This window comes from Typopeltis vanoorti, chromosome 13, assembly GCF_054136105.1.
Source record: "Typopeltis vanoorti isolate ZY-2024b chromosome 13, IOZ_Tvanoo_1.0, whole genome shotgun sequence".
NCBI classification, from domain to species: domain Eukaryota; kingdom Metazoa; phylum Arthropoda; class Arachnida; order Uropygi; family Thelyphonidae; genus Typopeltis; species Typopeltis vanoorti.
The window spans coordinates 19,027,952-19,316,309 of NC_143561.1; the positions used below are offsets into that span (position 1 = coordinate 19,027,952).

At 35.7% G+C, this 288,358-nt stretch overlaps 2 protein-coding genes and 1 non-coding gene across 4 annotated transcripts; 1 reads left to right on the forward strand and 2 right to left on the reverse strand.

The window, feature by feature from the left end:
• Nucleotides 1-26,625: 26,625 nt before the first annotated feature.
• On the reverse strand, nucleotides 26,626-223,354 carry LOC150099970 (rac GTPase-activating protein 1-like). Its single transcript, XM_090402719.1, has 16 exons — nucleotides 223,172-223,354; nucleotides 195,571-195,677; nucleotides 182,941-183,082; nucleotides 156,725-156,785; nucleotides 142,048-142,181; nucleotides 132,281-132,464; nucleotides 121,069-121,246; nucleotides 99,950-100,013; nucleotides 71,132-71,366; nucleotides 60,787-60,969; nucleotides 53,349-53,457; nucleotides 50,749-50,854; nucleotides 44,442-44,574; nucleotides 38,432-38,528; nucleotides 33,916-34,018; nucleotides 26,626-28,672 (listed from the first exon to the last, which is right to left on the reverse strand). The coding sequence occupies exons 2-16, from the start codon at nucleotides 195,665-195,667 to the stop codon at nucleotides 28,609-28,611; spliced, it is 1,890 nt and encodes a 629-aa protein (XP_090258845.1). The 5' UTR covers nucleotides 195,668-195,677; nucleotides 223,172-223,354; the 3' UTR covers nucleotides 26,626-28,608.
• On the reverse strand, nucleotides 214,648-214,729 carry TRNAS-GCU (transfer RNA serine (anticodon GCU)). The gene has a single exon. It is a non-coding gene; the product is annotated as a tRNA-Ser (tRNA).
• Nucleotides 223,355-237,671: 14,317 nt separating the features above from the next.
• On the forward strand, nucleotides 237,672-256,208 carry LOC150099972 (uncharacterized). Of its 2 annotated transcripts, none has more exons than XM_090402793.1 (4): nucleotides 237,672-238,041; nucleotides 238,544-238,963; nucleotides 243,198-243,314; nucleotides 254,599-256,208. In XM_090402793.1, the coding sequence occupies exons 1-4, from the start codon at nucleotides 237,921-237,923 to the stop codon at nucleotides 254,976-254,978; spliced, it is 1,038 nt and encodes a 345-aa protein (XP_090258919.1). In that variant the 5' UTR covers nucleotides 237,672-237,920; the 3' UTR covers nucleotides 254,979-256,208. The 2 variants fall into 2 exon arrangements, with proteins under 2 accessions (XP_090258919.1, XP_090258920.1); XM_090402794.1 differs by having other exon boundaries at nucleotides 237,672-237,971.
• The last annotated feature ends 32,150 nt before the right edge of the window (nucleotides 256,209-288,358 follow it).

Genomic DNA, 288,358 nt, shown 5'->3' on the forward strand with positions numbered 1-288,358 from the left:
GATTTTCTGTACCCATCCTTTTCTTAGAATCTTCCTCTAACAAGTTCTTTCAAATGCCAAAATTCTTTTCTTGATTCCTTATTTATTACCCACGTTTCACATCCATACAGTACACCGCTAAAATGCATGTTTCCGATACTCTTAGTTTTGTTTGCAGGCTGATCACTTTACTTTTCCAAATGTTATCCATGGCCTTCGGATTTTTTCTTCCCTTTGCAATCAGAAAAAAAAAATCAGCTAACGCCTTTTTATTCCCTTATATAGAGAGCAGGCGAGGCCGTTTTAGCTGTATTTAACTTTTGGAGACTGAGTGGGGAGTTCAATCTCTATTGACAGCAATTAGAGATAGCTGGCTCAAGGCTATCACTAATTAAGCGGCACGCAGTGAAGAGAGACGGCTCAACAAGTGCCGCCATCTCGTGGTCCCTAACCATAACATAATATATTTTAATGTCTGAAATAATGTGGGTTTTACGGTCGATTTTCTTGAGTTTACGGGACGAAAAACCGAGTTTCCGGGAGAAAAAACCCGATTGCCCGTGCCAGAGATCGACTAACTCGGGAACCGGTGTCGAAAAAAAGGCTTAGAAAAATTTCCTCTAGTCGAACTGGATTTGAAACAAAGTCTCCCTTCGTGCAGTCAAGCGCCGTGGTATGCAAACGTCACATCCACTGAGCTCCCTTTGCAATCCTGATCTTTATTTCTTTTTTACAGTTTAAATCATATGTCATTTTACTTCCTAAATACATGAATTGTTCTACATTTTCTATATCAGTTCCATCCACTTGTATCTTTTGTTTCATTTCTTCTCACCAAATACCATTGTCTTTGTTTTTTCCAAGTTCATAACAAGTCCAAATCTCTTCCCTCCTCATTTAACAGTTTCAGTGTTCTTTGTAATTCTCTTTCGTCCTCTTCAATAATAGCAATGTCATCTGCGAATCTCAGATTAATTCTCATCACGTGTGCTGATATTCCTTTAGTATCTTCCTTCATTTTGTCCATTGCTCTTTGTAAATGTGCGATGAAAGGGCTGGGTGATATCGGGTTCCCCTGTCTAGTACCTCTGCTTGTTCTAAACCATTTTCCCAAATTGTCATCCATTCTAACTGCTGCCATTGCATTCTTATAAACATCTTTTAATATGGCTATTAGTTTTCTGTCAATTCCGTAGGATTCTAGCACTGCTAATGTCACTTTCTGATGACATTAGCAGCGTCACCAGAAAGTCATTGGCAAGTATATATGTTTTTGTTTTTTATCCTAGCGTTCTCTGCTATTAACCGCATTGTCAAAATCTGTTGAATTGTACTTCAATCTTTCCTAAATCATGCTCGCTCGTCTCGGGGATGTAAGCGCCACTTCCACTGATCAACACAGGCCATTTATTATTATTATTATTATTATTATTATTACTACTACTACTACTACTACTACTACTACTACTACTACTACTACTAAAGTGATATAAAAGCTAAATATTCCATCATCATTACATTACATGGTAATGTTATTACCATGTCATATAATGACATTATTACAAAGAATAATATAGAATAACAACAAAAGCAACCTACTTCATCAACACGTGAGGCAGTCCATTTTCAGCAGCTAAACCAAGCAGTCTGCAAGGTATGGTTTGCAAGGCAAACAAGTGCTGTCATATCTTGGTACCTAACTCTAACAGAATATGTTTTTGTCTGTAATAATGTGGGTTCTAGTGTCGATTTTCTTGAGCTTATGGGACGAAAAACTGAAATTTCCTGGAGAAAGAACCCAATTGCTCATACCAGAGGTAGACTAACTCTGGAACCAGTAAAAAAAAAAAAGACATAGAATAATTTTCTCCAGTCGGCGACTAGATTTGAACTTAAGTCTATCTTCGTGCTGCTTAGCGCAGGGGATGTAAGCGCCACTTCCACTGATCAACACAGGCCATTTATTATTATTATTACTACTACTAAAGTGATATAAAAGCTAAATACTCCATCATCATTACACTACATGGTAATGTTATTACCATGCAATGTAATGGCATTGTTACAAAGAATAATATAGAATAACAAGAAAAGCATCCTACTTCATCAACACGTGAGGCAGTCCATTTTCAGCAGCTAAACCAAGCATGAAGAAATTGCTACATACTTAATTCGGATATTTGTTCTCCGAATGGGGATAACTTAAGTAATCTGGTCAATTCAGATTGCGGCGATGTAAGGCTAGTGGTTTTCTTTGTACAACCGTATTATATAAAAAAATAGCTTTTATGTGGGACTTTATTTTTTGAAGGATGTGGCATGTTCACGCACGTCCAGAATGTTCCCCTCATGGAATCTACTATGCTCTAGGTGAGGTGTTCATCACGACGAACAACCACTTGTAGATGATTGTTACTGAAGCCTGATAAACCACAGGTGCAGAGAATTTGATAGACACCAGTAGACCAAAAGGGAAATTTTGTCTTTCTAAGTCTGCAAAGACTTAAAAACGAAAAAAGTTTATTATTCCGAAAGAACCTTCAAAGTAATTTGGAGGATCGTTCAGCGATACCTTTCGCATATGCGATGGCGATACATTGGTGACTTCTTGGGAAACTAGCGATGAAGAAACTCTAACTGTTAATGCCTTATAAAAAAAAACCCTCAGAGAAACCACATGGATAAAAATTGTAGTGTGGCTTTTCTTTCTGAATAAACCTGAAGCTTCCCATACTCTTGAGGAATAATAAGCAATTCTATGAAGGAAATTCAAGTAACAATCAAGTGACAGTCTTGAATACTGCTAAGATATCATCCACGTATCTGTACCACTATATGGGGGCTGAGGATGCAGAGCAGCCTTTAAACTTCCATAAAGCAGTTCGTGTGAATCGGAGATGCCCATGACGCTACTGTTTGTTTCATGGTAAAATTTGTTCTCACAAGTGTAGCAGTCTTTGTGGAGGACAAAACTGAACAAATGAATAATATCGGTTCTAAAGTTTTGTCGGAGTCAGCAACGCTAAGGTTTCGTCCAATGGAACATTACTGAAGACAGAGAAACACAATATCAGACTGATTAAGACTATTTTGGTTAAGAAGGCACTTTTTAAAGGAGAAAAAAAGAAGTTCTTTTTTCTCCTTTAAAAGGAAGGAAAACTATTTCTGATAAATGGCTTGGATTTACCTGTGAAGGATGTCAGTAAATTAGAAAGATGTTTCGCGATTCTAGAAATTAGATGCAGTTGACAACAGATCGTAACGAAATCCCCCTAAATCCATATCTACTTTATGGATTTTGGAAAAAAATCCATACCTGAAACTTTTAGGCATAATGGCATAGTTAGGTCATTTGGATAAGGCATGACATTTATCTCTTCTGGAGTGAGTATTCGTTGTCACTTGCCTCTTGTTTAATTTTGAACTTATGCTGAAGACACCCTTTTTGCGATGAAAATTATAATGCATGTCTCCCATTTCATTAAGTTGTAAACTTAATAAAATGTTAAATGCATTTAGTGAATCAGCGAAGGATTCTTTATAGGAAAATGATTTTTCTATCTCCCATCTATTTGGGGGAAATTAGAAACAAAAAGCTATGCTATTCAAGCAGCTTACAGGATGCCATTTGAAATTGTGATTGTAATCATTTTACTTACTCTTTTATGTATTGTTATTATTATTATTATTTTTATTATAGAACTCCATAAAGTCGTAAGACTCATCGAAGTATGTCTAAATTGATTGGAAATATATAAGAAACAAATAACATGAAAACCTGCATCTTTGCATTATTCTGAGCCTGGAATAAGTTTGTCTCTATAAGTTTGACGTCCGTGCGGTTAGCCTAGTGGCTATGCGCTTTGCAACCATATGCTTGGGGAAGGAGCTTCCCCAAGGAGTTCTAGGTTCAATTCCTGTCGACGACGTGAGGGGCTCAAGGATCTGCCATAGCCAAGTTGGCCGCTCTTGGGAGTGGACAGCAGGGTTTTCCCCCAGTTTATCTGGGGTTTTTCATCCCGCAAGCAGGCAAACCGGTCCCGTGAACACACATGGATTACAGTCATCGCCCTTAATGGATGCAGCAGAGAAATGGCGAACCGGCTGCATTAATACGCCAGTAACCCCTCATTAGGAGGAGACTCAAGCCGTCTTAGGACGGACAACAAGGATAGGATAGGGATAAAAAAAAAAATCAGCTAACGCCTTTTTATTCCCGTATACGGGGGGTAGGCGAGGCCATTTAGCCCTATCTAACTTTTGGAGACTGAGTGGGCAGTTCAATCTCAACTGTTACCAATCAGAGACAGATGGCCCAAGGCTATCAATAATTAAGCGGTACGCAGTGAAGAGAGACGGCTCAAATGTGCCGCCATCTCGTGGTCCCTAACGCTAACACAATATATTTAATGTCTGAAATAATGTGGGTTCTGCGGTCGATTTTCTTGAGTTTACAGGACGAAAAACCCGAGTTTCCGGGAGGAAAAACCTGCTTGCCCGTGCCAGAGATCGACTAACTCGGGAACCGGTCGAAAAAAGGCTTAGAAAAATTTCCTCTAGTCGCCGACTAGACTCGAAACCAAGTCTTCCTTCGTGCGGCAAGCGCTGTGGTGTGCAAACGGCACATCCACTGAGCTACACAGGCTCCTAGGATAGGGATAGGAGGATAAATTTGATATGATTGTTAGGGTGTGCGTATAATTTTATGCTAGAAATCTTTTATTTTCTCATATATCGGCAATTTTTTTTACAATTGCTAATTAGTTTTCGATTTACAGAATTAAATACCTTTTTACTCGGAACGCTCAAGAAATATAATTTCGTTCAGCTAATTGTTTAAGATCGAGAATGAGATTAGTTAATGTGTCTATGTGGGAGGGGAGTGGGGAGAGGATTTTTTAAGCCTGCTTCGTTAATGATATAATATTCACTGAGTCCCAAATTCTTTTTCAGATTATTTTTACAAACACTTTATACTTTTAGTATAATAAGATCGATCATCTGCATAATTCCTAAGTATATTTTTTTCAATTTTCTTCTCATAATTAATATTTTTCTTCTATTTTGATTCTTTAAGTATTCATTGTAAGTTTTTGTAAGAATAATTTTTATTTATTCATTTACTTTTCTTTATTATTGTAGCTGAAAAATCTTTGTTTCTTCTAAATGCAATTTCAGACTTCTCACTAGATAACTTCCCATGAAATTTTATTTTAAAGTTTTCTATTAATAGAGCCTACAAAACTCAGTCGTTATCGATGATGCCCTTTAGATAGAAATACCTGGGTCGCGTCCCTTCTAGGAGGCGACGCGAAGAACCTCTATCAGGGCTTTGTAAGTGAAGGTGAGTTAGTTGATCTCATAAGTGCTGGATTTTTTTTTTCCGGAAATCTCCTGCAAGTCTGCAGAAAAACACATGAGCGTGGTTAATAGTTGGAAGGGGATCAATCCTTCGATGCTGTTAGCACACTCTCCCTCGATGAATCTTTGGACTCCCTGGAGGTATCACATAATAATAATAATAATTATTATTATTCCACTGGCAACATATTCCACTCATTCGCTACTCTCCAAGTAAAAAACCTAATTCTAACATCCTCGCTAACTACACTCTTACTCAGTTTCCACGGACTGCCACTAGTTCTCCAACCAACACACCTCTTCTGAAAAATTTCCTCGGTATTAATCTTGTAAAAATCCTTCAGTAATTCGTATGTCTCAATCATATCACCTATTTTCCGACTATCAACCAGTTTCTGTAACCCACAAATCCTCAACCTGTTCTCGTAAGGTTCATTCTATAGACCTGCTACCATTTGGTCATTCGCCTGCTCCTCATCGCCAAGAAACCCTGGTGCCTAGATCTGCGCGCAGGCGTCATGATGGGATCATATCAAAGCTCGATAAAGAGGAACAACTGTTATTTCAACTGATTCTGTTTGTCTGCTCATCAAAGTATTCTTCAGTAACCAAGTGATCTGATGAGCTGCTTTAGCCACGTATACTATGTTCCCCTAAACCTTAAACTCCCCGTCCACTAACACTACGAAGTCTCCAGCTTCGTCAATTCCCTGGAGTACGGTTCCACCAATGTGGTATACAGCTGGTAATCTTTTCATCACAAAATGCATAACCTTACACTCTGCCATATTAAACTAACATCCATTCTCCTTTGCCAAGACTGCCAGGCTATCCAAATCATCCTACTAAATTTTAATATCATCGGTATTAACTATTATTCTACCTAACTTTGCATCAACAGTTTCCCTCAGATCCTTTTCTATATCATTAATGTGCAAATTAAACAGTAGTTGTCCAAGAACAGAGCCCTGTGAATGCTACTAGTCACAGGTCTTCTTGTGGACTCATCCTGAATAAACTACTCTCTGATATCTCTCCATTAATCACCATCCTATACTTCTCACCAACACTATATCCATCTCCCCTGTGCTACAGTTTACTGAGTAGGATTGCATGTGGTATCCTGTCAAAGGCCTTTGCGAAGTCCAGCAGTATAAACCTGTAAACCCATAACCCTTACCCAATTCAGCCGTCCCTGAGGCATGATATTCCCTTAACAACACCATGCTCCTCCATACAGTATTATACCATTTCTATCTATCCATTCCTGTATTTTGCTCTTGACCAAATTCTCCAGTACTTTGACAGCGACTCCTGATTATGCTGATCTGTCGGTAATTTGCTACCCCAGTCTTGAGGCCTCCTTTATGCAATGGAACTATTTTCCCCTCTTTCTACCCCCTCTGGACTAAGCTAGAGCTCATTAAACAATATGGTCAAGAGCACTGACAATTCCATCGCAGTTTAACGTAAAACTCCAGCTGGCATACATCCTATCCCACAGCTATTCATATCAGGGTTCTGTAATATGCCTCGGTTCCCATATAAGCTTTGGCCTCTATCGTCCCTGCAATACCACCTGAATGATATGCTCTTGCAAAGTGTTCACTTAGTAATTCTGCTATTTCAACTGATTCAGTTACCTCCCCACAGCCGGCATTCATTAAAACCATTTTTTCTTTTACTTGCAACATATCAAAAGAACTGTTTGGGATTATCTTTATCCTGCATTGCAGGATACCCTTCTTACCTGTGCCTTGTACTGTTTGTGTGCCTTCTGGTCACCTTTCTCCTTAAATTCCTTCCACAATTTTCTTTTTCTTGCAGCTCCAGCTTAGTGATGCTATTCATCGATTTAACTCCCACTTGATTTACTCTTCTGACTCTAGGTATACTGTCTGCCATTACCCCCTTAAACACTTCGTTACCACTTCCCATATACTATCAACATCCAGCCCTTGCAGTTTGACATGCCATGGCACCGATCCAAGCAATCTCCTAAGTTTTTCATACCAGTCCTGTAATTCCGCATATATACTCTGTCTTAACTGAAAATTCCACACCTTTAGTCACCTCCCAGGTCAAGACCATATGGTCACTGACAATTAGTGGCAACGTGGTCATGTTTGTTATAGACACATTCTCAGATGCAATTACTAGATCAAGCACTCTCGATCCCCTAATACTTTCCATCACATTCTGCCTCAGGTAATTATCCCTTAGTAACTGCATAAATTCCATTTCGTTCCTCCCACGCGTCCTCTAATCCTTCCAATCTATGTTCCCATGGTTGAAATCCATAGCTGCCCTCCACTCAGCGAGTCTATTTGCTGATACATACTATACCTTATCTTTTCCATCCCCTGGTCTATAGCAGCATCCAACTGTATATTTCATTCTGCTGGCCCCACACCACATATCCTCAAATTTATGTTATTTTCACTGGCCTGCAGTTGAACTTTTCTCTTTGGTTGGTTCATTGGCTATTACCAATAGCACTCCTCCCCTATTCATTTCTCTCTGTCCTCCCTGAACACACTATACCCTTCACATTCTACCACACTAAATATATCACCTTCCATCAGCCATGTCTCACTAATGCCAAAACTTCCTCCTGCTTATTTCGAATGCTCGTGGCATTAGTGTACATAAAGTGTAAAAGCTCCTTTGGCCCACTGCTATCTTGACGCTTTATACGATCCCATTCTGGTTTGTTACCAGTGGTACTAACTTAGGCATTTAATTGACATTCTTACACTCCACTGCCTCACTGATGTCTGCATGTCCACTCAACAGCTGCCCTCCCCCAAAGCTGTAGTTTCTGTGATTTTGCACATCCACTTTCACTTCATTAACACTTTTTCGAGTCTCTGAACACCAAATCCATTCAGATGCAAGAAATATTTTATATAATTTCTTTCACCTTACCCTTTTGTGCTCTAATAGCCTCACAAACATCAATTTTCACATCCGGAAAGAAGAATTTTATCTCTCGTCGATCACACTTATGATTGTTTCGCCCTAATTATCTTATCAGAAGCAGACTTTCTTGAAGCCAACCTACTTGGCTGTAAGAGACCATTGGTCCCCCACATGAAAGGGAAGATGGAGATTGGTGTTTTCTATTAGTGAGCGTATGATGTTACAAAGGCTGTGAGACCCGCAGGTTCGATACCATTTTATGGAACCAATATTGGGCTATTGGTTGTACCGTGTTTTTTGTCTGTAAATTGCATGTTTTCTCCTAAGAGTTTCCGTGGAAGGGAACCCATCCATCCCGTACGAGACCAGCTAACTCACCTTCAATGTTAAAACTCTGGATGTGAAGGTTCTTCTCGCGTCCTAGACAAGATTCAAACTCTGGTTTCTCCATTCAAAACGGGTCGTCTAAACCCACCGAAACTCGGTAGAGTTGTCTGTTAATGAATTTATGGATCCAAATCAAATTCTTCTCCGTACATTCGGTTATTGGTTCCAAATTTCTTCCTTTTGTTTGGAAATAAAACACACTACCTAGTCTAGCCATACAGTAACTGACGCAAATGATTTCCAGAAGGAATAGTGAGTGCATCATCAATGACTGGGTCGTTTCAAGAGGTGTATGGTGACCTCGCACGATGAATCCTAAAATTATTGGAGTATCCCAATAATAATTTCCCATAACAGATAAGATATCGTTACGAATAAACTTGATCGATTTAATACTTTATTCATTTTCACAAATTTCTGATGGACAATTATTCGAATTTTACTATATTGATGGCATTTTAATCTCCATTTGCAAATTTATGTCAATGATCGTGGTGACGGGAAAAATCTTCATATCGGCTTCTTCAGTTGAAAGTAACTGATTTCACACAGAGGTAGCAGAAAGATTCTCTCCTAGAAACTGGTTTTTCATCCTACATACAAGCAAATCGGCCTGCATGGTGGGGGTGGGGGTGTCACGTAATAACAATAATAATTTCCCATAACAGATAAGATATCGTTACGAATAAACTTGATCGATTTAATACTTTATTCATTTTCACAAATTTCTGATGGACAATTATTCGAATTTTACTATATTGATGGCATTTTAATCTCCATTTGCAAATTTATGTCAATGATCGTGGTGACGGGAAAAATCTTCATATCGGCTTCTTCAGTTGAAAGTAACTGATTTCACACAGAGGTAGCAGAAAGATTCTCTCCTAGAAACTGGTTTTTCATCCTACATACAAGCAAATCGGCCTGCATGGTGGGGGTGGGGGTGTCACGTAATAACAGTTATCATTCATAATGATATACTTTGAAATCATCTGTCATTTCATGTTTAGAATTAATTGCATTAGGCGTAGCTTAACGCAGTTAATTAAATATGGCACTTTGAAGTTACTCAATATACATAACTCCATCGCGTATCAGCATTTGCTTATACTTACTCTATTTTCTGCAGTTTTTTTTTTTTTGAGTCTTAGTATTTATTTTCTAAACTTTCCAGGGTTATTCTATTTACGTTCAACTCAACTTTATCAACTACAACTTATTTACATATATTTATGAGGCAATAAGCAAATGTTATCTACGAAGTCAAAGTCCTCCCACTAGTCAATAACTTTGTAGCTATAATCAATTTTTTTTTTAATCTGTTGCTCTCTTGCTATTTTACATCTGTAAAACATGTATAATAATTAGGGAATGAATTCGAAACTTGTTAATTGCTTCGTTTGTCCTTAATCGGAGAGTTTACAATTAGGTGTAAAGTTTTTTAATCAATAATTCATATTAATTAGTGTAATTTATTAATAGGAAAGCGAAACATTTCAAGTACTCTAGAGATCTGTTTCTCACTTTTTTGTTTGTGGGGCAGATGTTAAGCTTTCAGGCAGGTTTTTGTTTATAAAATCGGTTATGATAATGCTAATAAAAAGCAAATTGTGCACACTAAATCTTTATTTTTTTTTTAATTCACCCTGTAAATGCAGGAATATTTTATAATAGAAAATACTGTGCACATATAATTATAATTAATTCTTTTCCTTTGTATGTTCGCGGTTGAGTATTGCCTAACTTTAGAAGGGCTTCTTCAACTGACTGCGGCACCGTTTTATGAAAGGCGCCAGATATTTAAATAAAATCCTCCTTCGTCTTTTGTTCTCCAGGTAAATAAGAACTTTTAGACCTATCTACTGGAAACAGATAGGGTTAGCCAGGATCCACCCTTACTCAATAGCTGAGTTCATGGCTACCGATGATTTTTGAAAACTTTGGAAGGAAAGAGTACAGTAGACCGTTGCGATCACCTCGCACCCTTAAACACCAAGAGGGCCATGGTCTGAAATATGATGAGTTTTACTAACTTATGCGGTTACAAACTCCGAGTTTCGGGGAAGGAAAAAACTCACTTCCCGCGAAGATTGACTAAATTGGGACAAAGCTGAAAAAGTTAATTTTCCTATTTAAGTGACCAGAATGTAATGATTTCATAAAACTAAACTCATTCATTTCATTACTTCTGGCAGTCGTTTCATGAAACTGGAAACATTCCTGCGCAAAATATTTCATTTTTAATAAATGTATAATTTGATTGCATTATTTCTAAAAAAAAAAAAAATTCGAGCCTGTGTAGCTCAGTGGATAAGGCATTTGCACACCGGAAAATCGAGTTTTTCTCCCGGAAAAACTCGATTTTCCGGGAGAAAAAAAATGCTTGCCCATGCCAAAGATCGACTAACTCGGGAACCGGTAGAAAAAAAGGCTTAGAAAAATTTCTTCTAATCGACGACTAGATTCGAAATAAAGTCTTCCTTCGTGTGGTCAAGAGCCCTGGTGTGCAAATGCCTTATCCACTGAGCTACACAGGCTCGAATTTTTTTTTTTTTAGAAATAATGCAATCAAATTATACATTTATTAAAAATGAAATATTTTGTGCAGGAATGTTTCCGGTTCCATGAAACGACTACCAGAAGTAATGAAATGAATGAGTTTAGTTTTATGAAATCATTACATTCTGGTCTCTCAGGGGACCCTGTAACCCCTAGAGAGTGCGTTCCCTGGGTGGCGGATTGGGGAGCCCACCGTGTGTGTGTGTGTACATGCGCGTGCGTGCGTGTGTGTATATATATATGGTGGGGGGGTCCGAATATATTGAATAAGGATTCGTGGACCAACAGGGCCATAAGGGGCAATCATCTTGATTGTAAGGGAAGCGGCACTCCCATAGACCCCTAGCTGGATCTATCCTCTCCTTCTTCTACTTTGAGGAAGATCCACTTACTTTAATCTTTCCTATAAGGCCTTATCAGCCAACTCTTCTTACTTTATGACCCTTGTGCTATTAGAGTACTCGAGGGCCATGGGGGTCTTTTCATTGCTGGCCTTACAAATATGTCCTCTCTATAAACCTTGCTATATTTCTTCTATAATCTACCCTTTCCCCTTCAATATCCCCTATTCCTCCTATGGGTTTAAATTCGGAAGAAGGCGAGTTGAGAAGCCTTAAGGTAGCAGCCCTACCACTGAACTATTCCATCGTCACGCTATTCCCCTGACATGGAGAACATAACCATACTTGTAAGCTGACAGAAAAAGATAATCGGATTGAATCTATGGGGAACGACCCTGGAATGGAAAAGGGAAAAAGAAAATGGAAACGACAAAATATAATACACATAGCAAACTGGAATGTAAGAGGAATAGCATATAAAGAAATAGAATTAGACCAGTTATTAAATGAAAGAAATTTTAAAATAGCAGTAATTACTGAAACAAAAAAGAAATTAAAAGGAACTATGAGAACTGAAAATTTTAATGTGATATACAGTGGAGTCGACAGAGACCAAAGAGCACAAGCAGGAGTCATGATTTGGATTCATAACTCCCTTTCAAAACAGTTAAAACATTATACATTATGGAATGAAAGAATAATTGAAGCTAGAATAAAAATAGATAGAAGCTATTTAACAATAATTGGTTTATATGCCCCAGAAGAAGGAAGAGAACAGGATAATATTGATTTTTATAATCAGCTACAAAACATATATAATAAAATAAATAAAAATGATTACATAATTTTAGCAGGAGACTTAAATGCAAGAATTGGAAACACGAAAATTAATAATAATATAGGAATACATGGAGAACACACTCTAAACAGAAATGGTAAAAAATTGATTGACTTTGTAGTTTATAATAACCTAAAAATAATGAATTCCTTCTATAAACATAAAGACATACATAAATATACTTGGGCAGCAAGAGGATGGAAATCAATATTAGATTACTTCATATTAAATGAAAAGACATCAAATTTTTCACTAGATGTTAGAGTTCACAGAGGATATGAAATAAGCAGTGACCACTTCCTTGTTAAAATAAAATTAAGATTACCACCTAAATGGCTACAAGTAACAAGAACAGAAAGAAAAATTGAAACATTTGTTTATAAAACTAGACTATTGAATGACACAAATGTACAATGGCTATATGAACAAAGAATTAACCAGTATCTAGATAAAATAAAACAAAATGAAGAAATAGAAATAGAATGGCTTAATATAAAAACGATACTAAATGCAGCAGCAAATGAAAGCTTAGGAAAGACCAAAAAATTCAATAAAAGAAAAAAACTGAAGATCTGGGATGATACAATCAAAGAAATAATCAAAAAGAAAAAAGAAGCCTATCACAAATGGTTAAGCAGTAAAAGATTAGAAGATGAAATAGAATATAAAAGAATAAGAGCCACAGCTAAAAGAGAAGTCAGAAAAAGACATAGAGAATCATGGAATAAATTTGTTTCTAATTTAGAACATGATTTATATAAAATAAGACCCAATGTATATAAGATTTTGAAACACCTAAATGCAGATACCAAAGAAAACATAAAATTAAACACTGAATTGAAATTAGAAGAATTTCTAAATTACTACACAGAACTGTGGACAGACAAATATTTTAAAAAAGACAACTGGCAAACAATTAACGAAAATGAAAAGGAAATAACTGAAGAAGAATTAGAAATCAGCCTGAAAGAAACAAGAAACGGAAAATCACCTGGAGAAGATAAGCTAGGTTCAGAACTATATAAATACGCAGGAACAAGATTCAAAGGAAGACTCATATTATTTTTAAATAAAATTTACTCAACTGGTATCCCCCCAATAGAATGGAAAAAAGCAATTGTGATTCCTATCTTTAAGAAAGCTAATAGAGATGACCCTAAAAACTATAGAGGTATCGGTATACTAAATTCATGTTACAAAATATACAGCAGAATCTTAAATAACAAACTAATGAAATATTCCGAAAACTTTATTCTAGAGGTACAAAATGGATTTAGAAAAGGGCGATCATGTATAGACCCAGCCTTCTGCCTAAAATTAATAATAGAGAAAAGAAGAGAATATAATTTAGCATATTGCATTTATTGACTTTGAAAAAGCATTTGACAAAGTTAAAAGAAACATATTATTTAACATATTAAAAGAAAGACAAATACCAAATAATATCCTAAAAGCTGTCACAAGTATATATGAAAATAATCAAATACAAATAAGATTAAATAATGAGCTATCATATACAAGAGAGATAAACCAAGGGGTCTGACAGGGATGTCCCCTCTCAGCAACTCTTTTTAATATCTACTTAAATGAAATAATAATAAAATGGAGTAAAAATTTACATCAAGGAATTAAACTTTCACCTACAGTTAACTTAAACACTCTCCTCTTTGCAGACGACCAAATAATAATTACAAATTCTGAAGATAACTTACAGAAAGCTATTTTAAATCTAAATGAGATATCCAAATATTATGGTATGATAATATCAAAAACTATGGCCTTTAAAGGACAAGATCCAGCAAGAACTAAAATAGTATTAGATAACAAGATCTTAGAACAGGTGAATTCATTTAACTACCTAGGATGTATGATCACTTATGAAAATGAAAAAGATATAAACATAAAAATTGCAAAATATTTAAAAATAACAGGAGTAATTAACTCTATATTTAAACCAAACCTAGTTCAAAAACAAACCAGGCTAAAAGTATACAATACATTAGCCCTACCGGTCTTAATGTATGGAAGCGAAATCTGGACAATAAAACAAAAAGACAAACAAAGATTAACAACAGCAGAAATGAAGTTTATGAGAAAAACTGCAAAGTATACCCTATTTGATCACAAAAGAAACGAAGATATTATGAAAGAATTAAACCAAGAACCAGTAATTGAAAAAATTAAAAAATATAAACATAGATGGATGGAACACGTTCAAAGAATAAAAACAGAAAGGTTACCAAAACAAGCCATTAGGAAAAAGAAAACCAGGACGTCCTCTTAAACGATGACTTCTAAGGCCGGAACAGTCCATACTAGGCCTAAATCCTTGATACGTATGATGATGATGATGATGATTACATTCTGGTCACTTAAATAGGAAAATTAACTTTTTCAGCCAGGATCCACCCTTACTCAATAGCTGAGTTCATGGCTACTGATGATTTTTGAAGACTTTGGAAGGAAAGAGTACAGTAGACCGTTGCGATCACCTCGCACCCTTAAACACCAAGAGTACCATGGTCTGAAATATGATGGGTTTTACTAACTTATGCAGTTACAAACTCCGAGTTTCGGGGGATGAAAAAACTCACTTCCCCCAAAGATTGACTAATTTGGGACAAAGCTGAAAAAGTTAATTTTCCTATTTAAGTGATCAGAATGTAATGATTTCATAAAACTAAACTCATTTATTTCATTACTTCTGGCAGTCGTTTCATGAAACTGGAAACATTCCTGCGCAAAATATTTCATTTTTAATTAATGTATAATTTAATTGCATTATTTCTAAAAAAAAAATTCGAGCCTGTGTAGCTCAGTGGATAAGGCATTTGCACACCAGGGCTCTTGACCACAAGAAGGAAGACTTTATTTCGAATCTAGTCGTCGATTAGAAGAAATTTTTCTAAGCCTTTTTTCGACCGGTTCCCGAGTTAGTCGATCTTTGGCATGGGCAAGCAGGTTTTTTCTCCCGGAAAATCGAGTTTTTCGTCCCTTAAACTCAAGAAAATCGACCGTAGAACCTACGTTATTTCAGACATTAAATATATTGTTAGGGGTTAGGCACCACTTGCTGTGCCATCTCTTCACTGCGTGCCACACTTAATTAGTGATAGCCTTGGAACAGCTATCTCTGATTGGCTGCCAGTGGGAATTGAACTGACCACTCAGTCTCCAAAAGTTAGATAGGGCTAAACAGCCACGTCTACTCCCTATACGGGATTATAAAGGCGTTAGCTGATTTTTTTTATTTCTAAAATTTTTCTTCCACAAAATAGATAAACAGACCATAGAACACACATAATTGTAATAATATTATCTACTTGCATTAATTATTGCTTTAGCAGATTTACTGTATATATTTTTGTGACACCTCGAGGGAGTCCGAAGACTCATTGAGGGAGTGTACCAACAGCATCGAACGATTTTTTCCCTTCCAACTACTAACCGCGCTCAAACTTGCTTAACTTTTTGCAAGCCATTAGTAGCAGAGGCTCTACTGCATAATTAAAAGCACGTGCCTCGCAATCTTCGCATGAGAGAAAACAGTGCTTATGAGCTAAAGTTTACAATGTGAATGAGATGATTTTTTAACATCTCATTCATAAATACGATAAGATGGCAAAAATTACAGGACTGATCACAAGAAACACACAGTTGATATTACAAAATGCTGCCACTAAATACTGTTGCATTAATCACCAATGAGTATTGATGCATTACTGTTATGAATTAGCTTTGTGTTGTTGTTGTTATAGCTTGCGTTATTTTTGTGTAAATGCAGTTTATGTGTTTGCTTATTCTACAATTTCAAAATAACTGACCCGAAAAAGTTTGCAAGTTTTCTTTTAAAATCCGTAGATGCTTCACGAACACCTTCAAAATGCTGCAAACTACATTTGGAAAGAAGTTGGTTGGGATATAGACCCCGAATATTTTTAATGTTCAAAAAGGGGTGAATGTTAACTGAGCATGATAAATTCTTTGAATATAAAGCTGTACATCAAGAATTCGTTCTTGTAGGTTGGTTATTCACGAGTATTTAGAATGACAATACCCTATGAGCACGTGTAGGACAGAGAATTGTCTCAACCTCTTTATTCCCTAAAGTTGGTTTTCCTAAGTTTTTTTTTTTTTCCCCAAAATGAAATTGCAGAAGAGTGCAGATTTTAGGGCATCTCCATCCAGTTGCTGAGATTTGGTGTATAAATTGGCAAGGGGAGTGATTTTGAAGAATAATCTGTAATTAAGTCTTCATTTGGTTTTTCAGTAATTCTAAGAATGTAAAATAACTTGCATGACTAGCTTGAATAAATGCATGGTTAGTATAGTACATCCACAGATTCCAGACCCTTCGATACTTCCGTGCATATCAACAGGAGAATCCATTCCCATAATAGGGTAATCAATTCGTATAGTGGGATGAGTTGTTTATTATTACACGGCAGAAAATTAACTTCTTTTATGATCATTGTGGTTTTTAAAGTGTTAACTACAGTGGCGGCCAGTGAAAATTTTAAGTGGGGATGCTGCATATATATACAAAATAAAATTTTTAAAAAAATTCTTTTTTTCCTAATCAGTAACCAATTTATTAATAAATAAATTTACATGTTATTAAAAAATGCTTTATTAAAAATATTTCACCCTCAAACAAACACCAATAATAAAAGTTTCGTATCTCACAGAAATAATGAGTGCAAGCATATGATACACTGCCCAAAGAGCAGTATCAAGCATAAACGAATATCGGTGAATCTACCTGCAATTGGCGCGAACATTCTCACGCTGCTTTAGATCGCAGTGTATTTGTTTCGTGTAACCATAATTGAAAATATATAATTCTTTTCATATTTTGAACAGTGACACTCGTCATAATTCAGCCTTGTATCTATAATAAATAAATGTTATTTTAACAAAATAAAATAAGATTGCAAAAAATAGTTCACCCTTTCGTATCTCACAGAATTAACGCGCGCAAGCATACACTGCTCAAAAAGCAGTGTCGGATTCACGTCATGTGCAATGAGAAGGCAAACGAATATCGGCGAGTTTGGCTGCAATTGGTTAATGTGATAATATGGACACTCATTAGATCGCAGTGTATTCGTTTCGTAATCAAAAGCATTAATCGAACAATTCCAATTATTAACTATTCAATGTCGAAACATAAGCTGTAATCTTTAACATCTTGTAAGCATTATTATTTATAAACACAAACAAAATTTAATTTCTTCCTTGGGGGTGCTGCAGTGCTTATGTACAGGCTGCCACTGGTTAACTAGATATAGCATTTTCCAAGCTATATGAAATATTTCTTGAAAAGTAAAAACCACATATTCAGGCAATGCCCAAAATGGTTTAGCATTACCAAATCATTCTTAAATGCAACCTTACAAATTTTCCGAATATCCCATAATTGTTGAAAACAAAGAGTTGCTCGAGGTGATATATTTTATAGTTAAGCTTTCCAATTCTCCTATTAACTTGCTAAGCAAATATGTTACCTGACTTAAAGTACATTCTATCATCACCAGGTTACTTGACTGCAAAGATTAAAATAATAAAAAATCCGTAACCCTGTCGATTGCATGAAACAGCTTGGCTGGAGAATTTGGATTGGAAATCTAAGTATTTAACCCCCCCTCAAATAAGCTGTATCAACAGGTTTGCGATTTAATTTACCCTCCCTCTCTCTCTTTGAGAAAACATTTTCCTACCTAAACAAATAAACCAGTCCAATTATCTTGATGCATTAAAACTGACCAAATGTCTTCTTTGTTTGAAAAATTCATGTGATCTGTGATACCTATAAAATCAATATCTAGAATATATTAATTTTAATCAAGGATTATTAGTAAGGGAAAGATTAAACTATTCGAAGAATGATTATGCATTATTCAATCAAGGTGAACAATTTATGAGATTGTTGTTTTGAGAATTAGGGCTGAGACTATGAGGCAGTTCACTACATGTTATCTGACCTTTTTGTGTGATAAAAAAAAGAATTGTCGGGAGGAAAATCCTGCATCTCCATGTGAACTCTCTCTCTCTCACCTTCATTAGAAAAGATTTCTTATACAAGTTCTTTGCATCTTAGCAAGAGATTTGAATTCGGGTCTTTCCAAATGAATTTTTTCATTACTAACAAAGCTATGGTGGTTCATTTCCTGAAAGTTATTAAATGAATCCTACTATTTGTTAGCGAGGCACAATTTTTTTCCCACTTCCATTCATAGGTGCTGGAAATAGGGAAGTTAAAGCTAGGAGGGGACTTTAAAGAATGTAATTTTGATATCATTAAAGCTTGACTGGAGAACACCAAGATTTAAGAAAAGAGTTACAACATAAAATGTACCGAGATACATTTTATTTATGTTGCTCCCACCCATAAAAGGTTATTTACAAACTTATAGCACTGCAGGTAAGCTAAGGATTTTTTTTCTATTTTTATCAATTATATATTTTAAAAAAGATTAAATAACTGTAAACCGAGAGATAGGCAAAAAATACTGCTTTTATTCCAGCATGACTAGTTACTTCTTCAGGTGCACAATAAAGAGAGAACCCACAAAAAAATTGCAAAAGAATAAAAAGTCTAAACATCACAAAGCATAGCGTAACAAGTCTAAACATTAAAACTTTGGCATATGAACATTTGAAGCTCTTCTCTGTATCTCATTGTTGGGTGTGCACATGCATTCAAAATCTCATGAACACCAAAGTTGGATGGCAGTCTGAGAGATTATAGCCGAGGTTGTTGTTAAGATGTATTTCATTATTTCTTTTGATTCCACAATTCGTCTTTCTAGTTCATCATAACAGTGGAAGATATTTTCAGATGTCCCATAAGACTGGATGAACGAGGTTTTCCTCATTAGTGTTAGCAGAATTCAGAACATGGTTTGACAAACCACTAGCTCTTGTTCTGTATGATGTCTTTTATGTTCTTCAAGACGTAATTCGATGGATTTCTCCATCTGGCCAAAATAAGGTTTATCGCAGTTGCACCAAAATCGGTAAACGTTGGGATATTTAAGGCTGTCATGTCTTTGTTTGAGCCTACTTAGCAAGGAATGGAGGTTCAGAAGAGTGAATGAAGTCTGCATGTTGTATTTCTTAAGAGCTTTGGCCAATTTTGGCAAAACAGAGCTGATATATGGTAGGGAAATGTGGCCTTTTTCACTATTTGTATCTTCAGTACGGTGAACTGAAAGTAACTTATTGTTTCGAATAACCATTTTGTTGAAAAAGTAGTAAGAAACTGAAGCTGTTTAATATCTTCCTCTTCACACAGGCGTGATCGAGCATGTTTGCCTAGCGTAGAGATAATACCAAATGTTTGAGATGAATAGTGATAGGATTGTACATGGAGATATCTGTTGGTGTGAGTTGGTTTTCTGTAAATTGAGATTTTAAATTTCTCAGAAATGTGAGTAACATCCAGGAAAGGGAGAGTGCCATCAACCTCTAATTTTGCAGTAAATTTGATATTTGGGTGTTGACTGTTGAGGTGGTCAAGGAAGTTCTTTAGGGATTCAGGACCATGGCTCCAAAAAGAAATGTCACATATGGCAGAACAAGAGCTAGTGGTTTGTCGAACCATGTTCTGAATTCTGCTAACACTAATGAGGAAAACCTTGTTCATCCAGTCTTAAGGGACAAACCTGAAAATATCTTTCGCTGCTATGAACTAGAAAGAAGAATTGTGGAATCGAAAGAAATCATCCTTAATGAAATACACCTTAACCTCAGCTATAATCTCTCAGACTGCCATCTAACTTTGGCATTAGATCACAAGATTTTGAAAGCATCCACACACCCAACAATGAAGAAATACAGAGAATAGCTAACTGTTAATATGCCAATATTTTAATGTTTAGACTTTTTACGCTAACACTTTGTGATGTTTAGCCTTTATTCTTTCACAATTTTTTGTTGGTTGTTCTCTCTTATTGTGCACCCGAAGAAGTTTTCTTGAAGACGAAACTAGTCATGTTGAATAGTTTATACCTATCTCTCGGTTTACAGTCATTTAATCTTTTTTTAAAAATATGTCTCTCAGCTGAGTAAATCTGTTATGCCATATATATATATATATATATATATAGTATTTTTAATATAGTCTGAAATCCTGCTCTAAAAACAAGCAGGACGGTGGTCTCACAACAGGCAATGAATTTCATCTCCCACCTAAAAACCATCACAAACATTCAGTCCATGCCCACAGCAGGATTCAAACACACAGCCTGTTGGTTGGAGAACAGGTACACTAACTACTCTAACCAGGCTGGCAATTTATTCCAGATCTATAGACATTTATTACTCACTGTGCAGACCAAATGCTTATCACCCCCCCCCCCCAACATTTTCTCAGGTGCTGTTATTGATTCTGTGATGAACAAATGTTCAGAGTAGTTTGTGTACATTCCAGCTGTGTAAAGTGAAAATATTAATTATGGATCTTGAACAGATGAAAAGTGGTGTTAAAAAACAGAAAAAAAATTAATCTGGTTTTTAAGATGTTTTAAGTTATACACCTCAAAAAAGGTTGTTGTCTAGAAGAAAAATTGCTAAAATGACAAAGGCAGTGTCAGACGTTAAAAAAATAAAAACGGGCAAAACAGGAATTTGTTCTAAAATTTCACTAGAGAGTGATATAAACAGTATATCAAATAGGCAAACATTACAGAAACCAAAAGAAGTGGTGTTTGAAGAAGCTGTATATAAATGGTACAGGCAACAACAATCTTAACAGTATTGACATGAGTGGCCTTCATGTAGCAAATGAATTTTAATCACAGTTCAGAAAGGCTGTGGCAATTTAGCAAAGGTAAATGATCACATTTAAAGCCATTCAGAGAAAAAAAAACTTAATGAAATAACAATCATATTTCATTTTCAAATGGATAATCTTCACAAAATAGTCCTGTCTTTTAGTATGCTCTTCTACAAGCTGCTTGAACAGTAAAGTCAACATCAAGGCAGAAGAAGAGTAAGGAGAAATTGTCTGCCTTGATGTTGACTTTCCTGTGAGCTGATGGGTCCAATCTGCATTGGACCCATCAGCTCACAGGAAAAATTTTAAAAGCATTAAAAGGCTTCACGCACATAATAATGTCTGTTGTTTACTACAACTCCAAAGTGCTTAATTCATGCAAGAAGTTAAGATGCATCAGAAAGAAATGATAATAATTTTATATGACCACATTAAAGAACCCAAATTCTCTATATCCCTGTACATACAGAATAGAGTAATACCCTGCCTTATGATGATCTGCTCAAACAATGCTTTGAAATTATGACCAATTCCCATTTATACGATGCTGCATTCATTCATGATGGTTTTAGCGAAATGATGTTCCCGTGAATCAACCAATGCAAAGTTTTTGTGAAGTGTTTGGTTGCTGCATACCTCTATCTTTTGGCATGAATTATAAGCTGCTTATAACTATTTTTTTTTTTTAATAATGGCAGATAAAATTCAAAGTAAGGGTGCTGTTGCTCTAGTGAAAAGAAGAAGACATGTAAATCTATTACATTAGACTAAGGTTAAAATGATTAAATTTAGTGATGATGGTATATCGAATACTGAGACAGCAGTGTGTGGTAAGCTAAACTTATCTCACACTACTGTTGTTACAATTGTTAAAAACAAAGATAATGTTCTAAGTGAAGTGAAAAGTACAACACCAATTAATACTACAGTTATCCATAAATGTGGCAGTCATTGCCAGAATGACAAAAATTTTAATTATGTAGATTGCTGATCAAACTAGTTAGCATCTTTCTTAAGCTAAGCTATTCAGAATAACTTTCTGTGAAAATTATTCTAAATTTTTCATTTGCATATCTGATGTAAATGAATGCTTTATTTAGGTCATTTACATAAATACAGTAGTGAACAAATTAATCTGAAGAGAGAGACACATTTTAAAGTTTAATTTCATAAGAAAATAAGTACAAAAATTAAACTCCAACTTTACCTAATAATTTATATGTGCTCCTCTGTTCCTAATAAGTTCATTAATTTGCTTAGGCATGGATTCTACCAATGAAGAACATATTTTTCTTATTTCTGCATCTCAAAACCATACTTTTATAATGGATTGTATTACGTTATCCTTTGTATCACAATTTAATTTTCTAAGTCTCTTTTTTCACTATGGTCCAAAAATTTTATTTTGGGTTAATGTCAGGAAAGTTACCTGCCACTGAAGCAATTGGATGTTGTGATTTTTGAGGAACTCTTTCTTTTTCTCTAAGTGTGGCATGGAGCAAGATCCTGTTGAATGATGAGTTCTTTGTCTTTGTGGATCTGTGGGACCACTCTCTTCTCCAATATTTTTATGTATTGGTCACTTTTCATCATACTGTCAACAGGCACAAATGATCCTGGACCATCATGTGTAAAACAACCTCAGAACATCTTTTTCTGGGATTTTAGGAACTTGTTGAAGGTAGCGGGAGAAATCTTCTCAGTCAGTGATTTGGGAACATAGGGTACTTACTCTCCTTGGACAAAGAAATAGCTCTCATCTGAGAACATGACCTTCCACGTCTTAACAGTCTTTGTACACTCTTGCCCACTGGACTGCCTTTTCTGCATAGCCTTCATCAACAGTTTTTTGGTTTGTGGGCAGTCCTCTCTGCTTCCAACAATCTTCAATGGACTATCATATCAGAAACATTAATCCCACTAGCTGCTGTCTCTAAATCTACAGCAGATAATCTTGGATTTATTTTTAACTTCCTAACTAGTAAATGATCTTGAGTAAGTGTAGTTTTCCTTTTTTTGCCCACATTTTCCTTTTCTGTCAGGAGAAAAGGTATCTGTCTCCCTAAACCTCTTTAAAATCACATTAACAAACCAAACCCACACTCACTTAAGGGTCAAAGCTGTATAACTGAGAAGAGACCTCCACATAGCCTTTAAAGGAATGCGGAGAACTGACCAGGACATCTGACCTAATGTCCAATCCTCACCTTGGGTATCTACCTGGATACTGAACGAACGAGGATGGGCTGGAAATTTGGGATTTAGCCGACCAAATTATATTATTATTGGCTTAAACCAATATAGAAAATAATGGTACAACATGACAAAATTTCATGCTGGCTGGGGCATTGCCCAGTTAAACAAGGCCCCCATTGTTTTCGCTCTCCTCAGACAAACTTGCTGTTCGCAGGAACCAGAGCGAACAGTGAAAAATCAGCTACTGGAACAAATATTAAAGCACACACCCCAACTCAACATCACCAGAGTTAAAGATTGGTACTATCAACATAAGAAGCCTGAATGGCAAAGAAATGGAGCTAGCTGAAGAATTAGTTAAGTACCAGATCGACATAATAGGGGGTGACTGAAACAAAAAAGACAAAAACTGGTGAGATCTTTCTAAGCAATAAATACAAAATGAAAATGTTATATTCAGGAAATGACAATCAAGGAAAAGGAGTAGCGATAGTATTCAACACAAAATACGAGGCTAATCTTCTTGAATGGAAGGCAGTCTCAAGTAGAGTGATGTGGGCAAATATCACAATGGGGAACTGGATAATGAGACTTATTTGTGCCTATGGTCCCACAGAAGGTTCCACTAAGCTAGAAGTGGGGGAATTTTTTGAGGCTTTAGAGAAAGCAGCTGACACAATGAAAAAGGAAAAGTTGGTCCTTGTTGGGGATCTGAATAGCAGAGTAGGAAATGATCGTCAGACATACAAAAATATTTTGGGAAAATTTGGAGAAAAGGGCAAAGCAAATAAAATGGCAAATACCTGTTGGATTTCTGCTCAGGACATGGACTGGTTATTACTAATACCATGTTCCAACATAAAAATGTGCACAAATTCACATGGAGAGAAGAGGCAAGAAATAAGAAAAGTCTCATTGACTATGTTATTGTTGATAGTGATGTTTTCTCCCTGGTGCAGGACACCAGAGTGTACAGAGGATTTGAAATTGGAAGCGATCACTATTTAGTCTTGAGCAGGATAAAATTGAATTTCATATTGAAAAGAATAACATGTAAGAAAGTTTTAAAGCGAATAAAAGTTGAGCAGCTCTCAGATGTGAACTGTAGGCTAAAATACACAAAGATTATTGAAGAAAAAATGAAAGAGTTTGAGAACAGGAACCAAACCTTGGAGATTCAGTGGCAAGCATTGAAGAAAACCCTGATTGATTCAGCCACAGAGGCATGTGGTGAGGTTGTCTGCAAGGATAGAAAAATCAGAACTCCATGGTGGACACAGGAAGTTAAAGAGGCAGTGAAGGAAAAATACAAACATATCAAAAGTTCCTGGCAAATAAGTCAGCTTTTGCTCTTAGAGAATACAGAGACAAATGTAAGAAAGCGAAACACTGTGTAAAACTAGCCAAACACTCATGGGAGGACTTTGGCAAAAACATAGAAAATAAACATCACGAGGTGGTAAGATATTCTGGAGGTTGTTAAGAAGCTTAGAAATGGAGGAAAGAGTCTGTAAAAGGAGTTAGAGATGATAAAGTGACATGAAAACAGGAGAAAAAGATATCCTTGAAGTATGGAGTTATTACTTCAAAAAATTGCTAAATGAAACAAGCAGTGATAGCACAGTGGTAAAAAACACTGACCAGGCATGTAGTCAGGAATACATATCCATACTTGAAATAGAAAAAGCCATCAAAGGCTTGAAATGTGGAAAGGCAACAGGAGTAGATGATATTCGACCAGAAATGCTGAAGTATGGTGGTATAAAAGTCTTACAGTGGCTGCACTGCATAGTTCAGAAGGTCTGGACAGAGGGACGAATTCCTGATGATTGGAGTAGAGCTCTAATAGTACCTATATAAAAAGGGAAATAAAACTAAATGTGAGAATTACAGAGGTATTTCCCTACTGAGTGTTCCTGGCAAGATCTATGCAAGTATACTTGAGAAACGGTTGAGAAGAACTGTGGAAGAAAAGCTTGGTGAAGAACAAGCTGGATTCAGGCCAAATAGAGGCTGTCAGGATCAGATCTTCACTTTAGGACAAATAGTTAAGAAAGCATGGGAATATAACAAAGATCTGTATTTAAGTTTTGTCGATCTGAAAAAGGCATATGACAAGGTGCCAAGAGAGAAGCTATTCAAGACACTACAGTTATATGGTGTCAATGGGGCATTATATCAAGCAATACTTAGTCTTTATTTGAGTTGTAAGTCAGCAGTTAGAATTGAAGGAAGTAAAGAAAGATGGTTTAATGTTAAATCTGGTGTGAGACAAGGATGTACATTATCCTCTCTGTTATTCATTATCTATATGAATCACATTATGAAGGAATGTGGTATTAAAATGATATCAGAATTGGAGATGCAGAACTTGACATTGTCAGCATCCAGGAATGCGTTAGCAGAGCTAATCTCAGGTGGTATGGTCACTTAAACAGAATGGGCGAAGAAAGATTAGCAAAACAAGTGTTTTCTGTCAGGTTGGCAGGAAAACGGCCCAGAGGAAGACCAAGATATAGGTGGATTGATATGGTACAATGTGCCTTAGATGATAGAAATATAAGATCTGATAATGATAATATTGGAGTCATGACAAGTAATAGTCATGACTCCAATAATAGACAAGTCATGACAACTGATTTGGATGAAAATTGTAGATAGGAAGTTAGTAATGATGTAAATTTTTCATGTAGTACTATCACATCCTGTACACCCCTTGAGGGTACATGTCAGGAATTTGATGATGACCCACACTCATTGGTAAGTTATCTATGAGTCATAGATATGTGCTGAGAAAGAATAATATTTTTGAACACTTCTTTGGAGATGTATCCATTTTATAGGTACACAAAATGAATAAAACACTGCAAATGTCAACTTGTTTATACTATGAAAAATGCACGACACTGTTAATAAACATCATAGAGACAGTGAAAATGCACTCAATCCAAATAGTGAACTAAAACCAAAACTAAAATTATTGTGAACTGAAACAAAAACCAAACCTAAAACTTGAAGAAAATTCAGCTTGTTCAGATTCTTGAGATTGTGGGAGCTCCTGATTTTAACAGATATGCCTGAATAGCATGGACATTTTGACATTAATTAGGTAACATTTATCAACCAATAACTGCATGATGTAAATTGTAAGATGTGTTTTGTCCTCCTAAAATTTTCTAAATTAATATTATGGATTACAAAGGTCTTGTGAATTTTACATCAAATAATAGCAATACAGAAACCACTTATATAATATATATATATCTACAATTTGGGATGTTTTTATTCATAGGTATATCAGAACATTAAAAATATTACAAAGTCATCTAAAAACACTGAAGTAAATGAATACATTAACCAAGTAACAAAGATTGATTACTGAAATCAAACGGATTTTTTTCTTTTTTTTGTAAGTTTCATAATGAAATATAAATAAAGAAAAGAAAAACAGCTAAAAAGACTTCAGTTTCAAACTGTAGCTTTTTCTACAAACATTGAAATTACTCCTAGTCACTTCTTTTAACATTTAAGAAAGGAAAAAAAAAGCCTTTATTCATTAGGTTAATAATAATGCAAGTTAATCACAGTCTTTCATTTCCCAAATCACAACTACACAAGATATTTATAAATATACATTATTGCTTTTTTTGAAAAGCTAAACCCTGTATGTACATGCCAATAATAATAAAAACGAAAAAAAATGACTAGTTGTTTACTTACATTAAAAGAGAAAATTCACAATTGAAAATTTAATACCCGAAAGAAATCCCTAAGTTTTGATCTTTAAAAACAGTTTTTCTGTGAATCGTCATTATTTAAACATTAAAAGGATGAACAACATAAACCTGTCAGAAATCTCTGACCAATACAGAAAAATAAAATGATTTGTTAATATAACTAAAATATACACTTTATTGATGTCACTGAGGTACTGACAAACAGCAACTTCCATGATATCCTTCCACAGAGTACAGGCAGTAATAATAATGTAAGGTATAATGGTTAAGAATACAGAAACAAGTTTAGAAAACAGAAAGCTTACCTGAGTCCTCTTTACTTTTTTTGCTGTGTATTTTCAATTAAAATGAAATTATGACTTGTAAAATTGAAACAAACGTTAATTATGAAGAATGTTTTAGGTGATTTTCTTTATATGGATAGCATGACGTGAATACTTTCGCATGCAGTCCACTGAGAGAAGGAATAAACTGTAGAATTATTAGATGATGGAATCAAAACAGAGCCTAAAACATAGAATAAAGATTCATACCATATGTGGTTTGTATCAAGTACTTTTAAACTTGCTTGTTTGGAATTTTGTTTGTAACCATTATACATTTGCTTTTTCAAGTCTTCTTGCCTTTAATGCAGTCACTATCACTTAGACCTTATTCGCCCTCTATATATATGAGGTGTTAAATGTTTTCTCTTTCATCTGTAAGACCACATTTTTTTTATTTATTTATATAGCTTTAGATTCTGTCTCACAGCTCTGTAATCCCTTCCCTCAATGGATATATATACACATACCCACGTGTGTGTGTGTGTGTGTGTGTGTGTGTGTGTGTGTGTGTGTGTGTGTGTGTGTGTGTGTGTGTGTGTGTGTGTGAGGGAGAGAGAGAGAGAAACAACTAATTCATGATAACTAAAAAAGGAAAATAACCAGGAACTGTCACTAACCAAACTCAGCTTCAATTTACAAACCAAATAATCATTCATAAACCTATTTTTTAGTTGAAGATGCACATGAAAATGAATAAGAAAATCCAAAATAAGATTGGTGTTCCTGTATCTATTATTCTTCCCTCATACTTTTTCTTCGTGAACATTTCAAGGATGCTCCTCTATCACCAATGTACTTTGCATATTCCATGTTGTTATTATTATTATTTTTTTTTTAAATAAGGAACCGATTTACAATTCATATTCCTATACTAATTGAAATCATTCCATTTTCATTTTGATGTAGCCATTGCAATTGAAAGATTTAAGTGATAAAAATCTCTGTGACAAAAGATCTCAAAAAATTATGTATTCTACAAAAAGCAGAAATGGTAGCTTAAAGTATACAACATCTGATCCATTTGTTTAATTTCTTGCTTGAAAGAACTGAAAATTTAATACTAATTTTCAATTTGTACTCATTTATAAATAAACTAATTTATGAAATTGCAATTCTACTGTCATTCAACCAAGAACATTATTTTTTGATGTATTTATTTCAACACCTGATCTTCTTTTGTGCTTCATTTAAGCATAGGAGATGAGAAAAAGTTCCTTCGTTTTGAGAGACTGCCACTTCCAGAGGTTCTATTAATATGAACAAAAATAAAATTAAATATATATATATATATATATATATATATATATGCATGCACATATTAACACAGTACATACAGTTAAAAATAAATTTTTCTTCATGTGATCAAGAAAAAAAAAATCTAATAAAATAAAACTAAAAGTTTCTTGCATTTCTAATGCTGATAATCTATGAAATTTAGTGAATAATCCAGTCTTTCAAAATCTGATAATTTAGTGCTGTGGAGAACAATGATGCATTTATGTTTACCAAGTTTTATACTTTGCCTCTGGAGCAACAAAGATTCCTTTGTCTGGGTTTGAATTTCATCTAAAATGCAAGAAACCTGTATAAAGGATTTTCAACTGAGGAAGTTACAGTTTCACATTGCAGTACTTTTTTCTCCAGAACTTGAGTTGTACTACTGAAAAATAAACAACCTGGCCGGCCTGGTTAGCGTATCCACTCTCCAGTCAAAAGGCTGCGGGTTTGAATCGTGCCATGGGCATGGATGGTTGTGATTGTCTGTGAAAATAACACTGGTGGTGATGGTGGTTGGTAGATGCTGTTGGTGGATTATTGAGTGGTGGAGACAGAGTTGTAGATGTGCCCTCCCTCGGTGAGTCTTTGGACTCCCTGGAGGAGTCACATAATAATAATAATAAAAATAAAAAAACATGAATGATGTGACATATCAGAGCATTGAGAGAAGATTAAATTTTCTTATTATTACCAAAATTTGGCCTACAAAAAAAAAGCCAAGTTATTCATCATATAACAGGTCACTGACCTCACACCTAAAGGAAGATGGAATGGGAAGGTTTTTTCTATATTTTTTGAGAGTGATGAACTATATCAGTGATATAAGTATTGTGTTCTCTAGCTTCCAATCTTAGTGTTCATATTAATTTTCTTGTGCAGCTGTCTGTTATTAAGGAGATGAAACCTGCAATCTAACAGCTTCTTTTTTTTTTTTTTTTTTTAAATATAGCATAACATTTATTAGAGGAGTTATTCATTTAATGCTGCACTATAGTGGCACACTCCGAAATATACCTCCCAATATAATTTTCTTGGAGATACTGCTGTTGCAAGTTAGCTTTTATGCATATATTTACCGCTGCCTCTGAAGAAGTGGCATTATGGTCTTTTCCAATCATTTTATTTTAAAAGCAACTGCACACGGAGTTATTATCACATTTGGTCACTACCTTGGAAACCCTGTTATTGTGAAAAATATGTGCAAGCAAAGAACATTTTAATTTTTTCAAATGACAACTTTTCTGCCATTTGAGAGAAGATTTTCTTGAGATACTGGAAATGATAGCAGTGAGAAGTTGCTGCCAAGATAATAGCGACTTCTCACTGCTATCATTTCATTTCTACGACAAAATATTATGAGAACCCAACACAAAAAGATTACATCATAGACAACTCACATATAGCAAACATAAAGACAGTAGGAATAGTTTGTTATAGTAGATAATTTGCTGAAGTGAATTTTCTTTAGTACTATAATAAATTTAGTTTAATCCTTTATCCAAGTGTAAGCAAACAAAACCAATTTAGTACTATGTCTGTCTATTGGGATTGGGTCATGACTTCCTGGTAGTTTGTTCTAGTCATTATAATAATGACTAGTCATTATTATAATGACTAGAAAGTTCATTATAATCATTAAAGTTCATTATAATAATGTTTGCTATATTTATTATCATGATGTCAAACTACTACTTTTACATCATGATAGGTAAATAAGTTTATTTGCAGTTTGGATGCCATGCTGTAAATTATGCAGAAAGCATTTGGAACGGAAGTAACGGTTCCAAAATTGAAGAAAATTATCTAATAGGTAGTGCTTTGGAGTAAGCTGACCTAAATGTGTGGTGTTCATTTTATCAATTTCCTCCATAAATTTCACCAAATGAAACTGCAGCAGCTCTTAAGGGGTTGAATCAGCCACATGAAAGCAACTGGTAATGCCTACTACAAGAAGCAAACATGGCAGAGCACTCCAGACATAGTTAAATAGTGAAGCTGACCAGCACTGATAAATCCAACAATTCTATCAAGTGTTGCAGATGTATACTAGTGACACCAAAAGCAGTCTTCTGTGCAATTTTTGTTGCCATTGGTCATGTACTTACTGCATAAAAATTGATGAACTGGCACAAAATTCTCACAAACATGAACAGGCCTTTCTTTTGCCTAATATGCTTCTCTTCAGTAAAACAGCTCCTGAATTTTGGAAAATGCATTAAAGTCTGGAGCAGCATCTTGTTGCTATTGAACTTTCTCCCTTAAAATCAAATCAACACTACAACAGATTCACAATCAGTGTCTTGACAAAAAAAATCACACTTTACTATTACCCTTACTAACACTTTACTATCATCCAGTTCCATTGTACGGATGGTGCAAGACTTGATGAGAAAAAAAAAAAAAAAAACGTAATGCTCTCATCCTAAATTTCCACACCAATATCAAAACGATGAAGGATGACATCCCCAAATGAACTGAAAAACGTGGTTTCAGTTTTAGAAAAATCACCAGATGCCACTGCTTTGGATCCACAAACAAAAGAGATGGAATGAACTTCCCACAACTGATGAAAGTAATTTTTGACATGATGATAAGCAATCAGAATTAATGGTGTGTGTGAATGACCTGAAAGGCATTTCTCCTCAATCATGTACATGAGTACAGCCTAACCTTATATTCAGCCAGAGACTGAATAAGGTCAGTGACTTCAGCAACTGGAAGAAAAACAGCAAAGTAGGTGACAAAATGTGAAATATTGACCACAAAAGAGAAATACTAGTGTGGAAATAATCATTACTAATAGCCATCTTGGAAGGTAAGTAGAAGTATAGTAGCCCCCCCCCCATCAGTGGGTTCACTTTCCATGGTTTGCTACCTGCGGTCAAATAAATAATTCATAAGTTTTAAATTGCGCACCGTTCTGAATAGCATGAGAAATCTTACGTCGTCCTGCCCAGGTATAGTGAATCATCCCTTTGTCCAGCATATCTATGCTGTACTGAAAATGCTACCCACCTGTTAGTTACTTAGCAGCTGCCTTGGTTATCAGATTAACTATCGTGGTAGTGAAGTGCTTGTGTTCAAGTAATTTTTACTTAATAATGGCCCCAAAATGCAAGAGTAGTGATGCTGGCAATTCGCACATGTCAAAAAGAAGCTGTAAAGTGCTTCCTTTAAATGAAGGGGTTAATTTCTCTCTCCTTAAAAATTGATTTTCTCCAGTCCCACTTTCCCAACAGTGAAATCATCCTTCTGTCATTGAGTAGTTCCTCCTCAACAAGAGAGACATTTCCCTCAGTCATTACTTCCACAGGCCAGCCACGATGCGAATCACCTTCGATGTTCTCTCTTCCTAGGTGAAACTGTTTAGCCCATTCCTTCAAAGTGGAATACGAAGAAGAAGCTTTTCCATAAACACCAATTCAATTGCTGTTTGATAGCACTTGGTGAAAGCCCTTCTTTGGTGAAAAACTTTATCACAGCATGGTACTCAATTTTTAATGTTACAGCCACTTGTAAGTCAAACGAGTGCCTCCAACTGAATGACGCAGATAGAGTTGAAAGTGGTACATGAACCTTCCCATAGATGGTGCTATCTGTCATGCACACTGTTTTAAAATTGGCACAAATTTTGTATGTCAGGCTGGACACTTTTGCCATCTACCTCGTATGATAGATTGTGTGGACAGTATGGGCCTCCTGCATTGAGTCTTCTGACTCCATGGAGAATAATAATTTCTTTTTTTTTTTATAGATGGAACTATAAGAGCTTTACTCTGATCATATAGAATTCAACATTTTGAAGTACATGCAGTAGCTGCTGCTGCTGTTGCTGCAAAAACTTTTATACCCATATATCTGAGCATTTCTGGTTGAATATCATCTCTCCAGCTGGCTTTCCAATTCCTTTTCCTCAATTTATAAGTTTTTCAATATCCTCCAGAATATTCTGACACATTTCTGATGTGTATGCTCCAAATTCTTACTGAAGTCTTCCAATTGTTTTTTTCCCCAGCTATTTTTACACAGCTTATCTTTCTATATATAGAGAAAATATCTCTTAGGGTATCTGACAACTTAAACGATAGGAACTTTCAGTATGCTTGTTGCTTCATTTTGAATATTGCTTTTTTTTTCTTTTTTAAATCTTCTTGTGTCCACTATGGAGTTCTTATTTTACTATCCTCATAGATGCTTTCAGCACATATGCCTCCCTAGCTGAAACAATCTAAACATTTTCTTCAGAGTCTGTCATAGAGTCTCTGGTTTAGTTCTTTTTAAATTCTTTAATTTTTTTTTAATAATGATTGTATATTCTTTTTAAAAATTTGTTAAATATTGTTATTGTCAATGTCATATTTTTATCCCACTTAAACTGATCATCATTTCCAAAAGTGATGACCATTTTATACTTTAAATGTTTGTTTTCAGTTTAAGCCAATACAGAATACAATTTGGTCAGCTAAGTCCAAAATTGCCAGCCCATCCTCATTCATTCACCCACAGTGGACACCTATTAACTGGGTGCAACATATGAAGATTGGACATTAAGTCAGAAGCCCAGTCAGTCCTCCACATACTTAACACATACTTCACATACCACAGACTACGTAAAGGTCTTATCCCAGTTATCTGGCTTTGACATTTAAAACCCTTCCTTTGGGAAGGGCTTTATTTTGGATCCAAAATTCCATTCTTTTTGGCATGAAGTTAATAACATGCAAATAATAGCCAGCTACTTCTCCCTAGTGAAAATTAATTACAATCTGAAAGGCAGATTATTTTGGGGCTGAAAATGGCTTGAGAAAGTTCCATGTTTGCTCTCTCGAGTAGAGTTTTGGTATTATCTAATTTGTATCCATGCACAAAATGGTACAAAAATGTGTCATAAGTTTTAACCTTTTTATATGGGATTGACAAAAATTCAGCATACAATCTTCTAACTACTACTTGAAAGAACCTGAACAGAGAGAGAGAGAGTGCCGATATAGTCAACTTTTAGGGAAGCAGAATACCCCCCCCCACCTTTGTTTTTTAACTTTAGTGGTTAAATTAAAAGCTAGCGTATCATTGTGGTATATTTTAAAAAACATTATCAAGGTATAACAACCACAGCTTAATATGTCTCATATGCCTCATCAAAATTAAATACGAAATAGTGTCACCTAGAAAGACAAAGAGATAATAACTATTAGCTAAGAAGAAATCTTACCTTGGGGTTAATGGTGTCTTTCCAAGAAGCATTCCTCGTGATTTCTGTGACCAGGAACGTCGATTTGAGCTTGATACCGGACCAAGAATGCTACCTTCAGGAGCTAAGTAATGACAAAGAAAATATCTGAGCATGCATTTTGGGTTACTAACATAGAGTCAAGTATCTTTACTTTGTCAGCCACGGAGTACAGATTATTTTGGATCACAGACACTCTGATCAGGTCAAAATGCCTGATTATTAAACTTATATATTCCTTTATATAAGTTCAATATATAATCCCTTATATTAGGTCTTATTTTCCTTATTTTCTTGTTAAGTGCATGAACACCAAAATACCTGATTTCACAGGACCATATGTTTCTTTTTTATTTATTTTTGAGTAGTAAAACATGAATGTTCTGAAGTCAAGCCACTGATTATTGGACTGAAGATGTGAGCTCAAAGTGTTGTTTAGAAATTAAATAAGAAGTTTTAGACATGCCATTTGAAAAGTTTTAACCTACAGGCAATTCTAAATTCATTTAATACCTAAGTTTTCAACAGTCATGTTTGTTTTGTTATAAGATTATGATTACCAGCAATGATGCAGAAAATATCTTGCATAACATCAACAATGATGGCATTATGAGGATATGAAAGATATTTTCTGGGAATGTCACAATATTTGGTACATACTAAAGTGATATACCGGATATGATGATAGCTTTTAATAGTCAAGTTTTCAAAATGATTACATAAATTCATCTTTACATGAAACATTCCATCACCTACAAAAAAAAGTTTAATGATATGCCAAACTTAGTTTAGATAAGTATAAACAGTGTGCCAATTTCTTCTGTGGAAAATTGCTCATGTGGCATTCTCCAGATATTTCTCTAGTTTTTGCATAAGCAGTTAATAATTCTATATCCTAATCAGGTGATTCTAAGCATACTAATGCTACTAGCATTAGTTTGATTCAGCAAATAGTTCCTACTTCTTTGTTGAAGCAGGAACTATTTGCCAGAGAAGATTTTTAAACAGTTGAAACTGTTTAAAAACAGCTGAAACTGGTCTCTTCTGGAAGAAATGCCTTTATTTAGGAGCCAAGTAAAGACAAAAGAAAATACCTCAGAACATACATGTTTGGATTTTTGATATACGCTCAAGCATCTTTAATTTGACAACAATAGAGCAGGCTATTTTGGATTATGAAAGAATTTGCATGCATATACGATCAAGTATTTTCTGGAAGGAATGTCTGACCATATTTCAAAAGAAGAAAAACAATGCCAAGTTTAAGGCACCCAAGGACCACTTAATCCTTTTACTTGTGGGTAATGTTGCTGCAGGCTATAAGCTCAAAAGTCTCTTAGTTTGTTATTTTTGGGATAAATACTATGAAGGGTATCACAGCAAACAATTTTCTATAATTTATAGAAATCAATGATTACTGGGGGCTTCATATCTCCACATCTAGGGTGCCCCAGATGTGAAGTTACTGTCCAGAAGAGAACAATTTCGCTCACATATGATCCCTGAAATGGCAACTATCATTCCTCACTTTCTGTTGGGATTGCTAAAACAAGTGCAGCAGCTGTTCAACATCCCTTTTCAGTATACCTGGAAACACACTGAAACTGCTTCTCTTCCTAGTATATTCCATCTGCCTCTATGTCTTCTGGAACAGCCTTCCCCGTGGAAGTGTTGACAACTACAACTTCAACAATAAACTTTTTCAACCCTCATCTGTAACCCCCCCCCAGTACTGATGTCCTATAGTTTATTTTATTTTTTGTGTATGCGAAAATATATATATCCTACTTAGACTTACCATTCAAGATTTTGTTTGATAATAAGTTCCCAGACTACCTCAGCACACTTGGACAATTTCAATCATAACATAAATGTGTTTCTTCAACCAAAAAAAAAAAAAATCACTTTTACAACTTATGGATCAAAGTGTTACCTCCTTCAGATGCATAATATCAATCTATCACTTTAGTACAAGCAAAAAAGTATGAAGATAATGCAAAAATTCTAGAAGGAATTCAGTATGTATTAAGCTATCTGGAATAGAATTATAGCCTGAGTGAAAATATCTGAAGTTTTATCTGAAGTATTTTAAGGGAACAGGAAATGTGACTCTAGAATTACAGGAAAGACATGTAAGAGTTTAGTGGAGTGAGTTATCAAATGAAGATATGGAGTTCAAAGTATATAAGGCAAAGATAAAGGTGATGAGATAGTAGAGAAACCAAAATGCTACACAGCCATAGAAATGTCATCAGCAATCTTTAATATCAACATAGAACTAGTAAAATTAAAAATATAAATGCTGTTTCAGGTTCATGAATGTTAACCAGTTAATTCATGGGCTTCCAAGTGCAGTCATCACTTTAATTTTTTTAAGGAATACTGAATCTTCCTATCACAACTCTGAACATTTCCAACATCTAAGCAAAGGCTAATGTAGATAATTCACCTTCACCATAATCCATCTATTCCACAATCAAACCTCAACATTCAATGTATGTCTATCAACACCAGGATTCAAATAAATGCCAGATATCTTCTAAAAGATAAATCTCAGTACTGGAATTATCGTACTATGTTCCTATCCATCTGTATTTGATCAAAGGTGATTACTTAGTGGGGAAAAAAAAGGTTAAAAGTTTTTAAAAAATCTAATAAGGAATCTAATAAGGAACCATACTAATATAGTACAACGATCTAATCGTTGTACTATATTAGTATGGTTCTAGGACTGATGTCTACTACACATTCAGATAAGTCAGGATTATAGTGTTTGCCAATTAAGTAGTACAAAAAATGGGAGATTAAGTATTCCACTCTGAAAATATGAAGCAGCTTGTATCAAATAAACAGTCCATGCCAAAAATAATGCAACTCTGTTTGCTTGTGACTGATTTAAAATGAAGCAAACTCTGCAAAAAATTTCAAGACTAGGAGGATGCTTATTGTTAGAATGGTTTAATCAGACCTAGTGTACTGATCTTGGTTGTAATGAACTGCCACAATGAGTCCCAGCCTACAGATTCGAAAGCAAAGAATGTTTCTGAATGTCTTTAGATGATATATTATTTGCATTATTCAATGTACCACCTTGCTTACTGGAGGCCTGAAGTGGCTTAAAAAGTTTCATGTTTGATCTTTAGAGCAGGATTCCAGATTATCTAATTCTTAGACCAAAAACTACATCAACATAATGGTAAGCCAGCTTGGCTGGCCGAGTGGCTAGCACTTTTGCCCTGATACGCTCTAGGTTTGAATACTACTCCCTGCTTTTACACAAAACTGGTATTATAATTTATCCAATCACCTTCCCTTTTGCCAATCTTTTTAAATTCAAGAAGTTATTATTTGTTTAGAGCAGCGCTTCCCAAACTGTGGGCTGCGGCCCCCTTGGAGGCTGTAGGTTTTGTTGAGGGGGGGGGGGACATGAAATAATGAAAACAAATTTAAAATGTTTTAAGACTAAGTAGATTTTTTTTTGTCTTAAAAGAAATATTTAATTTTTATTATTTATTATTTCTTTTTTATTAATTGTTATTTTAATGGAAAAAATCACACATTGGTTCACAAATTTTGCTTCCTGTGTATTTCGGCACTTAATGAATATTAGTAAATATATGCTTATTTATATAAGTTTCATTTTAAAGCAGAAATCTAAGAATTGCAGTTTCAAATATTTCACCTGATATTTACTTTTTGTGTAGCAGTATTGAAACATATCCATCACATTAAATTGTTATTAAACTTTTTATATTTTTAATTCTTTCTTTATTACTAATCGTTTTATGTTTCATGTGCTTGCACTGAAAATGTACAATAACAATAAATCTATCTATATAAAAATATGAGATAATGTGCCATGTGAAATGTGTATGTAAGATGCTAAAAATGTAATATTTACATTTGATTATTGCAATATTCGCTGTGTATGTTTTGTATTGAATATAAATACAATAAATATTATAATAATATATGTCTATATTACGATTTTTTTTTTGAGAGGGGGCCATGAAATATTTTAATTTTTCCAGAAGTTTGGGGAGCACTGGTTTAGAGTGTGACTTAAATATACACATGCCTAATTGCAAGAGTTGGATCCCTAACCTTTTTTGGTGACTAGGCAGAATCTTTAACCAAACAGGCTAGTGAGGCAATTCTAAAATCTAAAATTAATAGATTCATCTTAATCTAAGAACTGCTATATAGCTCAGTCATTAATGATGTCCTTTAGACAGAAAGACCTGGATTTGCATCCTATCTACTTTATAAGGGATTTTCAACTAAGGTGAGACAGCCAGTCTCATATGAAGATGGAATTGTTTACCCCTCCTAGAAACAGGAGTTTTTTCCCATCATGCAAGACAATGAAACTGGGCCAAAGAAGGTTTCTATGAAGCCAAGCTACTTATATGCAATAGGCCATTGAGCCTAGTTCATAAGGGGAAGATTAGATTATCTTAATCTAAAGAATATTAAAATTTATTTCAAATTAACTCACGTGGTTTAGCTTCTGGTGTCTTGGGAAAAACATCTGGATCAACATCAAGAAATCTGTTCCAGTAATCACTTGGTATACTTAACAGGACTTCTATTACCTATTAAAAAAAACAGCATAACATTATGTTATTTATGTTCTTTATATGAAATTCCAAACTTGAAAGTAATACAAAATTTAAATATATAACATGTAATAACAAAGAGAGCTTTGAAGAAATTCATTATAAAACATTCTTCATTATGGTAATAGAAATAAACATTTTTAATCTTTATCATGTTATTCAAAAAATCTATGATTATTCAGTGTTTTAATAACATAAAATATTTCAATTAATGTGGCCAATTTAACTAAGAAAATACTTCAACATGCAGCATTGAATATTTTTAAAAAAGCAACTAATATTATTCATTTTTATTTCTGAAGGTATTTAACTGCAATTCTAAGGAAAATTCTATTAAATAGAAATAGTATCAGACTATCCAGCATGTGGAATATCTGATGATAAGCAAGCATGGGATTTCTGAGCAATTCTAGATGTGCTTCTAATTCTACTTCAAGAGCACTTTTCCAGCTTTTTCTGCTTCATTATGCTATCATTATAATAATAATCAATGGAAGCCCTGTTTCTTACTAGGAGCTGATAACAAAATGTTATTTTGATCCCAATAAGAAGTGATATTTTTGTCCACTTAATCAATGAAGATATGATGATTCAAGTCTGACCTATTCTTTTGAAAGAGAAATACAAGAAGACCACTAGTGAAATGGGCACTAATCAGGGTTGACATGGCATGCTAAGATGACTGACAGTGAACAATCAATTGTAATGGGTCAATGACTACTAGTGAGTTCACATATGATATGTTAAACATAAGTTTAATGCCATGATAAATTAATGTATTCTTATGTGTATTCTAAAGGCTTCAATTATATGCTTTTGTGTATTTGAATAAGAAAATTAGAGATTTTGATAGAAATTTTCTAGCCATTAAACTTCATAACTAACTTCAAAGTTAATAGTCCTATTAAATGCAAATAACTTGAATTGTCATTTTTGGTTGTGCACAAGGGTCTTACACAAAAAAAAAATGCCAAATCAACCTCTGGATGCATCTCAGTGTCCTTAATACAGTTTGCCAAGTCCAATAACACTAATAATTTGTTTATTTTGGTATTTTCAGTGTTGTGGCAAAATCAATTTCAGTCTGGAAAATTTAGTATTCCTTGTTTATATTATGCATCTGTGATAATTTTTTTTTTATCAAACACATACTTTTAAAGAGAACTGAAAAGTCAGTTCTCTTTAAAAGTGAGTACTGGTTATTAAACTTATCAAATGCCAAAGGGTAAAAATGTTTTTGGTTCCATAATGCTAGTGTCAGAAGAAAAACTATTTAATAAGTTTGATTTTCAAGTTTTTTTTTTTTTTTCCCCATTGTAGTTCCCAATCACAATAGCTTGTAAGCCTAGTACCAAGAGTGGTCCAAGAATTTATTTTTTTTTTTGTATTTTTTTAAATAACCTGGAAATCCTACTCTAGAGAATAAACGTGGAACTTTTTCACATCATTTCAGACCTCCAATAATCAGTTTGCTAAGCAGTCTCACACCAAGCAATGAAATGCATCTCTCACCAAAAGATATTCAAAAAGATCCCTGCCAATGGCCAGATATGAACCCACTGAAGTTGCTGACTAGAACTTTTCCTGACCTTTCTTCAGCTGGTTCATGAATGAGGAATCAACTGAAAGAAAGGCAGGCAAGGCAGAGGTAAGTATGGCTTTTTCCTCTGGAAACTCAGATTTGTAATCCTGCAAATCAGAAAAATCAAACAAGAACTTATACTACTTCAGATAGTAATGCCACTTAAGATTTAGGAACACAAGATGATAGCAGTTATATGCTGTGCTCTCACTGAAGTCTTTGAAATCAGTACCCAGGAACTTGGTCATAACTTAGGCTGCCTATCGATTTTTATGTTAGAGCTCCAAGAGCTCGACCTTTTAGGAATAAATAAAAATAAAAATACTCAAAACTTCAATGAATTAAGCTAATGTTATGGTGATATCTAATCCTAGCTTAATTGAGAATATTCTTAATGCCAAACTGCATAATATTAATAATGTTGTCAGAAGTGAGAAAGATGGTATGCTTATGCATAAGATAAAGATTTAGACAGTAACATCAGTGATACACTCTGTTATTCAGGGCAGGAGTTTGAGGAAGTGTAGTGCTGAATAAGCAAAAAAGGCTGTACCACTGAGGGTGGGTGGGAGTGTTTTATTGTAGCATTACTATGGGTCAGTTACTTAATAGAAAAAAATTTGATAACATAAGGATGATTTTAATATGGGAGAGTGAATGAGAAATGAAACAACTGATAATATAACAGGTGTTACGTTTTTGGAGGAGCCGCTGTAGCTCGGTCAGTATAGACAAAGCCCTTTAGTCAGAAAGATCTGGGTTTGATTCCCATCAGTGACCTTGAGGAACCTTCATCTGGTCTCTTTCGACAAAAAAGTGAGTTAGCTGGCCTCATACAGCAGTAGGGAGTTTTTTCACCAGGAAACTTGGGCTTTTCTTCCCCCCAGAACACACACACACATGGATTACAGTCATGAATACGTCCAGTCATATGCGGTCCCAGGTTCGGGACCAGCATATGGCTGGGACATATTCATGATATAATAAAATTGTGGGGGTTGGGGAAAGCAATGGTGAACTACCCTGTAAAAAAAAAAAATCTTACCAAGAATACTTTGTGTGCAATGCCTACAAAGTCACCTACGGTTGGAAACAACTGAAAGGGAAAATCAGATCAGACATTTTTGGAGGGAATCTATGACAGTTATTGAAGCAACATGTATATGACCTTATCAGAAGAGATTGAATCTAAACGATCCATCACTATTTCTTCTTTTAGTAATGTCAGAGGAAATGGTGATGGATCATTTTTATTACTTAAAATTCCTATTGAAGTCTCCACAGCTCTTAGTCGGTATCATTGATGCCCTTCAAATAGAAAGACCTGGGTTCAAATCATCTCTAGAATGCAAAGAATCTTTATCAGGATTTTTCGATTGAAGGATAATTAGTAATTATTTGACCTAGGCAGAGGATTAAGATGGAGGAAAGCAGTAATAGGAATTAACTGGTAGACATTTCTCATGAAAATCACATTACAAAATGGGCAAAAGTAAAGCATATCTTGTATAATTTAATTTCTTAAGTTGAATGCAAAATGTAAATTTCATCATAAACTTGGATACACTGGCTGGATGAATAATCAAGTTCTTAAAGAAATATGTTGTAAGAACAGCTATAGGAAGAATACAAGTCTGATAAATCGGGTATTAAGTACAACTATAAAAATGGAGAAAACCTCATGTTAAAACTTACTTATTGTAGAATTTTTGTCTAAGTATCATAGGCATCTTTAGCACAGGATTATAGAACAGCAATCAAATAATAACAGACAATTCTAAAATGTGTCACCTTAGTAAGTGATGTAAGATAACTAAAAGGCAATAATTTCCTAACTTAAAAAAAAAAAATGAAATGAAAATAAATAAAGTTTGGAAAGATTAGCAGATTTAAAAAGTACTATCTTCCATAAAGGAGATAGATGTAGACCATCATATCTATTTAAGTTAAGACAATGGAGTAAAGTTTCACATGTTTCTTTATTAGGCTCCTGATATTAAATATCACAAGCCTAAACAGTCTGGACTTGATGAGCATGCTATCTTCACACTAAACATAGGCTTCACTGGAACAAGACAAGAGTCATTCATAAAAGTCATTTCCTCATAGAATATGTCTTTATAAAGACATATGGGAAATTTTACTCCATTGTCCTGACAAACAGATCCAATGGTCTACATCTATTCCACTTATAGGAAATAGGAAAAGATTAGTAGATTTAAAAAGTATTAACATTATTTATTTTTTTAAGTTAGGAAATTACTTTTCAGTTACCTTACATTAGCTACTAAGGCGGCACCTTTTTAGAATTGTCCATTATTGTTTGATTACTATTCTATAATCCTGTACTGAAGATGCCTATTGATAATAGCATAAAATGGATTAATTTATACATATATTTTTATTAGTATAAAAATTTTGTCCTAGTATCATGTCTTGTCCCTAGCCAGAGCAATCAAAAGAAAAATTTGAATTATATCCAACTACAAAAGCTGAGGTTAATTTGAAAAAGATTTTTATAGATATATAAAATGGATTAAGGATAACAGAAATCAATATTGCTCTTCTGAATGCTCTAGTTTTCTACTCAGAAACCGTGACCGTGAACATATTTGATATCAAAAGTTAGGCATTTGCAGCTTAATTATGACAAAGTCAAAGCATTATTTCCCATAATGAGGATAAACTTAGTCCATCAGACCCGTTGAGATTAGAACAACTCAATGTCTCGACTTTCTTTGTAAAGTCTGTTCATAAAGTTCATAAGAAATCTGTTCTAAATTTAAAGTGACTTTATTTTTCTTCCAATGGACTGTTTCGAGGGGGCAGCACATCATGGTCAGATTGCTCCAATTCATGGTACTTGATGTAATTTTTATGTTCTTTAGAGCAAAACAGAAGTGGATGTTCAGATTGACCAAAATATGATAGATCATAGGACAAGGAATCTAGAAGTCCAAAAGTGGAATGCTGACACACACACAAAAAAAAGCTACCTTTACCTGGCAAACAAAAAAAAAGAAAATTTTGTGAAGAAAGCAAATGCTACTTGAAATATTGAGGGGCCTAAGAATTTAAAGATAAGTTTGGATATTTTTCTGGAATAAGGAATGGAAATATGTGTAATTTTTTTCTAAGATGACAATGGAGTGTAGATATTTGTAATTACAGACGGCTTTGTCAATGAAGGCTTGTTGAAACCATTAGCTATGAACATAGATTTAATGTTTGTAATTCCTGATGTAATCGGGCCTCAGTGGTGCACAGTCAGAGTGCATGGCAGAAATTTCTGAAGCAAATAATGTTAAGAATTAGGACAATTCATAGAATCAATTGTCACTGTGGACTAACTTGTTTCCTAGTAGAAGGTTGATAATAAAACAATATCTTTCAGGTTGCCTAATTTTTCCACCAACAATGGCCCAGCTGAAACTAAAACTAAAATGACTAAACTTTGCTGGTAGAGATTCTAAATACCAAATTTCACTCAATGCCATCCAGCCAAAGCAGAGTCACTGCTTTATACAAAATTTAAGTGTTCTGCTAAATAATGTTCATACAAATGGTGAGAAGTGAAATGAATACTGAGGATGGCTTAATAAAATTTTCATAAAGATTCTAAATACTGAATTCAATAAAATCCATTCAGTCAGAGGTGAGAAATAACATGTGTGGTCATTATATATACAAGATATGCTCTTATGAAATGTAACCTTTTTAGGTGCCTTTCATAATACTTTATAATACGTAAAGTATTATGTATTATACTTTATAAAATAGGCTCTGGAAACAATAATTATTAGTATTACACATTTTATAAAACCAATTTTCAGAAAATAGATTCAGATCAGAAATATATTACATTTTGATAATTTATTAAAATCAGCTTTGTGTCTATAAAAAAATTTTTTTTAAAAAAGTTGTGTACTGTGTTCGGATAGTTTAATGTACTTCATTTGATTTCTGGTATGTCCCTAGTAATTCATTAGTAAGTCTAAAGTTTTGAGTTGTTGCTACAAGATGCATTTTGTAGCAACATTTTTAATAAGCAATCTGTTGCACTTTGATGCTAGTGCATGTTGAAAGGTGTGCAATTTTTTTTTCCATTTTACATTGCAATCATTTTTATAAAACTCTCAATAAAAGAGGAGAAAACAGATTAGCGATTCAACTAAATACAATGCAAATACAGAGAAATTATAGAATCAGTAATGCATATTATTATAATTACATTTCTTTTTTTTGTTGTTGTTGTTTGTTTGTTTCCAATTAGCTTCTAATTTCAAATTTTATAGTAACTTACTCACCATTGCTTGTTTTGTAGTTTCAGCAATCATTTCAATGGTCGGTGGACCACGTGAAGAAAATCCCACTATCGTAGGACCAAATACTTTAGCCAAATTGCTAATAGGCATCTTGCATTCTGGAATTTCAGCAATTCTAATAATTTAGATCAAAAACAAAATCCATAGTTAACAAGTTATTCCTAAAACGTTATTAGTTTTATTAAGTGGCAAAAATGCAGCACAGTAAATCATAGTTTACTAAAAGCTTTAAAGTACTAAAAATTTACTAACCATAAACTAAATAAATTCAAAGTAAATGTGTAACTCTCTTTAAATTTGAAGGTCTGCCGACCTCGAGATACTAATTCAAGAAAATATTTGTGAAAAGATGCATACTCTATGATCTTTTCTTGAACCCACTTATATAAAGCAAGATAGGCAATTACATTGACTTTTATCAAGACAGTTCATCTGATCTGAGACAAATCCATCATATAATAATTTAAGATGGATTTATGTTTGATGGTACCATCTGCTCACTCCCCTTCTAACCAAACTCCTCGATTTATAGTTAAAACAGGTTTGAAACCTACCATGTATATTGTTAGTTTGGTGTTGAAATGCAATCTGAGTGCTTCTGTTCTGCTCCAATTTATTAATTGTGCAGATGCTTATTATGCAAATTTTTATTTAAACTTATTTGAAATTCTCAAGTTTGATTTATACACATACATTCCATGGATAAAACATTAGAGATAAAGAGAAGCTGACACTGGCATCCCTGTACAGAGTGAAACACACCCAAACCAAATATCGGGGCATTGCAATAGACGAACATGAGTAAATGTGGCGATCTTAGTGACTTTGATTGTGGATGTATTATCGGCGCAAGACAGATGGATCATTCTATCGCCCAAGTGGTAAAAACCTTAGGGTTCTCAAGGGCAACCATATCAATGGTCTACTGCAAATATACCATCAATGATGTACCAGCTTCTAGCGAGCAAGTCGTAGCCGACCACATACCATCATGACCGGGATCGACATAGATTGTCCAGGCCCATACAAACCAACCAACTACAGGGCAACAGCATCACAAATCACATCCAGTTTCAATGTATGAAGTCCAAGGCATCAGCAAGCAAAAGGTACAGCATACTCTGCATACCATGGGCTATGGGAGACGATGACCTAATAGTTTACCACTGTTGAAAGCTCATCATTGGGCATTATGCCTCGCTTGGTGTCAGGACCAACAAATCTGGACTTATGCAGAATGGACCAGAGTCATATGGTCTGGTGAATCCAATTATCAGTTGTTCTGAGCTGACAGGAGGGTGCAGGTGTGGTGTCAAAAGCTTGAAGAGAAAGGTACAGTATAGTCTGCATACCATAGGCTATGGAAGACAACACCCTTATAGTTTACCACTGTTGACAGCTCGTCACTGGGCATTGTGCCTCACCTGGTGTCAGGATCAACATATCTGGACTTATGCAGAATGGACCAGTCATATGGTCTGGTGAATACCATTATCAGTCATTCTGAGCTGACGGGAGGGTGCAGGTGTGGCATCAAAAGCATGAAGGCATGGCCCCATCGTGCCAGGTCAGCTCTCTTCCAACAGTGCCAACCTGGTTTGAGGAGCCTTCTCATGTGACACATTAAGTCCCTTAGTGTGACTGGAGAGGGCCTTAAACGCTGCGATCTACCAGAATGTGCTGGCTGATCACCTGCACACTTTCATGGCCTTTGTGCATCCCGCAGCCAAAGATCTGTTTCAGAAGGACAATGCACCACCCCACCAGGCTGCAACCACCCAGGCATGGCTCGAGGAACACTCATCCAAGTTTGGGACCATTCAGTGCCCTCCGTATAAGGTCCCCAAATTTAAATTAGATCGAATCTCTATGGGATGCCGTAGAACAAGACATCACATTCATGTATCCAGGACTGAAGTCTAAGGCATAGTTGAGGACAACGCTGCAAAAAGCATGGCTGGAATTACCACTGGCAACCCTCTAGCATCTGGTCGAGTCAATGCCTCAGAGCTGTTATTCGCACTAGAAGAGGACCGAGATGCTATTAGGTAAGTATCTCTAATGTTTTTGTCCATTGAGTGTATGTATGTATGTGCGTGTGTACACGTTAATGAGGTAAATGGAACCTTTGTGGTATTTTGAAAATCTCTTTAGAATTTTGGTGTTTGGTTCACAAGTGAAATTACATATAGAAAAACTCCTGTCATATATATATAAGTCGAATCCAACAAAACTTTTCAAAATCTATTGATTTGGAATTATGGCAGAAGCAACTAAGGCTATAAAGTCAACATATATACCTTAATTGTATTTGTTCTAGTTGCAATGTCTATTTTGCAATACATTGCAAACAACATACCTTCAGCTGAAAAACCCATTTAAAAGGTTCTTCCCATCCTTGATGAGATTCAAACCCAGGTTTTTCAAGCTAAACGACATCATTAATGAAGATAAAAAAGCTCATATTTTGAGCTTTATCATTCATACTGGGAAATCGTTCATGATATTCTTCATCATCAAATTCCTGATATACAGGGTGTTCGGGATAAATTTGACATATTTATAATTAATTATATTTTTCCGTAAGTTACATGTATTAACACACACTTCTCTTCATTTAAAAGTTTGGACCCTTCTTCATTCATATACAAGATGTCAGAAAGGATGGATAGCTGGAACCCACCTGAATCATGGAAGAGAATAACTTGTATCATGATTATTCGTGCCCGCCATCAAAATAAGGATATTACGACTGCTGCTCAATGCTCCCTGAATACAGTAAAAACAATCAGGCATGAACTAGAGACTTGCAATGATGACTACGAGGATGTAGCAAGAAGAAAGATCCCTAGCAGACGATCTGATTGCGTTCGTACAGCAGAATTCCTCGCAAATCTGCAGGAACAGGTGTTGAAGAACCCTGGCATTGGAATTCGGGCTTTGTTCGTGGAGTTGCTAACTGTAGTCAAGCCCTGGATAACAATGGTAGCCAATGGTAGGCCGTATGTATGGCAGCAGGATTCGGCCCCTTGCCACACCTCTGGGAAAAGTCAAAAATGGTTGTCTGAAAATTTCTACGACTTCACCAGTCCAAATGTTTGGCCTCCAAACTCCCCAGACCTTAACCCCATGGATTATTTTGTATGGGGCGCAGTTGAAAAACACACCAATCGCACTTCCAGTAATACAAAAGCCCAGTTAATGGATAAAATTAAAACAGTTTTTGCGGCCCTTCCCAGGGAGACTGTAGCATCAGCTTGTTCGAGGTTCCGAAGCAGAATTGAAGCTGTGATCGATGCTAATAGTGGTTATTTTGAGTAAATCTTGTTGATAGTATTGTAATTAACTCTGCCTGTAATGTTTTTTTGTCAATTCATTAAATTTAATAGATACAAAGAAGATTTTCTTTTTCCTTACGAAACTGTCAAATTTATCCCGAACACCCTGTATACCTTCAAGGATGTATAGGATATGATAGTACTACATGAAAAATTTACATCATTACCTCCTCCTCCATCTAATATCCTCCAAATGAGTCTGTTATTACCTGACAAGACTTCAGTATTATCAGATCTTATATTTCTGTCTTCTAAGGCACTTTTTACTGTATCAATCCACCTATATCTTGGTCTTCCTCTAGGTCTTTTTCCTTCCAACCTGGCAGAGAACAATTGTTTGCCTAATTTTTCCTTGCCCATTCTGTTTAAGAGACTATACCACCCGAGAATAGCTCTGCTAACGCATTCCTGGATGCTGACAATGTCAAGTTCTTTCCTAATATCCTCGTTTTTAATATGATATTGCCATTGATGCCATCTTTTCATGCCCCTAATCTTGCTCAGGACTCTCATATTTGCAGTCTCTAGTCTTTGCTCAAGTGTTTTACTTCTGATCCAGCTCTAAGATCCATAAGTTAAAATTGGTTTGAACACTGTCTTGTATATAACTAATTTAGTGTTTTGGCTAATTTCTCTCTTATTCATATAAATTTATTCAGTTGACTTCCTTCCTACCATACCAGCTTTGTTGATTCTGTTGACTATTTCATGTTTAATTTAACATCTTCATTAAAAATTGTGCGTAAGTAGGCGAAATTTTACTTGTATAAGTTCTCCATTCACAATACAGTTGACATTTGCAATGTTTCTGCCTTTTTTCATTGTCTTTGTCTTTTTGATGCTGACCTTCATACCATGGGAATCTTGAAGTTGTAACAGATTTATTTAAAAGTATAACATCATCTGCATAAAGCAAAGAACTGAAATTAACATCTCCAATTATGATATCAGGTTTAATACCACTTTCCTTCATAATGTGATCCACTTAGATAATGAATAACAGAGGGGATAATGTACATCCTTGTCTGACACCATATTTAACATTAAACCATCTTCCTGTACTTCCTTCAATTCTAACTGCTGACTTACAACTCAAATAAAGACTAAGTATTGCTTGATATAATGCCCCATCGACACCATATAACTGTAGCATATTGAATAGCTTCTCTCTTGGCACCTTCTCATATGCCTTGTTTAAGTTAAGGGATATTACATCCCATATCGTTTCTCAGCCGAATAAGAAACTCAAAGAGTTTCATGCCGAATATAGTAGAAACTATATAAAGTTCGGCGATTCCAAGCGCAAGCAAATATCTGGATACTGCAGCAACTGACCCTTAAGGTAGTGCAAGCTGAGGCAACTCATGTCAAAGGTGGAGCAAGCTCCGATCACTATTCTCGATATTTACCCATAATGTAAACTTAGCTCCTAGGAGCTGTATTACTGTTCTACATTATGAGAGAAGGTCACTATCCAGACCGGTTTCAACCTTTATTGAGGTCTCATTAGTGAGTAGGTAGACCTAGTTAATACCAAGTTTGTAGCGAACAGAACAACTTACAAACTTGTCATATGCCTTTTCCAAATAGAAAAAACTTAAATACAGATCTTTGTTATATTCCCATGCTTTCTCAACTATTTGTCATAAAGTGAAGATCTGATCCTGACAGCCTCTATATGGCCTGAATCCAGCTTGTTCTTTACCAAGCTTTTCTTCCACAGTTCTTCTCAACCGTTTCTCAAGTGTGCTTGCATAGATCTTGCCAGGAACACTCAGTAGGGAAATACCTCTGGTAATTCTCACATTCAGTTTTATTTCCCTTTTTATATATGGGCACTATGAGAGCTCTACTCCAATCATCGGGAATTTGTCCCTCTGTCCAGGCTTTCTGAACTATGCAGTGCAGCCACTGTAAGACTCTTATACTACCATACTTCAGCATTTCTGGTTGAATATTATCTACTCCTGCTGCCTTTCCACATTTCAAGTCTTTGATGGCTTTTTCTACTTCAAGTATGGATATGTATTCCTGACTGCATGCCTGGTCAGTGTCTTTTTACCACTGTGCTATCACTGCTTGTTTCATTTAGCAATTTTTCAAAAGTAATTACTCCATACTTCAAGGATATCTTTTTCACCAGTTTTCATGTCACTCTTATCATCTCTAATTCCTTTTACAGCACTCTTCCCTCCATTTCTAAGCTGCTTCAACAACCTCCAGAATATTTTGCCACCTTCTTGATATTTATTTTCTATGTTCTTGCCAAAGTCCTCCCACGACTTTTGTTTAGCTAGTTTTACACAGCATTTAGCTTTCTTACATTTGTCTCTGTATTCTCTAAGAGCACAAGTTGACTTATTTGCCAGGAACCTTTTCCAATCGAAGGGCACAACGTACCATTGTTCTTCCAATTGTACTACGGAGGTGCCTATTAAATATATACCTTTTGCAGATCAAAACTAATTATTCTTATTTTCCCATAATTGCTTAATTATTTGTCTTAAAGTAAAAATTGGTTCCTGACAATCCCATTGTCATGAACCAAACTTGTTCTTTTAGAAGTTTCTTTTCTACAATTTTTCTTGGGTTCTTCTCAGGTATGCTAAAAACACGGTAGAACAGAAATTTGGAGAAGCTCATACAAGATATGATGTTAAAAATGGAGATATGAAAAGAAATTAAGCTAAATATTCTATAGAATGTTACATAGAATTTTTAAGAATGATACCCTACTAGTTCAATAAAATAAAATAAATAAAAAAAATAAATAAAAAATCAGTGAATCTACAGCTGATACATAATCTTGTAACTTTAAATTTTTGTTTAAAAATTTACAATCCTAGTTCTTAGAGTTTCAAGAATAATTGCATCCTCCAAAACTAACCAAACATTCAAAAACTATTTTGCAATAATCTAATTAAGTTGGAAAAAGAATATGAAATCATTACCTTTGCAGATGAAGGATAAGATATGCCAAAGTGTCTCTATTGGGCTGAGGCAACTGGCTAATGGCTTGATAAATGGCACTCATTTGGTCTTGACTTTCCTTCATTTCTTTAATAAAATTACAGTGATCATCACAAGCTATTCTCTGAAGTACATATTGAAATTTGGAATTTTCAAGGATGGAAAATATTTTGGCTTAATTTATAGATATAGACTGAAGCAAGATTTTTTTTTTTTTTTTTTAATTTTATAAAAGATGATTTTACCATAAGGAGAAACTAAATCTGGAATCTTCAGTAACATTTTAGCAGAAGATAAAAGTAATTTTCTCATCATTCTGATACTTTATATTCTGCTCACAAAACTTTTAAAATTGTTTTGCACTACAAAACTGTGACATGATAAAGGTTAGTTGAATGTGGAGTTTTTTCTCAAAGAACAATTAGGAAATGTAAGTATTAATTTTCTCTTTTTTTTTCTCTCTCTCCCCCACCCCCCAAATGAATCTCAGTTTCAGATGGATTCCATTTTGGGCAGCAAAGAAATTGTTATAGCATTTACCATCAAACTCTTCCATGTTAACTTGAACAAAGTGCTGAGTCTACTATCTCCTCAAGTTGAGGAGCTTGACATAACATTTGGTCAGTATCAGTGTTGTCAACTTAGCTACTTTATTACTAGATCTAGCAACTTTTGAGCTCTCACGACGTACCCCCAAAGGGTACACGTACCACTGGTTAAGAACCCCTAGTGTACATCATGCTGTGATAGTATTACATGAAAGTTTACATAATTCTAACTTTGTATTTGTATTGTACCAAATTGATCTGTTATTTGTCAGGACCCCAATATTATCAGATCTTATATTTCAGTCTTCTAATCTTCTCTCCTAGATCTTGGTCTTTCTCTGAGGACTTTTTCCTGCTGACATCCTGTTTTGCTAACATTTCCACTCCCATTCTGTTTTAAATGACCACAAATTAGCTATGCTCACACATACTCATTTTTTAATACAATTCTGCCACTGATGCTATCTGTACCCTCATCCCCAATTTTTCACAGAACTCTCATATCTGTGTAGTTTGATCAAGCGCTTTATCCCTGAGAGTTGGGTTAGAAATAAATCACTTGATCAAGTGCTTTATTTCTAACCCAACTCTCAGATCCATAAGTTAAAAATTAATTTGAACACAGCTTCTATATAGCTAGTTTAGTGTTTTGATTAATTTCTCTCTTATTCTTATATAAAGTTATCAGATGACAACCTGCCATACCAGACAACAAAATTAGCTATGCTAATTCTGCTGTGTATTTCCATATTCATGCCATCTTCACTAAAAAATTGTGCCCAAATAGCTGAAATGTTTTACTTGTTCAGTAGGTTTCCCATGTAGGATACAGCTTATGCTTTCAGTATTCCTGGCTATTATTTTATTACTGATTTTCATATCAAATTTTGCAGCAGTTATTCAATTTAGACATGGAATCATCCACATATGTACTGGATTTATTTAGGAGTATGACCTTTGCATAAAGAGGACATTCCAGTTTTTTTTTTAATACCAGGTTTATACTACTTTTCTTCATAGCATGATCCATATAGATGGTGAACAGGAATAGGGAAAATGTGTGCCCTTGTCTCACACCTGATTTAACACAAATCATCTTCCTGTTTTTAATAACATTAATTAATAACTAATTAATAATTAATGTTTTTAATAACATTAAATAAATGTTTAATGTTTTATATGACTTGTTTTTATTAAACAAAAGTGATGCACTTTTTTAAGTGGGGCCCGGACCACAGACTTGTCATGGGCCCAAAAATTTCTCTCACTGGCCCTGCCTAGGACACTCAATAGCAAAATTCGTCTGCAATTTTTACATTATTTCATTATTATTATTTGAAAAAAAAAAAAAAAAATTCGTACTAAGAGAGCTCTAATCATGTGGAATTCAACCCTCTGAACAGACCCTCAGAATTACGCAGTGCAGCCACAATAAAAACTTCTATACCTCAATATTTAAACATTTTCAGTCAAATATCATCTATTCAATCTCTGCCTTTAAGTTTTTGATGATTTATTACCTCATGTATTGATATGTAATGCTGAACGCATTCCACTGAAATATTTTCTACCACTGTTCTATTGCTTCTTGTGTTATATAGCAATTTTTCAAAGTAAGTGCTACAATTATGTAAGATATCTTCATTGTCAGGTTTCATTCACTCTTATCATCTGATTCCTTTTACAGTACTCTTTCCTCCATTTCTAAGCTTTATCAAGTACTTTTATTTTTCAAAGTCTTCACATGACTTTTATTAAGATACTTTTATCAATAATTTGCTTTCATGAATTTTCCTCTATATTTCTCTCTCAGAGCACATGCTGATATACTTTCTAGGAACTTTCGATATCATTTGATGTCCATAACACGAACAAAAATAACATAAGCAGATACTAAAGCTAGCTTCCTTCCTCTGATCAGTTATTCAAAATTAAAGGAAAAAAAAAAAAAATGGAACCAAGTGCAAAACAATTTAATTATATAATATATAAATAATAACAATCAGAAATGCATAAAAACTTGAAACACTCACCTGCAGCCATAACAAAATCCTTCCATAGTGTTTTGGTAATGAGAGGTTCTTGTAGCGAACGCAAAAATTCTTTTGCTACACCACATATAGTATGTATATCAATTTTTGACTAATAAAAAAAAAAAAAGTAAAATAATTTTTCAAAATTAATTTAGAAATTATCTAATTTATAAAGTAATGTGCAATTTGTGAAATAATTTGTAAAATTAAAAACTTGGAAAATTCATTTATTACTTTTATAAATTAGTTAACAAACAAATAACCATACACAAAATGCTGAAAGTTCCTTTTTCATGCTGGAGTGGATGTAATATGTTATGTCTTTGAGAATCACTACAATCAGACATTAAATATAATGTGACATGTCATTACATGGTAGCTATGAATATAATTTCTTCTTCACTCAGTAGACATTTCTTTGGCTTCTGTTATTCCAAGATATGACTGTCAAGTTTTTGATCAAAATAATTACCAAATGTCCTGAAGCAATGTTTTCCTAATGGAATGACATAATAAAAAAGTAAGAACCAACAGTGAAAACTGTCATCCACACACACCATCATATTTAGCAGCTATTTTAAAAAGACATAAGACCAGTTTCTACTCATATCATATAGTTTACAATGTGACAAAGGAAAGAATAATCTTTCTTATCAACATTCAACTAAATGTTGAATAGTCATATTCAATAGCCATGAGTCATGTTTATTCTTAAGCATGTTTCAGGTTAATGTTTTATGATGCTGAAGAGCAATTATTTTAAGATAACTTCATCATTCAACTATAAAAATCTGCATACTGCTGCTGCTACTACTACAGCTATGGTTCAATGGTTCACACAGTATGCTCAATATTATTTCTGATGGCTTAACATTTACTGACAGTACTGTGCTACTGATGTATATTAGCAGAACATTTTGCTATGGAAACACAAAAGTAACGTCACATCTAAACTTGGTCGACCAACTATTTTATTATATCAGATGCCACTCAAAAGTTCCCATACTAGCTGCAAAGAGTATGTATGGCAAGCTATATGACTTACCATTGCTAGGTATTGCGATATTACTTCATCATGAGAGTTTGAGTCACCACTACAGCTTGAAGTGTTCATCATCATCATGAAATTCCTGCCATGCACCCTCAAGCAGGTATACAGGATATGATAGTACTACATGAAAAATTTACATCATTACTAACTTCCTATCTACAATTTACCTCCAGATCAGTCTGTTACTTGTCAAGACTCCAATATTATCAGATCTTATATTTCTGTCATCTAAGGCACTTTGTACCCTATCAAACCACCTATATCTTGGTCTTCCTCTGGGTCGTTTTCCTGCCAACCTGGCAGAGAACACTTGTTTTGCCAATCTTTCCTCGCCCATTCTATTTAAATGACCATACCACCTGAGATAAGCTCTGCTAACACATTCCTGGATGCTGACAATGTCAAGTTCTTTCCTAATATCCTTATTTTTAATATGATATTGCCATTGATGCCATCTGTTCACGCCAATAATCTTTCTCAGGACTCTCATATCTGAAGTCGCTAGTCTTTGGTCAAGTGTTTTACTTCTGACCCAGCTCTCAGATCCATAAGTTAAAACTGGTTTGAACACTGTCTTGTATACAGTTAATTTAGTGTTCCAACTAATTTCTCTCTCTCTTATTCCATATGAATTTATTCAATTGACTTCCTACTATACCAGCTTTATTGATTCTGTTGTCTATTTCCATATTTAATTTACCATCTTCACTAAAAATCGTGCCTAAGTAGGTAAAATGTTTTACTTGTTCCACAGGTTCTCCGTTCACAATGCAGTTGACATTTTCAATGATTCTGCCTATTTTCATTGTCTTTGTCTTTTTATTGCTGACCTTCATACTATATCTATTACAACAGTTATCAGAGAATCTTGCAGACTTGTAGCGGATTTATTTAGAAGTATAACATCATCCGCATAAAGCAAAGAGTTGACGTTAACATCTCCAATTTTGATATGTTTAATACCACTTTCCTTCATAATGTGATCCATATAGATAATGAATAACAGAGGAGGATAATGTACATCCCTCTCTCACACCAGATTTAACATTACACTATCTTCCTGTACTTCCTTCAATTCTAACTACTGACTTACAACTCAAATAAAGACTAAGTATTGCTTGATATAATGCCCCATTGACACCATATAACTGTAGCGTATTGAATAGCTTCTCTCTTGGCACCTTATCATATGCCTTTTCCAGATCTACAAAACTCAAATAGAGATCTTTGTTATATTCCCATGATTTCTCCACTATTTGTCGTAAAGTGAAGATCTGATCCTGACAGCCTCTATTGGCCGGAATCCAGCTTGTTCTTCACCTAGCTTTTCTTCTACAATTCTTCTCAACCGTTTCTCAAGTATACTTGCATATATCTTGCCAGGAACACTCAGTAGGGAAATACCTCTGTAATTCTCAGATTCAGTTTTATTTTCCTTTTTATATAGGTAATATGAGAGCTCTACTCCAATCATTGGGAATTCGTCCCTTTGTCCACACCTTCTGAACTATGCAGTGCAGCCACTGCAAGACTTTTATACCACCATACTTCAGCATTTCTGGTCAAATATCATCTACTCCTGCTGCCTTTCTACATTTTAAGCCTTTGATGGCTTTTTCTACTTCAAGTATGGATATGTATTCCTGTTGAGTGATTTTACCACTGTGTCATCACTGCTTGTTTCATTTAGCAATTTCTCGAAGTAATTACTCCATATTTCAAGGATATCTTTTTCTCCCGTTTTCATGTCACCTTTATCATCTCTAATTCCTTTTACAGCACTCTTTCCTCCATTCTTAAGCTTCTTCAACAACCTCCAGAATATTTTGCCACCTTCTTGATATTTATTTTCTATGTTCTTGCCAAAGTCCTCCCATGACTTTTGTTTAGCTAGTTTTACACAGTGTTTAGCTTTCTTACATTTGTCGCTGTATTCTCTAAGAACACAAGCTGATTTTCCAGGGACTTTTGATATGCTTTCTTCTTTTCCTTCACTGCCTCTTTAACTTCCTGTGTCCACCATGGAATTCTGATTTTTCTATCCTTGCGGAAAACCTCACCACATGCCTCTCTGGCTGAATTCTAAAGTTTGGTTCCTGTTCTCAAACTCCTTCATTTTTTCTTCAATAATCTTTGTGTATTTTAGCTACAGTTCACATCTGAGAGCTGCTCAACTTTTATTCACTTTAAAACTTTCTTACATGCTATTCTTTTCAATATGAAATTCAATTTTATCCTGCTCAAGACTAAATAGTGATCACTTCCAATTTCAAATCCTCTGTACACTCTGGTGTCCTGCACTAGGGAGAAAACATCACTATCAACAATAACATAGTCAATGAGACTTTTCTTATTTCTTGCCTCTTCTCTCTATGTGAATTTGTGCACATTTTTATGTTGGAACATTGTGTTAGTAATAACCAGTCCATGTCCTGAGCAAAAATCCAACAAATATTTGCCATTATTATTAGCTTTGCTCTTTTCTCCAAATTTTCCCAATATATTTTTGTATGTCTGACAATCCTTTACTGCTCTGTTATTTAGATCCCCAACAAGGACCAACTTTTCCTTTTTCATTGTGTGATGCTTTCTCTAAAGCATTAAAAAATTCCTCTACTTCTATCTTAGTAGAATTACCTTCTGTGGGACCATAGGCACAAATAAGTCTCATTGCCCAGTTCTCCATTCTGATATTTGCCCACATCACTCTACTTGAGACTGCAAGAATATTAGCCTCGTATTTAGTGTTGAATACTATGGCTACTCCTTCTTTTCCTTGATTGTTATTGCCTAAATATAACATTTTGTATTTAATGCTCAGAAAGATCTCACCAGTTTTTGTCTTTTTTGTTTCAGTCACCCCTATTATGTTCATCTGATACTTATCTAATTCCTCAGCTAGTTCCATTTCTTTGCCATTCAGGCTTCTTATGTTGATAGTACTGATCTTTAACTCTGGTGATGTTGATTTGGGGTGGTTTTTTCATATTTGTTCCAGTAGCTGACTTTTCACTGTTCACCCTGGTTCCCTGGTGAAAACAATGGGGGCCTTGTTTAACCGGGCAAAGCCCCAGCCAGCATGAAATTTTGTCATTTGTACCATCATTTTATAATTTGGTTTAAGCCAATAAGAATTACAATTTGGTCGGCTAAATCCCAAATTGCCAGCCCATCCTCATTCGTTCGGTATCCAGGAAGATACCCAACAGGGTGCACCACGAGAAGGTGAGGAATGATATTAGGTCAGAAGCCCTGGTCGGTTCTCTGCATTTCTTTAAAGGCGATATGGAGGTCTCCTCTCAGTTATACATATTTGATCCTTAAGCACCCCGCTTGAAGTGTTTCATATGAATATTATTAAATATTAATAATTAAAGATCTGTGTCTGCTTGATAATGGAATTATGATTTCATTAAATGTCTCCCTTATTCACCAACATTCCACCACAAGACTTCAATTTTTGCAGTCCGATTTTGAAGACATTGTAAACTTATTTAAATCCACCATCGTGCATTTAAATCCAAAGAACAGCAACGGGCAGTCCTATCTCACCTGCTTTAGCTTATATTATGGAGCATCTAAAAAAAATCAACTCTTCCATACCATTTTCCCTCAATTCTCATATAAGTTTGTTTCATCAATGTTGCCATTGCAGTTGATGCTATTTGGAAACAGAATTACTTTAATTCCTGGAAAAAATAAACTCTTTGAATCACGTTCACTATTGAACATGAATTCAACAACTGTCTTCCCTTTTTGGATATCTTAATAATTTGAAATCCTATAGTTATATTGAATTTTTGGTTTATCAAAAACCAACTTTCACCATCATTCATTTTAGATGATAGGTATTATCATTCTCATATAGGTTTGTTTCATCAATGTTGCCATTGCAGTTGATGCTATTTGGAAACAGAATTACTTTAATTCCTGGAAAAAATAAACTCTTTGAATCACGTTCACTATTGAACATGAATTCAACAACTGTCTTTCCTTTTTGGATATCTTAATAATTTGAAATCCTATAGTTATATTGAATTTTTGGTTTATCAAAAACCAACTTTCACCATCATTCATTTTAGATGATAGGTATTATCAAGAGTCTTGTACACAGAGTTCAGTAGCTGCTGATTCCCTTTTGTTAGATGAACTAAATAAAATTCATCCACCTGTAAAAGTTCTCTAATTTAGAGCACTTGTTGCAGACTATCCTGTAGCTTAGGAGATTTTGGTACTGTATTTCTTATGAGAAGTATGAATGAAGTGTAATGTCATCAACAAGGGCCATGGTTATGATTACTAGTGAGTAAGAGTAGATCAAGGAGAAAGAGCGGATGACCAATGAAAAAGCTTGCTACTCAGTTATAAATGGTGACAGGTACCACACCACAAGATGGCAATTTACTAAATAGGTCTCAATGCCACACTCAAATGTTCTGGAAATGTCAAGAGCAACAGCACATTTTTTCAAACTTTTCCATGGCATGGTCAGTGATGGGTGAGGTAAGCTAAGAGGTCAGCTGTAGATCTAGAGTGGCAGAACCATTACTGGTGGTCACTGATTATCTGAGAGGGATCAAAATATTGCAGAAGTTGACTGTTGAGGACTTTTTCCACTGTTTGGAGGACTGAGGTAAGATCAGTTAGTAGTTTGATAGCAGGTTTTATCTCCCTTTTTTTGGAATAAGTTGAATATATGCTTGCTGCCATGCACTGGAATAAGTGCGGACTGAGTACAAAAGATTGAAGAGATAATAAATGACAGGTATAAATTCTGGAGCACAATGTTTGAGTACAACTGGAGAGATGCCATCAAAACCAGAAGACAAGTTCTATTTAGCATTCTTCTGATGTCTTTTTGCTGAAAAATCAAGGCATATGAAGCTCTGTTTCTGTTATGGTAAGAGATAATTTGCCCTGGTCATCCATGTAGGAGATGGAGGAAGAAAAGTGAGGCAGAAGGTCAGCTTCAGGTACTATTAAAGAAGGCACAACTTCCATTTGGACAGGAAGCAAGTTTTCTGCTATTGACCCTCAGGAAGTCAGAGTTGGATTTTCTGATAGCCATTTTGCATTTATTATGTGCTTCATCATAGGATGAATATGAAGCTGGGGTTTTTATTAGTGCAAGCTGCCTGTGGTATGCAGAACTTGTTGTTTCAACTGTTTTGGTACATCTTTTGTTGAACAATGGCTTGGAAGGTGGGCAGGAATTTTGGATGCAATTGAAAATGAAGGCCTTCATGCAGGTGAGGATAATTTCTGTAACTAGCTCAGAGCAGCTGTCTGGATCAGAAGAGTTGAAGTAGTAGTTTGACTGTGGAAAGGAAGAGCAGAAGTTCCAGAGGCAAATGATGCTCTGTGGTGCTAAGTGGCCATCACACTTAGCACCTTTATAGTGTTAAAGAACACAAAGTTAGGAGTGGCTGGCAGGAAAGCATTCTGAGAGAGAAAACTTGCATGAGATAGAATATGACCAACTAATTCATCATGAATTGAAATGCTATCATTAAATTCATGTGCTAGATATTCAAACAGAGATCGTTTCAACCAAAAACATATTCTTCTGACTGCAGTACACAGCTGCACTGACCTGCTTTGAATCCAAGTATTTTTAACCAAGTACACTACCATTCTTCAAATGATCAGCTGATCTGCAAAGTTGTTTGATGTATGAAATGTATGAATAAGTCAGAAGTCCTTATGCTACATAAAAACAACCAGGTGGGTGGACTGGTTAACCAAGTGGATAAAGGCTCTACTCTCCAAACAACAGGCTCTAAATTTATTTAAATCCCACAGTAACACAAATGCTTATGAATGTCTTTAGATGGCAAATGAATTTCAATATGTTAAAATGATTCCTTTTAATGAAGATCTAAAGTAGCTTGAAAAAATGAATCATGTTTAGAGTCAGCAAGATTTTCAAATTATTTAATTGTAACCCGCCTATGGTATTAATATACAATAAGCTGACACCTTTCATGGATGAAATCATCATTAAAAAAACATATCAGGCCATCTTAATATGCCAAGTAATTGCTAATTTCCTTTATCACTTAAGATTTGGAGATCAAGGGAGGATCTCTGCTCTATGCCTCTTCTAACAGAACTTCGAGAAATGTTCTTTTGAGCTATTATCTATAATAGCCAACGTCTATAATTAGTCACCACCAATTTGCAGCTTTAAACCTGCTACACAAACTATCCACCCTCCATTCCTAGTTTTCCATATTGTGGAAAACAAGCTCCCAGTATCAGTATTTTCCACCAACTAACCTAACAATATTCAAAAGATAAATATATAAATTTCTTCTATCTTTCTAGCCCATTTCTAGCTCTCAACCTGTCGTGGATGAGATGTATATATGAAACAGAGAAACTCACCAGATTAGGCACTCCCTTTCCTCTTAGAAACCTTTCTTTCAGGTCTTTCACATCTTTATCCATCCCTGAAATTCTGTAAAGGCCAACTTCTGTAACACCTCGAGATTCAACTTCATTGAAACAATGAACTAGCACAGCTGGAACCATAGGCGAAGAAGCAGGAGTGTAATCAGCTATAGTACCCTGATGTGGTTAAAAAAAAAAAAAAAGGATTATATTAGTTAGCCAGATAATGCTTGCAAGCCAAGTGTAATTTAAATTCAAATTATATTTTTATCATAACATCACAGCTAATCATAAATAATTTCATACACTCCATATTATGATTTTTTATTTATTATTTATTAATAATTAAGTAGTTATTATTTATAACTACTGAAAAGTTTCAACTAGATCGCAATAGGCACAATGCTTTCTGAAGAAAATTTACTATATAGCTATAACAAATATTACTATAGTCCCCACAAGTTTGCTGTAGTAAGTCTCCATGTTTATTTTATTGTGTGTCATTTATTTGGAAAAGAATCTAGGTTCAAATTCTATGATGAAAGAAATTTCTAAACCTTTCAAACTACATATAATTTCTAACAACTGGTCAGAGAGTACACATGGGTTTCAGCCACAACACAAGTGTTTCTGAAATTTATATATCAATTTGACAATGATTCTTGTTAATGAATATAGGAAAAATTATATCGATGGAAGTTTTTTCACTTGGCTATGCTACCAATTACATATTTGGTTTAATCCTTTATTGTAAGAAAACAAAGTTTGCACCGGGTGGTATAAGTTCTAATCACTTGCCTTAGTATCCCATAATGAAAAGCACATACTCTTAGGATATGTGTTTTGCTTACACTTGGATAAAGGATTAAACCAAATATGTAATTGAAAAATTATATTAGTCAGTCAAATTTTTAATAACATTTATATATTACTACACTGAATCTGTATACATAATAGGGTAGCAAAAGAACTATAATGCATCAAAAATTTCATCATCATCAAATTCCTGCCATGTACTCTCAAGGAGTGTATAGGATATGATAGTACTACATGAAAAATTTACATCATTACTAACTTCCTATCTACAATTTTTCTCCAAATTAGTCTGTTACTTGTCAAGATGCCAACATTATCAGATATTATATTTCTATCATCTAAGGAACTTTGTACAGTATCAATCCACCTATATCTTGGTCTTCCTCTGGGTCGTTTTCTTGCCAACCTGGCAGAGAACACTTGTTTTGCTAATCTTTCCTCACCCATTCAGTTTAAGTGGACCATACCACCTTAGAATAGCTCTGCTAACAAATTCCTGGATGCTGACAATGTCAGGTTATTTCCTAATATCCTCATTTTTAATATGATATTGCCATTGATGCCATCTGTTCACACCTCTAATCTTTCTCAGGACTCTCATATCTGCAGTCTCTAGTTATGGTCAAGTGTTTTACTTCTGACGCAGCTCTCGGATCCATAAATTAAAATTGGTTTGAACACTGTTACACTTGTATTTGTTTGAACACTTGTATACAGCTAATTTAGTGTTCCGACTAATTTCAATCTTATTCATAGGAATTTATTCAATTGACTTCCTACCATACCAGCTTTGTTGATTCTATTGTCTATTTCCATATTTAATATAACATCTTCAATAAAAATTGTGCCTAAGTAGGCGAAATGTTTTCCTTGTTCTATAGGTAGGTTCATCATTCACAATGCAGTTGACATTTTCAATGTTTCTGCCTATTTTCATTGTCTTTGTCTTTTTAATGCTGACCTTCATACTATATCTATTACAACAGTTATTGAATTTAGTTAAGGAATCTTGCAGACTTGTAGTGGATTTATTTAGAAGTATAACATCATCAGCATAAAGCAAAGAGCTGACATTAACATCTCCAATTCTGATATCACGTTTAATACCACTTTCTTTCATAATGTGATCCATATAGATAATATAAGAGAGGGGATAATGTACATCCTTGTCTCACACCAGATTTAACATTAAACCTTCTTCCTGTACTTCAGGCAATTCTAACTGCCGACTTACAACTCAAATAAAGACGAACTATTGCTTGATATAATGCCCCATTGACACCATATAACTGTAGCGTATTGAATAGCTTCTCTCTTGACACCTTGTCATATGCCTTTTCCAGATCGACAAAACTTAAATATAGATCTTTGTTATATTCCCATGCTTTCTCAACTATTTGTCATAAAGTGAAGATCTGATCCTGACAGCCTCTATTTGGCCGGAATCCAGCTTGTTCTTCACCAAGCTTTTCTTCCACAATTCTTCTCAACCGTTGCTCAAATATACTTGCATAAATCTTGCCAGGAACACTCAGTAGGGAAATATCTCTGTAATTCTCACTTTCAGTTTTATTTCCCTTTTTATATATGGGTACTATGAGAGCTCTACTCCAATCATCGGGAATTCGTCTCTCGGTCCAAAACCTTGTGAACTATGCAGTGCTGCCACTGTAAGACTTTTATACCACCATACTTCATTACAGCATTTCTGGTCGAATAGCATCAACTCCTGCTGCCTTTCCACATTTCAAGCCTTTGATGGCTTTTTCTACTTCACGTATGGATATGTATTCCTGATTGTATGCCTCGTGTTTTTTACCACTGTGCTATCTCTTTTTGTTTCATTTAGCAAATGCTTCATACTTCAAGGATATCTTTTTCTCCCATTTTCATGTCACCTTTATCATCTCTAACTCCTTTACAGCTCTTTCTTTCCTCCATTTCTAAGCTTCTTCAAATAACTCCAGAATATTTTACCACCTTCTTGATATTTATATTCTATGTTCTTGCCAAAGTCCTCCCATGACTTTTGTTTTGCTAGTTTTACACAGTGTTTTGCTTTCTTACATTTGTCTCTGTATTCTCTAAGAGCAAAAGCTGACTTATTTGCCAGGAACTTATGATATAATTTCTTCTTTTCCTTCACTGCCTCTTTAACTTCCTGTGTCCACCATGGAGTTCTGATTTTTTCTATCCTTGCAGACAACCTCACCACATGCCTCTGTGGCGGAATCAATCAGGGTTTTCTTCAAGGCTTGCCACTGAATCTCCAAGGTTTGGTTCCTGTTCTCAAACACTTTCATTTTTTCTTGAATAATCTTTGTGTATTTTAGTCTACAGTTCACATCTGAGAGCTGCTCAAATTTTATTCGCTTTAAAACTTTCTTACATGTTATTCTTTTCAATATGAAATTCAATTTTAATCTGCTCAAGCCTAAATAGTGATTGCTTCCAATTTCAAATCCTCTGTACACTCTGGTGTCCTGCACCAGGGAGAAAACATTACTATCAACAATAACATAGTCAATGAGACTTTTCTTATTCTCTCCATGTGAATTTGTGCACATTTTTATGTTGGAACATTGCGTTAGTAATAACCAGTCCATGTACTGAGCAGAAATCCAACAGGTATTTGCCATTTTATTTACTTTGCTCTTTTCTCCAAATTTTCCCAAAATATTTTTGTATGTCTGACAATCATTTCCTACTCTGCTATTTAGATCCTCAACAAGGACCAACTTTTCCTTTTTCATTGTGTCAGTTGCTTTTTCTAAAGCATCTAAAATTCGTCCACTTCTATCTTAGTAGAACCTTCTGTGGGATCATAGGGACAAATAAGTCTCATTGTCCAGTTCTCCATTCTCATATTTGCTCACATCACTCTACTTGAGACTGCCTGCTATTCAAGAAGATTAGCCTCGTATTTAGTGTTGAATACTATGGCTACTCCTTCTTTTCCTTGATTGTCATTGTCTGAATATAACATTTTGTATTTATTGCTCAGAAAGATCTCACCAGTTTTGTCTTTTTTTGTTTCAGTCACCCCTATTATGTCGATCTGGTACTTATCTAATTCCTCAGCTAGCTCCATTTCTTTGCCATTCAGGCTTCTTATGTTGATAGTATTGATCTTTAACTCTGGTGATGTTGAGTTCGGGTGTGTTTTCAGATTTGTTCCAGTAACTGACTTTTTGCTGTTCGCTCTGGTTCCCTGGGGAAAACAACGGGGGCACTTGGTTAACGGGGTGATGCCCCAGCCGGCATGAAATTTTGTCATGTTGTACCATCCAAAATACATCAAAAATTTTAGTTATGAAATACAATTACACAGCCACAACAGCCTGGCTGCCTAAATGTTTGGCTTATATAAGTGATTTATATATATTGTCTTTAAGTGGAGATGACTTTCATCGCTTGGTATGAGATGACCATCCTGCTTATTGGAGGCCTGAGGTGGCTTGAAAAAACTCCATGTTTGCTCTTTGATGCAGGGTTTTGCAGATTATGTAAAAATAAAAAAAAATTATAAAAAAAAAATAGAAAAAAATTGTTAGCCCACCCAAGGTACAAAATGTACTATAGGTTACCAAATAACCTTTTGTGGGTGGTGCAACATAAAGTAGTAGGCTTAAATACATAAAAGAAAAATTGTGATGATTATTTTTTTATCACAAACATGGAATTACATTATTAAGGAGAAGAAGGAACCTGTTGATGTGCCTTATAAATAGTTAAAGGTTGTAGTCTCTGAATAAATCAAAGTAAAGACGGTTTTTTCCAAAGAACAGATAGAAGGAATGAAATTGGAGTAGTTGGTAAATCTGATGTTCAGTGCTTGTACTGTAGTTCTCTGAGATACATAGCAAAGGGATGTATATAGTCTGGTGGATGTTACACAGGATTTCCCAACATGGATAAAATCAGGCAGGTTTATTTTGACTTTATTCTGTTTGAGACAGTTGATGGCATTGAAACAACAGAGATGACGCTTTGCATCAATGTAGATTGGTGATGTTCTAAACACAGGAGTTGCTGATTGCTTGATGGTGGTTAGAACCAGCAGAAGGTACGCTTTCTGGAAGAGGCACAGACCTGTGATCCATAATTCAGTGTTTATTGGATAAGTGCTTAACAGAAATAGAGCAAAACACACTGATTTGTATCCCCAAGGAAGACAGGGAGCAAAGCACTTATTCTTCACATGAGGTAGGAAAGTTTTTTTTTTTTTTTTTTTAATGGTAACTGAAATTGTTCGCTCTAGTCTTTATAGCAAGTCAGAATAAATACTATATGCTAGAAGTTCACACAGCCTTTTGTGGTAAAGATCTAAACCCATTTAGTGTCTAGGTGCAAAGATGGTAAATGGATTGCTGCCACTTTCTTTTTATGATCCTCATACTGCATAAATGACAACATATGACAAAGTCAACAACATACAGGGAATTAAAACTTTTTAATGAAAAATGTAGTTACCTTCCAAGAAGAAGACCAAAGTTGTGTAGGTCTTCTAGTACACTGAACTTCCAAACTGTTATATGTCTTTTCCGTGTCAAAGAAAAACATGCTAATTTTTAAGAAAGAATTTCTAATATGTTAAATGATTTTTATGGAGATAGATATGTCTTGGAAAGAACACTGTCTCCAGAAGCCATAAAAGTGGGAGATGACCATTTTTTTTTTCAACTGTTAACAGTCATCATGGATACAGCTGATTATATATCTAAAATTTCACTGTTATTCTTGGATTCCTCTACTTATACTTCATTAGATTACGATCCTACTTGAACAAATCATGAAGAGACCAACAATCTTTTACAAAACATACCTGCATAGCCTACAGTCAAAAGAAAAAGTTGAAATCAATGCACCCTTTAGCTCGACTATATGGAATGATATTTAAGGAATTTAACTAATATTTAAGGAATTGACAGCGTATACTAGAAATATAGATTAAATAAACTTTAATATATACCTTCCGATATTTCGGCGAACGTCACGTTGCCATCTTCTTGGGAACTTACTATACAGACACGTGCACACAAGTACTAATAACAGCAAATGAGACTGAAGCTAGGAAGCTAGCGTTTCCTAAAGTCCTGATGGTGCCCCTGGCGGGCTATATTGGTAGTTCTTGGCCTTTGGGCTGAAGTTCTTCTGATAACAGTTTCCCAAATTTGGGGCAGTTTCATGCATCCAAATTTGTTGAGGTTTGGCATGTTCCTAAGGGCCGAGGCTGATTCCATGAATAGTCTTTCATACTTGAACTTGCTGCGGTGTATTACTGTGGCTTTCTTCCATCTTATTCTGTGGCGAGTATCCAGAGCGTGGTCTGCAAGCCCAGAGTGGCTGTACTGGTAAAATCGGATGTAATCCTTGTGTTCTGAGATTCTGATATTTGCTGTCCTGCCTGTTTGGCCAAAGTAGGACAGTTTACAGCTGCAAGGGACCTGGTATACACCAGGTAGGTCTAGGGGAAGTGGTTGGTCTTTGGTGGAGCGGATAAGGGTTGCCAGTTTTCTATGTGGTCTGTAACAGGTGGTCAAGTCGTGTTTTTTTAGGATTTTATTGATTTTTTCCGAAGTGCCTCTGATGTAGGGAATAGTGATAGATTTAGAGTAATCTTTTTTGTGAAGGGGAGGGGGTGGTGGGTTGTGGATAACTGGGTTAAGTATTTTTTGGATTTTTTGGAGGGGGTAGCCGTTGGCTGAGAAAGTGTCACGGATGTGATTTAGTTCAGTGGTTAGGGCTTGATCATTAGAACAGATTATTTTTGCCCTGTTGAATAATGTTTTAATCACTCCATATTGTTGTGAGGGGGGGTGGTGGGATTGTTGGTGAATGTATCTGCCTGTATGGGTGGGTTTTCTATAAACTGAGAAAACCAAGGTTCCATCAGGTTGGCGGGTGATTAGTGTGTCTAGGAAGGGGAGGTTATTGTTTTCCTCTTTTTCCAGGGTGAATTTGATTCTAGGGTGTTGGTTGTTCAAGTGTGTTAGGAAGGAGAGGAGTGAATCCGGGCCATGTGGCCAAATAGCGAAAACATCATCAACGTAGCGAAGCCATATGGTAGGTTTTTGTGGGGCTGAGTTTAAGGCTTTCTCTTCAAACATCTCCATGAAGAAGTTGGCCAAGGGTGGGGAAAGTGGTGAACCCATGGCTGTCCCCTCTATCTGTTTGTAGAATTTTTCCTGCCAAACGAAATAGAAGAAATGGAAGAAAGGACAGCCATGGGTTCACCACTTTCCCCACCCTTGGCCAACTTCTTCATGGAGATGTTTGAAGAGAAAGCCTTAAACTCAGCCCCACAAAAACCTACCATATGGCTTCGCTATGTTGATGATGTTTTCGCTATTTGGCCACATGGCCCGGATTCACTCCTCTCCTTCCTAACACACTTGAACAACCAACACCCTAGAATCAAATTCACCCTGGAAAAAGAGGAAAACAATAACCTCCCCTTCCTAGACACACTAATCACCCGCCAACCTGATGGAACCTTGGTTTTCTCAGTTTATAGAAAACCCACCCATACAGGCAGATACATTCACCAACAATCCCACCACCCCCCCTCACAACAATATGGAGTGATTAAAACATTATTCAACAGGGCAAAAATAATCTGTTCTAATGATCAAGCCCTAACCACTGAACTAAATCACATCCGTGACACTTTCTCAGCCAACGGCTACCCCCTCCAAAAAATCCAAAAAATACTTAACCCAGTTATCCACAACCCACCACCCCCTCCCCTTCACAAAAAAGATTACTCTAAATCTATCACTATTCCCTACATCAGAGGCACTTCGGAAAAAATCAATAAAATCCTAAAAAAACACGACTTGACCACCTGTTACAGACCACATAGAAAACTGGCAACCCTTATCCGCTCCACCAAAGACCAACCACTTCCCCTAGACCTACCTGGTGTATACCAGGTCCCTTGCAGCTGTAAACTGTCCTACTTTGGCCAAACAGGCAGGACAGCAAATATCAGAATCTCAGAACACAAGGATTACATCCGATTTTACCAGTACAGCCACTCTGGGCTTGCAGACCACGCTCTGGATACTCGCCACAGAATAAGATGGAAGAAAGCCACAGTAATACACCGCAGCAAGTTCAAGTATGAAAGACTATTCATGGAATCAGCCTCGGCCCTTAGGAACATGCCAAACCTCAACAAATTTGGATGCATGAAACTGCCCCAAATTTGGGAAACTGTTATCAGAAGAACTTCAGCCCAAAGGCCAAGAACTACCAATATAGCCCGCCAGGGGCACCATCAGGACTTTAGGAAACGCTAGCTTCCTAGCTTCAGTCTCATTTGCTGTTATTAGTACTTGTGTGCACGTGTCTGTATAGTAAGTTCCCAAGAAGATGGCAACGTGACGTTCGCCGAAATATCGGAAGGTATATATTAAAGTTTATTTAATCTATATTTCTAGTATACGCTGTCAATTCCTTAAATATTAGTTATCATGTTTAACCAGCGTATAAGCCTCTCAACACGACTATATGGAATATACAAGGCTGGCATTCTTAGACTGATCACAGATGGCATATGTTCACCAACTTATCTATTTTTAAAACATCTTACCATCTTCTAAAGATCCACATCAAACATATGAACTCCATTAAAAACTGACAACATTTGTACAAAAACCATGGGAAATTTCCAGCTAGTCTGGATATTGTATCTTTGTTCACCATTGTTCCAGTAGATGAAGTCATGAAATTTATAGATGATCTGTTCCATCCTGACACCTGTCACTTTTTAGGCATTGTTTCCACTCTTTTTCAGATGGAATAGGAAAATTTACAAGCAGTTATCCAGCCTTTCAATGGGAAGCCCTCTGTCTCCTCCATGTGCCGATGTATTCATGGAAAACTTGAAACAACATTTCCTCACACCTACAAACAAAAAAACTTCAACTTGGTGGAGATGGTAGTAATGCTTTTATCATCTGGAAATACAGTGTTACTGAGTTCCATGATTTTCTTTCATCTATCAACTCCTTCCACAAAAAATAAAATTCACTTTGGGAGAACTTTAAAATGAAGGAAATTTACCTTTCCTAGATGTTTTAACTTCCAAAAAAGCTGAAGGAGGCTTCTCTCTTGGTGTATGCCGCAAGCCCACTCATACAGGTCGTTATTTACACTCATCCTCATTGCACCGCATCACAAAAACTAGGTATTATATATACACTAAAAGAAAGCAATCTTTATCACAAGAGATGAAGAAAAACCAAAGAAAGAATTACAGTCTACTCCAACTACTTGTGTGTAATGAATATTCTAAGGAACTTGAACAAAAAATACTATTCTAAACTCCTGCTCCATAACAAAATCCCAACATTCTCTACAGAACTTCTGTTTCCATCTCTTACATTGATAGACTCGCTCAAGATCACTAGTCTCCTCAAATATTGTGACATGAGAGTGGCCTTCAAGCCCATTTTATCTACACAAGGTTCGCCTAAAGACCACAACCTTTTCTACAAACATCCTAGGGTTTATAATATTCCATGTTCTTGTAGCCTTTCTTACATAGGGCAGACATCTAGAAGTTTGGAAATTAGACAGACAGAGCATATTGGAAATGTTAACGAAGACAGAAAAGAGAGCTCAGACCTAGCTTTTCATCCCCCCCCACACACACACAACATTGGATGAGATCAGAGCTCAATGCCTTACATAGAGGGAAAACTTCACTACTTGTAACAACAAAGAATCTGCTATGGCCATTCGTTCATAAAACACACTCAATAGGAACCAAGGATTGATCCTGTGTGATATTTGGAAATCACTCATTAGATCTTTCTCCACATCAGACTTTGTAGACAACTATCTTGCACAGATCAATGAACATTATCTAACCCGTGCCAAGTCCCACGCTCCATGGGGTTTCCGTATTAACTTATATTGTAATGGTTAATACCTATTCTATATTTTATTAATGTTATAGTTCATGTTAGTCTTTTTATTGTATTTTTGTTTGTCCTAACCCAGAAGAAGCCACACGTATCCATGGCAAAAATAGTCATTTTTTTTTGTTGTTACAATCAAAATAAACACATTGTATTTCTCTTTATTATAAGTATACAGCTGTATTAATTTATCAAAAATCTAGGAGGTGGTCATTTTATGACCAATTCCAACTTCAAACTATTTGTACTCTGAAGATTCTGGGTATAATGCCCAGAATCTTCAGAGCTAAATAAATATTTAATGTATTCCTCTGCTGTTGTGAATTAAGTTATGAATTTCTGGTAATTCCTCAAGTAAATTAAAATGTAACCCAAACAAAGATTTGGGTTGCAGGACTTTATGAATTAGAAAAAACAATGAATTACCTCCAGAAACGAAAAAGAAATAAGATAATGATAAAGGAAAAAACATTACTTGTGATGGTTGTACTAATGAATTAGATATTACATATTCTCTATATTCTGTAGCCATTCCATTTAGTTTCTAATGCAACTTAATATTTTATGCTATATATCTGAAGTTGAACAATTACCATCACGCCTTTATTACAAGGGGTGTTAGCTGTAGGTACACAAGGAAGAGGAACCTGATCTTTGCATTCTGGATGGCAAGTGGCTTTGCAATCTACACATTTAAGAGCCTGTTTGTAAAACTTGATTCGTCGACCACAAGGGAAACATGTTTCTGGCTTAATAACAGTTTTTGATGTAAAAGCATGGGGTCGACTGTTCAGCTTTCCTGCAGAACTGAAGTGACGAATAGGAGTACTGAAAAAAATATCAGGGTTGCTTCAGATGCATGTAAACAAACAAACAAAAAACATTTAAAGCATGACATTTAGTTTTAAAAATTTATTAACCAGGCTACTGGCCAAGACGTCTATAGATGTCATGGATATGAATTGCACATTAAAATTGTAATACCACTGATATTACATTGAAATATATGATAGATACGAAGCATATGAGGATGCATATTTGATCCATAATGGCCGGTAAAGTGGTTAATCAACATCAAAATAAAATGAAACACCTATAACAAATTTCTAATGGCACTTATGGCATAATGGTTATTAGATAACATGTATTCACAAGAATATAATAATTTTATTACTGCAAACATTTTGACCAAAAATTAACTGATCATCATCAGTGCATCAGCATAATCACAAGTAAAGTTAGAACGAAGAATATTAATCCTATTTATAGAGCAAAGCCACATGCTAGAATGCCATCTAGTGAGGTTACAATAAAATAAGATTATAATTAAGGCCCAAATTTAAAATTAAGTTATTTGAAATAAAATGAAATTTAATTAGATGATGAAATGAATGACACAGCATTCGTTAAATTAAATAAAAATAAAATTAATTCAAATAGGGGAATGCACTATTGCTTGCCATTTATGAGGATGAGACGCTCCCAAATCTTGGTGAGGCAGCCATTCAGATTTAAATTTGGTTGCTGTAGAAGTATCTCAGCACTCTCTTTAAATAACCGCTCAAACCTAAACCGATGTAAAAGACACGTGTTGGACCATACAGTATTGTGGTCAGTGTCCACTCCATGCTGAACAAGGCCAGATTTTTCAGGTTTATTGTTATTTATAACACTGGTGTTCTTGTAGTTTGTTTTCAACAGAACATCCAAAGTACAAGCAGAAGCACTCATACTGAACTTGGTAAACACAAGAGGGAGCTGTTTATCTTTCGTCGATGGTAACCAAGAGGACATTTTGTTCATAGAGAAAAATGTAGGAACTAAATTGCATCTTTTTGGGATCTCAGCAACCTTCTCAGAGATGTCTGTGATGTATGGGATAGGACTTTCTGTACTGGTTCAGGATTCTTGGCAATGGACTTGTAAGAGTCCAAGATGTGTTTAAATTTCTGTAGCAAGATGCAATGGATGGTTTTCAGTTCTTGTTGGAGAGCTTGGGAATTAGATAACATGTGCTCTGTCAAGCAAAAATTTGGAGATGCCTATTTTTTGAGAAGGATGATGTGCTGAATCTTGTTGTATGTAGCAGCATGCGAAGGTAGTTTTATAATGAACAAAAGTAGCAAGTATTCCAGAATGGGTTTAGGAAAGCAGGACATCCGAGAAGGCTAAATTCCCATCCTTTTCTTTTTCTATAGTGAAGTTGATGCATAGGTGAAGGTTTTTGATTTTGGTTAAAAAGGTAAAGTAAAAATTCTTTTGAGTCTGGCCAAATGGCAAACACATCTATATATCAAACTCAAAAGGAAAGTTAGGGTTGTATTATGAAAAGAATAAGGATTCCCCAAGATGCTCTAAAAAGTAGAAAATCGCAAGTGCAGGTGACAAAGGGCTTCATAGTGGTTCTTTAAAATCTGTTTATTTGTAGAAAAGTCAAGCAGTCTGGAGGGAACTCATCTGATAAGTTGGAAAGAGTGTCAGCCAGAAGTACACTAGTAAATAAGGATTGAATATCAAAGCTAACCAATGAGGTCTGTAAACTGAAGGGTTAGATTTATTTTTGTCAGAAAATCTGATAAGTTCTTCAAAGAGACGTGTATGGTCAGTACAGGAGCTTAAAAGATGAGCTAAGAATATGGCTAAACAATAGGTGAGGGAGTCTATGCAGTGCAATATGTGCCTTTAATTTTTTTATAGTGCCTTCATTCCAACTGATCTTTGTTGAGTAAGAAATTAAGTTTGTTAAGTTAGCTGTTGGTAGGGTTCCTAGTAATCTCCTGGTAAGTAGACTGATCTTGTAACAGAAGAGAAACTTTTTTTTTGTTGTACTCTTCATTATGGTGAGATTGTTATTATGTCTCAAGGATTTTAGGGCCTTGATTCAGATAGAGATAAGTTCGGGGAGGAATTTTAGCTCCTTATGTTCTTCCAATGAACTGTTACAGAAGAATTACAACATATTAATTCCACTTTTTTTTTATCCAATGGTTTTAAGGATTCTTTATCAAAAGAGCTTTTAACAGTCATGGTCTCTATCTCTTTATATATAAAAGAAATAACTAATATTCCTATCCCTTATGTGCAAGACATTAGTGAATGCATAGCAAAAGTTTTAAAACCACTGAATATTTTTGTTTCCTTTTGTCCCATCAGAAAAATTACCATTCTCACTTCTTCTAAGGACAAGCTTCCACCTTCAATGATCCAGGAGTCTACCAGATTCCTTGCTCTTGTCGGTTTCCTTATTTCGGACAAGCAGGAAGATGTATGAAGAACACAAGTGCTATATTAAATATCAAGAGACTGAACGGTCTGAACTTGCAGAGCATATATCAACACTAGACACAAGTTCTTTGTTCTTCATAAAAGTTGATTCCTCATGGAATGGCTTTATAAAGAAACATGTAAAACTTTACTTCATCGGTAGATGGCCGCTGGAGGGATTCATAGTCATTTGTGCTTCTTGAGAGCTCCTGATAAGATAAGTGTTATTTTAAGTTATCGTCGATAAATTTACTTGAATATTACGTAGTTTTGTTTGCCTTGTGTATCTTAGTGCATCTGTTTGTGTGTTTTTGGTGTTTCATTTTATAATTTTATAAAATACGTAGAAGTAAGTATGGCTCCCGTATGAAGGAAAATGGCGACCAGTAATGATGATTCGCCATCTTTATTCAAGAACGGTAATATAAAGCAGATGATTCAGTGTACTATCTGCGAAATGTATGCTTTGTGGAGTGTGGTCGGAGTATGGTTAGATGATAATAAAGGAGTGAATGTGTGTAGAAAAGAGGAATTAAAGTGCATTTCGGGTCGTGAGTGTGATATTTTTGTCAAACTTCAGAATGACGAAAATAGTGATATGACAAGAAATGGCGAGGTTGTACCAGAGAACTGTGAGGGTGTGAATGTAGAAAGTGTGAATGATAGTATTAATTCAGAGCATATTAATGGTTTTACAGAGAATAAAAAAGATGAGATAGATGCAATGAGTGAGATCGCATTGTTGAGTGGAGCGATACAAAGGGCAAAACGGCAGCTAGAGCGTATGAACAAAAGTCGACTGAGTGAACCAGCCAATAATAAAAAGTATGATAGGAAAAATAAGCGTATGAGTGTGAACATAAAACAAAATGAAGGATAGAGTGCTGTATGGAGACTCGTTAGTACAAGGTGTGTTAGTAGAGGATTTGACAAAATCGTACCAACCTGGGGCGACCATAAAGGATGTAACTGAGTCAATTAGAGAGCAAAAGGAAAGGGTGAAAGAAATGATTGTTGTGGCAGATACGAATGATTTGGAAGGAGATAAAATGGAAATGTGAACATAAACAAAATGAAGGATAGAGTGCTGTATGGAGACTCGTTAGTACAAGGTGTGTTAGTAGAGGATTTGACAAAATCGTACCAACCTGGTGCGACCATAAAGGATGTAACTGAGTCAATTAGAGAGCAAAAGGAAAGGGTGAAAGAAATGATTGTTGTGGCAGATACGAATGATTTGGAAGGAGATAAAATGGAAATGATAGAGGACCTGAATGAATTGTTTGAGGTAGCAAAAGAAAAGAGTGAGAGAGTTAGAATGATTAGTTTTTTGCCCCGGTATGACAGTGAAATGCTTAAAAGGAAGGCCTTAATTGCAAATGACTTTATGCGCGGGTTATGTATGACGAGTGGTGTGGAATTTGTGGACGCATGGAGTGAGTTCGATGGGCGAAAGGATCTATATAAGATGGATGGCTTGCATTTGAATGGATACGGCGTAAGGAGACTCGAAAAAGTGTTGCGGAATGTAGTGGATGTGCAAAATCAGGGAAACTAGATTTATTAACGGGGGGGGAGTAGATATACAGTCCTTAGGGAGGCAGTTGAATGTATGAATAAGTATAATATGCCCGAGCGAATAAGGACAACAAATCAGAATGGGATAGTTAATATAAGGCATCAAGGTAGGGTTGGGGCTAATGGGGGGGGGGGTCTTAAATTCATGTACACTAATGCTAGGAGTATTAGGAACAAGAAGGAAGAGTTTTTGGCCATGGTTGGCACTTCCAGACCACAGGTTATTGGTATTAGTGAATCATGGCTGACTGTAGATGATATAGCTAGTGGGATTGAATGTGATGGGTATGGTGTGTTCAGGAATGACAGGGAGAATAAAATGGGGGGAGGAATATTGTTGATGATAGCTGATGAGCTGCAGCCAAGGAGAATAGAAGTTGAATTGCAGGATAGAGAAAAGAGCACATTTGAGGCCATTTGATGTGAGATTGTGGCTAGCAGAACAAAATATACAATTGGGTGGACCAGGTGATGGAAAAGATGGTGGTGACAGTATGCACAAGCAAATAGAAGAAATGAGTGGAAGGAGGGTAATTATTATGGGAGATTTCAACTATGGTCGCACCGATTGGAGTGAGGAGAGAACACACGGGAGGAAGGAACTGGATTTTATGCGGTTATTAAGGGATAACAATCTGCAACAGCATGTAATGCAAAATACTTGGGGTCAGAGAGTGCTCGACCTAGTAATTACATCTGAGGATTTGGCTGTAACAAATATGACCACACTGCCACCAATTGGTGAGAGTGATCATAGGGTCTTGACTTGGGAGATGGCTAAAGGTGTGGAATTTACAATACATGTGGAATTATCGGGCTGGAAAGTAATGACAAGCTTAGGAGTTTGATTGGTTCAGTGCCATGGCATGTACAACCGCAAGGACTAGAAGTTTATAGCGCATGGGAGGCAGTTAAGAAGTGTTTGCATGAAGCAATGGCTAACTGTATACCTAGAGTCCGAATAATAAATCAAGTAGGGGTTAAATTGATGAATAACACCATTAAGCTTGAGCAACAAAAAAAGAAACAACTATGGAGGGAATTTAAGGAGAAAGGTGACCGGCAGGCACATGAATGGTATAAAGCACAGGCCAGAAGGGTAACGAGTGTGGTAAGAAAAGCAAAAAAGATTACGAAAAAACATTGGCCATGCAGGCTAAAGAGAATCCTCAACAGTTTTTTCGATATGTTGCAAGTAAAAGAAAAATTGTATATGGCAGAATGATTTTAAAGAATGCCGATGGTAGGGAGGTAACTGAATCAGTTGATATAGTTGAGTTACTGAGTGAGCACTTTGCAAGAATATATCATCCAGGTGGTGACATTGCAGAAACAAATGAACCAGTAGATTATACGGGAATTGTGGTGAATGAAGTGGAGGTGAGTAGTCTATTGCATAACCTCAATGTCAATACATCTGTGGGATTGGATGGTATACCAGCTCATGTCGTACGAGAAGCGGCTAAAGAATAGTCAGTACCCTTGACCATTTTGTTTAATTTGAGTCTCGAGTCTGGGTTAGTCCCGAGGGGGTGGAAAGAGGGGAAAATAGTTCCACTGCATAAAGGTGGTTCCAAGACTGCTGTTGTAAATTGCCGACCGATTAGCATATCAGGAATCATTGTCAAGGTTTTAGAGAAATGAGTCAAGAAAAGAATACAGGATTCGATAGATGAAAATGGGATATTGTATGGGGGACAACATGGTTTTGTGAAGGGTAGATCACGCCTCAGTAACTTGCTCACGTTTTATAACATAGTGACGGCTGAACTGGATAAGGGTAATGGGTTTACAGTGATTCTACCGGACCTTGCCCACATGGAACCCTAATCAGTAAACTGGAGCAGATGGGGATGGATATAGGATTGGTGAGATGGATAGGAGGGTGGTTGATGGAGAGATACCAGAGAGTGGTTTATTCAGGAGTTGAGGCTAAAAGACGGCTTGTGACTAGTGGTGTGCCGCAGGGCTCTTGGACCACTGCTTTTCAATTTGTTCATCAATGATATAGGAAAGGATCTGAGAGGAAGTGTTCACTTGTTTGCTGATGATGCAAAGTTGGGTAGAGCAATTGTGAGTGCACAGGATGTCAAAATTTTACAGGATGATTTGGATAGTTTGGAGGACTGGGCTAGGAAAAATGGATGTCAATTTAATGTGGCAAAGTGTAAGATTATGCACTTTGGGGTGAAAAGAATAGCAGCAGTATATCACATTGGTGGAACCGCACTCCAGGAGATTGATGAGGCCAGGGATTTGGGAGTGTTGGTGGATAGGGAATTGAAGTTTAGGGGACACATTGCAAAAGTGGCTAAATCAGCTCATCAAATCACTTGGCTTCTGAAAAATACTTTAACATGCAGAGACAAACAAGTTGTTGTTGCTCTGTATCGAGCCTTGATAAGACCCGATCTGGACTACTGTGCCCAGTTATGGGCACCAGGGTTTCTTCGTGATGGGGAGGAAGTGGAGAGGATCCAGAGACGAGTGACCAAGATGATAGCAGGTCTATGAAATGAACCTTATGAGAAGGTTGAAGATTTGTGGGTTGCAGAAATTGGTCGATAGGCAGAAAAGGGGTGATATGATTGAGACATTCAAATTACTGAAGGGTTTCTATAAGATTAATCCAGAAGATATTTTTGAAAATAGGACTGGTGGTGGGAGGACTAGGAGCCATGCATGGAAGCTGGGCAAGAATGTGGTTGACAAGGGTGTTAGAGCTAGGTTTTTTACTTGGAGAGTGGTGAATGAGTGGAATAAGCTGCCAGAGTCTGTTGTGGGTGCTACAACCGTGAATGAGTTCAAGGCAAGATATGATAGATACTGTGTGAATGTCGAATAGTTGTTCTTGACATGATGATAGGGCCTCCCTAGATGAGTCTGTCGACTCCTTGAAGTTGCCCGGAATAATAATAATAATAATCCTCCTAACTTAAACAGATCTGATGGTCTATGTTTATCCCCTTTGTGGGAGATTAGCTGATTTAAAAATTACTAACTTTATTTTGTCTAAATTTATGGTTTTTTTAAAGTTCGGGTTGTATTGTGAAAAGAATAACGATTCCCCAAGATGCTCTAAAAAGTAGAAAATGGCAAGTGTAGCTGACAAACTGCTTCCAAAATCTGTTTATTTGTAGAAAAGTCAAGCAGTCTAGAAGGAACTTATCTGATAAGTTGGAGAGAGAGTGTCAGCCAGAAGTACACCAGTAAATAATGTACTTCTTTTTTAATAAGTAAGACAAGTTACTGAACTTTTAAGTTATCTCACATTAGCTACTTAGGTGGCACTTTTTTAGAATTGACTGTTAATGTTTAATTGCCTTTATGTGTTCTTGTACTGAAGTTGCCTATGATACTTAGGCGAAAATTCTCATCCTCATCATCATCAAATTCCTGATATGTACCCTCAAGGGGTGTACAGTATATGATAGTACTACATGAAAAATTTACATCATTACTAACTTCTTATCTATAATTTTCCTCCAAATCAGTCTGTTACTTGTCAAGATTCCAATATTACCATTATCAGATCTTATATTTCTATCGTCTAAGGCAAGTAGTCTCCAAACTCTTTTTTGATCATGTACTCCCAAGACAGAAAAAATAAATAGCGCGTACCCCCCCACCCCAATTGATTAAGCAAAAATCTATTGTAATAAGTATTATAAAGAGGAAATATGCCTTGTATCATCATATAATAATTAAAAAAGCTAGATATTTTTACACATTATTTTTATTATTAACAGCTTACAAACATATTTATTACAATATTTAATGTGAACAATGGCCTTGCATTTCTTTCATAATTTCCTGAAATTCTGGTTTGATGGCTTCTGATACTGTGATACCAAGGTCTGGTTCCAAGTTTAATTTATTTCGATACTTGGTAATTCGATAATTAATACAACTGTGGTGTCATCTGTAGATAGCAGGATAACTAAGCAATTTTCCTTCTCTAGTTGGGCTTGTCAATACTAGGATGCTCTACAAGCAATGGCAATGATAAGAAGTAAGAGATTTATTCCCAAGTTTTAAAAAACATGACAGCTTTGCCATGTGCACTACTCGCAAATTTAAGTTTACAGGATCTTTATAGCATTTTTGTCTATATTAGATATATGTTTAATTGATGAAAGAAAGTAATATTCTTTATCTTTAATTAATTACTTAATTTTTTCCCTATCAATATAAAACTTTTTTGACGTCTCCCCACATATTGACTCGCATACCACCTGGGGTACAAGTACCACACTTTGGAGACCACTGGTCTAAGGCACATTGTACCATATCAATCCACCTATATCTTGGTAATACTGGGTCATTTTCCTGCCAACCTGGAAGAGAACACTTGTTTTGCTAATCTTACCTCGCCCATTCTGTTTAAGTGACCATACCACCTGAGATTAGCTCTGCTAACGCATTTCTGGATGCCAACAATGTCAAGTTCTTTACTAATGACCTCTTTTTTAATATGATACTGCCATTGATGCCATCTGTTCACACCTCTAATCTTTCTCAGGACTCTCATATCTGCAGTCTCTAGTCTTTGGTCAAGTGTTTTACTTCTAACCAAACTCTCACATTCATAAGTTAAAACTGGTTTGAACACTGTCTTGTATACAGCTAATTTAGTGTTCTGACAAATTTCTCTCTTATTACATATGAATTTATTCAATTGACTTCCTACCATACCAGCTTTGTTGATTCTGTTGTCTATTTCCGTATTTAATTTACAATCTCCAGTAAAACTCGTGCCTAAGTAGCCAAAATGTTTTAGTTGTTCCACAGGTTCCCTGTTCACAACAAAGTTGATATTTTCAACAATTCTACCTATTTTCATTGTCTTTGTCTTTTTAATGCTGACCTTCATACCATATCTATTACAACAGTTATTCAATTTAGGCAGGGAATCTTGCAAACTTGTAGCAGATTTATTTAGAAGTATAACATCGTCTGCATAAAGCAAAGAGCTGACATTAACATCTCCAATTCTGATATCATGTTTAATACCACTTTCCTTCATAATGTGATCCATATAGATGATGAATAACAGAGGTGTAATGCACATCCTTGTCTCACACGAAATTTAACATTAAACTATCTTCCTGTACTTCCTGCAATTCTAACTGCTGACTTACAACTCAAATAAAGACTAAGTATTGCTTGATATAATGACCTATTGACACCATATAACTGTAGCATATTGAATAGCTTCTCTCTTGACACCTTGTCATATGCCTTTTCCAGATCGACAAAACTTAAATATAGATCTTTGTTATATTCCCATGCTTTCTCAACTATTTGTCATAAAGTGAAGGTCTGATCCTGACAGCCTCTATTTGGCCTGAATCTAGCTTGTTCTTCATCAAGCTTTTTTTCTATAATTCTTCAAAACCGTTTCTCAAGTATGCTTACATAGATCTTGCCAGGAACACTCAGTACGGAAATACCTCTGTAATTCTCACATTCTGTTTTATTTCCCTTTTTATATATGGGTACTATGAGAGCTCTACTCCAATCATTGGGAATTCGTCCCTCTATCCAGGCTTTCTGAACAATGCAGTGCAGCCACTGTAAGACTTTTATACCACCATACTTCATTACAGCATTTCTGGTCAAATATCATCTACTCCTGCTGCCTTTCCACATTTCAAGCCTTTGATGGCTTTTTCTACTTCAAGTAGGATATATATTCCTGACTGTATGCCAGTTGAGTGTTTTTTTTTACCACTGTGTTATCACTGCCCTTTTCATTTAGTAATTTTTCCCTACTTGAAGGATATCTTTTTTTCTCCCGTTTTCATGTCACCTTTATCATCTCTAACTTCTTTTACAGCACTCTTTCCTCCATTCTTAAGCTTCTTCAACAACCTCCAGAATATCTTGCCACCTTCTTGATATTTATTTTCTATGTTCTTGCCAAAGTCCTCCCAGGACTTTTGTTTAGCTAATTTTACACAGTGTTTAGCTTTCTTACATTTGTCTCTGTATTCTCTAAGAGCCCAAGCTGACTTATTTGCTAGGAACTTTTGATATGCTTTCTGCTTTTCCTTCACTGCCTCTTTAACTTCCATGGAGTTCTGATTTTTCTATCGTTGCAGACAACCTCACCACAAAACCCTCTGGCTGAATCAATCAGGGTTTTCTTCAAGGCTTGCCACTGAATCTCCAAGGTTCAGTTCCTGTTCTCAAACTCTTTCATTTTTTCTTCAATAATCTTTGTGTATTTTAGTTCACATCTGAGAGCTGCTAAACTTTTATTTTCTTACAAGTTATTCTTTTCAATATGAAATTCAATTTTATCCTGCTCAAGACTAAATAGTGATTGCTTCCAATTTCAAATCCTCTGTACACTCTGGTGTCCTGCACCAGGGAGAAAACATCACTATCAACAATAACATAGTCAATGAGACTTTTCTTATTCCTTGCCTCTTCTCTCCATGTGAATTTGTGCACATTTTTATGTTGGAACATGGTGTTAGTAATAACCAGTCCATGTCCTGAGCAGAAATCCAACAGATATTTGCCATTATTATTAGCTTTGCCCTTTTCTCCAAATTTTCCCAAAATATTTTTGTATGTCTGACAATCATTTCCTACTCTGCTATTTAGATCTCCAACAAGGACCAACTTTTCCTTTTTCATTGTATCAGTTGCATTTTCTAAAGCATCTAAAAATTCCTCCACTTCTACCTTAGTAGACCCTTCTGTGGGATCATAGGCACAAATAAGTCTCATTGTCCAATTCCCCATTCTGATATTTGCCCACATCACTCTACTTGAGACTGCCTGCCATTCAAGATTAGCCTAGTATATTTTGTGTTGAATACTATGGCTACTTCTTCTTTTCCTTGATTGTCATTTCCTGAATATAACATTTTGTATTTATTGTTCTGAAAGATCTGACCAGTTTTTGTTTCAGTCACCCCTATTATGTCGATCTGGTACTTATCTAATTCCTCAGTTAGCTCCATTTCTTTGCCATTCAGGCTTCTTATGTTGATAGTAACGATCTTTAACTCTGGTGATGTTGAGTTGGGGTGTGCTTTCAGATTTGTTCCAGTAGCTGACTTTTCGCTGTTCGCCCTGGTTTCCTAGCGAAAACAACGGGGGCCGTGTTTAACCGGGCAACACACCAGCCGCCATGAAATTTTGTCATGTTGTACCATCATTGGCGAAAATTCTATGCTAATAAAATATATTACATGAGTTTTTATCTGGTATTATAATTATTTTAAATATGCCTACTCGTGGTGTTTCATTATTGAAACAAGCACCTGATGTAAATGCGATGAGCATCCAATGCTTTGATGGCTTCTTTGAATTTAGCAAAGTCAGGAATTATCTTTAAGTTGCATCGTTATTTTAAAAAGGAAATCCTCACTCATAGCTTGCCTTGATGAACAGAAAGTTTGCCCAGTTTACCAGTCTTTTTCGGTCATTTCTTCTCTCTGAAGGATAATTAGATGAATTTTTAAATGAATGTTGAACTCTTACAAACCCATCACCATGAACCCTGAAGCTTTTACAGTGAGTCCCTATCCGATACATGTCTGAGACAATTGCTAAGATCCTGCAACCTTTGGTAACCATTCACAAAAGATAAACAACCCCCCCCCCCCCCCCCCTGGTGTATACCAAGTTCAGGGATGCAGGTTTGTTTATATATCGTAGATGGTAACCAAGAAGAGAATTTGCCCATTCGCCATTTTTTGTGCATTCATTAAATTAAATAAAATTAATTTAATTTAATGAATGCTGTCATTCATTTCATTATCTAATTAAATTTCATTTTATTTCAAACACTTAATTTTAAATTTGGGCCTTAATTGTAATCTATTTTATTGTAACGCTAAGTAGCATTCTAGCATGTCGCTTTGCTCTATAAATAGGAATAACATTCTTTGTTTTAGCTTTACCTTGTCATTATGCTGATGGATTATGATGATGATCAGTTAGTTTCTGGTCGAAATGTTTGCAGTAATAAAATTATTATATTTTTGAGAATACATGTGACTAATAAATGAAATTCTATTTACTTGAATACAACTCACAGTTTTTTTCCCAAAATGAAAGTTAAAAAATCATGTGTGAGATATATATATATATAGGGATTTTCGGAAACTAAAATTTTTCAGGAAAAAACTAAATTGACATTTATAATCAAATCCTCAGTATTCATTATAATTTATAATTGCTCACATTATTTATAAAATGAATGCATTTAAATTTTAATTATCAATGTTATTTACGCGATCGGCTGCTGACCTTCATCACATGATATATATGAATCTTTAGCAGCAATGCTTCAGTAATTAAATAAAAACAAATGATTTCGTTATTTCTTATCCTTTTATCTCAATTTTATTTCATTTCAGAATCATATATTTTAGTTTATCATAACTTTGAGGTTAAAACCAGCACTATAACTTGAATGTTTCTCCATATTTCAAGCAAAAATTACCAATAATTTACAAGACTTGGAATACAATATGAACAGTCCTTCATGAATGACTAATGAGAAGTGAAAGCAGTGGAGGAAAGGACTGTAAAGGTAGGCCAGTAGAAATAGAACAGCTATGAAGACATGCATATGATTGATGTGGTATTAACAAAATATCACGTTACTCAACCACAAAGGCAAACCAACAATTGTTGAGTTGAATTACCGATTCTCTTCGACCAAATTCCAAAATATCTGAAACTGTCATAACAACATTCACTATAAAAGTTTTAAACATTTTTCGTGTACAAGGTATATATGAAATATTTTATTTCTTTTTTCATAAAGTAAAATCAGGGGTGCAAGATAAACGAGAATGAGTTATATTCAAGTAAATACATACCTATAAGCAAAGTGCATTTTGCTTTTTTTTTTCTTTTTGTAAAATGACATGTTAGAAAATCATATCTTCAGATATTAACTATTTCATAATAGCATTTCTTTTATTTATATTATAATTTTGTTTATGAAGAACTTTGCTATTCTGCTGCATCGATTTCATGTTCTATATTTAACGGAAATGAAGCACAGTATGGAGGGATGAAATTAAACATTAATGTTTCTGATATTTCTTCTCTATATGAGAAATATTATCAAGGGTACAATATAAGAATATAGCATGCATGTAGAAGTAAAAAAGATTAAACTTAGAGCTTAAAGTCCTAGAAAGAGCATCCTGCAAGTTGGCTTATTATGGATTAATTAAAAGAACGGCAAACACTTGTGTAGATATAATAAATACATCTGTCACCACGGCTATGGACCGCCAAACCAAGCTAAAGACACTTTGCAGAATTAAATAGAGAAAACAGATATACATCATTGCATCAAGTTTAAACACCAAACTTTTTTTAGAGGCTACAGCTGCTTGTAAAAAAACAACCTATATCTAAATTAGTATGTACATGTGTGACAATCCCCAGTATATAAAAAGATAATTTAGAGCAGTGGTCGCCAAAGTGGTCGATATCGACCCCCCCCCCCAGGGGTCGATATAACATTGTTAGGGATCGATTCAGGCTGAGGGGTTGATAGAAAAATATAAGACATCATTGTACGGGTAATATTTAATTCGGTTAACTTGGATTACCTCCATCCTGAATGACAACGCAACTAAGAGTGAATCGTGGGAACAGTGACATGAATAGGACCTCTAAGATGAAGCAAGGTCATGAAAATAGTTACGGAGGCCAATCATGTAGGCCAAAATGACGTATTTACCAATAAACGGATGTCGGTGGTTCCCGCCTGGCGGCGCGGCGGGAGCGAGATTGCAACATGTGCGTGGTTGCTTATTTACTTATACTTACACATATTCGATCCCAGTCTCATTTTTGTGCATCGACATACAAGTGAGCGTTAATGTTCTAAAATTCATCAACATACATATTATAATTCAATCATTATTCATTCACGAACTAAATTTCTCAATGATGAAGAATTGAGCAGGGCTGGTAGTTTTGTATATCCTATATATACCTATAAGAAGATTGTATTATTGTTATTTTGTTATCTAAATTAAATTTTATATTTTATATATTATTTATCCCACCTATCAAATATGTAATGTTAAGAAGGACATCAAAAACAAAAACGTATCCCTTTGACGTTAAGCCAATATAATAATATATACTATATTATACATACAAGAAACACCGTAACTATAAAATAAACAATCTAAAAACTCACATAAGCGTCATTGTGTTGAATTTTTTCTTGACAATTATTCATAAGACTATTACACTTTTTTTATAATCTTTGTCAAGTAGCTTTATTTTATCCTCCTACATGTTTCGCCAATCTTTTTCTATTGGCATCCTCAGGGAATACAAACTAGTAAGCTCAAATGAAGGTTACACACTAGGTTATAACTGATAATTCTAATTCATACAAAAAATTGGTATTGTGCGTGTCTCGTTAACGTGATTTATTCGTTATGGCTCATTACGTAATTGTTATGAAAGTTCATTTCTTTGACGTTTAATGATCTGATAAAAGTTTTCCAAATTTCTGGTAAAATTAGACCTTGATTCTTGTTTAGGTTTTCAGTTTTACGGGCGACTGTAGCTGCTTCTTTAAAGGTTCTTGAATGGTAGTTATCTTCTATGTATGGCATAAGGCTCTTATCCCACTCAATATGATGGTTAGTAGAGGCAAAGTGGCATGAAAGGCCTGAAATGTCTTGTCTGTTATTTCTGACATATCCTATGTGTTCTTTCTTTCTCGTTTCAAAGCTTCTAGAGGTCTGACCTACGTAACTAATACCACATGAGCAAGGTATATTATATACTCCAGAGTACTTCTAGAATGGGTGAGGATCTTTCGGTGATCTTAAAAATTTCCGAATAGTGTTGATTGGTTTGAATGCCACTCTGATCTTATGTGGTTTTAAAAGGTTAGCTAATTTTTTGGAAAGGTTGCTGACAAAAGGAATCGTAATTGTACTGATGTATTGGACGTCATCACGTTGTTGATGTGGTATATCGCAATATCCAGAGAACTTTCTTTAAATGGTTACCCAAAAAGACTCTATAACAAGATTCTCTTTACTGATATACCACATCAACAACGTGATGACGTCCAATACATCAGTACAATTATGATTCCTTTTGTCAGCAACCTTTCCAAAAAATTAGCTAACCTTTTAAAACCACATAAGATCAGAGTGGCATTCAAACCAATCAACACTATTCGGAAATTTTTAAGATCACCGAAAGATCCTCACCCATTCTAGAAGTACTCTGGAGTATATAATATACCTTGCTCATGTGGTATTAGTTACGTAGGTCAGACCTCTAGAAGCTTTGAAACGAGAAAGAAAGAACACATAGGATATGTCAGAAATAACAGACAAGACATTTCAGGCCTTTCATGCCACTTTGCCTCTACTAACCATCATATTGAGTGGGATAAGAGCCTTATGCCATACATAGAAGATAACTACCATTCAAGAACCTTTAAAGAAGCAGCTACAGTCGCCCGTAAAACTGAAAACCTAAACAAGAATCAAGGTCTAATTTTACCAGAAATTTGGAAAACTTTTATCAGATCATTAAACGTCAAAGAAATGAACTTTCATAACAATTACGTAATGAGCCATAACGAATAAATCACGTTAACGAGACACGCACAATACCAATTTTTTGTATGAATTAGAATTATCAGTTATAACCTAGTCTGTAACCTTCATTTGAGCTTACTAGTTTGTATTCCCTGAGGATGCCAATAGAAAAAAGATTGGCGAAACATGTAGGAGGATAAAATAAAGCTACTTGACAAAGATTATAAAAAAAGTGTAATAGTCTCACATAAGCGTCTTTTTTGCTTGTCCTATTATAATTACGTAATAGTAAACTAGAGGGGGGGTCGATAAAAAGTCAAGAAACTCTTGAAGGGATCGACGGTCAAAGAAGTTTGGCGACCCCTGATTTATGGCATCCCATCCAACAATTAAAGCTACCAAGTAGCATTCACAAGGACATTCTTCTATGACTAAGTTGATTACAATAAAAATAACAAAACAAACATTTACATAAGCTTATTTAACTGAAAGGTTTAAAAGAACAGAATAAACAATTAAAAAAAAAAAAACAAGAAGTGAGTGCTTCAAATATGAGATTACAAGCATGAGAGCTAGATTTGTGTCCCATTAGAGTTCAAAATGAAAAGGTAACTAACCTAGTGGGCGAAGAGCTGTGCTCATCGACATCACTGTGAAAAGATAAGTTTAATAAGGCAATAGTAATAATTAGTTTTTTAAACTTTGTTGTATGATAGCTGTGATCTGTAGGCGGTGCTTGGTGTAGTTATAATTCTGTATTTATTAAATTTCTTTGTGTTTCTTGTGTGCAAGTTTGAGCATAAGTAAAATGGTGGTGAAATGTAAGATGTAAAAAACGAATGTAAGTGACATGGATTTTTCAAAAATGATGAGATGCTGTGAATGCAGTATGTATATTTGGGGGAGAAATGGAAGATATTTATGTGGAGAGGATTAACTTGAGAAATGAGAACGTTTGGGCATGTAAAAAGTGTAGCATACTTATGGATTATGAAATATCAGTGATTATAAGCAGTAGCAGGCAACAGATCATGGATGTAGTTATGGGAGTAAGCAGAGTTAATGGTACGGCTGAGTGCTTGAACGGTAACGATAAGACAGTGGGCAAAAGTGGTGATGAGTTAGCGATGTTGATTGGTAGGACAGTGTGTGCATACATGCCAGCAAGTTGACAGTGGTAAGAAAGCCACCAGCGAGTTAGGGTAGTGAGCAGTAAGACAGCAAACATGCAAGGTAGTGAAGATGCGATTTGCATAAATGGCACTGAAAAAATAATTGAAGATATGAAAGCAGAGTTGAGGCAAGAGATTAAACATGAGGAATGAACTGAGGAGAATTACGGATTTGTATGGGAAAGAGAGAAAGAATGGGACAAAAGATTTGAAAGAAATATCAAATGATTTGAGAATGACAATGTACAGAGATTCAATAATAAGAGGGGTAGTGAGTGAAAAAAGGTGCACAAGGTAGTTTTCCAGGAGGCAGAATGAGCAGGGTGAAGAGAAAGGAATTCATTTTGTAAATGTGTGCAATGAGTTTGAGGGATGGATAGATCTGTATAAAAGAGATAAGCTACATTTGAATGGATTTGGAGAGTCATTTGGAGAAACTTACTGCAAGAGAGAGAATGAATGAAGTGAATGTAAGACCCAAGGAAGCAAGAAGTGTTGTAGAAGAGCAGGAGAGAAAGGTAGGAAAGTTTGTGAATGGAGAGGTGAGTGGCATAAGTGAAGAGAATGAGAGAAGGAACACAGAGTGGACAGGGAAACAGGGTGGATAGGGGGACACTGCATGAAAAGTGTAGATGGTTCAGGAGTAGCTGTGTGAGTGTGTAACTCACAAGGATTAAGATTGTCAAGGATGTGGGGATGGCATTTAGATCTGGGGAGGGGTGTAATATCAGCGAGGATAGACAGCAATGGATGATGGGGAATGGGGAGGAGTCATATCCGAGAAGCAGAGTCAGTGAGACTTATTATAGAAACAGAAATGAGCTAGTGTTTATATTTACAAATGCTAGAAATATTCAAAACAAGGGGAATGAAATTGTAGCATTGATAGAGTTCATTCACCCAAAAATTGTTGGTATAAGTGAGACATGGTTGAATAAGAATGTCATTCTGACAGGAACAAAGATTGAGGGATATGTAGTTTTTCATGAAGACAGACAAAGCAAAAAAGGGAGGCGTGTTATTGATGATGGCAGAGGAGTTGTGCCCATTCAGGGTGGAGATGCCAGGAGCAAATACTGATGGGGGTTTTAAATCGGTATGGTGTGAAGTGGAGATGGACAGGATGAAATGTTTAGTAGGATGTTGCTATAGAGACCTGGTAATGTGGAAGGCAGTGAGAAGGAAATGTTTAGACAAATTGGTCTGGCTAATAAGAAAAGGGTGATCATTATGGGCAATTTCAATTATGGTAATATAGACTGGAATGAAGAGACAGCATCAGGAAACAAAGAGAATGAATTTCTTTTAAGTTTCTAAGAGATAACTACTTTGAGTAGTAAGCTTTGATTTGATTATCTCATCAGATGACACTGTTGTAAATGAAGTGTCACATCTTCCTCCAGTTGGTGAAAGTGATCATGAAGTGATCACTTGGATGGTGGCCAGCCATATCAGCACACTTGTGAGAAAAGGTTATATGTGGAACTTTAATGTGGGTGATTATGGCAAACTCAGGAGGTGGCTTTCAGCAATATCATGGAATGAGGAATTACATGGGAAGAAAATCAATACTGCTTAGTCTCTACTCAAGAAGGTATCTGGCAAAGGCAATAACATGCCCTCTGAGTGTATTCCAAAAGTCAGGAGATTAAATAAGGTAGGTGTGAAATGGATGACTGAAGAGGTGAAGTGTGCAATTTTGAAGAAAAAGGCATTGTAGAGGTGGCACAAGATGGGTGGAGATAATCAGTTATATGAGGAGGACAAAGAGAAAGCAAGGAAGATGACTCATTAAGTGTGCTCATACCACACTTTTGATGCCCATTAAGGGCATCAAAAGTGTGGTATGAGCAGCAGTTAGAAAATGATATTAAAAGAAACCCTAGGTAGTTTTTTTTTTTGTGATATGTGACCAGTAGAAGGAAGAATGATTATGGGAGGATGATGTTGGTTAGTGATAATAGGAGAATGATAAACACTGAGGAGGATATTGTAGAGGTGTTTAATGAGCAGTTCATTAAAGTATTTCTATCTTTGTGATTGTAACATAATGCAGAACTTGAGAGCAGTGGGAATGGGGTAGGAAGCAATGATGGTGAGTGAGCAGGAGGTGTACGAGGAAATGAGTAAACCAGATGTCAAAAAGGTCACGAGACTTGATGGTATATCACTGTGTGTCTTGAGGGAATGTTCCAGGGAGTAAACAACAGCTTTAACTTATCTCTTAAACATCAGTCTTAGATTTAGTCCAGTTTTGTGTGGGTTTGCTAAAGGAAGAGCATGTTTCAGCAATCTGCTTACTTATTGTAATAAGGTTCCAAAGGAGTGGAAGGATAGTAAAATTGTTCCACTTCATAAAGAGGGTGATAAGGCTTCAAATTATAAGCCAATCCACTTGTCTGCATTTGTGGTCAAGGTATTGGAGAAGCTAGTGAGGACAAGGAATCAGAACTGGGTGGACAGCAGTAGAATTCTCTTTAACCACCCAAACAGCCATGACATGCATACACAAAATCACCATGGATGCAAAGTGCATATTAAAAATGTAATACCATGATATATATGATGAATATGAAATGATATGAGGAGTGATGTATTTTATCCACATTGACATCAATGTGATTAATGGACAGCATGGGTTTGCTAAAGGAAGATCATGTTTCAGCAATCTGCTTCCTTATTGTGATAAGGTGATGAATACATTGCACAAGGGGATGCATATACAGTGGTATATTTAGATTTTGCAAAGGCTTTCAATAGACTTTCCACAAGACAAATTAATAGTTTGTCTTGTGGATTGGCTGTCTGATAGGTATCAACAGGTTGTGTATGGGGGAGTGATATCCCCATACATAATTTCTGTTTTGGGACGACTGATGTTTAATTTATATGTAAATGACATTGAAAAAGGGCTGAAATGGTGATATACAGTTGTTTTTCAGATGATGCAAAGTTGGGAAGAGTTATGAGAAGTACAGCAGATGTTGTAGCAAGGGGACTTAAATAGACTGTCTGAATGGGTGAGTGTGTGTGTGTGGGGGGGGGGGGGGATGTCAGTTTAATGTTGCAAAGTGTAAGGTTTTAAAATTTTGGAAGAAAAGATGAGATGCAGAGTACATAATTGGTTGGGATATTTTAGAGAAACTGGAGGAGATGAAAGATCTGAGGGTAATGTGACAGGGAATTGAAATTTCATGGACATTTTGCTAAAATTGTGAGGACAACAAAGTGGATTACAGAAATAATGCAGAAAACACTGATGTGTAGAAGTAAGAATGTTTTGATTCCGTTGTACAAGACATTGATCAGGCAGTATATGGATTACTGTGCAGATTTGGTCACCTGGTTTTCAAAAGAATGATGAGATGTTGGAGAGAATTCTGAGACGATGGACTAAGGAATTTGAATATTCTGGTCTATGGAATATGAGGACAGATGGAGAGAATGAAAATTATACAACCTAGTGGATAAAAGAGGGGAGACATAATGAAAACATATATTTACGAGATTAACATAGATGAGATTTTTCATAGAATATCTGGAAATAAGTGGAGAACAAGAGGCCATCCCTGGAAGCTATATAAGGTGGAAGTGAGCAATGGAGATGAGATTTTTTTTTTTTTTTTTTTTGCATGGAGAGTGGTGAGTGATTGGAATGCATTGCCTGAGAGTGTGGTGAGTGCAGGGACAGTGAATGCATTTAAGTCTGTGTGATGAACTGTGCATGTGAGAGTGAGACCTCCCATGATGAATCTCTTGACTACACTGAGGTCTCTTAATAATAATTCATAAATTAAAAAAAAACTATAATGGTGAGGTACACTTAATAAGATCACTTCACAAAAGTGTGAAAATTTGATGGAGTCATTCCTATTTAATTTAGGCATGTAATCTTCCTTGTGGCATTGTGAAATTATTTGTCAAAATATAGATAAATAATGACAGATTCTCCAATCTCTATTGTATGCGAAAGTGGTGGTGATCGGCAGTAGATGGCATTGGTGTAGATGATAAAAGTAGTTGTAGTTGGTGGATGAGTGGTGGAGACAGAGAGTTGCAGTGTAGGTGCTCTCCCTCAATGAGTCTTTAGACTCCCTGGAGGTGTCATGTAATAATAATAATAATGATGATGATGATATCATGGAAACCATTGATATCATTATTTATTTACCAATATTCCCCTTTTGACACTTTAATTTACTGAAAAATTTACAGGCAAAATGCTTCTCATCCCTTGACATCAATGTTTTCAATTTTGCCATCTACACTGGTTATTTCATTAGGAAAGGCACATATATGAGGGTATCCAAAAAGTAAGGTAACACATTTTTTTTATTATTATTCTGAGTATGTTCAATAATAGGAAGTTGAAATTATACACAGAGAAATAAGTGAACATGCACTACCTCTCCACAAACTCTCCAAATTTATTGATTCACTTGTCCCAAAGACAGATCAGTTTATCAATACCAGTACTGAAGAAGTCTGTGCCACACCCAGTAACCAACATTGCACTGCCTGATGAACTTCCTCATCCGTAGTGAAATGCCTTCCAGTAAGGTGTTTCTTGAGGGAGGGGATGTGTGTGAACAAATGGAAATCATTTGTTCACACACAAATGACAGCACTAAGTCTGTGCTGTAGGTAGAAAGTGGCAGAGTTTCCCAACATTTACAGCACAACCAATCACAATGAAGTAGTGTTGTCATGCACCAAAATCACGGCACTTGTCAAGAGTCCTGGTCATTTGCATCGAATGTTGGATTTCAGTTTGTCTAATATTGCACAGTAAAGCTCTGTATTGATTGTTTCTGCAATGGGTAAAATCATCATTCATTTTACTGTCAATATGCAATCGAATTTTTCCCTTGCTCCATAATAAATTCACTATAAAAAATTCAGCAGAAAGAGAATATAATAATATTCTTTATTTCTGCAACAGATGTATATTTAATAAATATTATGTGAAAACATTTCATCTTATAAAATCACATACACAATGCTGATAGACTATCTAAATGGTTTTGGTATTAGGTGTTTAGAGATAGGTAGGAGGGTGACTGTTCATTTGAAGCAGTCTGGTGTGGGATTAAGGCCAGTAAGAAAAAATATACAGTTGGTTGTTGCTATAAGCTAGGGAGTTCCACAGATGATCTGAAAAACATGCATCAGCAAATTAGTACAACAAGTACAGGTCAAGTGATTATTATGAGGGACTTCAACTATGGAGATACACATACTGGAAGGAAGAAAGATTACATGGCAGGAAAGAAATGGAATTTATATACCTACTGAGAGATAATTACTTGAGGTAGCATGTGACGAAGGTAAGAGTATTGGACCAGGTCAAAGGAACAAAACAACTATCGATAATCGAGGTGGCTATATTGCCTCCGATTGGTGAAAGTGACCATGTGGTCTTGACTTGAGAGATGGTAAAACATGAGGAATATTCGGACAAGAAGTAGTATATGTGGAACTACAAGGCAGGTGATTATGACAAGCTTAGGAAGAAGCTTAAATCTGTGCCACGGCATAAAACACTGCAGAGTAAGAATGTTAAATTGCATTATTAAATGTTAAGCAATATTAAATTGTATACCTAGAGTAAGGAGGGTTAATCGGGTAGGAGTTACATGGATGAGTAATATCATTAAGCATGAGCTGCAGAAGAAGAGAATGCTGTGGAGGGTATATATAGAGAAAGGTGACCAGCATGGCAAGGAAGCCAAAATTAGATTATGAGAAGAATGTAGCAGAGCAGGCTAAAGGAAATCACACACACACAGAGTTCTTTCATTATGTGGCAAGTAAGAGGAAGAGTGACTATGGAAGATTAACCTTAATGAGTGATGATGGTCATGAAGAGACAGAAGCAGATAAAATGATTGAGTCACAGAGTGACCACTTTGCAAGAATATATTTTCCAAGAGATTACTGCTTTAACCTACGTGATGGACACTAATGTGGGATAGATGAATTGGAGGTTCTTAGGTTACTGCAGAATCGCAATGTAAATACAGCTGTAGTATTAGATAGAATATCAGCTAGGGTTTTGCAAGAATGTGCAAGGGAACTGGCAATACCTTTGACTAACCTGTTTAAGTGTCAGGGAGTGGAAAGAGAACAAAACTGTTCCTTTGCAATAGTGATAAAAGTATTGGAAAAATTGGTAAAAAAGAGAATTTAAGAATGGGTAATTAAAAATATATACAGCTTTGTGAAGGGTCGGTCATGCCTTAGTAATTTAGCAACTTTTTACAATAGAATAACAGCGGAGTTGGATAAAGAAAATGGTAACACGATGATTTTGCTGGGTTTTGCAAAGGCATTTGACAGAATACCACATGGAACACTATTACACAAATTAGAACAAATGGGGATGAATATAACACTGGTTAAGTGGATAAGAAGGTGGCTGTTGAAAGATATCAAGTGATATATGGAGGGGCAGAATCAAGGCATAAACAGGTGACTAGTAGTGTGCCACAAGATTCAGTGCTGGGACCCTTCTTGTTTAATTTGTAAAGTGATATTGGAAATAACCTGAAAAGAAATATTCAGTTGTTTGCTGATGATGATGCAAAATTAAGTAGAGTAATAGTTAATCAAGGCTATGCGGAAACCTTGCAGGATGATTTAAATAGGCTGTCAATATGGGCAAAAGTTAATGGGTGTCAATTTAATGTCAAAAAAATGTAAAGTTATGCCTTTTAGGATAAATAGATTACAAGCTGTGTATCACATTGATGGCACTGTATGTCAGGAAATAGTTGAAGCTAGAGATTTAGGGAGTGGTGGTAGACAGAATTAAAGTTTAGAGGAAGGACATATTGCTAAGATTGCCCATAAGATTACTTAGCTAGTGAAAAACACATTAACAAGTAGAGATAAGTTGTAATTCCTCTTTATAAGGTCTTGATGAGGAAGCAGTGTAGAAGATTCAGAGGCAAGTGATCAAGATGGTGAGTGACCTGTGGTTGAATCCATAATTGTGATAATTTATTATTATTATACGGGCATCTAGACTCATCGCAGGAGACCCGATCTATCCACACAATCTATCATACCTCTCTTTGAATCCGTTAACAGAAAAATCACTCACACGGACTCTGGCAACCCATTCCACTCATTCACTACTCTCCAAGCAAAAAATCTAGTCTTCACACCCCACTGACCACCACCTTTATTCAAATTCCCAGGATGACCCCTTGTTCTGGTTCCTCTAGCCAAGTGCTGAAACATTTCCCCTGCATCTATCCTATAAAATTCTTTACAGAATTTAAATGTTTCTATTATATCCCCCTCTTTTACTCCTATCAACCAACTTCTGCAATCCACACACTTTCAATCTATCCTCATAAGGGGATCTTCTTGCTTATGTTATCCACCTCATAGACAGATACTATGAAAAAGTTTGGAAAATCTTGTGAAAAGGTCAAATGCTGCAAACTTGCCTCCTGTCCAAATGACAATTGCCCCTTCTAGTTCTTTACTAAGGCCATTGGGTGCAACTTCTGCCCCATTCAGGTTTCCACCGCTCTCACATCTGGATGGTACCAGTAAGTTGGCCTTGTCTTTAGGTGAGTTACCTCACCTAAAGACAAGGCCAACTTACTGGTATCATTTTTCTCTTCCAATTCCTGCAATGATGACCAGTGCAAAATTCCCTCCACTCCAAAAGAATGGCTCCCTTCATGTCTCCCATAGTCTTCCGACAAAAAGAAATCTGAAGAATCCTTAATAACGTAAACACAAACAAGGCATCTGGTCCTGATGGTATCCTGCCTATTGTGTTAAAAAATTATGCCCCAGAACTAACAACTATCCTGCATTGCCTCTTGAATCTAGCCTATTCAACTGCATCTACCCTACATGGACCACATCTAGCCCATTCCAAAGAAAGGTAATAAAAGTCAACCAATGAACTACCATCCAATTGATCTCACTTCTGTTCTCTCTCTAAAATTATGGAGAAGGTCATCAATAATCAACTTTTGAACCACCATACTGTTAGTCACTAATCAGTGACTAGCAGTATGGATTCTACCACTTGCAATCTACAGCTGATCTTCTTACTTTCCCCACCCACTTCTGGACTCAGGCAATGGAGAAATTTGGAGAAACTCATGTGGTTGCCCTCGACATTTCAAAGGCATGTGATTGGGTTTGGTACGGGGGGCTACTTAACAAACTGCCATCCTATGGTTTCCCTTCCTCACCCTGCACTGGATCACCAACTTTCTCACTGGTCATTTACTGCATGTCATACTGGATGATTTACTCTCTTCAGATTTCCTCACCAATGCAGGAGTACCTCAGGGTTCTGCTCTTTCACTCACTCTCTTCCTCTTGTATATAAATGACCTGCTTTCACGCACTACCAATCCTATCTATAGCTTTGCCGATGAAATCTCCATTCCTACTTTTTGACAAACATTGAAGTGCTCAAATATTAGAATACTCAAGATCTACCACAACCAGTAAATTGAACTCAGATCTTCACATCTGCTAACACTATACAAAGCCCAAAACCACCCAGTCATGGAATACTGCATCCACTGCAACCAAAATCCTCTCTAAGATTTCTTGCTTTTATCCAAAAGAGGGAAATCCGGCTAATTAATGATTCCTCTCTCATAGCCATCCAGTTTCTATGTTATGCTTTCTACAGATACAGTGCTCTAACTACTGAACTGGCCATTATTATTCTTCCACTCTCCTCCAAAATCATTAAAACAAGAGCCACTGTTAACCAACACCCTTTTTACCTCTTGAAACTCACCAAATCAACTTTACTGCCTCCTCTTTCATTCCATCTATTTCTCTCTTTTGGAACAGTCTCCTCCACTCTGCCTTCCCCAAAGATTACAATCCCTCAACTGTTCAAGGAAAATGTGAACAGATTCCGCCTTTCCTCTATTCCTCTTGCCCATACACATCACTAAAGTACTATAGGTCCAGGCTATTGCATAACCTGGATAAGAATTTGTCAATAGGGACAGATGGAATATCAGCATGTCTGCTAAAGCAATGTACAGCCAAATTGGCTAATCCTTTCACATGTTTGTATAACTTGAGTCTCAGCTCAGGAATGGAAGGAATGTATGATAGTTCCATTGTACAAAGGTGGTGTAAAAACTGATGTGTCTAACTACCGACCTATCACTATTTCTGGTGTGGTAGTGAAGATTTTAGAAAAGTTGGTAAGAATTCATATGCAGAAATGGACAGAAAAACAAATTATACTCTGCAAGGAGCAGCATGGGTTTGCTAAAAGAAGGTCATGTTTTATAACAATGTTAAGGCCAAGTTGGATAAAGGGAATGGATAAACTATGATAATGTTAGATTATGCTAAGACATTTGATAGGATAGCATGTGAAGGCTGTTGAATAAGCTGGAGAATATGGGATTGGATATAAACTCTTGACTTGAATAAGTGGATGGTTGACAGACATATATCAAAAAGTGGTATATGGTGGGTGTGAATCTGGCAGATTTGAGGTGATGAGTGGTGTACCTCAAGTTTCAATCCTTGGGTCACTGTTGTTCAATCTATACATTAATGACATTAGGAAAGATCTAATAGGAGATGTGCAATCGTCTGTCGATGATGCAAAGATATGCAGGACAATCAGGGATGCTACTGATATCAAGCACTTACAAAATGATTTGAATAGGCTGGAAATTTGGGCAAACGAAAATGACCGTTAGTTTAATGTTAGTAAATATAAAGTTATGCACTTTGGCATGATGACATTTCCAGCAGCATATTATATTAGCAGGGTTATGCTATTATGCTACAAGAAACTGATGAAATTAGGGATCTTGGCATAATGGTGGATAGGAATTTGAAGTTCAAAGATCACATAGCAAAAGTTGCAAATACAACTCAGAGGATAATTGCGATGTTGAAGCGAACCTGACATGTAAGGATAAGGAAGTCATTTTGCCTCTTTACAAGGCCTTGATAAGACTGCACCTGGATTATTGTGTGCAGATCTGGTCTCCTGGGTTCCAAGGAGAAAAAAAGGTATGGAAAGGGTGCAAAGAACAATTGCAAAGATTATATCAGGATTATGGGATTTAGATTACGAGGAGAGATTTCAAATATGTGGATTACAGACTCTGGTTAACAGGAGAAAGAGGGGTGATATGATAGAGGTCTATAAAGTTCTGAATGGGTGTTATAGGATATTATCTGATGAAATTTTTTGTTATATGAAAGGTGGAGAGAGAACACTGGGGCATCCATGGAATTGAAGTTTGTTTGAAAGAAAGATGTAGTTTGTTTGTCAAGAAAGATGTAAGAGCTAGGTTTTTCTTTCACCGAGCAGTGAGTGAGTGGAATTTTGTCTTTAGGGGTAGTGAGTACATCTAGTGTGAATGAATTTAAGAAGAGGAACGACAGCTGGTTTGGGTAATGTAAGACCTCTCTCGATGAGTCCTTCATTCCCTAGCGGTATCATGTAACAATAATAATTACTTAAGACATACTGAATATTTTCAGTTTTTCTGTAACCTTTGTCATCTCAGATTCCTTATACAGTGGTCTTTCCTCCATTTCTAAGCTTCCCTCCCACAATATCCCCCAGAACATTTTGCTACTTTTTTGATATTTATCTTCATTTGGCTATGGGTATATTTGTTTATCTACTTTTACACATAACTCAACTTTCCTACATTTTCTATGAGAGTACCATTGACTAATTTACCAGTGTTTTTCAATATGATTTCCTCTTTCAACTTCACCACATGCTTCAATGGCTATATCAATCATTCTCTCCTTCCCTCTCCTCCAGATTTTGCTACCAAGTTTTCAACATTTGGTTCTCTTATTCAGACATTTATTCCCCTGATATTTTTATATTTGATCACCTTTGATTCTTTGTAAAACTTTCCTACATTTTTCTTTTCAATATGATATTGTTTTTATTGTTTAAAACTATAAATGTCCTTTTTCAAATCTCCTGAATGGTCTTGTAGGTTGGATTTAGACACAACAGAAGTTGGTGTGATTGGGTGCTTCCCAACTGTATAAAATCGTTTAGATAAATGTCTAAAAAAATCTATTTTGTGGATACACTATTTTGGGAGAGAGGTACTAATATTAAAATTCCTAGAGGTCAGTTACCTCTTCTCTCGAGATTGCTAATCTTGTAAATAATATGCTTCCAAATAAATGAATTCAGGTATGTGCCAGTGATTCCAAAAGTAAATTCCATAAGCTAAGGAAAAGGACCTTCCATAGGGATCTGTGCCAGGTTCACTGCTCTTCAGTCTTCACACTTATGACCTCCACACCACTCTCCTGCAGAAATTTATGTACACAGATGACATTACAATCAGAACTTAGAGAGCCACCTTTCAGACCTGAATTCAAAACCTCAGGGTTCAAATTCAGATCTTTCCAAAAGAAGGGTGAATATTGTAATAAAAGAAATAAAAAAATAAATAAACTCAGCTAACATCTTTTATTGCCATATAGGGAGCAGGAGAGGCCGTTTTAGTCCTAATTTTTTGGAGACTGAGTGGCCAGTTCAATCTCCACTGGCAGACAATCAGAGATAGCTGGCTCAAGGCTATCACTAAGTCAATTGGCATGCAGTGAAGAGACGGCTACCATGTGCCCCATCTCGTGGTCCCTAACACAATATTTTTAATGTCTGAAAATAGTGTGGGGGTTTGAAAGTCGATTTTCTTGAGTTTCCAAGAGAAAAAACCTGCTTGCCCATGCCAGAGATCAACACACACACACACACACACACACACACACACACACACACACACACACACACACACACCAGTTTTATCTTATACACACCAACCTTCCATTTGGTGTCCTTTCAACACTTGGAACTGTATAGCCAACTCCTTCTCCTTGATCAGAGTCTGTAAAAATAAATAAAAATTACAATAAAACATATACAGTTCACATAATAGTGATAATTATCTCAGAAAAACATGAAAAAAAATAAAATTTTTAATCCACCTAGAAATAAAGTTTAGTCTGGTTAGCTGAGTGGTTAACATGCCTACTCTCCAAGCAACAAGCTGCAGGTTCAAATCCCACCATGGACAGGAATGTTATGATTGTCTTTAGGTGGGAGATGAATTTCATCATTCAGTGTGAGATTATTCAGCTTACTGGAAGTCTGAAGTGGCTTGAAAAAAGTTCTATGTTTGGTCTCTAGAGCAGGAGTTCCAGACTATGTAAAAAATAAATATTAAAAAAAAAAAAAGATTAAAAAATTCTTACTCCGCTTGCAGTACTAATGTACTATAGGTTTGTAATGTTTTGTTGGTGTGAGATACATAATTAGACATGCTATTTTCACTGCAGAATTTTTCATAGTACTCATAAGAGCACATCAAAATATTGTGTATGTTAGACAGTTATAAAATCAGGAATAAATCAAGTTTAGATCAAGCTATTTAGATTATTGGGAATTTATATATTGTTTCACTTAAATATATTTATTTCTCTCGTTTTTACATTGCTATCTTACTGCATTTTATCATAATTTCCTTTCAGGTTCTAAAATTGTTAAATACAAGAACACACTAAGCATGGAAGAATCAGTAAATGCATATTTAGGCTTAAGTGCTGGTTTATATTCATAATTAAATTTAATGGAATGAACACAGCACAGGGAAATAATTAAACAACAGGTTTGATTGTTCTGATATTTTGTTTGTCACAGCAACATCTTCAAATACAATATTAAAATTGTATTATTAATACCTATCCATAAACACACACAAAAAAAAAAAAATAATTAAAAAAATAAAAATAAGGAAAAGAAATTAGACTATTTTAAGCCTGAAGTCCTACAAGATGCACCTATGAGTGCTGATTAGCCTCTTGTCCAACAACCTTAGCTGAATAATGAGTTTCTCCAACTTGAAGTTTAACATAACCATATTTATTTAGATTAGGTTGGTTTTGTTTTGTTTTTTAAATATGTTGCTGATTCTAAACAAAGTCTTTCAAGTTTGTATTTGTTATGGAGAAGCATAGTAGTTTCTCTGTTCTCCCCATTTGATTCTGAGCAAGGTCTCAGGCATGATCAGCTAGACCTGACTGACCATAGTTATGAGGGCAGATCTCCCAGCTTGGCTATAATATAAGTTGCATGAACAAGGAACCTGGTAAACACCTAGAACAGAGAGAGGGAGGAAGTGGATCCTTAGCATAGCAGAGAAAGAAAGCCAGCTTCAAATGAAATTTGAAAGCAGTGCAGAGATTATATTTCATTAAAGTTCTGCATATTTTTTCCAAGTTGTCCCAAATATACAGAATAGTAATAGCATTACTATTTTTCATAGTAATGTAATAGTCTGTATGTTCAGAGGGATGTGAGGAACAACTTATTTGTTCATCTTTTTTGGCAATGTAACCATTGGACAGGAAGGTATGGTGAAAGACTCTTGAAAGGGTTGTGATGACACTGCACTGTTGAGTGGAGAGGGAGTGATGGGACAGTTTATGTATGCATCAACTTGTAAGGGTGGGTTTTCTGTAAATGGAGAGAGAAAGCATGCCATTGGCAGACATGATTAGAGTATCTAGAAAAGGTGGGCTATTGTTATTTTATTTTTCTATATTGAACTGGATTCTAGGATGCTGGCTGTCAAGGTGGAGGAGGGAAGAGTAATGTGTCTGAGCCATGTGGCCAAATAAAGAACAGAACACATCATTATATCTTAGCCAAATAGAAGGTTTGAGAATGATTGATGATGACAATATATTTGAGAATGGCAGTATTAATAGTCAAACTGGGAAATGTGCAACATATCTGCCTTGAACACAAGAAGTACATCTGTTACCACAACTATGGTCAGTAAGCTCTGGCAAACCAAGCCTTGGATACTTTGCACAGGATCAGATGGAAAATATATATTATGTTTCATCACAGCAAATTTAAAAACCCAGCCTAATCAAAATAAATATGGTTGTGTTTCAGGAAACTTATTCTTCAGCCTCCCACCAAACAGCAAAGGCTAGACAAATACATCCATAGAGGGTGTCCCTCATAGGACTTTATTAAAATTAGGCTTAAAATAGTCAAATTTCTTCCATTATTGTTGTGTGTGTGCATGCACACACACATGCTTTTGTGTGTTATTACAGTTTTAATATTGTATTCCTGAAGATGTCACTGAGATAGAGATGAAACATCAAACTAATTAAATCAATTTGTTTATTTCTATGCTGTATTCATTCCATTGAATTTAATTATAATTAAGCATGGAAGACTTCCAGGTACAACATGACAAAATTTCATGCCGGCTGGGGCGTCGCCCGGTTAAACAAGGCCCCCGTTGTTTTCACCAGGGAACCAGGGCGAACAGCGAAAAGTCAGCTACTGGAAGAAATCTGAAAATAAACCCCAACTCAACATCACCAGAGTTAAAGATCGGTACTATCAACGTAAGAAGCCTAAATGGCAAAGAAATGGAGCTAGCTGAGGAATTAGATAAATACCAGATCGACATAATAGGGTTGACTGAAACAAAAAAGACCAAAACTGGTGATATCTGTCTGAGCAATAAATACAAAATGTTATATGCAGGCAATGACAATCAAGGAAAAGAAGGAGTAGCCATAGTATTCAACACAAAATACGAGGCTAATCTTCTTGAATGGCAGTCAGTCTCAAGTAGAGTAATGTGGGCAAATATGAGAATGGGGGAACTGGACAATGAGACTTATGTGTGCCTATGGCCCCACAGAAGGTTCTACTAAGGTAGAAGTGGAGGAATTTTTCGAGGCTTTAGAAAAAGCAACTGACACAATGAAAAATGAAAAGTTGGTCTTTGTTGGGGATCTAAATAGCAGAGCAGGAAATGATTGTGAGACATACAAAAATATTTTGGAAAAATTTGGAGAAAAGAGCAAAGCTAATAATATTGGCAAATATCTGTTGGATTTCTGCTCAGGACATGGACTGGTTATTACTAACACCATGTTCCAACATAAAAATGTGCACAAATTCACATGGAGAGAAGAGGCAAGAAATAAGAAAAGTCTCATTGACTATGTTATTGTTGATAGTGATGTTTTCTCCCTGGTGCAGGACACCAGAGTGTACAGAGGATTTGAAATTGGAAGTGATCACTATTTAGTCTTGAGCAGGATAAAATTGAATTTCATATTGAAAAGAAGAACATGTAAGAAAGTTTTAAAGCGAATAAAAGTTGAGCAGCTCTTAGAAGTGAACTGTAGGCTAAAATACACAAAGATTATTGAAGAAAAAATGAAAGAGTTTGAGAACAGGAATCAAACCTTGGAGATTCAGTGGCAAACTCTGAAGAAAATATTGATTGATTCTGCCAGAGAGGCATGTGGTGAGGTTATCTGTAAGGATAAAAAAATCAGAACTCCCTGGTGAACACAGGAAGTTAAAGAGGCAGTGAAGGAAAAGAAGAAAGCATACCAAAAGTTCCTGTCAAATAAGTCAGCTTGTGCTCTTAGAGAATATAGAGACAAATGCAAGAATGCTAAACACTGTGTAAAACTAGCTAAACAAAAGTCATGGGAGGACTTTGGCAAGAATATAGAAAATAAATATCAAGAAGGTGGCAAAATATTCTGGAGGTTGTTGAAGAAGCTTAAGAATGGAGTAAAGAGTGCTGTAAAAGGAATTAGAGATGATAAAGGTGACATGAAAACGGGAGAAAAAGATATCCTTGAAGTATGGAGTAATTACTTTTGAAAAATTGCTAAATGAAACAAGCAGTGATAGCACAGTGGTAAAAAAACACTGACCAGCCATGCAGTCAGAAATACATATCCATACTAGAAGTAGAAAAAGCCATCAAAGGCTTGAATGTGGAAAGGCAACAGGAGTAGATGATATTCGACCAGAAATGCTGAAGTATGGTGGTATAAGAGTCTTACAGTGGCTGCACTGCATAGTTCAGAAAGCCTGGACAGAGGGACGAATTCCCGATGACTGGAGTAGAGCTCTCATAGTACCCATATATAAAAAGGGAAATAAAACCGCATGCGAGAATTACAGAGGTATTTCCCTACTGAGTGTTCCTGGAAAGATCTTTGCAAGTATACTTGAGAAACGGTTGAGAAGAATTGTGGAAGAAAAGCTTGGTGAAGAACAAGCTGGATTCAGGCCAAATAGAGGCTGTCAGGATCAGATCTTCACTTTACGACAAATAGGCGAGAAAGCATGGGAATATAACAAAGATCTGTATTTAAGTTTTGTCAATCTGGAAAAGGCATATGACAAGGTGCCAAGAGAGAAGCTATTCAATACGTTGCAGTTATATGGTGTCAATGGGGCATTATATCAAGCAATACTTAGTCTTTAATCGAGTTGTAAGTCAGCAGTTAGAATTGAAGGAAGTACAGGAAGATGGTTTAATGTTAAATCTGGTGTGAGACAAGGATGTACATTGTCCCCTCTGTTATTCATTATCTATATGGATCACATTATGAAGGAAAGTGGTATTAAACATGATATCAAAATTGGAAATGTTAATGTCAGCTCTTTGCTTTATGCAGATGATGTTATACTTCTAAATAAATCTGCTACAAGTCTGCAAGATTCTCTGACTAAATTGAATAGCTGTTGTAATAGATATGGATTGAAGGTTAGCAATAAAAAGACAAAGACAATGAAAATAGGTAGAATCATTGAAAATGTCAACTATGTTGTGAATGGAGAACCTGTGGAACAAGTAAAACATTTCAGCTATTTAGGCTGAATTTTTACTGAAGATGGTAAATTAAATATAGAAATAGACAACAGAATAAGCAAAGCTGGTATGGTGGGAAGTCAATTGAATAAATTCATATGGAATAAGAGAGAAATTAGTCGGAACACTAAATTAGCTGTGTACAAGACAGTGTTCAAACCAGTTTTAACTTATGGATCTGAGAGCTGGGTCAGAAGTAAAACACTTGACCAAAGACTAGAGACCACAGATATGAGAGTCCTGAGAAAGATTATAGGCATGAACAGATGGCATCAATGCAATATCATATTAAAAACGAGGATATTAGGAAAGAACTTGACATTGTCAGCATCCAGGAATGTGTTAGCAGAGCTAATCTCAGGTGGTATGGTCACTTAAACAGAATGGGCGAGGAAAGATTAGCAAAACAAGTGTTCTCTGCCAGGTTGGCAGCAAAACGACCTAGAGGAAGACCAAGATATAGGTGGATTGATACTGTACAGAGTGCTTTAGACGATAGAAATATAAGATCTGATGATGTTGGAGTCTTGACAAGTAACAGACTGATTTGGAGGAAAATTGTAGATAGGAAATTAATAATGATGTAATTTTTTCATGTAGTACTATCATATCTTGTACACCCCTTGAGGGTACATGGCAGGAATTTGATGATGATGATGATGATGACTTCCAGGAGAAAATGTGTGCACATACACACAACCTGATATAACATTACTGGATAAATGTTGTAACTTTGTTGCAATATTTATCCATTGCATGATGATTGATACTGAAATACTCCTCAGCTCAACCACTTGTAGAAATTTAATTATTTAATATGTTAGAGTACTGACTGGAGCACATATGATCCTTTTGTAGATATACAAAAGGATTTTCTCTTCTTTTTGTAGGAAGGGAAATCTAAATGTTCCTATGCTAACTTAATAACATCAGTTCTTACATGTAATAACATCAATCTATGTAATTACTTTATGGCATAACTTTGAATATGCAGTGATTCATCTATCTGCTTTACACACATCTTTACAAAAACATCTTTTAGATCCTTTCCATTAGTGTTACACAGCGATCAGCATTCATTTCAAACAAATTATGGAGATTACAACCATGGCAGAAATAATTACTTTAATTTTCCAACATTTTTATCTTGGAAAATCATTTTCTTGTTATTTTTTACTAAATAATTTAAGGAAATTACAACGTCAACTAGGATATACATTAAAATAAATTTTAATATACTTTGATATTTTGGCAACGTCACGTTGCCATTTTCAAGAACATGTGCACGCAGGCACAACAAACAGTAAATGAGGAAGAAGCAAGAAGCTATTATTTCTCCTAAAGTCCTGATGGTGCCCCCCTAGCGGACAATGTTGGTATTCTTGGGCGAATTGCCCAAGAATACCAACATATACCAACAATACCTTGCAGATAACCTCACCACATGCCTCTCTGTCTGAGTCAATGTTATCTTCAGGGCTTGCCACTCAATCTCCAAAGTTTGGTTCTTGTTCTCAAACTCTTTCAGTTTTTCTTGAATAATATTGGTGTATTTTTAGTCCACAGTTCACATCTGAGAGCTGCTGAACTTTTGTTCACTTTAAAACTTTCTTATATGTTCTTCTTTTCAATATGAAATTTAATTTTATCATGCTCAAGACTAAATAGTGATCACTTCCAATTTCAAATCCTCTGTATACTCTGGTGTCCTGCACCAGGGAGAAAACATCACTATCAACAATAACATAGTCAATGAGACTTTTCTTATTCTCTCCGTGTGAATTTGTGCACATTTTTATGTTGGAACATTGTGTTAGTAATAACCAGTCCATGTCCTGAGCAGAAATCCAACAGATATTTACCATTATCATTAGCTTTGCTCTTTTCTCCAAATTTTCCCAAAATATTTTTGTATGTCTGACAATCATTTTCTACTCTGCTATTTAGATATCCAACAAGGACCAACTTTTCCTTTTTCATTGTGTCAGTTGCTTTCTCTAAAGCCTCAAAAAATTCCTCCACTTCTACCTTAGCAGGATCTTCTGTGGGACCACAGGCACAAATAAGTCTCCATGTCAAATTCCCCATTCTCATATTTGCCCACATCACTTTACTTGAAACCGCCTGCCATTCAAAAAGATTAGCCTCATATTTAGTGTTGAATACTATGGCTACAACTTCTTTTCCTTGATTGTCATTGCCCGAATATAACATTTTGTATTTATTGCTCAGAAAGATCTCACCAGTTTTTGCCTTTTTTGTTTCACTCACCCCTATTATGTCAATCTGGTACTTATCTAATTCCTCAGCTAGCTCCATTTCTTTGCCATTCAGCTTCTTATGTTGACAGTACCAATCTTAAACTCAGGTGATGTTGAGTTGGGATGCGTTTAGGATTTGTTCCAGTAAGTGACTTTTCGCTGTTTGCCTTGGTTCCCCAGCGATAATAACGGGGGCGTTGTTATCGCTGGGTTATCCCAAATTGCCAGCCCATACTCATTCGTTCAGTATCCAGATAGATATCTAACATGGTGCACCACGAGGTGAGGATGGGACATTAGGTCAGAAGCCCTCGTCGGTTCTCCGCATTCCTTTAACACGTTCATTGCCAATCACGCATTATCGCATGGATGTCGCTATCAAGTAAAAAAAATTTGGCCACCACACGAAATTCCAATTTTCAGCTTGGCAATGAACGTGTTAAAGGCTATGTGGAGGTCTCCTCTCAGTTATATAGCTTTGATCCTTAAGCACCCTGTGCCTCCTCTCTACCGTATAAATTGCCCTAAACCATTGCCCAAATATTTCTCTAGCATTTTAATACTTCAAAACTCTTTTTACTTGAGACAGATTGTATTTTTTCCAAATATGGGAAAAAATACAATCTGCTTACTATTTTGCTTGAACAAAAAATACAAATAAACTGTGAAAAGAAACTAAGATCTTTCTCTCACAAAGACCTTGCTCAATTTTAATATCTATCAAGTGGATGTTTTTCTCCCAATATGTTTCTTAGTTTCATAATCCAGAATCCAAATCAAATAAGGTAAGGGTTTGACAAACCTAAATGTTACATAGCAGTTCACTCTCTTTGCTATACATTTCTCTGAATTTGATTGTTTTCCTTTATTTGGGGGATTCTGGTCCCCTCCCCATTTTTTTGCTATAATTACTCCTGCTTAAATAGACATTCAATAGTTTATGATTAAAACAAGAAATATCTCTTTCATAGAAAAATATTATACTCAAGCAACAACAGATCCACTAGTCACAGAATAGTAATGGCCTGCTTCTTATAATATGGCCCATTTCCACTATAATAGGCTTTAACAAAAACAGCGAATATTCTCATTGCAAAAGAGTATCTTCCTAATTAGAAGAAATGAAGATTAGACCTACTAGGTGTAGCTGACCTTTCTTCACACAGTAAACCACCACCAATACTGCCTTGCTTATCGAATGTCTAATACTTTGAAAGGAGATTCTGGCTTTCATTCCACCTTCTCTTTTTTTCTTTTTACATGCAGTCTGATATGCTTAAACCCCCAACTGGCCATGACATCTATAGACGTCCAGCTAAATCTGGATACGATTCTGTAACACCCATTGAATAAGATGGATAACAATTGCAATTTGGTCTCACTATTTTATCCATCTCAGCCAGTAGGGAGGTTAAAGAGCACATAAAGATACTGGAGGACCCAGACACTCTTCCATTGGATAATAACAGTAAAGTGATTCTTCATCATAAATTCAGCCATTTATCAACCGAGTGGTGCCTTAAAGAAGTATGCACTTTCAAATTCATATTATGGAATAGAGAATGAATGCTCTCTATTACATGTCTAACATTGCAGTTTCCTCTTACAATATGTCCCTTCTCTTTAATGAATTTTCTCCAGTACAGTGAAAAGAAAAACAAAATTACAGTGACAATGAAGTATTGGGGGGGAATCTAAAAATCAAATTCTACCAAAAAAAAAAACGTTGATTTCCATGTCAACTTCATTATTAGTAATAAATTCTCAAAAAAACATTAACGCTAACAAGCATCTAGACATGACTATTTACTTTTAGCTGAACTTAATATTGCAGCTATAACAACTACTGTCCATTCTGACTATCCAAATTAAACCCAAAAACCATACAATTACTTCAACCACAGAAAGATGGCACTGGTTATTGTGAAATACAGCCAAAGCAGCTAATGCTATAAGTCCAGCATACAATGTCTATCGATTGTGGGTGGTGTTATTGCCTCTGCCTGTTTGGATATGGTACCTATTTTTTGTGAGATCTGATATGCAATGACAGTGAATGCCAAATGCAGTCAAAAGGATCAAAGCAAGATGACCAAGAGGAGACATCAACATATCCTTTAAGGAATGCAAAGAACTGATCAAGGCTTCTGTCAAATCCTCACCTTCTTGTGGTGCCTGTTAGTAACCATCTTAATATTGAACAAACAAGGATGAACTAACAATTTCAAATTTAGCAAAAAATAAAAATAATGGCTTAAATCAAAAACAGCCAATGTCACTCTAGCTGAAGCATCACCAAAACAAGAAAACATAAGTTAACGGGCAAATTCAACATCAGCAGAAATCAAGATAGGTATACCAGTAACATACGAAGTATCAATGGAAAAGAAGTGAAAGTGGTAGAAGAAGAATATAAAAAAGAGCATCTTCTAAATGACAACCACAAAATGTTATATTTGGGCAATGATGATAAGAGAAAAGAAGTGTCTATAGTATTCAACACTAAAAATGAAGATAGCCTTCTTAAATGACAAGAAATTTTAAGTATGTGATCTGAGCAACGCTGAAATGGGAAAATGGACAATGAGACTTATGAGGGTGGTCTGAAAAGTTCTCGGCCTAACAATGAAAAAGAATTTATAATTTCAAAATTATTTTTATTTTTCAACATAATTTCCCTTAAGACTAATACATTTATTCCAGTGATGCTCAAGCACTATCATCCCGTCCCTGTAGTGGTTCTCAGTAAGATCTGCAAAATACCCCTCTACAGCTGCAATCACCTCTTGATTCGAAGAAAAACGCTGACCAGTGAGGAAGAGTTTTAGTTTTGGGAAGAGATAGAAGTCAGAGGGAGCCAAATAGGGGTGGATGTTCCAACAATTCATAGTGCAGATCCCTTAATTTTCCTATTGCCAAGACTTTTGTGGGCAGGTGCATTGTTCTGATGGAAAATGATTTTTTTTTCTGCAAATCGGGTCTTTCTCACGAATTTTTTTGTCTAGTGTAGTTAAAAGATCGGAATAATATTCCCTGGTTATTGTTTTACCCTTTTCAAGATAATGAATAAACAAATCCCAAAACACCGATGCCATGATCTTTCCTGCTGATGGAACTGACTTTGTCCTCTCTGGCGCCGAACAACCAGCTTTTGTCCACTGTTTTGACTGCTGTTCGGATTTTGGTGTGTAATGGTGAAGCCTAGTCTCCCCCATAGTAATAAATCGATACACAAAATCAGTTTTATTCTTGTTAAAACGTTCCAAGCACTGTTCAGAGATTTTCATGCGAGTGCGTTTTTGATCAGCACGGCACCCACCTTCCCCAAAACTTTTTTATTTGCAATTCTTCATGCAAAATATCTACACATTCTTTTGGAATGCCTATAGTCGCAGCAATTTCATGCACTTTGCCTCACCGGTCATCCAATACCATATCGTGCACTTAATCAATGATTTATGGTGTTGTTACACTTTTTGGACTACCTTCAAGTGAATCATCTTCAGGGCTGGTACGGCCAATTTTGAACTCGGCAGCCCATTTCTCAATTGTTGAAAACGAAGGAGAAGATTGCCCATAAACTTTTATGAACTTCAAATGAATTTCTTTTGGTGTTAAACCTTCTTTTACCAAAGAATTTTAGAACCACACAATACTCATTTTTATCCATTTCAAGCAATACAGACAACATTTTTGCTTCAGACAGCTGTATAAAACAAACTACTTGATAGAATGACTTGCAATTTCACATGGATGCTTATGACAGATGCGCCAACTTAGAAAAAAAAACATCTCTTGTGATATTGTTGCCATCTATGGTTGAGGCCGAAAACATTTCAGACCACCCTCATATATGCACATTCTACTAAGAAAGATTAGGAATTTGTTGAGACATTAAAGCTGACAAAGAAAAGGGAAAAATTAGTTCTTGCTACAGACCTAAAAATGGAATGAATATTCTCTAGGATGTACCCTAGAGCAGGAGAATATCAGATACAAACATTTTGGGAAAATTTGGAAAAAAAAGGTCAAATAATAATCGTAATTATTTGTTAATAATAATTAACAAATAATTACCAGCAAAAGATTTCTAGTCTACATATGGGCTGTTCATTACAAACACCATGCTGCAACATAAAACTATGCATAAATTCACATAATACATACAAAAAAACAGTCTTATTTTGATTATGTTATGTTGATATGTAGTTATCACTATGTTGCTTATAGTGATATCTTCGCACCTATTCAGAACACAGGAGTATGCAGGGAATCTGAAAGAGGAACCTGATCATCATCATTTAGTTTTGAGCATGATGAAACTGAACATCATATTGAAAAGAAAAGCATGCAAGACAGTTTTAAAAAGAATCCAAGTCGAGCAGCTTTCACAGGTGAACTGCAGTCTCATATTTATTATTATTATTCAAAATATGAAAGTTAAAACTTACCTTGGAGAATCAGTGGCAGATTTTGCCAGAGAATACAGAGAAAAATGTAAGAAAGCTAAGCACTGTGTAAAACTAGCTAAACAAAAGTCATGGGAGGACTTTGGTAAGAACATAGAAAATAAATATCAAGAAGGTGGCAAGATATTCTGGAGGATGTTGAAGAAGCTCAGAAATGGAGGAAAGAGTGCTGTAAAAGAAATTAGAGATGATAAAGGTAAAATGAAAAACTGGAGAAAAAGATATTCTTGAAGTATGGAATAATTCTTCGCAAAATTGTTACATGAAACAAGCAGTGATGAAAGCACAGTGGTAAAAAAACATTGATCAGGCATGCAATCAGGAATACATATCCATACTTGAAGTAGAAAAAGCTATCAAAAGCCTGAAATGTGAAAAGGCAGCAGGAGTAGAAGATATTCAAACATCAATGCTCAAGTAGAGGTATAAAGGTCTTGCTGTGGCTCCACTCCATAGTTCGGAAGGTGTGGACAGAGAGACAAATTCAAGATGATTAGAGTAGAGCTCTCATAGTCACCCATATATAAAAAGGGAAATAATGGGAGAATTACAGAGGTATTTCCCTACTGAGTATTACTGGTAAGATTTATGCAAGTATACTGATTGAGGAGGTTTGTGGAAAGGAAGCTTAGTGAAGAACAAGCTAGATTCAGGCCAAATAGAGGCTATCATGATCAGATTTTCACTTTACGACAAATAGTTGAGAAATCGTGGGAATATAACAAAGATTTGTATTTAAGTTGCTAAGTTTTGCAGATCTGGAAAAAGCATATGACAGGGTGCCAAGAGAAAAGCTATTCAAACTGCTACAGTTATATGGCATCAATGGGGCATTATATCAAGCAATACTTAGTCTTTAATTGAGTTGTAAGTCAGAAGTTAGAATTAAAGGAAGTACAGGAAGATGGTTTAATGTTAAATCTGGTGTCAGACAAGGATGTACATCATCCCCCTCTGTTATTCATTATCTATATGGATCACATTATGAAGGAAAGTGGTATTAAACCTGATATCAAAATTTGATATGTCAATTTTAGCTCTTTGCTTTATGCGGATGATGTTATACTTCTAAATAAATACGCTACAAGTCTGCAAGATTCCCTTACTAAATTGAATAACTGTTGTGATAGATATGGTATGAAGGTTAGCAATAACAAGACAAAGACCATGAAAATAGGCAGAGGCATTGAAAATATCAACTGCATTGTGAATGGAGAACTTATAGAACAAGTAAAACATTTCAGGTTACTTAGGCACGATTTTCAGCGAAGATGGCAAATTAAATATGGAAATAGACAACAGAATCAACAAAGCTGGTATGGTAGGAAGTCAATTGAATAAAAATATATGGAATAAGAGAGAAATTAGTCAAAACACTAAATTAGCTGTATACAAGACAGCTCAAACCAATTTTAACTTATGGATCTGAGAGCTGGGTTAGAAGTAAAACACTTGACCAAAGACTTTAGTCTGAGTCCTGAGAAAGATTAGGTGCATGAACAGATGGTACCTATGGCAATATTATATTACAAACAGGGATATTAGGAAAGAACTTAACATTGTAAGTATCCAGGAACGTGCTAGCATAGCGAATCTCAGGTGGTATGGTCACTTAAACAGAACAGGAGAGATTAGCAAAACAAGTGTTCTCTGTTGTCAGTAAAAAGACCCAGAGGAAGATAAAGATATAGGTGGCTTGATATGGTAAGAAGTGCCTTAGAAGATGGAAATATAAGATCTGACAATGTTGGAGTCTTGAAAGTTAACAGATTGATTTGGAGGGAAAATTGTAGACAGGAAGTGAGTAATGATGTAAATTTTTCATGTAGTACTATCATATCCTGTACACCCCCTTAATATCATGATCAATACCTTCTCCTCCAAAATAGAAAAGTTGGAAACCAAGCTTGAGACGCTCAACGATCAGCGCCTGACCGCAAGTGCACCTGTGCCTGCTAACAAACTTCGTGACCTAATCACATCATCAGTACACAAGTCGCTCGAGGCTGAAAATAGGAAACTCAATGCTGTTATCCTCAACTTTCCGACAGAAAATGGTAATTATCTAAAAGAAGACATTGGCAGACTTGCAAGAAAATGCAATTTTGATCCCAGAAATATCGTCACAAAAGAAAGGACGGAACAAACTATCCATGTCTCATAAAAGTGACCTGTGACTCACCAATAAACACAACCAAATTTATAACAGCAATAAACAACAAGCAAAAGGACACTTTCCCCCAGTCACGCATTCGTGCTCGACCAGATTTAACCTTTGCCCAGAGAGAAAAAAGACGTCAACTTTGAAGACAACTAGAAGAAAAATGACAAAATGGAGACAACAGTTAGATGATAGACTACAAACAATCCAAACTTGTACAAAAACCAAGTGATGCCGCTAGCAGCCACCAAGGACACCAGCATGCAGACACTGAATAGGAAACATGCAAGACCCGTGGGGTCAAATCCATGCCTCACAGAACCTTGCATATCAACTTCACCAACATCTGCAGCTTCAACTCCAACCTTAATAGCATCCACTACCATCTGCAGTCCACCAAATACCACCTAGTCTCCTTAACAGAAACTCAAATCTCACCTTCCCCCAGCACTATTCATCTCAACCTTCCTAACTATACACTATCATTTATGTTATTATTCCTAACATTTCCTCTCCCTAAAAGTTGATTTTGTCCAATCCTACTCTCCTAACAGCGAACTCGTCCTCCTGGGTGATTTCAACATCCATAACACCAATTGGCTTTCCTCTTGCAGTTATACAGATCCTGCAGGCAGAGATGCTGAAACATTTGCAGTCACCAATTACCTCACACAAATTGCTCAAAAACCAACCAGAATACTAGATAACCCAAACCACTCCCCAAATATCCTAGATCTCTTCCTTACTAATGACCCATCCAAATATGCAATGAATGTAGTGAGCCCCCCCCGGGCAATTCTGACCACAACTTAGTGCTCATTTCCTCCCCCATGCAACGTTTACACTGTCACTCCCACATAAGAGTAGTTTGACATTATAACAGTGCCAAATGGGTCAGTCTCCAAGACTACGATGCTTCATTCACATGGTTAGACTATTGTTTCCAGTCTTCTAGTCCTAACATATGCACTGAATGCATCACCAAAGTGATCCTCACTGACATAAAAACATATATTCCCCACACTACTCAGACCTGCTGTCCCCTAATTAAACCCTGGTTTTTCCAAAAAATGTGCCAAGGCTATACAAATAAGAATCAGGCATACCACAACTGGCTCAAATCAAGCACCCCCATCCTCATTCAATACCTATACTGAAGCCGACAAATGCAAGAAAATTATCAACACTTCCAAAACAGAATTTAAACAGGCCGAAAGCAGGAAGCTTGCAGCCTGTCCAAATGGCAGCCGTGCCTTTTGGTCTCTGACAAGGCAATTGGCCGTAACTTTTGCCTACACTATTCCCACCTCTATCATACCCAGATGGCTCAATTGCAACATCACCCATAAAAAAAGCTAATCTCCTGGCATCACACTTTGCCTCCAATGCACACATAACTGACAATGGCAAATGCCCTCCAGTCATTCCAACTGCCCATCATACAATGCTCCTTGTATCCTTTTGCCAAAAAGACATCACAAACCTGCTGTCTAAATTAGACACTAAAAAGTCTCCTGGCCCAAACGGAATTCCTCCAATTATCCTGAAGGTCTGTGCATCTGAACTGACTCCTATCGTATGTCACCTGTACACACTCTCTTACTCCACTGGTATATATAACCCAAAACCTGGAAACTGGCCTATATTCAATCCATTCCTAAAAAGGGTGACAAATCGCTGCCATCTAACTACTGCCCCATCTCAATCACCTCAGTCCTATCAAAAGTAATGGAGAAAATCATCAACTCTCAACTCCTAATCTATCTTGAAAGTACCTGGCTATTAAGCGACCACCAGTATGGATTATGTCAAAGCTGCCATTCAACAGATCTACACTAATACATCACCCATCACTGGACAAATGCTATGGAAAAATTTGGTGAATCTCAAGTAGTTGCACACGATACCGCCAAAGCCTTTGACCGAGTCTGGCACAAAGGCTTACTAAGCAAACTCCCATCATTTGGACTGACTCAAGACTTCTGCAGATGGATTGCCAGCTTCCTGTCTGGATGCATACTATGTGTGATGGTAGGCAGCTCCCTATCCTTTCACCATCCAACTAATGCCAGGATACCTCAAGGTTCAGTTCTCTTGGTGAGAGAACTTCTATTCTCACTTCTATACATCAATGACCTACTTCAGTTGACCTCTAACCCAATACACGGTTTTGCAGATGACAGCACATTACATTCCTCCCTTTCATCTGACATACCCTACTCTACATAACTCACTTCAACCCACAGAACATCAACCACTGCTGCCCTTAATGCCGACCTCCAAGCCATCTACCAATGGGGCCGAGACAACCTTGTCAACAACGCTAGTAAAACCCAGTTCTGTCTTATTTCTCACAAAAAAGAACCATTTTCCCCCAGCATTGTTTTCAATGACACTCAAATTCACAGACAAGACGAAATTTCTCTTCTTGGAATTACCTTGACATCAAGCCTCTCTTGGCATAAACACATCACAACCATTGCATCCTCAGCTTCCAAAAAACTAGGTTTTCTCTTTTGCTCAAGACGTTACTTCACCCCTAAAAAGAAGCTAACACTATACAAGTCACAAATCTGCCCAGCTCTCGAATACTGCTCTCACATCTGGAATGGGGCTCCAAAAAGCACCCTCAAAATGCTTGACTCAACACAGAGGAGAGCAATTAGACTAATAAATAACCCATCCCTCACCAATTTGCTCCCCTCACTTTCACATAGACGCTTGGTCTCTGCAATCTATATATTCTATAAATACTTTCATGGGAAATGTTCATCTGAAACAGCATCAATAATTCCCCCACCCTGTACTAAACCAATGGAACATGTACAGCTGCCACCCAACATCCTTTTACAGTACACCTCGAAACCCACAGAACAAGTTTCTTTTCCTCCTCATTCATCCCTGCTACTGCAGTATACTGTGGAACAGTCTTCCCCCTGACATATTTTCCAAGGAATACAATATGCAGGCATTTAAATCAAACGTAAACAAGTTTCTCCTTTCACAACCCATCACCCATATACAGTACATCACCCATCACCCACATACGGTAATGTTGGGCCCATATACAATATTGTATATGGGCCCAACATTTAAAAAAACCTTGAGAATACATATCAGGAATTGGATTATGGTGATGAAAAAAAAATTCAAAACTGGAAGTCAGAGGAAAAATGAAATAAAAAGCTGTATAACTGAGAGGAGACCTCCACATAGCCTTTAAAGGAATGCGGAGAACCGACCAGGGCTTCTGACCTAATGTCCAATCCTCACCTTCTCGTGGTGCACCCTGTTGGGTATCTACTTGGATACTGAACGAAAGAGGATGGGCTGGCAATTTGGGATTTAGCCGACCAAACTGTATTCTTATTGGTTAAACCAAAATAAAAAATGATGGTACGACATGACAAATTTTCATGCCAGCTGGGGCGTCGCCCGGCTAAACAAGGCCCCCATTGTTTTCGCCAGGAAACCAGGGTGAACAGCGAAAAGTCAGCTACTGGAACAAATCTGAAAACAAACCCCAACTCAACATCACCAGAGTTAAAGATCAGTACTATCAATATCAGAAGCCTGAATGGCAAGAAATGGAGCTAGCTGAGGAATTAGATAAGTACCAGATCGACATAATAGGGGTGACTGAAACAAAAAAGACAAAAACTGGTGAGATCTTTCTGAGCAATAAATACAAAATGTTATATTCAGGCAATGACAATCAAGGAAAAGAAGGAGTAGCCATAGTATTCAACACAAAATACGAGGCTAATCTTCTTGAATGGCAGTTAGTCTCAAGTAGAGTAATGTGGGCAAATATGAGAATGGGGAACTGGACAATGAGACTTATTTGTGTCTATGGTTGCACAGAAGGTTCTACTAAGGTAGAAGTGGAGGAATTTTTTGAGACTTTAGAAAAAGCAACTAACACAATGAAAAAGGAAAAGTTGGTCCTTGTTGGGGATCTAAATAGCAGAGTAGGAAATGATTGTGAGACATACAAAAATATTTTGGAAAAATTTGGAGAAAAGAGCAAAGCTAATAATATTGGCAAATATCTGTTGGATTTCTGCTCAGGACATGGACTGGTTATTACTAACACCATGTTCCAACATAAAAATGTGCACAAATTCACATGGAGAGAAGAGGCAACGAATAAGAAAAGTCTCATTGACTATGTTATTGTTGATAGTGATGTTTTCTCCCTAGTGCAGGACACCAGAGTGTACAGAGGATTTGAAATTGGAAGTAATCACTATTTAGTCTTGAGCAGGATAAAACTGAATTTCATATTGAAAAGAATAACATGTATGAAAGTCTTAAAGCGAATAAAAGTTGAGCAGCTCTCAGATGTGAACTGTAGACTAAAATACACAAAGATTATTGAAGAAAAAATGAAAGAGTTTGAGAACAGGAATCAAACCTTGGAGATTCAGTGGCAAACTCTGAAGAAAACATTGATTGATTCTGGCAGAGAGGCATGTGGTGAGGTTGTCTGCAAGGATAAAAAAATCAGAACTCCCTGGTGGACACAGGAAGTTAAAGAGGCAGTGAAGGAAAAGAAGAAAGCATATCAAAAGTTCCTGGCAAATAAGTCAGCTTGTGCTCTTAGAGAATATAGAGACAAATGCAAGAATGCTAAACACTGTGTAAAACTAGCTAAACAAAAGTCATGGGAGGACTTTGGCAAGAATATAGAAAATAAATATCAAGAAGGTGGCAAAATATTCTGGAGGTTGTTGAAGAAGCTTAGGAATGGAGGAAAGAGTGCTGTAAAAGGAGTTAGAGATGATAAAGGTGACATGAAAACTGGAGAAAAAGATATCCTTGAAGTATGGAGTAATTACTTTGAAAAACTGCTAAATGAAACAAGCAGTGATGATAGCACAGTGGTAAAAAACACTGACCAGGCATGCAGGCAGGAATACATATCCATACTTGAAGTAGAAAAAGCCATCAAAGGCTTGAAATGTGGAAAGGCAGCTGGAGTAGATGATATTCGACCAGAAATGCTGAAGTATGGCGGTATAAGAGTCTTACAGTGGCTGCACTGCATAGTTCAGAAAGCCTGGACAGAGGGACAAATTCCTGATGATTGGAGTAGAGCTCTCATAGTACCCATATATAAAAAGGGAAATAAAACTGAATGTGAGAATTACTGAGGTATTTTCGTACTGAATGTTCCTGGCATGATATATGCAAGTATACTTGAGAAACGGTTCAGAAGAATTGTGGAAGGAAAGCTTGGTGAAGAACAAGCTGGATTCAGGCCAAATAGTGGCTGTCAGGATCATATCTTTACTTTACGACATATAGTCGAGAAAGCATGGGAATATAACAGAGATCTGTATTTAAATTTTGTCAATTTGGAAAAGGCATATTACAAGGTGCCAAGAGAGAAGCTATTCAATATGTTACAATTATATGGTGTCAATGGGGCATTATATCAAGCAATACTTAGTCTTTATTTGAGTTGTAAGTCAGCAGTTAGAATTAAAGGAAGTACATGAAGATGGTTTAATGTTAAATCTGGTGTGAGACAAAGATGTACATTTTCCCCTCTGTTATTCATTATCTATATGGATCACATTATGAAGGAAAGTGGTATTAAACATGATATCAAAATTGGAGATGTCAATGTCAGCTCTTTGCTTTATGCAGATGATGTTATACTTCTAAATAAATCCGCTACAATTCTGCAAGATTCTCTGACTAAATTGAATAGCTGTTGTAATAGATATGATATGAAGGTCAGCAATAAAAAGACAAAGACAATGAAAATAGGTAGACTCATTGAAAATGTCAACTGTGTTGTGAATGGAGAACCTGTGGAACAAGTGAAACATTTCAGCTACTTAGGCACGATTTTTACTGAAGATGGTAAATTAAATATAGAAATAGATAACAGACTCAGCAAAGCTGGTATGATAAGAAGTCAATTGAATAAATTCATATGGAATAAGAGCGATATCAGTTGGAACACTAAATTAGCTGTATACAAGACAGTGTTCAAACCAGTTTTAACTTATGGATCTGAGAGCTGGGTCAGAAGTAAAACACTTGACCAAAGACTAGAGACCGCAGATATGAGAGTCCTGAGAAAGATTATAGGCATGAACAGATGGCATCAATGGCAATATCATATTAAAAACGAGGATATTAGGAAAGAACTTGACATTGTCAACATCCAGGAATGCATTAGCAGAGCTAATCTCAGGTGGTATTGTCACTTAAACAGAATGGGCGAAGAAAGATTAGCAAAACAAGTGTTCTCTGCCAGGTTGGCAGCAAAATAACCCAGAGGAAGACCAAGATATAGGTGGATTGATATGGTACAAAGTGCCTTAGACGATAGAAATATAAGATTTGATAATGTTGGAGTCTTGACAAGTAACAGACTGATTTGGAGGAAAATTGTAGATAGGAAGTTAGTAATGATGTAATTTTTTTCATGTAGTACTATCATATCCTGTACACCCGTTGAGGGTACATGGCAGGAATTTGATGATGATGATGATGATCTAAGTATGCAAATTATCAAGGAAATTCTATTCTGAATGTTCCAGGAAGGATTTATATAAGCATAAGGAATATTTTATGCTGCAAAAAGTTGTAACTTTGAGTGGGCTAGGGATTTTATTCATTAATCATTCATTTTTTCTAAACAAAACTCCCACTCTAGAGACCAACATGGAACTTTTTTCACACTTCAGGCTCTCAATGGACAGGGCTACAGTCTCATGCCAGGTGATAAAATTCATCTCTCACTTAAAGGCAAACCAAAACATCCATGCCAATGATGAGATTCAAATGCAGAGAGCCTGTTGGTTGGAGGGTAGATACTTTAACCACTCTGCCAACCAGGCCAGCAAAATGACAAGGAAGTTTTACTGATCTTGGAACGCATATAACAAAGGTGCCAAGAGGAAAAGCTGTTCAAAAGTTATAAACAGGACATTGTACAGAGCAACAGAAGAAGGCAGTCAGAAGTGAAGGATACAGGAAGATGGGTATTTCTGATTTTAATCAGAAATGCCCATGAGTAACTTTTGCTAGTAATGTCACTCAGTTACTGAATGCCATTGCTAATTATCTTTATAGGCATCGGCTGTAACAGAATAATGAAAAACTGTAATACAAACAACTACTTGTGTAAAGGTAAAAAAGTATAAGTATTTGGCATGTTACTTTGATTTGCATATCCAGAAAGAAGAATTATTTCCTCTTATTATTATTTGTCATGTGGTGACAAGTTAATATGTTACTGTAATTTCTAGTTAGTCTAGAGTTACAGTAAATTATGTTGCTATAAAATCAGCTTTTCTAGAAGAGCATGCACTTACCAGATTTATAAGGAGGTCTATATGAAACTGAATTCTTTGGTGGATATAAAGGCTCACTGTTACTACGTTCTTTTTGCTGAATAATTCCTATATTTGGCAAAACACCAGTTTTAGGTACTGTCTTAGCAGCTAGAACAGATCCAGGCTGAGATCTATAATGATCTGCATCTCCAATATCCTAAAATAAGAGTATACAAATTCATTGACTACTATTTTAATTGCATTTAAAAAATGAAATAAAGATATTCACACAAATCTTTATTGATTTACTCAGATTTGCACAGTATTCAGTATAGACCAAAAATCAGGACACGTTGGATAGTTTTATAATATTTTACTTGGCTCATAAGCCAATTCGCGATGTTAAGCAAAAGCTGGAACAATGGTTTTTGACATAATTGTATTAGATGTGCCAAATTTTCCTACTCTACTTAAAAATGAATTTTTACATTTATAGGAGGTAGCAAAATATTCTTGCATGCAGTAGAAACTCACTTTTGATTTATTTTTTTAATGATATTTCTGCTTATGAAACACTGAAGACCTATAGTACGTTACTACTACTAATGGATTAAATAATCAAAAATCCTCCCCCGTACTCTAGAAACCATCTCATTTTAAGCATTAGTCCCAAAGGCCAAGTAACATGCCCTTTCATATTATCAATATTGGTTAGCTAATGCAACTAAAGCATGAAGTCAGCACATTATTTCTTTTAACATGTTTTCTCTCTGTGGACAGTTTATCTCTTTTTCAAGATGAACATTTCTTCAACTCTATAAGATATATAAATTTCCATAATTTAAAATGACCACGTAAGAGTTCCTTTAATCCTTAATTGGATTCAAACCCATATCATTCCAATAGCTTTTCATGAAGTTAATTTTAAGTTATGATAAAGCAATCAAATCCTTCTCCATAATTTGCTATCTTTCAGTGCATGTTCTCTTACTAGTTTGCACAAAGAGAAAACCTTTTCCAAGAGTAAAAATCCTGCATCCTTGTATGAAACTGTGAATTCATGTTCAGTTGTAAATCTTTTATGAAATGTTCTTCATTGTCTCAGAAGGGATTCCAAGTCAGGTCTTTTCAATCACAGATTTTTACTATCAACTGTTCTATTACACTTATTGTATGAATATTTATTCTTGTTCCTGGTGTCCTTATGTTTCTTATACATGACAGAACAGTCAGCTTGATCGGCTGACCTGGTTGACTTCATGATTTACATGTATGTGTAGACCCCCACACTTTACTTTACTGTGCAGGTGTTCAAAACCAAATCTGATGGGAAAAGGTTAATCCTTATTCTATTAGTGTTCTATGCGATCTATGCCTATATATATATATATTGCATGTGTTCTTCTGGATGGTTTGCCTATTTGAAGGATGAAAAACCAGTTTCCAGAAGGAAAAAACCAGAAACTTTGTATATGACCAAAAAATCAAACCATTTGATTGAAAACACTGATAAAGGTTTCTCAAATCATAGATGGGATTCAAACCTGTATCTCTACAACCAAAGGGCTCATCTTCTAAAATCAAATGAGCTATGGTTACTATATCTGCTTTACAACCAACAGGCTGCAGGTACAAATCCCACCATGAGCATGGATGTTTATGACTGCCTTTAGGTGGGAGATGAACTTTGTTGCCTGATGTTGTGAGCCCCCCTGCTTATTAGAGACCTGAAGACTTGAAAATGCTGTATTTGGTCTTAAAAGCAAGGTTTCTAGATTATATATATATATTATCATCATCAACATCATCAAATTCCTGCCATGTACCCTCCAGGGGTGTACAGGATATGATAGTACTACACGAAAAATTTACATCATTACTAACTTCCTATTTACAATTTTCCTCCAAATCAGTCCGTTACTTGTCAAGACTCCAACATCATCAGATCTTATATTTTTATTGTCTAAGGCACTTTGTACCGTATCAATCCACCTATATCTTGGTCTTCTTCTGGGTCGTTTTCCTGCCAACTTGGCAGAGAACACCTATTTTGCTAATCTTTCCTCGCCATTCTGTTTAAGTGACCATACCACCTGAGATTAGCTCTGCTAACGCATTCCTGGATGCTGACAATGTCAAGTTCTTTCCTAATATTCTCGTTTTTAATATGATATTGCCATTGATGCCATCTGTTCACGCTTATAATCTTTCTCAGGACTCTCATATCTGCAGTCTCTAGTCTATGGTCAAGTGTTTTACTTCTGACCCAGCTCTCAGATCCATAAATTAAAACTGGTTTGAACGCAGTCTTGTATAGCTAATTTAGTGTTCAGACTAATTTCTCTCTTATTCCATACGAATTTATTCAATTGACTTCCTATTATACCAACTTTGTTGATTCTGTTGTCTATTTCCATATTTAATTTACCATCTTCACTAAAAATCGTGCCTAACTAGCTAAAATGTTTTACTTGTTCCACAGGTTCTCCATTCACAACACAGTTGACATTTTCAATGATTCTGCCTATTTTCATTGTCTTTGTCTTTTTATTGCTGACCTTCTACCATATCTATTACAACAGTTATTCAATTTAGTCAGAGAATCTTGCAGACTTGTAGCGGATTTATTTAGAAGTATAACATCGTCTGCATAAAGCAAAGAGCTGACATTAACATCTCCAATTTTGATATCATGTTTAATACCACTTTCCTTCATAATGTGATCCATATAGATAACAGAGGGGATAATGTACATCCTTGTCTCACACCAGATTTAACATCTAACCATCTTCCTGTACTTCCTTCAATTCTAACTGCTGACTTACAACTCGATTAAAGACTAAGTATTGCTTGATATAATGCCCCACTGACACCATATAACTGAAGCGTATTGAATAGCTTCTCTCTTGGCACATTGTCATATGCCTTTTCCAAATCGACAAAACTAAAATACAGATCTTTGTTATATTCCCTTGATTTCTCCACTATTTGTAGTAAAGTGGAGATCTGATCCTGACAGCCTCCATTTGACCTGAATCCAGTATGTTCTTCACCAAGCTTTTCTTCCACAATTCTTCTCAACCGTTTCTAAAGTATACTTGCATATATCTTACCAGGAACACTCAAAAGGGATATACCTCTATAATTCTCACATTCAGTTTTATTTCCCTTTTTATATATGGGTACTATTGGAGCTCTACTCCAATCATTGGGAATTCGTCCCTCTGTCCAGGCATTCTGAACTATGCAGTGCAGCCATTGTAAGACTTTTATACCACCATACTTCAGCATTTCAGATCAAATATCATCTACTTGTGCTTCCTTTCCACATTTCAAGCCTTTGATGGCTTTTTCTACTTCAAGTATGGATATGTATTCCTGAATGCATGCCTGGTCAGTGTTTTTTTTATCACTGTGCTGTCATCACTACTTGTTTCATTTAGCAAATTTTCAAAGTAATTACTCCATACTTCAAGGATATCTTTTTCTCCCATTTTCATTTCACCTTTATCATCTCATCTCTAACTCCTTTTACAGCAGTATTTCCTGCATTCCTAAGCTTCTTCAACAACCTCCAGAATATTTTGCCACCCTCTTGATATTTATTTTCTATGTTCTTGCCAAAGTCCTCCCATGACTTTTGTTTAGCAAGTTTTACACAGTGTTTAGCTTTCTTACATTTGTCTCTGTATTCTGTAAGAGTAAAAGCTGACTTATTTGCCAGGAACTTTTGATATGCTTTCTTCTTTTTTCCTTCACTGCCTCTTTAACTTCCTGTGTCCACCATGGAGTTCTGATTTTTCTATTCTTGCAAACAACCTCACCACATGCCTCTCTGGCTGAATCAATGAGGGTTTTCTTCAAGGCTTGTCACTGAATCTCCAAGGTTTGGTTACTGTTCTCAAACACTTTCATTTTTTCTTGAATAATCTTTGTGTATTTTAGTCTACTGTTCACATCTGAGAGCTGCTCAACTTTTATTCGCTTTAAAACTTACTTACATGTCATTCTTTTCAATATGAAATTCAATTTTATCCTGACCAAGACTAAATAGTGATCACTTCCAATTTCAAATTGTCTGTACACTCTGGTGTCCTGCACCAGTAAGAGAACATCACTATCAACAATAACATAGTCAATGAGATGTTGAGAGTTTATTTTTCACTTGGTTAGACTATAATAAGTTTAGTTTAATCCTTTATCCAAGTGTGAGCAAACGAAGTTTGCGCCTGAAAGTATCTTCAGGACTGGGGTAAGGTAGTGCAACACCAGGCAACTCGTTGCAAAGGTGGAGAAAGCTCTCATCACTCCTATCTCATAGGTTAGGATGACCTCTCATTGCTTCTGCCTTTGTATCTCCACTACTAGGCCTGGCTCCCACTGACGAGACCTCAATAAAGGTAGAAACCGGTATGGGTAGTGGCCCTTGCCTTAATGCATAGCATTACACATATCCGCAAAGAGATGTGTTTTGCATTATGGGAGATACTGATATAGGAGTGATGAGAGCTTTCTCCACCTTTGCAACGAGTTGCCTGGTGTTGCACTACCTTACCCCAGTCCTGAAGATACTTTCAGGCGCAAACTTTGTTTGCTCACACTTGGATAAAGGATTAAACTAAACTTATTATAGTCAATGAGACTTTTCTTATTCCTTGCCTCTTCTCTCCATGCAAATTTGTGCACATTTTTATGTTGGAACATGGTGTTAGTAATAACCAGTCCATGTCCTGAGCAGAAATCCAACAGGTATTTGCCATTATTATTAGCTTTCGTCTTTTCTCCAAATTTTCCCAAAACATTTTTGTATGTCTGACAATCACTTCCTACTCTGCTATTTAGATCCCCAACAAGGACCAAATTTTCCTTTTTCATTATGTCAGTAGCTTTCTCTAGAGCCTCAAAAAATTCCTCTACTTCTATCTTAATAGAACATTCTGTGGGACCATAGGCACAAATAAGTCTCATTGTCCAGTTCCCCATTCTGATATTTGCCCAAATCACTCTACTTGACACTGCCTGCCATTCAAGAAGATTAGTGTCGTATTTTGTGTTGAATACTATGGCTACTCCTTTTCCTTGATTGTCATTTCCTGAATATAACATTTTGTATTTATTGCTCAGAAAGATCTCGCCAGTTTTTGTCTAAGTCACCCCTATTATGTCGATCTGGTTCTTATCTAATTCCTCAGCTAGCTCCATTTCTTTGCCATTCAATCTTCTTATGTTGATAGTACCGATCTTTAACTCTGGTGGTGTTGAGTTGGGGGTGTGCTTTCAGATTTGTTCCAGTAGCTGACTTTTCGCTGTTTGCCTGGTTCCCTGGCAAAAACAATGGGGATCTTGTTTAACCGGTGACGCCCCAGCCAGCATGAAATTTTGTCATGTTGTACCATCATTTTCTATATTGGTTTAAGCCAATAAGAATACAATTTGGTCGGCTAAATCCCAAATTGCCAGCCCATCCGCATTCGTTCAGTATCCAGGTAGATATCCAACAGGGTGCACCACGAGAAGGTGAGGATTGGATATTAGATCAGAAGCCCTGGTCGGTTCTCCGCATTGCTTTAAAGGTTATGTGGAGGTCTCCTCTCAGTTATACAGCTTTGACCCTTAAGCGCCCCGAGATGAGATATATATATATATAATTAATAAATACAGAAAAAAACTGTATAAGAAGGATTTGGTTAGGTGCTGGTTTAGTAATCAAATGCAAATTCACTCATACCAGATGATCTAAGAGTCACATTTGATTCAATAACCAAAAAGCCTACACAAAACCTCTAAGACAACAGTTAATGTTATCTGCTGTCTTCCACTTCAATTTTGACTAGCTATAGAGCAGAAAAGATTGGCAACATTCTACTAGCATATGTGAGAAACACCAAATATTTTAACAAAATATTTTCTAGTTTGATTAGACACTGAAAAATTAAACATTTAGATGGGATGCATTTTTTTTGTGACTGTATTCTTATAAGAATGTGCAAAAAGTTTAAAAAAATGCAAGAAAACATGACAAATACCAACTTAAGTAATTCTAAAATCTGTTCAAAATATGTTGGTATAATTTGATATAGTTTCTTGATCTTCAGATTAATTCGTGTACTATAATTTAATTACTAGACTCTTTTATTTAAATTTCAAATACAGTATCCATAAAGAAGCAAATAAAATTGTACTCCATTTTAGATGCAATAATGAAGAGTCTTATTATTCGAGGACAAGCACAATGTCACGAGACTCATTATGTAATGAGTCTTGTGACATTGTTGAGTGTTTTAATCTTTCCATTTGTCTTCCCACCTCTTCCCAAACCAGTTTTGGCATATCTAAAGAGCTCAATTTGGGATTGAGAATCTTATATCTCTACCTCCAAACTAATTAATTCAACCTTGACTGAAAAGAATAATAAACTTCGTTCCTTAACATATGTGAACAGTATTTGGATGCAAGTTTTTCAAACCAAGTGGAGATGATACCAGTACACTCTGAGGACTCAGATGGAACTCATGCCTTAATGAGTTCTTATTTACTCAGGTAATAAAGGCCATAGTCGTCGTCTTCCTATCCAGGTTTCAGACTATGTGGCCTGTTCCGGACCCAGTCCATCTTCTTGGTTGTCCCCTATTCCTTGTTCCTCTAGGATTATATGTCAAGATCTTTTTTGGTAATCTTTCTCTCTGCATTCTTGCTACATGGTCTAGCCAGTTTTTCCTATATATAATCATTGAGTCTTATGGGATTGATTTTGAGATTTTTAAGTATTTCACTTCTTTTTTTTTTTTTTATCTAATAGAGTGAGTTTTTCTGTTTTCCTAAGGAATTTAATTTCTGCTGCCTGAATTCTCTGTATATCTCTTTCTCCAAAGGGCCAGATCTCACTTCCATATAATAGTGTAGGTTTGGCTATTGTTTTGTAGACTCTGAATCTTGTGTGTTTCTATACGTAGTTAGGTTTCAAGGTTCTGTTAATTACTCCAGTGATTTTTATAAAGTTTGTCATCTTAAAATCAATATCTATTTCATTTATGTAAGACAGTTTACAGCCTAGGTAATTGAAATTATTAACTTGCTCAATTATTTTATTATTTATTTCTATTTTTACTTCTGACAGGATTATTTCCATGAAAAGCCATGACTTCAGTTTTCTCTGTTGACATTACCAGGCCATATTGTTGTATAATATTAAGTTATAGATTGATTTCTGCAGTTCATCTTCAGTCTTTCCAAAGATAATTTGATCATCAGCAAAGAGTAGTGTGTCTATTTTTGTATGTCAATTGATTTGGAAGCCACATGTATTTACTTCTGTCCATTTTTTGATAATATTGTCCATATATATGTTAAATAATATGGGTGATAAAGGACAGCCTTGAAGGACTCCTCTATTTATTGGTTTCCAAGTAGATATGATATCATTTTACCTTATTGCTATTTCATTATTATGGTATATGTTTAATAGAGCATTGTATAGTTGGTTTGGAATGTGATATTTCTTTAGAGTTTCCCATAATTTATTTCTCAGAATTTTGTCTAATGCTTTTATATAATCGATGAAAGCTATGTGTGTTTCAATATTGTATTCTCTATGTTTTTCTATTATTATTTTTAAGTTATTATAATTTTAGTTATTATAATCTGTCTTTAGATTTTTTTTATAAATTGGTATCACTAGAGCTCTACCCCAGCTTTTTGAGGATTTTCCATCTTTGTATATTTGGTTTATAAATTTTAGAAATCTGATGTTAAATTATCATTAAGGCATGAGATGGAACTCGTGCCTTAATGAATTCTTATTTACTAAGGTAATAAAGTCTATAGGGTGCTTAAGGGTCAAAGCTGTATAACTGAGAGGAGACCTCCACATAGCCTTTAAAGGAATGCGGAGAACCGACCAGGGCTTCTGAGCTAATGTCCAATCCTCACCTTCTCGTGGTGCACCCTGTTGGGTATCTACTTTGATACTGAACGAACGAGGATGGGCTGGCAATTTGGGATTTAGCCGACCAAATTGTATTCTTATTGGTTAAACCAAAATAAAAAATGATGGTACAACATGACAAAATTTCATGCCGGCTGGGGCGTCGCCCGGTTAAACAAGGCCCCCGTTGTTTTCGCCAGGGAACCAGGGCGAACAGCGAAAAGTCAGCTACTGGAACAAATCTGAAAACAAACCCCAACTCAACATCACCAGAGTTAAAGATCGGTACTATTAACGTAAGAAGCCTGAATGGCAAAGAAATGGAGCTAGCTGAGGAATTAGATAAGTACCAGATCGACATAATAGGGGTGACTGAAACAAAAAAGACCAAAACTGGTGAGATCTTTCTGAGCAATAAATACAAAATGTTATATTCAGGCAATAACAATCAAGGAAAAGAAGGAGTAGCCATAGTATTCAACACAAAATACGAGGCTAATCTTCTTGAATGGCAGTTAGTCTCAAGTAGAGTAATGTGGGCAAATATGAGAATGGGGAACTGGACAATGAGACTTATTTGTGCCTATGGTCCCACAGAAGGTTCTACTAAGGTAGAAGTGGAGGAATTTTTTGAGGCTTTAGAAAAAGCAACTGACACAATGAAAAAGGAAAAGTTGGTCCTTGTTGGGGATCTAAATAGTAGAGTAGGAAATGATTGTGAGACATACAAAAATATTTTGGGAAAATTTGGAGAAAAGAGCAAAGCTAATAATAATGGCAAATATCTGTTGGATTTCTGCTCAGGACATGGACTGGTTATTACTAACACCATGTTCCAACATAAAAATGTGCACAAATTCACATGGAGAGAAGAGGCTAGGAATAAGAAAAGTCTCATTGACTATGTTATTGTTGATAGTGATGTTTTCTCCCTGGTGCAGGACACCAGAGTGTACAGAGGATTTGAAATTGGAAGTGATCACTATTTAGTCTTGAGCAGGATAAAATTGAATTTCATATTGAAAAGAATAACATGTAAGAAAGTTTTAAAGCGAATAAAAGTTGAGCAGCTCTCAGATGTAAACTGTAGACTAAAATACAGAAATATTATTGAAAAGAAAATGAAAGAGTTTGAGAACAGGAATCAAACCTTGGAGATTCAGTGGCAAACTCTGAAGGAAACATTGATTGATTCTGCCAGAGAGGCATGTGGTGAGGTTGTGTGCAAAGATAAAAAAATCAGAACTCCCTGGTGGACACAGGAAGTTAAAGAGGCAGTGAAGGAAAAGAAGAAAGCATATCAAAAGTTCCTGGCAAATAAGTCAGCTTACAGAATACAGAGACAAACGTAAGAAAGCTAAACAGTGTGTAAAACTAGCTAAACAAAAGTCATGGGAGGACTTTGGCAAGAATATAGAAAATAAATATCAAGAAGGTGGCAAAATATTCTGGAGGTTGTTGAAGAAGCTTAGGAATGGAGGAAAGAGTGCTGTAAAAGGAATTAGAGATGATAAAGGTGAAATGAAAACAGGAGAAAAAGATATCCTTGAAGTATGGAGTAATTACTTTGAAAAATTGCTAAATGAAACAAGCAGTGATGACAGCACAGTGATAAAAAACACTGACCAGGCATGCAGTCAGGAATACATATCCATACTTGAAGTAGAAAAAGCCATCAAAGGCTTGAAATGTGGAAAGTCAGCAGGAGTAGATGATATTCGACCAGAAATGCTGAAGTATGGTGGTATAAGAGTCTTACAGTGGCTGCACTGCATAGTTCAGAAAGCCTGGACAGAGGGACGAATTCCCGATGATTGGAGTAGAGCTCTCATAGTACCCATATATAAAAAGGGAAATAAAACTGAATGTGAGAATTACAGAGGTATTTCCCTACTGAGTGTTCCTGGCAAGATCTATGCAAGTATACTTGAGAAACGGTTGAGAAGAATTGTGGAAGAAAAGCTTGGTGAAGAACAAGCTGGATTCAGGCCAAATAGAGGCTGTCAGGATCAGATCTTCACTTTACGACAAATAGTCGAGAAAGCATGGGAATATAACAAAGATCTGTATTTAAGTTTTGTCGATTTGGAAAAGGCATATGACAAGGTGCCAAGAGAGAAGCTATTCAATACGCTGCAGTTATATGGTGTCAATGGGGCATTATATCAAGCAATACTTAGTCTTTATTTGAGTTGTGAGTCAGCAGTTAGAATTGAAGGAAGTACAGGAAGATGGTTTAATGTTAAATCTGGTGTGAGACAAGGATGTACATTATCCCCTCTGTTATTCATTATCTATATGGATCACATTATGAAGGAATGTGGTATTAAACCTGATATCAAAATTGGAGATGTTAATGTCAGCTCTTTGCTTTATGCGGATGATGTTATACTTCTAAATAAATCCGCTACAAGTCTGCAAGATTCTCTGACTAAATTGAATAGCTGTTGTAATAGATATGGTATGAAGGTCAGCAATAAAAAGACAAAGACAATGAAAATAGGCAGAATCATTGAAAATGTCAACTGTGTTGTGAATGGAGAACCTGTGGAACAAGTAAAACATTTCAGCTACTTAGGCACAATTTTTACTGAAGATGGTAAACTAAATATAGAAATAGACAACAGAATCAGCAAAGCTGGTATCGTGGGAAGTCAATTGAATAAATTCATATGGAATAAGAAAGAAATTAGTCGGAACACTAAATTAGCTGTATACAAGACTGTGTTCAAACCAATTTTAACTTATGGATCTGAGAGCTGGGTCAGAAGTAAAACACTTGAGCAAAGACTAGAGACCGCAGATATGAGAGTCCTGAGAAAGATTCGAGGCGTGAACAGATGGCATCAATGGCAATATCATATTAAAAATTTGGATATTAGGAAAGAACTTGACATTGTCAGCATCCAGGAATGCGTTAGCAGAGCTAATCTCAGATGGTATGGTCACTTAAATAGAATGGGAGAGGAAAGATTAGCAAAACAAGTGTTCTCTGCCAGGTTGACAGGAAAACGACCCAGAGGAAGACCAAGATATAGGTGGATTGATACGGTACAAAGTGCCTTAGACGATAGAAATATAAGGTCTGATAATGTTGGAGTCTTGACAAGTAACAGACTGATTTGGAGGAAAATTGTAGATAGGAAGTTAGTAATGATGTAATTTTTTCATGTAGTGCTGTCATATCCTGTACACCCCTTGAGGGTACATGGCAGGAATTTGATGATGATGATGATGATGATAAAGTCTATAGTCTAGTTTTTCAAATAAATGAATCAAAATGATTTTATTTAAAAAAATAAATATGAATAAAGTTTCATTACTAACTGGTGATTTCTTCTTCTTCTTAGGAGAATTGTTACTGTCGGTCTGCTGATTCGGTCTCTTTCCCTGTGTAAGATGAGATTTTAAAGAGATATGACCCTGACTGTCTAATTCTTCATCTGTCTTATCATAACTTATTTCAGTTGGGGATAATACAGATCCTGCAGACTCCTCAATTGTTTCCAACCTTATAAGAAAAACAAATACAAAATTTAATATACTTCTGATATGTATCACACACTGTGGTAATGAAATGATTTGAAAATTTCATTAAAGAACTCCCTTCCCCTTAGAAATAAACTACTATCAAAAGATGTTATTATTACCTGAGACTTCCAGGGAGTTAAGGACTAATCGGGGGAAGCTATAAATCACCTGAACCAGTTGTCATATCTTCTGTTAAATTCATTTTCACTAACACTGTGCATAATGTTACATGCACCTGGTTGATATATCTTAGCAAAGTGAGCACTCATTAATCGAACAATCTCATTAGCTTCTGACACTAGAGTACCATCTGCATTAAGCAAAGTTATTCTTCCACATTCATTCTTTCTTTTTGCTTGCGGCATAATGATAAAATTCTTTTGAATTGCCTTTAGCCTGCATAACCAATTTCTTTTTATACTCCAATTTAGCTTTCCACACAATGCACATTACTCTTCTGGCCTGTGCTTTATATATTTTATAAAACTCCTCTCACTCTTATTCTCATGATACTCTTTCCACATCATCTTCTTGTGGATCTCTTTTTTAAATAAGGGTGCACATCCATTTCACTCCCAACCTATTCAATACTAGGGGTATTCAGATACCACCTCACTTAAGCACTTTTTCAAAGATTCTGACATTGCTGACATTTTTCCCATTCAATAACTGATACCATGGGACCAAAGATAGTATTCTTAAGTTGATCATAATTTCTGGTTTTGTAGTTTAGCATGTAATCTGTTCTAATGGGAACATCCATATAATTAATTAAAGCAGAGCATGATTGCTGTCACTAACTGGTGGTAAAATAGTCATGTTCTTAACAGACACCTTCTGACGATATAAACAAATCTAACATTCCTTGACCTTGAGTTTCTTCTTTCAGATGCTGCTTGAAAAAGTTGTTTTGCAACAATTCAATAAACTGCTCTTCATTCTTATCATGAGATTTCTCTTCTACCTAATCAATGTTTGGATAATTAAAGTCACCCGTAATGATCACTCATTCAGTACTGTAATATTATCACTTTTCTTTTTATTTATTTTATTATTCTTGTTTATCTCCTGATATTATTATTTATTTTAATTCACTTATCAATCCTTCGAACTGCGCCTTTATATTTCTTTTCCTTAACAGTCGTAACACCCAGTTTGTAGTTGTTGCTTGAGCTAGTTCAATCACCTCTCTGGCTATAATTTGACCCCCCCCCCCCTCTCAAGGTTGTAAGTATGCTATTTTTCATGTGTACGTAGTCTAGCTTTAGGAAGTGCTTCGGGCTGGAACCAATTCCCTTGTCTATCTTGCTGACTTTCTCTTGCACTGATCTTTAAAAATTTGTTTTTTTTTTTTGACTGCGTCATTAAAGATCAGTAGAGGAATTGTATGTCTTTCCTATACATGCAAGAGAAACACCCAGCTCAACATGGAACATGGAAATATCTCTAAAATTCAATTCTAATTCAAGCAATGCTTTAAACTTAAAAATCAGTCAATCGTGGCTATTATATCTTTGGGACACACAGGTTCTATATTTTATGAGACAGTGCATTGGTAAGGCAGAATCAGGCAAGTTATTAACAAACAAAACTGTTGATTCATTCTTTAATCAAGGTAATTACAAAGATTAATTCTACACATATCAAAATATCTATCTCTCATTAACTCAGCTAAATGACAATGGAAACAAAGTAAAACAGGTGTCTTGTTCTCCACTTGATTAGATTAGCATTTCTCACTTAAGCCTTTTGATATAAAACAATATACATGCTCATAACAATCAGACACGTGATTAGACATATATATATATATATATATATATATATATATATATATATATATATATATATATATAATACACACACACACACACACACACTCATATGTAACTTAACTCAGACTAAAACAAAGTGAGGCATAACTAAACTTTACAATCAATTTTCCCCTTCATCACATAATATTAGCAAATTTTTCTGAACTCTGTAAACAATTAGTTCACCGTTAATTAGAAGTGTGGCTTTCTGACTTCACACAAAAAAATGTTCTTTACGCTAACAAACTATGGGATTGGCATTCTTAGCCTTAGTTTTCACAATCTAGGAAAGTTCTACAAAATTCTTACTTGCAACCCTGACAGCTAGTTTAGTACATTAGATCCTAGAGAGATCATGATCACGTTCCTCTTCCTTCTGGTAAAAACCACAATTGGGCACTAGTTCATGGCAACGATGATACAGCATACTCGGAGATCGTCAAGAAACTTTGTGGTGGGACTTCTGGAATAGACCGTCACTGCTGTTACGAACTTCCTATCATCATCGGACTCCTGCTGGAGGGGACGTGACTCCCCCATCCTTGGAATGGCTGGACACAGGATCCTCTTCGAATGAGACCGGAAACAAGAGCCAGGTTACCATATCTAATTCTGATAGCAAGTTTCACTAATGCCAACAATCTTAGGCCATATTGTATTAAATAAAACAACGAACTCAATCCCTTTGTGTCTGATGCTCCTGGCATTTGTGTATAGACATAACAAATTACCATGTAGCCTATTCTTATAATCAGATACACAAGCTATTTGGCTTTGTAAACATTTCTCTTTTCCCTCCCCAGACACACTCAAAAGGTCTGAACCCAAAGCATGTATTTCCATCCCTTCGGCAGATGTATAACTACATTCAAAGCCATTCATATCTTTATCACGTTTGCATATCACAGCTGAACTTTCACACACATTTTTCCCGATTCCTCCCTTGATGATCTAGTTTCCCTGACTCTCTGCATTATATTTCATCCCAATAAGTTAATTTTCCAAGCTTCTGATGCCAAATGAATTCAAGTGCAGGCCATTCCTCTTATACAAGTCCTTCCATCAAACATACTCCACACATCTAAAAACTCACATCCACTTCTAAACAGTTTGTGTATGGAATCATTTGCTATCATTGCCTTCCTTAACTCATTACTGTCGTATCTGGGTAGCAAACCTACAAATTTTACTTTCTCACTTCTTCCAACAGACCTTTCATATCCTCTCTCATACTATATCTGTTGCTACCTAAATTATTAGTTTCTACAAGAACTACCGCCTCTTTTCTTCGATTACATCTATCATATCTTTAATTTTTGCCCCCAGGAAACTAGAAGTAGTGAGTGCAAATTTTATGATTGAATCATCATACTGTATCACCTCTTTTTTCTTAGATTTTAATTGACTTCTGCTTGTTATCATTATTATTATGATTACCAAGTTCAGTGATTCACTGCCTCTTCTTGTTCTGATCCTTTTTCTCATCCTGGCTAAAAGTTTCGTAAAATTTTTTTTTCCACTTTTTCTAATTCTCTGGTCAATTTTCTAATAATTTCTTTTAATGGGGATATTTTCAATGTCAGATTATCTTTGGATATATTATCTGCAGCAATGCTTCTGCTCATCAGGACAAAGATTCTCCTCAGTAGTAACAACTTTAACTTGTGGTTTAGACACTATGCTGTTGTGACGAGTTTTCGAGAAGTAAAAAGTAATAATATTTCTGCAAGTATATTATTAACTTCTGTAGTACTATAAATATACTAAAAAAAAAAAAAAACTATAACATACTAAAATACACCAATAAATCAACAAAAGTCACCAATCTTTCAGGAGCTTCCTAACAACACATCTTTTTGTCAGATAGCCTGAAACCCAACATTTCATGCTAAACTGATGTCTTAATGTTTTGTTTGTCCATAATAGTTAACTAAGGGATGGCTGTTATACCTTATAACTACAATATTTAGGAACATAAATGTCTATGGATGATTATTAATGAAGAGAACAAAAATATGTCAAGAGGAGGTGGAGATAGTACTTCACCTCCTCTCCTATCTCTTTTGCCATTCCTAAAAATAGTGTACCCATTACGCTCAATTCCAGTTACCATATCTAATACTGATAGCCGAGTTTCACTAATGCCAACAATCTTAGGCCACATTTATTTCATTTATCTCATAACTACCAATAAGTTCTAACCAAAGTTATTATATAGAAAATTTACTATAGCAAAGAAACCTTTAACAAATTATTGTTATAGTGATATACCTGTTGTAGTGATGGACTTGTTATCGATCCAAGTGTACAGTGAGTCTACCATTTGTTTCAGATGAAATACTTATGTAAATATTTTTCATTTGCGACTTTATAAAACAGCCTGATGATAGAAGATCCTTTATTTCAAACCACATGGTTTGAATGTATGTTTCCTTAATTATCTTACCTTAACAAGCAAAGACAAAGACATGAAGTCTCCTCTTAGAAAATAGACAATACTGTTGAAATTACGGATGGCAAATGAAAGCAGGCATGAAAAATTCTTGGCACTCAGATCAATACTAAAGCATGTTAATTCAGATACAAAGGATGGGTTTAAGTTTTGTGTTGTAATTATATGGTGTCTATTTCTTCTTCAACATTTTTTGTTAAAGGAATCTTCCAAAACTTCATCTTCAGTCCTATTTTCAATTCTGCTAAAACTGAATTTCTTCCAGCAGTTGACTTTTCAGCATTTACACTGATTTCCTGACAAAAAACTGTGTGACTTTGGTTAATCACCCAATGTCCCTGTTGCCATAACATTTAATCACATTGTATTATTATTTTACTTGTGGTTTGAGTAAAAATACAGAATACAATTTGTTTGGCTATATTCAAAACTACTAGCCCATCCTCATCCATTCAGTATTCAAGTGTTATTTGGATAATAACAGGACATTAAACAAGGTAACAAACCCTGGATCAAAATCTCTGACCAGTTCTCTGTATGCCTCTCAGCCTATGGAGGCCTCCCTGTTATCTAGCTTTGACCCATGAACTTTTATTTGAATTAAGCTATCAAAATAAAACTCAGTCAATTTCCTTCTTTCAAAACACATATTAAGGTCCATTTTACTTGATTAAGACTTAACTTTCTTCTTTCAGGAGCCATGATAAGTCAAAGAACTCCTAAACTGTATTTATCTGAAAAATAACTTGTGGAGAGATGTCAAGCAGAACTGAATACTCCACAAGTCACAGAATACTGAAAAGGGCTTATGATTGTCCTTTTTCCAGCATTCTGAAACTACAGTCATTTCTATGTTGATATCATAAAACTTTGATCAGAGTGCTAATCATATGTCATAGTTACAATAAGTCTCATGTAAACAAAAAAGCTGATTAGAGTGTCTTTCAGCAAAATGCATAGAAAATCTCCAAAATTATTTTCAATTATTTTATTTTAATGACAAAATATTACCTAATTAATCTAAGTACACTGAAAACAATGTACTTATATATAATGTACTCTATAAGCCAAACAACCCATGAGTTAAAATACATTTTTTTTTATACTCCAACTTTATGACTCCAATCAATAAAAGGTTATTGTCAACCTCTAGTGTATTATCACCAAAACTAGACTAATGTCTCTCTCTCTCTTATATCATGATCATTAAATTACTGATATGTACTTGTAATGGATGCACAGAGTACTACAAGAGACAACATTAAAGGGGGGGGGGAGAATTCTGATAAACACCTAGAACAAACATGATATTAAAGCGACTGATATAACCACAAGAAAGAATTTATCTTAAAACCCTGTAAACCCCATGTTGTAATAATTTGCTCTTTTTCTTTTAGGATATACAAGACATGTCAGAGGTCAAAGAAATTCAAAGACGCAGAGGAGCGAGCTGTCATCAAGTTTTTTGTGCTGCAAGAAAAGTCCACAACTGAGATTCACCAAACTTTGTGTGAGACTAGGGGACTGTGCCACAGCATATCCAACAGTTCCTGGATTGGGCATCCTGAGACAACAGATGCCCCCAGGTCAGGAAGACCTTTCACAGCAATCACATCTGAAAACATTGATGCAGTGTATGCCACGATCCTTGATGATATACGAATACAGGCCAAAAAAAAAAAAAAAATTTGCAAAGCTCGGAGGATAATCAGGGAATGAATTGGGGTCATTATCCACCAACATCTGGACATGCAGAAGCTCTCAGCAAAGTGAGTCCCCAAATGTTTGAATGCTGACCAAAAGAGAATGTGTGCTGTTATCTCAAAGAATTTTTGGGTCATTTTGCAAAATCAGGTGCAAATTTTTTTGCTCATATTGTGGCTATTGATGAAACATGGCTTCATCAGCAAGGAAGGTTCTTGCTATTGTCTTTTGGGACAAGGATGATGGTGTAATTCTTACCGAGTACCTCAAAAAGAGTGCAACTGTTACAGCAGCAGCAGTTTATTCAACCACTCTGAAGGAGGTACATGAGAAACTGAGCAGAAGCATGTTGTTTTTGTAAGACAATGCACCTGCTCACACTGCTCATGAAATTCAACAGACAATACACAACTTGAGCTTTCAATATCTGCCTCACCCACCCATTTGCCAGACCTGGTCCCATCTGACTATTTCCTATTCCCAAATTTAAAGAAACACTTGAAAGGAACAAAATTTACTACAGATGATGAAGTCATATCTGAAGTTGAGGACTGGTTTGTGCAACAAGGGAAAGACTTTTTTTCTCAGAGGATTGCAAATGATGCAGCAGCAAGTGTATAACACTTTGTGGGGAATATGTAGAATAATGGGTAAGTTACATGGTTCTACCTCAATTCCTTCATGGTGATTATCACAACTTTTCAGCATACCCTCGTATTATTAACTTCTCAATAACTTGTGAAAATAACCATTTTACTTTTTTTTTATGATGATTTTTATAATCCACCTAGATCATCTTCCTATGGGTTTTTTCTGATAAACAGCTGTTTACTAACCTTTCCTTTCTCTTTCATTTTGATTAAGTGACCATACAATCTGAGATTGGCTGTAATCACAGATTCCTGAATTGTTAATAATCAATTATTTCATAATATGATACAATTTATACCATAATTCACTCCCTTAATACTTCTCAGAAATCTTATATCTGTATCTATATATCCAATCTTTGATCAACTATTTCTAATCCAGCTCTCAGATCTACAAGTTGAAATTAGTTTAAATGCTGTTATGTATGCAGGCAGTTTACTGTTTTGACTAATATCCTCTTATTCCATATAAATTTATTTAGCTTAATCCCCACCATACCAGCTTTGCTTATTTTGTTATCTATTTCCATATTCAATTTTACATCTTCACTAAAAATCGTGCCTAACAATAGACATGTTGTATTTGTTGTATGGGGTCGCCATTCAGGATGCAAATGACATTTTCAATTCTTTCTTTCAATGTTACACGGTGGCCTGCATTAACTGTAAAGAATTTATGGGGAGGGGGAAAAAACGTGGAAACATCGAATGTTACTTACATAATTATAATTGAAATAATTACTCCAGCATGTGTGTTTTTGTCTCCATAAATTCTTTACAATGATATCTTCAATGCTTCTGCCTATTTTCATAGTATGTCTTTATTGCTGATTTTCATGCCAAATTTGTTATAGCAATTATTCAGTTAAGTAAACTAGACAAGTTCACGACTCCTTAAGAGTACAACATCAACTGCACAAATATGACGGAGATTAACATATCCAATTTTGATATCAGGTTTAATGCCACTTTCCTTCATAATGCATCATAAAAAACAGTGGATGTGGTATTTCCTGAATCTCTTCTGATTATAACTGCTGACTTGTAACTCATATACACAGTATGTATTGCTCAATACAATATCCCATTTACACCATATAATTGTGGCATTTAGAACAGCTCTTCTCTTGGCATGTTATCATATGCTTTTTCCATATCCACAAAACTTAAATATAGATCCATGTTATATCCCCATGATTTTTCAACTGTTTGTTTTAAGGTGAAAATTTGATCCTGAACCTGAAATTCTCCATTTGGTCTGAACCCAGATTTTTTTTTTTTCTTCCCCAGCCTTTTCTCAAGTACGTTTGCATAATTATTACCTAAAGGTAATAATTATGCAAATACTTAAAGGTAGGCTGGAACATTCAGAAGGGAAATTCCTCTGTAATTCTCCCATTTCCCTTTTAACTGAACAGTACAATGAGATATACTCCAATCTAGAATTTTATCTTCTGACTATGTGCCATCTAAATTATGCAGTGAAACTTTTATACCACCACATTTTGAATATTACACCAGTTATCTTTCTACATTTTATGTTTTTGATTACTTTTTTCTATCTCAAATACTGATATGTACTCCTGACTGCATTTTTCTTGAATATTTTCTACCACTATGCTGTGACTTCTTGATTTAACAATCTTTTAGTGTAAACTTCAAGCATCTAGAAGCATGCCAGAGGCTTTTACAATAATTCCGGCATATTTTTTGTTACCTTATCAATATTTATCTTTTATATTCTCTGGCAAGGTTCTGAGGAAGTGGAAAGAGGGTAAGATAGTTCCACAACATAAAGATGCCTCCAAGACAGAAGTAGCAATTTACAGACCAATTAAATCTAAGATGGGCAGCATGGCTTTGCAGCAGATAGGTTCTGCGCCTTAACTTATTCGAATAAAAATAAATAAATAAATAATAAATAAATAAAAAAACAGTACAATAACAACTTATAGAGTAAACGGATTTATTAACAAAGAAATATATGTTTACACCTGATGATATGTACATCCACAACTATCAGTGAAATCTTGGTTGAATAAAGCATTACCAACAGTGGACTATGAGCACCTTGTCTTTCAAGATAGATTTCGTAGCACACAAAGGTTCTCTCATGTTTAGTGTTGAATACTATAGCTATTCCTTCCTTTCCTTGCAGTAATTATTTAGAAGACTCGCACCTGTTTTTGTCTCTTCTTATTTCAGTAACATTAATTATATTGACGTGATACTTCTAATTCTTCTAAGTTTAGAGTCTGCCTCCATAGATGAATTTTCACTGTTCACCCTGGTTACTTGGCAAAAACAGCAGGATCTGGTTTTAACCAAGTGACCTACTAGGTGGAATAACATATCATCTTACTTGCCTTTTGTTTGAAGTCAATACAAATACAATTAAGTCAACTAAATCCCATATTGTCAGCTCTTCCTCATTTGTTCAGTATCTAGATAGAGACCGACTAATGGAATATACTACAAGAAGGTAAGGTTGGAGATTAGGTCAGATTCCAAGTCAGGTTCCTTCACATTTCGTAAAAATGTCACGTGGAGGTCTCGTGGTACTGCCACAACCCAAAATCTATCTCAGAAAGCTTACAGCTATTGTAGGGAGAAAATTGACAGTAATGGATCTTGGAGGTGCTGTCCCGTGATCCACAGTACATTATACACAAGACCATTCCTTATGAGTGCTATATAAAACTACAGAATATGGTGTCATGGCATTAAAACAGGAGCCAGTACCAGTCAGTTTCATACAGCTGGAAACAGGGATAAATATATATCTATGATGGTTATCCTAAAATATGATATTAATGCCACCTTAATGTTGAACAGTGGTGTGTACTTTAATCTGCTTATTTATTATTCAAAACTACAATAACATCTACGATTTTTAAACAATGATGAAAAAAAATGCATTTCACTATTAATTAATAGTCTTACCTGACAGGAGATTCAATTTGGTTTTTATTATTTAACTGATCATTATTTAGAAATGCCAGTTTCTCCTTTGTTTGGTCATTCATTGCATTTTGATCAGCCAATAAAACTTCTCGTATTATACCAATTTGCATTTCCTAAATAAAATATCTATTATTATTAATGCGTTTTAAGGTGAATAATATTCAAAACAAAAATGTCAGGACAGAAAATGGAATGCTAATACATATTAATGCTTTATTGGCTAATTATCATGAATTGAAATTCTAAATATTTTATAAAGAGTACAAATTTGAACATACCTGGATATCTTGGAGTGAGTTGGGATGATTTCAATATATAATATTGAGTTTAAAATTGTGATGAAAAAATAGTAGGAAATTGGGAGAAAAAAATAAAAAAATGAAAGATAAGGACCAATAAGTGTGCATGGAAAAATGAAATTGCAGAAGTGGAAAAAAAAAAAAAAAAAAAAGACAATGAACCAAAACTATGAATTATGAAAAAAAAGTAAGAAAAAAAAAAAAGAAAGAAAGTAATATACATGGCAGCATGAATGACGATGTGCTTGTTAGGAGTTAGCTGTATGGGTCATGAGATAAATGTGTTAAGTGGATTTTGGTTGGTTTGAGAGTAAAGGAGAGTACCACTGCTTTGGACCCCAAACATTAGCAGTCTTGAAAATTTGATAATAAGAGGTTTAATATGATGGTGGTGCTTGACATCAGTTATACAGATCTCTCAATATGCAGATATAGTTGATTCCAGTACTTTTATAGTAAAAGTATCAGTATATGTTTCTTTCTGAAACAGAAGGGGGGGGGGAGGGTCTGAATACTCATTTCAGCAATGTATATCCTCTTAATGGTTTTTTCTCCACCCTCACTGATGGTCTAAAGAACACATACTGACAGGATGAACTGCACTTAAGTTAGGTGCTTAAAGACGTGATGTTTGATAATAGCATGAATGTAAATAATCAAGGAAATTAGACGTGTCAGTGTGGATGCAAGAAAGCTTGGATATGTGAGATGCCTAAATTATGACTGAAATGACAAGCAGTGAGAGATAAAATAACTTGAAAGAGATCAGATGACAAAAATGGCAAGACAAGTTTTATCAAATAAGAAAAATTACTATAGGACTAAATTTGTCAGGCTGCAGCAGTAGAACAGGGAATTTGGTTGAGAAATTAACTTAGGTGCTTATCTGAACTGATCAGGTTTTAAGAATTACTAGAATATCCATCAGCCTAGCAAATGCCTATCAAGCATGTCTGGTAATGCAGAGAGCATAAGGAATAAGGATGAGTTATCATTGGTAAGTACAAAGATGATGACAAAAGTGAGACCTGGTTGACAGAAGAGGATATCCTAAAAGGAATAGAATGTGGCAAGTACAGTTTATTCAGGAGGGGCAAAGGAGTATTGCTAATGACTGCAGATGAATTAAATTCAACCACAATATAGATCTCAAATGGTGATGGTACTATGAGAAATAATACAAGCAATGGGTTTGAAGCTGACCTGCCTGTTGAGATAGAGAAGAACAGGACAAAATACATGAGTACTGCTACTAGTCTGGGTCATACAGCATACAGTCCACAAGTTGTAGGACTTGATTTATGTCATGGATATGAAAAATGAACAGGCAAAATTTTTTTTAAATGCCTTTCTGCTACAGAAACCCTAGAAATGGTACAAAAGGCATATAGAAATGAGGCTCTGAATTGATCTAACATCCTTCAAGTGGTATTCACAATTTCATAACAGGAGGATGTCAGTAGAAGATGAGAGAAGTGACTGTCCCACATTGCCTTGAACTCAGGAAAACATTATAGCTGTCGCTGAGTTGGTGAAGAATGATTGTTGAATCATATCACAGATGACAGTCGAGTCTTCAAATATCCCTAAGAGCACTGTTCTTTGCATTCTGAGTGACGATTTAGAGAAGAGGAAGTTGTGTGCAAGTTTTGTCCCAAATGCCTTGACAGCTGAGCAAAGAGAAGATCGAGTCACATCTTGTCAGGACATTATTGTGACAACAGATGCAGACAAAAATTTCTTTGATGAAATCATTATGGGAGATGAGAGTTAGTGTTTCACCTACGATCCTGAAACAAAGTGACAGTTCTGAATAGGTTGGTGAGACATCTCCCAGACTGAAGAAATTGAGATTTCAAAAGTAATACACCAAAATAATGCTGATAATTGTTTTTTTTTTTGTACTCGCAATGCATGGTGTACAAAGAATTCATACTGAAGGGGAGAACAGTGAATACAGAATTTTATGAAAACGTTATGGATTAGCTCCTGAAATGCATTCATTCAACATGTTCTTCCCACTGCATTCCAGTAGTAAGATCTTTTCCTGTTACATGATAATGCACCTAATCACAAAGCTGCAAGTGTGCATCACTTTTTTTTTTAGACACAAACAGTATCACCACTCTTTATCACCCCCCCCCCTTTACTCACCAGATTTATCTCTTCCAGTCTACTTTCTGTTCCCCAAGTTGAAAATGAAACTGAAAGGACACTGATTTGCAGATGTTCTAGATATCCAAAAAAAGGTGTAACTGATGAAGTAAAGACAATCAAACAAGTGGAATTTTCTGCAGCTCTCCGAAAACTATGACTGTGCATGCTAAAGCCAGTACAGATTTTATTGGATCGTATTTCGAATAACAAATATGTTTTATCTTTCTCTCGTGTGTTTTTGATTTCTTATAATTTTTGACCTATAACTTATAGACTGAACTATATATGAAGAGAGCTGAACTCCATAGAAGAAACTGCATGGATGCGAAGAGAGCTGAACTCCACAGAAGAAACTAAATGGATGCGAGGAGAGATATCGTTATGGGTGATTTCAACTATGGGAATATAGACTGGAGGGAAGAGAAAGCATGCAAGATGAGAAAAAGAGAGCTTAGTTAGATAACACCTTAAGGATGTGTGGGAAAGGACTCAAAGTATAAGAATTTTGGATCTTGTAATAGCATCTGAGAATCTCTATAAATGAGGTGAATGTTATGCCTCCAACTGGTGAGAGTGATTATTAATTCTGACTCGAGAAGCAACTAATCATGAAAGAGCATTTATTAAGAAGAGGATACATATGTAACTAGCAGGCAAGTGACATGGTAATCTGAGACGGTAGCAGTACCTTGGCTTGAGAAATTAAATGATAAAGGATTAATAGGGCATGGGAAGTAGTCCAGGGGTACATGCAAGCAATCATATTGCATTCCCAGAGTTAAGAGAATAAATTACATGGGAGTTTAATTACAAATAATACTTGAAAGCAAGAGCTGCATAAAAAGAAAATGTGATGGATCTAGACAGAAAGATTATAACAGTCTCAGTATAAAAAATATGCTGGAAAATGTGAGATACCCATTATGGTATCTCTGATAGGGTGGCTAATCCCATCTGCATAGTGCATTATGACTGTCAATTGTGAAACAAAGTAAAATAAAGAGCAAAAAATAATTATTTTAAGAGATTTCAAAATTTAAAAAAAGACTAGAAACATTCTATAAATTTTATGAAGCCCCCATAGTTAAGAATCACTGGTCTAGAGCAGTGGTCTCCAAAGTGTAGTACACATACCCCCCCCTGGGGTATACGAGTCGATACGTGGGTGTACATCAAAAAAAGTTTTATATTGATAGAAAAAAAAATTAACTAAGTGAATAAAAGTTGAGCAGCTCTCAGATGTGAGCTGTAGACTAAAATACACAAAGATTATTGAAGAAAAAATGGAAGAGTTTGAGAACAGGAATCAAACCTTGGAGATTCAGTGGCAAACTCTGAAGAAAACATCGATTGATTCTGCCAGAGAGGCATGTGGTGAGGTTGTCTGTAAGGATAAAAAAATCAGAACTCCCTGGTGGACACAGTAAGTTAAAGAGGCAGTAAAGGAAAAGAAGAAAGCATACCAAACGTTCCTGTCAAATAAGTCAGCTTGTGCTCTTAGAGAATATAGAGACAAATGCAAGAATGCTAAACACTGTGTAAAACTAGCTAAACAAAAGTCATGGGAGGACTTTGGCAAGAATATAGAAAATAAATATCAAGAAGGTGGCAAAATATTCTGGAGGTTGTTGAAGAAGCTTAAGAATGGAGGAAAGAGTGCTGTAAAAGGAATTAGAGATGATAAAGGTGACATGAAAACGGGAGAAAAAGATATCCTCAAAGTATGGAGTAATTACTTTGAAAAACTGCTAAATGAAACAAGCAGTGATGACAGCACAGTGGTAAAAAACACTGACCAGGCATGCAGTCAGGAATACATATCCATACTTGAAGTAGAAAAAGCCATCAAAGGCTTGAAATGTAAAAAGGCAGCAGGAGTAGATGATATTCAACCAGAAATGCTGAAGTATGGTGGTATAAGAGTCTTACAGTGACTGCACTGCATAGTTCAGAAAGCCTGGACAGAGGGACGAATTCCCGATGACTGGAGTAGAGCTCTCATAGTACCCATATATAAAAAGGGAAATAAAACTGCATGTGAGAATTACAGAGGTATTTCCCTACTGAGTGTTCCTGGCAAGATCTATGCACGTATACTTTAGAAACGGTTGAGAAGAATTGTGGAAGAAAAGCTTGGTGAAGAACAAGTTGGATTCAGGCCAAATAGAGGCTGTCAGGATAAGATCTCTACTTTACGACAAATAGTCGAGACAGCATGGGAATATAACAAAGATCTGTATTTAAGTTTTGTCAATCTGGAAAAGGCATATGACAAGGTGCGAAGAGAGAAGCTATTCAATACGCTGCAGTTATATGGTGTCAATGGGGCATTATATCAAGCAATACTTAGTCTTTATTTCAGTTGTAAGTCAGCAGTTAGAATTGAAGGAAGTACAGGAAGATGGTTTAATGTTAAATCTGGTGTCAGACAAGGATGTACATTATCCCCTCTGTTATTCATTATCTATATGGATGACATTATGAAGGAAAGTGGTATTAAACATGATATCAAAATTGGAGATGTTAATGTCAGCTCTTTGCTTTATGCGGATGATGTTATACTTCTAAATAAATCTGCTACAAGTCTGCAAGATTCTCTGACTAAATTGAATAGCTATTGTAATAGATATGGTATGAAGGTCAGCAATAAAAAGACAAAGACAATGAAAATAGGCAGAATCATTGAAAATGTCAAATATGTTGTGAATGGAGAACCTGTGGAACAAGTAAAACATTTCAGCTATTTAGGCACGATTTTTACTGAAGATGGTAAATTAAATATAGAAATAGACAACAGAATCAGCAAAGCTGGTATGGTGGGAAGTCAACTGAATAAATTCATATAGAATAAGAGAGAAATTAGTCGGAACACTAAATTAGCTGTATACAAGACAGTGTTCAAACCAGTTTTAACTTATGGATCTGAGAGCTGGGTCAGAAGTAAAACACATGACCAAAGACTAGAGACACAAATATGAGAGTCCTGAGAAAGATTATAGGCGTGAACAGATGGCATCAATGGCAGTATCATATTAAAAATGAGGATATTAGGAAAGAACTTGACATTGTCAGCATCCAGGAATGCGTTAGCAGAGCTAATCTCAGGTGGTATGGTCACTTAAACAGAATGGGCGAGGAAAGATTAGCAAAACAAGTGTTCTCTGCCAGGTTGGCAGCAAAACGACCCAGAGGAAGACCAAGATATAGGTGGATTGATACGGTACAAAGTGCTTTAGACGATAGAAATATAAGATCTGATAATGTTGGAATCTTGACAAGTAACAGACTGATTTGGAGGAAAATTGTAGATAGGAAATTAATAATGATGTAATTTTTTTCATGTAGTACTATCATATCCTGTACACCCCTTGAGGGTACATGGCAGGAATTTGATGATGATGATGATTAAAGATAAAGAATATTACTTTCTTTCATCAATTAAACATATATCTAATATAGACAAAGATGTTATAAAGATCCTGTAAACTTAAATTTGCGAGTAGCGCACACTGGGCGACTTTGCACACATAATCGTCCGTGGCAAAGCTGTCATGTTTTTAAAACTAGGGAGTAAATCTCTTACTTCTTATCATTGCCATTGTTTGTAGAGCATCCTAGTGTTGACAAGTCCAATTAGAGAAGGAAAATTGCTTAGTTATCCTGCTATCTACAGATGACACCACAGTTGTATTAATTATTTTTAATTATTTGACTATTAGTAATAAGTTTAACAAATTTTTAGTATACAGTATATTGTTTCTGTGCAATTTCAACGCCTTTTTGTGCTTACTTTTACGTTTACACTAGAAATAGTGAATTAATATTATCAATAGTAAATGAATTATATTTAAATTTTACAAATTAACCCTCACAAAATGGATAAATGGTTAAAAAAATTTCCTCCAAAGAAACTGCAAATTGAAGATAATTATGATAGTATTTCGACATCAGACAAACAACAAGGAAAAGATAGGATTGATTCTTCTATTCAAACAAGTTCGTTATCAGTCAAATTAAGTGATAAAAACATTAATTCGAAACTTAACAAAACCTTGCCCAAGAAAGTTCGAAATTATCAAGAAGACTACTTGAAATGGGAATTATTTACATCGACAATAGTCAACAATGAACCTCGTCCTACATGTGTAGTGTGTCATGAGATGGTATGTAATGGAAGTATGAAACCATCATTATTAGTAAGACACTTAAAAACTAAACATCCTGAACATGAACACAAATCTTTACAATTCTTTGAATGATGTTTGAAGACATGTAATTTTCAATCCAACAACTTAAAAAAATTCACTAAAATGAACGATAAATATTTGGAGACATCTCTTGAGGTTGCATTCTTAATTGCAAAAGACCAAAAGCCACACACCATTGGGGAAACACTTGTACTCCCAATTGCCATAAAAATGGTAGAAATAATCCATGGAAAAGAATATGCAGATAAACTAAAATGTATTCCCTTATCAGCAAATACTATTGGTAGACATATAGAAATCATTGCAGATAATTTAAAGAAGCAACTATTAAAACAAATGACTCAATGTGGGAAATTTGCTATACAGCTTGATGAAAGCACAGATGTTGCCAACATGTCTCAGTTATTGGTATTTACTAGATATTATTTTAATAATGAATTACACGAAGAACTACTTTTTTGTGAGGCACTTCAGGAAAGATGTACTGGGGAAGGTATCTTCTCAATAGTAAATAACTTCTTTGTTAAAAACAATATTTTGTGGAAAAACTGTTTAAGCATAACTAGCGATGGAGCAGCTGCTTTAATTGGTACAAAGAAAGGATTCAAAGGAAAAGTAACCGAAATAGCACCACATGTCAAATTCATTCATTGTATTATCCACAGGCAAGCTATTGCTGCAAAAAAATGCAGCCTGATATACACAAAATACTGCAAGATGTTACAATATAGTTAATTTTACAAAAACGAGGCCTTGGAATAGTAAAATATTTACAGTACTATGTCAAGAGATGGGCAGTATCCATGAAAATCTTCTATACGACATGGAGGTTCGTAGGTTATCTCAAGGAAAAGTGCTTAAGAGAGTTGTAGAACTAAAAGATGAGTTACACATTTTCCTACTGGATAAAGATAAGAAATTTGCAGATCTTTTCAATGACGATAAGTGGTTATTAATACTATGCTACCTAGCTGATATTTTTGAAAAAGTAAACATGCTTAATTTGTCTCTTCAAGAAAAAGGTAACATTTTAACAATGAATGAGAAAATAACTGCATTTTGAAAGAAAATGGTGCTGTGGAGAGAGAAATTTGAAAAGGGATGTTTAGAAATGTTTCCATCTTTATCTGATTTCATTACGGAAAATAATGTAAATGTAAAACAAAAAAAAAGTCTAATATCTGCACATTTAAAAAATTTAGAGACATATTTTTGTAACTTATTCACAGATCTTCCTAGCGAAGAATTTCGATGGATTTTATACCTGTTTGCAGAAAATGTAAAAATTGACCACCTTCCGATTATTTTTCAAGAGCAATTAATTGACGTTAGATACAACACAACTTTGAAAAACGAATTTCAACAGAAATCTCTTCACAATTGGTGGATGGGACTGAAGTCAGAGTATAGCAATTTAGTAAACACAGCAAATGATGCATACCGTTTGGTTCTACTTATTTATGTGAGGTATCATTTTCTGCAATGACAGGTATTAAAACCACATATTGAAATAAATTAAACTTGGAACCAGACCTTCGTATCGCAGTATCAGAAGCTTCAAATTTCCCAACCAGAATTTCAAGAAATTATGAAAGAAATGCAAGACCATTGTTCACATTAAATATTGTAATGAATATGTTTGTAAGCTGTTAATAATAAAAATGTGTAAAAATATCTAGTGTTTTTAATTATTATATGATGATACAAGGCATATTTCCTCTTTATAATACTTATTACAATAGATTTTTGCTCAATCAATTGGGGGTACATGCTATTTATTTTTTCTATCTTTGAGGTATGCAATCAAAAAAGTTTGGAGACCACTGGTCTAGAGGATAATATCAATTCATTTGTTGATATTATTTAATAAATTTCTGCAGACTGATTCCATGAGCAAATGATAATGAGTATCAGCTGGGTTACCAAGTAACACATTGATACTCATTATCATTTGGATTGATATATCCAAAGTAACACAACTGGAAATATCTGAAGTAGGGTAGCCAAGATATCCAGCTATGGAATTATACATATAAAAACAAAGTGAAGAAATGTGATCTTCAAAAGAATGAGATAATAAAACAAGACAGAGACAAGGGGATTTTATAGTGAAGATACAATGCAAGATTTTGCAGCTCTTGTCACAGATGGAGGAGGAACTTGTAGTCATCCCTGGAAGTTGCCATTCTTCTTATGATGTGTGGACAGGGTGTAGAATGGGCTACAGTTCAGTGTTGTGAGTGCATCTTCAGTAAATGTATTCGGGGGGGGGGGGGGGGGGCATCCCTTGATGAGTCTCAGGCTCAATGAAGGGTCTACATAATAATAATTATCTCTTGGTGAGAGGATTATACCAAACAGCACAAGAAAAACACTAATTATTGCAAGGAGCCTGTTGAATCACTTTTGTAATAAACATAATGCCAAGTCAACATTATATAACATATTGCCCTGACCCTAATTCTATCTTCATTAAATAATGAAGTTAGTCATCAACAGCCAACTGGTGATCACCAAATAATTACTGACCATCAACATGGAATAAATTCCACAACAGACTTGACCAACAATCTTTGAATACAATCCATAGAAACAGTTGGAGAAATTAGTGTGGTCTTCCTTGACACTTCCTGGACATCTGATCGTGGACGACACTGAAGCAGACTTACTAAACTATGATCTCATAACCTGTCTTCCATTCTTTGCAAATTAGACTATCAATTTCCTCTCTGGTCATTTGGCATATAATGGTGAATGGTTGCCTTTCTTCAAATTTCCCAACTAATACATGACTATCTCAGGGCTCTTTATTTTCATCCATGCTCTTCCTTCTATATATAAATAATCCTCTCCTGAACCTGAAATCCTGCTGACAATACATGCCATTTCTCTGCTTCAGCAAATAACTTTTGTAGTGCTCAAAAGTTTCGAGCTTCAAGATCTTCCATAACCAGTGCAACTGTGATTACCTTATGATTTTTCGCTGGAATGGGGAGATCTTGTCTGAAGATTTTCAACAGAAGATCTGCTTTTTTTTTTTGTGCTGACTTATGCTTTTAGCATTCCAAGTACAAACATCATCTTCATAGTTTCCTCAAATTCCAAAAACGTAGTGTGCTTTTATGTTGAAGACGACAGGTATCAATTATACAACTGCTAACAATATATAAATCTCAAATCCATCCAATCTTACTGTTATTGTATTTGGTATAGCAACCATAAGCCTCTCTGAGTATGCTTAATGCTATACAGATAAGGGCAGTGTAGTTAACAGATAACTCACACTTGGACATATTCCAACTATTTAGATTCTATTTCTGATTTATAACTTTTCTATAGTTATTTTCTTGATGAAGAAAATAACTATAGAAAATAATAGTAAAGAGATGGAGCAACTTCTTGTCTTCATCTCTTTACTATTATATATTTATGGTAGTTAATACATGAAAAATTAATAAACAGAATTTATTAAAACTCAAATATGTTTCCTTCAATGTTACATGGATATTGTCAGCAAGAGAAGAGAACAAAAGACTGGTTAGCATTCAAAATGAATCACAAGATATGAGTCACATAGCACATACTTACTAGCTTGTGTCTCAGTTGGGACTTAGTTAACATGAGAAAGCAAAAGGAACAAAATTAATAGCTTCAGTCATTCAAAATTAAATAACTTATTCAATATTTCAAAAAGATTAATGTTAATGGCAATTACTTCCCAGGACTTTGAGACTGGCAAGAATCAGGGGAGTTAAGATTTAGATGATATTGTGACTGAGACATGGGCTAGTTAGCACGTGCTACAAGAATCTTCTCTTCTCTCCCTGACAATGTTCACGTAACATTCAATAAAACATATTAGAGTTTTTATAAATTATATTTTTCCATACAGTTGTTAAATGTCATAATACAGGGTGGGCCAAAAGTCAGAGTATGATTTGACATGTAAATGACGTTTTTGTTAATAGTTCAATTTCTTTAATTGCAGGTACATATAACTGAGTCTTGAGAGATTGATCATGAGGAATTTCACGAAGGAACAATGACTAAAAGTAGTGGAATTTTATTTTCAAAATAACAGGTCCAGTATTTTGACACAAAGAGCTTACTGTCACCATTTCCAAGTCAGAAATGGACCCTCAGCGACAATGATTCAGAAACTAATGCAACGCTTAGAGGAAAAGGGTTCTGTGATGAACCTTCCACCTACTGCCAGATCAGGACGTTATTGGGCCCTACTTCTTTGAAACTGAAAACGGGGGCACTTTGACAATTACTGGTGAGAGATATCGGGATATGATTGACAATTTTTTACGTCCTGCAGTAGAAAATCGTCCTGAAATGTGGTTTCAACAGGATGGTGCAACTCTCCATACAGCCAGGATCACAATGAACCTCCTGAGGCAACTGTTCGGTGAGTGGATAATTTCAAGAAATTCCCAGATTAATTGGCCAGCACGTTCGCCCAACCTCACAGCCCCCCAATTACTTCCTGTGTGTGGGGGGGATATCTGAAGGAGCGTGTGTACGTGAACACACCGCATACACTTGAGCAGCTCAAGGAGAATATCCGTGCAGAAATTTGAGCATTAGATCCTCAAACATTAACTACTGTTATGAACAATGCAATCAAAAGAGCCCAACTTTGCGAGGAGGCAAATGGAGTCATTTGAAAGATGTCATCTTCCATACCTAACCTAATCAAATCTCCATATGTTAGACATTCACTGTATGTAATATCACTGAAATTGGTTCATGAATAAAAGTTATTTAAATGTCAAATCCTCCTCTGAATTTTGGCCAACCCTTTATATGTCCAGTATATATGTTCCTATAAAATATCTAATTAATAACTTCAAAGCCTTCGTAGCTCAGTCGGTATAGACCAAGTCCTCTGGTCGGAAAGACCTGGGTTTGATTCCCATCCATGACGTAAGGAACCTTATCTGGTCTCTTTCGACTAAAGGCGAGTTAGACAGTTTCATACAGAGGTAGGGGATTTTTCCACCTGGAAACTCGGTTTTTTCATCCCCCAGAACAGGCAAACCGGCCCCGTGAACACATGCATTTACAGACATAAGACACACCAGGAGGCATAGTGCCAACCACCTTATCCTCAAGACTGTTATGAAGTCCACAGCTAAGAACTTTAAGGGTTCGTGAAAGCTTAAAAAAAAGAATTAATAACTTCACCTATCATTCTTTGGAATGGCCTTCTTCACATTGTTTGTCCCCAATCACATCTTCCAGCTGTTCAAGAAAACATATTAAGAGGTTCCATCTTTCTCCATAACAACCTATCCAGACTAGAGCTTTAGGAACCTTCTTATATGAGATTGATATATATTTATATCTATGTATATAATAGTTTATAAGACAACAACAGCAGGAGTACAGGAGAGCAGGCTCTGTTCGATAAATTTCTCAGTGTATCTATAGTATAATATAGTATCCTATAAACACACCAGTCAGCAAACCACTGGATATTTCAGTGGACTATGTCTGGGTCTAGAGGATCAGAGCAGTGATCTTAATCTGATGATAGAAGTAAATACTGTTCTAATTTTCTATTCTCTAAGGAATTTTATCCGGTTTTATGAAAATAAGGCTAATATAAAATTAGAACAAAATGGCTACAGTGAATGCATTCAACATACCTCCTGTAAAATACAAGTCAAATGTTTCATTACACTTCCTATATTATCCTATCCCACTTTCCATAAAACTGGCTAAAATTCTTGGACAACATAAAATTAGAACAATATGTACTCCTTTCATTAGGATAAGATCACTTCCTCACTCTGGTCAACCAAGACAGCCCCTGAAATATCCAGCACTTCACCCACCATAGTGTGCCCATAAGATACTATACTACAGACAGACTGAGAAATTTATTGAATAAAGCATCGAGCAACATGTTTGAGATATAAAATACCAGAGACATGAAGCCACAGTTCTGTTTTCAATTCATCCACATATCTCAACAGAGAGACACCAAATTCTATGAAATGAATCTAAAATCTAACACCAGTGTTATGACAAAACAGAAAGGAAAATCTGGGAATCTAGAAATGTTATTATATCCTATGTACTTGAATATAATTTTGAATGTTTCATTATACTTCCTATATTATCCCTCTTTCCATAAAACTGGCTAAAATTCTTGGACAACATAAAATTAGAACAATATGTACTCTTAGCGTTAATTTATCTCAATGTTTCCTACCTATGGCCAGCTAAGCACACAAATGAGAGTAGGCCAACATCCACAACAATGATTACATGTTCACACATACTTTAAATCATCATAATACTACTGTCCCATAGTTCTTGTTACCATGCTAATCTTTTACTATCTATTAATTCCTTCTCTTACACCTGAAAAAGTCTTATGCAATTAAGACAACATTAGTTATGTTGTCTTAATTGCATAAAGACAACACAACTAGTGTTGTCTGACTTCTGCTGGTTACTATCTTATGAACTGTTATATTTACATGCATGCATAATATGATTTGATAGAAATGAAATCTAATTCATCATTAAATTCCTGATACGTATCCTCAAGGGATGTACAGGATATTACGACAGTACTATATGAAAAGATTATATTGTTACCAATTTCTTATTGACAATTTTCCTCCAATTAAATCTGTTATCTTTCAAAACTTCAATACTATCAGATATTTCAGTCTTCTAAGACACTTATTACTGTATCGATCTGCCTGGGTCTTTTACCTGCCATCCTGGAAAAAAACTTGTTTTGCTAACTTTTTCTTCTTCCATTCTGTTTAAGTGACCATACTACCAGAGATCAGCTCTGCTGATACATTTCTGAATGCTAACATCATCAAGTTCCTTCCTAATATCTGTTTTTTTTTAATATGATACTGCCATCTCTTCATACGCTTCATTTTTCTCAGTTTTCAGTCTTTGATCAAACACTTTATTTCTAACTCAGTTCTCAAATCCATAAGAAATGGAAGATGAATTAGCTTATATGCAAGTTGCCAAAGTTTCTTAATATGCTTCTCAAATCATAGGGGAAAAGTTAATAAGGCCTGGGTGCTATATAGGTATTTAACCTCCTAACGAAGCTCAGAGTTAATAAAGAAATTACTAATTTTTAAATATGGAATTTCATACAAGTGATTAAAATGGATGTGAATTAATTATTACTTGTTACAAATTCGATTCATTCTGAAGAAGATTAAGAGAATGAAGAAATGGCGTCAGTGATATTAATAATTAATTTAATAAACAGGAAGATTTTTTTTCTTAATATATAATGAAACCTGTGGGGTTTCACTACAGTTAGGAAGTTAAAATTGTTTTAATATTCAAGAATATAATTAGAGCTATGCAAGATGCCATTTAAATATATTGGAGATGAATGATCATAAACCAGGTGTCTGAACAGACAGATTGATTTTATTCTCACAAAATATTTCTCTTAGCATAAGATCATAAGATATAAATACAATAATACCCCACCCTACAACACTGCTTTGTAATGTTCTTGATTTGCTTAATGAGTGGTAATGATCTGCTCATATGACAACACTTTTCAATTATGACTAATGCCCATCTTTCCTCATATGATGGTTTTAGCCATGAATCAACAGATGCATAGTATTTGTGAACCCATTTTATTTATGACATTGTTGCTCACTACGTCTGTGTTCTGGTGTTTTGCTAAATTATAAACTGTTAAAAATTTTTTTTTATTTATTGTTAATAATGGCAGATAAAATTCAAAGGGTGTTGTTGCTCCAGTGAAAATTACCAATTTAAGCTGTCAAGTTTGTGATGTGCTATAGGTTTATATTTTTAGGACATATTTCAAGAAATATAAATTATTTATAAATAATAATGATAAATTATTTACATTAAACTATGATTTATAATAAGAAAGAGATATGATTTATAATAAGAAAGTAGCTTTCTGCTTGTATATTATAAGAATATATTTTGTTAAATAATAATATTCACCAAAGAATCTCTCTGTATTTCTGCATTTCTTCTTTTTCTCATTTCTAAGGTGAGTAAATTTCTAAAATAAATAGGATTTTTTACTAAGCTACTTTATATATATATATATACTTGGCACATATTTTATAAATTATTAAAAACTGAATATTAATAATGTACAGTTGTATTCAGAAATATATAAAAAAGATTTCTATTAATGCTTTTGAATCTGCCATATCCAAGAACCCTGCATTATTACAGCATAATCAGTTAATTGGTTATCATCAAATTCCCCATATGATCCCTCAGGTAGTGTACAGGATAATCATGAAAAAGTTACACCATTACTAACTTCGATCAACAATTTTCCTCCAAATTAATCTGTTATCTGTCAACATTCCAATATTATCAGATCTTATATTTATGTCTTTTAACTTTTTACTATATCAATCCATCTACATTTTGGTCTTCCTATGGATCTTTTTTCCTGCCAACCTGGCAAAGAACACTTGTTTTGCTAATCCTGCCTCTCACACTCTGGCAAAGTGACCACACCACCTGAGATTAGCTCTGCTAACACATTCCTAGTTACTAACAATGTCAAGTACTTTCCTAATATCCTTGTTTTTAATGTGATATTGCCATTGATGTCATCTGTTCACACCCCCTAATCTTTCTCAGGACTCTCACATATGTGGTCTAGTCTTTAGTCAAGTGTTTTATTTCTAATCCAGCTCTCAGATCCATAAGTTAAAATTGGCTTAAACATCGTCTTGTATACAGCTAATTTAGTGTTTCGACTAATTTCTCTCTTATTCCATATAAATTTATTCAGCTGACTTCCTGCCATACCAGCTTTACTAATTCTGTTATCTATTTCCATAATTAATTTGCAATCTTCACTAAAAATTGTGTCTAAATAGCTGGAATGTTTTACTTGTTCATAGAATCACCATTCAAGATACAGTTAATGTTTCTGCCTATTTTCAATGTCTTTGTTCTTTTATTGCTGATTTTCATACCAAATTTATTACAACAGTTATTCAATTTAGTCAAGGAATCTTACAGACTTGTACTGGATTTATTCAGAAGTATAACATCATCTGCATAAAGAACTAAGATTAATATGCCTAATTTTGATATCAGATTTAATACTATTTTCTTTCATAATGTGATCCATATAGCAGTGGAGATAATGTGCACCATTGTCGTATACCTGATTTTACCTCAAACCATCTTCCTGTAACCTCCTTCAATTCTGACTTACAGCTTAAATAGAGACTATGTACTGCTAGATATGTCCTATTTACAACATAATAACAGTAGCGTTTTGAAGGGCTTTCCTCTTCTCATATTCCTTTTCCAGATGAATAAAAATTAAATACAAATTTTTGTTATACAGTAATCCCTTGATTAGTGCGCCTAATGCATTCTTTAAAACAGGCGCATTAATCGAAAATGCACTAATCGAATATAATAACCTATGGGAAAAAGTATAATTCGGTCCTCAAATTTCTTTTTTGAACCTCCATTTATTTTACAAAAGAATTAAGGTATGTCTCAGGGCCTAGTTAAAGGAAAACCATGAAGCTGAAAGACAATAAAACATATTCAGAATATAAATTTTATTATTCTACTTCTTAACAAAGAATTGAGCTAACATAGTTTGGCGGACATCATACAACCGACAGTATGGCCCTATTGCCTCTTCTACTCTTCTGCAAATTTTACTGCTTCTCTCTTCATCAGGGTCAGCTCTAAGCATTGCTGCTTAAAAACTTCGATTGTGTGAAAACTATTTTCAAATTGTTTTTGTGAAATCTCTTTGCTGACTATCAGTGGTTAAATTTTCTTCATATTCTTTGGGATCTTCCTGCTGTGCATCTAAATTTAGCAAGTCAGAATCACTCAATTCTTCAGAATGAGATTTAATTAACTCTTGGACGTTATCATTGATAACGTCCAATCTATAAAGTCTATAAACGCTTTATCTATAAAGCACACAAAATCACGTGCTTTATAGATAAAATTTCCCAACTGTTATACAAGCAAAATAATTACCACTTTAAAAACTACAATGATCATAAAAGAGAAGTTAATTTGATGTAATAATAAACAACTCATCCCAGAAGACAGATTGATTACCCTATTATCGGAATAGATTCTCCTTTTTGTGACATGTGCAGAAGTGTCGAAGGGTCTTGAATCTGTGGGCGTACTATAGCAGACAACATAAATTTTGGCGGTAAAAATTTGGAACATAGTGTACATGGAAGTAGTGTAGTATGCCATTAAAAATAACTTTGTAAAATGTTTGAAATCGGTAACTAAATTATTTCATTCTGGTGAGTGATTTTTTTTAAAAATAGTTAGCCATAAATGCGCAGAAGTGTCGAAGGGTCTCGAATCTGTGAGCGTACTATAGCAGACAACATAAATTTTGGCGGTAAAAATTTGGAACGTAGTGTACATGGAAGTAGTGCAGTATACCATTAAAAATAACTTTGTAAAATGCTTTAAATCAGTAACTAAATTATTTCATTCTGGTGAGTGATTTTTTAAAATAGTTAGCCATAAAAATGTATAGATAGAAAATTTTTAAAATCTGTAACATTTATTTTTAAGATGTATATAGGCAAACTAATCGAATTTTAGAGGAGCACTAATTGAATTTGGGTATAAAAAAAAATGATGCACTAATCGGGGGTGCATTAATCGAGGGATTACTGTATTCCCAAGATTTCTCAACTATTTGTCTTAATGTGAAAATCTGATCCTACAGCCTCTATTTAGTATGAATGCAGCTTGTTCTTTGTCAAGCTTCCCTTCCACAATTTTTCTTAGCTATTTCTCAAGTATACTTGCATAAATCTTACATGAACACTCATTAGGGAAATACCTCTGTTATTCTCACATTCAGTTTTATTTCTCTTTTTATAGATGGGTACTATGAGAGCACTGCTGATCATCTGGAATTCAACCATGCCATCTGAATTATGCAATGCAGCCACACTGTAAAACTTTTAGACCTCCATATTTCAGCATTTCTGGTCGAATTTCTTCTACTCCAGCTGCCTTTTCACATTTCAAGTTTTAGATGGCTTCAAGTATTGATATGTATTTCTGACTACATTGCTGTTGAGTGTTTTCTACCACCGTGCTGACACTGCTTATTTCATTTAGCAGTCTTTCAAAGTAATTACTCCAGACATCTAGAATATCTTTTTCTTCAGTTTTCATGTCACCATTATCATCTCTGATTCCTTTTAGAATATTCCTCCAGAATATTTTGCCACCTTCCCGATATTTATTTTCTATGTTCTTACTAAAGTCTTCTCGTGATTTTCATTTAGCTAGTTTTACACAGTGCTTTGCTTTCTTGCATTTTTCTCTATATTCTCTAAGAGCACAAGTTGACTTACTTGTCAGGAACTTTCAATATGTTTTCTTCATTTCCTTCACTGCCTCTAACTTCCTGGTCCACCATGGAGTTCTGATTTTTCTCTCCTTACAGACAACCTCACCACATGCTTCTCTGGCTAAATCAATGTTTTCTTCAAGATTTGCCACTGAATCTCAAGATTTGGTTCTTGTTTTCGAATTCTTTCATTTCTTCTTCAATGATGTATGTATTTGAGTCTATAGTTCACCTCTGAAAGCTGCTCAACTTTGATTCATTTTAAAACTTTCTTATGCACCCTTCTTATCAATATGAAATTCAATTTTACCCTGTTTAAAACTGATTAGTGATCACTTATATTTCAAATCCTCTATATATGCTTATGTCCTGAACCAGTGAGAAAATATCACTATCAACTATAACATAGTCAGTGAGACTTTTCAGTGAGACTCTTGCATCTTCTCTCCATGTGAATTTGTGTACAGTTTTATGTTGGAACATGGTGTTAATAACAACTAATCCATGTCCTAAAAAGAAATCCAGAAGGCATTTATGAATATTATTAGCTTTGTGCTTTTCTCCAAATTTTCCCCAAACATTTCTGTATGTCTAGTAATCATTTCCTACTCTGCTAGTTAGATCTTCCACAAAGACCAACTTTTCCTTTTCATTGTGCCAGCTGCTTTCTTCAATGCCTCATACAAACCTCTGAAAGCTGTTCAACCTTGATTTGTTTTAAAAACTTTCATGCACATTCTTCTTTTCTGTATGAAATTCAATTTTATCCTGCTCAAAACTAAATAGTGATCACTTCCTATTTCAAATTCACTTATACTCATGTTGGACAAGTGGGAAAACATCATTGTCAACAATAGTCAATGAGACTTTTCTTATTTCTTGAATTTTCTTATTTCTTGAATCATGTAAATTTGTGCACATTTTTATATTCAAACATGGTGTTAGTAATAAGTAATCAATGTCCCGAACAGAAAACCAGTAGGCAGTTACCATTATTATTAGCTTTGTGTTTTTCTCCAAATTTTCCTAAAACATTTCTATATGTTTGGTAATCATTTTCTACTCTGCTGTTTAGATCTCCAAAAAAGACCAACTGTTCCTTTTTCATTGAGATAATTATCTTCTCTAATGTTCAACCTTGATTCGTTTTAAAAAAACTTTCATACACACTCTTCTTTTCGATATGAAATTCAATTTTATCCTGCTCAAAACTAAATAGTGATCACTTCCTATTTCAAATCCACTGTTCTTATGGTCCTACAGAACCTTCTGTAGGACTAGAAGCACAAATAAGTCTCACTGTCCAGTTTCCCATTCTGATATTTGCCCACATCACTCTACTTGATATTGCCTGCCATTCAAGAAGATTATCCACATATTTAGTGTTGAAGACTATAGCTACTCCCTCTTCTGATTGTTACAGCCTGAATATAACATTTTATATTGACTCTTAGAAAGATCTCACCTGTTGTCTTCTTTATTCCAGTAATGCCTATTATGTTGATCTAGTACTTATCCAACTTATGCTAGTTCCATTTGTTTTCTGCTGATACTTCTTATGTTGATAGTACCAATCTTGAACTCTGTTGATGTTGAGCTGGGATGTGCTCTAGAATTTGTTGCAGTAGCTTACTTTTTGCTATTTGCGCTGGCTCCCTAAAAAAAAACAAAAAAAACACGGGATCTTGTTTAGCTGGGTGACACCCCAGCGGACATGAATTCTGTTATGTTGTACCATCAATTAACATTGTGGGTTAAGCCAATAAGAATACAATTTGGTTGGCTAAATCCCAAATTGCCAGCCCATTTTTGTTCATTCAGTATCCAGGTAGATACCTCACAGGGTGCACCACGAGAAGGCGAGGATTGGACAGTAGGTCAGAAGTCCCAGTCGGTGCTCTGCATTCTTTAAATGGCTACGTGGAGGTCTCCTCTCAGTTATGCAGCTTAAGCACCCCCTCAATTAAGTGGTAATTGTTAATAATAAGTTTCGTGTTTGGTTTCTGAGGGTTTGCCTGGATTATCTAATCCTCATCAACACCCTGTTCTGTAGCCTTATAAGATTCACATAAATAAAAAAATAATATATAAAATCAATTCTGGATCATATCTGAAAAGAATATTACCAGATCTGAATTCTAACTTGATAAGTGTTGACTAGTAATTGACGAGCTCCTCAAAATAAGGGGAAAAAAATTGTATAACAGCTATGATTGATAGAATTCCAAAAATTATATATATAGGATGGTTCAAAATTCCACGTACAAACTTTGAGGGGAGGAATGCCATCCGAAAGTGATAGGTGGCACTGTTCACCAGCGCTCCAGGTGAGCAATTGGGGCTTCCTCATTCAAGCTTTCAATGTCGTATGAAGAACATGCATCGTTTTACGAACGCTGAGATGGCAGACATGCACCTCGTTTACCATATTATGTGTCCAACTATTGAACTGTTCAGTTACACCTAACAAAGTTTTTTACACGACTTACTGCCTTGTGTTATTTCTGTATCTTTGTGTCCCTGTTAGTACCTTCCGGTGGTGTTTCCGGTCATGCTTTCCTATGTGAATATGGTTGATTTCGACGTTCTCTACCCCTCCCTCAAAGTTTGTATGTAGAATTTTGAACTACCCTGTATATATATACACACATTCAGAAATCCATAAACTGAAAAAACACTACTGAGTTGTTAATGATTTGATGTCATGGTCTAAGGCAATGATATTAGCAGTGATATTAATGGCTTGCAAGCAGAATGTTTGGCAAGCTGCTGAATCCACATTTACATTCTACACCAACTCATATTTTAAAAAAAAACTTTAATATCCTGTTTGCAACATGTAATTTGTAGAATTTAAGTTTTTCTCTTGGTACCCTAATCATTTGTCTTTGCCAAATCTACAAAATTCAAATACAGATTCTTGCTATATACTCACGACTTATTGACTATTTGTCTTAAAGTGAAAAACCTCTATTTAGCCTGAACCCAGCTCATTCTTTAAAAAATTTTTCTTAACCACTTCTCAAGTATGCTTGCATAAATTCTTACCTGAACACTCCATACAGGAATCCTCATCATCAAATTCCTGATATATACCCTCAAGGGGTGTACAGAATATGATAGTACTACATGAAAAATTACATTACTAACTTCCTATCTACAAATTTTCCTCCAAATCAGTCTGTTACTTGTCAAGACTCCAACATTATCAGATCTTATATATCCATCTTCTAAGGCATTTTTTACTGTATCAATCCACCTATATCTTGATCTTCCTCTGGATCTTTTTCCTGCCAACCTGGCAGCGAACACTTATTTTGCTAATCTTTCCTCGCCCATTCTGTTTAAGTGACCATACCACTTTGAGATTAGCTCTGCTAATGCATTCGTGGATGCTGACAATGTCAAGTTCTTTCTTAATATCCTCATTTTTAATATGATATTGCCATTCATGTCATCTGTTCGTGCCCCCAATCTTTCTAAGGACTCTCACATCTGCGGTCTTTGTGTCTTTGGTCAAGTGTTTTACTTCTGACCCAGCTCTCAGATCCTTAAATTAAAATTGGCTTGAACATTGTCTTGTATTCAACTAATTTAGTGTTTTGGCTAATTTCTCTCTTATTCCATATAAATTTATTCAGTTGACTTCCTACCATACCAGCTTTGTTGATTCTGTTGTCTGTTTCCATATAATTTACCATCAGTAAAAATCGTGCCTAAGTAGCTGAAATGTTTCACTTGTTTCACAGGTTCCCCATTCACAACACAGTTGACATTTTCAACAATTCTACCTATTTTCATTATCTTTGTCTTTTTAATGCTGACCTTCATACCATATCTATGACAACAGTTATTCAATTTAGGAAATCTTGCAAACTTGTAGCAGATTTATTTAGAATTATAACATCATCTGCATAAAGCAAAGAGCTGAGATTAACATCCCCAATTATGATATCAGGTTTAATGCCACTTTCCTTCATAATGTGACCCATGTAAACAATGAATAACAGAGGAGATAACATATATTCTTGTCAGATACTAGATTTAACATTAAACCACCTTCCTGTTCTTCCTTCAATTCCAACTGCTGACTTACAACTCAAATAAAGACTATGTATTGCTTGATGTAATGTCCCATTGACACCGTATAACTGTAGAGTTTCAAATAGACTTCTCTCTTGGCACCTTGTCATATGCCTTTTCCAGATCTACAAAATTTAAATACAGTTCTTTGTTATATTCCAATGATCTCTCAACTATCTGCAGTAAAGTGAAAATCTGATCCTGACAGCCTCTATTTGGCCTGAAACCAGCTTGTTCTTCACCAACCTTCTCTTCCACAATCCTTCTCAACTGTTTCTAAAGTATACTTGCATATATCTTACCAGGAACACTCAGTAGAGAAATATCTCTGTAATTCTCACATTGTTTTATTTCCCTTTTAATATATGAGTACTATGAGAGATCTACTCTAATCATCTGGAATTCGTCTTTTCTGTCTATGCAGTGCAGATACTGTAAGACTTTTATATCTCCATACTTGAGTATTTCTGATAGAATATCATCTACTCCTGCTGCCTTTCCACATTTCAGGCCTTGGATAGCTTTTTCTACTTCAAGTATGAATATGTATTTCTGAGCATGCCTGGTCAGTGTTTTTTTTATCACTGTGCTGTCATCACTGCTTGTTTCATTTAGCAATTTTTTGAAATAATTATTCCATACTTCAAGGATATCTTTTTTTCACCTGTTTTCATGTCACCTTTATCATCTCTAATTCCTTTTACAGCAATCTTTCCTCCATTTCTGAGCCTCTTCAACAACCTCCAGAATATCTTAGCACCTTCTTGATATTTATTTTCTATGTTCTTACCAAAGTCCATCCATGACTTTGTTTAGCTAGTTTTACACAGTGTTTAGCTTTCTTACATTTGTCTCTGCATTCTCTAAGAGCACGAGCTGACTTATTTGCCAGGAACTTTTGATATGCTTTCTTCTCTTCTTTGACTGCCTCTTTAACTTCCTGTGTCCACCATGGAGTTCTGATTTTTCTATCCTTACAGACAACCTCACCACACATCTCTCTCTCTGGCTGAATCAATCAGTGTTTTCTTCAGGGCTTGTCACTGAATCTCAAGGTTTGGTTGCTGGTCTCAAACTCTTTCATTTTTTCTTCAATCATGTTCGTGTATTTTAGTCGAATTGCTTGTGGATAATGCCTTAAGTGATGATGATATTATTGGATATCGATTAACTTTAGATATCGTCGAAGATCCAGAAAACGATAGTGAAGCGGAAGAAAAACCTGTCTCCCTCAATGCAAATAGAATTCGAGAAGGTCTTGAACTGCGCAATAAATTGGAAAATCATTTTCTTATTTTTTACTAAATAATTTAAGGAAATTACGTCAACTAGGATATACATTAAAATAAATTTTAATATACTTCGATATTTTGGCAACGTCACGTTGCCATTTTCAAGAACATGTGCACGCCGGCACAACAAACAGTAAATGAGGAAGAAGCAAGAAGCTATTATTTCTCCTAAAGTCCTGATGGTGCCCCCCCCCCTAGCGGGCAATGTTGGTATTCTTGAGCGAATTGCCCAAGAATACCAACATATACCAACAATACCTTGCAGATAACCTCACCACATGCCTCTCTGTCTGAGTCAATGTTATCTTCAGGGCTTGCCACTCAATCTCCAAAGTTTGGTTCTTGTTCTCAAACTCTTTCAGTTTTTCTTGAATAATATTGGTGTATTTTAGTCCACAGTTCACATCTGAGAGCTGCTGAACTTTTGTTCACTTTAAAACTTTCTTATATGTTCTTCTTTTCAACATGAAATTTAATTTTATCATGCTCAAGACTAAATAGTGATCACTTCCAATTTCAAATCCTCTGTATACTCTGGTGTCCTCCACCAGGGAGAAAACATCACTATCAACAATAACATAGTCAATGAGACTTTTCTTATTCCTTGCCTCTTCTCTCCATGTGAATTTGTGAACATTTTTATGTTGGAACATTGTGTTAGTAATAACCAGTCCATGTCCTGAGCAGAAATCCAACAGATATTTACCATTATTATTAGCTTTGCTCTTTTCTCCAAATTTTTCCAAAAGATTTTTGTATGTCTGACAATCATTTCCTACTCTGCTATTCAGATCTCCAACAAGGACCAACTTTTCCTTTTTCATTGTGTCAGCTGCTTTCTCTAAAGCCTCAAAAAATTCCTCCACTTCTAGATTAGTAGAATCTTTTGTGGGATTATAGGCACAAATACGTTTTCATGTCCAGTTCCCCATTCTCATATTTGCCTACATCACTTTACTCGAAACTGCCTGCCATTCAAAAAAGACTAGCCTCGTATTTAGTGTTGAATACTATGGCTACAACTTCTTTTCCTTGATTGTCATTGCCCGAATATAACATTTTGTATTTATTGCTCAGAAAGATCTCACCAGTTTTGGTCTTTTTTGTTTCAGTCACCCCTATTATGTCGTTCTGGTACTTATACAATTCCTAAGGTAGCTCCATTTCTTTGCCATTCAGGCTTCTTATGTTGATAGTACTGATCTTGAGCTCTGGTGATGTTGAGTCGGGGTGGGTTTTAGGATTTGTTCCAGTAGCTGACTTTTTGCTGTTTGCCTTGGTTCGCTGGCAAAAACAATGGGAGCCTTGTTTAACTGGGCAATGCCTCAGCCAGCATGAAATTTCATGTTGTACCATAATTTTTTTTTTATTTTGGTTTAAGTCAATAAGAATACAATTTGGTCGGCTAAATCCGAAATTGCCAGCCCATCCTCATTCATTCAGTATCCAGGTAGATACCTAACACGGTGACCCACAAGAAGGTGAGGATTGGACATTAGGTCAGAAGCCCTGATCGGTTCTCCACATTCCTTTAAAGCAGTGGTTCTCAAACTTTTTACCTCTGAGCCTCACCTGACAAGAGAAAACACTGTCAGCCCCCCCCACCACCACCACCACCATGTTTTAGGTTTTATTTATCAAAATAGAAGTCATAATAAGTTTTGATGATTTATTCAGTTTATTTTGTGCTTTCTACATGCTATTTAAGTTTTTGACACAAAATAATTAAAGTATCACAATATTAGGCCTAATGTCATTAAGTCGCTGCTTTAAGCTGCACGTGTATAGTGCTGCCTGAAGAAAATAATTATTAGTTATTTTGGAATTCATGATAATTAAAACCTGTATCATCAAAAGTTTTTCTTTCTGTATTTTTATCTGTAGGACAGTATGCTGCACCCCCTTTCAAGGTATTCATGCCCCCACAGTTTGAGAACCACTGCTTTAAAGCCTATGTGGAGGTCTCCTCTCAGTTATATAGCTTTGAACCTTAAGCGCTCTCCATACAGGAATTCCTCTTTATTCTCATTTTTATTTACCTCTATAGATAGGAGTAGAGCTGTTACAGTAGGTACCTATCATCTAGAATATAATCTTTTGACTGGGCTTTTGAATGATGTAGTGGAGCCACTGAAAAACTTGTATACTCCATATTAGAGCATTTCTGGTTGAATTTCTGTATTTCAAGTATTGATAAGTACTCCTGACTGCATTGCTCTTGAATATTTACACCACTGTTTGTCACTTATTTCATTTTGCTATCATCCAAAGTAATTACACCTGAGATGTCTTTATAATCTGATTCCTTTTACAGTACTCTTTCTTTCATTTCTAAGCTTTTCAATACCTTTCATAACACTCATTTTGCCACATTCCTGATATATATCTTCTATATTCTTATGAGTCTTCCCACTGCTCACACATTCACATAAAGTAGTTAGACAGGATGTATAAGTAGCTAAATAGATAATTTAGCTACTTCTACCATTCCTTTGCTTTCTTCCATTTTTCTGTATTCTCTCAGAGCACATGCTCTGAAGGAGAACCAAAAGGACTGAGATGGAGAAGGGTTCCATGTGAAGAACAGTTGAACACGGGCCAGCCAGTCCTAAGGAATAGGAGAAATCCATTCTGAAGTGGGACATTGCAAGAAAAATGAGCTGGTCCCACCAGTAGACTGAAAGGGAACTGGGTTAATATTCCTGAACCTGGAGATAATCCCCTCTGGGACAAAGTGCACAGTGCAACCAAACATGGAGAAGTTAACAGGCGAGTTCTTTTCTTTGTAAGGGTTTGGCTCACTAGCAATTCATCCAGAGATGGGGGGATGCTATCCTCACAAAGCATTGTGCCTCCTGCAGTGTCCGAACACTCCTGTTGGGCCTTGAAAATCTGAGGGAGAAAGTTTTTGCTCTGAGGACTGGGCAAAATTGTCCATTGATGGAACAGTTGAACCTGGACCAACACAGCTGAGCCATTCCACCTTCTTGTGGAATGCTTCAGCTGTGCAGCGTGCCAAATGGCACATCTGCCATGACCATGTCAGCTGGCAACTAACAGCCAACTCAGAACTGGCACAGACCAAGGGGGAGGAATCAGACTGTCTAATTAAAATAAAGCATTGTGATAGCATTTTAGAGGTGTTGGTGCCATGTGATATCTGCCCATTGTTCTGAATGTTTAGGTGAAAGAATATCAATCAAGTTCATAGGTATATGGCAGGAGTAAAAATGACTCTCATTGAGGTGGATGAAGCTCTGGTTCAGCTGGTTCAAAATAAGGCTTGTTTGAGAACTCCTGTCGAAAGGGCAGGTCTGGCATGTCTCTATTTATAGAGTATACTGTAGAGAATGTAGAGTGTTACTCTTAGAAATGTGGAGTTGGTCACCCACCCTGGCATAAACTGGAAAATTAAATAGGAATACTGGAATAACTACTTCAAAGAATTAGAACATTATTTTTATGGTACAAAATTTTAAGAATAATACAAACTGAAAAGAAAGAATTAAATAAAAGTATACACTAATAAATAGTGAATTGGATAAATGGAAAGATTTTTAAAATCTATACACAAGAAAATCACAAAGATAACAATGTTTATAAACAGGATAATGTAATTTTGAAGAAATGGTAAAATATATTGACAAAGCACTTAAAAATAAAAAAATAAAAATTGGCTGGAGTAAATAAGATACAGAATTAACTATTAAAACATGGAAGGAAACAATTAGGAAAAGAACTAAGTCATATTCTAAATATAGTATTTAAAGGGAAAAAAAATACCAAATGACTGGTAAAAGAGCTTAATAACAAAGGAGACAGGACAAATCCAGAGAACTAAGGAATAAATCTGTTCAACATTATGTTAAACTTATGCATAAAAGCCATTGGAAACATAATAAATAATTTAACTGAATTATCCATAGATGCAATATTTATATTAAAAGTAAATAATAGTGAAATCAATAGAATACACCTCTTTACATGATGTAACTAAGGCATTTGATAGAATAAAATTAAAAAACAGTAATTATGTTAAAAATGAGAAAAATACCAAAACAAATTTTAGAACTAATTAACACACAGAGAGAGGGAGAGAGAGAGAAAAGTTCTTTAATAAATACAGAATAAGGTCAGACTGAAGAAATAAAATAATCAAAAGGAATTAGACAAGGTGATTCATTAAATCCAACTTTATTTAATTTAGTGATGGAAATAATAAGAGGTAAGCAAAATGAAAAATTGAGGAATACAAATTAAAAATGAAAATTTAAGAATAATTGGATATGCTGATGATATAATCTTACTAGCAAAAAAATGAAGACCTACAAAGATTACTAAATACATTCAATAATACAGCAGGAAAGAAAAATATGAAAATATCAACAGAAAAAACTAAAACAATGACAGCTGCCAAGGAACACAAGATGCAAATTAGAAATTATTATTATTAGACCTCCAGGGAGTCAAGGATTTATCGAGGAAGGCCACGCATCACCCAAACCAGCTGTCACACCTTCTCTTAACCCAGCGTTAGTAAGGTGGTCTGGTGGAACCCATTACACTTTACACCTCTGCACACTAAACTTGCTTGCGTGCAACAGCCTGTCATCTGTGGCATCAAGTAGTGGTTACAGGATGACTCACTGCCACAAGTTATTAAAAAGTTATAGTCAATTTAAAATCTTTGGGGGTCTGTGACACCCCTTCTTACTAACACCGGGTTAAATTCATTCACACTAGATGTACTCATTACTTCAACAGCCAAACTGTTCCACTCGCTCATAGTTCTGTGAGAGAAATATTTAACTCTCACCCCCTTTCTTAACTGCATACAAACTTAACTTCCACAGATGTGCATCCTTTGTCCTTTCCCCACCTTCCATATAATGAAAATTTTTATCAACCAATATTCTATAACATCCTCTCAAAAGTTTATATACCTCTATCATACAGTGCCTCTTTCTCTTATCTACCAGTGTCTGCGGCCCATAGACATAGGTCTATCCTCATAATCTACACTCCATAATTCTGATATCATCTGGTTAACTCTTCTTTGCACCATTTCTGCAGCTTCTGTATCCCCTCTTAACACCAGGAGACCAAATTTACTCCAAGTAGTGTCCAGCTGTAGTCATATCGAGACATATGAAGAAGCAAAATGATTTCTTTACATATCAATGTTCATTTCAGCATCACAATTATCCTTGTATAAAGGTTACATGCTAGGAGAAACTTATGTCAGAGACTTAACGGAGTAAACCAGCACTGAGTAAAGGATTAAAAAAATATTTAATAATTCTTCCAATATTTCATCTCAATCACCGAGACATCATCAGGGAGTACAACATGAGACTGTCACACACACAACTAAGTGAAATATGTGGATGAAAGACTAGAGTCCTAACTAGGTAGGCTCTGTGGGCACCTGTTGACAGCCTAGCATGTAAATTAGGATCTCTAAGTATTAGTGTTTCCCACATTTTAGGATGTTTAATGCAACCACATTTATTCAAATTAGGTTTACTTCTGAGAGCAGCTGCAGATTCTAAAAACAGGTCTTTCTCTTCTAATTTACTACATGGAGAATTGGCAATCTTTTTCCAATTGATTCTATGAGACAGATCCGAAGCAAGATCTGCAAGACCTGATTGACCGTAGTCATGACTGCAGATGTATTTTTAATGTTCTTCCAAGTGGATGTTGGCTGATCTTGTCTATCCATCAGACAACTTGCAAGAACAGGAAACTCTATATACTCCAAGACCTGAGAGAGGATAGATTTGGTCTAGTGGAGCAGATAAAAGGTATAATAGCTAGTTTCAAATGGGGATTAAAAGCAATGCAGAGGTTGTGTTTTTTTTAGATTCCGGCTATTTTTTCTGAAGTGCTCGAATATTGGGGATAATCATATTACTAAAATCTTTCTGAAGAGAAAGTTGAGAATTGGGGAAGGATTAATCATTTTTTGATAATGTGTGAAATGTAGCCATTAGATAAGAAGGTATGGTGTATATGATTAAGTTCTGCTGCAAGAGAGGACTCACTGTAACAAAAGGCTACAGGCTCTAAGGGTAAATGTTTTAATGATACCATATTGTTGAAGGGGGTGGGGGGGGCAGGTGGAGTGATAGGAAAGTTTGTGAGCAGGTTTCCTGTATACTGAAAAGGACAGGTTACATTGAGAAGATAGCAATGTGTCTAGAAAGGCTAGACTATTATTAGATTCTTTTTTCATAGTAAACTCGATTCTAGGGTGAAGACTATTGAGATGAGAGAGGAATCTAATGGGTCTGGGCCATGAGTCCAGAGAATACAGCAAATAGAGAACTCAACATTCACATCTTTACCAGATAAAAGATTTGAACAGGGCTGAATCAAGAGCATGTTTTTCAAAAATATTCCATAAAAAAAATTGTTGGGGGGAGGGGTTAGAGAGGAGAACCCATGGAGGTACCTACTTCTTCCTTTCCAGGCTTATAGGCCAAATTGCCTGTTCCCGACCCAATCCCATGGAGGTACCCTGTTCATAAATTTTGTGTTTCCAAGAGAAATAGCCAGAATTGGATAGCAAAAGAAACAAGATGTGCAATATCAGGAGAAAAAAAATTTTTTTTTTTTAAATAAATAATAAGGTGTAATTTAAGGGAATATTGACGAACAGTCAGTGAATATCAAAGCTAATCAAAATATCTATTATTTAATGTTAAATTCTCAACAGAAGTTTTAAAATGGGTAGAGTTTATATACGAGGATGGTCTGAAAAGTTCGCGGTCTAACAATGAAAAAACGAATTTATAATTTCAAAATTACGTTTAAATTTTCAACATAATCTTCCTTCTAATACATTTATTCCAGTGATGCTCCAGCACCATTATCCAGTTGCTGTAGTGGTTCTCAGTAAGATCTGCAAAATACCCCTCTACAGCTGCAATCACCTCTTGATTCGAAGAAAAACGCTGACCAGCGAAGAAGGGTTTTAGTTTTGGGAAGAGATAGAAGTCAGGGGGAGCCAAATCAGGGAATAGGGTGGATGTTCCAACAATTCATAATGCAGATCCCTTAATTTTCCCATTGTCAAAACACCTTTGTGGGCAGGTGCATTGTTCTGATGAAAGATGATTTTTTCTTTTGCAAACTAGGTCTTATCTCACGAATTTTTTTGTCTAGTCTGGTTAAAAGATAGGAATAATATTCCCCAGTTATTGTTTTACCCTTTTCAAGATAATTAATAAACAAAATGCCTTCAGCATCCCAAAACACCGATGCCATGACCTTTCCTATGGATAGAAATAACTATCTTCTTCTTTGGAGCTGAACAACTGGCTTCTGTCCACTGTTTTGTCTGCTGTTTGGATTCTGGTGTATAATGGTGAATCAAAGTCTCATCCATAGTAATAAATCGACACATAAAATCAGTTTTATTTTTGTTCAAATGCTCTGAGCACTGTTCAGAGATTTTCATGCGAGTGCATTTTTAATCTGCTGTGGGTAAGCATGGCACCCATCTTACGCAAAGCTTTTTCATTTGCAATTCTTCATGCAAAATATATCCTACACGTTCTTTTGAAATGCCTATAGTCTCAGCAATTTCATGCACTTTGACTCGCCGGTCATCCAATACCATGTCGTGCACTTGATCAATGCTTTATGGTGTTGTTACACTTTTTGGATGTCCTTCACGTGGATTATCTTCAAGGCTGGTACAGCTGTTACACCTGATATCTTAGGAATATAGTATTCTCAGCTATCGTGGTGTAACATGAAGAATAAATATCATAAGTTAAAACCCCTACATAAAAAAATGAATTATTTAATGGAAAATTTCTTGCATCCAGTAAAATGTATAAAACGTAAGGGTTGTTGTTAAAGTAGCTGATAAAGGAAGGAATGTATTAATATTGTAATATGACTTAAAATAAGGAATTCTAACTAAATAAGTAGCTAACAAAGGAAAGTATAGATTAATATTGTAAAATGATTAAAAATGAGAGAGTTAAGTAAATAAGTAGAAAGGGGCGAGTCATAAAATACGTTATGTGAGAGATTAAGTTATTAAGTAGAATTCATAGAAAAGGTTTGAAAGCGGATTAAGTCAGGCTAGCACAAGAAAAGCAAAGCTATCGCTTAGGGCCGATCCCCAGATTGAAACATTGAGAACGGGCTTGCTGATCAAACGACGTTTGGCGGGAAAACACCACCCTAATTGGCCGATGATTAAAAAACAAGTAGAAGGAGGAGAAAGGAAGTAAGAAATGGTGCCGTTAGGGAAGCAGCTATAAAAGGGTTGGTAACCCCCCTGGAAGAGGCTTTTTTTTTTGGATAGTCGCTTTTGGCCTTGGAGTTTGGATTTGGTTCCGGTGGAGTTCACGGGGTTTTCCTGAGTGGCGACAGAGGTGATATCTCCTCATCACAACACGGAAACGAAAGTGAGCGGGATTTCGATTCGTTTTCCCGAGTAGGAAACAAAGAAAAAATTGCCATAGAGTCCTAGAAAAGGAGGGATCTTCTTTGTTTCGACGCTAGTGATAACTACGCAAAGCAGAAAGCTGTAAAGAGATCGATGTCCTCGTTGCTGATAGTAGAGCAAATATATGTGTGTTAAAGTATTCCAGAGTTATGAGAAGTTATACCAAATATTCGTTTGGAAAAGAATAAAGGCCCATACGAAAAGCTCAAGAAAGGTACTGTAAATCATAACCTATGTTAGCTAGAAATTTGTCTATGAAAAGTATCGTGATTCCAATATAGAACGAGTCCTACAGTATTTTTGCATGTCTATTATATTGCACAAGATATTTAAATGACATAATTGTGTGTTAGTGCAAATAACGGTATAACGGAATAGTGTGAATTAAGTAATTACGTATCCTAAAGATTGAATGCCTAATGTAATGTAAAAAATAATTGAAATGCCACAAGTATGTGTTAGCAGTGAATAACTTGCTAATCTACTTCAGTATGAAAAATCAGATAGTGTGAATTGATCTAATTTGTTCACTTCAGGTGAATTTATGAATTAATGTGTATGGCGGCATAATCACAAATAGCCATATTGCTTGTAATGATTTAATGTTAGTCTATAACATTAAATCATTACAAGTTTAGTTATATTTTAGTTTAGTATTTGAATTGTACCATGTTTAGAAACTTAATAAACCTTTTGTTCAATGATAAAAGAGTTGTCTGATATTGCTAATCCAATGCCCCGCTTAAAATCATTGTACCTAATCACACGGGAAATTTAATGTTGAGGAAAGAGATTAAGAGTCACGACTGCAATAACTTTTAAATACTAAGAGATATATTCGAGATTGACTTTCTCCCTATTTATGACAACATAAATGGTGCAGTTGATAACCACTTGAAAATATTGTACTTAGTCACGCGGAAAATTTAAGTTGAGAATCGAGTTAAGTGTCACAACTGCAATAGTTACACTTTCAGATATATTTGAGTTCTTTCTCCTTGTTTATGTATGTAATATCCTAAACTAAATATCCCAAAAGGCGCAGTATAAATACAAATATTAGGGGTACTACGGGGAGCAATAACTTAGATATTGGTATAAGTTTTGGTAAAATCTCGGACATAGAAGTTAGAAGAATATAGATAAAGGGAATTTGTAAGATTAGAGTAGAAATCGTAAATTGGGACACAACACAGCTACTTTTAAACGAAGGAGAAGAGTGCCCATAAACTTTTATGAACTTTGAATTTCTTTTGGCGTTAAACCTTCTTTTACAAAGAATTTTATAACTCCACAACACCCAATTTTATCCATTTCAAGGGGTACAGACAACTTTTGCTTCAAACAGCTGTATAAAAATCTGAAAACACACCCCAATGCAACATCAACAGAGTTAAAGATCGGTACTATCAACATAAGAAGTCTGAATGGCATAGAAATGGAGCTAGATGAGGAATTAGATAAGTACCAGATCAACATAATAGGGGATAATTGAAACAAAAAAGACAAACTGGTGATATCTTTCTGAGCAATAAATACAAAATGTTATATTCAGGCAATGACAATCAAGGGAAAGAAGGAGTATCCACAGTATTCAACACTAAATACGAGGCTACTCTTCTTGAATGGCAGTCTCTCAAGTAGATTGATGTGGGCAATATCAGACTGGGGAACTGGACAATGAGACTTATTTGTGCCTATGGTCCCACAGAAGGTTCTAATAAGGTAGAAGTGGAGGAATTTTTTGATGCTTTAGAAAAAGCAACTGACACATTGAAAAAGGAAAAGTTGGTCCCTGTTGGGGATCTGAATAGCAGAGTAGGAAATGATTATCAGACATACAAATATACCTGTTGGATTTCTGCTCAGGACATGGACTGGTTATTACTAACACCATGTTATAACATAAAAATGTGCAAAAATTCACATGGAGAGAAGACGCAAGGAATAAGAAAAGTCTCATTGACTATGTTATTGTTGATAGTGATGTTTTCTCCCTGGTGCAAGATACCAGTGTACAGAGGATTTAAAATTGGAATCAATCACTATTTACTCTTGAGCAGAATAAAATTGAATATCATATTGAAAAGAATAACATGTAAGAAAATTTTAAAGCGAATAAAATTTGAGCAGCTCTCAGATGCGAACTGTAGACTAAAATACACAAAGATTATTCAAGAAAAAATTAGAGTTTGAGAACAGGAACCAAACCTTGGGGATTCAGTGGCAAGCCTTGAAGAAAACCCTGATTGATTCAGCCAGTGTTGAGGTTGTGTGCAAGGATAGAAAAATCAGAACTCCATGGTGGACACAGGAAGTTAAAGAGGCAGTGAAGGAAAAGAAGAAATTATATCATAAGTTCCTGGCAAATAAGTCAGCTTTTGCTCTTAAAGAATACAGAGACAAATGTAAGAAAGCAAAACACTGTGTAAAACTAGCAAAACAAAAGTCATGGGAGGACTTTGGCAAGAACATAGAAAATAAATATCAAGAAGGTTGTAAGATATTCTGGAGGTTGTTGAACAAGCTTAGAAATGGAGGAAACAGTGCTGTAAAAGGAGTTCGAGATGATAAAGTTGACATGAAAACAGGAGAAAAAGATATCCTTGAAGTATTGAGTAATTACTTCGAAAAATTGCTAAATGAAACAAGAAGTGATAGCACAGTGGTAAAAAACACTCAACAGGCATACAGTCAGGAATACATATCCATACTTGAAGTAGAAAAAGCCATCAAAGGCTTGAAATGTGGAAAGGTAGCAGGAGTAGATGATATTCGACCAGAAATGCTTAAGTATGGTGGTATAAAAGTCTTACAGTGGCTGCACTGCATAGTTCAGAAAGCTTGGGCAGAGGGACAAATTCCCAATGATTGGAGTAGAGCTCTAATAGTACCCATATATAAAAAGGGAAATAAAACTGAATGTGAAAATTACAGAGGTATTTCTCTACTGAGTGTTCCTGGCAAGATCTATGCAAGTATACTTGAGAAACAGTTGAGAAGAATTCTGGAAGAAAAGCTTGGTGAAGAACAAGCCAGATTAGGGCCAAATAGAGGCTGTCAGGATCAGATCTTCACTTTACGTCAAATAGTCGAGAAAGCATGGGAATATAACAAAGATCTGTATTTAAGTTTTGTTGATCTGGAAAAGGAATATGACAAGGTACCAAGAGAGAAGCTATTCAATACACTACAGTTATATGGTGTCAATTGGGCATTATATCAAGCAATACTTAGTCTGTATTTGAGTTGTAAGTCAGCAGTTAGATTGAAGGATGTACAGAAGATGGTTTAATGTTAAATCTGGTGTGAGACAAAGATGAACATTATCCTCTCTGATATTCATTATCTATATGGATCACATTATGAAGAAAATTAGTATTAAACAGGATATCAGAATTGGAGATGTTAATGTCAGCTCTTTGCTTTATGTGGCCAATGTTATACTTCTGAATAACATCGTCCACATTCCGACTAAATTGAATAACTGATGTAATAGATATGGTATGAAGGTCAGCATTAAAAAGACGAAGACAATGAAAATAGGTAGAATTGTTGAAAATGTCAACTTAAATATGGAAATAGACAACAGAATCAACAAAGCTGGTATGGTAGGAAGTCAATTGAATAAATTCATATGGAATAAGAGAGAAATTAGTTGGAACACTAAATTAGCTGTATATCTGAGAGCAGGGTCAGAAGTAAAACACTTGACCAAAGACTAGAGACCGCAGATATGAGAGTCCTGAGAAAGATTAGAGGTGTGAACAAATGGCATCAATGGCAATATCATATTAAAAACGAGGATATCAGGAAAGAACTTGATATTGTCAGCATCCAGGAATGCGTTAGCAGAGCTAATCTCAGGTGGTATGGTCACTTAAACAGAATGGGCAAGGAAAGATTAGCAAAACAAGTGTTCTCTGCCAGGTTGGCAGGAAAAACGACCCAGAGGAAGACCAAGATATAGGTGGATTGATACGGTACAATGTGCCTTAGACGATAGAAATATAAGATCTGATAATGTTGGAGTCTTGACAAGTAACAGACTGATTTGAGGAAGGTAAAAGAGCTTGCTAACTGTTTTGCTAGTATAAGTCTTAGAGGAGAATTGGGTTTGTGGATTTTTGGTAATCTATATATCATTTCAGGAGGCCCAAAAAAGAAGAAATTGATAAATTGAAAAGTCTGCTCTTTTTTGAGCATACTTTTCAATTTTTTTTTATCTGAGATTTTGTAGGATTGCAATCTAAGGGTATGTAGGTGGAATGGTGTCTAAGAATTATGTCTTTTTTTTTTTTTTTTTTTTTTTTTTTGTGTTCACTATATTTACTGTATTAAGAATAACAGTACTGCACCTCCTATAAGCTCTGGTGATGACTATACTGTTAATTTTGCATAGTTTCTTGAGGACATTGGCAAGATGACAGAATTATTTTAGGAGGCAAAGATCTAGAAAGAATGTCGGTAACATCAACCTAATATTGTTAGCTATTTCTGGGGCTAAGTTATACCATATTCAATGTTGAACATTAGGTCTAGTGATGGTACTTGTTTTAGAGCAATGACAAAATTGTGGTTGAGACTTAAGATGGTGATGGCAGCTCCATTAAAGCCTTTTGACCAAAGTTATCAACCGTATGAAGAGGTTGAACTAGAAATACAGGTCTAGAATCTAAAAGACTTATGCTTTTTGATGTGTTTACTTTTTATGAATTCTTCCTGAACAGAGGTCTCTGAAATATTGAAAAAAAAAATGGTATAAAGTTCATTGTTTTCAGAATAGCTGAGAGCTCTGAATGCAAATGAGCTGATGGCTGCACTGGCAGCAGCAAGAACAGTACACGCAACAGCAATCTCTTCCTACAGGAGAGCAAAACTGGCACACTTGTAGATATGGAGGTCCTTTTTAGAATTGAGCTTGACTTTAAATTTCACACAGTTGGATTATACATCGCACAACAGACACCACTATGACCAAGGTGCATCCATTGTGCCATGTAACCAGTCACTTGTTTGTAGCCAGAATAAATTGGAGGAATACAATGCTTCCAAGTCAGTGCAACTCTGTCCAGGCAAAATGGCTGTGAGAAAGAAACTGATGGAGTTTGAAAGAGGCATTGTGATAGGATGCCATGTTGCATGCCTGTTTGACAAATTGGGCCATCCCAGGTCAACAATCAGTAATACCATACTGAAATGAAAGTGCAGGGAGTTAACTGCAAGTGCTACCTGCAGTAGTTAACCCATCACACTCACTGAATGTTACCATAGGGTGCTACAAAGGATAATACATAAAAACTGCCATTCATTGGCTAACACACTGAATGCAGAGTTCCAGGCATCGACTGGAACACAAATCTGCACAAAATCATTCATAACCAAGGTTTATAACATGGGTTTCCATGTAGGACTGCAATATGCAAGCCTCACATTACCTGAACCAACAAGCAGTGTTGTGTTCAGCGGTGCAAAGAGCATGTACAGAAGGATGTGGAAGCTTGGAAAGTTGTGTTATGGAGCACTGAATCATGCCACACTCTCTACCAAACAGATGGACAGGTGTGGCAGATGTATGGTGAACATCTCTTACCAGAGTACATACCCTAACCATGAAATTCAGTATGGTCCTGCTTTTCCTGGTTTGGCCTTGGACCTCTGTTTGCAGTGCAACGAACACTGAACTCTGAGAAATATCTGCAACAACTGGGTGATGCCACTGTGACAGTATGAACAAACATCCCAGATTTCAGGCACTTAGTTGAATAAATTCCACAGAGAATACAGGCTATTCTTAAGACTAAAGGTCTCCCACCCATTATTAAATGCTATTCCTAATAAAGTGGCCATTCTGTGTATAAAACTGGTAATTATGACAGATTTAGTAAGTAACTTGGAGCAGTGCCATAGCTTAGAATATCAGTAGTGCATGGAAAGTAGTCAGGGATTGTTTGACAGAGGCAACATCAGACTACAAACCCAGGGTCAGGAGGATAAACTGAGTAGGAATTAAATGAATGAACAGAGATATAAAGGAAAAGTGAGGGGGGGGGGGACACTGTGGAGGAAATATAAACAAAAAGGTGATCAGTATGCATGCTCATGAACAATACAAAACACAGAAAAGAAGAGTGACTAGCATGGTAAGTAAGGCTAAATCAGATTATTAGAGAAAATTAGCTAAGCATGCCAAAGTAAATCCAAGAGTCTTTCACTATGTAGGATGTAAGAGAAAGAATATTTATAAAAGGATAATCCTATTCAGTGCCAAAAGATAAGAAAGTGAGAGAAGCAGAAAAATCATTGATCTACTACGTAATCACCTTGCGAAGGTGTATCATCCACGTGGAGACTTTACAGTTACTGATGTAATAGAAATTGATATGGGAATTGAGGTAGAAGAACTAGAGAAGCTCTGCATATCATGTTGGCCCAGTGTGCTACGAGAATATGCAAGAGAACTGGCAGTGCCACTGATGAAGTCGTTTAATCTAAATCTCAGCTCCTGCAATGTTCCAAGGAAGTGGAAACAGTTTCATTACATAAAAGTGGTGCCTCAAAGACAGAAACAACAAATTTCAGACCAATTAGTATCTCAGGAGTGGTGGTCCAAGTATTGGAAAAGTTGGTTAAAGATGAAATTTAGGAATGGATGCATAAGAATATGATACTCTATGGTGGGCAGCTGGCTTTATAAAAAAAAGGTTTGCCTTAGTAATTTATTCACATTTTATAATAAATGTGAATAAATTACTATTAGCAATTTATTCTTTTATCTAATTACTAAATAGCAATTAGATAAAAGAAACAGTTACAACATGTTGCTGCTAGACTTTGCAAAGACATTTGACAGAATACCATGTAGAAAAATATTACATTAGTTGGAACAAATAGGAATGGATATAAAGCTGGTGGCATGGATAGGTGAACAAGGGTAACTAGTGGGGTGCCTTAGGGCTGTGTACTAGAGCCATTAGGCTTTAATTTGTATATTAATGATATAAGGAATGATAATTTACTGAGGGATATTCAGTTGCTGGGCCACCCATGGTGCTAGATTGCCCAAAGAAAGAATGTTGTAAGTTTAATTCTGCAGTAACTTTTACTAAGCCTTTTTTTCACCAGTTTCTGAGTTAGTCAATCTGTGGCAAGGGCAAGCAGGTTTTTTTTCCCCGTAAACTCAAGAAAATTGACTGTAGAACCCATACTATTTTCAGGCAGTAAACGTAATGTTAGGATTAGAGACCATGGGATGGCAGCACTTGTCAGCCGCCTCTCTTCACCGAATGTTGTGCATAATTAATGATAGTCTTGGGCCAGCTATCTCTGATTGGCTACTGGTGGAGAATGAACTGCACCCCCCCCCCCCCCTCAGTTTCCAAAAGTTAGGGCTAAAACAGCCAAGCCTACTTCCTATAGAGGAATAAAAGGAGTTAGCTGATTTTTTTTGTTTAACTGTTTGGCAAAGATGCAAAACTCAAGTCAGTAGCTGATGATATCCTGCAGGATGATTTAAATAAACTGGCACTGTTGGCAAGAAGTGGCTGTCAATTTAATGCAAGGTTATGACTATGGGGTGAAAAGATTACATACTGTACACCCACAGTTCATAGAACCCGGTCTGGCAGATTGTCAAGAATAGTCAATTCGTGCTGAAGGGAGGAAAGAAATAAAGGATGTACAAATTGGTCACCAACATGTGAAATCAAGTGCTTTATTCATAAAATTTTCCAACTGTCATACAAGCAAAATTGTTACCACTTTAAAAACTACAATGTTCATAAAAGAAAAGTTAATTTTCAGACGTGTAATAATAAACAACTCATTCCACAAGACTGACTGATTACCCTATTATCGGAATGGATTCTCCTTCTTCTGACATGTGCACAAATGTCAAAGGGTCTTGCATCTGTGGGCATACAGTAATTTGTATCATACTGATGATACAAAGTATCATCAATATAATACAAAGTATCGTCAATGCAGGAAACCAACAAAGCTAGGGATTGGGGTTGATGGTGGACAGAGATTTTAAGTTCAGAGAGCATACTGCAGAACATTCAAAGAATTCTTTGAATGTTGAATAATACATTGACAAGCAAGATTAAGAGGTTATAGTATCCCTCTTCATATGCATCATCTGATCAGATGCATCTTTATTACAGTGCACAACACAGATTTGGTCATCTGGTTTTCTTGGGGATCATGAGGTCGTAGAGAGGATTTGGAAACAAGCGACCAAGTTGGTAGCAGGTCTGTGGAATGCTCCATAAGATAGACTGAAGAAGTGTGTGTTGGTTGCAGAATTTAGCTAACAGGCAGAGAAGAGGGACACATGATAGAAACTTGTAAATTGCTAAAGGGATTCTATAATACTGAACACAAAAGAAATTTTTCAATACATGATGAGTAAGGAGAGAGAGCGAACAAAGGATCAACACCTGGAAGTTCTGTAAAAATGTGGTTAGCAATGGTGTGCAAACTAGAATTTTTGCTTGGAGAGGGATAATGAGTAGACTGCATTGCCACAGGTAGTTGTGAGCACCCCAACAGCAAATGAGTTTAAGGAGAGGCATGATAGGTATTGTATGAATAACGGTTAGTGTGGATTTCCAACAATGAGTCTTGACTCCATAGAGATACCTGAATAATAATACAGAAAAATTTTATATGACAGTTTTTTGTAAATTTTGCACATCTTATGAAAAACATTAATTTTATAAATCTATCTTAGGTCAACTTTGTGATGTTTGAACACAATAACAGTTAAGAACTGCATTGTCCTACTGAGTAAATTCTGGAAAATATCACCGTCCCTTGCATGACTGTGTGTATGTGAGAGAGAGAGAGAGAACATTGTTTTATTGACACATAACAAAATGCATTACATATCCGAAAGAATTAACTGCAGGAAGTAGATTGCATGAAATAACAGTCTCTGCTTAAAAATACATTAAACTTCAATAAGTCTTACCTGGCATGTATAAGCTGAGTTTGTAAGGTTTTAACTTCAGTTTGGGCCTTTCGTACCATTTCCTGAAGTTTGTCGATTTCATGCTGAGACTGCTCCCACTTTGTAATAGCCTTTTCTCGATGTTTCAGAAAGTTTATATAATCTTTAAAAGAAAACAAAATGGTTACATTATACTGACGGTAGGGGGGGGGTGAGAAAAATACACACTATACAAATAAAATATTTGTATAGTGTGTATTACGACTGATTTTTTAATACACACTTTACAAATGATATGATGTTCATATCGGTTGAAACCGATAAAATCAATTCAAACTCTGTATTCTGAATTTATGATATATGTGCAGTTATGCCATCAATAACTAAACTAATTTGACAAAAACAAAAAAAGTTTATTCTCTACTACCTTTGTGAATCTATATAGCAGATGAATTTCATCATCCAACTTCAGACCACTACTTACTTACTGGAGACACAAAGTATTATTGAAAAAGTCCTAAGTTTGGTCTCTAAAGCAGTAACAGATCATCTAACCATTGGCTCATCTACAGAATTAATGAACGATGTCTTTACAACCTTTATTGGGTAGGATATAATATAATAATAAAAAAAGAAAATTCTGCTTTTTTCGGGAGGGGAGCAGCATATATCATGCAAAACTTATTAAAATTGTTCTACCATTTATGATTTGAGTGCAACAACGTATCTTAAAAAAATAATGTAATGATATTATTAATTTCACTTTGACCACCCAACCGGCCAAGATGTATATATATACGCTAAGGTTACCATGGATGCGAAGTGCATATTACAATTGTAATACCATTGATATTACATTGAAATATATGATGGATACGAAGTGTAGAGGAGTGATGTATTTTATCCATATTGACGGAAACGTGGTTAAAATATTTTCAAAAAAAAAAAACTAAATTAATAATAATAATAATAAAAAAAAACAATAGCAAAAATATGCAACTGATTAAAGGAACATAAGCAACTTAATTTCATATTAGAAGCCTGGATGACCAGGTATTTTGCATATCTGTTCCCCAACCAACAGGCTGCACCTTCGAACCCAACCATGGAGGTTTGCTATTGTCTTGAAGTTGGGAGGATGAATTTCATCAGCCAATGTGAGACCACCACTCTGCATATTAGAGGCCAAAGCAGCTTGATCATTTTATGGATTAGGTAAAAATGATTAAATAAAAATAAATATGTGTATATATATATATATATATATATATATATATATATATATATATATATATATATAATTAATAAAAATAGAAGAAAAAAAATCCTTAACACATACATGTTACGAATATGCTATAGGTTTACCTTTCATGGATGGAAGTTACAAAAAATCTAAATTCAGTGAATGGGTCAGTAGACATCCCAAGCATATGACCACAAGAAAGAACATACTAGTAGCAGAATTATGAAGGTAACTTACGTTCTTATATCCTCGTATTTTTTTTCTTGTGGTTATATCAGTTGCTTTAAAATCATTTTTGTTCTAGATGTTTATCAGAACTTTCCAAACCTCCCCCCTCATATGGGGAAATATAAATAAAAACCTGTTATCATTCTGTAATATGGAGGAATTAATGGAAAGCTTTTCCAATTGGTTACAATGTATATTATACTTGACAAGAAATCATAATCTTGTTTTAAAACTAAACCCAACCATAGCGTGAAGGAACTTCACGACTGGTCTATTTGTATGTAGAGGCTGGTGAATTCACATTAATTGCTTTATGGAATACTAAAGCACTTAATTTCTAAATCAATTAAGCTTTAGTATTCCATTCAAAACAATTATAATAAGAGTCACTACCTAGATCAGTTTCAACTTTACTGAGGTCTAATCAGTGGTAGGCAGACCCAAGTAAATACCAATGTTCAGTCATTATACTAGTCATATATTTTCCATATACAAGTAGAAAAGGGTGAATCATATCACCGAGTACTTAAGGTAATATACTTTTTTGTATGCAATAATATTTTTTTGCGATATGGAATGCTAAGGCAATTAACGTGAAGTCACAAGGTTCACATACAAATAGACTAGTTGAAGTGACTTCACGACTATGCATAGGCTTGAGTATAGGGTTAGAACAATAATATAATCTCTTGTCTAATATAATCTCTTGTCAAGTATATGGAGGTAGTAGGGATTTTCCTCTGTGAAATTGTAGTCTTTCATCCTACATACAGGCAAATCAGCCAGAGAATAATAAATTCAATTGCTGGCCTGGTTGGCTCAGTGGTTAGCATAATCTACTCTTCAACCATCTCTGAGGGCATGAATGTTTGTGCTTGTCTTTAGGTAGGAGATGAATTTCATCAGCTAGTGCGAGACCACATTCTGCTTATTGGAGGCCTGAAGTGACTTGAAAACTTTCATAGTTGGTCTCTAGAGCAGGATTTCTGGACTAGGTAAAAAAGTAATACAAAAAAAGTAATTAAAATTAAATTATAAATATATCTCATCTCATCTTCATCATCTCATCTTCTTTATACCCTCTTTTACCTTGCGGTGTCGAGGGTCCATTGTTCATCGGACCTCAATCCGTTTACAGGATAAGGTGGTCAGCCCTATTCCCCGGTATATCCTATGGCCTGTAGTGTTAAGTTCTCAAGGCCAGTTTGCCTGCTTTACGAGATGAAAAACCACAGAATAAACTGAGGAAAAAACACTGCTGTCCACTCCCTAGACTGGCTAACTTGGCTATGGCTGAGAAAGATTCTTCAGCTCCTCACGTAACCGACAGGAATCGAACCTAGGACACTCCTTCCCCAGGCATATGGTTGCGAAGCGCATAGCCACTAGGCTAACCGTGCGGAACAAATATATATATATATATTTCATATTCATAGAACTCAAAAAGCAGGAATTGTCTATTTTAAATAACTAACGAAGTGACAAAACTTGTGATTTAAAAAGATTTTTCTACTTGGCTTCAAAGAAATTTAATACTACAAATGGATATCAGGTCTGTATGTCTGAAATGCATTTATTATCTGGCTAATATTATATGTCTTGTGAGATGAAAAACCCAAGGTTTTTTTGGGGGGGAAGATGGATTCCACCCCTCTGTATGAGAATATGAGACCATCGTCATCAAAATGTATAACAAAAATGTCTTTTGCTAACGTCATGCGTTAGCAAAACAAGTGTTCTCTGCTAAGTTGGCAGGAAAACGACCCAGAGGAAGACCAAGATATAGGTGGATTGATATGGTACAAAGTGCCTTAGACGACAGAAATATAAGATCTGATAATGTTGGAGTCTTGACAAGTAACAGACTGATTTGGAGGAAAATTGTAGATAGGAAGTTAGTAATGATGTAATTTTTTCATGTAGTACTATCATATCCTGTACAAGGGTACATGGCAGGAATTTGATGATGATGATGATCGTCATCAAATTCCTGACATGTACCCACAAAGGGTGTACAGGATATGACAGCACTACATGAAAAAATTACATCATTACTAACTTCCTATCTACAATTTTCCTCCAAATCAGTCTGTTACTTGTCAAGACTCCAACATCATCAGATCTTATATTTTTATCGTCTAAGGCACTTTGTACCGTATCAATCCACCTATATCTTGGTCTTCCTCTGGGTCGTTTTCCTGCCAACCTGGCAGAGAACACTTGTTTTGCTAATCTTTCCTCGCCCATTCTGTTTAAGTGACCATACCACCTGAGATTAGCTCTGCTAACGCATTCCTGGATGCTGACAATGTCAAGTTCTTTCCTAATATCCTCGTTTTTAATATGATATTGCTATTGATGCCATCTGTTCACGCCTCTAATCTTTCTCAGGACTCTCATATCTGCGGTCTCTAGTCTTTGGTCAAGTGTTTTACTTCTAACCCAACTCTCAGATCCATAAGTTAAAACTGGTTTGAACAATGTCTTGTATACAGCTAATTTAGTGTTCTGATTAATTTCTCTCTTATTTCATATGAATTGATTCAATTGATTTCCCACCATAATAGCTTTGCTGATTCTGTTGTCTATTTCCATACTTAATTTATCATCTTCAATAAAAATGCCTAAGTAGCTGAAATGTTTCACTTGTTCCACAGGTTCCCTGTTCACAACACAGTTGACATTTTCAACAATTCTACCTATTTTCATTGTCTTTGTCTTTTTAATGCTGACCTTCATACCATATCTATTACAACAGTTGTTCAATTTAGTCAGGGAATCTTGCAAACTTGTAGCGGATTTATTTAGAAGTATAACATCATCTGTATAAAGCAAAGAGCTGACATTAACATCTCCAATTCTGATATCATTTTAATACCACTTTCCTTCATAATGTGATACATATAGATAATGAATAACAGAGGGGATAATGCACAACTTTGTCTCACACCAGATTTAACATTAAACCATCTTCTTGTACTTCCTTCAATTCTAACTGCTGACTTACAACTCAAATAAAGACTAAGTATAAAGTTAGAAAAAAATTATATCAAATAAAGACTTGATATAATGCCCCATTGACACCATATAACTGTAGTGTATTGAATAGCTTCTCTCTTGGCACCTTGTCATATGGCTTTTCCAGATCGACAAAACTTAAATACAGATCTTTGTTATATTCCAATGATCTCTCAACTATTTGTCGTAAAGTGAAGATCTGATCCTAACAGCCTCTATTTGGCCTGAATTCAGCTTGTTCTTCACCAAGCTTTTCTTCCACAATTATTCTCAACTGTTTCTCAAATATACTTGTATAGATCTTGCGAATATGAGACCAACTAATTGTCAATTGAAAAACCCTTATAAAGGTTCTTCACAAGCTAGACAGTATTCAAAACACAGGTATTTCCTATCAAAGGGTGTGCATGTCCTTACTATGCACTGGAGATCCTAAATACCAAATTTCATTATGTTCCATTCAGCCAATGCAGAATTATTAATATCGTTATCACTTTGTTTTCCAAATTTTTGGAATAAAAGTGGTCTGATTTTAACTTAAAGCTGGAGTCAGTTTGCATTTGCATACATCCTAAACTGGTCTAAAGAGGATTAAAGATATTCTTCTTGAGATAGCCATGATGCATAACATGATTGCAATGTCCACAGCTAACCCTCAGAAGTCTCTGAACACCATAATGTGGAGCACACTAAACTTCAAAGTCTGGTTATAAATCCTTTGTCTTTATATCGTTGGTGAGTCTGTTAAAAACTTAGATATATGACTCTTTGGCAGGCACTAAGTCAAGAGTATTTACTTCTGTATCGATGCCAAGAAGTATAAATTTTCAGTGTTTGTTTTTGGTTAAGTGTATGGTGTGAATTACGTGAGAACTAATTAAATTGAACCATGAACATTCCATGAATGTGTTAGTATGAAAACATATCTTAAAATTTTGCAAAAAAAAGTCTTGTGAGACCTTTGACTTTTTGCAGGATGTTGCTTGACTTACCTGACAACATGTGTATTAACATAACGAAGCTCCACATTTTTTCTAACAATGTTTCAGATTATCTAAATCATCTAGTGGATTAATAGGCCAACTATATATCAACCAGAAGCCTTTATGCAACCACTTTTGGGAAGTAGCAATGAAAGCAATAGCATATGCACAAAAGGTTAATAACAAGGACACATTACATCAGAGAATTCTGAATGCAGCAAACATTTGATGTGATCAATCAGAGAAAAAGGACAAAAATACACTATTAAAATTACTATAAGTCTAGTAACAGACAGATATATCATGGTTAGTCCTATATTAAGCAGTAATATATTACATTAGCTTTGTGATCATTTCTTAAAATTATTTTAACTTAAAAGAGTAATTAACTACTACTTATAAAATAAGTGTTTAGTATGGTATTTAATTTTATTTGTTAAAAATTACTCATGTTCATCTATTTCATTTTATTTTATTTTTTTTTATTTTTTGCTTAAAATCACTCAAGGATTCAACACCTAAAGTTTTTGGTGGATTATCTGTATATGTACTTCTGGCATTGATTGATGCTTTTTTTTCATTGCACAAGGGTGGTGCAAAGACTGATGTGTCTAACCTTTGACCTATCAGTATCTCTGGAGTGGTAGTAAAGATTTTGGAAAGGTTTACAATGAATGCTTTGCAACGAACAGCATGGGTTTACTAAGGGAAGGTCATATTTGAATAACTTGCTCATATTTTATAATAATGTTACCATTCAGTTAGAAAGGGGAATGGATATAGCATTGGAGAATATGGTTTTGGATTATAAAATATTAGCAAGGATAAGAGGATGACTGACAGATATCAAAGTGGTATAAAGGGCGGAGGGATATGATCATGTCTGCAAGATTTAAGGTGACCAGTGGTGTAATCACAGGGATCAATCCGTGGTTCATTGTTATTCAATCTTTACAATAAAGACATTGGGAAGGATCTGACATGGCTACAGCTCTTTGCTGATGATGCAAAGATATGCTGGGTAATCAGGAATGTGGCTGATATGCAGAATGATTTGAATAAGCTGGAATTGTGGACATATGAAAATGGCTGTCAATTCAATGTTAGTAAATGTAAAGCCATGCATTTGTTGTTATGAGATCTAATGTCATATTATATTGGTGGGATTATGTTAGGAATATCACAATTTTAGTACATAGGAAGTTGAAGTTCAAGGGTCATATAGCAAAGATTGCAAATACAACTCAGAGAATAATTGCAATGCTGAAACAAACCTTAACATAAATGGATGAGGAAGTCATTTTGACTCTTTACAAAGCCTTGATATGACCTCACATGGACGCTGGGGTACCGGTCTAGTACTAGTTTCTGTGGTGTTTATGATATAACAGAGACAGTGCAAAAAAAGTGTTCAAGATGATATTGGGATTGTGAAATACAAATTAAGACGACCAATTGAGAATTTGTTGACTGCAGAAACCAGCAAACAGAAAAAAGGGGTGATATGATTGAGACTTACAAACTTCTGAAAGGGTCATACAGGATATCAGTAGATGGAATTTTTCATTTTATGGAGGGTAGGGAGAGAATGAGAGGGCATCCATGGAAGTTGAGAATGAATGAAGTAAAGAAGGAGATAAAAGCTAGATTTCTCTCTCAAAGAGTGGCACATTATTGGAATGGATTGCCTTCGGAGGCTGTGAGTGCAGGTAGTATGAATGAATTCAAGAAATAGTATGACAGCTAAAAGTGATGTGTCTTCCCTCAATGAGTTCCTGATTCTCTAGAGGTCTCTCTTAATATTCAGATAAGCAAATAATAAAATTCAGATAAAAAATAAAATTTAAAAAAAAAAAAAAAAAAAAAAAAAACGGAGGGTTGGTGAATGCAAGCAAACAAGGTGTAGAAGAGCCTTAAAAAACTCAGGATATGAAAGGGTGAGGAAATTACTGTGTAAGTAGAGGCCCTAGGTACTCTATTTCTCTGTTACATGCTGCTAAATTAGTCCAAGTTTTGCAAATCCAACATTAAGAAATAATTAATATTACTGAATTCAATTCCTTAGTAGCAAGTAATAACCTGCACTTAGTGATGGTTAAAAGAGGGAATAGTGGTAGTACATGCATGAATAACTTTCAAAACTTTGCATTACTCAGCAAACACTTTCCACTGTAATTATAAAATAAAAGCAAAAGTAACAGAAAACACAAACACAAAATGTTTTGTCTACAGCAGATTTTGTCTTCAAATTTTAATGTATCTTATCATAAGTTTGATATGAGATAAATAAAAAAAAAAAAGTCTTGTTATATTTCCATGATTTCTTGACCATTTATCATAAGATTGAAATTGGTTAGTCCTATTTGGCATATGTTCTTCAGGCAGGTTTGTCTGTTTTGTCATATGAAAAACCCAAGTTTCCAGGAGAGAAAACCCTGCTACGTCCATACAGTATTGGCTAACTCATTTTCAGATGAAAAATGCATCTGGAATGCAACCATATGACCATGTTTTCTGGCTAATGCAGTGTAAACACTGCTAAGCTTTTATATTAACATATCTTTAGCATTTGACATTGAATACCTACTCCAGCATTTCCATTATACTAAATTCCTTCTGTTGTACTTACTCTTTCTTCTCAAGTTTCTTAGAAAGCTTCCAAAAATTTAATCACTATGATATTTATCTTCTAATTCTTTCCATCACTTTTGTTTAGTGACTCTTACATAATTTAGTTTACCTGCATTCTTTTCAACATTGTTTAAGAGCACATACTGAATTATTTGGCAGGAACTTGCTATATGATTTCTTCTTTTGTCCATCATGCCTGTATCATCTTGGAGCTATCCTTGCAGACAACTTCACTACCTGATTCCCTAATCAAGTTATTGCCTTCATTTTTTAATGGAATACTTATTTTTAACCTGCATGACACTAGGTGGTGGTGACTTCCTATTTCAAATCCTAATAGCCTTCTATCTCAATCAAATATAAAGATACCACTATCACTAATCATATTTAATAAGACCTTTCCTGTTCTGCATTTCTCTCTCCATGTGAATTAATACATCATGTCATTCCTAATGCCATCTAGAACATATTAGAAATATCTAGTCCAGGCTATGAGAACAAATCCAGTGGGCACTTGCCATTATTATTGGCATTTTTCACTCTGTCTAAATTTTCCAAAAATATTTCTATACATTTAGGATGCAATTTCTAATACACTGTTTAAGTCTTCAACAAGAATCAGTATTTCCTTTATGTCAGCTGCCATTGCTAATGACTCAAAAAAATTCCTTTACTTCTTCCCATCTAGAACCACTTGTGTGGCAGCATACACTTAGAAGTCTCATTGTCCAATTTTTCCATTTTAAAAATTTCCCTCAATACTTGAAATGGCTTCTCATTCTAGAAGTTTATCTTCTCGCTTAATGTTGAATACTGTTGCTGCTTCCTCCTTTCACCGATCTCCAGTATCTAACTAAATAGTATTTAGGATTTCCCATTTGTCTCAATAATACAAATTATGCTGAGAGGATGTTTCCAGAATTCTTCTACCAGCATCATTTCTTTTCCATTGATGCTACATATTTTCAGTTCTGCTGAAGCCAAGGTTGTTCCATAGCCAATTTTTACTGTTCACTCAGATTCTCTCATGAGAGTAGCAAGATACTTGAATAATCAGGCAATGTAACAAATAGCATATCTAATAATGTTTTCTCATCATAATGTGTCTGTCCTTTCAACCAATAATACTGAATACATTAGCAGGTTGTGAAACGAATTTAGTAAGTTGTGAGCAGAATTATTATTATTCTTACTACTATTTTTTTTTTATTTAACAGAATAGAAAATAGAGTGGATCTTAGATTGAAGTGTTTTAAAGATTTCATAGCTTTAAAACACTTCAATTTTGTACAAGTGTTCAAATGTAATTCATCATCACTGTCAATTAGGTAGGGCTTCAGAAATACAGCTTAAATATACTAGCCATAAAACAAACATGTTATGATAACCAACAAAATAATACATTCTTTAATTCTCATTATACTTTACATGTGATTATAGAGATATGCTTTCCTTTAATATGGATCAAAATGCATGAACTAACACAGCTCATCACAACTGATGTGTTTTTTTTTTTTTTTTTCATTTCTTCTTTGTACTGAAGGGTTAATTTATAAAAATCATCTAATTTTTTTTTTTAATAGGAAAGTGAAACAATAAAATTCATGAAAAAACAAAAGTAGGTAGTACTCTCTGTAGAGCCAGACTCACTTTTCACAATACACTGTCACATGATCCAGTCTTTGACCTGATGTTCAAGTATTTAATTATATTAATCTAATTCTTGTTGTAATCTATGAAAATAGGCTTAGGACAATACTATATAAGTTGCACATGTATCTAAGAAGTAAAGGTGTTAGAAGAATAAGATGTACTACGGTATCTAATTAGATTGTGCCAATTTTAATTTTTATGTTCATAAATACTGGTTTATTTTGTTAATGAAATTGTGAGAAATGCACATTTTTTTAATTATTTTAATAACAGATTGTCTATTACATACGTAGTGTTTACGGTATATACATGTAAGGTTTATATTGAACCAAACGAATATATTGATTCAATTATAAAATTAACTTATTAGAATTTACTTATTATTACAGGAAAACCTCGCTTAACGCAAATTCGATATGCGCGATAATCAATTAGTGCGACTGAGTAAAATGATACATTTCCTGCTTTAAGCGAGTGATTGATCAGTTAATGCGGTTTTATAACGTTATGCGAAATTTTTTGTCACCAATCTGCAGCGAGCAGTAGCACTTGTCAATGTAGCAGCCAGTGGCCAGCAACACTCAGCAGTTAACTCAAGGCTATCATCACAAGCCCACGTGCGAACTATGTTCTCTTGCTCAATCACTGTTCCTTTGTTTTACTTTAATTTAGATACCTATAAGGCTTTATTATATTCAACCCCCTGATATGGAAAAGAGAAATACTGATAAAGAAAGCGGCAGTAATAAAAAGAGAAAAGTAATTACGTTAGAGGTAAAGCTGGAAGTTAATAAGAGACATGAAAGTGGAGCTAGTAATACAATGATTGTGTGCGACCTGGGATACAGCGAGTTTACAGTTTGGACTTTATTAAATAAGACCAAAAAGTACAAAAAACAAGGAAAAGTTGCTACTGCTTCTTTCCTGCAGATCACCCGAAACAGAAACCATTTAATGATCGAGATGGAATGTCTTCTATCACTCTGGATTGAAGATTGTAATCAAAAAAAGAACACTTCTTAGTACAAGGAATATTCATGAAAAAGCTCTTAATATTTTCACATCATTGAAAGAGAACAAATTTCAAGAGGAATGTGAAAGCTTTACTGCAAGTTTAAGATGGTTTGACCATTTTAAAAATCGAACTTGGGTACATAATGTAAGAATAACTGGGGAATCTGCTAGTGCTGATAAAGATTCTGCTGCCAAGTTTCCTGAAGAATTGCAAAGGATAATTCAGGAGGGTGATTATGACGATCAACAAATATTTAGTGTCGACAAAACTAGTCTTTTGGAAATGTATGCCAACAAAATCTTTCCTAGCTAAAACTGAAGCCTCTCAACCAGGATATAAAGTAACACTTTTATTAGGAGGCAATGCAGAAGGTGACTTTAAACTCAAGCCTATGTTAGTTTATCATGTGCAAAATCTAAGATCCAACACTGTTGAAGAAATCAGTACAATTGGAAAAGAACTTGGATTTAATAAACTGGATAACGAAGATGTGAGAATGATCTCTTTCAACTAGAAGCATTCACATGAAGGAGAGGAAGATAAGGAGTGCAAACAAGAGAATGTTACGACCAAGAAACTAACTGGAAAAGAACGTGAGCTAGTTTTCATTCACATTGAGCATGCTAAGGAAATTTTGTTTGATGCTGATCCTGATATGGAACAAAGCTTTGAAGTCTGCTGAAATCTTGATCAAGCGATCACTAACTATCGCATATTGCATGACAAGATGAAAAAGTGGAGCATGATTCAAACATCTTTACTTAATTTTTTTGTAAAAAAGTAGCCCAATCCAATGTTTAGACATTGAATAAAAATATAAGTAATTTATTTTTATTAACTTTGGTGATTTTATCCTCTAATATAGCTTATAATGTAATTTTTTTTTTTTTTTTCAAATTTACACTAACTTATGGATGAATTATAATCATGCCTATTGTTTATTTATTCACTTAGCGCACATTAATTGATGGATTAATTAATCACATTAAGGGAGGTTTTCTGGTACTTATTACTGTAAATGTACTCATGATACTTTTGCATACTTCAATTATGCAGGATTTACTATTTTCAAGTAAAGCACCACAATTATGACATAATGGCAGCTCATTTTTCTTGCTTCATGACAAACAAAAAAAAATGTGTGACACATAGTGGAGTGAAAAGAACACTATATACTGCTGTGAAAGAAACGTGGGTGATTTTTAAACTGAATAATGGATATTTCTGAAGTCTTTCACATAAAAAGAAAAATAAAGTTCCAAACCTTAAGGAGATAAGAGGATGGAAGTAAGTGAAGATAACTGGTTTACATTATGGCTTTTAGAGAAATCCCTCAACTAAAATTGCAAGTGTTTTTGTGATTCTTTAAAAGGGAATGCTGTACTATTTGAATTAGGGATTTCAGATCCAGAAGTTTTATTTCTAACTCTCTGGAAATGAAACTTGTTAACATATTCATTCACAGTCACCTGTGATCAAATAACTTGACAGAGAATGAGATGACGTTTTAAAATTAAAAATAAATAAATAATAAATTAAATTGTGTGAAGAAAATAATGTATTCTAAATGCATTTAGAATGAGGCTGAAAATTCTGAAAATTTGCCATGGGCATAGATGTTTGTGATTGTGAAAACACTAGTGATGGTGGTGGGTAGTAGATGATGGTGGTTGTGGTTTGCTGTAGATGGAGGAGTGAGTGGCGGAGACAGAGAGTTGTAGAGTGGGTGCCCTTCCTCGATAAGTCTTTGGACTTCTTGGAGATGTCACATAATAATAATAACAACAATAATTTTTATTCCTACAGACAAAAATGTAAATATACAATACATGATACTGTATATCAATATTTATTAGCTAACTTTAAAAAAAATTTCATACCTTCTTCATTTCCTTCCATTAAAACCTTAGAATATCGACATAAGTCATCAAACTGTGTCACAAGTGACATTTTTGGAGTTACTGCTGGTACAGCCATGTTATATAACCTAAGGGGAAAAAAAAAAAATGCACCTTTTTCATCAAAAAGTAGAAAATTGCTATTCATGATTCCACTTTTGTACAAAAATCACAATCAGCGATATTTATCTCATACAGAAAACTAAATATATTCAATTATTTTTTAAGTCAAAAGTTATACAATGAAAGTCTAATGCTGATTTATCAGCATTTAATCAACTTTGTATTTATATTTGCATTAGTATGTCTAGCCTTGAAGAAACCACTAGTTCTTATTCAGATGATAAAACTAGTTAGTGTAATTTATTTATTTAGGTAACAACTAATAAATTCCTGTTTCTATGAAATTTGGGATTTGTATAGTTTAGCATCTGGGTGAATACAAAAAAGCTTCTTGAAAAGAAAAGAATGCCTAGCTTTTTAGAAGCCAAGGACGATATTAATGTGAAGAGTTTACATCAGGAGAACCTGAAGATAAATGTCAGTCCAAGGAGAGAGAGAGAGAGAGAGATTTGTGTTACTGACAGAAAGGCGAGCAGAGAACCTTTTGCAAGAGAAAAGGCAAGACTGCTTTTGGTGGCATTGAAGGCAACCAGATTGTCCTTGCCTCACTGAAGGATGGTGTGGAAACCAGTTTTAAGAAACCGGTTGCAGATGATCTTGATGCTTGTGATGTCTGAGAACTACATGGTTTGTCGAAAGAACAAATGAATTGAGCACGCTGTCATCAACATAGCTGTGAATAGGATTGGTGGCAATTGACAGTAAGTCATTAATGCGTAGGAGAAAGAAGGTAGATGATAGAATGGAGTCCTAAAACATTCCTAAATTGGTGGCAAAGCTTGAAGAGGATGCTGTCCACCATGATACACACTAAATGACCAAAGAGAAAACTGACTATCCAATTACACAAGGAAGACAGTTTGTTAAGCAGGCCACAATGTTAAATATGATCAAAAACCCTGGAGACATTTAGGGCAACAGCATGTTTCTTTAAACCTTTCCATAGCAAGTGCTCAGTGGTGGGTGATGAAGGCTAAGAGATCAGCCATGGATCAAGATCACTGATTAACTGGCAAGCCTCTAAGTAGTAGAGAAGTTGACTGTCGATAAGTTTCTCCATTATTAACTTCCTCTCTTCTCTTTCTACATTGACTAGAATGCTTAATATCATGTACTTTGTCAATGCTTCCTGATATGAGGACTGCCATTGAACAATTAGCTTTGATCTTATAAACTGTCTGTATATGATATTGTCAAATAGTACGTGGAGAAAGCATGAGCTGATCTAGCAGCTGCATCTGCAGTCTCATTTCCCTTAATTCCAATGTGGCTGGGAATCCAGCACAACAGAACATCAAAATCTATATTATGATGTGATGGTTTGGTTTATGGTGCAAGAACAGCAAAGGTCATACCGTGCCATAGCAAAGGTTACAGCAATATAAATAGTCAAAGATAAAAGCAAATAATATGTATGTACAAAAACCAAGTCAAGCAATGCAGTATCTAAATCAATTTATTGTAATTTATTTTGAATATCTATTAATGCACATGGAGCTATTCTCCTTCAGCCAATATTGAACATAATATCATGTGCTTTCAATTAAATTGTTCTTTTTTGAGTTTTCCTATAACTGTATTGACAATAGATATGAAACTTAGCTGAAAATTTTCTCTCTTCTTTGGTGCATCAATCCGAAGATTGGTAAATATAGCAGCACATCACAACATCCTGTCTTGTGACTTCCTTTTTATCTCTTCATAACTCTTAGCACCAGTTAGCATCATTATGTTATTTATATATGAACAATGAAAATATTAAATGTAAGTGTTTCTGGTATTAATATTTTATAATGACATTAGTAAATAATATGTATGTACAAAAATTAAGTTAATACAGTATCTACATATAAAGAAAATTACAGCAAAGGTGACAGCAGTACACAAGATCAAGGTTACAACAGTACATGAACAGTCAAAGATAAATTAGAAAATAATATGTATGCACAAACATTAAGTTAAGTAACGCAGTATCTATATATAAACAAAATTACAGTCAAATGTGTTCATACAAATTAATTCTTTGTAAGAGGTTAAAAGCATCATGCAATTTGTCTGAGTCCGATAACATCTGCCTGAGTATATATGGCTTGGCTAGATAGGTAAAAATTTCATTCCTCTCTCATGTAAAGTGCTGGCAATGCACCAGAATATGATAAATAGTAAGATGCATATTGCATTTTTCACACACACACACACACACACACACACACACACAGGTGGATCATCAGCCCTCAGTAAATAAGAATGTGTAAGATGACTGTGATCTGTAGCAAGAACAACTTCCTCTCTTCTCTTTCTACATTGACTAGAATGCTTAATATCATGTAATTTGTTTGTCAATGCTTCCTGACATGAGGACTGCCATTGAACAATTAGCTTTTGATCTTATAAACTGTCTGTAGTCTGTCTATGATATTGCCAAATAGTACGTGGAGATAGTCTGTATATGATATTGTCAAATAGTACGTGGAGATAGTCTGTATATATTGTCAAATAGTATCTGCATCCCATAATAAGCTGATCTAGCAGCTGCATCTGCAGTCTCATTTCCCTTAATTCCAATGTGGCTGGGAATCCGGCACAACAGAACATCAAAATTAAGGGTTTTCATTTTGTACAAGAGGTTTAACACCTCATACAGCATTGGATGTGAATTATACATAGGAGAGAAAATAGTCTGTAAAGAGTTCAATGAGTCTGTTGGAAGTTTTTTCACTTGGTTAAGCTATAAATTAAAGATACCAAGAAATTATATACTTGGTTTAATCCTTTATCCAAGTGTAAGCAAACAAAGCTTTAGCTTCTATATACGAGTTGCCTTAGTCCTGAAAATACTTCAGGTGCAAACTTTGTTTGTATACACTTGACTAAAGGATTAAACCAATTATATAATTTCTTGGTATCTTTAATTTATAGTTTAACCAAGTGATAAAACCTCCAACAACTTTTTCTAATCCAGAGTAATTTAATAATAAGGTGTGACACCTTTTGGTAACTTGTATATGAAAATATGTATAATGCATAGAATTATACATACCCATAAGGATATGTGCTTTGCATTATGTGATACTAAGGTAAGTAATGTGAAGTCATCAGCTTCTATATATATGAGTTGCCCTAGTCCTGAAAATACTTCGGGCACAACCTTTGTTTGCTTACATTTGGTTAAAGGATTAAACCAAGTATATCATTTCTTGGTATATTCAATTTATAGCTCAATGAGTCTGTATAAATTACACACTTTTGATAGTGGTTTTCTTTTATATGCACAAGTGAAAGCTGAATGGCATGCAACTCTGCTGTATAATTACTGCAATCAGGTGGGATCTTGTTGGCGATAGTAATAAAGAAACAGCAGCACAGGTGTTAGTTCTTGAGAGCCATTAGTATAGGTGGCCAAGAAATCAGAGTGGGCTGCTCTGTGTGCATTAAACAATTGCAGGTAGACAGATGGAATATGTCTACCTGCAATTGACAAAGTGAGAGGTTGCAGGATGGAGTGCAAACCTGTCATGAAGGAATGCTGTTATGTTTGGTGTAGGCAATATTGTCAACATTCACATTCATGCCAAAAGATTGCATGGTCTTTTTAATATGCATACCAAAAGGACATATGGCAGTCTGAAATGTGTAATATTGAGCTGTTCAATGCAAAGAAAAGAGACTAGTCCATGTAAAATTATCTGAAAGAGACTTTATCTTTAGGTCATAATTAAGAGATAACCATTTCGGTCTAAGTGATAGAGCCGGTTCATTTGCTTTAACATAAAGACTTTGAGTGGGTGATGTGCAAAAGGTACCAGCAGCTATCTGTATATGCTGATGATGGATGGGATTCAACCCTTGCAGAGCACAGACTTGAGATCCATAATCTAACTTTAAACGTATAAGCACATGATAAAGATGAAGCAATGAAGATCGATCTGCATCCCATTAAGTAGAGGATAGAGTGCGAAAGAGATTCAATGCTATCTTGCACTTTTCTCTTCATTGATGAACATGTGCAAGGAATGTAAGTTTTCTGTCAAAGATGAGTCCCAAGAACTTGGCTTCTGTTGATACTCTAGTAACAGTTCGCCCTCTTTTAAATTCAAATCCTTGGTGAAGAGTGCATTTTCAACAGAAGTGTACACAGACACTTTTTTTCTGTTGAAAAAAAATGCAAATAATTGTCTTTCAATTACTATCATGTTACAAGAGTGACAGTAAATTGTGAAGCCATCAACATATAAAGAATCGTCTACAGTGGAAGGGAGCTATTCAGTGATTGAGTTAACTTTGAGAGCAAAAAGTGTCACACTTAAGACAGTCTTGAGGAACACTGTTCTTGATGATATGGCTGAGATAGTGTACTTCCCACTATAACTTGGAAAGTTAACCTGGACAAAAAGTTTAATGAATACAAGAAGGTGTCCTCTGAGACCTAGGTTATAAAGGTCATTTAATATGCCATATCTCCAGGCTGTGTCATAAGTTTTATCCATGTCAAAAAAAAACTGAAACCAGATGTTCTTGCTTCAGGAATGCATCTCTTATACAAGTTTCTAAATGGACCATATGGTCTAAAGTTAAACGATGTCTATGAAATATAATAGATTTAGTTTAATCCTTTATCCCAGTGAGAGCAAACAAAGTTTGCGCCTGAAAATATCTTCAGGACTAAATATAGTGTTGTACTATCTTATCCAGTAAGTAGTGCAACACCAAGGCAACTCGTGGCAAAGGTGGAGCAAGCTACCAGGCACTTCTAACCCAGTATCTCCCATAATGCAAAACACATTTCCTATGTGGATATGTATACTGTTATGCATTAAAGGGATTGGCCATCTACCCAGACTAGTTTCGACCTTTATTGAGGTCTCTTCAGTGGGAGCCAGGCCCAGAGCTGGAGATACCAGGCAGAAGCAGTAGCAAGTCATCTGTGCCTATGGGAGTTGCCAAAAGGTTTATCACCTTTTGTAAAAATTACTCTGGATTTAGAGAAAGATGTTGAAAATTTATTTATCACTAGGTTAGACTATAATAGATTTAGTTTAATCCTTTATCCCAGTGAGAGCAAACAAAGTTTGCGCCTGAAAATATCTTCAGGACTAAATATAGTGTTGTACTATCTTATCCAGTAAGTAGTGCAAAAACTGTTGCACTTACTTACTGGATAAGATAGTACAACACTATATTTAGTCCTGAAGATATTTTCAGGCGCAAACTTTGTTTGCTCTCACTGGGATAAAGGATTAAACTGAATCTATTATAGTCTAACCTAGTGATAAATAAATTTTCAACATCTTTCTCTAAATCCAGAGTAATTTTTACAAAAGGTGATAAACCTTTTGGCAACTCCCATAGGCACAGATGACTTGCTACTGCTTCTGCCTGGTATCTCCAGCTCTGGGCCTGGCTCCCACTGAAGAGACCTCAATAAAGGTCGAAACTAGTCTGGGTAGATGGCCAATCCCTTTAATGCATAACAGTATACATATCCACATAGGAAATGTGTTTTGCATTATGGGAGATACTGGGTTAGAAGTGCCTGGTAGCTTGCTCCACCTTTGCCACGAGTTGCCTTGGTGTTGCACTACTTACTGGATAAGATAGTACAACACTATATTTAGTCCTGAAGATATTTTCAGGCGCAAACTTTGTTTGCTCTCACTGGGATAAAGGATTAAACTAAATCTATTATAGTCTAACCTAGTGATAAATAAATTTTCAACGATGTCTATGAAAGCCACATGTGTACTGAAGAGAAGACCATTGCTTTCTGAATACCAGAAGTCTGGCATTAAAAATTTTCTTCTCTATCTTACAAAGACAGCTGGTCAGAGCAACAGGTCGATAATAATTTGCTTGTGTTCAATTCTTTCCTGGTTTTGGGACAGCAATGACAACTGATTTATGCCAAGAATCCAGAAACTCTTCCTCTGCAAGTATTCTATTGTATATTAAGAGAAGGAGATCCATAGAAGATGATGGTAGATGTTTTATCATTTCATAATGAATTTCATTAAGCCATACTGTACTAGGGCGAAACGGTAAAAGAGCTCTTTTTAGTTCACATTTAACAAATAGCTGATTGTATGGCTCAGGTCCATTGGAAGAAAAATTTAGCCTTTGTTTCTTTTGCTTGACAAATGGTATGTTCTATATCTACCTTTCATTTTCTGGACTTTATCCCATACAATTTTTGCACTGACCATTTGAGTAATTGATGACATAAATTGGATCAAGATTGTTTTTGATTCTGATGACTCACATAACGTGATCTGGCTTGAATATACTTAAAAGTTATTCTACAAAATATATCCCATGCTCTGTGTTGATCTTTTTTTTTTTTTTTTTTTTTTTTTTTTGGCTGTCTGGCATTCTGGGTTCCACCAAGGCTTTGGGTAGAGTGTGTTGTACCACCTTAACCCAGTCCTGAAGATACTTTCAGGTGTAAACTTTGTTTGCTCACACTTGGATAAAGGATTAAACTAATTTTATTATACTCTAACCAAGTGAAAAATAAACTTTCAACATCAAAAAACTTTGGGTAGAGTGGAAATCAAGATGATATTCTTAGAATGGAAACTGTTGCTGCCTAGACAATGAGTCTGTTACATACTTTACTGCTTCATTGATAGGGTTTGACTAGCTGTATCAGCATTAAATTTTGCTAGATGGGAAAAAATGTTTCAGTCAGCCTGGTCCATTTTCTATATGGACATTCATGTAGAGGAACATGGTTCCTGTGAAGACGTGCATAGAACAGGAAAATGATTGCTTTCATATATGTTCTCTTCAACATCCCATGTAAGCAGTGGAAGAATGGAAGGGGAGAAGATTGTAAGATTGATTGCAGACTGGCATATGGAAGAAAGTATTGAGTCTATTATTCAAAAGGGAGAGGTCATTATTGCCAAGAATTCTTTCAATGATTTTGTGGGATAGTGTCCACAAAATAGAAGAGTCGAATCTCCACAGAGGAGAGCAGTTTGATAGATAATCCCTCTCTCTTCTGACTCATTTCACTTGAGTCTAATGCATGTACTGAGACTCAGGATGAACTACCTGGTAATAGACATTGCTAACTCTTTTGCATCCCTTCACTACTCATGCTGATATCCCATCCAATTCCATTGCATGATTTGAATAAAGCTCTGGTAGTGGCTTTAATAAGATTCAGGCAGTTGCCTGCCTGGTTGGCCAAGCGATTAGCGTATCTGCTCTCCAGCCAAAAGGCTATGGGTTCGAATCCCGCTGTGGGCATGGATGTTTGTGATTGTCTGTGGAAATACTAGTGGTGGTGGCTGGTGGTAGATGGCGTTGGTGGATTGAGTGGTGGAGACAGAGTTGTGGAGTAGGTGTCCTCCCTCGATGAGTCTTTGGACTCCCTGGAGGTGTCACGTAATAATAATAATAAGGTTATCAGGATCGATTTCATTTAACTCAGGTGGTAAATAAATTGAACATACTATGATAAGAAATTCCATAAGAAATTTTTTATTACAGTATGTTCAGGATAGATGAATGTACAGGATAGACAAATCGCTAATGCTTCCAGAGCAGTACTGAACTAGACATGATGGAAAGAAGTATGACTACCCACTAGGATAGCTCCATGAGCAGGACCACTGCTAGTTCTATCCCAATTGGGTCTTAAGTATGTTTCCTGTAGACAGAAACAGAGAGGTTTGTGTTTCTGCAACAAAATCTTGTTATCATCGATATTCTGGTGAAACCCACGATATTTCAATTGTAAAACTTTTCCAATTGTTTTGGCTTTATAGTCATGGAGAGACTGGTTTTTGAAAGGTTGAGGGTCTACCTTTGTCAGGTTTATATTTATCAACTGTTTCTGGAAAGTATGGATGGCCAGTGTTCATCTCTTACTCTGGTAAAATATTCAATACATCTGATATGTCAGGGTTAGTTGGAAAGTTTAATTTACTTTCAGTGCATACCGAAGCATCCATTTTTTCTGATGGTTTATCTTTAAATGATATCTTTGCCATAATTTTTTTTGACAATTGGGTTCTCATTAAATGAAACCATTTTTGGAGTTGTCTCTGGAGTAAGATCGTAGATCATGTGTGGATGCACTCAACAGAAAAGCACTTGCAGACATAAAGTTCAGGCATGATGACCTGATAAGGTCACCATTCCTGAACTGTTGAAAATGTCAATGATGCTGCTGACATTTTCTTAGTTTCTACTTTCTCAGCATAAGAGGATCTCAAAACAGGCATAGCAGAAGTTAACTTCCTTTTGACATCATGATATGATATATTTTGTTCTGTTTTAATTTTTTGTATTTCTTTTTCATCTTTCCACTTCTGACATGCATGAAAGTAAGTCTGAATGATCTTTCTGACACTCAACCCATTTAGTTTTTTTGTAAAGCAAAATTTGTTATCATGCTTTTTACTACCACATCAGGCACAGGTGGCATACCCACAACAGGCAGTTTGGGCATGCCCATATTTCTGACATTTAAAGCATCTTAGTAGATTAGGGATGTATGCTCCAACAGGACAGTTGAGATACCCTGCTTTTACAGATGTTGGAGGCTTAGGTGTATCAAAAGCAGTGCCGTAACGGGGGCGTGGCAAAAGAGTGCCCGCCACGGGTGCAACTAGGTTTGGGGTGCAAAACGTAAAAAATAAAAATAAGTCCACTATTTTATATTGTATTTTTAAATTTAGGCAATATGCCGCTTTAGACACACAAATTCTGCAACACACTGCAATCATTTTGATGGGGTTAATAGCAAGTATTTAACATATTGCATTTAGTAAAATTTAACTTGTTACATTTAAATTTTTCAAACTTTTTGTCTTTTTGGGTTAGGGGGACGCTTCATACTCTCGTTACTATACTGATCAAAAGTAAGGATGATGTTTTGGTTGGAACCAAGTGACCATCCCTACATATCAGGACACACCTCACATCTGTCACACCTGATCCTTAAGCTCTGAACATATTTCCTTATCAGCAACATCAAGGAGATCCCATTCTGATATCACTCCTCTATAAGAGGAGAGTGTTTTATGAGGTGTTACTGTGATTAGTATTCTACCCACTGATGTCTCCTAGTAGTTTCTCAGTTGCTGACATGATGTTTCCACAAGGATATCACCGAAGCGTAATTTCTTAACAGTTTTGGGAAATTCTGCCAGTCCTTCTAAACCCTTTTGAATAAAGAAGGGTGACATTTTCCCTATTGGCTTTTCGCCTGTTGTGTGTGGATGATCAAAAACATTGCTACATTTATACTAATATCATACATCTTTTGTTTCCTATTTCTGTTACTAAATGCTTTATCTATGGTATCGGTACTTGGTTGGGACTTTGTTAGGGCCCTGGAATGTTTGAGGATGAAGAATTCATGCTCGAGGGGTTTTTAGTTTAGTGCCAGAGCTCCCCACCAACCATGGAGCCACACATGGACACCCACTGACCGTCAAGCAATGACGGAGTGGAATGCCACTACCTGATGCTATACAGCAAGCTCTGGATCTTGACTGCAGACAATGAGTGAGAGACTTAGTGCAACTCCATTGATGATTGCAGGCATGCTCACTAGATGACTGATCCTGGTAAGGCCATCCAGGACTGCCCATCTTGCCAAAGCAGAGGCCAAAGTAATGCAAGACTACCAGGACCCCCCCCCCTTTCTGGATGTCCATGGGTTGCACCACATAGCAAACATGTCAGCAGGGCATTGGATCCCCAGCGATAACGGTCTGGAAGAAAGGATAGTAAAAAAAAAGCCCCAGAGAAGTAAAGAATATGGAAAGAAAAGTAAAGAAAAAGAGGAAGAATGAAAAGGGCCAATACCATCACTGGGAAGTCCCCCTCTACCACGAACAGGTGCTCCACAGGGAGGGGTGATGTGATGATAACTGTTCAGTGGCTGGATGGCAAGTGTCTATTGCTTTTTTTTTTAGAATAGGTTGAATACATACTTGCTTCAATGTATTGAGATAAGTGACAGCTGCGTACAGAATGAAGAGATAAATGAGAATGGATTAGCTCTGGAGCATAATGTTTGAGTATAAATGGAGCGATGCCACTGGGACAAGGAAATTTTTAGTGTCATTTAGTATTCTTGTTATGCTTCTTTTTTTTTTTTCGCTGAAAAACCACAGGAGGCACACAGTGCTCAGTTACTAGCAAGGTAGGAAGATATTTGTCTTCATCATCTATGCATGAGTTTGGAAAAAAAAGTGAATACCAGGAGGTTAGCTTTATTTTTGGGTACTGTAACAATAGTACCATCTGGGATACTATTGTTACAGATGAGCAGAAGCTGTCCAATCATCTTGGCAAGAGACCAGAACGCAGCTTCCATTTGGACAGGAGGCAAATTTTCCACTGTTGGCTTTTATGAAATGCAGATTAGATTTGCTGATGGCCATTTTGCATTTATTGTGCACTTCAGTACACACTGAGTATGAAGATGGGATTCTTAATGCAAGCCACCTGCAGTAAGCTGATTTTTTTTTTTCTTCAACAGCTTTTTGCACACTTTCTGCTGAACAAGGCACAATGAGGTTGATTTCTGTGATTCACTCAGAGAAGGTTTTTTTCAGTCAGCAATGGTTAGATGATGAAAAGATGAGTATAAATTCTGGAGGTTATCCCACTTGACACCTTTGTAGCAACAAACACAACGTTTCCTCTAAACTGTGCGCATGCATGCTGGTTAAAAAGGGAACATACATGCCTAATAACAGTGCACACAACATTTTTGCTTTCAGAATTTCTAATTTAGTCAGTTTTTGACCATACTATGTTCCCTCTAAACTGTGCACATGCACGCTGGTCAAAAATGGAGCACACATGCCTAATAACAGTGCACAAAATATTTTTGCTTTCAGAATTTCTAATTTAGTCAGTTTCTGAATATGCTATAAAACACATTATATGATAAATCATACTTGGCACTTATTGTATTTAGTTATTTCTTCAATGTTTCCACTCCAATATTACTCGGACCTATTCCAACTTAATACACTGATTAGTTACCTGTAGCCTGTGTTGTATGGGCGAACTAAGCTGATGCTCACATCAGCATGTTGCAGAAACATTTGTTTGGAGTGTCTAGACAGTTCAGTCACTTGAACTGGTACAAATGGTGATGGATTTTTGTAGCTATGCAGATTTAAGCAAATTAATTTAGTGCTTGAAATTTTACAAGTTATGGCCAGATGAAAAAAAAGCAACATTAATATGAGAAATATTACATTAAAACAAATAAAAGAGAACCAAAAACAATGGAAAAGATATAGTAATGAAATTACCTCGTATCAGAGAACAATATAAATTTCACATTGTTAATTGCTTGAATACTTTCCTAGAAGAATTCAGAAAGATTAAAAATGAATACAAACTATTTTCCAAAGCAATGTTAGAAGCAGCTGACACCATAAAAGGGAAATCTTGCAGGATTATCAAATATTGCAGTAGACACATTTTACAGCTATGTGATCAAAGAACTTACAATCAGTATAAACAAGGATAACAAGAGCAAGGTAAAATAAAAGAATGCCTAGCTTTTAAAAGGCTGAGGAAGATATTAATGTGACGAGTTTACGTCATGAGAACCTGAAGAAAAGAACTGGTTATAGAACTGGTGAGAAATGTCTGAAGAAAAATATAAAGGAGTAACTATGTCAGGACTATCACCTTTATATTGCCCCAACAGTCTACATAGACAATGGATGAAGGAGGACAAATGTGTTGAAACAGTAACACCAACATTGCCATTAAAATTAATTGTTGCTTGCAACTTTTGCTATTTTGGGCACAGGCTACTGAGTGCGCACATACTGAGTCTGAAACTGGAAACTTGAGCACAAAGTGTTTTACACATGTGCATGGGCTGGCAAAAATTAGTGGGAATGGCTTGGAGTGGTTGGAGGACGTGAATTCTCTGAGAGAAGAGACTTGCACCAGATTATGATCTAAGCCAGAGCTGTCCAAACCACTGCCCGAGGGCGGCCTGTGGTGCAATTTTGTGTGGTCCGCCTGTGGGTTTTGATTTTCACGAGTGAAAAAATAAAATAACAATTTGAATCGAATGCATATTAGATATTTGAATTCTTCACTAATCGATAATATCGATGTTGGATGTGTCAAAGAAGTGTTCTTACTCTGTTTTGTTCCAACACGCATGCTCCAGGCACTCATGGGGAACGTCAGCACGTGATTAGTGCGCAATTAGTGTTGTTCGTTTGTTCAGCTATCGAGGTTGTGTCGCTGCTGCTGCTCACCAAATTACTAGATATGCATTGTAATGCGGCCCTCGGATTACCTAAGGTTGGACAGCCCTGATCTAAGTTACTGAGAGGAGAGTTGATCTCTACAGTGTATTTGGAAGAACTGGTTAAAAAGAAATTAAAAGCATTGAGAAAATGAAGAGAGTTATCAGGAATTTGAGTAGGTAGATGTATGATTTGCATTAGGTCACTGCTTATAGCAAATCCTTCTGCAGCTTGGTAAGGTTGGAAAAAGGGAACCAGCTGGAATTGTGAATATTAAGGTAATCTAGATAATCTCACTATTTGGATTGCATACATTCAAGCCTCGTGAAAAGGAAGGTGAAGAGATCAGAGTGGTTTCAGAGTTTGGAGACTGGTGAATGCAGCAGATTGCAAATACATCAACCCTGAATATTACTAAATGGGGAAGAAAACCTTGAGCCAGAGGAAGCCAAAAGCAGAAGATTCTAAATTAGTCACTTTCTAGCAAGCAATATCAGATCTCACAAAGACACAGTACACATTCTTGTGGCAAAAGGAATTGTGAAATGCATAATCTGAACAATAGTGGGTGTAGATGTCATTTGGGTTACTCTCTATAGTAAGAGGTCTGATCTGGATGACTAAGTAATGGTGAATATCATTTATGTTGTTAATGCTTCAGATGTTGGTAAAGTAGATGTGAAAGGAGGTTTTTTTTCTTTTTACTTCTAGGACTGGGTTTTTGAGGATGATTTATTTTTATCAGTGTTATTTCATTATAGGTTCAAGATGAAGTTACAAAGATTAAAATCTCGAAAGAAGCAGTTAAAGGAATTAATAAGTTCAGAACATTTGGTGGTAACAAAGTATCAAGGGCAACAAACTTAATTTGTATAAATGAGTGTTGAAAGGTTTAAGCATTGGCAATTGTTTATTTGAGTAATTTTCATAACTACTTGATTGTTGGTGTCTTATGTTCTGTGACTTTTTTTTTTGTGCTTCAAGGATGCTAATTTTGAAACTAAAAATCATCAACAGTAGCTTAATAAATTATTTGTTCTCATATTCCTGCAAGTCAATGCCATTAAATAATTAAAAATTTAAGACAATCTTGAACTGTGGATTCAAATTCCGTTGGTCTTAAAATGATTATCTCCCACATCTTTGATAAATTATATAAATACTTGAGGTTTCAGGAGTGGTTTATTGCTCCAACACATGCCAGTACTGACTTACTGTAATGATGGTCACACACACACAAATCATCAACAGTAGCTTAATAAATTATTTGTTCTCATATTCCTGCAAGTCAATGCCATTAAATAATTAAAAATTTAAGACAATCTTGAACTGTGGATTCAAATTCCGTTGGTCTTAAAATGATTATCTCCCACATCTTTGATAAATTATATAAATACTTGAGGTTTCAGGAGTGGTTTATTGCTCCAACACATGCCAGTACTGACTTACTGTAATGATGGTCACACACACACATGCACACATATATATCAAATGTTCTTCAAGTCTTCAAAGTAGATATTATGAAATCTTCCTGCCTACCCGCAAAAGGTAAAGTTGGCACAACAAGGCACTTCATACACTCTTGGATGTGCCGAATGTTGTGAAATTATGGCTGTGATTAAGGGCCTCTAGACCAGTGTATGTGTGTCTGTTAATTGCATGTATTCTTCTGGCTCAGTTGCCTGTTTTGTAAGATGAAAAACCCTGCCCTGGATGAGCTGGAGTGTGGAATCCACCCTTAGGAGAGATTAGATGGTACTAGTTTGATGTGCAGTTTAAAAAAAAATAGTGTGAAGATTAATTTATTTAGTACTTTGTCTATCTTTTCATATGTAGGGAATGAAAATAGTTTTGTTATTTTGTGCAGTGGGGAAGGTAGCATTTTAATCTATTTTTTAATCTATTTTACAGAGGTTATAAGCACTGGCTAAATAAAAGAAAATGTTGTATAGATAATTGAGTTCTGTGTCACTGGAATGAATAGTTTTAAGCCTATGTGTTAATGTTTTAAAGATAACATTGTTTGGCTGGGTGATGTGACTCCTTATCTTCCTAATGGACACACAGATGAAAGAACAGAAGGTGGAAGTCTAAGTTGATGTCCCAATCATCTCAGTTGATTTTTTTTAAACTGTTTCTATTAGGAGTCTTTGCTAGCTTTCATCATGAATGACAGTATTAGGAATATGGTTGTGCCATGTATATTCTTTATTATTACGGCATGGACACCTTTATGGAGTCCTAAGACTCATTGTAGGAAACCTATAACACAATATCTATTGTACCTCTCCTTAAAACCATTTAACAGACAAAGCACTTACAACTGACTCAGGCAACCCATTCCATTCATTCCCCACTTCCCAAGCAAAAAATCCAATCCTCTCACCTTGCTAACTACACTCTTACCCAACTTCCAAGGATGACCTATTGTTCTGCTACCTCCAACCAAGTGTTGAAACATTTCCCCTGCATCAATCCAATAAAATCCTTCAAGTAACTTAAATGTCTCTGTCATATCCTCCCTTTATCACCCATCAAGCAACTTTTGCAATCCACAAACCCTCAATCTATCCTCATAGGGAGAATTCAAAACCACTCACCATCTTGATCACTCGCCTCTGTATCTTCTCCACCATACCCTCATCAACAAAAACCAGGTGACCAGACCTGAGCACAGTAATCCAGATGAAGTCGTATCAAGGCTTTATAAAGTGGAATGATAACTCACTTATCTCTGTTTGTAAGTGTGTTCTTCATTGACCAAGTAATCCTGTGAGCTACTCTGGCTACTTTAGCAATGTGTCCTCTAAACTTCAACTCAATCTACCACCAACCCCAAATCCCTGGCTTTATATTTTCTGGCAGATATCTCAGTGTAGTACACAGTTTGTAACCCAAAATGCATAACTTTACACTTTTCCACATTAAATACGTCCATTATGTTTTGCACATACTGTTGGCGTAGTCAAATCATCCTGATTAACTATTACTCTATACAACTTTGCATCATCAGCAAACAACTGAATATCACCCTTCAAATTATTTCCTATATATCATTTATGTATAAATTAAACACCAGTGGTGCAAGCACCACTGCTGTTTAATTCTTCAAGAGTTGGCGCAATTACCTTAATCATTGATTGGTTATGTTCGAAATTGGTACGAAATTCAGTCGTGGTGCGAAATGTGGCGTACCCTGTGGTACACCACGTCACCACTCACCTACTTTGTTTGAAGGCAAGTCGTCCTGAAGCTATTCATGACACTGCTCATTAAGGTGATGTTCCATGTTTGGACATGACATGTAAATATGGCTTGACTGCCGGCTTTGTACAGATGAATTTTGATATTTGTGGTGATGAGATTGGATTTCTGGATATATTTTATTATATTATTATTATTACATGACACTTCCAGGAAGTCCAAAGACTCATCGAGGGAGGGCGCACCTACTCCACAACTCTGTCTACACTAATCACAGCTACCATCATTATCTACACGAATGCCATCTACCACCCAACGCCAACAGTAGATTTTCATAGACAATCACACACATCCATGCCCACAGCAGGATTCGAACCTGCAGCCTTTTGGCTGGAGAGCGGATATCCTAACCAGTTGGCCAACCAGGCTGGCATATTAGTTGGACTTTTATGGAAACAAAGAGCTTTGAGCTATCTTTTCACTATGTCAGTTAGAGTATCAATGTAGGAACTCAAGTAGTCAAAATCATTTACTTCAAGAATATTATTATTATTATTTTACAGCATCTCCATCTAGTACAGAGACTCATTGTGGAAGACCCAAATCAACCATCATACACACAAATCCTATCATATCTCTCCTTAAACCCTTTCACTATTAAGGAACTCACAACCAATTCTGATAACCCATTCCACTCACTCACCACTCTCCAAGCAATAAATTTGTTCTGCATACCCATACTAACCACACTCTTACACAACTTCCATGTATGGAACCTAGTTCTCTGACTATTGGTCATATATTCAAAAATTTCACTTGCATCAATTTTTATAAAACCTCTTTAATATCTTAAAGGTTTCTATCATGTCCACTCTTTTCTGCCTATCAACTAAACTCTGTAACCCACAAACCTTCAACTTATCCTCATAGGGAGTATTCCACAGACCTGTCACCATTTTGGTCATTCACCTCTTAATCCTTTCGACCAACTCCTGGTTCCCAAGAAACCCAGGTAACCAAATCTGTGCGCAGCAGTAGTCAAGAATTGATCAAATCGTAGCCTTATAAAGAGAGATAATAACTTCCTTATCTTTACTTGTTACCATGATTTTCAACATGCAAGTAATTCGTTCAGCTATTTTACCAACTTTTGCAATATGCACTGCAAACTTTAACTCTTTGTCCACCATTATAACCACACAAGCCTGGTTAGCCGAGTGGTTAGTGTATCTGCTCTCCAGTCAAAAGGCTACAGGTTCAAATCCCACCATGAGCATTGATGTTTGAGATTTTCTGTGTAGATATTAGCAGTGGTGGGCAGTAGATGGCATTGGTATAGATGATGGAGTTGGTGAAGACAGAGTTGTAGAGTGGGTGCCCTCACTCTACGAGTCTTTGGACTCCTTGGAGGTGTCATGTAATAATATCAGATTTAATAAGCAGTATTAAATCTGATATCAAAATTGGATATGTTAAATCTCAGCTCTTTACTTTATACAGATGATGTTATACTGCTAAATAAATCAGGTACAAGTCTGCAAGATTCCCTGACTAATTTGAATAACTGCTCTAATAGATATGGTATGAAGGTCAGCAATAACAAGACAAAGATAATGAAAATAGGCAGAAGCATTGAAAATATCAAGTACATTGTGAATGGAGAACCTATAGAACAAGTAAAACATTTCAGCTACTTAGGCATGATTTTTAATGAAGATGGTAAATTTAATATGAAAATAGACAACAGAATCAAAAAAGCTGGTATGGTAGGAGTCACCTGAATAAATTTATATGGATTATTGGAAGTTTTTTCACTTGGTTATATTATACGTTAAAGATACCAAGAATTGGTTTAATCCTTTATCCAAGTGTAAGCAAACATTAAAGATACCAAGATTCAATTTCTTGGTATCTTTAATGTATAGTATAATCAAGTGAAAAAACTTCCAACAACCGTTCTCTAATCCAGAGTAATTTAATAATAAGGTGTGACAACTTTTGGCAACTGGTATATGAAAATATGACATTACTTCAACATTAGTATCACCTCTGGGTCTGACTCCCACTGAAGAGACTTCAATAAAGGTCAAAACCGGTCTGGGTAGTGACCCTTCCCATAATGCATAGCATTATGTCTGCAAGGAGATGTGCTTTGCATTATGAGATACTAAAGCAAGTGATGTGAAGTCATATCACCTTTACCACGAGTTGCCTCAGTCCTGAAAATACTTCAGGCGTAAACTTTGTTTGCTTACACTTGGATAAAGAATTAAATCAAGTATATAATTTCTTGGTATCTTTAATGTAAATTTATATGGAATAAGACAGAAATTAGTCAAAACAATAAATTAGCTGCACATAAGACTGTTCAAGCCAATTTTAAGTTATGGATCTGAGAGCTGGGTTAGAAAAAAAAAGACTTGACCAAAGACTAGAGACCACAGATATGAGAGTCCTGAGAAAGATTAGGGGTGTGAACAGATGACATCCAGGAATGTGTTAATAGAGTTAATCTCAGGTGATATGGTAACTTAAACAGAACAGGAGAGGAAAGATTAGCAAAACAAGTGTTCTCTGCCAGGTTGGCAGGAAAAGACCCAGAGGAAGATCAAGATATTGGTGGATTGATACAGTAAAAAGTGCCTTAGAAGACAGAAATATAAGACCTGATAATACTGGAGTCTTGACATTTAACAGACTGATTTGGAAGAAAATTGTAGATAGGAAGTTAGTAATGATGTAATTTTTCATGCAGTACTGTCATATCCTGTACATTCCTTGAGGGTATATATATCAGGAATTTGAGAATGATGATAACAATAATTAGCCCCAAGTACCTCATCAATTTCCTGTAAACCAATACCAACAATATGATACACCATATGCAACCTTTACAACCCAAAGTGCATAACCTTACATTTTGCAATATTAAATTGACAATCGTTATCCAATTTATTTAAATCATCCTGTTGGATATCTGCATCACCTTTATCAACTAATGCTCTCTCTAGTTTTGCATCAACAGCAAACAACTGAATATCCCTCTTAAATCTTTCCCTATGCCATTGATATACAAATTAAAGAGTAGTGGACCTAGTACCAAACCCTGAGGTACTCCACTAGTCACCATCATTCTCCGAGACTCCACTTTGTCATATACTACTCTCAGGTGTCTGTCCATCAGCCATTCCTCCCCATCCATGCTACTAGCCTCATATCCATTCCCATCGTCTCCAGTTTTTGTAAATGTTTTCCATGTAGTATTCTGTCAAATGCCTTGGCAAAGTCAAGAAATATCATGGTGGAGCCATTACATTTATCCAATTCTGCTGTCACTTTATTATAAAATGTGAATAAGTTACTAAGACAGGAGCTACCCTTTACAAAGTCATGCTACCATTATAAAGTATCACATCCCTACCCACTCAGTGTTGTATTTTACCTTTCACCAAAAAAAAAAATAATAATAATAATAATAATACAACAAGGATGGGATTTGAACCCATGCAAGAAAACTCCAATGGATTAGCAGTCCATCACCTTAACCACTCAGCCACCTAATTAACACAATATAATATGGTGATTTAGCCCATATTTCTTCAACTATTTCTTCTGTTCTTTAGGACTTTAGTTTTAATGCCAACCCAATCAGCGCTGCATTTTTACATATAGTATCTAAGTAGTTGTGGGCAGTGCTCAAATCAATCAGTTGCATCATCTGCAAAACAGACTGCTTATGTGGGTTTGTTCTACTAACTCTTCAAGTTATTCTGTACTTATTTCCTGTGAGTCTGAATGTATATTCAGGGTATGAATGAATTGAAAGGTGATAAATTTTTTATGAGAGAGGACTTGAAAGTATTGTTAAAGGTAGCGAAAGAAAAGAGGAACAGAGTTAGAATGGTTAGTCTGTTGCCGTGGTATGACAGAGAGGAGTTTAGAAGGAGGGCCATAATCGCAAATGACATTATGCACAGGTTATGCAGATGGTGTGGTGTGGAATTCGTGGACGTGTGGAATGAGTTTGATGGGCGAAAGGACTTATACAAGATGGATGGCCTGCATTTGAATGGACTTGGTGTGCGGAGACTGGAAAGAGTGTTGCTGAATGAAGTGAAAATGGATGTGCAAAACCAGGGAAACTAGAACTACCAAGGAGGGGGGGGGGGATGGATATGCAGACATCAGTGAGACAGATGAGTGTAAGAATGTATATCATGTACCCGAGCCAGCACTAAGGACAAAAAATGGGAATGGGTCATTTAGAATAACGCATTAATATAGGGGTGGAACTAAGGGATCACTGCATTTCATGTATACTAATGCCAGGAGTATTAGGAACAAGAAGGAAGAATTTTTGGCCTTGATTGGCTCTTCCTGGCCACAGGTTATTGGCATTAGTGAAACATGGCTGACGGAAGATGATATAGTTAGTGGGATAGAATGTGTAGGTTATAGTGTGTTTAGGAGGAACAGAGAGAATAAAATGGGGGGAGGGGTATTATTGATGATAGCTGATGAACTGCAACCAAGGAGAATTGTAGTTGTATCGCAGGATAGTGAAAGGAGCTCATTTGAGGCTATTTGGTGTGAGATTGAGACTGGCAGAATAAAATATACAGTTGGGTGCTGCTATAAACCAGATGATGGAATAGATGGTGGAGATAGTATGCATAGGGAAATTGATGAAATGAGTGGAAGGAGGGTAATTATTATGGGGGATTTTAATTATGGTAACATTGATTGGAAGGAAGAGAGGACACATGTGAGGAAGGAAAAGGATTTTATTCAATTATTAAGGGATAACTATCTGAGACAGCATGCAATTGAAAATACTAGGGGTGTGAGAGTGCTTGACCTGGTAATAGCATCTGAGAATTTGACTGTAATGAATATGACCATGTTGCCACCTATTGGTGAGAGTGATCATAAGGTCTTGACCTGGGAGGTGGCTAAAGGTGTGGAATTTTTGATTAAGACAGGGTATACGTGGAATTACCGTGCTGGCAAGTATGGCAATCTCCTAAGCCTGTCATACTTGCCAGCACGTATGACAGGCTTAGGCACATGCCACGGATCAGTGCCATGGCATGTACAACTGCAAGGGCTGGACGTCGATAGAGCATGGCAAGTGGTCAAGGAGCATTTACAGGAGGTTATGGCTGATTGTATACCTAGGGTCCGAATAGTAAAACAAGTAGGGGTTAAATGGATGAATAACACCATTAAGCTTGAGCTGCAAAAAAAGAAACAACTGTGGAGGGAATTTAAAGAAAGGGGTGACCTGCAGGCACACGAACGGTTTAAAGTGCAGGCCAGAAATGTAACGAGTGTGGTAAAAAAAGCAAAAGCAGATTATGAAAGGAAACTAGCTATGCAAGCAAAAGAGAATCCCAAACAGTTCTTTCAATATGCTGCAAGCAAGAAAAAAACTGTACACAGCAAAATGATTTTAAGGAATGACGATGGTAAGGAGGTCACTGAATCAGTCGATATTACTATTATTACGGGCAACTCCAGGGAGTCATTGGACTCATCGAGGGAGGCCCCAAATCATATTCATCACAACTATTTGACATTCATACAGTATCTATCATACCTCGCCTTAAACTCATTCACTGTCACAGCATCCACCACAGACTCAGGGAGCGCATTCCACTCATTCACTACTCTAAAAGTAAAGAACCCAGCTCTAACACCTTTACTAACCACACTTTTGCCCAGTTTCCATGGAGGTCCCCTAGTCCTCCCACAACCAGCCCTGTTCTCAAAAATATCTTCTGAATCAATTTTATAGAAACCCTTCAGTAATTTGAATGTCTCAATCATATCTCCCCTCCTCCACCTATCAACCAATTTTTGCAACCCACAAATCCTCAACCTGTTCTCATACGGTTCATTCCACAGACCTGCTATCATCTTGGTCACTCGCCTCTGGATCCTCTCCACCTCCTCCCCATCAAGAAGAAACCTAGGTGACCAAATCTGAGCACAGTAGTCTAGATGGGGTCTTATCAAGGCTCGATACAGAGGAACAATAACCTGCTTGTCTCTGCTTGTCATCGTATTCTTCAGCAACCAAGTGATTTGATGAGCTGTTTTGGTCACTTTTGCAATGTGTCCCCTAAATTTCAATTCCTTATCTACCAACACTCCTAAATCTCGTGCCTCATCAATTTCCTGGAGCACGGTTCCACCAATGCAGTAAACTGCCGCCAATCTTTTCACCCCAAAATGCATAACCTTACATTTTGCCACATTAAACTGACATCCATTCTCCTTAGCCCAGACCTCCAATCTATCCAAATCATCCTGCAAAATTTTGACGTCATCTGCATTCACTATTGCCCTACCCAACTTCGCATCATCCGCAAACAAATGAACTGTTCCTCTCAGATCATTTCCTATATCATTTATGAACAAATTAAACAGCAGTGGTCCAAGAACAGATCCTTGTGGCACACTAGTCACAGGCCGTCTTGTGGACTCTACTCCCGAGTAAACCACTCTCTGATATCTCCCAGTCAACCACCCTCCTACCCATCTCACCAACCCTATGTCCATTCCCATATGCTGCAATTTACTGATTAGAATTCCATGTGGAATCCTGTCAAAGGCCTTGGCAAGGTCCAGTAGAATCACCGTAAACCCATTACCCTTATCCAGTTCAGCCGTCACTGTGTTATAATACGTGAGCAAGTTACTGAGGCATGACCTACCCTTCACAAAACCATGCTGTCCCCGATACAGTATCCCATTTTCTTCTATCCAATCTTGTATTTTCCTCTTGACTATTTTCTCTAAAACCTTGACAATGATTCCTGATATGCTAATCGGTCAGTAATTTACTACAGCAGTCTTGGAACCACCTTTATGCAGTGGAACTATTTTCCCCTCTTTACACCCGCTCGGGACTAACCCAGACCCGAGACTCAAATTAAACAAAATGGTCAAGGGTACTGACAATTCTTTAGTTGCTTCTCGTACAACACGAGCTGGTATACCATCCAATCCCACAGATGTATTGACATTGAGGTTATGCAATAGACTACTCACCTCCACTTCATTAACCACAATTCCCGTATAATCTACTGGTTTATTCGTTTCTGCAATGTCACCACCTGGATGATATACTTTTGCAAAGTGCTCACTCAGTAACTCAACTATCTCAACTGATTCAGTTACCTCCCTACCATCGGCATTCTTTAAAATCAATCTGCCATGTACATTTTTCCTTTTACTTGCTACATATCTAAAAAACTGTTTAGGATTCTCTTTAGCCTGCATGGCCAATGTTCTTTCGTAATCCTTTTTTGCTTTTCTTACCACACTCGTCACCCTTCTGAGCTGTGCTTTATACCGTTCATGTGCCTGCCGGTCACCCTTCTCCTTAAATTCCCTCCATAGTTGTTTCTTTTTTTGCAACCCAAGCTTAATGGTGTTATTCATCTATTTAACCCCTACTTGATTTATTATTCGGACTCTAGGTATACAGTCAGCCATTGCTTCTTGCAAGCACTTCTTAACTACCTCCCATGCACTATCAACTTCTAGTCCTTGCAGTTGTACATGCCATGGCACTGAACCAATCAAACTCCTAAGCTTGTCATACTTTCCAGCCCGATAATTCCACATGTACCCTGTCTTAATTGAAAATTCTACACCTTTAGCCACCTCCCAAGTTAAGACCCTATGATCACTCTCACCGATTGGTGGCAATGTGGTCATATTTGTTACAGCCAAATCCTCAGATGTAATTACTAGGTCAAGTACTCTCTGACCCCTAGTATTTTCCATTACATGCTGTCGCAGATAGTTATCCCTTAATAACCGCATAAAATCCAGTTCCTTCCTCCCATGTGTCCTCTCCTCACTCCAATCAATGCGACCATAGTTGAAATCTCCCATAATAATCACCCTCCTTCCACCCATTTCTTCTATTTGCTTGTGCATACTGTCACCACCATCTTTTCCATCACCTGGTCTATAGCAGCACCCAATTGTATATTTAGTTCTGCTAGCCACAATCTCACACCAAATGGCCTCAAATGTGCTCTTTTCTCTATCCTGCAATTCAACTTCTATTCTCCTTGGCTGGAGCTCATCAGCTATCATCAACAATACTCCTCCCCCCATTTTATTCTCTCTGTCATTCCTGAACACACTATACCCATCACATTCAATCCCACTAGTTATATCATCTACAGTCAGCCATGTTTCACTAATACCTATAACCTGTGGTCTGGAAGTGCCAACCATGGCCAAAAACTTAGAGATATAGTGGAGTTACTGAGCGTGCACTTTGCAAAAGCATATCATCCAGGTGGTGACATTGAAAAAATGAAGGAACCATTAGTTTATACGGGAATAGTGATGAATGAAGTGGAGGTGACTAGTCTATTACAGAACCTTAATGTGAACACATCTGTGGGATTGGATGGTATACCGGCACGGGTCTTGCGTGAAGCGGCTAAGGAATTATCAGTGCCCTTGACCATGTTGTTTAATCTGAGTCTCAGGTCTGGTTTAGTCCCGAAGGTGTGGAAAGAGGGGAAAATAGTTTCACTGCATAAAGGAGGATCCAAGACTACGGTTGCAAATTACCGACCGATCAGCATATCAGGAGTCGTTGTCAAGGTCTTGGAGAAAGAAGTCAAGGGAAAAATACAGGAATGGATTGATGAAGAGATACTGTACAGGGGACAGCATGGCTTTGTGAAGGGTAGATCATGCTTCAGTAACTTGCTCAAGTTTTATAACAAGGTGACGGCTGAACTGGATAAGGGAAATGGGTTTACAGTGATACTGCTGGACCTGGCAAAGGCGTTTGACAGGATACCACATGGAATACTAATCCATAAACTACAACATATGGGAATGGATATAGGGTTGGTGAGATGGATAGGTGGTTGGTTGATGGAGAGATATCAAAGAGTTTATTCAGGAGTAGAGTCCAAAAGACGGCCTGTGACTAGTGGTGTGCCGCAGGGTTCTGTTCTTGGACCACTGCTGTTTAATCTGTTCATTAACGATATAGGGAAGGATCTAAGTGGAACAATTCATTTGTTCGCTGATGATGCAAAGTTGGGTAGGGCAATAGTGAATGCAGAAGATGTCAAAGTCTTGCAGGATGACTTAGATAGATTGGAGTTCTGGGCTAAGGAGAATGGATGTCAATTTAATGTGACAAAATGTAAGGTTATGCATTTTGGGGTGAAAAGATTAGCAGCAGTATACCACATTGGTGGAACTGTACTCCAAGAGATTGATGAGGCCAGGGACTTGGGAGTGTTGGTGGATAGGGCGATGAAGTTTAGGGGGCACATTGCAAAAGTAGCTAAATGAGCTCATCAACTCACTTGGTTGTTGAAAAATGCCTTGACGAGCAGAGACAAGCAAGTTATTATACCTCTGTACCGAGCCTTGATAAGACCTCATCTCGACTACTGTGCCCAGATTTGGTCACCTTGGTTCCTTCTTGATGGGGAGGAGGTGGAGAGGATCCAGAGGCGAGTGACCAAGCTGATAGCAGGTCTATGGAATGAACCATATGAGAACAGGTTGAAGATTTGTGGGTTGCAGAAACTAGTTGATAGGCGGAAAAGGGGAGATATGATTGAGACATTCAAATTGTTAAAGGGATTCTATAAGATTAATTCAGAGGTTATTTTTGAGATCAGGACTGATGGTGGGAGAACTAGGGGACACCTATGGAAGCTGGGCAAGAGTGTGGTTAGCAGGGGGTGTTAGAGCTGGGTTCTTTACTTTTAGAGTGGTAAATGAGTGGAATAAGCTGCCATAGTCTGTTGTGGGTGCTATGACGGTGAACAAGTTCAAGGCAAGGTATGATAGATACTGTGAGAATGTAATCGCATAGTTGTGTGGACATGATGTTTAGGGCCTCCCTCGATGAGTCTAAAGACTCCTGGAGTCGCCTGAAATAATAATAATATATAATCAAGGGCAATAATAAAAAGATATGATGCTAAAGTCTCCCTGAAGAATTCCAATGGAAATAGGAAGGCTCTTGGCCACTTCTCCATTGTCCTTGCATAATATTTCTGGTATGGTACTATAGTTTATTATTTTTAAGAGTAAGCCACAATAACTGAGAATTTTTAATATCCTTTGTCTGCTGATTGAATCAAAGGCTGTATGAAGTTTAAGATATAGAGGAGATTTTTTTTTTAAACTCTTGTTCCTTCTAGCAACCTTCTAAAGGTTGTGTGTTCAACAGTACTTCTGTTTTTCAAGAAACTTGATTTTTGAGTAGAAGAGGTGTTACATATATTTCAGATCAGTGCGGTAGGAAATTGTGCTATTCCTTAGTAATTTCTGGGTTGTTTAGATTGCCTTTTTGAAGTATTGGTATTATTAGGCCTTCTCTCATTTGTGAGAGAATGTTGGATGCAGCTAGAGCTGTATTATAGATACTTAACAGTTGTTTCCAAAGCTCTTTCCCTCCATGTTTAACCACCTTACCAGCCTTAATACATATATATCCATAATTACATGGATGTGAAGTGTCCATTGAAGTCAATATAATTTTTGGGTATTATTATAATAATTTGTAGTAGACCTCTAGGGAGTTGAGGACTCATTGAGAGAGGCCATACATCACACCCCTTTCACACTAGATACACTCATTACTTCAACAGACAAACTGTTCCACTCACTGAACTACTGTGGATGTTCCCCTTGTCCTCTTCCCACCTTCTATATAATGAAAAATGTTATCTACTGATACAGTATAACATCCTCTCAAAAGATTTTAGCCATCTATCATATCACCCCCTCTTTCTTCCATCTACCAGTATCTGCAATCCACATACGCTCAATCTATCCTCATAATCTGCATTCCATAATCTCAACTTCATCTATGACTCTTCTCCGCAGCCTTTCCACAGCTTCTTTATCCTGTTGGAACCCAGGAGACCAAAATCAGTGCACGATAGTCCAAGGGTGGTTGTATCAAAGTCTTGTAAAGAGGCAAAATGACTTCACCTATCCTTATATGTCAATGTTAATTTCAACATCCTGAGTTGTATTTGCAATTTTCATCATGTGACTTTTGAACTTCAACTTTCTATTAACTGTAACAAGATCTCTAAATAACAAAATGTTGTTGATGGATACTGCATCATGCCAAAGTGCATAACTTTACATTCACTAACATTAACTTCACAATTACCTTTCTTCCCACACTTCCAGCCTATTCATATCACCCTGTGAACTGTATATCAGCAGCATCTCTGATTACTCTGCCTCTCTTTGCATCATCAGCAAGCAACTGAAGATTTCCTGTTAGCCCCTTTCAATATTGAGATGACATTGTCATGCTTCCACATTTTAACTGTGCAAGCATGATCTTGGAATTTTTGTATTATAGAAATAATATGGATAGTAAGCATATATTTTTATATATTTTATCCATGTGGCCGTTTAGATTAATAACCTCTGCTGTTATGCCATCCAATCCAGGTGCTTTCAAATTCTTGCATTGTAAAATTGTTTACAATGCAAATACAAAAGTGTTTATTGATATAAACACCATGGCTGTGAATTTTCGACTAGACAATTTGAGAATGTTTAAGGTGAGATTCACAGATAATACTTAGCATGTCAAAAGCAAGAGCACAATCCACAAAGGATTGCTTTCTTTCGCAAGATCATCACGCTGACTAAAAAAAATCAACTTATAAATTATATATGTATAATAATTTGTAACATGATTGGTCCTGTAATGATCCTATATTTTGCAGAAGCAATATGCGACTGAGCCAGACATGCTAATCTTAATCAGCAAAGATCCATCAATTCTTTAGTATAAGTAATATACAGTATCGCTGTATAGAATTCTGAATAATATACACCGTGGATATTGCGTACGATCGCTTCTCGATTCTTCAGATATAGTCCGGAAAGAGCGTGAGAAAAAATAACTTTGTTAAAGCTAGCTCAGAATGACCACACGTTAAATGTGTCAAAATTGTAATTTGACATACCTTTGAACCGCTGGCCAGTTATGATATCAGTCGTTACAAAACAAGGCGAACGCTATTTCTAAACGGAAAACCTAGATAAAAAATCCTAAATATAAACTAAAAAATTGTAAATAAAAATATTCATTCATCATGCATGTTTTAATACATAAACAACACTCAATTATCACACATATTTTAATACAACACTTTAAACGACCGAATTTCGCACCAATTTCGAACATAACCAATCAATGATTAAGATAATTGCGCCATCTCTAGAAGAAATTTTTGTGGACCCTATTTGTATTTCTTTTAGGACAAAAGCCCTGTGCAGTAATAAAAAGTATAACTTATTTCATTTGAGATAAGACAAGTTTCTATTTAAAAAAAAAAAGAAAAAAAGAATGAAACAAAAAATATGATATTAGCTCTGTGACCTTGGTTGCATAAATAATCCTAAAAATGGAAAGTCGTAATATCGAAAGAAGACGCAGTCTCTAAAGCCACTGAAATATCGGATTTTAGTAGTTCATTCGTTAAGGTTCCACTATGAGACTGCATTGTTTCGAGTACTCAGATCTTCTTAGTGGTAGAGGTTTTGCGGAAAAATGGTTTTAGTGGCAGGAGTAAAAATCTCATGTATAACATATTCCAATTTTGTATCCTAAAATCATCTATAAAAATGAACCAGGATGGGGTAGAGGGGATTCAGAGACAAGTCTCTAAGCTGATGACAGGTCTGAGGAATGCTCTCTATGAGGATAGGTTGAAGGTTTGTGGGTTACAAACCTTAGTTGATAGGCGTGAAGGAGGGGAAATGATAGAAGTTTTCAACAGATTAAAGGAGATTTATAATTGATACAAAGGAAATTTTTCAATATATGACAAATAGTCAGAGAACCAGCTAGGGGACATGCATGGACATTGTGGAATAATGTAGTTACTGGGGGTATGCAGACCACATTTTTTGCATGGAGAGTGGTAAAAAATTGAGTGGCATGGATTACTAAGTTGTGAGTTCCTTAGAGTAAATGTGTTTAAGAAGTGGTATAATAGGTTTTTGTGGGTATCATAGTTAGTTTGGGTCTGTCAAAATGAGGTCTCCAGATTCCATGAAGATACCGTATTATAAAAAAATCAGCTAACGCCTTTTATTCTCGTATAGGGAATAGGCGAAGGCATTTTAGTCCTATATAACATTTGGAGATTGAGTGGGCAGTTCAATCTCCACTGATGACCAATAAGAGATAGCTGGCCCAAGGCTATCGCAATTAAGCGGCACGCAGTGAAAAGACGGCTCAAAAGTGCCGCAATCTCGTGTCTCATGGACATCCTAACCCTAACACAATATTTTAATGTCTGAAATAGTGTGAGTTCTACTGCCGATTTTTTTTTAATTTACGTGACGAAAAACCCGAGATTCCGGGAGAAAGAAACCCTCTTCTCGTGCTGGAGGCATACTAACTCGGGAACCGGTCGAAAAAAGCTTAGTAAAAGTTTCGTTAGTCGACGACTAGACTTGAATTCGAAGTCTAGCTTTGGGCAGTTTAGCGCTATGGAGTGAAAATACCACTTTCACTGAGCTACACAGGCTCTTCCGTATAATAATAATAATATTTTTTAAAGAAATAATATATATATATATTATAATAATATGTCCAAGGTATTAATTCGCACATAAAGAGTAAAAGAAAGCACCTGAGCCTGCGATCAGAGATGTGAGTAATCTTAGAAATGTCATTCTAGTAATACTCAATTCATATTTTATATATCTATTATCAGGATTCATAGTAGAATAAAAGGTTACTGGTTCGATTTTCAATGGTTTTTCTAACAACTAATAGTATATCAGGTTTATGGGACCTGTCAGTATTTCGGAGTGAAAGTAAAGATATCAGAAAGTTAGTCAAACATCGAAATCAGAAATGGTTGATCAGAAACATGATACTTTATCTAGGCCAGTAGGACTTTATAAAGATAGATAGATCTTATTAATATCGCTTTTTTATAATAGGGTCATGTTTGGATAAACGAGATTGCAAGATGAAGACTGTTGGATTTTGTAAAAGTATTTGACAGTATACTACATGAACTTTGATACATGGATTATAGCAAGGAGGGGGTGAATAAAAATGGTGATTAGGTGTAAATGGATGGGGAGTAAAAGTTTAAAAGGCATATGGTAGTCAAGGTACCTTACAGGATTACTTGGTTAAAGAACACATTATCGATTGGAGATGAAATTATTATTCCATTTTATAAGGCTTTGATGTGGTTATAGCTTAATTATTGTGCAGAAGTCTACTCATCCAGCTTTCTTGGGGTCCGGAAGTGGTGAAGAAGCAAGCTTAAGGGCAACTGACAAAGATGTTGAGTGGTCTGTGGAAAAGGAAGACGATATATTGAGGGCTTGAAGGTTGCAAAGGTTGTTGATAGGCAGAAAAAAAAACACGATACGATAGTACGGAAAGATACTGTAGGGGTTTTACAGGATGTTATCCATGGGCAATATCCTTAAAAATCAAGAAGGACTGCAGTAAATAAGAGTATCAGGACAATGAATTTGCCTGCATTCAGGGAGAGGTATGATAGATACTGCATACAGTATGAATCTTCTGAGTCCATGAAAGTTCTCACAGTGCATTTTGTTTTTGTTGCAAATGACAAAGCTATTCATCATGTACACTGTCTACCAATAATTGTCCAGACACCCCTGTTATTTGAAGTTATGGAACATTCAGGTTTGTTAATAACATAAAAACCTGCATACAGATAGCAGGAAGTAATATTTCATCGTAGCAGTCGAATACAGGTGGTATGGCAACACGCCATGAAATCAGTAACCTCAATAGAAGAGTCCTTATGGGCTGTCACATGCCATCCATGTGACAGCCCATAAGCACTCCCGTTCAACTGGAGCATCCAAAATCAAGGCTAGGCGATATGATCAACAAATGGTGATATTCTGGCTTCAGTAGTACAGTAAAATAACCAGGCGTCCGACGAAAATGACTGACACGGACAGGAACATATAAAAAACTGGCTAAAATCGACATAGATCATCCGTGATGTGTTCCAGAGCACCAGCAACACCATGGTGAGCAGTAATACTTTACGAAATAAATAGCAGTAATAATGTACGAAAAAACTCCATTTACTGGGTTTCCACGGAAGAGCAGCAGCACACAAGCCGAATATCACAACAACAAACTAGTTTGGCTTGATACATTTGACTAGTGGAAGACGGTACACTGGAGCGATGAATCAAGGTTCAACTGTTTCCAGTCTGATGGGAGGGTGTGGAGACAGCCTGGTGAACTCTTGTCACCACAGCGTGTTGTACCTAAAGACCTAGAGTAAAGTTTGGGGATGAAGGACAAATGGTGTGGGGGGTGCATTCAGCTGGTTTCGAGTGTGACCACTGATCGTGTGGGTGGTTCCGTTAAGGCAGCTCAGTACCATGATATTCCTCTCTAATCAGGTGCTCCCTATACTGTAGAGTTTTTGTGGAATGGACCCGTGTTACTATCAAAACGACAATGCCGCATGTTACAAAGCTGCAGCTGTTACGGAATTTTATGAACAGATGGGTGTTAAACGACTGCTCAACTCCCATCGAACACTTGTGTTAAGAACTGGAGCTACGATTGAGGTTTAGAGCAGCATGTCCTCGATCTTTTCGCTAAACTCATTACTGCATTGATGGAGGAATGGAAACAAATTCCACCTTATGTCTGCTGCCCATTGGTGGAAAGCCTCCTTCAGACGGTGCAGGAGGTGATCAAAGCCAAAGAATGACATACCCGATATTAGGGTTCGCTTGCCGAATGGTATCAATTGTAAATTGCTAAGATGTCCGGATAATTATTGGTGTGTAGGAGGAGTGTCTGGAAAATTCTGATAAACACTTAGCAGCAAAATGATAATCAGTTGATATAACCACCAGAAAGAACCTATTAGGAGAAGAATTGTGAAGGTAAATTATGTTCTTATATATTCATGAATTCTTTCTTGCGGTTATATCAGTTGCTTTAATATCATTTCTGTCCTAGGTGTTTATCACAAGCTTCCAGACCCCGCTCATATAAATATATTATTATTTAAAAATATAAAATAAAAAAAATCAGCTAACGCCTTTTTTTATTCTCGTATATATAGCGAGTAGGCGAGGTCGTTTTTAGCCCTACCTAACTTTTGGAGACTGAGCGGGCAGTTCAATCTCCACTGGTAGCCAATCAGAGATAGCTGGCCGAAAGGCTATCACTAATTAAGCGGCACGCAGTGAAGAGTGACGGCTCAACAAGTGCCGCCATCTCGTGGTCCCTAACCCTAACACTCGTATTTAATGTCTGAAATAATGTGCGTTCTACGGTCGATTTTCTTGAGTTTACAAGACGAAAAACCCGAGTTTCTGGGAGAAAAAATCCGCTTGCCCATACCAGAGATCGACTAACTCGGAAACTGGTCGAAAAAAGACTTAGAAAAATTTCCTCTAGTCGCCGACTAGACTCGAAATCAAGTCTTCCTTCGTGCGGCCAAGCGCCGTTGTATGCAAACGCCACATCCACTGAGCTACACAGGCTCTTATTATTTTCTATTATTTTTTTATTATTTACATAATTGATACACAGTCAAAACAAGATATCATATAAACAAAAATTTGACTGGTGATATAGAATAATTCAGATTCTACCGAAGAATCTAAGACTAGTCCGTCAGGTAGCATCATAAAATATGGACTGTTCCAAGTAATGATGTTTTTGTAGCTCATATGAGGTCAGATGTTTAATTGTTGTAAACAGTTGGATAGCTTCTTTGAAGTTGCACCAAGTGCACTGATAACAATTGTGATGACTTTGGTGTGTTTAAGCTACAGCCAGCCAACTTCGATTGCCAGATCTCGATATTTAGTAATCTATTATTATTATTATTATTATTATCATTATTATTATGCGGGCACCTTCATGAAGTCCTAAGACTCATCGCGGGAGACTGAATCTATCCACACAATCTATCATACATCGTCTCGAACCCTTTAACAGAAAAAGCATTCACAACTGATTCTGGCAACCCATTCCACTCATTCACAACTCTCCAAGCAAAAAATCACATTCCTACTAACCACACCGTTATGTAGGGGAAGCATTTCCCCTGCATCTATCCTATAAAATCACTTAAGCAACTTAATTTCTATAATATCCGCTCTTTTCCTGCAATCCATACACCCTCAATGTATCCTCATAGGGAACATTCCACAGGCCACTCGCCTCTGAATTCTCTCCACCGCTTCCTCATCCTTAAGAAACCCAGGGGACCAGACATGAGCACAGTAATCCAGATGTGAATGTATCAATGCATTAAGAAGAGAAATGAGAACTTCCTTATATTTACATCTTTATGTGTCCCTCAGTAGCCAAGTAATCTCATTGGCTACCTTAGAAACCTTAACAATATGTCTTCTAAAGTTTAAATCTCTGTTTACCACCCCTAAATCTCTAGCTTCATGTATTTCCTGGAGTACAGTGCCTTCAATGTCATACACAGTTCGTAATCTATTTATCTCAAAATATATAACTTTACATTTCTCCACATTAAACTGATATCCATTACTTAAATATAAAGAGCTAATAAGCTTCATTTCCGCAATGAAAACATTACTTAAATTAAGGGGATATTAAATCCCACATAGTCTTAAAACCGAATAAGAAACTCAAAGATTGGAATCAGAGAGTTTCTTGCCGAATATAGTAAACTAAAAAGTATCGGCGAACACTTAGCGTGAGCCAATGCAAGTGACCCTAGTACGTGTTACAATACCGGACGACTCGTTGCAAAGGTTGGGAAAGTTCAGATCGCTATTCTTAGGTATTTTCCATAATATAAAAACACATTTCCTAGGAAATGTATGCTGTTATTACATTATAGAGGGAGGTCACTACCCGGACCGGTTTCAGCCTTTTTTGAGGCTTCACCTGTTTGGAAACTCGTATCGCAGAGTATATAAGTTCTTTTCGCTATACACTTCGGTATTAGATCTAGCTACTCACTGATGAAGCCTCAAAAAAGGCTGAAACTGGTGGGGGGCTGTTATGATTTCGCTCTCTTAAGGTGTCTGCCTTAAGGGAGCAATTTGAGTCTCCGGGGAAAGTGTTCTCCGGCACGGCCCGCTGAGGGATTTTGTCAGTGAATGCTTTTCTTCGGAATTTGAGCGGTTCTGCTCGGTGGTGGCGTGTGGATGGAAGGCCATCACTGAGTGGAGTCAACGCTGAGATGGACGGTCTTTCGTCCACAATTGAGTGGCCTAGGGATCGTCCGAATTTTTAGAGACGGCTTTACTTATTCATAAGGCTGAAACCTGTCTGGGTAGTGACCTCCCTCCATAATGTAATAACAGCATACATTTCCTAGGAAATGTGTTTTTACATTATGGAAAATACCTAAGAATAGCAATCTGAACTTTCCCCACCTTTGCAACGAGTCGTCCGGTATTCTGCCACGTACTAGGATCACTTACATTGGCTCACGCTAAGTGTTCGCCGATACTTTATAGTTTACTATATTCGGCAAGAAACTCTCTGATTCCAATCTTTGAGTTTCTTGTTCGGTTTTAAAACTATGTGGGATTTAATATCCCCTTAATTTAAGTAATGATATCCATTATATTTTCTTTATACCGACAGCCTATTTAAATCAACCTGCAAACTGTCTAACCTGATTAATTATTACTCTACCTAATTTTGCATCATCAGCAAATAACGGAATATTTTTTTCAGATCATTTCCTGTATAATATATGTACAAATTAACCAGCAATGGTCCCAACACTGAACCTTGCGGCACACCACTAGTCATTTGTTTTTGCCTCTCCACATACTATTTTTGGTATCTGTCCAGCAGCCACCCTCTTATACACTTAACCAGTGTCATATTCATCCCCATTGGTTCTAATTTGCATAACACAGATTCATGTGATATTCTGTCAAATGCCTTTTGCAAAATTCAGAAAAACAACCGTCCAGCCATTTCTTTTATACAACTCACTTCTTATTCTATTATAGAAAGTTAGTAAATTACTAACGTATGACCGACCTTTCACAATGTAAAGTTGACTCTCATACAGTAGCATATTTTTATCTACCCATTCTTGAATTCTGTTTTTTACCTTTCTAGGACTTTCACCAAGCCTGAGATACCAGTTGGTCAATAATTTACTATTGTAGCCTTAGAACAATCCTTATGCAAAGGAATTATTTTGCCCTCCATCCACTATCCTGGTACTCTCCCAGAGCTGTGACTTTAATTGAAGACTCTAGTATAGCAGTTTCCTTGCACATTCTTGCAAAACACTTGTTGATATCCCATTCAATCCCACAGCTGTATTTACATTGAGTTTCCGTAATATCCTAAGAACCTTCAATTCATCCTCCTCTGTTCCCACATTAGTGTCTGTCACATAGGTTAAAGCATTAACCTCACTAGTCTGATATATCCTTGCAAAGTGGTCACTCAGTAACTCAACTGTTTTATCCGCTTCTCTCTCTTTAATGAGCGATGACCATCATCACTCATTAAAGTCAATCTTCCATAGTCATTCATCCTCTTACTTGCCACATAACGAAAGAACTCCTTGAAATTTCTTTTGGCCTGCTCGTCTAGGTTCTTCTCATAATCAGATTTTGCCTTCCTTGCCATGCTGATCACTTTTCTTATCTGAGCTTTGTACTGGTCATGGGTTTGCTGGTGACTTTTCTGTTTATATATCCTTTATATCAAAGCATTTTCTTCTTCTGCAACTTGTGATTAATGCTATAACTCATCCATCTAACTCCTACCCGATTAACCCTCCTTACCCTAGGTATACAATTTAATACAGCTTCTTCCAGATGACCCTTATCTATATCTCATGCACTACTAACATCACTACCCTGCAGTGTTTATGCCATGGTACAGATATAACCTTCTTCCTAAGCATGACTTATTCACCTGCCTTGTAGTTTCACAGATACCCTTTCTTGATAGAATATTCCTCATGTTTTATAATCTCCCAAGTCATGACCACATGGTCACTTTCACCAAGTGAAGGCAATGTTGTCACCTTGGATATGGATAGCTCTTCTGATCCTATGACCAGGTATAATGCTCTTCCACTCTTAGTCACCTCCATCACATGCTGCCTTAAGTAATTATCTCTCAGTAGATATATAAATTCTATTTCCTTCCAACCATGTGATCTTTCTTCCTTTTAGTCTACATCTCCATAGTTGAAGTCCCCAATAATAATCACTTGAACTAATTTTGTACTAATTTTGAGATGCATGTCGTCCAGATCATCTGTAAAATTCCATGACCTATAGCAGTGGTCGGCAACCTTTTTAATATGAAGGGCGCAATACTGCGAGCGCCATGACGCTCGCGGGCCCTGCGTTCCCGACTCCTCCTGATTTAAATAATTAAACTTAAAATTACAATTGGCATGAATGGTTTTGAAATGTTTTTCTATATTACTTTTTTTAGAAATAGCCACACTATTATTGCATAGTACACAAATACATTTGCCATTATGATTGATCGAGCAAGGCGCTCGCATCTGATCTGACAGATACATGCTAATTGTTAACATGAATATTCTTTAACGGTTAAAGAATATTCATGTTAACAATTAGGATGTATCTGTCAGATGAGATGCGAGTGGACCAGAGACCTCTGCAAAATGTTCTTTACATTTATGGAAAATACTAAGGAAAAAGGTCTGGATCTTGCTCCACCTTTACTACGAGTTGTCCATAAGGCTCTACTTATGCTTGCATCCACCGAAACTTTTAGTTTCTATATATTCGGCAAGGAATTCTTGTAGTTTCTATATTCGGCTATGAAATAATGTTGGATTCAATATTCACTTGATTTGTACCATCATGTATTCTATTTGCAGTATTTTTTCTTAATGTTTTCTTGCATTTTAGCACATACTAGTAATGAATGTATCTCTCAGATATACTGCGATCTACGCTGCAAGCTCCAAAGTAGTTTACAATAATTTCTCTGAGGGTGCACTAAAAATTCACTGCGGGCGCCATGGCACTTGCGGGCACTGCGTTGCCGATCTCTGTCTTATAGCAATAACCAACTCTATACTTTGTCTTACTGGCCTTAATCTCACACCAGATTGTTTCAAATGAACAGCCACCCTCCCATTCTTTTTGGTTGCAATTCATCTGCTATCATCAGCAGTGCTCCTTCACCATCCTATCTTCTCTTTCTTCCCTGAAAATACTAAACCCTCAACATTCTGTCTCTGTAACTACATCATATGCTTATTGCCAAGTCACACTAATGCCTGTAACTTTTGGCGAAGTTGCAATTCTTCCCTCTTCTTCCTGAAGCTTCAGACATTAATATATAGAATCCTCAGCATTCCTTTAGTGCTCACCTACCTTTACTTTCTGAATTGACTACCATATTCAATATTTTAGCTGGAGAGGCTAGATTTTTCATTTGGTCGTTCTCATACTCACTCATTTCATGAGTGCCTTCACACAAACTCACTTGCTTTCAGCCTAATTGCTTAAATTTCCCTAAATCTGCACTTCAGCATGCTTGATGAACAAATTTTCTTTCCAGATACCTAACCCCAAAACCATTTAGATGCAGTCCGTAAGCATCATACAAACCTTTCTTTTCGTTACTTGGAGACCACAGAGATACACATTCTACATCATCCTTTGGGGCAATCTACATATAGACTTATAGCTATCAATACCCTCCTCCTCCTTATTTCGCCTCTATCATAGCCTGGTGGATAATTACAATCTTCACCTTCTCGTCTTCATGTTTGTCTCTTCTCAAATCTTTTTTACATCTCCCCCCCCCCCCTCATAGAATATTTCTCGCTTCTTAAATCAATGTGTATGCACGTATGCATACGCTGTTCAAGGCACTAGATCGCCCGAAGAAACAGCATCGCAAGTTCAATTGTAGTCGCTGACTAGAGGAACTTTTACTAAGCTTTTTTCGACGCTTTCCAGAGTTAGAGATCTCTGGTACGTGCATTCTGGTTTTACCTTCCGGAAAACGTGGTTTTTTTCTTATTAAATTCAAGAAAATCGCCTGTAGAATGCACACTATTTTAACAGAGTAAAGATAGTGTTAAGATTTGGGACCACGAGATGGCAGTACATGTTAGCCGCCTCTTTTCAGCGGATGCCATGTATGATAGACTTGAAATGACATAAAAGACTCAATATCGATTTTTAAGAAAATCAGTTGTATCAAAAGATAATATAGTTTTTATAGTAAAAATGGGTAAATAGAGTAATAACAACATAAATTATTCAATAATTTTTTTTTTGCCTACCTAAACGGAAGTTTTAGATTTTAAAAGCTATATATTGGAACTGCAAATTACAACATAGAATGCTGTGAGTGATATAAAACAAATGCTGAAACACTGTGAACTCCAGGAAAAAAATTATCATCAGCGTCACCCATTAACTTCAAGCAGTTGTTATTTCCCACAATGCTCTAAAGAGGTCGGTTCCCTCTTACATGGCAGCTCATATTTCTCTTAACTTAAGGAAAAACTCAGTCTGAATAGCCTTCCAGTAACCTATGGACCCAGAAAATGCCTCCCCTTCATCAAAAGGATGTGACAACAAAATCGCGTCGTGAACTACTGTGTGTCGTTAAAAACATAGCTAACTGACAGCATCGTAGCATACAAAGCTTCCATATCAAAAATACCTTAGAAATTACTTTTTGATACGGGGCAATTAATTTAATCTCCATTTATCTCTGGCAAAAAATATATACTCAGGTATATTTTCATAAATCTTGTCAACTTTCAAATTTCTAGTGGGGGAAATTAGTGGTGAGAACTTTATTTTTAACATTCTCAGCAAAACATTAGATTTGAGATATCATTTCTACTGAGTAAAAAAAAAGCTGTAATTTTCAAATATCTGTTCAACGTTTTCAAAGTTATCTTAAATTTCAAGTACTTAAAACATGATTTGAAAAAATTCTGAATTTGACTATAATTTTTACAACTCACTCTGAAAACTGCTGAATAAATAGTTAAAAAACAAGAAAAATCTTACCAACATCATTTGAATGAACACTGAAGTGGCAATACTTTATAAAACTGTAACTAAAATGAGATAATAAATAGTAAAATTTTTAGAAGTATTCAAGTGTTTATTATCTCATTTTAGGATCTACTATTATCTCTGCATTCTTTCCAAAAGCTACACAGGGTTCTCCAACATGAGCATATGTAATTAAAAATTCGTTTCGCTTTTGCTCACTTTCTCCACTTGACAACTGATAAACTAAAATGGTAATCTATTTTCATCTTTTGGGTTTTTGTTTGCGTTTTATTCTAGAAACTTCAAAGAGACAAATAAAGGGATATTTCGTAGGCCTTCTGATTAATTTTAGAGACATTCGAAACCCTCACTCACCTTATCTCTTATTTTAAGCTTTCGTTTTCTTCATATACTTGGCTACACTATTTCAAATTACCAATCAAATAACTAAGAATATATATGTTAATTATGTGTGTGTTTACTGGCCACTTTGCCTGTTTAGATGGATCAAATGTTTCGTATTATCGTTTACTTTCTTTTATTAACGAGGGATATTTGATATAGGATTTCTCTTTGTACAGGGTACGAAAACTCGTACATCATTTGATTTGCTATAACTTATGAACCAATAAAAAAACAACTGCAGAGCATACAATTTCACTTTACTTTATCAAATTATATTTTGAATAGGATATAAATATAGGATATCTAGTTTTGTCCCAGTAGCTTTGTTTTCACAATGGAATTAAACTTTCAGTTCTGCTAAGGTTCCATCTCCTACACATAAAAAGGTTCCTAAACCACCAAATGAGGAGGGTGACCTGGCCAACTCAAATCTCCATATTTTTAGATTACACGATTTGGAAAAATATTGCTCCCTTTGAATGTCACACCACACAAAATTGTGTGGTGTGACATTCAAATGCGTGATTTGAATTCTGTAGTTTCATTTGTCTAGAGTGAGTTTTTGTGAGTTTTCTGTTCTCCAGAACCAAACTTTCTGGTGTTTAATGAAGTCATTTAATTAAAAATTTGCTTCATCCATTGTCAAGTTTTTGATGAGAAAAACATTTTTATTTTAGCATCACGATTTATGAGTCCAGGATAGCTGTTTAAGCATCTCGTTGTGCTAGTTTTTGAACAATCAGTGTCATGAATTAGATACACGTAGGTATATAATAACCGATAGAAGATTGTTGTTGTTGAGATCGCCAGTTGATCGGAATATCATCTGACTAATGTTTCTAAAACTTCCTAAATGCTTTGGTTCATATGCTCAGTGCTTTCCATGGCCTGAACTGAACTGTGCGCATTTGATCATTAATTAATTTCATCTAATCAAATGTGTCCGCCAAATGTTGAATTATCTAAGCATTTGCAGTTCTTCGATTACCATTTTGCCATCGAAATTTTTTTGCGTAGCAACAGTTGAATGTTTTTGTGTGTCCTATATCACGATGTTTAAAGTTGGGTGTTGTTGTGCTTAACATTTTCTTCAAACTATTTTTGTCTAACTTTTATAATTTTAAATTATAAAAAGTAGTCAGGCACTTGAATTAAGGCAATTACTTTTTGAACATCCGTATAATATGAATTATGTTATCAACAATAAAATGCACACTGCAACCAAAACTATAAATGAGGTTGTCCTTAAGATGTGTCATAAATTATATAAGGTATTGATTGGAATAGGGAATCGAGTTTTCGTGAAAACATGCACAAATTTCAGTATATTGTACACAAATAATAATAATAATAATAATAATAATAATAATAATAATAATAATAATAATAATAATAATAATTAGAATGCAAAGCGATCCGCATTTGGAAACCAATAGAACTGACATCACAATTATCGAACATCGACAAGTTTGGATTATTGATATCGCGGTATGGCTTAAACACGCCAAAGTCATCCCAATAGTTATCGGTGCACTTGGTGGAATTTCAAAAAAAAAAAGCTATCCAACTATTTATAGCAATTAAACATCAACAAAGTGACCCTATATGATCTGTAAAAAACAGCATTAATTGGAACAGTCCATATTTTACGACACTACTGATAGACTATTCTTAGATTCTTCGGTAGAATCTGAATTGTTCTGTATCACCAGCCGAATTGTTGTTTAAATGTCATCTTGTTTTGACTGTGAATCAATTATTTGAATAAAGTAATAATACTAATAATAATATCTGGTGACACCTTTCATTCCCCATAGGGAACAGGGGAAGCCATTTTAGACTTATGTAACTTTTGAAGAAAGAGTTACTGCGAATTGCCACCGGTTGCCAATCAGAGATATCTGGCCCATAACTGCTATTAATTCTAAACGACATCCAATTAAAGATCACAGCAGATAAGTGTCCCAACCTTGTGGTCCCCAAGACAATCTGTCTGAAATGGTGTAGGTTCTACGGTTGATTTCCATTAGTTTACACTTTCGCACTTTTCATACCAAAAGTCAGATGACATGTGCTGATAAAAATAACACATTTTCAGGCCGTCATAACTCGCTAAGCGACTAAGGCGATGTCTAGGAGAAGCAACATTGGCGAACTGCGGAAACCGCAAAATTGTATCTCTCTCACAAAACATTTTTTCTTTATTTATAATTTTAATTTAATATTATGCTTTCCCGTCTTTTGACAAAATATTTGCCTCGATGCATAGTTGAAGAAATGCTACTAATATCGTTCTCCATCTTCAAACCATTAGTAAGTTTCTCAAAGGAAGACGGCTATTTTGGCCATCCTTAATTCTGCATTCTAGTTAATTCCAAAGCTTCTGTGCTGGTTGCTCGCAAGTTTTTATAATAATTGCATTGTGACATGAGCGTCAAGGAAACGCTGCCCTAGTTACACATTCCATGGAAGGTTTAATGACAATGTAGTAATTTATTATTATTATTATTATTATTATTACATGACACCTCTAGAGAGTCCAAAGACTCGTCGAGGGAGGGCACCAACTCTACAACTCTGTCTCCATCACTCAATCCACCAACTTCAACAAACCGCAACCACTCCAACGCCATCTACCGCGACAACCGTCATAGTATTTTTACAGACAATCACAAACATCCATTCCCACGGCGGGATTCGAACCGCAGCCATTTGGCTGGAGAGCGGATATGCTGACCACTCGGCCAACCAGGCTGGCTAAATTAAATGCACAATGTATGATGGGGACACACACGCACGCACACACACAAAATCTTGATCTGCTACTCTCCGAAACGTTAGCCATAAAACATGTTAATTTGAAAACGTAATTTTTATTTTTGGGGAGGGAAAACATTGTTTCGAGCAATAATTATCAGATGGATTTAAAATTTTTTTTTGTTTTCCGCTGATGTCACTATCCATAGAGGGCGTTTGTTTCGTATACAAAAATCATCGTGGTTAAACTAATAGAAACAATTCATTAATAACTTTGCATTCTTCGTTTTATGTTTCTGAGTTAGCGCGAGCGATATTTATTGGTTACTTTTAAAAATTATGGGTTTCTACCATCTTATGTTTTCTATTCCCGTTTCTTAACAAAATGAGTGGGCTTTTCATTGTTTTTTTACATTCGGCTTTAAGGTGATGATATAATATTTATAAATTTAATTCTGTTCCTAAGAAACCAGTCTCGTGATTACGTTAGTCATTTTGTGCACCAGGAAGTTCTGTGATTGCTGACTTATGTATCCTGCTTTACTAAATCACTTAGCAATGAAATGGATATTTATTTTGGTAATTATAAATCTCTTGACTATGAGTTGTGCAAGTTTTACAACAAGAAAATCATCTAAGGAATCAGTGTGTAAGTTTTTAAAGTATTGCGTAATTTGTAGTAAAAGTTTGTAGCCACATAAGTGAATATTTTGTGAGAGATATTAGCCTGAAACTTATGAAGATACTTAAGAATGAAACTGCCGCCTCCAGAGCCAATAAATTCAGAGCGTATGCATTCTCTCCCCATCGTTCCTCAAATTGTCTGTTCGGTTTTCATAAGAGGAACTTAATTTTTTAAAGTGATATTTTTTTCTACTATTATTTACTAATATACTGTTAACTAATAATAAAATTCAATATGACGAAATTGCCAAATGATCGATGAATATTTCAGTGATTACCATTGCTAGATCCCTTAAATTCAAATGATACACCACTGATACTTTATACACGTGTGTCAGTAGATTACGTATAGTATTTGTAGACTAAATGTAATATTCGTTAATTACTTTGCATCATATTTTTGTTACTTTTTTTACTTCTTTTTTTTTTGTAATTAATATTTTTAAGAGTTTTCATTGTCTTTTCAGATTACTATAAGTACCTGTGTTCCAACCACAGCAGCATTGCCTTCATAAATATATCTGTAGTTAATAGTTTGGCAAGTGGAATCTTGAAACTGAGTCCTGTAAAAGACACACCAGCTTATTTTCCAGGATTTAATTGCAATGTTATAATTCGGCCTCCTCCAAGGCATTTTGTGTTTCTAACATTTTCTGAAATTAACATTAGAAACTGCAGTTTTGATAATCTGTATGTTTATACAACTGGAAAACCTTCTATGTTATGTGACAAAAATTCTGTATGTTCTAAAGAAAATTGTGATGACTTGAAGTTTCATACAGATTATGAACAAGATAGCCTTGCTTTGGAATTTACGAGTTCTCATGATGGTAATGTTTCTGTTAATTATACAGGATTTACTGCAGTATTTACAGTTTATAAGAAAGGTAGGTTTCATTTCTCTCTCCGTTCCTTATAGTTTAAAAATTAATTATTTCTTTCTTGATAACTGTGGCGTTACCAAAGCAACATAACATAATTACAAGTGAAGTGACATTAGGAATTAACAGTGGATGCTTTACATTTGACAGAAACAAATGAATGAAAAATGTAATAATTAAATAAAATACAAGAAATTACTTAATATGAATTGGTGCAATATTTACTCTTCAGCTGGTAAGGTCTGGATTTGAATTTTGGTCGAGACACAAACTTTTCTGAGAGTTTTTTTTTTAGCTGAAGGTGAATTACCTGGTTTCATATCGAGTTGGAAGTGTTTTCGCAAGTCAGTTTTTCGTCTTGTAAAACAGGTATTCTGGCCATAGAACACATAATACATTGGGCTTATAAGTTGTTTCAATATTAGAATACTGTGGGTGGCCATAATAATAACAAACTATAAAACTCACATTAAAACTTGTTTGTAGAATTTTTGCATAAGTTTCATAGGCATCCTTAGTACACAAGTAAACAGAATGGCAGTTAAATAATAAAAGAAAATTCTGAAAAGCACCACCTTAGTAGCTGGTGTGACAGCTAAAATGGTCCATATTTTCCGAAATGGAGGAGGGAGGAAGTGTGTGTGTATGTCTAACATATATACATTTTAAGGAGAATTGCTTTTATGAGTATATAGCTGAATGTTAAATTAGAAAAAAATAATTTAAGTTACATGTCAAAGACATTACACACCTGGATATTTCAAACTGTTGTATTTAGGTTTTAGGAAATCAGAAATAAACTTGGAATTACAAACTCCCTTAATGAAAGTTATTTGCTATAAAGAAAAATGGAAAGAACACATACCGAGAATGAATAGAAGCAGAATACCTAAACAAATTCTAAATTACCACCCAAAAGGTACCTGATGCAGAGGAAGACCCTTTAAAAAAAAAGATGGAATTGATTCTGGAACAGGTCGCTTGGCCTATAAGCCTGGAAAGGAAGAAGATGATGATGTTTAAGTTTTACTGGACAAAGCCATGAACAAAGCTTTCTGAAGTGGGCAAATAAAATACTTTGGCATGACTGCAATTCCCCATATTATGAACAAACAGAAAAATCAGTCAAGCTTCATATCGAACATCTCAGAGACATCACCTATGGTAGAACCAGGGCCACAACCTTATCTAGTCATGTGCTTAATTCTTCTGATCCCAGTCACCATCAGTCCACTATACACTTAGTAAGCTGGGATAGTTCTGAAATTATTTATAAATGCTATGATGAAGTTGAAAGAAAAATCTTGGAATCAACAGAAATTGCACTAAATCCTGTTCACATTAATGTCAACCTTTCTGATTGTTATTCCTCTACTATTCGGCAATGGATGAATAGAATGAGAACAATAACGCAGCTAGCATGCGAATCCATTCTAATTTGAGCAATCCGTTAATAATTTAAATTCTTTAGTGATGTACCTAAGTAATGTGTTTTGTGTATTTCTGTTTTCTTCTATGTATTATGCACCCAATGAAGTCTTCTAGAAAGATGAAACTAGTAGTGCATTTAAAAATAAATTATTTCCTAATTTAACATTTGGCTATATAGTCATAAGTGATTTTCCTTAAAACATGTACAATAGCTATGAAAACCTAATATATGAAATGTGTGTGTGTGTGTGTGTTAGTACTTTTTAAATCTGCTGATCTTTACTATCTCCCATAAAGAAAACACAGACTATTTAAGTTAGGGCAGTGGAGTAATGTTTCACACATTTCTCTTATGAAGATTCTTGTATTGTTCCAGTGAACTCTATTTAATGGATAAAGCATGCTTAGCTAGTCCAGACTGTTCAGGATCATGTTTGATATAAGACTTCTGCTTTTATTCATTGTGAAAAACATATCTTCCAGTTTGTCCTAAAAGGTAAACTGCAATAGCAAAGAATTGGGTAGGTGCCTGGAAAATCAAAAGTCAGAAGATCATTTTTAGGAGGTGTGAGAAAGGTGGAGATTTTTCTGATGATAAAAAACAAACAAAATGTTCAGCGGTTTTAAAGTTTTGTTATGCATTTGGAAACACCTCTTGCACATAAGGAATAGGAATGCAAGTTATTTCTTCTGGACTAGAAGAAGCAGAGATTCTAAAACTGTTAAATGCATTTTCAATTAATAAATCAATAAAACCATTTGATAAGAAGTTGGATTTAATTTGTAACATATGTAATAGATTTAACATGTTTAATGTTTCAGTTCTTTCTATAAAAGTTCATCAGAAGAAAGAATGAGCATGGTGTATCTTGATAGTTCCAGCCTTTTGACTTGAATGGTGTTGAGATTCAGCATGAAAATAGTGGCCTGTATAAGTCTTCTTTCGAAAAACTGAAAACTGTAAGCTGCCATATGGTTGGTAAAGAATTAGATCTAAAAAAAGACTATTTGGTTATCTACTTTTCTAAGGTGAACTAGGATGAAATACATTTATTTTGGAAATAAACTGCTGTAATTCAGAGGAAGAGCATTCCAAATTGCAGAAATTTCGTTCACAGATCTGTACCAGAGTGTCCATCAGGTGAAATATTTTCAAAGAGACATTTTTCAAAGTTCCATGAAGTTGGCAATGGTTGGAAAAAGAGAACTGCCACTACATGTTCTATCAGTTTGTTGATGGAACAGCTAGTGGCAGTTAATGTTTTGAAATATGTTTTATAATGTTTTGAAAGGTGAATAACCAGCATATATATTAGAATCAGTTTTACAATATCTGATGAAAAAAATACTTCTTGAGTGATCAGTAAAGGAATATTAGTAAACAGACACAATGTCTAAGCTGATCATAACTTTGGAATGGTCTAGATGAAGATCACACATTTTGTTTTTAAAATTAAAACTGTTTTTAATAGAAATCGATGATCTTCTAGTAGAAGTAGTGAATAAATTAGATAAGTATTTTGATAACTTATAAGTAATTATTAGTCATATATTTGTTGCTTGTCTTATTTTGGACAAATGGGAAGATCTGCTTTTATTAGTTGATGACCATAAGTCTTATATTAAATATCATGAGCGTGAACAGTCTGGACTTGCTGATTGTGCTGTTTCTATTAAATGTATTTCTGAAACAAGATAAGAATCCTTCATAAAGTTGATTCTTTATAGAACATCTTTATAAAAAAATGAGTGAAATGTTACTCCATTGTCCTAACTTAAATAGATCTAGAAAGTTTTTTACCTTGGGTATAATATATGTTAAAGATACCAAGTTATTTTAAATATAAACCTGGTTTTATTTACTCCATTTCCCAAGTAAGCAAACAGACAAATCAGTTAAGTTTGTGCCTGCACATAGTGCAAGTCCAAGGCAACTCGTGGTAGAGGTAGAATAAGCTCTGATCACTATTCTTAATATTTACCCTTAATGCAAAGCACATCTCCTGGAGGAGATGTATGATGCTATGTATTAAAGGTAAGAGGCCACTACCCAGACCAGTTTCGACCTTTATTGAGGTCTCATCAGTGGGAGCCAGGCTAAGAAATACTATACTAAGTTTTAAGTAATACAGAGCTTATAAATATTTTACCAACACAAGTTACCATAAGGTGCTTTGACCTTATTAAATAAAAATCTCAGGATGAGAGATAGATGTAGAAAGTTTTTTTACCTTGGGTATAATATATGTTAAAGATACCAAGTTATTTTAAATATAAACCTGGTTTTATTTACTCCATTTCCCAAGTAAGCAAACAGACAAGTCAGTCAAGTTTGCGTCTGCAATTGTTGCAAGTCTAACTGACCCTGCATGTAGTGCAAGTCCAACGCAACTCGTGGTAAAGGTAGAATAAGCTCTGATCACTATTCTTAATACTTGTTCAATACATTCTAGAATTTTGTTTTAGGGCAGCAAGTACAGACAATTCCCATAGGGATTATTTACATTAAGAAACTGTCTTAATTATACATAGACATACAGGTTATTTTTATAACATCCTTACAGGGCTTGACTTCTGTAAAAAATAAAAAAATAAATAAAATAAAATAAAATAAAAAATGATGTAAGGTTTTCTGGAATTATTAAGCTACATCAAATTTTTACAGTTGCACTTAATTTCAGAAACTGATTATTGGACACAGTTTATATCTTCTAAGAAAGTTTTGAAATTCATTGAAATAAAGTATTACTTGTTATAACTTACAATGTATTATAAAAAGTGCTTCATTTAAAATTTTTTTTTCTTTTAGGTCATTGCAACAAAATTGGACAGTTTCACTGTGAGAATAAACATTGTATATCAACTGATTTTGTATGTGATGGACATAATAATTGTGGCGACTTAAGTGATGAAACTGATTGCCAAGGTAAGTAAATTTGTTTATGCTTTTTTGAGAGTTAAAGTACAGTCATCCCTCGACTTATGTCCGTTCGAGTTACGTCCTCTCAAAGATACATCAGTGATCCCATAAGGCAGTGGTGCCCCAACCTTGTTCTACTTGTGTACCCCTTTTAAACCCATTTTTGTAAATTGTAACCCTTGTTTTTAAAATGGCTGTTTTTAAATACTGACATTTATTGTTTCATAACTAACGTTTTGAATTTTGTTTACTTTACTTTACTTGTTTTTCCACCATTACTGATTATTTTTTATGTACCGAATGTGATATTTCCTGAACGTACCCCTGAACGGCCCAGCACATACCCCTGGGGGGGGGGGTATGTGTACCACCGATTGGGAACTGATGCCATAAGGGAATAAATAACGTTTTCGGCTATAGTTTTGAACAAGATGTAAGTGAGCGTAAGGTAAAGCATGCACAGTAGCAACAGTGCTTTCAGCGGCAACCTCCCTCGGCAGTCGGCACGTGTTTTTAACAGTTCCTTTGTTGATTTTGTGTTTGAGAAATGGGTTATTTGTGTATTTATCGTTAAATATTTCGCGATATTTTGTGCAACATGGCCCCTATCAAAAAAACTAGTGAAGAATCACAGAAAAAGAGGCGAGCAATTGATCTTGATATGAAGTTCCAAGTTATAAAGCAACATGAAGCTGGTAAGCCTGTCAATGTAATCGCACATGACTTCGGATGGTCTCATTCTACAGTGATGACCATTTTGAAAAATAAGGATAAAATCGTAGAAGCTGTAAAAGGATCTGCTTCCATTAAATCAACGATAGTGACGAAGCAACGACAAAGTCCTATCAGTGATATGGAAAAGCTACTTGCATCCATGGATAGAGGACCTGAACCAAAAGCACGTATCCCTTAGCACTGTGACCATATCCTCTAAGGCACTAGGTCTCTTCAACATGTTGAAGGAGAAAGCAGAACCCGATGATGACTATGAATTCAATGCTTCTTCCGGTTGATTCATGAGATTCAAGCAGCGTTTTGCGCTGCATAATGTGAAAATGTATGAGAATCTGCAAGTGCTGAGAAGGCTGCCAAGGAGTTTGTGGGAAAATTGGATGAAATTAATATGGAGGAAAATTATTTGCCACAGCAAATATTTAATATGGATGAGACTTCCTTTTTTCAGAAAAAAAATGCCCGAGCGGACATTCATCCACAAAAAGTTAAAATCGATGCTTAGTTTCAAAGCTCTTATGTATTATGATTCTGTTAAGGGGTAATTCTGTGGCTGGATATGAACTGAAACCATTTGTGATATGGCAGTAAGAATTCAAGAATCTTCAAAAACATTAGGAAGCATACTCCCAGTTCATTATCAGAGCAATAAGAAGGCATGGATGACTCAAAAATTGAAGATGCCATAATTAACTGTTATGCGAGCGAAATGAAAAGCTATTGTATGAGAGAAAATGTAGAATTTAAAATTTTATTAATTCTAGATAATGCTCTAGATCATCCATCTTATAGCAGTGATCTTAACCAAATTCAAGGTCATTTTTCTTCTTCCAAACATTACTTCCTTGATCCAACCGATGGATCAGGGAGTTTTTGCAGTGTTTAAGGCTTATTATCTAAGGAGAACTTTTTCACAAGCCATTTCAGTTACTGAAGGAAATGACCAGTCTCGTACAATTCTGGAAAACATTCAATATTTATCATGCTATTAAAAATATTGCTGTAGCTTGGGACGAAGTGACCTCTCAATGTATGAGTGGCATATGGAAAAAGACATTAAAAAGGTTTGTGCATGATTTTGGAAGTTTGTTATAGTGGGCCTAGCAAACAATCTGAATCTCAAAATGAATTCAACTCATAGAAAGTTTCCCTGAAGAGTTGACCTGAAGAATTGGTCAAACTGGAGGAACAACTGTTGCAGAAGAGGAAGAGGGGAAAATAGAAACAAAAGAGGTAGTTAAACAATTTGCAGTGAAGGGTATTGCTGAAATGTTCTTTGCAGTTAGCGATGTTCTCAAAATTGGGGTCCATGAAGACATGGACCCCAGTGTTGAACACTACTTAATAGAAACTACATAATGTGTTTCCTTGCTATGAACAAATTTATGATGAAAAGAAGAGGAGAAATAAGCAAAGCACATTGGACATTTTCATAAAAAAAAAAAAAAAACTGGTGTAACCTTTTCATAAAAGGTTACACCAGAAGAGCCACAGCCTGATCACACAGGGAAAGTAATGAAGATATGATTGTGGAGGAAGATTTGGGTGATTATTCTCCTGTTTTAGCCTGTTGGCTCTCCAGCCAACACACTGTACTGTGTGACAGTAACACAGTACAGTTTTATAAGGTTTAAAAATTAAAATGACAGTATACATATTACGGTTAAGTCCCTAAACTCAGTTGATTTAATGTATCGACTTATGTCCGACTCGACTTGCGTCCTGCCGGATGGAACGGAACTCAGACGTAAGTTAAGGGATGACTGATATAAAAAAAAAAAAATCTGAACTGTGCATTAAGAGATTTGAATTAGAAATTGAACTAAAAAAAATCTTTGTCTCTTTGCTATCTTAATATGGCATTAATTCATATTTTTGTTGAGTGCTACATATTTCTGTGTAGGACAGAAGACAGTTTATATATATATGTACTGGCAACTGAATTGGGAACCTGGTTGGCCGAGCGGTTAGCGTATCCGCTCTGCAGCCAAAAGGCTGTGGGTTTGAATCCCACTGTGGGCATGGATGTTTGTGATTGTCTATGGAGATACTAGTGGTAGTGACAGGCAGTAGCTGGCATTGGTGTAGTTGGTGGATTGAGTGGTGGAGATGGAGACATAGAGTAGGTGTGCTCCCTTGATGAGTCTTTGGACTCCCTGGAGGTGCCACGTAATAATAATAAATAATATTAAGAAAAGGTAGCGAATCCTAGAGTAAGAATGAATTTTTATATTTTGGTGGCCTGGTTGGCTGAGTGGTTAGAGTATCTGCTCTCCAGCCAAAAGGCTGTAGGCATGGATGTTTGTGATTGTCAGTGAAAATACTAGTGGTAGATGGCATTGGTGTAGATGATAATGGTTCGTTGCAGTTCATGATAGTTAGTGGAGATGGAGAGTTGAAGAGTAGGTGCTCTTCCTCGATGAGTCTTTGGACTCCCTGGAGGTGTCATGTAATAATAATAATAATAATAATAAACCTTCATGCAGATGTACATAAGCATCACTTATGCAACATATGCAAAATACTTGGTCACATGCACCACCGTGTTTTCTAGACAACTATTTAAGATTGCTGCCAGTCAGTAATCGTCAATAGTGATCACAATGGGAAAAGCACAGAATCTTTTGGAGTTCAATAAAGGACTTATTGTTGGGTGCCTGTCTGGCTATAGCCACAATTTTGAAAAGTAGCAGAGCTGACTGGTTTCTCAAATGGTGAGATATCCTGGGTGTTTAATCAGTAGAAAAATGACTTGTTTAAGAGGCAAAACTGTGATTCTAAGACAGTCTGTCAGAAACGAGATCACACTCATTTGAGAAGTCTTGTGCAAACAAAACTTCCTGTGTGCAGCATTTGACCAAAGCATTTAATGAAGGCTGTTCCTGACCTATATCTCGTCTCACTGTGTGCAGGGAATTGAAGAGGATTGATATTGGCAGTTGCATGGCAATACATATAATAAAAGTTTCTGATTCATTGGCTGGTATGTCTATAAACTATATATGTTCTTCCTTTTTTAATTGTGTAGGCAGCTTTTCTCCAGCTTATATGCCATTGGTCATATCCTATTGTGGCACGAATGTTTGTGAGGCCACTGTCTCCTTCCATGTAACTCCTTAAGTTAGTTTCAAATATGCTATAAGTTTCTAACCTTTTGTGGGATAGAGATTATTTAGTTTGACTAATTTCTAAATAAACAGTCAGTATATCAAATTTTTTTCAGAAAGTTTTTAAAGATAAAATACCACTTCTGCTATTAATTTGATGACATTTTATACTAAGAATTCTTTTGTTAGTCATCCTGTATATCAAAAAGAATTTTTCAAAAAAAAATGTATTTTTCTTTTTCATAAAAATTTTCCTATATAACATATAAAGCTCTTTTGAATGCATATTGGAATTCCAAAATTGGGAAAAGGGAGATTGAAAATGTTCATGGGAATTGAAGTCAGCGGGGGGGGGGGGTAAATGCTAATTCCTGTTGAGATTTGATAAATGTCTGTCATTTAACTGAAGATTTTTCTGAAGAAGTTTACAAAAAAGTATACAAAACCAGTAGCACTTGTTGTTGTTTAGTGGAATAAAACAGATGTCTAAAGTTCTTAATTAACTAAATTTATTTTTGTTTATTAGATTACTAAGCAATATTCAGCTTTGGTCACCAAAGGCATCTTCATGGACACAGAAATATATTAAGCACATTGCATGCATGCAGACATACTAGTAAGAAGGCAGACACAGACTGATTGTAAAAGGTTTGCTCTTAGAATCGTAACTGGCCCACTGTGGGTGCAGTGATGAACACTTGCTGAAGATCTTAGAATGATGGTCTCCCATATTTTTGGTATAATGTAATGCAGCCAAATTTGTTTAAGGCATATGGATCAGTGCTGTAGATACGGATCGTTGAATTGGGGAAAATCCTCCAGAAACAGATTTAAATCAGAAAGACTATTTCTGGAGTCTGCCATAGCTCTAAAACATTCCCCAAACTTAAACAAATTGGGCTGAATCACATTGCCAAAAATCAGGAAGACCATCATTTTGAAATGTTCAGCAAGCATTCATCATCACACTCACAGACGGGGGGGGGGGTGTTAGTTAGGTGCTAGGATTCTGCCTTTTACAGTTAGTCTGTGTTTCCCTTCTACTAGTATACCTGCATTCACATGTGTATGCCTATATACACATGCTCAATATCTTTTTGCCTTGATCACCAAGGCCTTAATTAGATTACTAAACCAAAATATTGGTTTAGTAATCTAATTAGCTAAATAAATTTAGTTAGTTAGCTAATAGCTTTGGACGTCTGTTTTATTCAACTAAACATCAACATGAGTGATAGTCAATGTCTAAGCATCCATGCCAGAATTATTTGTGTGGTCCCTTATACTGGAATTATTCTCAGGATGAACAGAAGCCTTAAAACCAGTTTTTATTATACTGATATTTTTAAAGATCAGATATTAGAGCATCTAATTTCCAAGTGAATTAAGTCACATCAGAAAACATTAGAATTTCTTTTAATGAGGAATTCAAGCATTAAATAAAATAAATTAGATGTTTCATTAAATTTTATTGAAAAATATTTGAGGAATGGATTATCAGATGACATCTCCCTTTCAGCAGAGTAGTATATATATATATATTTGATGTATTATTAACAGTTAGAATTTAAGGTGGGGGTCTTCATATAGTCTATGTGGACCATATCATTATCATTCAGTTTATTTGTGGATAATAAACTATAAGCAAATATTCTTTGTCAAGAATGTTTCAAAATATAATATAAAACTTCCATCTTAGCAGATATGCCAAGTGGTTAGTATGTTCACTCTCCAACCAATAGACCAAAGGTTCGAATCTGCTGTGGGCTTGGATGGGTTATGATTGTCTTTACGTGTGGGAAGAATGTCTTTCCCTGGTGTTTGAACCCTTTGCTTAACTAATTATTGGAGGCCTGGACTTGAAAAGATCTATGCTCTGCCCCTGGAGCAAGGTTTCCAAACTATGCAAAAAATAAATTAAAATTAATAAAAATAGAAAAAAATTCTTATTCACTCATGGTACTAATGTATTATAGGCTTGCATCCTTAAATAAGTAAGTCTCATTAAAAAAAAAAAAAAATCACTTCAGATTCCTCTGTGGTGCAGTTGGAAGAACTATGTATACCTTCTTAGTCAGAAAGACTGATTTAAAACTTTCAAGGGCATAAAGGATGTGCTTTTTTCTTTCTTTCTTCTTACTATGGAACTCCAGTTTTCCTCCTCTCAGAACAGTTAAATCAGTCAAAATGTCATGAATTTATTCACATTTTCTCATTATTGTCTTCATTAGGTTACTTGTTCCTTGTTTAATTTTGAATTCATTCTGAAGATGTGGTTGATACTTTGGCAAAAATTTTATGCAATTAAAATTTTAATATAAATGTTCCACTGTAGGGGTGCTTAAGGGTCAAAGCTGTATAACTGAGAGGAGACCTCCACATAGCCTTTAAAGGAATGCGGAGAACCGACCAGGGCTTCTGACCTAATGTCCAATCCTCACCTTCTCGTGGTGCACCCTGTTGGGTATCTACTTTGATACTGAACGAACGAGGATGGGCTGGCAATTTGGGATTTAGCCGACCAAATTGTATTCTTACTGGTTAAACCAAAATAAAAAATGATGGTACAACATGACAAAATTTCATGCCGGCTGGGGCGTCGCCCGGTTAAACAAGGCCCCCGTTGTTTTCGCCAGGGAACCAGGGCGAACAGCGAAAAGTCAGCTACTGGAACAAATCTGAAAACAAACCCCAACTCAACATCACCAGAGTTAAAGATCGGTACTATCAACGTAAGAAGCCTGAATGGCAAAGAAATGGAGCTAGCTGAGGAATTAGATAAGTACCAGATCGACATAATAGGGGTGACTGAAACAAAAAAGACCAAAACTGGTGAGATCTTTCTGAGCAATAAATACAAAATGTTATATTCAGGCAATAACAATCAAGGAAAAGAAGGAGTAGCCATAGTATTCAACACAAAATACGAGGCTAATCTTCTTGAATGGCAGTCAGTCTCAAGTAGAGTAATGTGGGCAAATATGAGAATGGGGAACTGGACAATGAGACTTATTTGTGCCTATGGTCCCACAGAAGGTTCTACTAAGGTAGAAGTGGAGGAATTTTTTGAGGCTTTAGAAAAAGCAACTGACACAATGAAAAAGGAAAAGTTGGTCCTTGTTGGGGATCTAAATAGTAGAGTAGGAAATGATTGTGAGACATACAAAAATATTTTGGGAAAATTTGGAGAAAAGAGCAAAGCTAATAATAATGGCAAATATCTGTTGGATTTCTGCTCAGGACATGGACTGGTTATTACTAACACCATGTTCCAACATAAAAATGTGCACAAATTCACATGGAGAGAAGAGGCTAGGAATAAGAAAAGTCTCATTGACTATGTTATTGTTGAAAGTGATGTTTTCTCCCTGGTGCAGGACACCAGAGTGTACAGAGGATTTGAAATTGGAAGCGATCACTATTTAGTCTTGAGCAGGATAAAATTGAATTTCATATTGAAAAGAATAACATGTAAGAAAGTTTTAAAGCGAATAAAAGTTGAGCAGCTCTCAGATGTAAACTGTAGACTAAAATACAGAAATATTATTGAAAAGAAAATGAAAGAGTTTGAGAACAGGAATCAAACCTTGGAGATTCAGTGGCAAACTCTGAAGGAAACATTGATTGATTCTGCCAGAGAGGCATGTGGTGAGGTTGTGTGCAAAGATAAAAAAATCAGAACTCCCTGGTGGACACAGGAAGTTAAAGAGGCAGTGAAGGAAAAGAAGAAAGCATATCAAAAGTTCCTGGCAAATAAGTCAGCTTTTACTCTTACAGAATACAGAGACAAATGTAAGAAAGCTAAACAGTGTGTAAAACTAGCTAAACAAAAGTCATGGGAGGACTTTGGCAAGAATATAGAAAATAAATATCAAGAAGGTGGCAAAATATTCTGGAGGTTGTTGAAGAAGCTTAGGAATGGAGGAAAGAGTGCTGTAAAAGGAATTAGAGATGATAAAGGTGAAATGAAAACAGGAGAAAAAGATATCCTTGAAGTATGGAGTAATTACTTTGAAAAACTGCTAAATGAAACAAGCAGTGATGACAGCACAGTGATAAAAAACACTGATCAGACATGCAGTCAGGAATACATATCCATACTAGAAGTAGAAAAAGACATCAAAGGCTTGAAATGTGGAAAGGCAGCAGGAGTAGATGATATTCGACCAGAAATGCTGAAGTATGGTGGTATAAGAGTCTTACAGTGGCTGCACTGCATAGTTCAGAAAGCCTGGACAGAGGGACGAATTCCCGATGATTGGAGTAGAGCTCTCATAGTACCCATATATAAAAAGGGAAATAAAACTGAATGTGAGAATTACAGAGGTATTTCCCTATTGAGTGTTCCTGGCAAGATCTATGCAAGTATACTTGAGAAACGGTTGAGAAGAATTGTGGAAGAAAAGCTTGGTGAAGAACAAGCTGGATTCAGGCCAAATAGAGGCTGTCAGGATCAGATCTTCACTTTACGACAAATAGTCGAGAAAGCATGGGAATATAACAAAGATCTGTATTTAAGTTTTGTCGATTTGGAAAAGGCATATGACAAGGTGCCAAGAGAGAAGCTATTCAATACGCTGCAGTTATATGGTGTCAATGGGGCATTATATCAAGCAATACTTAGTCTTTATTTGAGTTGTGAGTCAGCAGTTAGAATTGAAGGAAGTACAGGAAGATGGTTTAATGTTAAATCTGGCGTGAGACAAGGATGTACATTATCCCCTCTGTTATTCATTATCTATATGGATCACATTATGAAGGAATGTGGTATTAAACCTGATATCAAAATTGGAGATGTTAATGTTAGCTCTTTGCTTTATGCGGATGATGTTATACTTCTAAATAAATCCGCTACAAGTCTGCAAGATTCTCTGACTAAATTGAATAGCTGTTGTAATAGATATGGTATGAAGGTCAGCAATAAAAAGACAAAGACAATGAAAATAGGCAGAATCATTGAAAATGTCAACTGTGTTGTGAATGGAGAACCTGTGGAACAAGTAAAACATTTCAGCTACTTAGGCACAATTTTTACTGAAGATGGTAAACTAAATATAGAAATAGACAACAGAATCAGCAAAGCTGGTATCGTGGGAAGTCAATTGAATAAATTCATATGGAATAAGAGAGAAATTAGTTGGATCACTAAATTAGCTGTATACAAGACTGTGTTCAAACCAATTTTAACTTATGGATCTGAGAGCTGGGTCAGAAGTAAAACACTTGACCAAAGACTGGAGACCGCAGATATGAGAGTCCTGAGAAAGATTAGAGGCGTGAACAGATGGCATCAATGGCAATATTATATTAAAAATGAGGATATTAGGAAAGAACTTGACATTGTCAGCATCCAGGAATGCGTTAGCAGAGCTAATCTCAGATGGTATGGTCACTTAAATAGAATGGAAGAGGAAAGATTAGCAAAACAAATGTTCTCTGCCAGGTTGGCAGGAAAACGACCCAGAGGAAGACCAAGATATAGGTGGATTGATACGGTACAAAGTGCCTTAGATGATAGAAATATAAGATCTGAAAATGTTGGAGTCTTGACAAGTAACAGACTGATTTGGAGGAAAATTGTGGATAGGAAGTTAGTAATGATGTAATTTTTTCATGTAGTACTGTCATATCCTGTACACCCCTTGAGGGTACATGGCAGGAATTTGATGATGATGATGATGATGATGTTCCACTGTATTAAGTTTTATTTAAATATCTATTTATACTTCAGTTCATTGAAGTACTATAGATTTACAACCTCTCGTGAGTGATTCACATTTAAAAAAAAAAAAAAAAAAATGAAGATCATCCGGTACTAAATGTTACAAGGGATTCTGTCTTATGCAAAATTGATCTTGCTCTGAAGTTTCTACACATCTGACTAGTGGATTCCTATAGATAAGTTTACCATGCGAGATGGTGCATAAAATGGCATTCTGTGTCCAGTTCATTTATATTATAGTTCCTTTGTGAGCTATACATGAGCCAGTGGTCAGAAAACTGCCAAAGTAGTTTGCTGTATCCCATCTATCATGCAGTAAGGTTCGATGCATGGTGCATTGAATTGATCCATTGCAGACTATGGTTATATTCTACTGTTGTTTTGATTGATTGTAGTCTGTCTATATTTTGTGATTCATGTAACTCTGGTGCCTTTTCACATCAAACTGTCACCAGCCACAGGATTGCCATTGGCTGGATGTTTTCTGGTGGTCAGAGAATTGTGGGTATGCTACATACTGCTATATGGGAACAGGTGAACATGGTAGCAGTTCCAATTTGATTCTTAATATCTGCATGTCAAGTGCTGAATACAATATTGCGCTTAGTCATTAAGCTCATCATTGTACTGAAAATTTAGTCATTGCCCATCATTATACTGAATTGTATACGCGCGCACGCGCACACACACACAGAGGGGGTCCTCGACTTACATCGTCCTCGACATGTGTTGTTTCGGCTTTATGGCGGTAATCTCATAAATAATTGAAAGAATAAATTTCTATTTGAAGCAGCGCAACGTAAAATTCAAACATCGCGGGCGAACTTGTTTGTGAGCACGGCGGAAGAATACGCCATTACGCAACGTTTGTTTGGGAGAGGTGGCGTCACTTGGGTCCCAGCATACACTCTTTGTGTACCACGTGCTTTGTTTACATCCGCTCTCACACTTTTGTGGGGTTTTTTTTGTGACTTTTTACCCTTCAATATGGCTCCCAAACGTAAGGCAGACTCTTCCGATGGCAGTGTGTTGAAGAAAAGGAAAGCCATTACATTAGAAGTGAAATTAGACATTATTAAAAGGGCAGAAAAGGGAGAAATGCCAACGAACATCAGCCGTGCGTTGAACTTAAGTCACACAGTCGGGACTATTATCAAGGATAAAGTTTGCATCCTTGAACACGTGAAAGGATTGGCGGATTGGAAAGGATTCTAATTTTTATGTTTGTTTTTTTATTACAGTTTCATTTTTGTCATTTTTCTGTATTATACAGTAATTATGTTCTCCCTTTCATTTTCCTATGGCCCAGTTCTGTTTCTTGATATATACGTATTGCTTTAGGGTGTTTTTAGGTTAAGTAAGTAACTTAGGCTATGGTAATTCCGACTTGCATCGAAAATCACCTTACGTCGGTCCATAGGAACGGATCTCCGACGTAACTCGAGGACCCCCTGTGTGTGTGTATATATATATATATATATAATATGAGAGAGAGAGAGAATTGTTTTTGTGTGTGTGCATTCTTGCATGTGCCTGCCTGCTTTATATAGCATGGAATAGATCTTTGACAAGCAATTGAATTCCATGGAGTGACTGTGTATCCAATAGTTACACTCAGTATATATTACTAGTTTTAAGTAAAATAATAATACTGTATCATATTGAAATAACATTATGGTTTATTTTAAATTTGAATTATGTTACAGCTTTGTTTTTCTTTTTTTTTTAGCTCCAGACAATACGATGAATACAGTGTGGGGTGTATTAGTTGTAGTCTTTGGTGCTGCTGCTTTCTTATTTTTTGTTCCTCTATTTTGCTTTCTGGCTGTTAGAGCTGGGAAATTCTCTGTTGTTACCACAACTATTTCCACTTCTCCCTCTTTTTTGAATCCATCTGTTAATGATAACAGTGAAGATAGTGAGCTGATTAGTGAAGCTGAAGAAGTTCCAGAGTCTCAGAAAAACCATCCCATGGAAGTGAAAGATAAGTTATGGCACTCAGCTAGTGTAACATATGGTGCTATTAGTCCTGTTGGAATGTCTTCAATAGCAACAAGAAGTAGATCACTTCAGAAAAATATATCAGATGGAGAACTTGGATTTGTTTGAGAAAAATTGTCTAGGTACTATAAATTGTGCAGTCTTTTGACAAAGATTATAATATTTTTTAAAAGCCGCTGTTTTAAAAAAAGGAAGCCATTGTCTGAAGTAGAAAGATTCAGATCATAAAAGATTCCTGTAAAATAATTTTTACCTGTAAATATGAATGATAATGCGATCTGTATATACTTAATCTTAAAAATATAACAGTTTGTAACTTATTTTGAAAAATTAAGATTTTTTTTTTTTAATTGTAAGTAATAGGGGACCAAAGATTACCTCTGGAAAGACAAAGGCTGTGATATTATTTAAAAAGCTATAGATCAAAATATTAGTAAACAAGCTGTTAACTAACTGCTTAATTAAAATATTTATGTGTAATGTTTTATAAATAAAATTATGTCAAAGTAGTTGATTTTGTTAACTTCAGTTACATTTTTGATCATTTTAATTTAAATATTGTTTACATTATGATTCTCAGTGCTGTAAATATGTTTTTTCTGTTGGTTCATTTTTTGTTAAGATAATGCAATTATGAAGGTAATTAACATTCTAGAGAGAGAGAAAGAGCAATTCTTGCTTTCATATTAATATATTGTGTTACATTAAATATGTTAAATATGAAATGTTTAATTCTGTGATATATAAGTTAAATAATTTTTTTTTGTAGTCATAAAACATATTTAACTGATACCTTAATGGTCATGTTAACTGTGATTTTTGAAGAGAAAAAAAAAATTGTTAATAGCTCTACATTTTCGGAATTGTTTACCATTTATTGGTATTTAAGGGGGGGGGGGACAAAAAATAAACTGATTATGCAAACCACTATTGTGCCTAACACATGAACTTATGTGAAATAAGTTGTCGCACCCTTTTTGAATTTACTATTCTAGTGAAGAATTATAACACTTGTGATGTTTAAATCAATACATTTTATAGAAAAAAAAAATCAGAATGACTGATTATCAGATATTAAATTTATATGCATTGCTAAATTTTTTACGTGATTTCTTATTGTTAGTTTCATAAAAAAACGTTTCTTTGATATAAAATTGTCTAATTTGTACACCTCCAGTGATATCAGTAAATTCAGGTGTATGTTGTTTGACAACTAAAAAAAACTAGTCCGTTTTACTAGAGCAGAAGAAAGCAAGATTGCTTACATGTTAAACTGAATGTTCATAAATTTGAAAAGTTGAAAGATATTTGTGAGCAATAAAATGCAATTTATGTCAGATAACCTGATTAGTGTTTATTCATATGGGGACTTCAGTAGAGAATTCCAATGTAGGTAAAAGCAGAACTGTCCTGAGCTAATGTGATAAAACTTATGTGCACTGTTTAGTGACTCATTGTCCTAGTACCTTCTGCCTGTGGTGCAACCTGCATTACTTTTGTCCTCTGCGCTGTAATTTGCACCTCTAATAGCACAGTTATGAGGTTGGTTTGGGGCAGAGAGAAGCAAGTTCAAAAAGTAGTGTTCTTGTGAATGTGAGGTATCTTCCTATTTCATGTTGTGATGTACAGTTTGCAATTAAAGTTCCTGATTTTTCTTCTTTCCCTAGAACAGTTTCTGATATTAGCCACTAATATCAGAAAGGTTCTACATAAGCAATTGCTATCTTTAGACTATTTCCCATTAAAATCTTGTATTCAGGCTTCCTGTTTCAAGCCAATTATATGGCATGGTATTCTTCTGTGAATTCATTATGCTCAGACTGGTTTGCCTGCTTCTAAGAATTAACTGTTTTTTATGTAGAATGGGAAAAATACCATTTCATTTTCATATGAGACTAGTAAACTCAGTTTAGGTTGAAATAATCGTTGACTTCAAAGAAATGATCATCTTATCAATAAGAACCCAAGTCTTTTTACCAAAGTTATGTATCATCATACATATAAATGTGCTATAGAATTGCACAAGCATAATGTGGCATTTGCTTTTGGTTGGAAAGGCCTACATCTAATTCCAAGATGTAAGGAACGTTTATATTTTTACTTGAGAGCGAGAATAATGTTTCTATTTATGAATAAGCACTTAACAGCCGTTTTTCATAAATTAGAAATGACTGTCTAAATATCGTGTTAACTTTTTAACAGGATCAGTTATTTCTTTTTTTAGCTTTAAGCAGTGGCATAGACACTGCAGCACCCCCAAGGAAAATATGAAAAAATTAAATTTTGTTTGTGTTTATAAATAATAACTGCTTACAACATTATATAAATGCAATACAACATGTTAACTTTTGAGATCACCAGTTAGTTAATCCGATTATTTTTTTTTTGTTTCATAATTCTACAGGATTTTAAAATGAAAAATATTTAAAGTTCTAGAGAGTTTTGACGTTGATTGAATGGTTAATAATTGGAATTGTTCAATTAACGCTTTAGATTACAAAACAAATGCACTGCGATCTAATGCAGTGTCGGAATTATCACATTCGGCCAATTGCATTTAGACTCACCGATATTCGTTTGCGCTTATCAATGCACGTCACAAGTGATTCCGACACTGCTCGTTTGGGCTGTGTATCGTATGCTTGTGCGCTTTATTTCTGTGAGATACGAAACTTATTATTGGTGAGGGTAAGCTATTTTTTGTAAATCTTATTTTATTTTGTTAAAATAACATGTAATTATTTATTATTGATACAAGGCTGAATTATGATGAACGTCACTGTTGAAAATATGAAAAGAATTGTATTTTTTCAATTATCGTTACATGAAACAAATGCACTGCGATCTAACGCCAATATTCATTTGCGTTTGTCATTGCATGTTGCAAGTGATTCTGACACTGCTCGTTTGGGCAGATTATTTCTGTGAGCTACGAAACCTTTATTATTGGTGTTTGTTCATGGTGAGGATGAAATATTTTTAATAAAGCAAGTTTTTAATATATATGTAAATTTATTTATTAATCAATTCGTTACTGATTAGGAAAAGTTTTGTTTTGTATATGCAGCACTCCCACTTAAAATTTTCACCAGCCGCCACTGGCTTTAAGCCTATTGGATTCTAAAGCTGTCTAATTTCATGCTTATTACATCCTAGCAGTAAGACAACTTACTATTCCAATATTGAAATTTTTGCTAAAAATAAAATTTAAACTTCTGTCAGTTCAAATATCTGGTGGCATGAACAAAGTTTTCAATAGGTGTTGGTATTGTTTTAAGTTTAGGTTAGGAGAGCATGAATAATTTACATACGCCTCTCCCAAAAAGAAACCGAACTCTTCGAAAATAGAAAAAACTAGTGGTGCCACCTGTTGTATCTTTTTGTTGTCGAAAGCGGCAACCTTCATTAGTGTTGTGTCAACTGTTTGACATTTGTTTCATTAGAAGCCGAGTTATAGTGACTGGTTTGACGAACGGTCGGAAAATGAGTTTCAAACAGAACCGCAATTGACTTTTTGTCTTAAACTTGGTAAAAGTTTTACCGAAAGGCATCGAATCTTCAAAAAGCATATGGTGATAAATGCTTATCCGGCACTCAAGTTTACTAGTGGTTTAAAGTGGTCGTGAGACGCTTGAGGATGACGAAAAGCCGGGCTGTCCAAAAACGACAGCAAAATTAACATCCAAAAAAGTGCGTTTCATCAAAGAAAACTCAAAATTGTCCATGAGATTGATTGAAGATGAATTGGGGATTCCAAAATCAATTGTGCACAACATTTTGACCGAAAGTTTGAGCCTTCGTAAATTGAATTCGCGATTTGTTCCCCACAAGTTGACCGACGAGCAAAAAATACATCGAATTGAACACTGCAAGGACCTCATTAAAATCTCGTAAGGACTCAAACTTCCTTGAAACGATCGTTACTGGTAATGAAAGCTAGTGTTTTAAGTATGAGCTCAAAACAGTGCTGAGTGGAGACCAGAAGGGGGCATCCGAAAAAAAAGTCGCTTGGAGAAGTCAAAAGTAAAGACAATGCTGATTTGTTTATACTATTTCAAGGGCATTATCCACAAAGAATTCGTTCCACCTGGCAATGGTGAGTTTTATCTCGAAATTTTGAAGTGATTGATAGCGAGAATTTGTCGCGTACGGCATGAATATCGTGATGCAGGCAGCTGGTCACTTTTGCACGATAATGCAACGTCTCATCGTTCGAACATTGTGAGACAGTTTTTGAGCAAAAACTAAGTTTGTGTGTTGGATCACTCGCCATATTCACCTGATTTAGTACCTTGTGACTTCTTCCCCTGACTTCATTTGTTAATGAAAGGAAAGCGATACGACAACATTAAAGACGCTCAAGCGGCAGTACTATGACCCTCAACAGTATCAAAAACCGATATAAAAAACCCATTTAATGAATTAATTGACCATGCCAAACGCTATATCCAAGCTGGGGGAGAGTATATTGATTGAAATAAATGAAGGAAAAAAAATCAGCTAATGCCTTTTTGTTCCCTTATAGGGAGTAGGCGAGGCCGTTTTTTAGCCCTATCTAACTTTTGGAGACTGAGTGGGCAGTTCAATCTCCACTGGTAGCCAATCAGAGATAGTTGGCCCAAGGCTATCACTAATTAATCGGCATGCAGTGAAGAAGACGGCTAGTAAGTGCTGCCAACTGATTTGAATAATTATAATTGGCCTGTTTTATTTTCTATCAAAAGTTTGGTTAGGTTATATATATATATATATGAAAATACTCTGGAACAGAGATAGTTCTTGGACGTTTTTCCACTTGGTTATACTATAAATTAAAGATACCAAGAACTTATATACTTGGTTTAATCCTTTATCCAAGTACTAATGCAAGTAATGTAAAAGTCATTAACTTCTATATATACATATAATAAATTTAGTTTAATCCTTTACCCAAGTGTAAGCAAACAAAGTTTGCACTTGAAGTATCTTCAGGACTGAGGCAACTCGTAGTAAAGAGTAAAGATGGACCAAGCTCTCATCACTCCTTGTCTCAGTATCTCCCATAATGCAAAGCACATCTCCTTGTGGACATGTACAATGCTAAGCATTAAGGGAAGGGCCACTACACAGACCGGTTTCGACCTTTATTGAGGTCTCATCAGTGGGAGCCAGACCCAGAAGTGGTGATACTAAGGCAGAAGCAATGGAGAAGTCATATTTACCTATACGAGTTGCTCAAAGGTATACCACCTTATTATTAAATTACTCTGGATTTAGAGAAAGATGTTGGAAGTTTATTTTCCACTTTGTTAGACTATAATAAATTTAGTTTAATCCTTTATCCAACTGTAAGCAAACAAAGTGTGAACCTGAAGTGGCCCTTCCCTTAATGCATAGCATTATATATGTCCAAAAGGAGATGTGCATTATGGGAGATACTGAGACAAGGAGTGATGAGAGAGTGGGCCACCTTTACTACAAGTTGCCTCAGTCCTGAAGACACTTCAGGTACAAACTTTGTTTGCTTACACTTGGGTAAAGGATTACACTAAATTTATTATAGTCTAATCAAGTAAAAAATAAACTTCCAACATCTATATATACAAGTTGTCCTGTCCTGATTATATTTCAGGTACAAACTTTGTTTGCTTACACTTGGATAAAAGATTAAACCAAGTATGTAATTTCTTGGTATTTTTAATACTCTGATCCAGAATATTTTAATAAGGTGTGACACCTTTTGGAAACTCATATATGACTTCTGCATTACTTCAACCTCAGTATCACCTCCGGGTCTGGCTCCCTACTCACGAGACCTCAATAAAGGTCGAAACCGGTTTGGGTAGTGACCCTTCCCATAATCCATAGCATATCATACATACCTGTAAGGATATGTGTTTTGGATTATGGGATATTAAGGGAGTAATTTGAAATCATTAGCTTCTATATACGAGTTGCCATATATAGAAGCTAATAACTGCTAGTCAATAGAAGATAGTCTCATTATATTTCAGGCGTGAACTTTGTTTGCTTACACTTGGATAAAGGATTAAACCAAGTATATAATTTCTTGGTATCTTTCATTTATAGTATAACCAAGTGAAGAAACTTCAAACAACCTTCTATGCATTAGTTACTATTGTTGAAACTATAATAAGAGCTAATCTTTCAAATGCTTTACATACATCAAAATAACTTTCACCTAATTTGGTGTATCGAATCACTCACGTTTCCTGAATGGAAAGTGATTTTCTGCGTGTTATTATTATTATTATTTATTGTATTTTTTTAAGCTGAAAAAGTCGAATCGGATCTACGTATAAATGACAATTTTAATTTACTGTTTAGAAGCGATCATGTGGTCTTGACCTGGGAGATTGTAAGATGTGCTGAATATTCTATTAAGAATGGGTATATGTGGAATTACAAGGCTGGTGATTATAACAAGCTGAGAAGTCAGCTTTCAGCTGTTCTTTGGAATGAGAATTTCAAGGGGAGAGATGTTGATGGTGCATGGGAGATTCTCAAGGGGTATTTGAAGAAAGCTGTATCAGACTGTATTCCCAGAGTCAGAAGGAGAAATCAAGTAGAAGTAAAATGGATGAATAATACTATTAAACAGGAGTTGCAGATAAAGAAAAGGTTGTGGAGGACATAAAGAAAAAGGTGATGAGCGTTCCAATCAGCAATACAAGGTACAGGCAAAGAGAGTACGCCAAAGCTAATTATGAGAGGAAGCTAGCTGATGAATCCAAAAGAAACTCTAAAGAGTTCTTTGGCTATGTGGCTAGTAAAAGGAAGAATATCCATAATCATTTCGCAAAAGTGTACCATCTTGGTAGTGATAGTGCAGTGTCAAATGTGCCATTGTCTGATGAGAGTCTAGAGATAGACGAAATTGAGGTGCTTAATACATTAAAGAACCTTAATGCTAACACCGCCATTGGGTTAGATGGCATATCGGCCCATGTGTTACGAGAATGTGCAAGAGAATTAGCAACTCCTCTAACCAGGATGTTTAATTTAAGCCTTAGTTCTGGTAAAGTGCCAGTAGAGTGGAAAGAGGGGAAAATAGTTCCATTGCACAAGGGAGGCTCTAAGACTGAGGTTGCAAATTATAGACCAATCAGTATATCTGGAGTGGTGGTTAAGATTTTGGAGAAATTGGTAAAAATTAGAATTCAGGATTGGGTGGACAGCAATATGATACTTTATAAGGGGCAACATCGTTTTGTGAAGGGTAGGTCTTGCCTAAATAATTTGTTTACTTTCTATAATAAAGTAACAGTGGAGTTGGATAAAGGAAATTCTTACTCAGTGATACTGCTTGACTTTGCAAAGGCCTTTGACAGGATTCCACATGGAACTCTGCTACATAAATTTGGGCAAATGGTTATGGATCCGAAGATGGTGATTTGGATTAAAGGATGGCTGGTGGACAGATATCAAAGAGTGGTTTACGGAGGAGCTGAGTCCAGGAAAAGGCAAGTGACTAGTGATGTACCTCAGGACTCAGTGCTTGGTCCTCTATTGTTTAATTTGTACATCAATGATATTGGGAATAGTTTGAAAGGAGATATCCACTTGATTGTTGATGATGCAAAATTGGGAAGAGCGATAATCAATTCAAATGATGTAAACATCTTACAGCATGACTTAAATAGGCTGACGGTATGGACTAAGGTAAATGGCTGTCAGTTCAACGTGGCTAAGTGTAAGGTGATGCACTTCGGAAGGATCGCATGCTGTTTACTATATTAACAGAACTGAACTGCAAGAAAGTTGATGAGACATGGGAGTTATTGGGGACAGAGAACTTAAGTTTAAAGGGCATATTGCAAAGTTCGCCAAAACATCACATCAAATTGCATGGTTGTTGAGGAACACACTAACAAGCAGGGATAGGGAGATTATTGTTCCACTCTATAAGGCATTAATAAGGCCGCATTTGGACTATTGTGCAGAGATCTGGTCGCTGAATTTCTTGGTGATGTGGAAGTGGTGGAGAGGTTTCAGAGGCGGGTTACAAAGATTGTTGGAGGTCTGTGGGATGTTCCATATGAGGATAGATTATTGATCTGTGAGCTCCAAAAACTAGCTGATAGACGTAGGAGAGGAGATATCATAGAGGTATTTAAATTATTAAAGGGATTTTACAGGATTGATACTGATGATATTTTTAAGACCAGTGCAGGAAGTGAGAGAACGAGGGGCCATCCCTGGAGATTGTGTAAGAGTGCGGTTAGCAAGGGTGTTAGGACTAGATTTTTTACTTGGAGGGTTGTGAATGGGTGGAATGCTTTGCCAGAGGTGGATGTGGATGAATTTAAGGAGAGGGTATGACAGGTATTGTGTAAATAATGGTTAGTGTGTCAATGCCGGGTCTCCGGCGATGAGTCTTTTGACTCCATGGAGACACCGTTAAAATAATAATAATAATACTAACATTAGTAAAACGCTCACTTTTGTAGCATTACAACACTGTTCACGCTATACCAACAACGTAAACAAACCGTTTAATAATCTCTACCCACAATGCATAAAACAGAGATGGGCAGTCTTTTCAGACTCGTGGGCGGCATCCAACTTTCAGCTAAAAAAATCAGCTAACGCCATTTTATTCCCGTATACGGGAGTAGGCGAGGCCATTTAGCCTTATCTAACTTTTGGAGACTCAGTGGGCAGTTCAATCTCCACTGGCACCAATCAGAGATAGATGGCCCAAGGCTATCACTAATTAAGCGGTACTCAGTGAAGAGAGACGGCTCAAATGTGCCGCCATCTCGTGGTCCCTAACACAATATATTTAATGTCTGAAATAATAATATGGGTTCTACGGTCGATTTTCTTGAGTTTACGGGACGAAAAACTCGAGTTTCCGGGAGGAAAATCCCGCTTGCCCGTGCCAGAGATCGACTAACTCGGGAACCGGTCGAAAAAAGGCTTAGAAAAATTTCCTCTAGTCGCCGACTAAACTCGAAACCAAGTCTTCCTTCGTGCGGCCAAGCGCCGTGGTGTGCAAACGCCACATCCACTGAGCTACACAGGCTGGCATTCAACTTTTATTTTTAATAATCGGGAAGCAAGCTTTTAATTAACAGAAAATAGTGACTGAAAAAAAAAAACTTAAGTTATCAATTTTTATTATATCAATATTAAAAAAAAAACACAGAAATATTTAAAGTAGGAGATATAAAACAAGCATGAAAATGAAACTTAATGAAAAATTATTAACACGCAAAAAAAAAAAAAAAAAAAAGTACAGGTAAGCCTCGTATAACGCAGTACTTATACAACGCGGTCTACAAATTGCAGACGCCACATCCATTGAGCTACACAGGCTGGCATTCAACTTTTATTTTTAATAATCGGGAAGCAAACTTTTAATTAACAGAAAATAGTGACTGAAAAAAATACTTAAGTTATCAATTTTTATTATATCAATATTAAAAAACACAGAAATATTTAAAGTAGGAGATATAAAACAAGCATGAAAATGAAACTCAATGAAAAATTATTAACACGCAAAAACAAAGTACAGGTAAGCCTCGTATAACGCGGTACTTATACAACGCGCTCTACAAATTGCAGTAACCCTTTATCTTTTCATATATTTTTCACTGCGCGACTTAAAAATCAAATTTTATCTTCGTTAAATTTGCGCATGTAGTTATAAGTATCGAATTTATATTAGGGGAAATACCCCTTAGCACGCATGTACGTCAATATAAAGTATTTATTGTTGAAAGTTGTCTTCGTTTTCTGCCAGAAAAGCACATTAAAAATCATAAGTGTGTTCATCTCAAGCTGAGCACTTTATTTTCTGATGAGTTACATACAATATGTAATGCTTTTTTATGTAAAAAGTTTATTTTTATAGTAATGGCCACTTAGAGGGATTTTGCAATATGGTGGAAAACGAAATTAGTGAATTAATTAATGGGGAAATAGATTTAAATTAGGAACTGGTACAATTAATAGATGACGTCGAACCAAATGGCGGGGAAAGTTCTGCCGAAGATTCTGATTGTGATGAATCCGTTAAAGAATTCAGTTAAAGAAATTAGCAGAAGGATTGGACTTAGCAAGAAAATTAGGAAGTTATTTTACGTGTAATGATCCCTCAATGGAACGCTCCGGAAAATTCACGAGACAATTGGATATTTGTTTAGCTCCATATTATGAACTTGCAGCATAGTGGGTAAGTAAGGTCTTGACTTCTTGATAATTAAACCAGCCGAAGTATGCAATGAGAATTACACAAATGACGTCCAAGAGATTTCAAGTGATGACGGCGTCCGGCTACTCGTAAATAAAGAACATCTACGAAATGTTCGTTTTGAAGACAGTGATGACGATTAAAATATGCACTTTATTTCATTTTGCCTAAAACATTTATGCATTATGTGCAATGAAGTTTACGTACAAGTTGTATTTTTATAAGTTTATACTATGTATTTGTTTCATAGTTTATGTTTTCTTAACTTACATGAAATACCTGAATTAAATAAAAATATCGTTTTGTTGGATATGTCATTGTTGTTTATATAATTTAAAAAAAAAACGATTTAGGAACATAACCCTACTTTTTCTATGTGATCTGAGTCTCGCATAACGCGATTTATATAACGCGGCATTTCTGTGGAACCTAACATCCGCGTTATACGAGGATTACCTTTACTGCAGTTTATGCATTCGCAATATGTGTGTCTTCCTGCTTAATGTGACTTTTGTCATTGTTTTCCCTTAGCCAAATTATCTATATCCACTTTATAACCTGAGGTTCAGATTGGAATCGAAGCATGCAAATGTTCATTAGTCAGTGGAGAAGAAAACAAATTTTCTTCTAATTTCTAGGATTAGGCTACTTGTGTAAAGTGGCTTTTTAATTCACATCAGTTGCCATAATGCAAAGTGTACTTCCTTTATTTGGAAGTGTATATTGCTATGCATTAAGGGAAGGATCACTACGCAGATCTCTTTCGAGATTTATTGGGATCTCCTCAGTGGGTACCAGACCCAGGAATATACCAAAGTTGAATTAATGCAGAAGTCATATTTTCATATAAAGTAGGCAAAAGGTGTATCACGTTATTAGTAAGATACTCTGCATCAGAGATAATTGTAGAATATTTTTTCTGCACTAATCTTAGTGCAGAAATAAAGTTAATAAAGACAGCTTAATAAAGGTCGAAACCGATATGGGTAGTAACCCCTAACTTAATGCATAACAATACATACGTCCATAAGGATGTGTGTTTTGCAGTAGGGGATACAAAAGTAAATGACGGGAAGTAAAAATGCCTGTGTATAATTAGCCGAGTGGTAAAGATATTTAACGTGCAAACTTTGTTTACTTATTTGGTTAAAGTATTAAACAAGAGGTTTATAATATAATTTCTTGTCAAGTATAATTTACTTTGTAGACAAGTGAAAAAACTTTCTATCGGAATAGAATCAAGCTTAACGCTCATGTTATTTCAGACAATAATAATACTAATTAGGAATATGAGATGGCAGAAATTGTCTACAGTGATACCCCCATAAATTATCGTTAACCATGAATTCAATTATTGGTTAAGACTTAAGTGGAATCTGGTTCCTTACCGTTTTGGGGAGAGGGGGATAAGGGCTGAAACCCTTCTGTCTACTGACTTTCGGTTTAGGGAATAAATAGACGTTTGATGATCTATTTATTTTTTTATTAATTATCGTCATAATTCTTTCTAAGGGATTTTGATCCAATGGCCTGGTCTGGGTTTCCCTGAGTTCTGCGTGGTCTAACCACGCAGCACTGGAGTATCTTTTTGGGTAGTCTTGAACTGTCCATTCTTTCAGTGTGTTCGATCTGCTTCCTTATTCGGTATTTGTATCCGTTGTGCAATACCGAGTCTATTTTTAGATCTTTTCATCTGCTATTCTTTTTATGTAGTTTTATGGTACATAATTCATTTTCGTACAGTAGTGAAATATTATTTAGTAGTGAAATATTATTATTTGGAATATTATTATATTCCAAAACTTTATAAACTCTTAAACCTAGGTTTAGAAATATTAATGATCTTCCTTGTTATCTTTAGAAAGTTCGATATTAATGTCAGCTCGTTCTGCATATGATCATACCGAATCCGATCTATTTTCAGGCAGCTAATTTGTTCTAAAATTTTACTTTCTATCATACTTTTACTTCTGGCAGGAGATAGTCCTTTTAAAGCCATGATTTTTGTTTTGTCTGGTGATAATTGCATTCCATCTTTTTGTTTAGCAATTTCGGGAATAGAAAGGCGTTAGCAGGTTTTTTTTTATTTATTTTTTATTATTTAAGGTATAGTGATCTTGGGAGTTCATCTTCACTTATCGCTATGATTATTTCGTCATTTGCAAACAAAAAATATAATAAGTATGATATTATCCTTTGAAAATTTGATGTAATCACCGATGCTACGTTTTTGCGATATAGTTATATAAAAAAATTAAAAAAAAAAACGATAATTCACGTTTACAATTTTTTTTTTTGTTACAGTCACCACTGTAGGCTTACCAGAGACCGTCAGGATGGATTCCTCCATTCTCAATCCACAGACGATCTCGCAGTCCACATTCCTTTGATACAAGCTATGGAAATGTTTGGAGAAACTGTTGTAGTTGCGTTTGATATTTCCAGGTATTTAATTGAGTGTAATAAAGAGACCTACTTACTAAACTACCATCTTATGAATTCCCCCACCTTTTGCCGTTGTATTGCTAGTTGGATTTCCCTACCAATACCAGAATATCCCAGGACTGTGTACTTTTGTTCGCACTCTTCCTCCTGTACATTAAACTTTTCTCTCTTACCTCAAATCTCCTCCATAGTTTTCTTTTATTAATGACAGTACACTATTCTTCATTCACTATATTCTATTCTACACTACATTCTTCTTTATTTTATTACGAACCTTGGAGTGCTGAAACATTCCCAATTTCAAGATCATCATCCATAACCATGCCTTAAGATTTATTCACAGGTCGACTTGAAACTTGTCAGACAAGTTTCTCGTCTTCCTCTTTCATTGCACCTACGTTGTTCTTAATCATCTTCCTATACGATGGAAATTTTATTAACAATTACTTCTGAATGTTAATTAACATTCAGAAGTGAAGTAACTTGCTCAAGTTTTATAACAAGGTGACGGTTGAACTGGATAAGGGAAATGGGTTTACAGTGATACTGCTGGACCTGGCAAAGGCGTTTGACAGGATACCACATGGAATACTAATCCGTAAACTACAACATATGGGAATGGATATAGGGTTGGTGAGATGGATAGGTGGTTGGTTGATGGAGAGATATCAAAGAGTAGTTTATTCAGGAGTTGAGTCCAAAAGACGGCCTGTGACTAGTGGTGTGCCACAGGGCTCTGTTCTTGGACCACTGCTGTTTAATCTGTTCATTAACGATATAGGGAAGGATCTAAGTGGAACAATTCATTTGTTCGCTGATGATGCAAAGTTGGGCAGGGCAATAGTGAATGCAGAAGATGTCAAAGTCTTGCAGGATGACTTAGATAGATTGGAGTTCTGGGCTAAGGAGAATGGATGTCAATTTAATGTGACAAAATGCAAGGTTATGCATTTTGGGGTGAAAAGATTAGCAGCAGTATACCACATTGGTGGAACTGTACTCCAAGAGATTGATGAGGCCAGGGACTTGGGAGTGTTGGTGGATAAGGAGATGAAGTTTAGGGGGCACACTGCAAAAGTAGCTAAATCAGCTCATCAACTCACTTGGTTGTTGAAAAATACCTTGACGAGCAGAGACAAGCAAGTTATTGTACCTCTGTACCGAGCCTTGATAGGACCTCATCTCGATTACTGTGCCCAGATTTGGTCACCTCGGTTCCTTCTTGATGTGGAGGAGGTGGAGAGGATCCATAGGCGAGTGACTAAGATGATAACAGGTCTATGGAATGAATCATATGAGAACAGGGTGAAGATTTGCGGGTTGGAGAAACTAGTTGATAGGCGGAAAAGGGGAGATATGATTGAAACATTCAAATTGCTAAAGGCATTCTATAGGATTAATTCAGAGGATATTTTTGAGATCAGGACTGGTGGTGGGAGAACTAGGGGACACCTATGGAAGCTGGGCAAGAGTGTGGTTAGCAGGGGTGTTAGAGCTGGGTTCTTTACTTTTAGAGTGGTAAATGAGTGGAATAAGCTGCCAGAGTCTGTTGTGGGTGCTATGACGGTGAATGAGTTCAAGGCAAGGTAGGATAGATACTGTGAGAATGTAATCGCATAGTTGTGTGGACATGATGTTTAGGGCCTCCCTCGATGAGTCTAAGGACTCCTGGAGTCGCCCGAAATAATAATAATAATAATAATAATATACAATTTCTCGTTATTGAAAAAAAAAAAAAATCACAAACAGTTTCCCCTCTTCTTAATCACTTGTCCGCATGTGGAGGTGATAATGTCTGAAATGTATGAGGTAATTTAAAAAATGCGTTATCGACTTAATTTGCCAAAAAATTTAATAAATAAGAATTTTTTGTACAAAAGGACCAACCTGTGCGCCATCTCAGGATGATGCAACATGTGCCCCATGGTTAGAAAAATCTTGGATATTCCCTTTTAAAAGGGTTCCTGGCATCCTTTTAGGAAGCTATGAACCATTATAAGAACATTTCACGTGAAGCTTATTAACATTCAGAAGTAATTGTTAATAAAATTTCCATCGTAATATTCATATTTGCTTTGAGTTTGTGGAATTAACGGATAGTAAAATTTTGTTTTCATAGTACTGAATGCTTTGAAATGATTAGACAGAATGATTCATAACTGAAGAACATAAAATTCTAATGGGATGGAAGGAATACATTGAAGATCTATATGAAAAGGAAAATAGACCAAATGAGTTGCATTAGAAGATATAAAGAAATTAAATGAAGATGATCTAGGCCCAGAGATTTTGAAGACAGAAGTAAAAATTGCCATTAAAGAACTAAAATGTGGAAAGGCAGAAGGAATAGATGAAATATCTGAAGAATTCCTGAAACAACTTCAGAAGAAAGGAACTGAAGAAATAACCAAAATAATAAATTTAATTTTTAATAAAGGAGAACTATCAAAAGATTTTATAACCTTAATATTTATACCTATACCAAAGAAAAATAATGCAGTGAACTGCAAGGATTTTAGAACAATAAGCCTCATTTTCCATACATCAAAAATACTTATGAGAATCTTAACACAAAGAATTGCATCTAAAGTGGAAGAATTTCTTGGAGAAGATCAGTTTGGTTTCAGGAAGGGTAGGGGAACAAGAGATGCGATTGGACTGTTAAGAATAGTAAGTGAAAGAAGTCTAGAAGTGAATAAAGAAGTTGACATCTGTTATATAGATTTTGAGAAAGCTTTTGACTATGTAAAATGGGATAAGATAGTGGGAATAATGGAAAAGATTGGTATAGATTGGAAAGACAGAAAGCTAATTATCTCACTATATATGGGACAACCTCCTATGGTGAGAGACATATATGGTACAACAGAACCAGGTATCATTGGACAAGGCTGTTCTCTATCGCCAATTTTGTTCAACATGTATTCCGAAGCAATGCTAAAAGAACCACTGGAGAATTCGAAAGAAGGAATAAAGATTGGAGGTAGACAGATATTTGCAATAAGATACGCAGATGGCAAGGCATTACTATTAAACACTGAAACAGGACTACAACATCTGTTGAACAGATTACTGGAATCCTGTATCAATTATGGAATGAAAATTAACATCAGAAAAACAAAGATGATGAAAATAGCAAGGAAAGAGGCAAATATGGATATCAGAATAAATGGGGAAAATTGAATCAAGTAAAGACATTTAAATATCTAGGAAGTGTTATTAGCAGATCTAAGTACAGTAATCCCTCGAGTGATGCGCTCCCGATTAGTGCGTTTTCGATTAGTGCGTCATTTGTTTTTTCGATACCCAAATTCGATTAGTGCACCTATATACATCTTAAAAATAAATGTTACAGATTTAAAAATTTTTCTGTCTATACATTTTTATGGCTAACTATTTTAAAAAGTCACTCACCAGAATGAAATAATTTAGTTACCGATTTAAAACATTTTACAAAGTTATTTTTAATGATGGAAGATGTAAAAGTGGCATAAAAGCAAGAATAGCGATGGTGTTACACCCTGATAACCAAGAATGTAAAAATTTCAGTTATCATGGTGTAACAAGAAAATAAAAATATAAAGTCCTATGTAAGTTGCTAATACAAAATATTTAAAGACAGAAAATATGTTGCATCCAAGTAAAATAATTATTGCAGAAATTTTTCATTTAACTAAATAATAAAGAAGGGAATCTTATTACAAAAAAAAGGATATGGAAAAAAAATAGGTTAAGTAAGACAAAGAAGATTAGTGATAATAATTTGTATGTGAGAGGCTAGTTTAACACTTGAAAAAAGGGGATTAAAATATTCAAGTAAATTCTTAAAAGGGGATTAATTTAGTATAGAGGCTAGCTTAAAACAAATGAGGATCGCTCAAGGTGAATTCCCGAAGTGAGACGTCGTCACTTGAGAGTCGCGTGCAAAGGAACCGTAGCATGTTTTGGGCAGAAAAACGCGACTTTAATTGGTGAGTAGGATCGACTCCAGTAGGGGGAAAGAAAAGAAATTGAAGCAGGTGCCGATAAGGGCCATGGAGATAAAAGGGCTAGGACCTCCCCCACGTGGCTTTTTTTCCTCGGAGTTTCTTTGCGAAATTTTCTATAGATAACACGCGTTTTCCTGAGTGACGGTGTAGGAGTTATCTCCGTCTGACACAACAAGGAAACAAAGTGTGCGGGAATTCGATTCCGTATTACTATTGCAAGAGACGAGGAACGCCGTATAGTTACAAGAAGGAAGAAATTGTCTATGTATTTTATCATCCAGTACTCGCAAAAAAAAGGGAAAGAAAATCCATACAGAAGTCCGTGCTTACGTGATGAGTTCCATAGTGATAATATAGAAGATCCTATGTGTGTCCTTAATTCAAGCATGAAAGGTATAGGTCGTGAAAACCAGGATTCGTCCTAGAAAGGAACTGTAAAATCTTGTATCAATTGAAATCACATATAGTTGCAATCATTGTTAATTACTGGACAGTTGAAGATAAACTAGGACTTTAGTACAAGTCAGAGTAGAATGAGAGTAATCTAGTTTGTATTATTTGATAAGCATTCATGTGCTAGAGATTTATGTATGTGCATAGTATTTCATATGAGAGTGTCTTAAAGGTCAAATGTATGTATGGGCATAGTGAAAGGATAGTTTAACCTATATTGATTTGTTTTGTAAGTTAGATAAGCTAAACTGAATATAAAATATAAATATTCATGGTATTATAGCAATATAGAGCATTCTGACTAGTATAAGGTTAGGTAACATGTAAATTTGTTCCAGAATTATATGTGTATATTTATATGTATAAATCTGTTATGATGACATGATCACAAATTCCCATATAGGGTTTTACCCTAGTACTTGTATTTTGTTTGTGTGATTTTGTAATTTTATTCTTAGTATTGAATTGTGTTTTTATAGAATAGAAATTTAATTGTACCATGATCTAAGATTTTAAATAAACTTTTATTCATTGATAATACAGTTGTCTGAAATTGCTGCCTAATGTACCACTTGAAAAACACGTACGAACCTAATCACATGGGAAATTAATGTTACGAGATAAAGGGTCACGACTGCATAATAGTTTTACACTCAGATATAATTTTGTGATTTCTCCTTCTTTCGAATTATGTATCTTAAACTAAATGTCCTGAAAGGCGCAGTATAATATAAATATTAGGGACACTAAGCGGAGAAAATGCTTAAATATTTGAATTTTGTAATATCTCGTATATGGTTAAATTTTGAATAAAGATAAGCTGAGATTCACTTGAAAGGATAAAAGAAAATTTAATAATCATAGGTAGGGACACAACAATGGGAAGAGACGCCTTTAATAGATAATGGAATTTATTCAGAAGTAAAATGGATAGAAACCTAAAGAAAAGAATGTTATGTGTGGAGTGTTGCCCTCTATGCATCTGAAACTTGAAGAAAGAAGAAATTAAGATTTTGGAAAGCTTTGAGATGTGGATTTCGAGAAGGATGGAAAAAATCAAATGGACAGATAAAATAACTAATGAAGAGGTCTTAAAAAGAGTAGAAGAAGAAAGAAGTATGTTAAGGAGGATAAAAAGAAGAAAGGGAAACTGGATCGGACATATTCTGAGAGGGAATGGAATCATCAGAGATGCCATCGAAGGAAAAATAGATGGAAAAAGACCCAGAGGAAGAGTAAGGAAAACAATGCTAGATGACATGCTCAATGGAGACAGGTACACAACCTTGAAAGAGAAGGCTCAGAAAAGAAGAGAGTGGAAGGAAAGTTTCTGCTACTAAAAGAAGAACCTGCTCAGTTGCAGAATACTAAAGAAGAAGAAGAAGAAGAACTGAATTTGGTTGGTTACTTCCTGCTTTGAAATGATTAGATGGAATGATTCATCTGGTACGTTAAGTTTTATAAACGAAATTGTTTCACTTTTATATCTTAAAGCCTGCATTATGTGAACAGTTTTACTTCCTGGTTTCTGATGGTGCTGCTTATGCTACAAAAACGTTTCTTCTTCGTCTTATACACACTTTTTTTTTCAAGACAAAGCTTAAACTCAAGAATTTATTTATTGTTAATAGCTGTTTTTTACAAGACATCGAAGTGCAGTAATCCCTCGATTAATGCGCTCCCGATTAGTGCATCATTTTTTTTTTTCGATACCCAAATTCGATTTGTGCGCCTATATACATCTTAAAAATAAATGTTACAGACTTTAAAAATTTCCTATCAATACATTTTTATGGCTAACTATTTTAAAAAATCACTCACCAGAATGAAATAATTTAGTTACCGATTTAAAACATTTTACAAAGTTATTTTTAATTACATACTACACTACTTCCATGTACACTGTGTATACTACGTTCCAAAATTTTACCCCCAAAATTTATGTCGTCTGCTATAATACGCCCACAGATTCGAGACCCTTCGATACTTCTGCGCATGTCACAAAAAGGAGAATCCATTCCGATAATAGGGTAATCAATCCGTCTTCTTGGATGAATTGTCTATTATTACACGTCGGAAAATTAACTTCTCTTTTATGATCATTGTAATTTTTAAAGTAGTAACTATTTTGCTTGTATAACAGTTGGGAAATTTTACATATAAAGCACGTCATTTCGCGTGTTGGCGACCAATTCGTACGTCCTTTATTTCTTTCTCCCCTTCAATGATAACGTCCAAGAGTTAATTAAATCTCATTCTGAAGAACTGAGTGATTCCGACCTGCTAAATTTAGATGCACAGCGGGAGGATCCCGAAAAATATGAAAAAAATTTAACCACTGATAGTCAGCCAAAAGAGATTTCACAGAAACAATGTGAAAATATTTTTCACACAATCGAAGTTTTTAAGCAGCAATGCTTAGAGCTGACCCTGATGAAGAGAGAAGCAGCAAAATTTGCAGAAGAGGAGAACAGGCAATAGGACCATACCGTCGGTTGTATGAAAAAAGAAATAAAATGCCTGCCAAACTACGTTAGCTCAATTCTTTGTTAAGAAGTAGAATAATAAATTTATATTCTGAATATGTTTTATTGTCGTTCAGCTTCATGGTTTTCCTTTAACTAGGCCCTGAGATATGCCTTAATTCTTTTATAAAAAAATTAAGGTTCAAGAAAGAAATTTGAAGAACGAATTATACATTTTCCCCGAATAATAACCTATACCATAAGTTATTATATTCGATTAGTGCGTTTTCGATTAATGGCCTGTTTTAAAGAACGCATTAGGTGCACTAATGGAGGGATTGCTGAACTTATGACTGCAATTGTTTGTGCGTCGCGGGTTTTTCCCCGTTCCCCTACTTCTAGTATGTGAGCTTATCCAAGTGCACATAGATAATCCAGTCGCATATGGAATTGGTAGGGTTATTTTTTTTTTACTTTAAAACTCGGGTTTTTCATCTCTTGAAATAGGCAAGCCAACGAAGGAACACAAACAATTATCACACACAATATATACTTGTAACCAACACTTGGGGGAAACCACACTCCTACCAGCCGCGTGCCCTGGGTGGCGGATGGGAGAAACCGAAATGGGTTGCTCTGAATAAAGAATAAAGAGCCGTGAACCAAAGGATGTAGCAGAGGCATGGCAAGCTGGCTACATTATTATGCCAGTAACTTTCATGAGCAGGAGAAAGTCTACAAACCGAGATAATGCTACTGGGTATGGGACAACCGACGCGCCTACTCGAAGACGACATAGAGTAGGTGAGAAATCAGCAATGTGGTCAGCCAATGATGTGAAACATGTAGCCACCCTCAACATAAGATCACTATACCGACCTGTAAAATTGCAATTAGTCCAGGAAATTTTAAAAAGACTGAAATGGAGTATTTTAGGTCTATCAGAGACACATTGGTGCAGAGATGGATTCATGGATTTACCAGAAGGAAGAGTGTACTTCTCAGGAAGAAAAGATAACATACACAGAGAACGAGTTGTATTATTAATTGAAAAGAAACTTACACACTCAGTAATTGAAATAAACCTAGTGTCTCCTAGAATAATCACAGCCAAACTTCAAGCAAAAGTAAAAGGTCAAACAATTAAAATAATCCAAATATATGCACCAGACAGTAACCATTCAGAGGAAGAAATAGAAAATTTCTATCAACTACAACAGGAAATAGATAATCCCCAAAATAGAGAACTCATGGTAGTGATGGGAGATTTTAATGCTAAAATAGGACAGTTCACAGCAGACAAAAAAGATGTGATGGGGAAATTTGGATACGGAGAGCTTAACGACAGAGTCGAACAATTATTCCACTTCTGTAAAGCAAATGATCTAATGATTACAAACGCATTGTTCTATCAACGTCCTAATAATAAATATACATGGACATCCCCAGATGGTAATATAAAGAACTGCATAGACTATATCATCATAAACAAACAATGGAAAGGATCAGTAAATAATGTACGAACATTAAGAAGTTTTGATTTTGACACTGACCACAAAATATTAACTGCCAAAGTGAAGATAAAATTCAACAGGAAAAACAATATCAGAAAAGAAGAAAGCATCAACCTGTTAAGACTAAAAGAAAGCTCAAGCAGAAGTCGATTTTTAGAACAGATGTGCTTGAAATTAAAACTCTCCATCTTCCAGAACAGCAGAAAATACTGGGAAGAAGGAAAAGAAACAGTGTTATCAATTTCAAAAGACAACTCTAGGTTCCAAACCCAAAATAAATAAACAGTGGATAACCGAAGAAATCATAGCTATTCATAGAAGAGAAAAGAGAGGCCAAGATACTTGTAAACCAACAAAACAATGAAGAGAATAGAGAAAAATACAGAGCACTAAAAAATAAAGTTGATAACCTATGCGAAAAAGCCAAAGAAAAATGGTTAGAAGAAAAAGCTGAGAAAAAGCGGTAACAATGATAAACAAGATGACTGAAACCGGGAATATCGAATATATAAGAATAATCTGGTCAAACCATTTTAAGACCATCTTCCACCAAGGAAACAAAACTACAATGCCAACAATAGAAGAAAATAATGATCACCCAAAAATTTTACAAGAAGAAGTTAGATATGCAATAAAACAGATGAAAAACAATGAAGCACCAGGCATTGACACTATCCCTACTGAACTGTGGTCATATGGAGGCAGCATATCAATAGAATATTTAACAACCCTATTCAATAAAATACTACAAACAGGAGAGATCCCAGATGACTGGAGAACTGGAAAGATCATCCCAGTATACAAGAAAGGAGACAAAAGAGACTGCAGAAATTGCGGACCAATCAATTTACTCCCTCACACCTATAAAATATTCATAAGAATTATACAAAATAGATTAAAAAACACCTATGAAGAAATGATAGGCATAGAACAAGCTGGTTTCCGAGGAAACTATTCAACAGTAGACCAAATTTTCACATTGCACCAACTAGCAGAGCTCAGCTGGGAAGACCATAAAGAACTATATTGTTGTTTTGTGGACTTTAAACAGGCTTTCGATAACATCAACAGAGAAATCCTTCTTAAAATTCTACTAGAAAAAGCAATAAACAAATATATAATACAGTTTCTGATAAATTATTACTCTTAAGACAAATGTAATAATTAAAAAGGACACACTCACAACAGAACCCATAGAGACCCAAAAAGGAGTAATGCAAGGATGCCCATTATCCCCATGCCTATTCAACTTGTATCTAGGAGAAGTTGTAAAGAACGCAATAGGCAATGAGCCTGGAATCAATGTCAATGGTTTAAACATAAATAATATCAAATATGCAGATGATCTCGTCCTTCTTGCAAGAACCCAGAATGAACTACAAAAGTGGATCAACAAGCTAAACGAAACTTGTAAAACATATGACATGACAATAAATACACAAAAGATAAAAGTGATGAAAATAGGGAGGAACGGAACTACCATCTCAGCCACCCTAAACGGAGAACAAATAAAACAAATAGACAACTTCATATACCTTGGATTGAACTCAAAACAATCAAACACAGAATAGCGATAGGATGGACCACCATGGGAAAATTACAGAAAATCTGGAAAACAAACAAGATATCTAAGCAAGCCAAAATCAAATTATATGGAGCAATAATTATACCAACAGTCATCTGCAGAAGCGTGGAGTCATGGAGCAGAAGCGTGGACAGTTAAAAAAAGAGAGGAGAAAAAACTGCTGGCATTTGAAATGAAATGCTTAAGAAAAATAAATAGAACAAGTTGCATAGAAAAGAAAACAAACAAACATCACAGTCAGACAAGAACTATTTAGAAAAAATAGTTCTTGTCTGAAAAAATTAGAAAACAACAACTGAGATGGTTTGGACACACTGTACGCATGGACGTAGACAGACGTCCTAATCAATACTTTTTCAACTGAAAAAAGAAGACCCGGAAGACCAAGCATTACCTCGCTGAAATTAATAAAGAAGATCTCGGGATGCAGAACATATAAGGAACCTTTTCGAACAGCAAGGAATAGAGAAGACTGGAAGATCCTGCTCAAGAGAAGACTCAACCGGTCTTAGACGGAAGACAAGAAGAAGAAGAACCAACACAAACATCCAGATGCCAAACGTAGGACTCGAATCTACAGTTTTTTTTTTTTTTTCAGTAGTGATAGTTATTTGCGACGTGACCTAACATAATTGTAAAGTTTTTTTTTTTTTTGATGAAATTTCTTTTGGTAAACAAATACTTTGCGCCCAAAGATGCGAGACAGACCACTCGACAGTTCTGCGCATATCAAAAGAAGGCGAATCCATTCAGAGTACTCTAGTTCTTTCATTAATTCGATTAACTTTTCCACATTATCATATTGTTCAATATTTCCATCTAATAATTTCATAGCTCAATCATATTCAGTTTGGAATTGTAGTTACAGCAGGTTGAATTTGGACACTAGTGATTGTTGTATTGAAAAGTTCTGGCTCTTGATATGGCTTCTGGACGTTACTCATTCTATTCGCTAGAGGGACGTTTAAAAAATATCGATCTTTTAAATACAGTACTGTCAGATGTGATGTACACGATTCGCTACTTTGTGGAAACTAAAAACCCTTATTACGAGTTCTCGGCCTAACAATGAAAAAACGAATTTATAATTTCAAAATTATCTTGAATAATGTTGTAATGTTGAATAATGGTAATAAGTTGGTTAACTGTCTGACCCTCTGGTACCCATTCAACGGTTACCACGCCATTGATATTCAAAAAAAAAAAAAAAAAAAAAAAACGATCATCACTGCCTTCAGTTTTGACTTGCTCATTCTTGCTTTTTTCATTCTCAATGATGTGGGAGTTTTCCAGTGCATCGATCTTTGTTTCTGGATTGTACTGGAAAATCCACGTCTCATCACATCTGATGATCTTCTCCTGGATGTGTTTCAATCCGCATTGAAGGGCATCCAGTTTTAGTTAAGGAGAATTGCAGCGCTACTGAAGCAGATAACACCTGATGACTTACAGCACTGCTTCCAACAGTGCAAAATTCTTATGCAACAATATATAGATAGAAGAGGGGAGTATATTTAAGATAACAACTAAGTTGTACAATTGTAATAATATACCACGTTTTTGCAACCAGTCTCGTTATTTAATAGCCACACCTCGTACAGGGTGGCTCAAAGTCACCCTGTACGAGGTGTGGGTTTAAACATTTAGAAAGGGTTTAAACATTTAATAACTTTTTTTATTTATTTATTACCGTAATTATTTTTATCCTTTTTCTTGTTGTAATGAAATATAGAACCAGGAAAATTTTTTTTTTACTAGTTATGAAAAGTGCATCACGTAAATGCCTTCCATTTTCGGCTTCACAAAGATGAGCCCTTTCCACAACAAGTTCCATGGTAGCTGTTAATGTTTCTGACTGCAGCGCCCTAATTTCTGCGCGAATGTTCTCCTTCAGTTGTTCGATTGTCTGGAGCTTGTTCACATACATCGTTTTCTACAGGTAGTCCCAAAGTCCAGATCTGCAGAATGTGATGGCCAATGAATTGCAGATTTTTGCGGAATTATTCACTCTTTGCGTTAAAATAATCGAATGCTGATTTTCAAAATAGAAATGCACGATTTTGGTTGGTTGGGTTTTTTGTGATTAATTTTCCAAATGTTCCTCACAATACCTAAAAAAAAAAAATCAATATTTAGAAACGTTATTTACATTTTAAATTCTTTCGTGGCTTATGAGCCAACCTGAATTAGTATTTGGTTTGTGATTGGAATTATGGCCAAAACAGTTAAATCTACGAAATCAGTTTGTTAATTGTGTTTCTGTGCAGACAGGCAGAAGCTAGCATCATACGAGACCGAAAAATACACTAGTTATTTATTTAATGACTGGGAAGTAGTTTGATTAGATCTCACACTGGACAGTGAAATTAGTCTACCATCGGAAACCATTCATAAACACTATTGTTTATGAAACCATTCATGAACATCAGTGTCACTGTGGCATTCCAACCCAATGTTTGTTTGTCGTTAAGAGCGGTGACACTATTTACTCTGCCGACCAAGCTAGCGTACCTTGGCGTAAAATCATTGCAGTGACTATTGATAAGTTTATTTGGACAATCTGTTGTATTATTGATTTCTTATCTCCTATCATGTGACAAGTCGCGCAGAATTCGGTTAGATAAAGTTTATCTAACCGAAACTCCAAAAGTCGTCTGATTAAAGGAAATAAGTTCATATGGGCCTCTGCTCGTTCACCGCGTGTCATAGTGAATCTTTCTCTCTCTCTCTCTCTCTTCGAACTTCTCTAATGTAAGAGTGCTTCAGGACTATTCTATCACCCACCTCTAATTCTCCTATACGTAAATGACTTACTCTCAGTCACCACTAATCCTATCCAAAGCTTTGTTGAGAATGACACTCCTCACCGTCGGTACTCAATCCATAAACCGTCCTTCAGAGGAGTGATCATAACCTACTCACCTTCAGTTCCTCAAAATAAAAAAAAAGTACTCTTGTTTTTGTTTTTTTTTCTCTGAAAAAGAGATGTCAGCTCATCCACCATTACCCTCAGTAATGTGCAAAACCATCAAACAGAATCACACCTCCTTTAGACTGATATTTATCTCCAACTGCTCGCAACATGAATGCACTGCATCAGTATCCTCCTAAGCCTCTACAAACGAGACATTCTTTGCCTCTGAAAAAGAGATGTCAGCTCATCCACCATTACCCTCAGTAATGTGCAAAACCATCAAACAGAATCACACCTCCTTTAGACTGATATTTATCTCCAACTGCTCGCAACATGAATGCACTGCATCAGTATCCTCCTAAGCCTCTACAAACGAGACATTCTTTGCCTCTGAAAAAGACGCGATTTTTCACCCATCCAACTAAATCCGCCATCCATACAATACTGCACACGTGTCGTTGATGCACCCAAAACAACCCTAAAAATTCTCGATGCTGTCCAGATGAGAGCAATTTGGCTGAGAGACGATCCCTCTTCACTGACCTACCTCAATCAATATTTCACGGGCACATCAGTTCCGTGTCTCTTCTACACGTAGTAGAAAAGAGACACAGTGACATTTCCATAGCTATTGAACTGGTAACCACAATTCCTTCAATTTCTTTTAGGACTATTAAAACAAGAGCAACAGCTGCCCAACACCGTTTTTAGTTCTACTACAAATGCACCAAATCTGCTTCTCCTGTTCCTTATTTAATCCATCTATCTCTATCCTCTGGAACAACCTCCATCATGTAGTTTTTTCTGCTGCTATAACCTACAATTCAAGAAAAATATCAGTAGATTTCTTTATTAGCATTTCTCACCGGCAACCCTTCCACCCACCTAACACATCATTGATGTTCATCACTTCTCGTTTATTAAATAATTCCCGATACAAGAATTATGAGGATGATAAATTATAACATATAACTAAGATGAAAAGCCAAACGGCTATTTTTTTCCTCGGCGAAGTTAATTAAATTAAGAGGATAAAAATCCCTTATTATTTTACAGCCAGTATGTCAGTGTTTGAAGCAGTATTACATCTCCTAGAAGCTGTGTGTTTTTACATTATGAGAAAATATCAAGGATAGTGAGGGAGCTTGCTCCACCTTTGCTTCGAGGTGCCTTGGTGTGGTACTACCAGGTGGTCACTTGGTAACACAAATTATGTTTGGTTTGTCTACACTACTTTTCTGATTATTTATTTGGTTTTGTGAGAATTTATCGACCATCGTTTTCAGTGTTATTTAATATGTGATAAGCAATACAACATTGATAATTAAAAAAATGTATATGCAATTCATTTTGAGCAGGGGTTCTCAACCTTTTCCAGTGGCGTACCACTATATTTAATTCACGTACCACCAGTGGTACGCGTATCATAGGTTGAGAATCCCTGATTTAGAGGAATTATTGGTTATCTTTATGGATAACAAAATTATAAAAATTGTAAATAAACGATGCTTCCTAACACTTATTAATTTCTAGTTTACTTCCCATAAACAGAAGTATCATTTGACACTCGGACACACTTGAAATATTTTATGTCTCTTACTTAACAGTAAGAGTTGCGATTTATATCACGAGTTAGGCCTGAGTTGTAATAGCAACGGGATAATAAACAGCTGGCGATGTTATCAGCATCCCCTGGTTAAGTGTGTTTTAAGGTCAATATTTGAACGATTAGATAGAGACTCTGTTTCCTACAGTGCTCTCCTTTAAAGCAATGATCCAAAACCACACACACACACACACACACACACACACACACACACACACACACACACACACACACACACACACGCACATTAGGTTTGCCAGACGTCCCGAATATAAGGGACTGTCCCGTATTTTATGTCGAATTTTGCTGTCCCGTATTGTACTTGTAGGGACAACCTAATGTCCCGTATTTTAATGACAAGATAAAATTATAAATTTTATGTTAAGTAATTATAATTTTCAATATTCTTTTCGAATAATCCAACTTAAATTGATTTGTGTCCGCACGGTTAGCCTAACTAGTGGCTATGCGCTTCGCATCCATATGCCTGGGAAAGAAGTGTCCTGGATTCGATTTCCGTCGCCCACGTGAGGAGCTTAAAGATCTTTCTCAGCCATAGCCAAGTTAGCCGGTCTTGGGCGTGGACAGCAGGTTTTTCTCGACAGTTTATCTGGGGTTTTTCCTCCGCAAGCAGGCAAACAGGCCCCGTGAACACACGCAGTTACAGCCATAGAATATACGGGGAGGCATAAGGCTAGTCATCTTATCCTCGGGACGGGTTCGACTTAGAAGGGCCTTAAGATAGCCCTGAAACAGGCCAGTAGAAGGGAGAAGGAGAAGAAGAAGAAACTGACAATTCGTGGAAATTAATTGTGTTTACAGTTCATGGCGGCGACGGTCCCTTTCATTGGTCGCTTTTTATTTAGTATAAACATTTTATTTATAATTCTGTACTGATATATTGCATTTGCTTAGTTTCAAACAGTTCTTATTTGAGGGTAGGTAACGTAATAAAACTTCGTTTTATTACCTTATCTAGCCCTCTTCCCACCACCACAAAAGTCAACAAAACTCGATCATACTAAAGAGCATTGTCGATAATCAAGTAAAAAAATACAGACTGGAATTGCCTACTTCAAATAAACGATCCTGTAACATTATACGAGAATTTTCAACTAAAATTCACAGAAATATACAAAAAAACAAACAAAGCCTACACAAACGAGGCGACAAATAGACAACAATCCATGTATAAATGACCACATACTAAATAGTATTATTGTAAAAGAAAATCTATGGAAAAAACTGAAAAAGTCACCCAGTAACACACATTTACAAACCTTATACAAAAACACAAGAAATCAACTAACAACAAAAATTCGTAGGGCAAAAAGACGCTACTACTTCCAAATATTCATGGAATACAATGACAACATGAAGCAAACATGGGCCTCACTCAACGAATTAGTATCCCGAAAAAAGAAAACTTCAGCACAAGATTTTATTGCAAATATCTTCGGTCAGGACACAAACCAAGAGTAACTAGCAAATTCATTCAACCATGCCTTCAAAAACAATATCGCACAACTCAAAAAAGACAAACTACCAACGATCAACAAAAAAACTACCGACACAAAGTCAACAACAAACTATGTATTTTCCACCCGTAACAAAACAGGAACTGAAAGAAGCACTCCTACAACTAAAACCAAAGACCACTTCATGAATAGACAAAATAAGACTCACAGACCTTATAACATACTTTGAATAAATAAATCCAATACTTTTGAGACTTGTGAACATAATATTCGACACAGGCATTATTCCACAACAACTAAAAACTGTAATAATTACGCCAATATACAAACACGGTTAAAGAAACGATACTCAGAACTACGAACCAATAGCTACCCTACCAGTCATCTCAAAAATTCTAGAGAAAATAACGCACACCAGACTATAGAACTATTTACAGAAGTACAACATCATCTCACAAAACCAAGACGGCTTTCAGAAAACAAAAAGCACTATCACTTTATTAGAAGACATCGCCGACACAATAAACAAAGCTCTCGACAAAAACAAGTACGCCGTTCTTATACTGCTTGACTTAACCAAAGCATTTGATACCCTTGAACATGACATACTACTCACCAAACTATACTCAATAGGTATAAGAGGAACACTGCATACATGGTTCAAGAACTACCTCTTAAACAGAACACAAGTAAGAAAAATAGGTCCATGTCACAGATGGGGTATACAAATAAAACACGGTGTTCCTCAAGGCGCCATATTATCACCCTCACTATTCAACTTATACATTAACGATGTTCATAACATGGCCATAAGAAGTCAAATATTTCATTACGCAGATGACACCGTACTACTAGCAATCCACACAGACATCAACACGGCTCTCTGCATAGCACAACAAAATGAAATTACAGCACACTTCCACCAAAACGCAATTTTAATCAACGGCACTAAAACACAGATGTCGTTAATACATAACACAAGAATCATGCGCCCCGCACCACTATCTATACACTGTCACACATACCGCTGCATTAACAAGAAAAAAATACTTGCAAATGTCCCGAAATCAAACCTGTAACACATGCAAAATACCTCGGTCTCTATATAGATTGCCACCTTAAATGGACAAAACATATAGAATACCTACACATCAAACTCCGGATCATCGCAGCAAAACTCTTCCAAGTAAAAGACATTATTCCATCCAACATAAAAAAACTCCTATATCACGGTATCTGCGAATCCCTACTCAGATACAATATAACAGTCTTTGTAAACACATCAAACAGCCAGCTAACAAAATTAGAAACATTACACAGCAAATTGTGTCAACAGTGGACACCTTACACGCATCAACCAATATCTGACCAGCACATGGCTACACATAGAATCCTGAGCATTAAAAACCTGAAACACTACATGACATTAACAAGGAATTACTTCAACATCATCTATCGAAACAACAGAGGCACATATCGTATAACACGACCTACAACAACTCTCTACATCCCTACACCCTTCAACAACTCATACGGTTCTTCTGTGAGATCACATTAGATACCACCGCAAACTCAACAACCTACCAAGAAATTTAAAACACGTCGATAACTACAGAACATTAAAAAACTAACTCTGGAAAATATACCAACAAAGTTAATACACCATTAACACTAATATACAAATCACCAGCATCCAATGCCTACATCCCATGCATAAACAAGAACAATAACATAAATAGTGAAGGCTAAATCCCACTCTCTTCATAAAAGCTAACCCAAGCTTCGAAGTTGGTGAGATTAACTTGCCTCACCCATCTAAACGTAATCCTCATAATCGAATGTATAAATGTAACAAAACAGTCAGTAAATTACCTAATAATAAACTTGATACTGAAGATACTGATTATTATGTGATATCATTAATATAATATTACTGTGTAACATCAAAAAAATAATGTAATAAATTATTCTTATTATTAAAAAAATATGTAAATAATGAGTTTACATTGTATGTTTGTGAGCTATAGGAAATATAATATTTTAATTGCGCACGTGTAAATACTGTTGTATAATCACTCTTTCTCAAAATTTAAAAAAATAGTAAACTGCATGTAATATTATATAACTTGTGTAACTCGGAACTATATAATTGTAAATTATTACTGTGATTGTTATTTTAAAATATAGCAAAAAAATTATGTTATCATCATTATTATTGAAATTTCATTATATGTAGCACTTAGTGCTGAACCTTGTAAAATAATATACTTAATGTTACTCAAGATGATAATTGTATATGCGTATGTAAATATTTGAGAGAGCAATAAAAAAAAAATAAATATTAAATATAATAGTTCGTTTTAAAAGGATTATTTTTCCATTTATAATTTCTCATATTATTATTTCAGTAAATAATGGACGACATCTAAAAATATTGCTACATTAATTAGATTTCTATGATGCTAAATTTCTTGGTGTGACAGGCCATTGAGCAATAACAAGTAAGACAATAATATTTTATTGAAATATGTCCTTTATCTCCCTAGATATATTTTGCTACAACAGATTGTTCGATTGAAATAATGTAGCAATTTTTATAAGGTTCTAAATACAAAGTTTCATTTAAAAAAAAAAAAAAAAGAAACAAAAGACGTGTCAGCGCCCTTCATAATAATGGCTGCAAATTATTTCCCAAGTAACCTATATAATTTTGCTATGTATCCCCTAAAATTCAACACACTATCCTTCAACGTTTCTAGATTTGTCGTCTTCTCCACTTCACCAATACAACACACTTCATTCCACCTCTTCTAGCCGAAGTGCAGAATTTACACTCAGTAGCATCGAACCGATATCATCGCTCATTTATCAAACGAACCAACGTATTCAAATCTCATTAAAACGAAAAAACATCGGTTCTCTGTACCATTACTATCTCCAACTTAGTTACATCGGCAAACAGATGAATATCTTCTCTCAAACATTGAAATGAATTATCAATACAGTATATATAAATTTAACAACAGCTGCCTGTGCAACACCGCTTGTCACTTCTTTTTTTTTTTTTAAGATTCGCTCCACATTACATAACTTTCGACAAATAATCCCTCCAGGTTGTCAATCAATTCACTATATAATAATAATAATAATAATAATAATAATAATAATAATAATAATAATTTTTTTTTTTTTAACATTTTATTATGTCTCAGTATGAATTACATACAATAATAATATTTACAATATTTACAATAAGGTTTATACAGAATTTTTGAATTTAGAATTAATAATAATAATAATAATAATTTTTTTTTTTTTTTTTTTATAAACGACTTATTTGTTTTTGTTTTTACAATGAAAATGATAAGGTTTACTATCACACAGAGTATCTGCACACACACAATGAAAAACATATTATCTTTTCTGTACAGTACGAACATTCGATATACAAAATGCAGAGTACATTTTATAAATATGAATATACATTTTTTTAAACTAGCTAAATATGGATTGGCACCAATGTGCACACAATTCACGATACAATGCAGTAATGCAGCATACACACACAATTCAATAATAATAATAATATTTTTATTTTTATTTTTTTTTTTTTATTATGTCTCAGTATAAGTTACATACACTTAACATAGGAGTGTATGTAACTATAAGTTACATACACTCCTCAAGGGCTCACTTTAGTGAGTACGGGCATGGCAAACCCGAGGTACCTGATGCTGGACCATGCCTTACTTCATGTAATATATATCTGTTATATTATTCTGTAGACTGGTCCCTCCTCTTCTTTCTTTGCTTCTTTCTCCTCTCCTTGCTCCTTCCCCCTGATGCTATTAGAGTATTCGAGGGCTAGGGGTGAGTCTTTCCTATCTTGCTAAGTCATTTCGTCTTATGCAGCCACCGAAGGAGGCAAGCTAGCCTCAATAGGTGCCGGTCCCAAGCCCGGATAAATGTGAGGGTTGATGTCAGGAAGGGCATCCGGTCGTAAAACTTCAGTGCCAACTCAAACTATGATTATGAGTCTAAGAGAAAATGATATAAGGGCTAGGGCGTACCCCTTAAGCGACGCGCAGCCACATCGCCCTACAGCTGTGAGAAGTGGACGAGGGCTACCGCATCAAGGGCGGGTGCGGTTAAAGAAGCGAGCCCAGCAGGTGGAGAGGATGTTGCGAGTGGGAACACTGAATGTTGGAAGCATGACTGGAAGGGGAAGAGAGGTGGCAGACATGATGAGGAAGAGGAAGTTGGACATTTTATGTGTGCAGGAGACAAGGTGGAAAGGGGGAAAGGCAAAGGAACTGGGAGATGGATATAAATTGTTCTACTCTGGAGCGAATAACGAGGGAAGAAATGGTGTAGGAATTGTGGTGTGTGGCAGAATGAAGGGTGAAGTACTGGACGTGGGTAGAAGGAACGACAGGATCATGCGAATGAAATTGGGTCTTGGAGAAGAGCGGGTGGTCGTATTATGTGTATATGCCCCGCAAGTTGGTTGTACAGCAGAGGAAAAAGATGAGTTCTGGAACGTGTTAGATGAAGAAATGAGGGAATTGGAAGAAAATGAGATGGTGATTGTCGGAGGAGACTTGAACGGGCACATAAGAAGACAGAATAGAGACTGTGAAAGGGTGCATGGTGGCCACGGAGTGGGAATGATGAACCAGGAAGGAGAGAGGGTTGTGGACTTTGCAGTAGCGTTTGATCTGGCAATTGTGAACTCGTTTTTCTTCAAGAGGGAAGAACATTTGATAACATTTAGAAGTGGTAACAACAGCTCACAAATTGACTACATTTTGACTAGAAGAAAACATCTTAAGGTTGTGACA

Coding starts and splice junctions, on each gene's coding strand:
- LOC150099972 (XM_090402793.1), top strand. CDS start 237,921: ATGTATCCTGCTTTACTAAATCACTTAGCAATGAAATGGATATTTATT. Junction 238,042..238,543: donor ATCATCTAAGGAATCAGTGT/GTAAGTTTTTAA, acceptor TTGTCTTTTCAG/ATTACTATAAGTACCTGTGT. Junction 243,315..254,598: donor TGATGAAACTGATTGCCAAG/GTAAGTAAATTT, acceptor TTTTTTTTTTAG/CTCCAGACAATACGATGAAT.
- LOC150099970 (XM_090402719.1), bottom strand. CDS start 195,667: ATGGCTGTACCAGCAGTAACTCCAAAAATGTCACTTGTGACACAGTTT. Junction 44,575..50,748: donor CTTATCCTTCATCTGCAAAG/GTAATGATTTCA, acceptor CTAAATTATTAG/AATTGCTGAAATTCCAGAAT. Junction 38,529..44,441: donor AAACTACAAAACAAGCAATG/GTGAGTAAGTTA, acceptor TTTTTTTAATAG/GTAATAGAAGTCCTGTTAAG.